Source organism: Cricetulus griseus, chromosome 6, assembly GCF_003668045.3.
Source record: "Cricetulus griseus strain 17A/GY chromosome 6, alternate assembly CriGri-PICRH-1.0, whole genome shotgun sequence".
In the NCBI taxonomy this organism is placed as follows: domain Eukaryota; kingdom Metazoa; phylum Chordata; class Mammalia; order Rodentia; family Cricetidae; genus Cricetulus; species Cricetulus griseus.
The window spans coordinates 22120563-22393628 of NC_048599.1; the positions used below are offsets into that span (position 1 = coordinate 22120563).

General features: G+C 44.2%; 5 protein-coding genes, 1 non-coding gene and 1 pseudogene across 14 annotated transcripts in view; 4 read left to right on the plus strand and 3 right to left on the minus strand.

Annotated features, from left to right (window-relative positions):
• Positions 1-30049: 30049 nt before the first annotated feature.
• Manbal (mannosidase beta like) lies at positions 30050-59467 on the minus strand. 5 transcript variants are annotated; one of them, XM_027421272.2, is made up of 4 exons: positions 59027-59467; positions 49891-50202; positions 45996-46203; positions 30050-30823 (listed from the first exon to the last, which is right to left on the minus strand). In XM_027421272.2, the coding sequence occupies exons 3-4, from the start codon at positions 46143-46145 to the stop codon at positions 30716-30718; spliced, it is 258 nt and encodes an 85-aa protein (XP_027277073.1). In that variant the 5' UTR covers positions 46146-46203; positions 49891-50202; positions 59027-59467; the 3' UTR covers positions 30050-30715. The 5 variants fall into 5 exon arrangements, with proteins under 5 accessions (XP_027277073.1, XP_027277072.1, XP_035302443.1 ...); XM_027421271.2 differs by lacking the exon at positions 49891-50202 and having other exon boundaries at positions 59027-59464; XM_035446552.1 differs by lacking the exons at positions 49891-50202; positions 59027-59467 and adding an exon at positions 58701-58772.
• A 36079-nt stretch (positions 59468-95546) lies between these two features.
• Positions 95547-99921, plus strand: Ghrh (growth hormone releasing hormone). 2 transcript variants are annotated; one of them, XM_035447145.1, is made up of 4 exons: positions 95547-95626; positions 95880-95984; positions 97871-97970; positions 99886-99921. In XM_035447145.1, the coding sequence occupies exons 1-4, from the start codon at positions 95547-95549 to the stop codon at positions 99919-99921; spliced, it is 321 nt and encodes a 106-aa protein (XP_035303036.1). The 2 variants fall into 2 exon arrangements, with proteins under 2 accessions (XP_035303036.1, XP_027277075.1); XM_027421274.2 differs by having other exon boundaries at positions 97871-97990; positions 99883-99901.
• A 5549-nt stretch (positions 99922-105470) lies between these two features.
• On the minus strand, positions 105471-155496 carry Rpn2 (ribophorin II). 3 transcript variants are annotated; one of them, XM_027421278.2, is made up of 18 exons: positions 155363-155496; positions 152565-152758; positions 148411-148506; positions 147328-147503; positions 140479-140554; positions 139145-139279; positions 136978-137154; positions 134018-134139; positions 132027-132132; positions 124322-124413; positions 119057-119171; positions 116470-116664; positions 115370-115456; positions 113467-113562; positions 111694-111769; positions 110106-110235; positions 108676-108723; positions 105471-105816 (listed from the first exon to the last, which is right to left on the minus strand). In XM_027421278.2, the coding sequence occupies exons 1-18, from the start codon at positions 155373-155375 to the stop codon at positions 105804-105806; spliced, it is 1947 nt and encodes a 648-aa protein (XP_027277079.1). In that variant the 5' UTR covers positions 155376-155496; the 3' UTR covers positions 105471-105803. The 3 variants fall into 3 exon arrangements, with proteins under 3 accessions (XP_027277079.1, XP_027277080.1, XP_027277078.1); XM_027421277.2 differs by lacking the exon at positions 105471-105816 and adding an exon at positions 107805-107868; XM_027421279.2 differs by lacking the exon at positions 108676-108723.
• On the plus strand, positions 123581-123690 carry LOC113832319. Its single transcript, XR_003486668.1, has one exon. It is a non-coding gene; the product is annotated as a U6 spliceosomal RNA (small nuclear RNA).
• Mroh8 (maestro heat like repeat family member 8) lies at positions 155145-243345 on the plus strand. 2 transcript variants are annotated; one of them, XM_027421276.2, is made up of 24 exons: positions 155145-155503; positions 174748-174869; positions 178971-179116; positions 182450-182572; positions 190881-190960; positions 193030-193174; positions 194647-194742; positions 196958-197062; positions 211387-211522; positions 214558-214676; positions 216995-217147; positions 220600-220760; positions 226508-226643; positions 229336-229526; positions 230896-231030; positions 231435-231549; positions 231843-231983; positions 233249-233413; positions 234233-234388; positions 235132-235254; positions 237101-237200; positions 238718-238783; positions 240893-241063; positions 243162-243345. In XM_027421276.2, the coding sequence occupies exons 1-23, from the start codon at positions 155223-155225 to the stop codon at positions 241039-241041; spliced, it is 3144 nt and encodes a 1047-aa protein (XP_027277077.1). In that variant the 5' UTR covers positions 155145-155222; the 3' UTR covers positions 241042-241063; positions 243162-243345. The 2 variants fall into 2 exon arrangements, with proteins under 2 accessions (XP_027277077.1, XP_027277076.1); XM_027421275.2 differs by lacking the exons at positions 155145-155503; positions 178971-179116 and having other exon boundaries at positions 174752-174869.
• On the minus strand, positions 172990-173670 carry LOC100756112 (annotated as a pseudogene).
• A 6069-nt stretch (positions 243346-249414) lies between the features above and the next one.
• Rbl1 (RB transcriptional corepressor like 1) overlaps positions 249415-273066 on the plus strand; it is a 56503-nt gene continuing 32851 nt past the window's right edge. Inside the window, exons 1-11 of the mRNA XM_027421280.2 lie at positions 249415-249649; positions 254466-254599; positions 258001-258201; positions 258378-258442; positions 258538-258666; positions 258769-258929; positions 263006-263055; positions 263797-263983; positions 264755-264921; positions 269881-269993; positions 270135-270238. Of these exons, the coding sequence (XP_027277081.1) occupies positions 249494-249649; positions 254466-254599; positions 258001-258201; positions 258378-258442; positions 258538-258666; positions 258769-258929; positions 263006-263055; positions 263797-263983; positions 264755-264921; positions 269881-269993; positions 270135-270238 (1467 nt within the window). The 5' untranslated portion in view covers positions 249415-249493. The remainder of the gene's footprint in view (positions 249650-254465; positions 254600-258000; positions 258202-258377; positions 258443-258537; positions 258667-258768; positions 258930-263005; positions 263056-263796; positions 263984-264754; positions 264922-269880; positions 269994-270134; positions 270239-273066) is intronic.

The following is a 273066-nucleotide window of genomic DNA, read 5'->3' on the forward strand; positions in this document are numbered from 1 at the left end:
CAGCCAAACAGGAAGTAGAGAAGGAAAATGGGATAAGGGGGCGGGATGTGGTTTCAGGTTGGTCTCAAAGACCACCCCTCACAAACGCCAGTCCCTGTCCAGGTTCTAGGGCTGCCCCTTGGGCCAGGGAGGGGGTCCACCTCTGACTCCTCCGTTCCCCTCTAGAAAGATGAATCCGACCATCTGCCTCCATCCTCCTTCCTTGAAAGTGCTCCCATCTCACAGGTGGCCAACTGAGACCCAACCAGGTTAATGTGGCACCAGGCCTGAGCTTTCTCCTGGTGGAGACCCCTCCTGAAGGGCAGGTTCCCATCCTCCCAGAACATAAGAGGCTCCAGCCTCAGGGTACAATGTATGTCCCAGCAGGCCAGGAAGGAGCAAAGCTTTGAGTCAGGCTGATCTAAGTTCACATCTAGGCCAGGTGCCTCAGGGTTTGTTCAGTCATCAGTTTCCTGTTCCAGCCTCCTCCCGTTGTGAAGTAGGTAGGAGTGGACAGGACTGGGATCTGAAGGCCGCACTGCTGAGTGCAAGTGTGGCCAGGGTAGCCCACTGAGCCAGAAGAGAGAACGGGGCTGCTCAGGATCCTCATGAACAGCAGGCAAAGTAGCCACTCCTGTTTGCAAGACTTGCTTAAAGTTTAACGGCAGTTTCCCAGGACTCCCTTGGGCAGGCCCTGGCTGGAGGAGCAGGTTTCTCCGCCCTCTTCCCCGCCAAAGACTTGTCTAATGGCCTTCACTGGCCACACTGGGCTGGGGGAAGGGTGGCTACTCTTCCTGTAAGGTGCTGGAGCTGGTTCTCAGAGGCTTGCAAACACTTAGGACCGCTGTCCTCCTTCTCAGGGCCATATTCAGTGATGTCAGACTGGTCACCTGGCATCGGCCTCCAAGGAAGTATGTTCTACTTGGAAATGGAGAAATTTGACAAACCATACCTTAGCTTTTTCTTCCAGAGAGTTGCTTGTTAAATATTTGCCAGCGTATCACTACATCCATTGCTGGAAGTTCAACAGAAAGATCTGGACATTGGGCGTTTCCAAACCTAAGACGATGGAAAGCTTCAAAGTACAAACTTTGGACCCATGGGCTTGGGTTGAGGCCTCAACTCTACCTCTTTGCAAATATATAAATGACCAAGAACACGCCATTTTTCTGAGCTCAGTACACCAAAAACCTGCAAAATGGGTAAGGACAACTCATCCTCAGAATTGGCATGAGAGGAGAGAGAGGTGAGGTAGGTTTGAACTGTCTATGCGGCCTCACACCTGGAACTACCTCTAGCTCTGAGGTCACAGTAACAGCCAGGGCTCTCAGAGGAAATGGCCAGCACAATGGTTTCATTATGGAGTTTTCGGAGAGTGTTCTCTATTTTAAACCATCCCTCTGGGCTTTGGCTCAGACTGTAACCCCCACCAGGAATACCCACCCTATCACCAGCCCCCGAGCCCCCACCCTTCCAGGCCTTCAAGATCCTGGGTAAGGGCCATGTCCTCCAGGACATGCTTGTAGTCACACCCCTGATAGAGGCACAACCCAAGTCCATTCTGGGTGTGTCTGTTCCTACCCTGAGGGCTGGAACCATGGCCTGGCCTAAGCACAACATCCAGTGGTCACTGGCCTGTTGATGTGGAAAACACTGGCATGGTATCCACAGACTCTAAGAGTACAAGTTCCAACCCATTCTGTCACTGACCGTGACCCTCCTTCTGTGAGTCTTAGTTTACTCATCAGTCAAATGGGAGCGACCCTGCCACCACTTTGCAGAATATAGCGGGAGGATTGCCGGTCTGGCCTGGCAGACAAGTGCTTGTGTACATTATTTTGCTTTGTGTTAATGAAACAGCAACTGACAGCTTCGAGTCTGCACATCATTTTTGTGAAACATATGGGGCCAGGCTTGGAACATCAACAGGGGTCGTCTCCCAGCACCAATCAGTAACATGTGGTAGGTCAGCCCCCCCTCCCCAGATAAGTCTCTCTGTCTATAGCACACACTGGCCTCACTCGGTGGTGGCGCATGCCTTTTTTAATACCAGCACTCGGGAGGCAGAGGCAGGTGGATCTCGGTGAGTTGAAGACCAGCTTGGTCTACAAGGGCTAGTGTCAGGACAGCCTCCAAAGCCACAGAGAAACCCTGTCTCAAAAAAAAAAAAAAAAAAAAAAAAAAAAAAAAAAAAAAAAAAAAAAAACAGAAACAAACAAAAAACAAAAACTTTTGACAATCCTGTCTCAGCCTCCCAGGAACGGAGACAGGCAGAAGCCATCTTGCCTAGCTTTGGCAGGCTCTCCTTGTGTGGACGTTGTCAAAAAGGACTGCACATCCAGAGTGGAGGATGAGTCAGTGGGTGGGAGCATTTGTTGGACAATGTACAAGCCTGAAGATCTCTGACTCTGAATGTCCAGCCAGGCATGGCCACACATGCAGAAAACCCCAGCCGTGGAGGGTGGAGACAGGTGAATCCTGGGAGCTCGCTGGCCAAACGGATCTAGCCTAAAAATCGAGATACAGTTCAGTGACAGTCCCTGCCTCAAGGGAATACGGTGAAGAACAATAGAGGAAGACACTGGACATCCTGCTCTAGCCTCCACATATGCATACACAAGTACACCACACACACACACACACACACACACACACACACACATGTGCACATGTGCATCCATCCCACATGTGCACACACAATATATACACATTGCTTTGGGGTTTTGGGGGGGAGGAGTGGTGGTTTATTTTTTGTTTGTTTGTTTGGTTGGTTATTTTTGTTTGTTGCTTGGTTTGGGTTTTTTTATTGTTGTTGTTTTTTGTTTTTGTTTTTGTTTTCCGAGGCAGGGTTTCTCTGTGGAGCTTTGGAGCCTATCCTGGAACTCACTCTGCAGGCTGGTCTCGAACTCACAGAAATCTCAGTGCCTCTGCCTCCTGAGTGCTGGGATTAAAGGCATGTGCCACCACTACCCAGTTACACATTGGTTTTTAAAGCAATGGTTGTATACAGTGCTGTGTTTTAGACCCCTTTTTCCCTTATGGAGGTAAAAGCCTAAAGATGGGACATAGATGCTATAGAGGCCTGGCCCTTGGGTCAAGGCTGTACCATGTCATGGGTTCAGGGACAATTCCCATCCTCACCAGAAGCCCTGGTGGCCCTAGTCTCTGGTGGCTGATCTGCAGTCACCCTCTGAGAGCAGTGACTGGGAAACCAGACCCATCGCAGTCTTCCGGGGGAATTCCAACAAGTACCTCCATACCCTGCATGGCTTTCTGTGAAACTGCAGGGTAGGCTGGAGGGTTGGGCAGGCTTCAGGCTCCAGCCTCAGGCTGTTGATGTGGCTGGCCTTTCCATAGTTGGTCCAGGACTTTACAGTTTACACAGAGCTGTCTTGACTGGCCCCTGGAAGCTACTCAGGTCTCTTGCCTGTATTCCAAGCCTACTTTCTGCCGTGCCTCATTCCTACCCTGGGCCTCTGCATGGCCAGATCTCTGCTGGAGTGCCCCCCCCACACACATCTCCCGCTCTTCCACTGGGCCTCTAGTGGATACCACGGTCTGGGGCTGGAGACATGGCAGTGAGTAAAGTGGGCCTGTAGTGTGAGTTGGAAAATCCCAAAGTAAGGGACAAAACATAGGGAACTGGGGGAGGGGGGGTTAACCTAGCATGTGTGGAGTCTGAAGGTCTGAAGAGTTGGTGACCAAGTGACAGTAGGGCAGGGCAAATATGTGGGCAGAGGGGTTGTGTGGAAGACTGAGGCTGCACACACTCTCATAGCTGGGACCGTTAGTGGGATAGCACTAGTTGGACACAGAACACTGGTGTGCTGGCTGTGGTAAGGGTATGGCTAAGGTGAGCCCAGGGTGAGTACCAAAGCTCCCAGAGGCTCTCCGGTGGCCCAAGGAGAAGCCAAGACCAGCAAGTGTAAAGGGCTCTTAGCATTGCTTTCCTTCCAATACAAGTTGGAACCCATAGAGGATGGTGCGCAGAGAGGTAGAGAAAAGTAGAAAGGCAGGGAGGGGGCAGTAGGGACTCTAGGCTGATGGCAAGCCCAGGGGGCCAGAACACAGGTGAGGTGAATGCCTGTGCTTCTCCACTGTGTGTGAATGCACACACACCCATGAGCATGACTGTAGGGATTCCCCTCAATAAAGTTAACCAACAATATCCATATCCTGAGTACGGTCATCTCTTGCTTACACATGACCACAGATCCGTGTTGTAGGAAATGAGGCCAAGTGTCTTGGACAACTAAAACCTAGCACAGCTCAACCTTCTGTGAGGCAGAAAACAGCCAGAGTTAGGAGAGTCATCTCTTCAGGGACTGGCCACCGGGAAGCATAGCCAGCCATCAGCAGGTCCTGCCTCAATCTATGCAGTGGCCAGGGAAGAAAGGAGGACAAACATGGAGTCAAGAACAGATGGACATCTCCTCTGTCAGCCTGGCTACCCAAGGAAGCTGAGCCCCAGGACTCACAATTCCACCCCACCCCGGCGACTTAGTGACATCCTATCTCAGAATTAAAAGTAGAAAATGCCTGGGGATACAGCTCCGTGGTAGCATGCTTGTTTAGCATGCATGAGGGTCCTCAGCACTGGAGTGGGGGGGAATTACATTTGCTCGTGGGAAAGTAGGGAAATGTCCAGTCCCACCAGGCCCTCAAGAAGGCCAAGTGCCAATAAACTCACTTTCTTATCGAATCACTCCCTTCAGGCCCTAGAAGAAGGCCAGAGTGGGTCAGACAGCTTCCCAAGGTCACCCAGAGCAGAGGGGTGGAGACCTCCAGCCCAAGCCTCCTTCCTCTAGAATGCCTGTGAAGAAACATGAAAGAAATCAGGCCCTTGATCCCCCCCACAAAGGCCTGACAGGGGGGCAGAGGGCAGGCCGGATGTCTGCAGCAAGAGCAGAGATTCTCCTCAAGTGACAGCCATTTAGAAACCTGCTGAGCGAAAGGGCACTCAGGATGGGGGTGGGGGGAGGGGATGGTGGAGGAGTGGGGGGGTAGGGGGATTCTGGGCGGGAGGGAGTGGGGGGATAATTACAAAGACAATGCACTCACTGACAGTGCCTACGTGGAACCTCAGAACAGTCCTTTGTTCTTCACCAGGAGAGAGGAGATACTGTTTTTGCCTGGAATGGATGAGAAAAGAGGCTCAGTGCTGTAACAGGAGTGCAGAAGTCAGGCGTCCCTAATCTGGGCTCAGACGCGGCAGAGGACCCCTGCTGGGAGCCCTTTCACACCTGAAGGACAAGCCTCGCTCTTGGCAGCCCTCCCTCAGGCCTGTCTGCACCTCTGTAGATTGTCTCTGCTTTCCCCAGGAGATGGAATGTGACAATGTTTGTCTGAGTGCTTGAAAGAAAAATGCTACCATTCCCCCAGGAGGGAGAGGGGCAGGATCCTGCTCCTTGTGTGTCCCAAAGGGAACAGGGAGCAAAGCAACAGGGAGGGCAACTAACCGGACAGTGGACACACATGTCCCAACTCAGTGTCACCAATGCCTGGTCGCCTTGATAACTGGTGCTCCTGGCATGGTGACATAGGAATGGCATGTCCCTGTGTTCTCACTCCCAGATTTAAGAACCTTGAGGCAAAGAGGAGACAGATTTCACAGCACAGTCCAGTCCATCAGTGAGGGAAGTCAGGGCAGGAACTCAAGCAGGGCGGGGCCCTGGAGGCAGGAGCTGATGCAGAGGCCATAGAGGAGTGCACCCACAATAGGCTGGGCCTCCGACCTCAATACTACAGAAGAAAATGCACCGTAGGCTTGTTGCAGGCCACTCTTGTGGGAGCATTTTTCCAATTAAGGTTCCCTCTTCCAAAATGACTAACTTGTGTCAAGTTGACATAAAACTAGCCAGCAAAAGCTGTCTCTAAACATGCCTTTTGTTTGTTTTGTTTTGTTTTTCGAGACAGGGTTTCTCTGTGTAGCTTTGGAGCCTATCCTGGCACTTGGCTTTGTAGACCAAGCTGGCCTCGAACTCACAGAGATCCGCCTGTCTCTGCCTCCCGAGTGCTGGGATTAAAGGCATATGCCACCAAACCCACCAAACCAAGAGAATGGAGTAACTTGCCCAAGATTATATAGCAAGTTCATAATAGAATCTAGACTAGAACTTAGAATCAGTGTCACAAGAATTTATTAACTGCCTACTGTATACCAGAGACCAGCCTGGAGACTCATGACGGTGAAGCGTATGTGTGAGGTGTGGGGTGGGGGGCTGTTTCTGAACCAGGTCTCCAAGGACGAAGGCCTGTTGTTTGGGGATTTTGGAGCAAGAAAGAGGAAACACTGGGCAAGATATTCAGTGTCTCGGAGACCTGGCCTTGCCATCTGCTGCATCTCACATTCAGAGCCCTGTGCTGCTGGGCAAAAGGCTCAGGACAGAAGGTGACAGCACCACTCTGGACAACGCTGTGGGAAGCCCTACTGTGTGACGCTGAAGGCCTCACAGTGAGTTCTCAGTGGTCAGGCAACTCTTCCAGTATGTTCTGAAAGCTGCAAGAGCTCAGAGGAGGACTTGACTGTGGTGAGGAGAACTCCAGAGCTTCCCAGACAAGTGACATTTGGGTAAAGACTTGAAGAATGGGAAGAGATTTGTCCCACTAAGATAGCTGCAGCCCAGGCCCAACCACAGCATAGCCCCCAAATAAGGAAACACACCAAGCCACTGTCCCCAGGGTTCTCCAGGACTGATCTTTGGGATTCCTTCTCAGCCTTCCTGGGATCTTGGGTTCATCACTGCCTTGTTAGATCCCCGGAAAACTCAGGCCTCCAGGGTCTCAGCCCAGGACCGCGGTCACCCCAATCACCAGGCAGATTCGAAAACTTGCTGCAAACTGCATGAGGCTTTATTGTTGTTTAACGAGCTAACCCCATGTTAGCTTGAGTCTTTCACCCACCCGCCATGGCGGATGGCTAGCAAAGACAGCTTGAACTGGCTGCAGAGAGATATTGGCAGCGTAAGGGGAGTGTCTAGGGGTACGCACAGGCTCAGGATTGGTGTGCCTCCAGGCTTGGAGGGCTTGCCCTGTGTTGATTGGCCAACTGTTTGTTATGGCCCATAGGCCCAACCAGGGTGGTTGCTATGCTCTGTGCATCATTGCTGTGCACTTGTCTGTAAAGCACACCCAGAGCCATAAAGCATACCACCACCAGCTAACTTCTGATTGGTTCCTTGCCACGAGGCAGGCATCTGACCTCTAGTGACCAAGACAAGGTCGTGGTAAGCACGTGTTACTGTCATGGCTGCCAAAATGGGGAGCTGGTCCCTTCAGCCTAAGTCAACAGACAGGGAAGCAGGGGTTAAACTGGGGTTGGGGACAGGCACCAGGGCTGAAGAAATTCAGGGCATGTCCCGAAGGGAAGCTGAGTCCTGACTCTCACTCACTGGCTGAGTGGCAGTACCACTTCCTCCTGCTCTAGCTCAGGGGTTACCAGGTGTGGGGTTGGGGGCCCAGCGGCTGGGCCTGGAGCCTCCCAGCCCTTCTCCAGCTACTCCAGGCCCACTGCTGGTGGAGCTCTCCATGTTCTCATCTCCATCCTCATCCTTCATTATCCTTATCCATCATCCTTCCCACACATTCATCCTTCCTCCCTTAAAAGTCAGCTGGCAATTGACGGTAGTGGCGCATGCCTTTGATCCCAGTGTTCAGGAAGCAGAGACAGGTGGATCCCTGTAGTTCAAGGCCAGCCAGGGCTACATAGTGAGAGCCTGTCTCAAAAACAAGTGTGTTGTAGGTCCCTCCCACCTTGTCTCTGCTGGCCAGCAGGCCCTGTACAGATGCAGCAGTTGACCAAACTGCTTTGGTCTCTACCCTTTGGAACTTGGGACTCTTAGTTTGGGTTTCTATTGCTGTGAAGAGACACCATGACCAGGGCAACTCTTATAAAGGAAAACTTTTCATTGGGGCTGGTTTACAGTTTCAGAGGTTTAGTCCATTTTCATCATTGCGGGACATAGTGGCGTGCAGGCAGGCATGGTGCTGGAGAAGGAGCTGAGAGTTCTACATCTTGGTCTGAAAGCAACAGGAGAGACGCCCACACTGGGTATGTTTTGAGCATATATGAGACCTCAAAGCCCAGCTTCACAGTGACACACTTCCTCCAAAACAGCCATACCTACGGCAACAAGGCCACACCTAATAGTGGCCAGGCCCTATGGGTCAAGCATTCAAACACATGAATCTATGGGGGCCATTCCTATTCAAACCACCACAGACTTTAATCTTTACATCCAGTGTGTGGGGACCTCAGACATCTGCAGACTATGCACAGGGTGGCCTTAACAAGTTCCTTTCCCTCTCTGGCAAGAACTGACTCCACAGCTCAGGGTAGAGGTACCCCATCCAGCGATCCTGGAACTGGTGGACCAGGTAAGGAGGACAATTCTACCCTACTCTAACTCACCCCAGTTTAACTCCATCCCAACAAAGTTCTTCCATGTAGAATCACTAAGGTGCACACACACAGATCTGATACGGGTTCCACGAAGTAGGGAGCAGCAGGTGGCTGAATAGTGCAGTTAAAAGCAGCTCTAGAGACTGGGTTTGAACCCTGCCTGACCCTGGCTTCTCTCATTCCTTGCAAAGAAGAATTAGTCGTTATTTTATTTATTATTATTATTTCATTTTATTTTTATTTACTTTCTGTAAGTGTATTGTGCATGCATGCGTGCGAGTGTGCATGCCCCTGCGTGTGCATGCGTGTGTGCACAAGTTTGTGGAGTTCAGAGGGCAGCTTACTGGCCAAGCATGGTGATGCATACCTTTAATCCCAGCACTCTGGAAGCAGAGGAAGAGGATCTCTGTGAGTTTGAGCTCAGCCTGATCCACATAATGAGCCAGGCCAGCCAGGCTACATAGAGAGATCCTGTCTCAAACAAACAAACAAACAAACCCAGAAGATACTTTATAGAGTCAGTTATCTTGTACTGTTGAGCTCAGGTTGTCAAGCTTTCAGCAAGCACATTTACCCACTGAGCCCTCTCTCTGGCCTTTATGGTGGTGGTTGTTGCTTGAATGAGGGTCTTATGTATCCCAGGCTAACCTAGAACTCATGGCAATCTCCCATGCCTCCGAGTCATAGGCATATGGCTTGATAATAGGCATAATCTATCACACCTGGATTTAAAATGCTGTAGTATTGATGATATAACCCCATTTTTATATTTTTTAAAATGTGAACATGGAGAAAATAGAAGGGATAATACAGTATTCTCAGTTGTTGTTCCAGGGCAGAGCAGTCATCTGAGACGAGCTTAATAACTCTTTCTTTTGCTGCTTCTCTCTGTGTTGGAATTTGTTTTTGTTTTGTTTTGTTTTTGGTTGTTGTTGGTTTTTTATATTTTAATTGTCTTTGTTTTTTTTTTTTTGTTTTGTTTTGTTTTTTTTTTTTTTTTTTTTTTTGAGACAGGGCTTCTCTGTAGCTTTGGAGGCTGTCCTGGAACTTGCTCTGTAGACCAGGCTGGCCTTGAACTCACAGAGATTCACCTGCCTCTGCCTCCCGAGTACTGGGATAAAAGGAATGTACCACTGCACAGCTGGACTTTTTTTTTTTTTTTTTTTTTTTTTTTTTTTTTTTGAGACAGGGTCTCATGTATCCCAGGCTGGCTGCAAACTCATTATGTAGCCAAGGATGGCCTTGAATTGTTGATCCTCTCATCTCTGTCTCCAGGTTCTGGGTTACAGGCTGTACCCTCAACATGTGACTAAAAGGCAAGACATGATTGTTTGAAGAAATGAAACTCTTTGTTTTTCTAAGTTTTCTACAGTGGACTTATGTTCTTGTGCCACAGAAAATAATGTTATTTGTTAAGCTTCAGCTAGGGGCCTAGGGAAGTGGCTCAGTGGTAGAACACTTGTCTGGTATGAACAGGGCCCTAAATGCAATCCCAGAATTTCAAATAACAAAGGAGGAGGAGGAAAGGGGGGAGGAGGAGGAGGAGGAGGAGGAGGAGGAGGGAGAGAGGAGAGGAGGAGGAGGAGGAGGAGGAGGAAGAGGAGAAGAAGAAGAAGAAGAAGAAGAAGAAGAAGAAGAAGAAGAAGAAGAAGAAGAAGAAGAAGAAGAAGAAACCAGACTTAGTGGCTCACACCTTTAATCCAGCATTCACTAGACAGAGAAGCCAGATCCCTGTGAGTTCCAGGACAGCCTGGTCTACAAGTGAGACCCTGCCCAAATAAAGATAAAAATAAAATAAATCATCTGGGACCAATTGGTCAGTATGTCCAAGCACATGACCTGCTCAAAGCTCCATAGCCCCCAAGTTCCTAGAGGCCAAAGTCCTCCCCAGTCCTCTAGGGTTGATATGGCAAACTCGGTCTTTCCCCCTCTTCCCTTAAGCAGCCTCCTCCAGGTACACCTTGGAGGGAAATCTAGTTGTTGGTTTTGCTCCAGGTCTGGATCCACCAGCTGAGGAGAGAAAATCCTTGGGGAATGTTCAGTTTTCTTCTGTGATGTTTTAGGACCTGGCTCTACCCCTTCCCTGTGTCCCAGAACACTCTGGCATTGTTCACAAGCCCCCTGGTAAGGACAAGGTTCTGAGTAGTGGAATCCTCGGCCTTGGCCCCTGGTTGGGGCAAGGACATGGTTAATGTTGGCTTGGGGAAGCCCCTGCAGAGTGGGTTTGCTGAATCTAAGTCCAGCTTCTCTTGGAGTAGAGCAGAGACTAGCAGTAGTTTTAGATGGTCCTCTAAGGAAAGAGTGAGCTAGAAGACAGACACTGGGAAAGGAGCAGGATAGAGGGTGAGATTTCAAGAATCAGTCCCCTAAAGTCTGTGATCCTTACTTCATAATAAGAGCCCTGGAGACTCAGAATAGAGAAAGGAGGAGACAGCTTATTTTACGACTTTGCAAGGCTGGGGTGTCGGCTTGGAACTGCAGGCACTCTGCCAATTGAGTGCAGAGAACAGTTTATAAACCCTGACACGTGACCCTTCCTCTCTTTTCTCCTCTTGAGTGGATAGGGGCGTGCAATCTAGCGTCCTCCAGGTCCTGCCTCTCCCTCTGTAGCTTACAGTTGTCTTTTTCTCAACAGAATCTGTGCGTGGGCTCATCTCTGCTTTACATCAGTTTATTTTAAAGCTTATCAGATGCATGACCTTGCAGGCGAGTTCTGCTCTTACTTGTTTTTTACTCTAAACTTCTAGTTTGGGATGAGACACGGGAGGGCATCCTAGAATTTGGGTGGGGGTGGACAGCTAGACAGACAGGCATTATCAATTATCAGGGTCTAGTGTTTTCTGTCCATTTATAGCTTGGTCTAAGCTGGTCCAAGATAGCTTTAAAAATGAACCATCAGATTTCATTTTGAAAAAAAAAAATTAGATTTATTTGATGTGTGTGAGTGTTTTGCCAGCATGAATGTCTGTGTACCACATGTACCCCATGCCTGGGAAAGTCAGAAGAGGGCATCATGTTGGATCCCTGGGTTTGGAGTTATGGTTGCTTGTGAGCTACTACGTGGGTGCTAGGGACAAAACATGGGTTTTATTTAAGGGCAGCAAGTGTTCTTAACTGCTGAGCTATCTCGCCAGGCCCCAGCTAGGGATGAGTTCTCTCCATCATTTCTTACACCTCGCCCTACTGTCCCTCGGAAGCTTTGTAGGACATGCAGCTATGCGGTCAGCCTCCAGCCCTTTCCCCTCACACTGGGCCCAGCTAGGGATGACTGCTCCATCAGTTCTGATACTTAGGCTTGGCATGCCTTAGGTGCCTTCTACTTCAACCACCCTGGTCTCTTTCAGAACGCCCAACCAGTCAACCACCCCAGGCTCCCTTCCAAAACCCATTTCCCCCAGTGGGTCCCTGTGCAGCTCCCAAACCCAGGCCCACATTTGAGACGCCTGCCACATGGGGCCTGGTCAGCGCTTCTCTTGCCTCCTCTCTGGGGCCTCTACTCCTGGTTAGCTCCTGACAGCTTTTAGGTTCTCCCTGGGTCTCCAAGACTGGGTCCCAGCCTCATGGACCCCATCTGTATCTCTCAAGGAAAGAACAGTGACCTGTGTTGTCCTGGAATGGCAGGAATGCTAGGATGGAAGTTGGCCCCAGTTAGCTTTGGGCCCTAACACTGTTCAGACCACATCTGACTTGTTGGAACAAGACTCTGACCCTAGATTCCCCTGGATGGCAGGAGCAGTGCCAGGCAAGCCCAGCCCTGGCCTGAGGCTATATATCAGCTCTGGCTCCCAGAGTGGGAACTCAGCCAGCCGCTCCATCCTGGGTCACACCCTGTCTCTCACCTCACCTTCTCCACAGCCCTGGCTAGCTCAGGGAGGAGCCTCACGGAGAGAATTCCTGAGGAGGCTGGACCAGCCCAGCTCCTTCTACAGTCAACTAGGGCCACATGTCTGACCATGAACTCTCCTGAGTTGGGGGTGCACAGAACCAGCAGGGAGGGTCCTCTCCACACCCCAGATTTGAGCCAAGTTGTGGTCTGTGTTCAGCTCTCCATTGCAACTCCAACAATTAGGCATTATTTAACCATCCAATAGTTAAATCAGCTACCTGGCCCTTGAGCTGGCTCACCCTCGCCTTCCGACTCCTGAAGCTGAGCCAGCTGTGCCTGCTGGGCCTTAGGGCAGGACTGTTTGACTCAACCAGCTCCTCAAAACTTGTAGAGCTCTCTGTCTCACGGGAAGAAATCTTGCCTCCAGGAGAAAGCAGGACAGGGCTAGACTGGGCACCTCCACTTAGGACCAGAGTCAGGGACTGTACTAGCCTGGCCCCTCTATCTGCCAGACACCGGAAACTCCGTGACAGAAAGGTTGAAGCACTTCTGGTTCTGGCCACCGCCTTGGGAGGAGATTCAGTGTTCAGTGTGGGGGCACACTGGTTGAACACAAGGCTTTTTCCTTTCTTGAGGAGATTACAGGTCGGTGTTGGAGACTGTGGGTGGGGAAGAGGTGGAGAGCTCTGAGGACAGCAGGTCAGGTGGGGATCCTCCGAAGAGTGCAATTTTGGGAAGCTTGAAGGATGAGAATAAGGGCCCAAATGATGATCTGAGGAGAGGCCTTCAGGCACAGGCCACGCACAGGTGGGTGTGACTGATCTCTTGGGTGATGGCAGACAGAGAACAGTGGGAGATGAAGCTTCAGCCCTTAGCAGGACTTGGGTGCCTCTACTGTGGGAAAGGACAAAGTGTGGAATCCCTGGGGACAGTAAATGAAGAGGCAGTCTGTGGCCACATGTTCCAGGGTCTGTTTCTGAAAGATGCCAATGGCAGCCAGATGGAGGGGTGGAGAGAGGCAGTGGAGGCAGGGAGGCCAGAAGAAAGGCTGGGAAGTCATCCAGGAGGGGGTGACAGCGGCTCATGGGTGGCAAGATGGAGTGATTGTAGTACATACAGAGGAAGCACCCCCAGTGCTTGCTGGTGGATCCGGAGTGTGGGCGTTCAGAGAGTGAGGCTGAAACTGATCCCCAGGCTTGGGGTGAGTGGAGGAAGCTGCTGCTTGCTAGGGGAGTGAGGGACTGGGTAGGAACTTCCTCTTCTTGTGAGGGAGGAATCAGAGTCAGGTTTGGACCTAATTCTAAAGGTCAAACTTTCTAGTTGCCCATGGAGATGCTGAAATAAATGAATACTGAACACACCAAGTGCCAAGTGCTTCCTGGGTCTTTGTCCTTGGGGAAAGGTGCTGCTATTAGCCCCTATTCCACTGCTGAGGAAACAGGCTCAGAATGGGATGCTATGTGTGGTGTGAGAATCCCAGACAGCATCCAGGAGAGTACTCCTTTCTAACCAGCTTCAGGGGGCCTGTTGAAAAGTGCTGGGATTCTCAGGAGTAGTCTCCTGGCAGACGGGGACAGGAAAGATATGACCAGTAAATATCCAGGAGACTGGCTGGACATAGGATGTTGGAAGGACGGTAGCGGCAGGTTGAGGGAACAAGTGGGCTCCATCTTTCTAGGTTCCGGGTTCTCAGGGAACGAAGAACAAGCACAGAGTCTCTATGGAAGAGCCCTAGTGTCCATGAGGACTCAGAGATGAGGAAAGCCAAAGGCACATGTGCCGGAATGACAGAGTCCACTGGCTACTGAACGTCAGCCTTCCAGCTGGCAGCATTACAAACCCACCTCAGGCTTATCGGCTTATTCAGTTAGTTTTCTTGCTTTTTAAAAAATAATTTATTTTTATTTTATGTACATTGGTGTTTTGCCTCCACGGATGTCTGTGCAGGGGTGTCAGTTCTTGGAGTTACAGACAGTTGTGAGATGCCATGTGGGTGGGTGCTGGGAATTGAACTCGGATCCTCTGGAAGAGGAGTCAGTGTGCTTAACAGATGTGCTGAGCCATCTCTCCAGCCCATCATTAAATTTCCTTATACACTACAAGACCACCTATTCCTGGGTAACATCACCTACAGTGGGCCCTCCCACATCCATCATCAATCAAGAAGAATAACCCACAGGCTTGCCTGCAGGCCGATCTTATGGAGGCGTTTTCTCAATTGAGGTTTCCTCTCAGATGACTTCAGCCTGTGTCAAGCTGACAAAAATCTTGCCAGCACAAGTGGAAAGTGGCTTGACCAAGATCTCATTCTATGTGGCCATCACTTCCTGTAATCGCTGCCAGGATGCAAGCCCTCTGCTTCCCTGGAGGCTTTTTCGCCTATCTCTAGGCGGAGTTAGGCCCTCCTCTGCAAGGCCTCTCGATGATAATGTCAGTAGGCGAGCCACAGTCTACTGTTTCTGTTGTTGCTGATGTTTTGTTCTGTTTACTGACACAGAGTCTATGTAGCCTTGGCTATCCTGGAACTCACTATGTAGACGAGGCTGGCCTCCAGCTCATGGCAGTCTGCCAGCCTCTGCCTACCAAGTGCTGGGATTAAAGGCATGCACTGATAAGCCTGACCCCAAAGATTTACTTTAAGTTATGCATATTTGGGTATGTGCATGTGAGTGCAGGTGACCGGGGCATGGAGTCCCCTAGAGCAGGAGTTACAGACAGTTGTGCATTGCATAATGTGGTGTTGGGAACAGAACTCAGGTCCTCTGCAAGAGCACCACGAGCTCCTAACCACCGAGCCATCTCTCCCCCACTACCACATCTGTTGTAATCATCTGTGACCTCGTGGCCATGAAAACTAAAAGTCATACCCCTAGTGCCGGAACAAGATCTGGGCAGAGAAAGGACTTTGGTGTGAGCTAGACCGCCCTGGGAGCCTAGGTGCGTCTTGTTCCTTTGCTAAGGGCTTCCATCAGCCTCTGACTGGGAAGCAGAGTAACCACAGTGCAAAGTCTCAGAGTCCCTGAGTGACAGAAAGACAAAAGGACATTAGACCTCCCTCCGGCAGAAGTTTGTAAGGTGTAGTCGGTGGTTAGATGGCCCTTTCCCACCAAGGCCATGTCTGGCTCCTTATTCAGAGCTGTGCTAGTCCCAACAGTCTCCTGAATTCCAGCCACTGCTCGGTTCCAGGAATTCACAGGCCTATGGGGGAAGGGAGGCCCTCAAGAGGTTCTTGGTCATATTGTCGCACCCCAAGCTTTTGGAGTAAAACTTGCCAAGAAAAGAATGACTCACAAGATCCTTTGCCAGTTCCTGGGAAAACACAGATCATGGAACCCATCCTGGGACTTCTAGGGGCAAAAGGGGATTCCCAGATGGTGCTCTCCTTGGTGGCAGAAGCTGGAGACACTGGATGTGTGTGTGTATAGTCCCCCAGCCCCAAGAGACGAGCTTTCTGAGAGGACTGAGATGTCATCTGAGTCCTCTCAAATCACAGAAGAGTGTTGTCCAACACTAGAAGTGACATGGCTCTTAAACAGGGGATGGCTGACCATGACCATGGTCACTGAGACAGCTGGCCCATTGTGTGCAGTTAAAAACAGTTTAGAAACCCTTCATAGAGGTACATGCCTGGAGTCCCAACCCCTGGGAGAACTGAGGAAGGAAGAGGGAGAGTTACAGGCTACCCTAGACTACGCAGTGAGATTTTGTCTAAATAAACAGCAAATAAAATGAAACAAAACAAAATTATAGAGTGACTGCTTTAGTTACTCTGGATGCTAATCCAGTCAGAATCCATCAATCATGTGTGTTCCTCTAATATGAAACAGCTTGCTAACTGTTGGAGTTGGACATCGTTTGCTCCATATTGGCAAGAAGGGAGGTGGTAAGTCTGGGTGAGGTCTCAAAGGTAATATGGGTAACAGGCAATAGCTGGGAGGTTGATGGGCCAACTCCATGATTCGGAGACAAACAGCCTAGCATTATAAAGAGAGATGGAAAGCCAGTTGAGGTGGCATATAAGTTAATCCCAGCAGGCAGACTGATGAGTTCAAGGTCAGCCTGGTCTACAAAGTGAGTTCCAGGCTAGCCTGGGCTAATAGTAAGACGCTTTCAAACAACAAACAAGCAAACCAAAACAGATGCGAAGAGCTCATTTTGAATTGTAGGACAATGATGCTCCAGTTCATCGGCCATCCATGCCTTCTACTTTAAAAAAGATAGGCTGCCATGGCTGAGCAATGAATGTAGGTGGTAAGGCAAGAGGATCAAAAAGTCCAAGGTCTACAAGAGCTAGTTCCAGGATAGCCTCCAAAGCCACAGAGAAAACCTGTCTCGAAAAACGAAAAAAAAAAAAAAAAAAGTCCAATGTCATTGTCAGCTACAATTTGAGTTTTAGGGAACCAGATGCAATGGTTCATGCCAGTAATCCTTACACCCAGGAGATAAGGCATGAGTCCAAGGCCATTCTAGGCTACAGAATGAGACCTTGTCTCAAAAGGCTAATGAAAGGGCTGGAGAGATGGCTCACAGGTCAATAGCACTGGTGGCTCTTCCAGTGGACTAAGGTTTGATCCCCAGCATCCAAAGCACACAGCCATGTGTACCAGGGGATATAACACCCTCTTCTGGCCTTTGAGGGCACTGTATCCATGTGGTGTACATGTAGGCAAAACACCCATACACGGAGAATAAATAAGAAAAACAAAACTTTAGGACTGGGGCTATAACTCAGAACAGAGTGCTTGCTTAGCATTCTAGAGGTCCTGAGTTTCATCAAAAATAGACAAATAGCTGGGTTGCATGCCTTTAATCCAGTACTCAAAAGGCAGGGGCAGGCAGATCTCTGAGTTGGAAGTCAGCCTGGTCTACAGAGTGAGTTCTACGACAGGCTCCAAAGCTACACAGAGAAACCCTGTCTTGGAAACAAAACAAAACAAACAAACAAAGACAAACAAAACTACACTCTCAGCTCCCTACCCCAAGCTAGGCAGATGTGAGAATGACCCTGGCCTCCTTTCCCCAGGATTTCTGGGTCTCGGCACAATCCTGACACCTATGAGTTCAGTGGCTGTGTTGAACTTGTCTCCAGTCAGCTGCCAACAGAGTAAAGCCTTGGGGAGGAGAAAGGGTTGCTGCAGGGAAAGAGTTGGCCCAGAAGCATGAAGTCGCCACCACCTGAGCGCTGGTCTCATCGTTCTAGCAAGTTCCTTAAGGCAAGTCGCTTAATGAGCCTGAGCCTCAGCTTCCTCATCTGTGAAGCATAGACAAGCAAACCAGCGGAAGAGATTCCCCGGGGAGGCAAATGGAAAAGCATCTGACTTAATGTCCGGCCCTTAGGATGAAGGTTTGTTTAGTATAATGGACATGGAGTGGGAAGATCAGCTCGCTCTTCAGCATTTAGTCCATTCTGGTGGCTGCATAGCAACACAGAGAACCTTGAAAGTGTATTAACGGGGGCTGGAGAGATGCTCAGAGGTTAAGAGCATCGACTGCTCTTCCAGGGGTCCTGAGTTCAATTCCCAGCAACCACATGGTGGCTCGCAACCATCCGTTATGAGATCTGGTGCCGTCTTCTGGTGTGCAGATATACATGGAAGCAGAATGTTGTATACATAAGAAATAAATAAATAAAATCTTTAAAAGAAAGAAAAAAGAAAAAAAGAAAGAGTATTAACTACTGTATGTGAATGTATAGGATGCATGCGTGTGAATGCAGGCACATACGTGCCACAGCACACATGCGATGGTCAGAGGACAACTTTGGAGAGCCGGTTCTCTCCTTCCTCTGTGGGTTCTGTGGACTGAACCCAGGATTTCAGTGCTATGCAGCAAACGTGTTTACCTACTGAGCCATCTTTCCATCCTGGAATATCTGGATCCCTCCAGAAAGCCTTTGTACTCAGCCCTCCTCCTAGAGGCATCCAGCATGGCCCTGTCCATTTTCTCATCCCATTTGACTAGAAATAGAAAGAATGTATTGTATGTGTGTGCTTGCCTTATTGCATTCACTAAAATACTTTTCAGATTTATTTAGATACTTTAGTCATTGGTTTTAAATATACCACATTTTACCTATTCAGGACATTTTTTTCTTCTCTTTTTGAGAATGGGTGGTAGAGTGAGGAGACAGTGTCTCATGTATTTCCAGGCTGACCTGAAACTCACAATTCTCCTGCCTCAGTTTCTTGAGCACTGAGATGACATAGAAGTTTGTCACCATGCCTGGCACACTTGGCCAATTCTATTGTTGATCGCACCAGGGTTATTTCCAGTTGTTTTGTTTGGTTTTGTTTTTTGAGACAGGGTCTCACTATATAGCCTGGCTGGCCTGAAACATACTATGTAGACCAGGCTAGCCTCGAACTCACAGAAATCTGCCTGCCTCTGCCTTCTGAGTGTTGGGATTAAAGGCGTGCACTGCCACACTTTCAGTTTTTGTCTTTTATGAAGAAAGCTGCCATGAACATTACTTCTAGAATTTAGCACAAGACTCTTGTGGGCAGCTGTTTTGACTTCCCTTTGGTAATGCCTAGGGAAGACTGCAGAGCCTCTGGCTGAGGGGATTGTGGAGCTGCCTAGAACAACTCTCCTCCACTTTTCTTATCTCCTCCCACTCCTGTCAGCCGTGCCAGCCTCTCTGTAGTTGGTGTGTTCAGTCTTTTGACTCTAGCCAGTCTGGGATATTTACGAACATCATGGTTTTAATTTCCCCGATGACTTAATGGTGAACTCCTTTCTTGGACTTATTTAGAATTTTTGTATATGTTCAGACCTAGCACTCATGTTTATGGGTGCACAGGTGCATGTGTGGTCAAACACATGGAGGCCAAAACCACCACACCTATCTTTTTATTTGGGTGTTAGGAATCAAATTCAAGTCCTTATTTATACTTGAATGTCAAGTACTTTACTAGAATTTTGTAGGGCTGGAGGTGTACTAGTTTGTACATGTGTATGAAAGTCACAGATCAGGGATGGAGAAATGGCTCAGTGGTTAAAAGCTTATACTTCTCTTCCAGAGGACCCAAGTTCAATTCCAGCACCCACATCAGGTGACTCACAACCACCTGTAACCCAGCTCCAAGGAGAACTGGACACTTCTGGCCTCTGTTGACACATGCACTCCTGTACACACACTCACACACACACACACACACACACACACACACACACACACACACAGGCAGAAACACATAACTTAAAATAATAAAAATATAGCCGGGTAGTGGTGGCACAGGCCTTTAATTCCAGGACTTGCGGGGGCAGAGGCAGGCATATCTCTGTGAGTTTGAGGACAACCTGGTCTACAGTGTGAGTTCCAGGAGAGCCAGGGATAAACAGAGAAACTCTGCCTCAAAATATGAAACAAAATAAAATCCTTAAAAAAAAAAAGAAAGAAAATCACAGATTTTTGTTGCTTGTCTTCCTCTATGTCTTCACTTTAGTTTTTGAGACAGGGTCTCTTGCTGAGCCTAGACTTCACTGTTCCTGTGGTATTAGCTGGTCCATAAGCTGAACAATTTTATCTGTCTGACCCCCCAAACTTCCTTCCACCCTCTCACCTCCCCAATGTGCCGGGGCTACAAACACATGCTGTCACACCTATTTTTTTTTCCTTACCTGGATGCTGGGGATCCGAACTCAGGTCCTCATGCTTTCACGGCTAACAGCACACACGATCCATCGCCTCACACACGCAGCCTTTGTCCTAACCCAGGTGGTTTGTTGTTGTTCTGAGACAAGGTCTCAGGTAGCCCAGGCTGGCCTTGAATTCACAATGTAGCTAAGGATGAAGTTGGCTTTCTGTAGTTGGCTTTCTGTTTCTCCTGCTTGCAAGCGCGGGATGCTGGGATTACAGGGCAGGCCTGTGCTGGCACACTTGTTTCTTGCAGTATTTGGAAAAGAACCCAGGGCTTCATGCATGCTAGGCAAATACTCTACCATCTGAGCTACATCCCCACCCTCCCCTGGATTCTCTTTATTACATGCTCATTCATTTTTGGTGGATGAGGGCACATGTGCCATGGCATGTATGTGGAGGCTAAAGGACAATTTGTGGGAGTCAGTTCTCTCCAGTCCCAGGTATTGAACTCAGGTCATTCGGATTGGTAACAAATACCCTTAAATACTGAACCCCTCCACTGAAATTAAACTGTTTTTTTTTACATTTATTTATTGTGTGTTTGTGTTTGTGTTAAGCGTATGTACACACACACAAGAGGCATGGCACACATGTAGAGTCCAAGGACACCCTGCAAAAGCCTGTTCTTTCTTTTCACATATACTTCAGGGTATCCAGCACAGGCTAGCAGGTTTGGGGACAGGTGCCATACTCCTTGGGCCTCCCAGATGACCCAATAAAAAAAGAATTCTTTTTTTTCATAGTATTTTCAGTTTCATTATTAAAAATTCATAAACAGTACTTCATTGCTACTGCTACCTCTATCATTTGGGTTGTTGAATGAATGAGGAAAGGAAAAACTGATGGCAAAATCTACTAGAGTATTCAGTGATCTGTAAATACAAGAGCAAGCATGACAGATCCCATGTGCAGCTTTCATGGCAGCCAAGATCATGGCTGGCCTGAGGATGGGCCATTTTTATACCAATATTGTTCCTGATTTTCCAGTCCTTTTTACTGCCCCCACTTATAAATTCTTTGCTGTTTATATAAAGTGTATATAAATATATAGATATATAAATGTATATAATATATAATGTATATACTATGTATATAAACTGCTCTGTGCACTTTACATATACACCAGATCCAAAGTTTTGTTTTTGGAGGGGGGAGGGTCTCACGTCTTGAAGGCTGGCCTCAAACACACTAAGTATCTGAGGGTGACTGTGAACTTTTTATCCTCCTGCCTCTACCTCCCCAGTGCCAGGGACACAGGCATGCATTACCAGGCCCAGCTAGTGTGTCCAGTTTTTACTACAGTCATGTGACTGACCTTCATCACAGCAATTCTGAGGTCAGAGCTGTGAATCCCACCCTCCACATCACTGGGTTCTGTCTTCAAAGGATCCACCCCCAAAAGGCAGCTGTCAGATGGGAGAATCCCATTCACTAAGTCATAGGAAAATCCTGTCTCATTGACACATGTAGGAATATTATTCAGTGAGGTCCTGATTCTTGCTGCAGAGTGGATGAGCTTGAGAATGGTTATGCTGAGAGAAGGAAGACATCCATAAAAGGTCAAATGTCACATAAATCCATTGATAAGAAATATTCAGAACAGAGAATTCTATACAGATAACAGACTGCTGGGTCAGGGACTAGGGTTTCTTATTAGGAAAGTGCTTAATGGGCACACACTTCTCTCTCTCTCTCTCTCTCTCTCTTTTTCTCTCTCATTTTCCTTTCTTTTTTGGTTTTACAAGACAGGGTTTCTCTGTGTAGTTTTGGCTATCCTTTGAACTCATTCTATAGACCAGGTTGGCCTCAAACTCAGAGATCAGCCTGCCTCTGCCTCCCGAGTACTGGGATTAAAGATGTGCACCACCACTGCCTGGCAGTAAATGGTCTCTTAAGTAGCTGTTTTCATAGCATTTTATCACAGCAAGGGACAGGTGATTAAAGCATCAAACTGAAGTCTTAAACTTTGCCCCAAACTTCCTGATCTTCAGCCTTTATTTACTCCTCCCCCTTAGCATATATCTCCACCTCACACACAGTATGTAAACTCACTTTGCCTTCTGTGTGCTCTAAGTAGAACATGAGCTCTTGGCACAAAGGATGGGACTGGTGAGATGGCTCAGTTGGTAGAGTGTTTGCTGTACAAGCATGAGGACCCGAATTCAATCCCCTGCACCCATACTGGGGGTGGGGTGGGGTAGAAAAAGAGCCAGTAACACCTTTAACTCCAACGCTGGGGAGGTGGGGACCACGGGGGAGGGGCTGGGGATGACTCTCCAAGGAGGCTCAAAAGAAGATGGCTGCACGCATTTGTGGCATAGGCGAGAGCAGAAGGTGTCCCTCCCAACAACACACTGTAGCGACTGAGTCTCAGAAGGTGCAGGCATTTTATGCTCATGACTTTGCGGGGTCATCACAGCGTTGCCACTCATTTATAACATGATCACCTCCATTTCACAGAAAAGGACGCGGAGATGCCTGTAATTGAGCTTAGGTTCCAAGACCCTGACGCCCACTCTCGCTACGCTGCTGTTCTCCCTTCTCCTGGAATTCTCTAGGGAGGCTTCTGTGGGGGGTGCTCAGAAAAGCCCGGGCTGGCCTTGGACTAGCTATGTAGCCAAGGATGACCTTAGACTTTTGATCCTGCTTCCGTCTTTAAGGTACTGAGATTACAGTCCTGGGCCACTAAACTATGCCTGGTTTTAGGATTTTTTTTTTTTTATTTCATATCTTATTGAGGTCAAATTCACATACCACAAAATAAGCATCCTAAAGTGTCTAGATCCTCCAGAAGGGACAGTTTATTTTGGCTCACAGGTTCAAAGGTACAGCCCATTTTGATGGAGATACCATGGCAGACAAGCTTGAAGCATCTGTTCACATGGCATCCACAATTAGGACGCAGAGAAGGATGAATGCATGCTGCCAATCAGATCTCAACAGGGAATGGTCCCGCCCACAGTGGGCAGGTCTTCCCTCCTCACTTTATGCAATCAAGTCAATCATGCCCAGAGGTGACTCTAGAGCAGTGGTTTTCAATCTTCCTAACTCGAGACCCTTTAATACAGTTCCTCATGTGCTGGTGACCCCCAACCACAAAATTATTTTTGTTGTTACTTTATAACTGTAATTTTGCTACTGTTATGGATCGTAACCTAAATATGTGATATGTAGGATATCTGACATGTAGCCCCTGTGAAAGGGTTGGTTGACCCCAGAGGGGTCACAATCCACAGGTTGAGAACCACAGCTCTAGATCCTAACAGGTTGACAATTCATGGTAAGAAAGGGATACACCCCACTTTCTTTAGGCTACAAGCAATCAAAACCTAGTGTTTCACAGTTCTTAAGATTACGGGTCCAAAATGGTTCTCTCTGGATGAAATCAAGATGTTGGCTTTTACCACGAAGGAACTTCCTCTATGGGGTGCCAGAAATTCTCTACCTCATCTTATGATTTCCACAGACAGGCCACATTTCTTGTTCAGGGCTCCAACTTCTGCTTCTGGGTCACACCTTCTCTAATTTTAACTTTCCTTTCTCTCTTTTTTCTTTTCTTTTATTTTTTTCCAGTTTTTTCAAGACAGATTTTCTCTGTGTAACAGCCCTGGCTGTCCTAGAATTCACTCTGTAGACCAGGCTGGCCTGGAACTCACAGAGATCCCCTTGCCTCTGCCTCCCGAGTGCTGGGACTAAAGGCGTGTGCCACGGCCACCGGGCTCACTCCCTCTTTTTCTTGTAAAGGCTCTGTGATTACACTGGGCCCCTTGGATATTCTAGAATAACTCTACCTGGTCAAATCCTTAACTGGATTATACCTGCACTCCGAGCCCCTGGCCCAGGCTTGAAGATTAGAACACAGATATCTCTGAGGCATCATATCTAAAGGGACATAGGGCTGAAGAGGCCTGAGCTGGGGTTGCCTGTCATCTTGGAAGACAGAAGCCAGTAAAAATGGAGTAGAGTTGGGGAAAGGTCAAAGGAGGTGACATGCTTCTTGCAGCCTCTTTGGGCTCCAGTGAGAATTTTGGCTGTTCCCTGAGTGAGATGGAAATAGGTGAGAGACATGATCTCACTAGTTTTCATTTCCTTTTAATTCTCACATTTATTTATTTATTTTTATTTTGTATGGAGGGGAGACAGGCACACACATGGTGGAAATCAGATGACAACTTGCTGGAGTTGGTTCTCCCTTTTCACCATGTGTTTTCCAAGGATTAAATTCAGGTTAGCCTCGGAGCCAAGCATCTTTTCCTGCTGAGCCATCTTGCTGGTCCATCTCACAATTTTTTTCTTTTTCTTTTCTTTTCTTTCTTTCTTAATTTATTTTTTAATTTTTATTATTTTGGATTTTCAAGACAGGGTTTCTCTGTGCAGTATTGGCTGTCCTGGAACTCTCTCTGTAGAGTAGGCTGTGGCCTTGAACTCAGAGAGATGTACCTGCCTCTGCCCCTGAGTGCTGAGACTAAAGGTGTGAGCCTCCACTACCTGACTCAATCTCACAATTTTTAATAGGCCTTTGCTGGCTGCTATATTGAGAATAGACTGCCCATGAGGAGGCTGCTCAATATCCAAGCTGAGATGATAGTAGATCAGACTTTAACAGTGGCGGAAACGGCGAGATTATGAGTTTTGGGGAGATACCTAAGCATCAACAGAAAGCAGTGAATCAAGGATGACTCCAAAGTTGCTGTTTTTTTCCAGATGTTTGGCTTATTAGGATATAGTTTTTTGCTAGTATAGCATGTGCTTACCATGCACAAGGCTCTGAGTTCAAATCCTAGCAACCCTTGCTCCCAAAAAGATGCTCTCTGTATTGGTATGTTTTCTAGTACTATAACAAAATGCTCTAAGCAGGCTACTTTAAAAAGAAATGAAGTTCATTTAGCTCACATTTCGAAAATTGAAAATCCAGGAGTGGGAGGAATAACTCTTGCAGCCTTTGTGGGTTCTAGAGAGAAAATTGGCTTTTATCCCAGTAAGACGGGATGAAAGAGAAACAACCTCAGTTTGGCCTTTGCTTGTTGCTAGTAGCTGGCAAGATCAGGGCAGGAGCATGCTTAGAATAGTGGGATCATCTCAATGGATATGAAGCTAGAGAGGGCTTCAGGGAGTCAGCTTAGGCTTTTCTAACTGTTCTCATGACAGTCTTTGAGAACAATATTCCCTTAGGAAGATGACAATCCCCAAGGTCAGAGCAAGCTCCTATTCATCCCGCACTACCTTACCAGGTGACAGGCTTCCACTACAGGAGGCCTTAGGAGATAAGCCACATGCAAGCCACAAGCCTTGAAGAGAGATTTCCCATTTTCATGGACTGGAAGAATTAACAATACTGTTAAAATATCTACACTACCAATGAAACCTAGAGATTTAGTGTAAACCCTTTCAAAATTCATTTTTCACAGAAATAGAAAAAGAGCACACTAGAATTCATATGGTGCCAAGGACTTGGATAGTCTAAAGTATCTTCGAGAAGAACAAAGCCAGATGTGCGAATAAAGCCAGATACACACCCATTTCAAGCTGTACTACAAGGTTATAATAAGCAAAATGGGATGATATAAAGACAAGCAGACAAGCAGGAGAACCGAATGCGAGCCCAGAAATAAACTCAAGCACATGTTGTCAATTAATCTTCAACAAGGGCACCAAAAGTGCACAGTGGAGATATGAATCTCTCTTCAGTCCAGGGACTGGAGACAGCGTCATGCAAAGAAGTGAAACTGGACCCTCATCTTACATGCTATACAAACATAATCTCAAAGTAGATTCATTTTAGTTATGTGTGTCTGTGTATGAGCTTATGCATGTGAGTGCGGGTGCCTGCAGGGGCCAGAAGACAGTGTCTAGGTCCCCTGCAGCTGGAGTTGATGGTCGTCTGACACAGGTGTTGGAAACTGAACTCAGGTCACTAAGCCCATCTCTCTAGCCCATTAAATACAGACTGAAACATAAGACCTGGCAACAGGAAACTTCTAGAAGGAGGAAAGCCTCTTGACATGAGCCTTGGCCACAGGTGTTTGTTTTGAGACAGGGTCTCACTATGCAGCCTTAGCTGGTCTGGAACTCACTGTGTAGACCAGGCTGGCCTCAAATTCATAGAGATTTGCCTGCCTCCAGCTCCTGTGTTAAAGGTGTGCACCACCATGCCTGACTTTTCTAGTCTTTTCTTTTCCTTTTTGGGAATGACACTAAAAGCACATGGTGTGAGATAAAATAAACAAGTGCAAACTAATCAAAGTAAAAGTTCATGAGAAAGGAAACGAGATGAAAAGTCACTCTACAGAAGGGAAGTTAAGTAATATTTAATAAAGGGTTAACGTCTAAAATAGCATGCATACAACCAGGTAGCAAAAAAAGCCAATTTGTCTGACTTAATAATAGCCAAAGGACCTGAAAAGATACTTTTCCAAAGACATCTCCACATGGCCACTGCATGTTGAACGTCCTCAACTCCCATCATCGCCCAGAGAAATATAAACAAGACCAGGAGCTGTCATCTCGAACTTGATAGGGTGGCTGTCTCAAGAAAAAGCTGAGTGCTGGCAAGGACATGGAAGAGTTAGAACCCTGGTGCCTGCCAGCAGGAATATAAATTAAAATTTTAAAAATGCTCAGAAAGTTAAAAATAGGCTAGGCAGTGGTGGCACGCATCTTTAATCCCAGCACTTAGAAGTCAGAAGCAGATAGACCTCTGTGAATTTGGGGCCAGCCTGATCTACATAGTAAGTGAGTTCCAGGACAGCCAGGACTGCACAGTGAGCAGAGAGAGAGAGAGAGAGAGAGAGAGAGAGAGACTATATAAACACTAAATAACTCATTTTAACAACAAAAAAGCTAGGCATTGTGGTGCATGACTGTAATCCCAATATCCAAGAGGTTGAGGGAGGAAGAGAAGGAAGGAAGGGAGGGAGGGAGGGAGGGAAGAAGGATTCAGCCATTTGCAACAGCAGAAAGGGTACTGGAGGATGATGTACTAAGTGACATAGGCAGACATAGGATACTATGACCTACCTTGTCAAACTAACAATCAGAGAGCGAGTGGTGCACAGCCAGGGGCTGTGAGGATGATGTGATAGGACAAAACTGGCCAAAGGGCACAAAGCTTCAGTTATGCAAGGCAGCTAAATTCCAGAGGTCTAACATCTGTAACATTGTGATCTCAGGTCGCCTACTGTTATGTGTACTTAAAATATGCTGAGGAGGTAGATACTAAGTGTTGGCAATACCACCTCACTCACACACACACACACACACACACACACACACACACACTCATTCGCTCACTCAAACACAGAGAACTGAGGTGATGGATATTTTAACCAGCTTGATTATGGTGGCTATATATAATGTATATATTACTATATAGAGAAAATTAAATTTTATACTTGATTTTTGGGGATTTTTGTTTTGTTTTTTTGAGACAAGATTTCTTTATACAACAGCTGGCCTGGAATTCAAAGATCCAACTTCTTCTGTCTCCCAAGTGCTGGGATTAAAGGCAGGGACCACCACTGTCTGGCCCAGCTTTCAATTTTATTTTTTTTATTTTTATTATTTATTTATTTATTTATTTATTTATTTATTTATTTATTTATTTTTGGTTTTTCAAGACAGGGTTTCTCTGTGTAGCTTTGGAGCCTGTCCTAGAACTTGCTCTAGAGACCAGGCTGGCCTCGAACTCACAGAGATCCGCCTGCCTCTGCTTCCCGAGTGTTGGGATTAAAGGCGTGCGCCACCAACGCCCGGCTTTAGCTTTCAATTAAAAACAAAAGATTTTAAATTTTATTTCATGTGCACAAGGGCTTTGTCTGCATGTATACGTACACCATGTATGTTCGGGCAATGGATCCTCTAGAGCTGGAGTTACAAGCTGCCATGTGGGTACTGGCACTGCACCTGGGTCCTCTGCAAGAGCAGCCAGTGCCATCTCTCCAGCCTCGTTTATTTATCCATCCATTCATTTTTAGGAGAGGTGTTCTTTAAGGTGGAAGACCATCCACTTTCTGGCCAGCTGGCCTGGGATACTTGTGAAGAGACCAGCCATAGATGATGATGTGCCCTTTGGCCTGTACAGGGAGATGCTGAGTAAGACATGAGGTCTGGAGAGAGATGTTTGGGAAGGATTGGCATTTGGATGATGTAATGGTTACTGTCAACTCCCCTGGGCTCTGGGATGCCTACATAGTGGGTTAGACTATTTCTGGGTGGTCTGTGAGGGGGTTTCCAGATAGATGAGCATTTGAACTACTAAGTGAAGTGTTTAGGCCTCCTCCATGGGGCCTTCTCTAATTGGCAGAGGTCCCAACAGAACAAGAAGGTGAAGAGGCTTGGAGTTCCCTTCCCTCTCCCTGGCTTAGCGCCTGGGCTTTCCTACTCTTGCTCCTGGTTCCTAGGCCTTTGATTCTAACCAGAATCTACGCCACTGGCCTCAACCTCAGCTTCCCTGCTTGTGGACAGTGGATCAGTCTCCCTGCACATCAATGCAACCCCTTTAGAAAAGCTCTTGGTGGCCAGGCAGTGGTGGCCATGCCTTTAATCTCAGAGAGACAGGCATATCTTTGTGAGTTCAAGGCCAGCCTGGTCTACAAAGCAGATGCCAGGACAGCTAGGACTGTTACACATTGAAGCCCTGTCTTGAAAAACCACACACACACACACACACACACATACACACACACAAGCTCCTCTGCTCTGGAAACCCCTGGTGACTTAGGAAAGCTGGAGCCTAGACAGGAGGAGCTCAGAGAGCAAATATCAGATAGAAGGTGGAGGCTGGAACATCTCCAGGGCTCTCTGGTGAGTGGGAACCAGGAATGGGAAGGAGACCCAGGAGAGATGGTCAGAAGCCACAGTATAGAGGGGAGGAGCGTCTGGAGAAAGCATAGGCTTTCTGTGACTAGGGTGGTCTCTGGAGCAGCCTTTGACCCTGAGATGGAATTGCTGCTGGAAGCTAGATTCTCTCCCTTGGGGGCCTGGCCCCACACCCACCTCTCAGCTCTCAACTCCTGCCTTTGGCCAGCTGCTCACTTGCACTCGGCCAGTATCTGGGGTGCCCCTTGGTCTGAGATGGGGCCCCTGTGTTGGGCTCCCACAGAACCCGCAGTGACTCGTTGAAGACTCCTCACTCCACATGTTTGAGTGTCAGTCTCCCACCTGGCCAGGTGTACCCCAGGTTTCCACAAAGGCCCCTTGTTTCTGTGGCCTGAGATCTACGTGTTTAAGTGGTGACTGTCAAGCAGAAACCTGAAGCGGAAGCCCTTTGCTTGGTGTGCTTGCACAAGGCAGCCCTTGGCCAAGCAGAATGGCCCTTGACTTCCTGAGACCTGAGGTTCTGGGAGGACTTGTCAAACCTCTCAGCACAGCAGGGACCACACCCCCCCCCCGCAGCCCCTCCCTTCTAAATACCACATCAGGATGAATTCCTGTCGACCAGAACCCTGGCTTGGGTCACAGTTCCACAGAGGCATCTCAAGTGGCCTGAACTAGCACCTGAAATGGACAGGTGCCCATACCTAAGTCCCTTAGCAGCCCTGATGGCACTTGGGAAAGGTCTGGCGGGTGAAGGAGACTATTGTCCTAGCTTTCTGGTGTTAGGGGTTTTCCTGGGCGCGATTCAGAGCATGTGATCAGAGTCGCTTGGAGCCTTAAGGCTTTGTTTTGTACTGTATTGTACTGTATTGTACCGAACTGTATTGTACTGAACTGTATTGTACTGTACTGTATTATACTGTACTGAACTGTATTGTACTGTACTGTATTATACTGTACTGAACTGTATTGTACTATACTGCATTGTATTGTACTGTATTGTACTGTACTGTACCATATTGTACCATACTGTACTGTACTGTATTGTACCGTACTATATTGTACTGTACTGTACTGTGTTATGTTGTATTTCTCACTTGCTAAGGACAAGCACTGTTGTCCTCTGACAGCAGGAACCTATGGAGTAAGAGGGACCTGGACCCTGTGGAAACTAACTCACAAGTGTTCCCAGTGAGTGAAGACAGTTTGGAGACACTGACTGGACCCTTTCTGAAAATGTGTTCCAGAGTGGCTTGGCCTGGAGGGCTTTGACCAGAGCTGCCTATTCTGTCTACACTGTACCACTTCTATGGGGATAATTGTTCCCTCACTCTCAGGACAGAAACCTAGGCTGTCCCTTTCCCTCCTCAGTGACAACACAGGCAGGTTCAGCATGCATGATCATTTATTGGCTTTGACTTCTCCACATAATTGGTTTTCACTGGTCAGGGAATGAAGACACGGGGGATGTCAGGTCAGAGTCAAAGGCACTTTGAATGTCAGAATGGGTGAACGGAGGTTGATCTAAAAGTGAAAAGCCCAGAAAATCTGGCCTCATCCAGCTAGCACCTTCCGTGCAGGCATCACAGGACCCAGGCCTTCTGCTGTCCTCCATCCCCCAACACCTTCAGGACCTGGCTGCCACAGTGAATGGGCTGAACACATATGTAGTTCTGCACACACAAAAGTGACAAAAAAAAAGGTGACAAGGTAACGGAGAGGATGTGCTTGTAGCCTTAGATAACAGCTCCACAGCACGACTGGACCCAAGGATTAACGTGAATACTTGGCTCTGTGAGCCTGACCTGGCTTCGGGACCCCCCCCAGGGGGGGCAGGGTTTGCTCTGGGAGTCCTCTGTACCACAGAGTGAAGGAAGAGGAAGTGGTGGTCTGCACAGCTGGAGCCTGGGGACTGTTCAGATCTCTGTGGTCAGAGGGAGTTTCAATCTCCTCAGACCCCAGCCAAGGGCAGAGACAGTCTGTGAGAGGAAACAGGATGCTGGTTCCCACGAGGGCTGTCCCCAAGGCCAAGGCCACGGGCTCTGCTCTCCTTCTACCGCTTCTTCTTCGCCTCCTTCTTTGGCCTCTTGCTGGTGGAAGGAATGGCAGTCTTGGGTTTCTTCAGCACCTCTGCACTTCTGGGCTCCGACTGCTCTGCCTCCTGTGTGGCAATTTTTAAAAAGAGAGTCCTGTTTAGAGGAATCCACCTTGACCAAAGGGATTCTGCCAACTGAAGCATGCCCCAGAAACACAAGGGAACGATTATTACCCAGACTACATTCTGAAAGTACATGGCACCAGGTGGCATCTGGGCTCCTTTACCTCCCAGTTCAGTGGCCTACGGGCCCCTCAGTCCCATGTCTTATGTGTAAAATGGGAACAGTGACAGACACCTGGAGGAGGTGAAGTCACAGGGAGCATCAGCAGGCTGTGTTGGTGTTCTGACCCAGTGGCTGTCAAAATGCCCCATGCTAGAACAGCATTAGTGAGGGTTGGCTGTGGGACAGGCTACTATGGCTGGCACTCCTGGTGGTTGCTCTCCTCCCCCTACTCATCTACAGAATCTGGGCTGGGGGCGGTGAGTGAGCAGGTGGGCTATCACTACATTGTATTCTGCAGAGTTTGGCAGGAGTGCCCAGGGGAGAACAGAGGCAGCCTCAGGCCAGAACCCCATGTTTTCAGCAACTAGGGCAGCTCCACTCTGTCTGTTTCATACCCTATGGCTCATCCCTTGTAAGATTTGCCTGAAACAAAGGTTCTGCAGCTGAAAAGAAAAAAAAAAAGTTCAAAGCCACAGATTTAGGTCTGGCCCTCACTGCAGATAAAGGCCAGCCCCAGGCCACTTCGCTTGTACCAGAGAAGAATCAGGAATGCTCCTATCTGATGTTCTTTGGAATCCCTTTGTGATAACACGAGGAGTGTGGTGGCCCAAAGGACACCAGAAACAGGTTAGCTGAGGGAATGCCAGGCACAGCCTGGGCTTTGTCTGCAAGCTGGACTTGGTACACAGTGTTTAGTCTTAAAAATCCATGCTGGGTGGGGGTGGGGTAGGGTGGGGGGCAGGTGGCTCTGCAGATAAAGGTGCAGCAATGATTGACTTTGATCTCCAGGTCCCACAGAGTTGAAGGAGAGAACTGACTCCTAAAGTTGAGCTGTCCTCTAACCTCCAAAAATATACCATGGTGGAGCTGGGTGGTGGTGGCACATGCTTTTAATCCCAATACATGGGAGGCAGAGGCAGGTGGATCCCTGTGAGTTCAAGGTCAGCCTGGACTACAGAGTAAGTTACAGGACAGCCAAGGATATATAGTGAGACCCTTTCTCAAAACAAATATCTATGGCCAAAGCTCAAGTCAAGGGGCTTTCCTCCTATCTTGAAAAACAAACAAACAAACAAAAAGAGAGTGTGTGCGTGTGTGTGTGTGTGTGTGTGTGTGTGTGTGTGTGTGTGTGTGTGTGTGTATGTGTACACACCGTGGCATGTATGTCCCACCCTTTGCAAAAATAAACAAATAAATGTGCTAGAAACAATCCATGACAGGCTGGTGAGCTGGCTCCATGAGGAAAAGCACTTGCCATGTGGTTCAAGTTCCAGACGCTACATGATGGTGAAGCCCTGTGCTCACCCAGGGTGCTGTAGAAGGGGTGGTACATTCCAGTCATTTGCTCACTGGGCCTTATGATGATGAGGCAGCCACTAGAGCCCCATTTACTGCCAAGGATGCCAAGGCTCGACTGGGAACTTGTAGGCAAGGTACAGGGGAGCAAAGGAGGCTGTCACAGAGTAATTTGGGTCCTCAGCCCCCAGCTACCCACAGGGGTAGCTTCTACTCTTAGCTGACAGGAATAACTGAACAAGTGAGTGATTTGATTTCTCTTCAGATGTGTGTGCCCAGGAAAAGCCAGGGAAGAGCAGACTACACACCTGACAGCCTCACTTTTAAGTCTGGGGGCACCGTACCTCAGCTGGAGTGACTGAAGGGAGAAAGAAACCTCCATTGCCAGGTGTTTCCTGGGCCTGTGGAGGCATCTTTTGTGGATACAACTTCATCAACAATGAGGTGGCAAGAGAACAGCTCACCAGGCCAGAAAATTGCTGCTATCCATCAGGCCCAGGTAAAGGGATCTGTGCAGTACCAAGGGAACAGCAGCTCAATGTGGCTGTAAATCGGAGCAGAATGTCACTCAACACTGTCATCTTTCCTTGAAAACAGTCCAGGGACAGGAAAGCATGGAGTCCTGCTCAGGTCGAATGTTAACTGTCTCATCCGACCTGCCAGGAGCTCTCCTCTGTTTACGGCCCGGCTAGATTAAGGTTGGACAGAACTCGGACCAGGTCAGCCTCACACTGGAACTCTGGCCCTACCCACTGTGTCGCTCCTGCCTGAGGCCCTAGGTGTGGAGATGGAGCACAGCAGTGGCCTGAAGAGGACAAGATACCAGATGAAACAGGGAGTAGGGAGGCTGTCTACAAGGGCTCAGCTATGCCAAACAGAGACACAGCATCCAAGGTGCTTGGGAGGCAAGCGGAACTGCGATTAGAAAAAACAGTCTGGGAGAGGTGGGCTGGGGGGCGGGGGCAGTTCAGTTAGTAAAGTACTTGCTGTAGAAGCGTATGGACCTGAGTTCAGATCCCCAGTACCCATGTAAATAGTGGGGTATGGCAGCACACAGCTGTTATCTTAGCATTACAGAGGCAGAGAGAAGACGTCTGAGTACACACACACACACACACACACACACACACACACACACACACACACACACACACACCCCAGCCCCAGAAGCTCATTCTAGCCACTTTGGCAGGACTTCACAGGTCCTTCCCATTGGTTAGTCTGTGGCTGCTGTGTGTCCAGCCATCTCTCCCATGAGCTGGCTAACACTTGCAGCCTGGTGCTTGTGGAAGCATGATGATGCCCTCACCCTGCCCACCACACAGCACTCTCAGGAAAGGTCATTAAGTAAAGCATACCTGCCTCCCAAGCCAACGATAAGCTCCTCCTAAGCTGTAACCTCATGGCAGCAGAACCAGAGCTGCCTCTCTTAGCCTGCCCCTGGATGCTAGGACTTTCAGGTCTCTAAACACCACAGAGTTTGGGTTGGAAATGACATCTCTGTGGGCAGCACATTAAATGCCACCACACTATCTGTTCTGGTGAGCTGCCCAGGAGACCATGTGGTCAAGTAGCGCCTCCATGAGATTTGTGAAGTGAACAAGCAGAGGACAGCTCTGAGCTGTAAATCCTGGATGACAGGAATGCTGATAGCTACAATCTTCCCTACACACCACAGGGCCTGAGAGGGAAGTCAGTTTCCCCCACCCCCAGGGAAAGGCAGAAGCTGGAGAGACAGATGGTTCCAAAGATACTAAGCTTCCAAGTCCACTATGCCTCAATATCTTCAGTTCTCCAAGCTAAGGAGCCAATACCATGTCTGCATGGGGAAACTATCTGCTGAGGCTTCATTAACACAACAGACCTGGACGAAGACATGAGCAAAGCTGCCTACCTTCTAGGTGCTGGCAGCTGGCTGGCTGCTGAGATGATAGCTTAGCCAACATCTAAACTATGAACTCACGGGGAGCTACCAGATGCACTCTTACGTGAATCACTGAACAAAGCCAATACCCACTCACGTAGGGCCAACTAGATTTACATTCTGTGCAGAAGCTGACCCAAAAGAGGTCTGGGAGGTAAGCTCAGGCCAGGCAAGGCAGAGGGAGCAATGACCCACACCTCCTCATTACTCCCTTTCTCTCCTGCTCCTTTTCTCCTTCCTCCTCTCCTTTGTTTTGTTTTTCGAGACAGAGTTTCTCTGTGTAACAGTCCTGGCTGCCCTGGAACTCACTTTGTAGACCAGGCTGGCCTGGAACTCACAGAAATTCACCTGCTTCTGCCTCCTGAGTGTTGGGATTAAAGATGTGCGCCACCACCACACAACTTTCTTTTCTTTATGTCCTTTTCTTTAAGATAGGGTCTCGTTTATGCAGCCTTGGCTGGTCTAGAACTTACTATGTAGATCAGACTAGCTTTGAACTCTCAGTATCCACCTGCCTCTTCCTTGAGGGTGAAGAGATTAAAGGCGTATGCAAGCATGTCTGGCTTACTACCCTGTAAGTTGCTATCTTTCACCTAGGAAAACCTACACATACCTGCCCAGAAACACACCCAGTGAGGCCCAAAGTCAGCTCTGCCGGAACCCCTTTGAAGAGGGCTGCCTGGGCTTGGCAGAGCTGGCAAGCTGAGCCTGCTTGTCTCCAGTTTCTGGGGTAGCAGATTTTACTTAAGCTCCCCAGGACTCCAGATCTTGTAAGAATAGACCTCCCCTCTTCTCACTTTGCAGCACCCACTGACCACGGCTGTCCCCAGTGGGCCAGCCATACAGTTCCTTCTAGAGGCCTTTGAACTAGACCAAGCAGGAAGGCAGCCTCCCTGGGAAGCTGCAGCTGATGGTGATAAACCCTGTGAGCTGTCATCTCATCACAGGGTCAGGGAGCAGAAGAAACAGGCCCTGGTGAGAGCCGAGAAAGACAAGAGAGAGCCAGAAGGGGAGGCAGAGGGCACCTTGGGAGTCCGGGGTTCCCAGACGAACAGCAACTATATCACAGTCTCTCTACAGTACATAGGAACTTCAGGCAGGGCAGGTAGGCAGGGTCAAGTTCAGGCCTTTCTGGAATCTTAATTTCCTTGCAGGACCCAGCAACTCCTTAGGTTTCAAGTAAGCGTGCTAAGTTGAAGCAAGTTCAAGGCCAGTCTGAGCTACATAGTAAGTAGACCCAGTTTCAAAAGAGCAGAAGAGTGATAGGTGACCCCGAGATCTCTAGTCTAGCTTCTTCCAGGCTCTTCCTTTCCCAGCTTGTGACATCAAGCTATCATTTCAAACTTAACCTGTCCTAATATCAGTTTATGCTTCAGGGAAACCCAAGGTCTAAACAAGTGCTACACATTACGTCACTTGGGTATACTACAAACACTACCTGAGACTCTGAAGAACAGTATCTCCACGAGTCAGTCTAGGCTACGAAGACTCCCCAGATGGCCCAGGCAGCCACAGAACCACAGGAAGACACCACTCCCAGCCCCTGACTCATGGGTGAGCGTCAGCAATCAATCCCTTCTTCTAGAGCCTAGAAGCTCAGAGCCCTTATTTTATTTTCCTTTTGAAACAGGGTCTCACCATGTACCTGGAGCTGGCTACATAGACCAGGCCAGCCTTGACCTCAAAGAGATCATCTGTCTCTGCCCCCTGAGTGTTGTAGCTAAAGGCATGTGCCACTATGAACAGCCTAACTCTTATTAGCTTTATTTATTATGGCTGTGGACATGTGTGGGTGTACTGGGGAGGTCAGGGGACAACTTATGGAGTCATTCTCCTCTGCCACCATATAGGTTCTGGGACTAAAGAAGTCATCAGGCTTGGGACTCTTACCCATGGAGCATGTCACCAGTCCCCCAGGATCCTTTTAACCATTCCCTCCATAACAACCAAACTTGGCTTGAGAGTCAAGTGTATTTGCTGTCTTGTCTGGACTGGGCAGAGGCAGTCTAAGGACCTGCTATCTCATATTTTAGAATCTAGCCTACAAGAAAATACTTGGGTTGTGTGGCCTTGGCCTTAATCGGGAGCAAATAAATGTTTTCTCAGGTCTTAGCTTAATGAGGTGTCAATGAGAAAAACTTCCATCTGCCTCAGAATTCTAGAGACTTGGCTTGTGTTGGCCATGGGCTCTTGTTTCTCCTCTGAAAGGGAAGGGGGTGGGGTGAGAATCGTTTATATGTGTTTTTTTTTCTTCCCTGATTAGCCCCCAAAGAGCTTTTAAATAATCTGTTAAGTACTGAAGCACTGAAGTCATAAACCAGTTGCAAGAAATCAGCTTAGTGGAACAAGAGGAAAGAAATTCTTTTGCTTTTCAAAGGCTTTCCCATCATCTGAAGCCAAAAATATTATCTTCTGACCCAAAAAGACAGTAATAAACCTTGTTTCTATATGCCAACCAAGAGGACGTTTTGCCCTAAGCAAAGCAGCAAAGAGCAGCATTGTTCTCTGGCCCTCCTTACCCCACTTCTGCCCCACTGCCCCTCTGTTGAATCCAAGCCCTTCCCTGCTGCCCCCAGGCCACAGGAGTCTCTACCAGCTGTCCCTACTTTCCAGGCTCCTTTCGTCCCCAAGACCTCCCTTGTCCCCTAGTTAAAGCCTGGCCCCCTCCCCCAATCTTCTCCTCCATGGCCCAGCATGCTGTTAGACACATCCCAGCAGTGCAGCCGGCACTCACCAAGACTCTGCTGTCTAGTTCTCACACACAGCTCCATTTCCTTTTCTAGAGTGTAGTTGGGGGGCGGGGGAGGCTGTCTCATGGCAACATACAGAAGAAAGTCAGAAGCAGAATCCCTGCCTCTGACTCCCGAGTGCTTGGATTTAAGTCATGCATCACCAATCAGCTTAACGATGCTTTTATTTTATATTATGTGTATGAATGATTCGTCTCCTTGTCTGTATGTACACCAGGTGCAGAATAGGTCTTTGGATCCCCTCGAACTGGAGTTATAGATGATTGTGAACCACCACATGGGTGCTGGGAACCGAACCCAGGTACTCTGCAAGAGCAGCAAGTGCTTTTAATAGCCAAGCCATCTCTCCAACCTCAGTTTTTTGTTGTTGTTTTAAGATTTGTCAAAAATCAGGTGTTCATGGGTGTGTGGGTTAATATCAGGGTTTTCAATTTGATTCCACTGGTCTACCTGTCTAGAAGCTAAAATTATACAATAAAAAAAAAAGAAAGAAAGCATCTTCAACAAATGGTGCTGGCATAACTGGATGCTGGAATGTAGAAGACTGCGGATAGATCCATATCTATGGCCATGCACAAACTTAAGTCCAAATGGATCAAAGACCTCAACATAAATCCAGCCACACTGAACCTCTTAGAAGAGAAAGTGGGAAATACCCTTGAACGAATTGGTACAGGAGACAACTTCCTGAAAACATCAGTTGCACAGACACTGAGATCTACAATTAATAAATGGGACCTCCTGAAACTGAGAAGCTTTTGTAAGGCAAAGGACACAGTCAACAAGACAAAATGGCAGCCCATAGACTGGGAAAAGGTATTCACCAACCCTACATCTAACAGAGGGCTGATTTCCAAAATATACAAAGAACTTGAGAAGCTAGTCACCAAAACACCAAATAATCCAGTTAAAAAGTGGGGTACAGAACTAAATAGATGAATCTAAAATGGCTGAAAGACACATAAGAAAGTGCTCAGCATCCTTAGCCATCAGGGAAATGCAAATCAAATATGAGATACCATTTTACTCCTGTCAGAATGGCTAAAATAAAAAACACCAATGACAGTTTATGCTGGAGAGGATGTGGAGAAAGGGGAAGACATGGGGGAGGGCCTAGGCCCTGCTCCAAATGGTATGACAGACTTTGAAGATTCCCCCCATGGAAAGCCTCACCCTCCTTGGGGAGCAGAAAGGGAATGGGATGGGAGGTCAGTGAGGGGCAGGGGAGGAGGGGAGGGAGAGGGAACTGGGGTTGACATAAAACAAGCTTGCTTCTAATTTAAAGAAAAAAGAAAAAAAAGATTTATTTTATTTGTATTTATGTTTATGTGTGTTTATGTGGGTACCTGCAAAGGCCAGAAGAGGGTGTTGGAGCCTCTGGAGGCAGAGTTACAGGTGTTAGGGAGTCACCCAACGTGGGTGCTCTGCAAGAGCAGGGAGCACACTTAACTGGGCCATCTCTCCAGTCCTTGGCAAGCTTGCTTAAAAAGGGGGAAAATGAGCAAATATAGTGGTACACTCTTTTAATCCTAGCACTTGGGAGATAGAGTTGGACAGATCTCTGTGAGTTTGAGGACAATCTGGTCTACATAGTGAGTTCCAAGCCAGCTAAAACTGGGGCCAGTGAGATGACTCAGCAGGTCAAAGGACTTGCCACCAAGCCTGTTGACCTGAGTTTGAGCCCCAGAATCCACAGGGTAGAGAGAACCGCCCCCTGCAAGTTGTCTTCTGGCCTCCATACATACACACAGACTGCTTACACAGCCCTAGGAAAACTATTATTCTCTGTTTCAGGCCACAGTGTGAAATCTTGTCTCAGTAAAAACAAAGCTAATACAGTAACTTCAGCTAGGAAAGCAGCTCCCCTGTGTTCCCTACCCTCTGGACTACAAGAAAAATGAAAAACAGATTTGCTGCAATGTATTTATATTTTAAAAGATGAGGTATGAGGTAAATCTTCCTGATTGTTGGGGGTTAGGAGACATGTACTTAATTTTTTTTTTCCTTTCTGCCTGTTTGTTTTTTAGGAGACATGTATTAAATTTTTTAAGTTGTATCTATTTATTTGCTAAGGGGGGGGGGTGTGCCACAGTGAACATGTGTGAAGGCCAGAGAACAACTTTTAGTTGATTTGGTGAAGACTTATTTCTGAGCCCTTTGTCAACTCCTTGCCTCAAAGGACCTTAGCATGCTGTGGCCCTTCCCTGCAAGCCTGTGGGACTGATCAAGGCTCACTTCAAAAGGTTAAGAACAATGGGCGGAACATGGCTTCCTCTCCTCGCTCTCCAATTAAAACAATGGTCATCACCTCCCTCCCTGGAGATTCAGAGCAGCTTCAGCAGCAGCAGCAGCAGCTAGAGACAGGCAAAGTTTGTTACTACAATACCCAGCCACGTGCCCTGTCTGAGGATCGGGGCCAAAGATTATGCTTTTAAAGTGTGATGTGACGATGGGTGGAAAGTCCAGTGGTGACATCCACAAATACCAGAATACATGACAGACAAAAGCACCAGAGGCCACGAGCCTGTTCGTGCTGGAACATTTCAAAGCTCTGCCCTTTGTCTGGTTTGTGTATGTGTGCTGAGTATGTGCTCACTTTGTATGTGGCACATGCATCCATGTGCACTACAGATGTCAGAGGAAGACACCAAATCTGGGACTTGCTATTTTTCAGCTAGGTTGCTGGCCAGCAAGCCCTAGTGCTCCTCCTTCCTGCAGCCTCCTCTTCCTGCAGACATACAAACCCCCGGTGCTGGAGTCACATGCAGTTAGCCATGTGGATGCAAAGGACCAAACTTAGGTCCTCATGCTGCACAGCAAGCACTTATCCACTGAGCCATTTCCACATCCCCTGCTTCAGACAGTGCCTATGAAGCTCAGATTGGTTCTGAATTTACTGTGTAGCTAGCTGCCTTAGTTAGGGTTTTCTATTGCTGTGAAGAGACACCATGACCATGGCAATTCTTAAAAGGAAAACATTTCATTGAGAGCGCTCCCCCTTTACAGTTTCAGAGGTTCATCCCATTATCATCACGGAGGGGAGCATGGTGGCATGCAGGCAGACGTGGTGCTGGGGCTGAGAGTCCTATATCTTGTAGGCAACAGGAAGTTGACTGAAACACTGGGCAGTACCCTGAGCATAGGAAACCTCAAAGCCCATCCCATCCAACACTTCCTCCAACAAGGCCACACCCACTCCAACAAAGCCACACCTCCTAACAGTGCCACTCCCTATGAGGTTATGGGGCTACTAGCACAGTAGCCTAAGGTAGCCCCAAACCCACAAGTGCTGGGACTACAGGTGTGTGCCTCAGGACCTCTTCTCATCCCAATTCAACATCTTCTTAGGAGACTTCACCCCCTCACATGGCTTCAGTGCCATCTTACGCATGCCCTGATGCCAGTCAACTATCTGCCCACAGCCTCCTCTTCCTGCAGACATACAAACCCACCTGCTGACTTGGGACAGACAGACCACCTAGATGCCTTAAAGGTGCCTTATGTGCATTGGTGTTTTGCCTGCATGTATGTCTGTGTGGCAGTATCAGAAGCCCTGCAACTGGAGTTACAGACAGCTGTGAGCTGTCATGTGGGTGCTGGGAATTGAGCCCCAGTCCTGAAAGAGCAGCCAATGTGCTTAATCAATGAGGCATCTCTCCAGCCCATTAAAGACGCCTTTTTAAAACTTAAAACCTGGCATGGGCTCCTTCCCCTGGCCCCGGGTCACACCTGTTCCTTAGACTTGACTCCCCTCTGCACCATTGCCCTCTATACTACATCAGCTGGAGCTTCAGACATAGCAAGCCCCTAGATGCACAGTCTCTAGAACATACTATGCACTGTTGAAAAACAGCCTTGTGTGGTGGTACACACCTTTAATCCCAGCACTTAGGAAACAGAAAGGTGGGTCTCTGTGATTGTGAGGTCAGCCTGGTCTACATACACAGTGAGTTCCAGACAACCAGGGCTGCAGAGTGAGACTGGGGGGCGCGGGGGGGGGGGGGAGGGGGGAGATCCAGGAAGAAAAATAAAAAGAAGGTACAAAACCATGTTATGACTATGTGATGGCTCAGTACCTGAGGAAGGATGCAATTACATGTATATTCATACACACACACATATATATATATTATACACACATACATAAAACATACATTCATATATATATATATCACACAAGCAGTTGTTTGGTTTAAAAAAACAATGAATTAAAATATTAAAGATGGCTGGACAGATAGCTCAGAGGTTAAGAGCACTGACTGTTCTTCCAGAGGTCCTGAGTTCAATTCCCAGCAACCACATGGTGGTTCACAACCACCTTGAGTGAGATCTGATGCCCTCTGCCTGCATACAGGCCGAAGACTGTATACATAATAAATAAAATCTTTAAAAATAATAATAATAATAAAGATGAATCATAGTAGTAAAAATGACATCCTGTGGGAAGAAGAGGGGACTACTGTGGACATAATGAGATTAAAGGAAACGTCTACGAATGACCTCATTATACAGTTTGGAAATGTTATATAAGATTTCAAAAACAAATTAAACTAAAAGAAAAATTCCTAGAAATTAGCAAACATGTAGCAAACATGCCTTCCAGAGTGGAGAGACACGCACAGCAGGCTGAGAGCACCGTGCTCTGCTGTATCTTCCTGCAAGGACACAACCTGAGGCCAACACAAATTTCCACCTGAGTCCCAGGTTAGTAGTGAGACTCAGACACTGTAGGTGTGAGGAATAAAGTAACATAAAACACAGTGGCCATCTTTCCCGAAGCTGCTGGTACTGAGACCGCTAACAGCTCCCCTCATACCCACGGCTTGCACGACTGCACTCTGTCTAACCAGTCAAGCAATTCAGCTTACCCTGGACACTTCTTTTCTGGAAGTCTGGAATTTGGGTGTAGTGCAGGTAGCCAGTGCTTCTGTGATCGGTTATGTGACTCCAATAAAAATCCTTGTGGGCCAGGGCTATAGCTCATGGCTAGAATGCTTGCTTCTCAGTATGGGATGCCCTAAATCCAATGCCCAATACAGAAAAGAAAACTGCTAGCTTATGGCTGTGTTTATAGACTGGGATTGCTGCTGATCTGGTAGAGTGCTTGCCTAGCATATATGAGGCCCTGGGTTTAGTTCTAAACACCCCATAAGCCAGCTGTGGGGGTGCATATCTGAAATCCCATTATTAGGAATACAGAAGCAGAAAGAGCAGGAATGTAAGGCCAACCTCTGCTACACGAGACTGTCTCAAACAAAAACAACACCCCCCCCCCCCACACACACACACACTGGACACAGTCTCTTAGGAGTTCCTGGCTGGACAATGCTTCATGATCGACCAGCTCCTTGATACTGGAGTTGGACATATCTGTGTGGTTCTAGTGAGGGCTTTTTTGGACTTAGGTCAGTTTCCCTCCAGCTTTATCCCACGCCTTTTCTATAGCCTTCAGTGTGGTCACCACAGTTGAGAGGCCTCCTAGTTAATCACTGAACCTAAGTTGGCCTTGGTGACCTCCAACATAGCAGGACAGAACAAATTAATCTTTCTAGGAAATAGGTCTGCCAGTATAATCCAAAGATAGACATTTAGGACTGGCAAGATGGCTCAGTGGGTAGAGGCACTTGCAGCCGAGCTTGAAAACCTAAATTCAATCCCAGGGACCCTCGTGGAGGAAAAACCCAACTCCTGAGGTTGTTCTCTGACCTCCAAACACACATTGGCACATGCACACTTACATACACACACACAAAATAATAAATTGCAAAAAAAAAATGTTTTAAGATACAATTTTAAACCTCACAAGTAAAAACACCAGTCTTCAGTTTGAATTCTAAACACCAGTATGAATTCCAAATTTTTTCCATTGAGATTGGGTCTTACCTTGTAGTCCAAAGAGGCCTACAATTTACTAGAGTCTAGACCGCCCTCAAAGTTACAGCAACCCTCTCGATTTGGCTTCCTGAGTGCTGTAATTGCAGGTGTGAGCTATTACACCTGGTGCAACTTCTTTCCTAAAAAACTCAGTGAGTCTGGGTGTGCTGGCACAATTTGTTATTATAGCGCTTGGGGGAGCTGAGGTGGGAGAAGAGTGGGTTCAAGGACAGACTGGGCTTAAAAGCAAGCCCCTGTTTCAAGTAACAAAACAAAGAGACAAAAACCAGGTCAGTGGCATGGCTCATAGCGGAAAGGCTATCTGCTACCAAGAGTAACAAACTGAGTTCTGTCCCTAGAACCTACATAGTGGGAGAACCAATTCCCAAAAGTTGTCCTTTGACCTCCACACAAGTTCTCCCCCACACACTCACCCAACAAACAAACAAACAAACAAATGTAATTTAGAAATGAAAACTGAGGGATGGAGAGATGGCTCAGTAGAGTGCTCGTTTGCTACTGCAGAGGACCTGGGTTCAATTCCCAGGACAGTCCATTGTGAGCTACCAGGGGATCCAACAGGCATGCACATGTTCATTTAAACATATGCAGGCAAGATATTCATACATATAAACCAAAATAATTTTTTTTTCCGAGATAGGGTTTCTCTTTATTGCTTTGGAGGTTGTCCTGGAACTCACTTTGTAGAACAGGCTGGCCTCGAACTCACAGAAATCTGCCTGCCTCTGCCTCCGGAGTGCTGGGATTAAAGGCGTTCGCCACCAACACCTGGCTAAAACCAAAAAAATTTTAAAAATAAATCTAGTTAAAACATCAAATAGAGGGCTGGTGTCTTAAGAATTTTTATTGCTGCTGGGAAGTGGTGGCCCAAGCCTTTAATCCCAGCACTCAGGAGGCAGAGGCAGGCGGATCTCTGTGAGTTCGACGCCAGCCTGGTCTCCAGAGCAAGTGCCAGGAAAGGCTCCAAAGCTACACAGAGAAACCCTGTCTCGAAAAATAAAACAAAACAAAACAAAACAAAAGAGTTTTTATTGCTGTGAAGAAACACCATGACCACAGCAACTCTTATAGGAAAACATTTTATTAGGAGGGGCTCATTTACAGTTTTGGAGGTCCAGTCTATTATCACTACAGTGGGAAGCATGGCAGCACACAGGCAGCCATGGTGCTGGAGGAACTGAGCGTCACATTGAGGGAAGTTTGAGCAAAGGAGACTTCAAAGCCCACCCCCACAATGACACACTTCCTCCAACAAGGGCACGCCTCCTAAGAGTGCCACTCCCAGCCAGGCATTGGTGGCACATGCCTTTAATTCCAGCACTCGGGAGGCAGAGGCAGGCGGATCTCTGAGTTCAAGGCCAGCCTGGTCTACAAGAGCTAGTTCCAGGACAGCCTCCAGAGCCACAGAGGAACCCTGTCTCGAAAAAAAAGAGTGCCACTCCCTTTGGGGGCCATGCACTTTCAAACCTTCACAGCTGGTGAGATGGCTCAGTGGTTAAGAGTATTCAGTGTTCTCCCAAGAGGACCTGGGTTCAGTTCCCAGCATCCATATCAGGCAGCTCACTGAACGGAAGCTGGCAATGCAGGAGGAATAATGAATCTCAGCGGTGACCAGCAGTGGATGCTGTAGCCACTTAGGACAAAGAGTTCAGGCTCAGGTAAGACCATCTGAACTTATGAGGATCTCTCCAGACACCATGATCCTGCTGACACCAACTACAACTGTAAAAACAGCAAGTCCAGAGCACCAGTTGTGTTAGGTATACCAAATAAATGAATGAATGTCCTTAAGTGCCTATACAGAACTTCCTGTGAGAACAGCGGTCACACGGAGAAGCAATCAGCCAAATCCTGGAATGTGTAGATCACAGATGATAAAAACTTGCTTTCTCCAACAAATCAATGTCAGAAGAAAACAGGGGCGTTGTATGAGAGTGGGTGGAAGAAGGATGTTGCAGAATAAAGACATTCATAGAGTCAGAGTCAACCCCAAAGCCAATGTGATCATGCCACCATCTGTCTTCAAACCCTCTGCCCACACCTCTGCTGCACCTCTCACGGAGTCCCCTCTGTTCTAGCCACAGCCATCTCCTGGGTTCCCTGGACTAGCCCACAGTTTCAGTACTCAGGCTCCTGGAAGGCACTTCCCCTGCCCTGGAATGCTATCCTCCCACGGTCCCCACTTCACTGGGTAGAAGCCTGCTTGCTCATTCTGTCTCAGAGCATCAGGGAAAGCCCAGCCCTAGCCCAGGGTATGATTGGATCCCTCCTCCTAGTTATTCACTCATATTGTAACCTTATACTTGTCATGGAAGCAAAAAAAAAAAAAAAAAGTATTTTTTCCGAGACAGGGTGTCTTAGTGTAGCCTTGTCTGTCTTGGAACTCAGTCTGTAGGCTGGCCTCAAACTCACAGAGATCCACCTGCTTCTGCGTCCCAAGTGCTGAGATTAAAGGTGTGTACCACCACCACCAGGTTCATGAAAGCAAATTTATTGCTTTTCTTTCCCAACTTTGGGAGACAGGACCTTACTAGACAGTCCAGGCTGGCCTTGAACTCACAATATTCTTGCCTTGGTCTCCTAAGTGCTGGGACTACAGGCATGCATCAATAGGAATTGCTTTATATCTGCATTCCCTCCCAAAGATAAGAAGCTCCTTGAAGGCAGAGGCCACTTTTTTTTTTTTTTTTTTTTTTTTTTTTAATAGCAGTCTGACATGCAGCAGGACTATTAGCAGTAGCTAATAGTCTTAATAGAAGTCAAGGTTGATGGCTCACACAGTCCCAGGAGGCTGAGGCAGGGAGGCTGCCTCAAACCTAAAGCCAGCTAGACCCCATCTTAAAATAAAAAAAAAAAAAGTTTAATAGAAACCTAGCATTCAGGACTCATGGAGATATTGAGTTTCGGGCCAGCCCTAGGTTATACAATAAGACCCTGCCTCAAAAAAAAAAAATTAATTAATATAAAAAAGACCTGAACAAATGAAGGGCTAATCACCTGGTTCCATCCATCAGGTAGGAATACAGAGACCATACTAACTTGATTAGGACCAGCACAGTCCCTGCTGATCTTGGATGTGGTGATGTCTGCTGGCATAAGAACCTAGCCTGCCACTCAGGAAGCTGATACCCCCAGGGAAGGACTCACCACCTCATGGGACTTGGGAATGGGTACGATGATGGCCAAGACACAGATGAGCTGGAAGATGGCTCCCAGGAAGAGCCCATACCGCAGCAGGTTCTCCAGGAAGGTGGGCTCAGGTACCTCAGGAGGTGAGAAGTCTAGGTCGGAGGCCATGGTCCAAGTCACCACTGCCAGGGGCCTCTTAAGAGTCACCCTTCTCCAGAACCAAATTCTAAATGAAAAGAATGAATGTCAGTGTCTTAGTTAGGGTTTCTATTGCTGCGAGGAGACACCATGACCACAGCACCTCTTATAACAGAAAACATTTAACCAGGGCTGGCTTATAGTTCAGGGGTTTAGTCCATTATTGTCATAGTGGGAAACAAGGCAGCATGCCGGCAGACATGGTGCTGGAGAAGGAGCTGAGAGTTCTGACAACTTGACTCACGGGCCACAGGAAGTCGTCTGAGACACTGGGCAGTATCTTCAGCATATACGGGACCTCAAATCCCACCTACGCAGTGAAACACTCCTTCCAACAGGGCCACACCTACTCCAACAAAGCCACACATCCTAATAGTGCCACTCCCTTTGGGGGCCATTTTCTTTCAAACCACCACATCAGGCTTCTTTCTTTTTGGGGGAGGGGGTGTTGAGGTAGGGTTTTTCTGTGTAACAGCTCTGACTGTCCTGGAACTCACTTTGTAGTAGACCAGCCTGGCCTCAAAATCACAGAGATCCATCTGCCTCTGCCTCTGCCTCTGCCTCTGTCTCCTGAGTGCTGGGATTAAAGGTGTTTGCCACCACTACCTGTCTGAATGTCAGGTTTCTACATGTGATCTTTAAATGACCCCACCCACACACCACACATATATGAACACTCGAACACACACAAAACATGAAGCAACTTCTGCAAAGTGTAAACAATTCTTTAGAGGGCATATGCACAGGGAACCATCCTTTCAACTTTTAAAATTTTTAATGTTTTCTAAATATAAAGCTAATGAAATTGATAAACAAATGCAAAAATCCTCAAGCAATGCATTTACTAAATTTTGTTTCCTTTTGCTTTTGAGATAGTGTTTCACTCATCTTGGGCTGGCCTGGAGCTTGTTATTAATCCAGGATGAGCATGAACTTCTGATTCTCCTGCCTCCACCTTCCAAGTGCTGGAGTTACAGGCTTGCATCCTTATACCCAAATTTACATAGTGCTGGGGCTGGGACCCAGGACCCCATGAATACTGAACAAGCACTCTACCAACTGAGATACACATATCTGATTTTGTTTGTTTATTCATTCACCTAATCAAAAAGCACTTACGGATACCAAAGACTGAAGAAAGAAATACAGACAAATGCCTGTTTTCAGAGCTCTGCTCCAAATGGAGGCAGACAGTGAACCATGGAAACATGCTGTACACAGAGAGAAAACTGTTTTGGAGACATTAAAAGGGCACCATTCGATCTTGTATGGAGTGGGAGGGAAGGCCTCTGTGAATGTGGCAGGTCTTCAGTAAACAGAGATGGAACAATGGGCAGAGTGGAGTGGCTCACACTCGTAATTTGAGGGAAGCATACTGTGAATAGAAAGAAAAGTAAATGTGGAGACCCCTGGGTGGGAAAGGGGACCCACAGGGCCAGGAGTGGTCAGGAGGGAAACTGGAAGCTGGTGAGATGGAGTGGGAGCATGAGCAGACCTTTTTGATTTGACCAAGTAAAAAGTAAAGCAGAGGTGACAAGTTCTAGATTACTTTTGTTGCTGTTACTTTACTTTTTGTTTGCTGGCTTTTGTTTTCTGAGACACAGACTCTCTATGTAGCCCTGACTGTTCAGGAACTCGTTGTCTAGATCAGGCTGACCTTGTACTCACAGAGATCTGGGATTAAAGGTGTGCACCATCACCCGGCCTTGTTGCTGTTATTTTGAGAGAGGATCTTCCTATGGAACACAAACTCAAGGAAACCTTCCTGCCTCAGTCACCCACGTGCTGGCATGTAGAGGTTTGCACTACCATGCCCATCTCTAAACTACAAGTTTGAATGGAGAAGCAAAGAAAGAACATGAAAACCTAGTCCACACAAGAAAGCTGGTGGGCAAGCAACAGGTGGCCAGTCAGGCCTTTGCCCACCTCTCCTCTCACCAGCTGTATCCCATTCTTTTTTCCTCTCACCAGCTGTATCCCATTTTTGTTTGTTTGTTTGTTTATTTTGTTTTGTTTTGTTTTTTTGAGACAGAGTTGTGGCTGTCCTGGAACTTACTCTGTAGACCAGCCTGGCCTCAAATCCAGAGATCTGCCTCCCTCTGTGAGTGCTGGGACTAAAGGTGTGTGCCACCACCACCTGGCTTCCTATCCCATTTTAATACCTTGGTAAAGCTGGAAGAACTGCCTGTGGTTCTCCAAGAGCACCTGAGTTTTTCAAACCCAGAGCTCACGTGAATGACAGATAGACAGCCTTTGTGTTTTCAGAGAGAGGTCTGTGCCACACTGTGCAATTTCCAGCTAACTCTGAGCCACCCAATATGGTGCTTGTGGGCCGCATGGGCCCCAAATGCAGTGCTCTGAACTGAAGTGACTGTTAAATTAAGGCAGACCTAACTTCAAAACTTCTTATGAAAGAATGTAAAATATCACATTAGTAATGTTTTATAATGATTATATGCTGAAATGGCATTTTGTTAAATTACTAAAATTAAGTTAACTTGAAAAAGGAAATTAAAGAATTTATTTTATGATATCAAACTTATTAGAAAGCTAAGATAGTCAAAACAGAGTCACTGACATGAGAACAGACATGCAGACTGCTGAGCAGAGAGCTCCAAATAAACATTGCCATATAGGAGAGGATGGCTTTTAAACAAACAGTGCTAGGAAACTGAGAGCATGCATCTGTGCACAAAAACAAACAAAAGAAGCCCGACAGTCCCCTTGTACTCCATACAAAGATTAGTTCAAATTGACCCAAGATTAAACAAGAGTCCAAACTATAAAATTGTTAGGCGAAGTCTTCGGAGGAAATCTCTACGATACTGGATTTGGCAATGCTTTCCCAAATGTGACATCAAAGGCACAAGCAACAAAAGAAAGAAGTCAGTTACACTCCGCATAAAAATCTAAACCGTTTGTTTAGAGGACATTTCTCAGAGAGTGAAAGAAAGAGCCCAGAGAATGGAGGAAGACATTTGTGACTCACACATACGGTAAAAGTCTAGCATTCAGACAGACAAAGAACTTCCACAAGGCAACAATAAAACAGAAGCCACAAAGCATGCCTAAGAGAGCGAGCTCAGCTGGCTAAGGTACTTGTCACCAAGCCTGACAACCTGCATTTGAAGAACAGACTCCCATCTGTGCTGTAGCAAGTGTGCCTCTGTCCCCTAAAAGTAATTGTAGAAACAAAATAAATAAAGGGGGAGCATGGGAAGCCAGTCAGTTCAAGTCTACAACCCAGTATTCAGCTGGAATATGAGTTCTAGGCCAACCTGTGTTACAGAAACAAGTTCAAAGCCAGTGTGAGACGCATAATGAGATCAGTCTCAAAAACAGGAGGGTGGGGGTTGGAGAAGTGGCTCAGCAGGTGCAAACACCTGACGCCAAGCCCAGAAGAAGGCTGAGCTTGATCTAGGATCAACGTGGTGGAAGTCCAGAATGAGCTCTCACAAGCTGTTCTCCCTCTTTGCCTCCCACCCTCCCCCCTCCTCTCACACACACAGAAGAGGGGGGGGGCAAGGATTTTACAATTTAAAACAAGCATACAAAAAGGCAGGTGAGCACTAAGTATCAGTAAAAATGTAGAGAAACGGGAAGCTGTGTGCACTACCTTAGTTACTGTTCTATTGCTGCAAAGAAACACCACAACTAAGGTGATCCTTAGTTGGGATCCTTATCAAAGAAAGCATTTAACTGGTGTCTTGCTTACATTTTCAGAGGGCTAGTCCATGAGCATCATGGCAGCAAGCAAACAGGCATGGATGGCCCTGGAGCAGCAGCTGAGAGCGTTCCAGTCTGATCCTTATCCACAGGCAGCGGGCAGAGACTGTGTCTAGTGTGGGTTTTTGAAGGCCACACCTCCTCCAAATCCTTCTCAAACAGTTTCCCAGTTGGAGACCACACTTTTAAACATAGGAGCCTATGGGGTTTGTTCTCATTCAAGCCACCACAGCTGTTGATGGGAGACTAAGCCGGCACAGCAGCTGTGGAAACTGGTTTCTGTGTAGGTTGCAGTTTTTGTCTAAGAGGGAAAGAAGTTCCAGAAGTAGTGGTAATAGTGACACAACATGGACAATGACACTGAGTTTATGTTCAGAAATGGCAAGATTTGAGCTACATTTAGAAGCACACATCTCCAGGACTTTGGAGGTAGCAGGAGAATCACAAGTTCAAAGTCTGCCTGGACTACATGAGACCATCTCAAAAGATTTTAACACAAAACACAATTTCACCTGTTTTTTTTTTTTTTCTGTTTATTTACTTATTCCATTCTACGTTTCTGGACAGAGGTTTTTGTGTAGCCTAGGCTGGCCCTGAACTCCTAATCTTGCTGCCTTCAACTCCTTAGCACTGAGATTACAGGCCTATACTATACCATCATGGCTGGCTTACCGCTTCGTATACTTTAAATGTAGCTAGCTGAACAAACATTGTTTGGCCACACAGCCTATCCAGAGACTAGCCCTGCCAACACAGGCTGTTCCTCTACTTTAAATGATTTTTCCAACATGAAAAAACAACTGAAGGATTATAAAGTGGCCCACTGTGTAAACAGAGTGGGCCTCACACAAATGACTATTGTTTCCTTTTCAACCTGGTCACTCTGAAGGTCATGTGCTTGGCCAGCAAAACAGCAGATTCTTGCATCAGTTCAACCTAGTCTAGAAGCCTTTCGAAGCCTGAACCACCCCCTCATTCACCGCCCTGCCCCCATCCTCAGAGCTGTCAGATCTTCCTCCTCCCAAGAAGGATCTGACTTCTGGAGAGAGCCCAGTGTTGTCTGGTTCCAATTATAGTGAATCAGGTGGGGCACGGTGCTCAAAGATACCATCTTTGGTCATGCACAAGGTGCGAGGCTCAGACTGCAGGCAGACTGCTTGGAGCAGCTCCTAAGCTGGCCCTGAAGTGAATTCCAAGGCAGCCCAGCATGGGTCCTGGAGGAACTGACAGGCTCTCCAGAACACCAGCCCTAGTGCCAAGGCTGAAGAAAGCTGGACTCCAGTGGTGCCTCCTAAACTTAGTACCCTTGACCATGCTTCATGCTCAAGGCTGTGAGAAGCCTACTGAGCGTGTGACACTCAGACTATCCATTATTGTGAGGATCTGGGGTACTGTGATACTGTGATTGACAGGGCTAGGCGGCAGAAAGCTGGAGGCCCACAGAGCATGACTATGGACATCTAGTACACTGTGGATGATCTCTTGACTTCTTGGAGAGCTGATGTCATTATGAGCCATCAACACATGTCCAAAGCGGTAATGTATTTGGATTTTTTTTTTCTTTCATGGCCACTAGGCCAACATATAACAAGAGTCATAAAACTGATGATATCCTTTGTCTGAATAGCTTACTTCCTAGAATTTAGATTAAGGAAACAATTAAAAAGAAAAGGCCTCCAGGTACAAAAGCAGTCTTGGCAGGACCATTCCTGACCTGGAAGGCAGGAAGCAACATCAGTGTCCAGCAGGAAGGGAGCTGGTGATGGAGCATGTACACGGTGGGGCCACTCTGAAAGGACCCCATGCCAGGCACATAAACACTGTGATCAAGCCAGGGGAGGTTTGGCACTGTACTACTGAGAAAAAGAAACAACCGTATCAACAGAGTGCTGCAACCTTGTATAAACGAATTTCACTGGCTAAAGACCAAAGGCAGACACTTCCAAAGTATCGCTGTGGACAGATGCCATTCTGGTGTGTCATGGAGCTTCCACGCTGGTGAGTACTCACAGACACCTACAGTGGAATGTCAGGGCTGAAAACTGGAAAACCCAAAGGAGGGGGAATGGCATGTCATTTTATGTAGCGTGGTCAGAGAGGAGCTGAGAAAGTAACATTTCTGCCAACTGGAGAAAGCAAAGAGCTGGGAATGTAGTCAGTGATATATGTCAGCCCCTGGACTCAGTCCCCAGTACACATGTGCCCACCAAAAACAAAAGCAAAGAGTGGCAATTTTTTTTAAAGGATTCTTTTTTTTCTTTCAAAGATTTATTTATTATGCATACAGTGTTCTGTATGCCTGCAGGCCAGAAAAAGTTACCAGATCTCATTACAGATGGTTGTGAGCCACCATGTGGTTGCTGGGAATTGAACTCAGGACCTCTTCGAGGGCAGCCAGTGCTCTTAACCTCTGAGCCATCTCCCCAGCCCCGAAGAGTGGCATTTAACTACCTACTAGAATATTCCAGAACAAAGGACTAGTCAGAGCAAAGTTCCCAAGACAGGAATGTGCTCCAAGGTGAATGAGAGAGCGAGTGAGCCAGGCAGGGCCATGTGGACCATTAAAAGGGCTTTGGCTCTCACTCTGAGTGGAAGTAAAGCCATTATAAGGTGCTTGGCAAAGAAATTACACACTGCCTCTGACTGCTGCATAGAAACCAGACTAGGGAACAAGAGTGGAACAATTAAAAGAATACTAGCATGCTCACCCGTAATGCTCATGAGAAGGCAGGAGCCAGTGAGGTGATAATTCTGAAGTTATACCATACTCTGAAGAATGAAAAAATAGCACTGATGGGCAGGTTATAAATGAAGTTCAAGTACTTGGAGGGGAAACTGCTCAGCTTAATACTGTAAACAGAAAAATGTTAAGCACTGAAGGTCAAAACTCATTAAAAAATGGGCTGGAGAGATGGCTCAGAGGTTAAGAGCACTGACTCCTCTTCCAGGGGTCCTGAGTTCAATTCCCAACAACCACATGGTGGCTCACAACCATCTACAATGAGACCTGGTGCCCTCTTCTGGCATGTAGGCAGAACACTGTATATGTAATAAACAAATATTTAAAAAAAAGAAGTCTTTAAAAAAATCATTAAAAACAAGAAGTCCCATCACAAAGAATAACCTTTAATGCACACAAACAGATTTAAGTGTCATCCAAGATGGAATACAGGCGCCATTCTGAATCTGACTGTATCTTAAACATGCTGAAGAGGTGGTGAGGATGAGTTCCTAAAATGAGTGGCTCTGAAAATGACGTGGCATCTCTAAAACTAAAGGCCAAAGGAGCATGTATGCACCTCAAACTAGCTGCCAAAAGCTGCTTCCCAGGCTGGGCATGGTGGTGCACACTTTAATCTCAGTACTGGAGAGGCAGAGGCAGGCTGATCTCTGAGCTTGAAGCCAGTCCGGTCTATAGAGCTAGTTCCAGGAGAGCCAGGGCTACACAGAGAAACTCTGTATCAAAAACCAAAAGCAAACAAACACAGCTGTTTCCCACAGGTCCAGTTGTGAAGTCACGGCACACAAGTCAGGACTCATTAGAAGTGAATAGATAGGGAATGTCTTAGTTAGGGTTACAATTGTTGTGAAGAGACACCATGACCACAGCAACTCTTAGAAGGACAACATTTAACTGCGGTGGCTTGCTTATCGCTTCAGAGGTTCAATCCATTATCATCATGATTGGACATGGTGGTGTGCAGGCGGTCCTGGTACTGACGAGGTAGCTGAGAGTTCTACATCTTTTTTTTTTTTTTTTTTTTTTTGAGTCCTATATATTATAGGCAACAGGAAGTTGACTGATACAGTGGGTGGCATCATGAGTGTAAGAAACTTCAAAGCCCACCCCCACAGTGACACACTTCCTCCAAGACCATACCCACCCCCAACAAAGCCACACCTCCTAATAGTGCCACTCCCTATGAGATTATTGGTGCCATTTACATCAAACTATCACAGGGAAGCTGTGTTTGCTGCAATGGGGAGAAGGTTCCAGATAAGAGAAGGAAGCTACAATCATCCATAGGGCAATAAAGGAGGACTAGAGACATCAGCATAGTGTACTTGGCTTAATACAGACATATACAGAAATACTTATAGCCATGTATACACATACATATCATATTCTAGCCACTGAGAGAATAGAGAAACAAGCATGCCCCAGGAGCAATGAAAGAAACCAGGACTCCTTAAGGAAGTGGGTAACTTCCAAATAGGAAAAAACAGGATAAGCCTGGGGCGGAAAAAATGTAAGTGCCTTAAAAAAAACAAACAAAAAAAGCACACCAAATATTGTCAGGGAGTGGTCAAGAGTGGGGATTCAACAGCCAAAGCTGGCACACAAGAACAAGAAACCTAAGGTAAAAAATAAATACTGATACAAAGAGACAACTGGCTGGGTCAATGGCAGAGAACAGACACGTCTTTGGTATGAACTGCAAGTGTTTATGTAGCCACTCTGCCTGTGTGTGTAGCATATGCTTCCACAATCCCAATGTGCATGTACACACATAATGACTTTCTTCTAAAAGTACAGTGTTGAAGCAGGTGACCACTCCCTGGAGCCAAGAGACCCTGAACAACATGAACAGCGACAAGCACACCCACAGCAGGCTCCTCTGAGGGCCTTCCTTCTCGAAGCCTGGGACTCAGGCTGCTCACAAGAAACAGACACATCTTAACCAGGAGGTTCTGCTGCTGAATAACTGATCAGTAATCCTCAAAACCATCAGGGTCATCTAAAACAGGGACATTCTGAGACACTGTCACAGCCAGTAAGGGAGCCTCTGGAGACAGGCTGGCTGGATGTACTGTGCTATTCTGGATAGGATACAGAGGCAGGGCTTTAGGAAGAAACTGGAAATCTGAACAAAGTAGGGATTCCAGTTAATGGTGAGGTGCTAACACTGGCTAATTAATTATGGCAAATGTTCTATCTGGAAACTCAATAGTGTCTCAAAATAGCTATAAACCTAAAATTGGGGGAGGTGGTTAAAGATTTATTTAGTTTTGCATATGAGTGCTCTATTTGCATGTATGCCTGGATGACAGAAGAAGGCATCAGATCTCATAATAAATGGTTGCGAGCCACCATGTTGGCGCTGAGAACTGAACTCAGGACCTCTGGAAGGGAGTCCGTGTCTTAACCTCTGAGTCAGCTCTCCAGCCGCCCCCTCTTTGTTTTTAAATGCTTTTTGAGCCCGTCTCATGTATCCTAGGCTGGCCTTGAACTCATTAAGTATCAAAGGTGACCCTGAACCTCTGGCCCCCTCACTCTCCCTTCCCAGCACTGGCAACACAGGTGTGACCCATCAGTTGTCATTTATGCGATGCTGAGGACTGAACCCAAACAGGCCATCATGCATGCTGGGCAGGCAACTTCATCTGCACTGCATCCCCAGCCCCTAAAATACTTTTAAACCACCAACATTTCAAAATAAAAGGCTACAGGCACATGGAGATATCGAAGGACTTATCAAATACCAACTCTGAAAACATAGATTCCAAAACTGCTAGAGGTTTCAGCATCTCCCAACTGTTCCCCAATACCGTATATACTCTGGGCAGGGATTCCTGCCTCCTAATAGGGCGTTTTCCAAACTGTTCTGAGAATTCAACTAAAAAGAGGCAGGAGGGTAGAAAAGCATCAGCAGATACTTCCATATAGCAATCGTGACAAATTCCTAAGAATTGCTCAAAATTGGGTAAGAAGAAGAACCATTTAAACCAAAGTTATGGTGGGAATGGCTGGGTGTCAGGAGCAGAGGGTAATGGTGGTTGGGAATCTGTGACAGCTCAGGACTTTTTTCTTTTATTTTCTTTTGTGGTTTTGGAGACACAGTTTCTCTATGTATCCCTGGCTGTCCTGGAACTAGCTCTGTAGACCAGGATTTCTTCTAACTCTGAGATCCACTCTGCCTCTGCCTCCTAAATACTGGGATTAAAGGCTTGTGCCACCACTATCCAGCTTTTTTTTTTTTTTTTTTTTTTTTTTATGAACACTGTAACCACCATAGCTGGAAAAGGTGATATTCTGTTTGTTTGTTTGTTTGTGACAGAGTCTCACTATGCAGCCTGGCTACCCTGGATGGAGTTTGCCATGTAGACCTCCGTGGCCTTGAATTTACAGAGCTCTACCTGACTCTGCTTCCCCAGTATTATTAGGATTAAGGACATGAGCTGACACACCTGGTGAAAGGGAGGACATATTTCCTTAGGGATCTCATGCTGGGGAAAGAGAAAGGATGAAGCCCTGGTGCCAGTCAAAAGAGAAACTTGTCCAGTAAGAGATTTCACAGTTTTTACAAAGTATCAGACCACCTTGCAGGACAGGCTGGGGCAAGGACAATGGTGGGCCAGTGACAGAAGGGATGATATCCTGACCAGGACTGCTTAGCTATGCATATGTCTACCCCTCTATTTAAACCTAAACCTCACATCAGTATTCCAGGAAGGGACTTGGAAGTCAAAGGATCCTTTTATTTGTTCCTTTTCCCATTGTGGGCACACTGAATAATCTCCACTTCCTGCTATTCAGTGTCAGTTATCTCATAAATTGAAATATTGGGAACCAGTGGCCAAATCTACCTTGTTGGCCCTGACAGAGCCTGGACTTTGACCTTAAAAACTCCAGTTATAAAAACCTTTCAAAAAGACATTGCAGATGCCAGATATGGTAACATGCCTTTTGTCTCAACACTAGGGAGGCAAGCAGATCTCTGTGAGTTCGAAACTAGTCTGGTCTACATAGTGAGTTCTGGGCCAGCCAGAACTACACAATGAAACCCTGTTAAAAAAAAAAAAAAAAAAAAAGCCTAATATTTTTTAACGGCATATCAATCTGAAGTTGTCTGTTAATTCATCAATAATGTTTGCAGTCCTAAAGTAATCCTATGGATGCCTTTAATGTTTTGTTCCATCCAAGGACCATAATCCATAATCCTATTTGGGGCATGTAGAGTTTGAAACGCATTGGCAATATTTGATAATGACCACATTGCTAGCTCTGCTTCACCGACATCTTCCATCACAGAAAAGTAATGCCTTCCAATTCCTCACTTGTTGGCACTTGGCAGTGGCATTCAGTGTGTTCTTCTGCTTCTGGTGGGTATGTGGCTGAGGCTTCACTGGTACCTACAGCTTCTATGCAGAGCTTTTCAGAACAAATCGTTTCTAACCCTGTGTAACCAAGCCTTACTCCCAGGAAGTGGCTTTGTGTTCTTGTTTCAGAGAATCTCTGACTGAAGCCTTCACACAGGCATAAAGGTCTGACATGCAACATTCTTTTCTTTTCAGAAATACTTTTTTTTTAAAAAAAAATGTACACTGGTGTTTTGTTTGTATGTATATCTGTATGAGGGTGTCAGGTATCCTAGAACTGGAATTACAGACAGTTGTGAGCTGCCATGTGGGTGCTGGGTCCTCTGGAAGAACAATCAGTGCTCTTAACTGAGAGCCATTCTTGTTCATGTCTTTAACTTACAAATGTAATGGCCTTTCTACCCTAAGTAAACACTTTCTAGGCACTGTGGCTTTAACCTGGGCAACATGAGGTACAAAAGCAAAACTACCACTTATTTATTTAGATTTCAGAAAAGTTCTCATGTAGCCCTCATGCTTGCTATGCAGCCAAGAACGGGAGTGCGGGAGTACTGTACCACACACATCTTATGGTGGGTGCTAAGGATAAAGCCCACAGCTTCCTGCATGCTGGGTAAGCACTCTCCCAACTAAGCTACACACCAGCCCTGATTTTTAATTTTGTAAAGACTTATTTTTAACTATGAGTAGTTGCTTGAGTTTGCCTGTATTGTGCACATGCCCAGAAGCCCAGAAGCCCGGGACACTATGGAGCTGGCTGGGTGCTGCCTGGTATGAACGCTGGAAACTGAAATTGGGCTCCCTGGGAGAGCTACAAGTGCTCTTCACCACTGGGCCCTCTCTCCAACCCTAATGTGTTTTTACACAGGTCTGGCAATTGGGCCCAGGCTGACTTCAAACTCACTATCTTTCTACCTCATGTCTCAAATGCTGGGAGTACAGGGGTGCAGCACCATAGTCGGCACAAATTTTTCTCCTTCATAATTTCACAGATAAAAGATTTGTTTTTGTAGGACAGTGGTGGTGCACACCTTTAACGCCAGCACTCAGGATGCAGAGGAAGGCCGATCTCTTAGTTTTGAGACCAGCCTCATCTACAGAGTGAGTTCCAGAACAGCCAGTGCTACAAGGAAACCCTGTCTCAAAAACAACAACAAAAAACCCAAAACAACAACAAAATATTTGCTCTTACCAAAGTTTTTAGAAACTTTAGCCTATGGGCTTATTTTATTTCAAGAACTTTTTTACCTAACGGTAGCACTTTTTTGCTTTGCTTTGGCAAAACCCAAAGACTAGCATTACTACCCTTGTGCTGATTACAGAGGGTTACTTGAACACAGTCAGCTGTTCTGAGCGACTAATGAGTGGGTAGCATACATAGCAGGGATCCGCTGAGCAAGATGATGTATATGAGGAGCAGGAAGGGGGGAAACTTCACCATGATACTCTTTCTTGGGGGGGCCGGGCAGAGCAGTGCTGGGGACTGAACATGGGACCCCAGCACGCTGGGTAAGCACTCTACCACTGGGTTCTTCAAGACGCTATTCAAAAACACACACTTTAAAAGCCACGAGCTTTTTGTTTTCTGGAGTCTTCCGCTTACTATTTTCAGGTTAACTGAAACCGCAAATAAGTGGGAGGCCACTGCATCGTCTTCCCTTTCTCTTAGAGTTTTCTCTCAAGTATATAACTGTGCACCTTGAGCACCTTCCCATTTACGGTCTCTTCGTCCTCTGCACAGGCTTATGCGCCCCTTTGCGGAGGAGGAAACTGAGAAAGGAAAATGCCAGATGCCGAGGTTACACAGCAATCAATACAGGGCACCCCGAGATGCATGCCCGGGCTCCAACTGGCCTTGAAGAACCCGAGCTCGGGCTCAAGCGAGGGCCCCGTCCCCTCGGTTCGCAGCCTGCCCACCGCAAGTAACTTTCCTCCGCAGCCGGGGGAAGCCGCTGCAGCCCGAGCTCCGCCCCGCTCCCGCCCGCGGGTGAGCCCCGCCGAACCACCGGCCCCTGAATACTTACCTCCAGTGCCGCCGATCCGCTGCACCGGAAGTGTTTCCTTGCGACCCGGAAGCGATGCGCCCAAAGCGTCCGCAGGTTCCGCTCTGCCGCCTTTACTGGGGATAGGGCTTCCTCGGCCTCCTCTGCTCGCTCTTCCGCAAATGCACACTGAAGGGTGAAGCCTTAATGAATTTTTGTTTGACTTGAGACGGCCTCACATTGTAGCCCTGACTGGCCTCGAACTTGGAGCGGTCCTCCTGCCTGATTACAGTCTCCACACTGTTTAGAACTTGGTTCTAAGTCTGAGCTGGAAACCCACAGTCTAAGAGGGAGGACACACAGATTCGCGTGTCATAATTCAGACGAAAAAAGTCACTATAATATATTAAAACGCAGCCAGAGGATGAAATCACATAATGGATATGGAATCCATAAAGCGCTAAGTGTTTGGAAGGCAAATGACAGAGTATTGGATTAAGTGAGACAGTCAGTTCAGTGGGCGAAAGGGGGCCGAGTTTAGGCCGAGGGTGGTAGCCAGCCTCCACAGGGGGCAGTGATGTTATTGGTGCCTGACAGTCATGCCTTTTATAGTCTCCTCCTATGCTAAATGGGGCTGAGGACCGTGACCCATGGGTATTGGAAAAATACAGAGCTTGCGTTCCAAGATTAAGTCAGAAAAACACTGCCACTTCCTCTTTGCTCCCTTGATCACTCCTGGGAAGTCCCACATCGTGAGGGTCACATGGGCAGTTACCAAGCCTCCTGTCAACAGCTAACTCAGAATGGCAGCCAAACGGATAAACTATCTCCAGTCCCAGAACAGCGGACCCCTGAATCTTTTATTTGTGTGTTGGTGTGGGTGGGTGGGTGGGTATGGGTGTGGTGTATGCACACGTGTGCACGCACCTATGCAGGCTGACACCAGAGGAGTGTACCAGGTGTCCAGCTCTGTCACACCTCATTCCTTGGAGACAGGGAAGCCCTGTTAATACTCCTTCTACTCTGCCTTGGCACTGGGCTAAAGGTGCACGGGTGGCCACACCTGGCTTTGTACTTGATTCAAACTCAGATCTTCATGCTTGCTCATCAAGTACCCACTGAGCCATCCGCAGCCCCCAAATCAGTTGTGTGTCTGGACTTCTGTCCTCTTTTTTCTTTTCCAGCACTGAAGATGAAACTTCAAACTTGCTGCTCCAGACTCCTGCTGCTGTGACTTCCTCCTAAAGACAAACTTTAATCTTCAACTAGGAGCCAAAACAAACTTCCTAAACTGCTTTTGTCAAAGTATTTTATCACAGCGATAAGCAAGTAACTAAGGGCTGGAGAGATGGCTCAGTGATTAAGAACACTTGCGACACTTGCAGAGGATTTGGGTTCAGTTTCCAGCACCCACATGGTAGCACAAAATCTTCTATAAGGCCAATTCCAGGGGATCAAAAGCTTTCTTCTGGCCTGTGTATAAAGAAAAACTGTGTGTGTGTGTGTGTGTGTGTGTGTGTGTGTGTGTGTGTGTGTGTATGTTGCTAGATCTTGCCAGCTACTAGTAACAAGCAAAGCCCCAGCCTGACTACATGATGAGACAATGCCGTGTGTGTGTGTGTGTGTGTGTGTGTGTGTGTGTGTGTGTGTGTGTGTGTGTGTGTAAAGAAAAGTAGCTAATACAGAGATGGAGCAGAGGTCTGAAGGGAACAAATATTTAATACAGGATCTGCCTTAAAGGGGTCAGTATGAAGCCTGGGTAAGGGCAGTGATTTCGTTTGGGGGATGTTTGTTTTTGAGACAGGGTCTCACTATGTCACCCTAGCTGGATCAGAACTCGCTACATAGATCAAGTTGGCTTGGAACTCACAGAGATCTGTCTGCCTCAGACTCCCTAGTGCTGGGATTAAAGGTGTAAGCCATCATGCCCAGCAAGGAAGATGTTTGATAACTTGAGTTATATATCCTCCACCTGAAGATATATTGGAACCAGCCTTCACTACAGAATGTGGTTTTATTTGGAGACAGGATCCGTTTTTGGGTGGTGGTGGTACAGAAACTTTATCGATGGTAATCAAGAGAGTTTGGCTCCCTAAGCCCCTCCTTCCAAGGGTCTGGGATGGAAACCGTGAGGGGAAGACACTCAGTATCATGGGGCCAGTTGGGAAAGGGACTCCTCAGCCAGTGAGGACCTCTCCCTCTCATGTTCTTGTTGGGGTCCAGAGTTTCTTAAGGAAGTCATGGAGGCCATGATCCACCACCCTGTTGCTGTATTCGTTGTCATACCAGAAAGTGATTTTTACCAAGTTGTGGAGACAGGATCTTTATAAAAGCAAATCATCTGGACATGGTGAGTCACACCTGCAATCTCAGCACCTGGGAGCCTGAGGCAGGAAGATTGCCATGTATCTGAGGCAAGCTTGAAAAATATAGTGAGCCCCAGCCTGGGCTACATGATGAGACAATGTGTTTAAAAAAAAAAAAAAAAAAAAAAAAAAGAACTGGGTGTTGTGGCATACACCGTTAGTCCCAGCATTGGGGAGGTAGAGGCAGGAGGATCTCTATAAGTTCCAAGTCAGCCTGGTCTAAATAGCAAGTTCCAGGATAGCCAGGGCTAAATAAAGAGAACTTATCTCAAACAAAAAAAGAGGGCCAAGCAGATAGCTTATTCTGTCAAGGTGCTTCTGCACCTGTCTGGTAACCTGAGTTCAATCCCTGGAAGCCACCTAAAAGTAGGAGAGAACCTACTCCATAAAGTTGTCCTGACCTCCACATGTGTGCCATAGCATGTATCACATCATTCACTCACATACATGCACACACATGATAATAAATATATATTCTTAGTAATTTATTTTACTGTTTTTTTATGGGCATTGTTGTTTTGCCTGCATGAATGGCTGTGCAAGGATGCTGAGACCCCTGGAAGTGGAGTTGCAGACAGCTGTCAGATGCCATGTGAGTACTGGGAATTGAACCTGGGTCCTCTGGAAGAGCAGATGGTGCTCTTAACTGCTGAGCCATCTTTCCAGCCCAATAATAAATATTTTTAAGAGAAAAATGAGTGCTGGGCAATGGTGGCACATGCCTTTAGTCCCAGCACTCAGGAGGCAGAGGCAGGCAAATTTCTGAGTTTGAGGCCACCTGGTCTACAAAGTGAGTTTCAGGACAACTATGGCTGCTACACAGAGAAATCCTGTCTCAAAAAACTGAGGGGGGAGGGGAGCTCAACTGGATAAATGTTAAAATCTAATCTAAAATATCTGGTATAAAAAGAAGGGGTTTGGACCCAGATACACACATGAGGATGTCATGTGAAGGTGAAGGCAAACACAGATTCTCCTATAGGTCAGGAAACAACAAAAATCCCCCAATCAGGCGCCGGGAGCTGAGACAGTCATAGAATAAATTTCTCAAGCCTTCAGAACTGCCACCAGACTACTTGGTTTCAGACTCCTGGCTAATAAAATAAATGTCTGTTGCTCAAGCCACCTAGTGTGTGACATGTGTTTTGACAGCCTAGCACTAGCAATGCTAATAATATAGGTATACAGTGCTTTGAAAACTGTTACTACCTGTCTCCAAATGTAAAAAAATCACCAGTGTGGCTGCTGCCGGCACAGTTATTTCCTTACTTTCTGGAAGTGCCTAGAGGACTCCCGCTGAGTTTAGCTTTGCCTATGCCCTGCAAGTCTCCATTAGCACACAGCACAGCTCTGTGGCAGGTTTGTCTCTAACCATGTTTGTGATGTCTAACATGGTTCAACACGGGACAGGGTAAGCATTGCACTCATTTAGCTCCTCCATGCTCTCCCTTCATAATGGACTAAAACTTGGAAACCATGAGCAAAATAAATCCTTCCTCCCTTTAAGTTATTCTAGTCAGGTATTCTGTCATGATGATGAAAAAAGGAATCTCAGGGCCAGTGAGATGGTTCAGCAGGTAAAGGCACATTCCACATAAGCCTGGTGACAGGATTTCCATCTGTGGAATGAATCCACAGTTGAACCAACTCAAAAAACAAAAGTTGACCTCTGACTTTAAATGCACACACTATATTAAAAGTAACTAATGCGTTGGATACAGGGAAAGGAAAACAGAGGCGTGTAGAAGGGCATGTTTTCCAAATGCCAGTCTTTACCATTGTTGGCTCCCACATCTGGGCTGGGGGCAGTGTAGAAAGTTAGCTCAGATTAAGGGGATAGCAGGAAAGAAAAGGGTCTCCTCACCCTGGAGTCTTGCCAACTACATCAAGAATTTCAGTACAAGTATCAAAAATTGCTGTGAAAAGTTGCCTACATAGAATTCCTTTTATACAGCAATATTTCAAATAATGTTAAATTAGCAATGACCCATACTAAAAGCTTGAGTGTATATGACCAAATGTGGCCTTTCTCCTTTTCCACTTGAAAGCCTACAATGTTCTAGATATCTCATAAACAAAACTATAAACTCTATTTACAGAAAAAAAAAAAAAAAAACCAAGCTGGGTGGTGCTGCACACCTTTAATCCCAGCACTCAGGAGGCAGAGGCAGGCAGATCTTTGAGTTCAAGGCTTGACTGGTCTACAGAATGAGTTCCAGAACAGCCAGGGCTTCACAGAGAAACCCTGTCTCAAAAAATCAAAAAAAAATATCAATCAATCATTCAAATAAAAACAAAAATGACTTAACCCCCTTGTATAAACTCTGTGGCCCATGGTTTTACTTTATTAGCTTGTAATCCTTTCCAAGGAAGCCTAGGAAGCATTCTATGATCTCAGTTATCAAGAATGAGGGAAATGGATAAAAAACAGACTTTAGAGACCTTTTGAATAATGTAATTTTGAATAATGTAATTTCAGAAGCCATTAAAATAACGTACATGGCACTGCTGAGACACGGGAGCCCATACCGACACTTGTGTGTACACTTTCTCCAGCCCCTCTGTATTAATCCCTGTGCTTAGATCTATGTTAAAACCTCTTCCTAATAAACTCCAACTTGACCTCACACAGGCTTATACTGAAATTCTTTTCTGCAGGGATATTAAGAACCCCAGTTTCACCTGAGTGGAGACCTCTTCGAAGCACTCCTCAGGCTGGTGCAGGTGGCTGTGTGGAGCTACCTCTGGTGAGACTCCACTGCTGAAGACAGGATGTTCTCTCTCTCTCTCTCTCTCTCTCTCTCTCTCTCTCTCTCTCTCTCTCTCTCTCTCTCTTCTCTCTCCAGGCGCATTCATTCTCATCTTTCAGGACTGAGGCCAATATCAACGCATCTGAAAAGGCCTCCCTGATTGTCCCCCCCGTAGCTGACTGTGCTTCCTAAAGATGGCTACAGCAATGTCTCCAAGTGTCTCCTGTTTTAAACAGTGGACTCTGTTCACAAGAGATACCATGTGAAAATCAGGCGTAGCGCTTACCTGTCCTGAAAGTCTACTACCACGTAAAAAGTGTGCCTACCTATCCTGAGGGCACCCAGTTGCCAGCATCTGGCATCAGCCTGGGCAGTGAAGAAACCATCCATGGGGTGAAGAGATGGATGCATGAGAAAGCAACAGAGACAGAGTGTCAGGTGGAATCCAGGTGGGCACAGTGCTGGCTGTGCATTTTCCTCCCCCTCCTCCTCACCCTGAGACAGGGGGTAGGCAGAGTTTTCCCGTCCAGGCAGCCACTTCCCAAATAACCACTCAGAGGCTTGATACTACTTACAAATGCTCGGCCAATAGCTCAGGTCAGGTTCGTTACTAACTCTGACATCTAAATTAACCCATTGCTATTAATCGATGTATTGCCACGTGGCTTGTGGCTCTACCTGTCCTCTAGCATCTCTTGCTCCCTCGGAGGCTGGCTAGCCTCTCTCTTTGACTCCGCCCTTCTTTTTCCCTGTATCCTCAGTTTGATCACCCCACCGATATGTTCTTCCTGGCCTCAAACTCACCTGCCTCAGCCTCTGCCTCCTGAGTGATGGGATCAAAGGCGTGCACCTCCACCCCCTGGCCACAGCAACTCTTACAAAGGAAAACATTTAATTGAGGCTGACTTCGAGGTTCAGAGGTTTAGTCCATTAGTCATGGTGAGAAGCATGGCGGCACGCAGGCAGACATGGTGCTGGACAGGGAGTAAAGAGGTCTACATCTGGATGGGCAGTTGGCAGGAAAAGAGAGTAACCTTGGCATGGCTTGAGCTTCTGAAACCTCAAAGCCCACCCCTAGTGACACGCTTCCTCCAACAAGGCCACGCCCACTCTAACAAGGCCACACCTCTAATAATGCCACACCCTATGAGTCTATGAGAGCCATTTTCATTCAAACCACCACAATTCATTATCGTTTAGTAGGTGAGAGCTTTATACCCTGATCCACAGGCAGCAGGCAGAGTGTGGTGGCTTGAAAGAAAATGGGCCCCAAAGGGAGTGGCACTATTAGGAGGTGTGGCCATGTTGGAGTAGGCATGGCCTTCTTGGAGGAAGTGTGTCACTGTGGAGGCGGGCTTTGAGGACTCATGTCATGCCCAGTGAGACACTCTACATAATATGGCCTGCATATCAGCATGTAGCTGTTCCTTCTCCAGCTCCATGTCTGCCTGCATGCTGTCATGCTCCCTGCAATGATGAAAACAGACTAAATCTCTGAAACTGTAAGCCAGCCCCAATTTAATGTTTTCCTTTATGAGAGTTGCTTTGGTCATTGTGTCTCTTCACAGCAATAGAAACCCTCACTAAGACAGAGAGGGAGACTAGACCTGGCAAGAGCTTTTGAAACCTCAAAGCTCTTCCCTAGAGACACACCTCCTCCATCAAGGTCACTCCCACTCCAACAAGGCCACACCTCCTAATCCTTTCCAAACAGTTCCACTAATTGGAGGTCAGTCGTTCAAACATATGAGCCCATGGGGACCATTCTCATTCAAACCACCACACTCTTCCCAAGACAATCAAAACACCACGGCCATTCTGAAATTCAAAAAGTTTTCAGCAAAAATTTGTGGACTATTACCAGATACTGGGGACAAGTGGGCAAGACACTGCTAGGGTGGGCAGAAGTGACAGCCATATCAGTAAATAGAACAATAAGGTTTTTTAATGTTAGCATCCAAAGTAGTGAGTTTCATCATGGATTCTTCATTCACATGTCATTACATTTTGTTTTCATTCATCCCTCTGCCAATCTCTTTCTGGCCCCTTCCCCCAAACAGTCCTTTGTTTTACTTTAATGCCACATGTATTTTCTCTCCTCCTCCTCCTCCCTTTCTCTCATCCATCCCTCTCTCTCCATTCCTTCCTCCTTCCCTCCTTTATTTTGTTTTTCTTAAGACAGGGCCGTGTTGCCCAGACTAGCCTCAAACTTGCAATCTTCCAGCCTCAGTTTAACCAGAACAACTGAGCATTTTGAGTTTTGTACAAGAAGTGTTTTCAGAGTGACAACGGAATCCAGGAGAAACGTCAGACACATTTGGAAGCCATGGGAGGCTTTCCAGGACAGGAGAATGTCAATCTCTCAACGGAGCACACAGTGGAGAGGCAGATTCAGGCCAGGGCTCCCAGCCCTATCCCCCTGCTTGGAGTCCAGAACTTTGACCCTCTGAAGCACTTCTATCGTGGAAGCTGCACAATTTTTATGGGCACCAAACCAGCATCTAGCTGGTATTAATTACTTCCGAATGTATTAAGGCCCCATTAACCTTGGCTCTGACAGCACTGCTGGCTCCCTGGGTTAAATCCACACTAAATATTCAATTATACACAGCACAAGCAAGCTCATATTTGGCAGGGATTAGCTCACTTGTCCTGCAAAAGCACTTTTTCAGTTGAATAACAATGGCGCCTTTTAACTATGTAGTGTTTTCCTCTTGAGGAACTTTTGTATTTTGTAGCAGGACCATCTCCCAGAGGGAGACAGAAACTGGGTATGTCATCTCTGCTGAGTTGTTGATGAACTCAGTGAAGGGAACTGGCCCTCTCACCACACACCATGGAATCCACTATTCCTTCAGGGCCCAGCTCATATTATCCTGACCTTGAAGCTTTCTCCATCCCCACATGGGACTCTCCAGGCAGCACCAGCCTAAGAGAAGCAGAGCCCTGAGCTCTGCCTGAGAGGAACGGCTGATGGATCTGTGACCTGAGACTGCTCACATGAACCTCCCACCAATGCCGATGAAACTGAGGCAGAGAGATTGGATGGTGAATCTAGAGTTAGCTGTATATTCCTGCATTCTGAATATGAGGTCCCCTCAAAAGTCTTGGGCAGGAGTGGGGGGCACTGCAGAGATGGGTCAGTAGTTAATTGCACTTGTTGCTCTCATAGAGGACCCAAGTTCACTTCCCAGTACCCACATAGCAATTCACAACTGTCTGTAATTCCAGTTGCAAGGGATCTGACATCCTCAATCTGACCTCTGTGAGCACCAGGGACGCATGTGGTGCAGATATGTACATGCAGGCAAAACACTCAAACACAAACACATAACCCTTAAAACAAAAAGACTTTGGTTGAAGGTTTGTTTCCCAATGCGTTCGAGTTCAGAGCTAGGTTTTGGAGAAGTGATTGGATCTTGAGGACTCTCCATCCATTGATGGATTCATAATTCGATGATGCTCTTTGGGGGAGAGGGGAGATTAGGAGGTGGAGCCTACTTGAAAGAAATAGATCACTGGGAGGAATGTGGTGGGCAGAGCCCGGGAACAGGCCTGGGAAAGACATGTCTCTAGCTGCTTCCTGTATCTCCCCATGCTTTCCTACCTGCCAGGTGAGCAGCTATGCTCACCCACACCCTCTCTGTGGTGATGCCAGCCCGCAGCAATGGGGCCAAGCAACCATGGACCAAAACCTCTGAAGCTCTGACTCAGAATCAATCCTCCTTTAGACTGTTTCTCTCTGGCATCTGTCTTTAGTGACAGTCTGATTAACACAACATTAATCAGTGTGGTAGCCAGGACTCAAAAGCTAAAGGATTCGAAGGACTCAAAGGCTAAACCACAAACAAACCTGCAACTCATTCATTCAGTAGGCATTTGTTGAGTGTATATTTTTACATTTTTTATATTATTTTGTTTTATGTGTGAGTGTTTTGCCTACATGTACGTATGTGTAGTGCACATGTGTGCCTTGTGTCCTCAGAGGTCAGAAAGCATTGGGTCCCCTGGAACTGGAGTTGCAGACAGTTGTGGTAGGTGCTGGGAACTGAACCCAGGTCCTCTGCAGGAGCAGCAAGTGCTCTTGACCACTGAGCCTTGCTGAACTTTTGGCAAGATGGAATGGACTTCCATATACAGTCCTGACAAAATAATTTATTGGTGTTTTGCCTGCACAGATGTCTGTGTGAGGGTGTCAGACCTTAGAGTCACAGATAGTTGTTAGCTTCCGTGTGGGTGCTGGGAATCAAACCCCAGGTCCTCAGTGCTCTTAATTGATGAGCCATCTCTCCAGCCTAACAGCCAGCTTCTTATGTGGGTTCTAAACTCAGATACTTATGCTTTTGAGGTAAGAACTCTATGCAGTCAAGATAAGACACTGTTAGGAAAAGAAGTCAGATCTCTGGATGTTTCTCTCTCTCTCTTTTAATTTGGGGATCAGTAACTCTTTTATTTTTATAGGTTGTAGCTAAGCAATGCAGGAAGATACCTACACGTTCTTTGGAAATGTTCACAGGGCACTTCTTTCTCTGAGTCACAGATTTTCCAGCTATAAAAATGGGAACAAAAATAGCAATGACAGCTGGGGGGCATGGTGGCACATGCTTTTAATCCCAGAATTTGGGAGGCAGAAGCAGGAAGATCTCTGTGAGTTCAAGGCCAGCCTGGTCTACAGAGTGAGATCCAGAACAGCCAGGACTACACAGAGAAACCCTGTCTCAAGAAACAACAGCAACAAAATAGCAATAACAAAAGACCCGAAGCAACTCATAGTCACCCACAGGGAACTGTTAAAAAAGACAATGGTGTCTCTCTACAGTGGATTGTGAAGTTTTTTAAACACATGGGGCAGGCCAAGCATGGTAATGCCAACAGAGGAAGGAGGGTTTTGAGATCATCCTGGACTACATACTGAGATGCTGTCTAAAACAAAACATAAACCAGAAAGCAGGAGATGGTTTGGAATGCTGGGGAAGGATTCTTCAGGCAAATTATAGGAAAAGAGGCAGGCCCAGAGGTAAAGGAGTAGCTTTCAGTGCATACAGGTGCCCAGCAAGGATGTACAAGAAACAGGGAAGGGTCTCTCCAGAAAGGAGACCTAGCACCTACAGCCTGGAGGAGGCTTCCTGGGGTTTGTTGGTTTGTTTAAAGGGAGTCTGGCGTCATAGCCTAGTCTGGTCCTCCTGTTTCAATGTCTCCTGTGCGAGGGATGGGGGAGTGGGAGGGTGGGAGGGTGTTACAGATGCATCACACCCAGCTCAAAACTTAATACATTTGTTTATTTTGTTCTGTTCTATTCTGTTTTGTAGAGACAGGGTTTCATGTAGACCACATCAGCTGAGGCTAGCCTTGAATCCTAACCTTTCTGTCTCTACTTCCCAAGTGCTGAGATTACAGGCATGTGCCACACATTAATGTATGCTGTTTTGTACCTTTGGGTTTTTATATTGTATTCATGTATGCTCCAGGAAGATATATACTAGTCTAAGAGAAAATGTAATATTTTAAAATCATAATTCATATGTGTTTGCAAGGTGTCCATGGAGATCAGAAGAGGATGTCAGATCCCTTGGAGCTGGAGTTACAGGCAGTTGTGGGCTACCTGACTAGGGTGCTAAGAATTGAACTTGGGTCCTCTGGAAACATTAAGTGCTGCTAGTTTCTCCAGCCCAAGAAAATTTGCATATAACATTTAGGTGAGGGAAAAAATTCAGTCTCTCTCCCTGTTCCCATCAGCCTCCAGAACAATGACATTGTTATTTTCAAAAGAAAGGTTGCATACATCAGCCTCTGGGAGGATCTAGAAAGATTAGAACATGTGTTGCTTACAGTGAGATGACAGAGGACTAAAAGGCCAAGCAGAAAACGGAGAAAAGAGGAGGGAGAGACAGGAGAAACAAAGAGGCTATGCCTACATACAATGACCTCTGAGTACAAAATCCGTAATTACTTTCGAGCCCCTGAGACCCCAAGCTACTTGTACTGCCTGCTTCTTTGTTGCCAGCTGCCAGGTTGTCATGGTGATGTAATAACCTCTGATAAGCTTATTTTCGATTCTGAAAACATTTTAAATAAAAGCAAATACCAGTAATCTGCAGACAAGCTGAAGTGAGAGAAATGTCCATGAGCGAGGAAGCACCAGGCTGGCCTTTGTGGGGCTGATACCTGTCTTAAAGTTAGTGGAGTGAACAGAAAGCAGAGGGTCAGAAACCTGGGCCGGCATCATTTCCTGCTCCAGTAGGTAGGATGCCTGCCATGCTTTAATACAGTTCCCAGTATGTGCACCGAGTGACAGTGGGAGCCATGTTTGAAAAACCACTGTGCTAATGGCTCTGTCCTGGGTTCTGTAAGTCCAGCCTCCACTTGCCCTAGACACATCTACCCCTCTTCATGGGTCTCCTCTATCACCAAGTGGCACACAGTCCTAACATCCTTACAAGAGTTATCCGGAAGACACCTTGGAGGCCAACAGTTTTCAGGGTGGCTTCCAAAGCAGAGACAAGTGGATGGGAAGACTGGCCGGTGCCAAGCTGGTTTTGCTAGAACTCTTTCGTTCAACTGGCTCACCACAGGGATGACCAGCATGGACCACTGGGCCACAGAGAAGACGGTTGTTCAGTAAGTGCAACTGTAGGGAGTAATCCTGATTCAGCGGTACCTCTTAATCAGGGCTATTCCCTACATACAACTAAGGAAGCGTCAGAGCTGGCTGGAAAGGACTTGGAAGTGATGGAACCACAGTTTTCAGGAGCCACAGTTGACTTCAGTGGGATTCTGAATTCCCACAGAAATGGATGTAAGGGCCAACAGGTCCAAAAGCGAACCTCATCCAACACACACAGCTTTCTGAGTAGAAGCATAGTTGAGCCTCAGTGCTAGCGACTGAGAAAGGAGGATCACTACAAACTCCAGGTCAGTGATACCTGAGCTTAAAGCAAACTAACATCAATAGCAACAAAAACCAGGGCTGAGGGTATGACTCAGTTTGTAGAGCACAAAGACCTGAGTTCCATCCCTAGCACCACATAAACCCAGTATAGTGGCGCACACCTGGAATCCTAATCTTGGGATGGAGGGTAGGGGTAGGGATAGGTGGGGGTGGGGGAGATGGGGGTGGGCAGAGCCATGAGTATCAGGAGTTCAAGATCATCTTTAGCTACCAAGCAAGTTTAAGCCCAGCCTGGGCTACATGAGACTCTGTCTGAAAAATAAATAAATAAATAAATAAATAAATAAATAAATAAATAATAAAATAAGGTCCTGAGTTCAATTCCCAGCAACCACATGAGATCTGGTTCACAACCATCCATTGTGAGATATGGTGCCCTCTTCAGGTGTGCAGCTATACATGGAAGCAGAATGTTGTATACATAATAAATAAATAAAATCTTAAAAAAAAGAGACAAGTACATAAAGAGCTATTGTGGTGGTGAGCATAGCTTTGTTTTGTTTTGTTTTTAAGGGTCTGAAATACAATGGTTTGTTGGAAACAGGCCTGCAGGGGAAAATAGCAGTGTGCACTGAGGTCAGAACAGAGGCTGGCCAGGGGCAAAGAGCTGCTTTTCTGAAGAGGATTGGAAGGGCAGAGACCTGGTGATGGAGATAGTAGGGCCCACTGGAGGACTGGAAACAGAAGTGGGAACAGCTGGAGCTGAGGGCCTGGGAGTCTCCTCTCTCCAGATGCTGCAGCCTGTGGGAGGCAGCACCCTGGAAAGGGCTTCTCTTCCGGTCCAGGACAGACTCTGTTCTGTTTCTCGCCCACTCTGTCTGGCTCCCCTCCAACACCAGTTCTTAAGGCTCTGGTCAAATGCAATTGCACGGACCCCTGTCCCAGGATCTAGAAACAGAAACAGAGGGCAGCAATATCGGCCATCTTCTGCCAGTCCCCTCTCCTCTAGCTTCATCTCAGTCCCCAATTTGTCCTGGCAGCCACCCATCAAATCCTTTCCTTGCCATGGGTGTGTGTGTGTGTGTGTGTGTGTGTGTGTGTGTGAGAGACAGGGGGACACTGGACAGTCATTCTAGCTCATTTGTACAATTTGTTTCCTGGGCTTTGGGCAACCCACTCCGTCTGCGATGGCAGTGAGTGGTTGCTAAGCGCCATGCCTTCCTAACCACCTCCCGGGTGCTCTCCGAGGGCCGCCTTTCATTCTCTTTCCAGGGGTCAGCAGAGTACAGCCCTGAATGTTTCCGAAGCACGAACCAGCCTAATAAGCTCAGGGCATCTCCATGGCATCCTTCATCTAGCTTATTGGAGCATTCTGCAGATACAACGGAACATCGAACCAAATCCCAGGAAGACTTTCTGAACCCCGGGAGTCACGCGCCATTTTATTAGGTAGTTTATTGGCGCAGCAATCTGGGAGTCTACCAAACTCCGTTCACAAATCAGTTCCGAGATAGGATCTAACTTGCCCAATTTTGAAGAGTAAGTTCAGAGAAGATTTGACCTTAGAAACTAGATCTCTGACTGTCCCTCTTGAGGGACAGAGTCCACACCGATCAGTGAAAAGCAATGCGCAGCCCTCGAAGGAAAGAGAGGCTTAACTAACTGCCCTTACCTATGAAATGCACAGAACTGCATAGCCCGTCAATCTCTTTTGTTACATTTAGTTGCTATTCCTCATTTATTATTTTTATCTGATTGGTTTCCCTTTAGACCTGGTTCCCATTTCTCATTTATGACTAAAGGCCCTTGGGTGAGGAAAAGGGAAGTCAGGGAGAGTGTTCTCTTTCATACTCTGCAAATGTTTCTATATCTCCCTCCTCTCTTTTAAAATCATATTTTCTTCCCAGGCCCGACAAGCTTCTAAAATCCCCTCCCTTTCCAATCTCCTCCTCGCCTCAGCTGTAATTATCTTGGGAGAATTTAAATTCTTTATCATGGGTTTGTGACAGTGCCAGCTTAAGAACAGACAGCCTAGCTTCCATTCCAAGGTCATGTTTAACTGCCCTCAATAGATTTCTTTAATAGGAATTATTGTTAGATTTTTTTTTAAAGGGTGATAATGGCATTATGACAATGTTAAAGAAAGAACCCTTATCTTTTTTGAGATACACACTGAAATATTTACCAGTGAAATGATACAAAGTCTGAGATTTGCTTCAAAACAGTCTGGTGGGGGAGGTGACGAATACCACACTTGCTCACTGAAGTTGTTAGTCCCCCCTGGCTTTCTCTCACAATTTTAATTTTGCCCCCAGTCCTGGGGATGGAACCCAGGACCTCATGCAGGCTCTGTAGGGCTCTGCCACTAAGCTGTTTGCCCAACAGTTTGTCCTCTTTCGGGGACCTCTCTGCTTCCTCTGTTATCCTCTGTCTCCTCTCCCCCAGGCTTGGGAACTGTTATATTGTGAAGTTGGGGATGGGATTAGCCTGAGGAGACTCAGCAGAGGAGACAATCTTAGAGCCAAGCATACTTAGGTTCAAGATCCCACTTCCATCTCCATGGGATTGGGACCCATGCACAGGTCGCTCGCTCACTCATCTGGGTCCCAGTCACCTCATCGGCAAAGAAGAAACAAGGCTGACAGAAAACAGCTCCCTTTCCTACTGGGGTCTTTTCTTCTTTTGACTTTATCATTAGTATGTGTGTAGGTCAGGGGACAACTTTGTAGGGTTGGTTCTCCCCTTTCACCTTACGTGGGCTCCAGGGAATCAAACTCAGGCAGCCAGGCTTGCACAGCAAGAGCCTTTACCTGCTGAGCCATCTTGCTGGCCTGGCTTCTCTTTTTCTACTTCAGCTTCACCCACCTTGAAGGGAGATGTAATTTCTCCAAGGTCTCCCCCGACTCCTATGTCCTTCAAGGAAGGAAGGGAGGTCCAAACTCTGGACCAGATTTGACCACTGTTACTCAGGGCTTCTTGGAGATCGTAAGACATTCCAACCATGACACAAGCAAATCAAAGCTTGTCATGCCCCTCTTACTCTGATCCCACAAGCATCCTGACCCTCTCTCCAGTCATCCCAGAGACTCATTTTCCCATCCTTTCCTTCACTCCCCTCAACTTGCTGCCCTAGACCATGCTCATCTTCAGTGACTCCCTTGGGTACTTCCCACCACCACACTGGCTCAGGCCCTGGGGTCACTGGCCCAGGCTTCCTGACTGGATTCTACTCCCTCAGGCTGCTGGCAGTTCTCCCCTCCAAACCATCCTTCCAGGGCTTGAAAGCCTCCAATGGCCTTTCTGCTTGGAGAACATGAAAGGACAAAATTCCTTAGTGTGGCATTTGATACCCTGCATAGCTTGGCCTAAATCATTTACAGTTCCTGCTGGTGAAGCCACAGACCCAGGTTTATATGGGAATAAGTTATTCCCATAATTAACGCCCCAGAATCCTATGGCCCACCCCAAACAGTTGAATTAGGAATCAGTCAATATCAGAAGCACACAGAGGACCTGAGGACATGGGGCTCAGTTAATTGGTAATTAGCTTTGGTAAGTTTGAGGACCAGAGCTGAGATGCCCAGAATCTATGTAAAAGTCTGGCAAAGCACCGGGCATTGGTGGCTCAGGTCTTTAATCCCAGCACTTGGGAGGCAGAAGCAGGCGGATCTCTGTGAGTTCGAGACCACCCTGATCTACAAGAGCTAGTTCCAGGACAACCTCCAAAGCCACAAAGAACCCTGTCTCGAAAAACCAAAAAAAAAAAAAAAAAGGATCTGGCATAGCAACATGCCTGCAATTCCGGTGCTGGGGAGACCGAGAAGGACCCCTGGGGCTTTCCAACCAGCCAGCCCAGTGGAATTAGTGAGCTCCAGGTTCAGCAAGAGAAAGAGTGTCTTGGAAAATAGAGAGCCTAGAGAAATGGCTCAACAGCTAAGAGCGTTTGTTCCTCTTGCAGAGGACTTGGGTTCAGTTCCCACCTATTACCTGCACCTGCACAGTTCACTGCCATGTGCAACTAACTCCAGGGGATCCAATGCCCTTTTCTGGCCTCCACAGGTACACGCACATACATGGTATACATACATACATCCAGGCACACACACACAAAATATACACACACACACAAAATATGTATTTATTTATTTTTTATTTTTTTATTATTTATTTATTTGGTTTTTTGAGACAGGGTTTCTCTGTGTAGCTTTGGAGCCTGTCCTGGCACTTGCTCTGGAGACCAGGCTGGCCTCGAACTCACAGAGATCCACCTGCCTCTGCCTCCTGAGTGCTGGGATTAAAGGCATGCACCACCAACGCCCAGCTGAAAATATGTATTTTTTGAGACAGGGTCTCTCTACATAGCTCTTGCTGTCCACAAACTCACTATGTAGCCCAGGATAGCCTGAAATTCACAGAGATCTGCCTTCCTCTGCCTCCCAAGTGCGGGGACTAAAGGCGTGTACTGCCACTGCACCTCTTTAATTTTTAAGACTATATTTTAAAAAGTAAAAGTGGAGTAGGGATTGAGGAAAATACCTGATGCTGACCTCTGGCTTTTGCCCATGTATACACATACACATGCATGTGCAACACACAAGAACATATACACACATGTGTACATGCATCCGAAACACACAGGAACACACACACACACACAGACATACACACACACACACACACACACACACACACACACACACCATTCACAAAAGAAGGAGGACTCTTCCTTCAGCCACAGTAAATGTCATGGCCCTGGCCTTTGCTCATGCTGAACTGAATTTCTCACTTTTCTTTGAGGCCTGCTTTCATTGCTGTGTCCCTTACAAAGCCCTTTGTGCTGGCTGACAAAGTGAACCTGCACCCACTCTGCTCCACCAGCACCTAAACCACGCCTGTCATAGAGTGTGCACATCATGCTGGAAGTAATTTTCTGCTTGCCTTCCTGTCTAGAGTGGAATCTCTACCAGAAAAAGGCCCAGAACACCACGCCACGCCCTCCAACATAGCACATAGCACAGATCAGTGCTCCATAGATATCGGTTCGTTTGATTGTGTCTTATTCTTTCTTGGTTCCTGACCACCAAGCACAGTGCTTAGCCCCAGTGGGTATTGTCTGATGGGAAGATAATCAAAGAATGGAGAAAGAAAGATGAAACATGTAAATAAATCAACTAGTGCTGACTTCTCATTGATTAGCGTTCTGGAATGCTTGTCTATATGAGAGACCGTCACCAACCTGACAGAGCTGTAAACTGGGTCAGAACCCGGGTCAGTGGGCTCTAGGTTTCACGAAATCACTACATCAAAAGCATTCTGATGCTAATCAGAAATGTCACTCTTTTAAAACTCTTTATGACACGTAAGTCAGAAAACCTGTGGGCATGGGTTCTCTCCTCTTACCTTGTGAGTCTGGGATCAAACTCGGGACAGTCATCAGGTTTGGCCGCAAACACCTTAACCTGCTGAGCCGTCTCGCCTCTCCCACTATAAGAGTGTATGTGAAATGCACAGAGCCATCTTCCATCACAGCACCCCCTTCATGAGCCATGGGAAAGCCTCACCACAGGCAGGATCTACAGAGACCCCTACTGACACCGCTCCACGGGAAAGCCGCTATTTGTTGTGGGGCTGGAGAAAAATCAGCTTTAGGGTGCTGAAGCTAGACCAGGGTGAGAACACTGTTCTAGCATGAAAGATAAACACCAGCTCTGATCCAGGCCCCTCTTACTGTCCGTGTGAGACTGGACATACCATCCCACATCTCCAATGCTCGGCTTCTTCCATCCTGCAGTGGACTCTCTAGGTGTTCCTAATCCAGGTTGCTGATGGCAAAGTCATGTATGCTGTATGACTAGCAGGTGTATGTCACCACCCTGTGGAGTAAATGACCGCTAACTGCTAGTCCCAGGTGCATAGGACTAGAGCAGCAAGCTAGGTCCTAGACATGAATTCTGGCGTCTGGAGTTTAGGAGCAGAGCTTCCAGGGAGCCAGGAATGAGTAGGACTGGTGTGTCAGGGATGATCTTGGCTAAATGACTGGGAGAGGGTGAAAGTTGGGCTGGCAGATTGGGCCTCTAAAGGGGAACTCCGACACCAAGCTTCTCGTGGTTAGTGCTGGTCTGCTGGGTCCCTGGGACCACAGAGGGGAAATGAGGCCATACTGCAGCCCTGATGATTTTTATGTCATGGGAAACCGGGAACTGGAGACTCAGACAGGGCTTTGGGTTTTACCTGTGATGGGAAAATAACTAACTTCCTCTTTGTGTCTGTAGGACCCATTGTCACTAAGGCGTGCTAGCCCCAAGACTTCAGTGAGCCTCTTGTTTCTGAGGTGTGCTGAGAGCTGTGGCTGATACACTTGGGTCCTGAGGCAGGGCCTGGGTCAGGGTGATATCTAGGCTCCCCGAAGTGGAAACACAGCTAAGAACCTAGGTATGAATTAGGAAGAGAAAGATGAGGGGGTTTGGGTGGCAGAGTGTAGGGCGGCACCTGAACCTGCTTTGTTAGTCCTGGGATTTCATGAGGAACAAAGCCTTTCGGGGGAACAAGGAGCCTCTGGCACTGGAAACAAAGCCTGACACCACCAAAGACTGGGGAACAGTGCCACCTCCTGGCTGCCTGCGGCTATGACCTTCCTCCCCAGGCAGAACCGCCGGGTTTAGGGAGAATATACCGTGTGCCCGCTGTCTTCACACCCTGAAATAAAGATTTTAGCCACCCATGATGAGCCTGAAATTCGGCTTTTTTTTTTTTTAACCAAACCTTCCTCCCCGCCCATACACCTGCTATTCAGACCATACTCTGGTTAGAAAGTTTTGGAGACTCGGTGATGGATCTGCTTTGGTCCCCAGCATCTGGAGGGGCTTAGAGAAAGAACCCCCTCCCCCCCTAAAATCATCCAATCCCAGGGAGAACGTTTCTTGGAGATACTGGTTCAAGGCCTTCAGCAGGCCAAGGCAACCGGAAGCAGGGACGGCATCCCAATGGCCTGATGCTCGCATTAACTCTAGTCACCCTATAGCCTGCCTGGTGGACAGTCAAAGTTCATATTCCACAGGCTGACATATTCCAAGCTAGGAGAATTCTGGAACTGCTACTTAACCGGACAGCACTTTCAAGTAACCCAGAGGTGTTACACACCATCTTCCGGCTTACTCCATTACTGAGACGGTGCATTAGAGACAAATGCCACCCACTCCCCCTTTAAATTTAAACTTTTTATTTTGAGAATTACCTATGCTGGCCTCGAACTCACTCTGTAGCCCCCAGGTGGTCCTCGATTTTGTGATCCTTCTACCTCCATCAACCAAGAGGCTGGAGTTAAGAGGACAATACCACTAGGCGGGGGTTGACTTCACCTCCTCATTGAGAGCTTGTCAAGTGACCTCCTTGGATGCAGGCTTTTCTTGAAAGAGAAGTTCTTCGCAGGACGATGGTGGCGCACACCTTTAATCCCAGCACTTGGAGAGGCAGGCGGATATCTGAGTTCAAGGCCAGCCTGGTCTACAGAGCCAGTTCCAGGTCAGACTCCAAAGCTACAGAAAAACCCTGTCTTGAAAAAACCGAGAGAGAAGTGGGGGGAGGGAGAAGAAGAAAAAGAGGAGAGAGAGAGAGAGAGAGAGAGAGAGAGAGAGAGAGAGAGAGAGAGAGAGAGAGAGAGAGACTTCATTCAGAAGCTTGTCTAACCAAGAGAAAGGAGAAAGGCCCAACCGGCCTAGTTTACAGAAAAAGAAACTAAGGCTTAGAGAAGTCAAGTGACTTTGTCAGGGGCCACCCAGAAAGGCTATAGCAGCAAGCACATGTGCGCCCACGTGACACCTGCTGCGGATGACTCCATAAACTGACCCGAAGGGCAGGAGGGAGGGTCAAGGGAATCAGGAAGTCTAGGGTCTGGGCCTCCCCTCCTCTTGCACAGTGGTCTGGGGCAGGCTGGGAATGCTTCCATCCTTCAGGAAAGACACGAAAACAGTGTTTACAAAGCTGGATCTGAGGCCCGCGGATAGGACACCTTTGTTGGCTCTCCCTCCCCATCTCCCATACCCAGCTTTCAGAAGTCTCCTCTTTGAATGGCTGGCTCTCGCACACTGGAAATTTGCAACACAAATGTGCAAGCCTGTCTCCCTCTCAGCCTAGTCGCATTGCCCCAACCTTTGGGGTCCTTTTAGAACCTGCCTCTCTCTGGGGGTGCTTTCTTTTTTTCAGCCCAAGCCCGGGGACCCTAGACAGCCGCGATCACTAATTAAGCCTGGGTTAAAAGCGCATCTTGGGAAAGAGCCAGCTCTGAGCGAAGTCAGCCAGAGCAGAGTGGTGGGAATTGGAGGTGGAGGCTGGATTTTCATTCTCAGAAATCTTTCTGGTTTTCTCTCTCCATCCTCTTAGTGGGCTAAGGAGCAAATACAGCTTGTCAACAAGATGGCTCCCAGCTCCCCTAGCCATGCTGCCTGGCTTTCTGAGCTCAGGGCTGGTTATAAACTGTACCTGCCTGTCTCTGCTTCCTCCCTGGGGAGTTCGTTATAAACTGTACCTGCTTGTCTCTGCTTCCTCACTGGGGAGTTCGGTGCCATGATTCCCACTGTACAGTTTCACACATAGGGCAGAGAGCTGTTTCATCTAAATCCACTGGCCACCCAAGCCATGTGCTGTCTTAGGCTTCTCCCCTGTCCTGTCGATGAGGTGCTTTTAGTTTAAAGCAACCTTCCCTTTCCCCCAATTCTTGAGCACTTTGGTGTGTTTTTGGAATTGAAGTTCTTGCTTCCCACAGCCCTCTGGAGGCAGTGCTGGGTCCCCTACTTTTCAAGGCCCAAACGCTGAGCAGAGAGGACCCAGGCCCACACATTCCCACAAAGGCAGAAATGAGAACTTGGCCCTTAAGACAGCTAATCCAGAGAGTGCTGTAGGCTCTAACAGAGCCTAATTAGGTGTTTGCTGGGAATTTGTATGTTTTGTTTGGTCTGCTTTGGTTTTTCGAGAAAGGGTTTCTCTGTGTGGCCCTGGCTGTCCTGGAACTCACTCTGTAGACCAGGCTGGCCTCGAACTCTCTCACTGAGATCCACCTGCCTCTGTGAGGGCTGGGATTAAAGATGTGTGTTGCCACCTCCCCACAAGATGGGAATTTGTAAAAGAAGGAAATAGATGCTCACCTAAGAATTGGCCAAACAGTACTCCTCACCCCAGAGGGAGTGTGAATGAAACAACTCGATTCTGGAGGAGCGTTAGGCAGTCTCTCCTCTTCCTCTCCCTTTTCCTCCTTTTCTTCCTCTCCCTTTTGTGTGTGTGACTTGTGTGCACATATATCTGCGTAAATAAGCCAGCAGGCATGTATCACAGAGAACCTATTGAGGTCAGAGAACAACTTTTGGGAATTGGTTCTCTCCTTCTACCATAGGTTCCAGGGATAGGACTCAGGTTCTTATACAGCAAGCACTTTTACTCTCTGAGCCATTTCACCTTTGGAAGGTTTTTAAACATTCAAAATATTCTCTTATTACACAACCCAGAAGTTCTGCTTCAAGAGGTCTCCAAAGACGATGAATGTATCCATTCTCACAAAATCTTACAAAGATTCATAGCATTGTATTTTAAAAATACAATTTAATTTTTTTTTTTTAATTTTGTGCGTATGGATGTTTTGCCTGCATGTGTCTGAGCACCCTTTGTGTGCAGTGCCTGTCGAGGCCAGAAGAGGGCATTGGATGTCCTAGGACTGGAGTTACAGAGGATTGTGAATCACCCAGTGACTGCCGGGGATCAAGCAGGAGTCCTCTGAAAGACCAAACAGTGCTCTTGTGCTCTTGATCACTAAGCCATCTCGCCATCTCTCTCCAGCTCTGTAAAGTGATTTTTTTTTTTTTTTTTTTTTTTTTTTTTTTTTTTTTTTGAGACAGGGCTTCTCTGTAGCTTTGAAGGCTGTCCTGGCACTAACTCTGGAGACCAGGCTGGCCTCGAACTCACAGAGATCTGCTTGCCTCTGCCTCCCGAGTGCTGGGATTAAAGGCATGTGCCACCAACGACCAGCTGTAAAGTGATTTTTGTTTGTTTGGGGGGAGAGTGTTTGGTTGTTTTTTTTTTTCGAGACAGGGTTTCTCTTTGCAGCCCTGGCTGTCCTAGAACTCACTATGTAGACCAGGCTGACCTCAAACTCACAGAGATCCTCCTGCCTCTGCCTCCCAAGTGCTGATATTAAAAGCATGTGCCACACAAACCAGCCTGTAGAATCATTCTTAATCTATAGCCTCCAACTAATTAACTTAAATGCCCTCATGGTGAGTGGATAAGCAAGCTGTCATACAGCCATACAGCAGAAAAAAAAAAAAAGACCAAACTATTGATGCATGGATCCCCATGTGTTCATTTCAGTGACACACTGGGGAATATCTGTCATATATTGCAATATATAAGAATTCTCAGCAAAGAAAAATAAAGACAGAAAGCAGATGGATTCTTGCCTGGGCCATGGGAGGGAGTGGCAAATGGGTGGTGTTAAGGGCCGTAGGCCCTAAACTATGGGGTTTAAAGCCCACTTTTTGTAAGCTTTTTATGACCTTTAAAGTTTTCGGCTTAAAGACAACCCTGTGAGCCTCATGTGACCCATAATTAGATAAGTTTGGCCAAGCGGGACAGGTAATGACTGCGTTCCGAGAAAAGGCATGGGCCTTTCTGCCTGCTGTTTTGAAGATACCGCAAGAATGTCCCAGCCCCAGCAAATACCAGACGTTCCTTCCTGCTATCCCCCCCCCATTGCCTAATTTCCTTGTTGCAGGGCTATATAAGCCCACTCTGAGCCCCAATAAATCGAGACCTTGATAATTGCACAGATGGACTCTGGTCCCCTCTTTTGCACGCTTGGTCTCCTTCCTTTCTCTTGCCCATGACTCTTTCAGGCAGCCCCCCTTCGGGAACCCTGAATGACTGGCCCGAGGGACCGGTCAGGTGGAGGGGTGTGATTTGAAGTAAGGGATGTTCTGATAATGGCTGTGACAATGGTGGCACAGCTGTATATACTTATGATATCCCTAAAGAACTAAAGACCTATAATAATTGAGTTGGGGTACAGTAGCTCAGTAGAACACCTGCTTAACTTCCACAAAACCGTGAGTTGAATTTCCAGGATGGCAAGAAAAAAGAGCTAAGTTGAAGGGACCAGCTCCCCATTTCGGCAGCCATGACAGTAACAGGTGCTCGCTATGACCTTGTCTTAGTCACTAGATGTTAGGTGCCTGCCTCGTGGCAAGGAACCAATCAGAAGTTAGCTGGTGGTGCTATGATTTACAACCCTGGGTGTACTTTACGGACAAGCACACAGCAATGACGCACAGAGCATAGCAGCCACCCTGGGAGGGCCTATGGGCCATAACAACCAGTTGACCAATCAACACAGGGCAAGCCCTCCAAGCCTGGAGGCACACCAATCGTGAGCCTGTGCATACCCCTAGACACTCCCCTTATGCTGCCCTACGAGATCTCTTGGCAGCCGGTTCAAACTGTCTTTTGCCAGCCATCTGCCATGGCGGGTGGATGAAAGACCCAAGCTAACATGGGGTTAGCTCATTAAAAAACAATAAAGCCTCATGCAGTTTGCAATAAGCTCTGGAATCTGCCTGGTGATTGGGATGACTGAGGTTGTGGCCTGGGACCCCGGATACCTGAGTTTTTCCGGGGATCTAACATTTGGGGGCTTGTCCTCGATTTGTGACCACCCCTCACCTGAGTGGATTCGATCTTGGAGGTAAGATGATTCGAGCTTGCAACTTATATGTTCAATATTATGTTCAATGTCCCTTGCTGTTTTGTTGGTTTGGTGCCATGACTTGAATTTGCTGTTTTGTTGGTTTGGTGCCATGACTTGAATTTGATCTGAGCCTGCACAGGACTCGTATTTGTAATTTGTACTGGTATTTGGAATTTGGAATTTGGACCTCAGGGGGAAACGGATGTGTTTCGAGACCCAGAGATCCCGCCCTGGACGAAAGTCCGAGGGTTGTTTGTAATTTTGATTGGGGCACCATTCCTCTGCCTCGCTGTTTGTCTTGTCTGATGTCTGTCCTGTTTTTGCTGTTTGTGTCTGTCTCTGTACTAACCACCCCATCCTTGGATTCCACCTCAACTGTGATCGGCAGATGTGCCAGGAGGATTACAGACTGCTGCTCTGAGGACACCCAGCAGGTACAAACGGAGACCAAGGACACTTGGACCCTCCTCAGTTATCGGCCTGGTTCTGCCACCCGTCTTCCTGGCGCCATTGCCTTATAAGCGGTACGGGCAGATTGGGTTGTCGTCTGTTCTTTCCTGTCTATTCTGTGTTTTCATCATTGGTTTCCAATTCAGGATCCACCACGACACCCCCTTTCGTTGAGTCACGTGGCACCACACTAGGTCTGTGAGGCATGAGAAGTGGGTCTGTATCTGCCCCAGCTGCCATCCTGCCGTGGGTCCTGGCTTGCAGCAGGAGTTTCCCTGCTCTGAGGGAACATGACTGCAAGGCCACCATCTGCCTGGCTGCCTGGCCTTCTCTGTGCTCCACACACACGGTATGCAGGGGGGCCTCGGGGGTCTTTTTCCCACCCCTGCATTGGCCGAGGGTCTGGGGTTAGCAGCAGCACCCCCACCCCAGTTCTCTTCCCTGAACACGTGGAGCTCGGGTGGGTGAACTATCTGGTCTGATTTAGATGCTCTGAAAAAAAAAAAAAAAACGGCCTTAAAGTTATTAAAAGCTATGGAAAGGACTATGATAAGAATTTTTATGTTGACTGAGAAATGATAATGTACTAAAGTAATAAAGAGGGAAAGGGAAAAAGAAATTTGTCTAAGAATGTCTAAGAAAATCAGAGGAATGAACTAAAGGTATATAGAAAGTTATAGAGAGTTAAAGCAAGTCGTAGAAGGTCAGAGAAAAGGTTGTTAAAAGAAAAAAATGTAAACTGTTTGCTATAGTTTCTCATGTCTACAAATAGTAAATTTTAAAAATGATAATATAAATTAAAATTTTAACCATATTAAGCTAATTCTGTTTAAAAAGTCCTGTTTATTTCTCAAGTAATTTGTGTATAATTGTTTTAAAATGTTCTGTTTCCTGGTGTAACCTAAGTTCTGTTACAAGCATGTAGCTAAACAAATGGTGCAAGTTACCGCCATTTTGTAGCCAGCCACATGGCAAACTGGTCACAAGGCTGACTGGTAGCCATTTTGCTGAAGTTGAAAAAAGATACTTTAAACCGCCATCTTGACTAAAGGTGACCACATGGAAATTAGAGGTACCATCTTAGAAACAAGTTTTTCAGTTAAGATTTAAAATGTTAATGCTTCTATATATTAAAAAAGACATTAAGGGAATTTAAATTTCTTTTTAAAACCAGTTTTTTTTAATATTTGTTTTTATTAATGTTTGTACTTAAAGAGCTTCAATTTAGAATCATTTTTAAGCAAAGCCTGACAATGTAAAGTTCTTGTTTTATAAAAGCTTCTAATCTATTATAAGATGTTACAGTTTATGTTTTCAGAAGTTAAGTTTAGGGCATTGGTGGCACATGCCTTTAATCCCAGCACTCGGGAGGCAGAGGCGGGTGGATCTTTGTGAGTTCAAGGCCTGCCTGGTCCAGCAGATTGAATTCCAGGACAGGGTCCAAAGCCACAGAAAAACACTGTTTCCTTTGAGCAAGCAGCTAAAATATGTACATGTAGCTACTGTTTAAGGAATATAAGGTAACTCTATGCAGTTTTAAATTCAGCTGTGCTAAGTTTCAAATATTTTACTAAGTTAAAACCAATTACAGTCGGGCTGAAAATTAATTACAGAAATAAGACCTTACCTAGCCACCTGTATGCTTCTTGTGTGCTTAAGGCAAGTAACTAAAACAGACAAACAGACCTCTAATGTTTCAGAGATCTTCAGAATATGGCATTTAGATTGTTATCTTTAAAGTTTATAATATCAGACAGACTGCCAGATCCTGACAGTGACCCAAAGTCTCCAAAGAAGATTATGAGGCACCTCAGTTCCTGCACCTGGACCAGTGAGCGAGATGCTTAGATGTGATACCTGCCGCCTGCCAGAACCTGGCCGAGACTGTGGACAAAGCTGCTGGGCACTGGAAAATTGATTGCACCCCCTTTGCCTAGACAAAACAAGGTCAGTCTTTTCCATGTCCCTCTTCCACATAGAGGAAAAAAACCTCTCACCTTATAGGCCTGGAGAAGATTGCTGTTCTTTGAGACAGTTGCCTCCAATGGAAATGGAGAAACTTGGGTGTGGCTAACTGTATATGGACTGGCTTCTGTCACTTTTTAGTAGATTCAGATAGAATATACCCTTCTCAGATCTCTGAAGTATTAATGGTTGTCAGCTTGACAGCATCAGACAGTCAGATCCACTATAGACTATAGTCAGCATGTTAGCTGATAAAATAGTGACTATATACTGTTCAGGCACAAGCTCAAGGTTTTTAGGTTTATTTTGGTTGTCATCTAAGTACAAACTTAAAGGGCTTTTCATCAGGCCAAAGGCACCTCTGTCCAATCCATACCTGGATCTCTGGACAGAAGAAATATGTACATGCTTATAGCCCAAATCTGTAGTTTTTGTTAGGACTCAAAGTTATAAATATGTTCCTGCTGTTTGAACAGATATCCAGATATACGCTTTTTCTGCTCTGTGGGCTTTAGTAAATAAGTTTTAACCTCTGTTCCTAGTTTAAACATGTCTTAAACAGGTTTCTGCTTCTGGCAGACATCTGAGTATCAGTTGCTGACTACTGGCTGTTCTAAGTAGACTGCGAGCCCTGGACTTGCTGTGGATGTGAACCAGTCCAGCTGATGTGGACACCCCCTGTCTCTGCAACAGAGTCTGCCAAAAGCCCCTGATGGATTCCCCATTGCCTAAATTCCTTTTTTGCTTTTGACTAGCATTTCAACCTTCTGGGTCCCTAACTTTGTCCCAAAGTCAGCAGGAAGTAGTTTGGGAAAGAATCCGCCGCCCATTTTCCCTGGTTAAAATGCTAAGTCAGAAGGGACTCCATTGCATGGGGATGCCAATATCTCTCACTCCCTGATGGGGGCACTAGAGAGACAGCAATTCCATGATTGGAATTTCCAAAAAAGAAAATGGGGGAATGAAGGGGCCAGCTCCCCATTTCGGCAGCCATGACAGTAACAGGTGCTCGCTATGACCTTGTCTTAGTCACTAGATGTTAGGTGCCTGCCTCGTGGCAAGGAACCAATCAGAAGTTAGCTGGTGGCGCTATGCTTTACGACCCTGGGTGTACTTTACGGACAAGCACACAGCAATGACGCACAGAGCATAGCAGCCACCCTGGGAGGGCCTATGGGCCATAACAACCAGTTGACCAATCAACACAGGGCAAGCCCTCCAAGCCTGGAGGCACACCAATCGTGAGCCTGTGCATACCCCTAGACACTCCCCTTATGCTGCCCTATGAGATCTCTCGGCAGCCGGTTCAAACTGTCTTTTGCGAGCCACCTGCCATGGCAGGTGGATGAAAGACCCAAGCTAACATGGGGTTAGCTCATTAAAAAACAATAAAGCCTCATGCAGTTTGCAGCAAGCTCTGGAATCTGCCTGGTGATTGGGGTGACCGAGGTTGTGGCCTGGGACCCCGGATACCTGAGTTTTTCCAGGGGTTTAACAAAGTGACTGTTGTGATATGTGAGTTACAGTGTTAAGACCGGAGGGCTGAAGAGCCCTGGGAAGACTTCAGTTTGGTGTGGGGCTCTACATTTGGAAGTCTGAGCACTGACACCTAACTGGTTCTGGCTGGCCCACTGTGTCTCAGCTGCCTCTTCTTCCAATGCTAACTGGCAGAGCCCACTCTGCCACACCTGTACCTTATGAATTGGCACAGTACTCTACTCAGGAGTTGAGCACAGCACCCTGTTCCATAGGAGGAAATGGAGGTCAGAAATATGTCAAGCCTAGCACTGCTGGCTTATAACCTCCTCTGGGGTCAAACTGTGATTCTCATAGCTTCCCCAGTCAGCTATGCTTGAGTCTTGCATCTGTACCCAGCCCAGAGTCTGGCCACTCAGGAGGTCCAGCTCTCCAAGGTTCCTCTTATATTTACTGCAATATGCTCACACCTCATGTAAGCATTAAAGCTCAGATGGAAAGGGATCCTAGAAATTGGGAGCCAAGGAATACTAAGTGTTACAGCTCGGATGGAAAAGTATTCTGGCAATGGGGAGCCAAGGAATACCACAGGCCACAGTAAGCTTAGTAGCTCACAGCCTTGCTCCAGGGAAAGGTTTCCCTAGTGTAACAGCTCTGCCCTGGCAGGTGAGAATTTCCCTAGCAAAGTTGTTACAATTCGGCTAAGGTCTCCCAAAGTGCAACAACTCTCCTCCACTAGGGCAGGTTTTCCCAGGGAAAGTGATACAGCCCTGCTCTGCTCTGCTCCTCTCCAGCTCAGGCAAAAACTTGTTACTTGTCTGCTCTACTCCATTCCAATGAAAGAAGGTCTTCACCTAAACCTCTTCAAGAGATTTACTGGGAGGAAAGAATCCAAGAGAGTGGCTACCTCTGCCAGGGTGGAAGAAGGCAGCAGCAAACTGAGCAGCCAGGCTTCTTAGGGCTTCTTAGGAATGGAGTTTTTCCAGGGAGAAGAGTTTCAGGGTGGGAATTAGTCAGATTTCAGACCCTTGAGCTCAAATTGGCTACATCTTGTGCTCAGGGATTGGTTGGTTTTCTGCTCAGGTATTGGTTGATTTTCAGCTTCGTTGGCTAGGGGCAGATTTGGCTCTGGTTTTGAAGGGACCAGCTCCCCATTTCGGCAGCCATGACAGTAACACTGGCTTGCCATGACCTTGTCCTAGTCACTAGAAGTCAGATGCCTGCCTCGTGGCAAGGAACCAATCAGAAGTTAGCTGGTGGCGATATGCTTTAGGCTCTGGATGTGCTTTATGGACAAGTGCACAGCAATGACGCACAGAGCATAGCAACCACCCTGGTTGGGCCTATGGGCCATAACAAACAGTTGGCCAATCAACACAGGGCAAGCCTGGAGGCACACCAATCGTGAGCCTGTGCGTACCCCTAGACACTCCCCTTACACTGCCCTATAAGATCTCTATGCAGCCGCTTCGAACTGTCTTTTTCTAGCCATCTGCCATGGTGGGTGGATGAAAGACCCGAGCTAACATGGGGTTATCTCATTAAACAACAATAAAGCCTCGTGCAGTTTGCATCAAGCTCTCAAATCTGCCTGGTGATTGGGGTGACCTCGGTCCTTGGCTGAGACCCCAGAGGAGGCCTGAGTTTTGGGGGGGAGGGTTCTAACAGTTTCAGGGCCAAAGTGTGTTTCCTTCACTGGCCCTTTTTATCCTTTTGCCTCTAATTTCAAGGCCAAGGCATATTTCTTTCACTGGCTCTGATTCTAGGGACAAAGTGTGTTTCTTTGGCACTGGTTTCAGGGTCAGGGTAGGTTTCTTTGGCTGGACCTTTTACCCTACACCTTCTGCCTGCCCAAGAGCCCATTGCTCTGAGGATCCTGTCTTTTGCCAGTACCCATCAGCCCATTTATTGGTTTTGTTTGTGTGTTTTGGGATTTTTTATTTTTATTTATTTATTTTTCAAGACAGGGTTTCTATGTGGCTTTGGAGGCTGTCCTGGAACTAGCTCTTGTAGACCAGGCTGGTCTCAAACTCACAGAGCTCCACCTGCCTCTGCCTCCCAAGTGCTGGGATTAAAGGCCTGAGCCACCACCACCCGGCAGTACTTATTTTAAACCTATTATCCTAATTTTAAACAACTTTTTTCTTTTTTATTTAGTGAAAGGGATCATAAAACAGGGGAAAGGGGAGGGGGAGACCAGCCTCCAGGGACAGGAACAGTGGGAGAGAAGAATGAAATAGAGGCAGAAAGAGAGAGAGAGAGAACCAGATGGAGGGAGAGAAAGAAAGAGAGAGAGCGCGCCTATCATCCCATTTTTAATTCTTGAAGCTGTGACTTGACCTGACCACTCCATGCAGATGTGGCCCAGCAGGGTGACATGCCCCTCAGCCATCACCTGTATAGAGAACATCTCGTGTTTGCTGTATGCAAGAACACAGGTCAGTTAAGGCTAGGAAGCAAGATTGCAAAATATCACTGCTAGGAGGTTCTCAGCTTGCTTCAAACTGAACCCCAGAGATGCTCAGAAGTAGGGAGAGAGGTCTCCACTCCCCTGTGTACCTTCAGAGCAGCACAACTGTGTGTGCGTGTGTGCACATAGATGTGTGTGCATTGGTATGTGTGCATTTATGCGTGTGTGTGTGTGTGTGTGTGTGTCTGTGTGTCTGTGTGTCTGTGTGTGTGCGTGCGCAAATAGATGTGTGTGCATTTATGCGTGTGTGTGTGTGTGTGTGTGTGTGTGTGCGCACATAGATGTGTGTTCATTGGTATGTGTGCATTTGTGTGTGTGTGTGTGTGTGTGTGTGTGTGTGTGTGTACATGGTGGTGGTAGGATTAATGTGTAGGATAATATAGGATACTCAGAGATTACTATTGAGCATCTTCCTCAATCAACCTCTCACTACCTTATTTTTTGAGTAAAGGAACTTATTGACATGACTGTTGGGACCCATGAAATATCCCAGAAATATGCTCTGCCCAGCCACAAATTCCAGGAGCTCAGAACTTCTATTGTCTTTTAGATATCTGCTGATTACCTCTGGATACCTGGCCTTGGTGGGGAATGGCTCCTATTTTGTATAACTAAAAACCTGGGCCAGGGTGAGGCTACACCCATCCTGAAGGCTAGTGAGACGTGCTGGTATGCAGTGTCTGAGGGCTAATGAGTACGTGCTGCTTAGAGGTGTTTCTAGGATTAAAGGAAATATTTCCTATTCGGCCCTTTATACATGATAATAGATGTCTTCTGCCATTACCCCCGCTTTTGGATGGTTACTTAAGATGATGCTTCAATAAGCCGTGGCCTTCAGTACTGACTGGCAGCCCTTCTGTTATGACCAGATGTCTCTGTCTTGTCCTTAGCATCATTGGATAGCTAGGCCTTCCCTCATCTATACTCCCCTACTCAGGGTCAGACCTAGGGCTGTTTGGCTGGTTCTAATCTCAGCCCCAAAGACTGTCCAGAATAGATGGCCCCTGCAGCATGGGGCTAATGCAGACTGGACGGCAATACATGACTAGATTGGCTGGCCAGAAGCTCCAAGGCTTCTCCTATCTCCATTCCTACTGCTGGGATTACAGGTGCTTGTTGTCAGGTTTTGTATGTTAGTGCAGGTCCTCATGCTCACATCACAAGTCCTTTATGAACTGATAGTCTCTACTGACCTCCTTTTGAGCAGGAGTCTTGTTTACTTGCCCAAGCTGGCCTAGAATTCTTAGATTCAAGCAATTCTCCTGCCTCAGCTTCCTAAGAAGTTGGCATTGCAAGTACACATACCCTAGTACTCAGTTAGGCCCATTTAAGAATCTATTTTCTAGGCTGGGCTTTGGTGGCACATGCCTTTAATCCCAGGACTCGGGAGGCAGAGGCAGGCAGATCTCTGTGAGTTCGAGGCCAGCCTGGTCTCTAGAGCAAGTGCTAGGATAGGCTCCAAAGCTACACAGAGAAACCTGTCTTGAAAAAAAAAAAAGAAAAAGAAAAGAATCTATTTTATAATGTATGGTTAGATAGATTCCCAAAGAAAGAAACTTATAAAAAGTTTGAAAGCTAGCCGGGCGCTGGTGGCGCACGCCTTTAATCCCAACACTTGGGAGGCAGAGGCAGAGGCAGGTAGATCTCTGTGAGTTCGAGACCAGCCTGGTCTTCAAGAGCTAGTTCCAGGACAGCCTCCAAAGCCACAGAGAAACCCTGCCTCGGAAAAAAAACAAATAAACAAAAAAAGTTTTAAAGCTGTCGTTCACAGTTGTAGACACTGAGGCCTGGAGGGTAGAAGGCGCTCACAAAGGTCACAGAGGTTGTGACTGACAGGCATGGAAGAGGAGGCAGGTCTCCAACCTCTGTGTGGAGCTCTCTCTCTCAACTAGTCCACAGAGTCCCACCGGAAGCCAGGGCTTCTGCCTCAGACATTTTTATGCTATTCTTGAAGAATACTTAGCTATAGGCCAGACAAGTTCAGAATATCACAGTTCTCCCAAGGTCTCCATCTCTTTTTTCTCCCTTCACACTTCTCTGAGGCAGCTGTCGTCTTGACACACAACAGAGGTTGCTTTGGGGGTCGGCTGTCAAAACTTGCTTGTGGATGGCAGCAGCTGGTATAAATCAAACACAGAAATTCTGATAATTGGATGACAAGGGAGACAGTGAACCAAAAAAAAGAAGAAAAAAAAAAAAACAGCAAAAAAACCACCAACACTTGCTGGTAATGCTGTCTATTCCAAAGTGACATAAAGTTATGTCTGGACAAAACAGAATTATGTGAACTAAAAACAGGGACAGTGTGTGGGAGAATGAACATTGTTGTAAATATTATAATTACTAGAATCTCAGTATTATTCACTATTTTTCTCAGAATAATCATTCAACATTAGATTCTGTTCACCCCCTCAAGGACAGAGGGAAAGTTTGGTATGGGCCTTAATTTGTGGGGGCACAAAAACCACTTTTCCCCATTAGAGATAGTCTGTGTGGTGCTAAAAATGGTGCATTAGTTGACTTGTGCGTAATCGACTCTCTGACGCGGACAACACTTAGGAAAATTAAGGTATAAATGTGAGAGCGTGGCAGTGGCTGGAACAGATGCCTGAGGTCAGTGGGACCTGAGCAGCGCCTCAGACGGAGAGGGACACCTGTCACATTGGAGGTGAGAGGGGGTGGCCCTGGAGGGAGGGCTGGGTGGGGGCAAGAGAAACCAGCATCTCACCAACTAACAGAAACCAAGTAAGATGGCCCATGGCAAGCCTCTGTGTCCATGGAATGGTGAGGACATGTAGTGCCTGCTCTGAGTGCAGTGACTCCTTTGTAGAGACTCCGGAACGTGCTTTTGGTGGCTGGTGCCATGTAGGGACTGTGATAAAAGGCACTTGGACACACGGAGAATGGCAGGCAGCAGTGCTTCAGGAGTTGGTGAGAGGCGTCTTGGGAACCCCTTCCAGGGTGTGGGGCAGGCTCCTGAGTTGAGACACGAGCTGGCTGGATTCTCCGGTCAATGATAGGACTTAGCCTGCATCCGAAAGCACTCCAGTTGCGGTAGAGATCAATGTGGCTCATCGATCGCTCAGAACCAACTCAGTATAATTGCCTGAAAATGGATAACATTTTGCTTTTTCCCTCAGTTGCAGCCATGCTCCTTGCTCTAATTTTCAGTCACAATTATTGGGTTTTGGAGGCTTCTATGACCCCATGCCTGACTCCTACCTCTTGCTTGAAAATAGACCTGAAGTACTTATCATTATCATCATTATTGTTTTCCGTCATAAGTGGTCTCAAATCCTTCTTTGGCACATGTTTCCTCATTGAAAACTCAGATTTTGTGTGGGGTGTGGTGAGTGTTAGAGCTTTGCCTAGAATGTGCAAAGCCTTGGGTTCTGTCTCTGGCACCACAAAAATGCTCAGGCTCACACTTCCTTTCACTTGAGGTGTTTTTGGTCAGATGGCTTCAGAATTGAGACTCTGCAGTTCTCAGTTGCAAAGGAGAACATTTAGCGAAGGTAGAAGAGTCCCTCCAGGTTTTTGCAGCCCCTTGTTCATGTGGACACTTGAGGCCTGACTTGTCATTTGCCACAGATGTGTGTCTGTATAATTCTTATGGTGCTTGTGGCAGGAGGCTGGCAAAAGGTGTCATCTGATGAGGATTGATGCCCCTTTCTTCTAATGCCCATGACCTCATCTATGTCCAATCCCAGAATTAACTATGCCCAAGATCTAGAGTATCTTAAGTGTCATCAGAGGCAGCTGGGTTTGGACCACTTTGTCTCATGAGACATAGTTGACCTCTATTTCACAGTCTCTGTTCCTTTTTTTTTTTTTCCCCAGATAGTGTTTCTTTGTGTAGCCCTGGATGTCCTGGAACTTGCTCTGTAGACCAGGCTGGCCTCAAACTCACAGAGATCCACCTGCCTCTGCCTCTGCCTTTGCCTCCTGAGTATTGCAATTAAAGGTGTCCCCACCGCAGCCCAGCTCAAATGATTCTTCTTGTTCCAGTCTTTGTCCACTGGGTTTGGGCAACCCTGTGCAATAGGTTTTGCACAGCTGGGGTTGCTATGGAGTCTGGATCTATGTCTGGGGCAAAGGCAAGTGTTAACACGCCTGCCTGACCAGGCTGCACAACGATCGAGCCTTACTATGAATGAATGGGATGTTGCTGGACTTTCGAGAATCGTTTCCCTGAAGCCTGCCCTCTGAGTCTACTTTCAGCTCCTTGACACCACTGCGTGTGCAGAGAGAGGTGCCAATCAAGCAATTGTTCCTGTTTGTTCCCCTTTTGACTTCTGGGAGGCCCCACGACAAGGAGCAAAAGCTTTCCTTTTTTTTTTTTTTTTTCAGAACCCTTTCCCACGTGCAGGTGACCAATCCCAAGGCCTGGTGAATTGGGAGAACTGTGAACAGGGTATTGTATCTGAGAAATTGCAGCAGGAGGGAATCTGCTGGCCTGGGAAGTAGGGGCCCATTCTGAAGCTGTTTTGATGGAGGACCATGTGAAAAATCCCTTCCTCCTCCTTGGCTCTGGTGTTGGCTATGAACTGAGGATGACAGTGCCTGCCCTGAAGTGGGTGTGAGGAAGACAGGCAGGACTGCCCTCCCCTCATAGGTGGGGGCAGTGGGGTGAGGATAGGGGCTGGGATCTCTTTTTGAACTCTAGGGACCAAGGCAAGAGGGGAGGAGGCAGAGGAGAGCTCGGAACAAGGATAGGGCCTGGACTTCATGCCTAAGTGTTTCTGATCATGGGAGTAAAGAGACCAGGGGCCAGTGGGCGTAGTATCACACACTTTAATCCCATTTCTCAGGAGGAAGAGGCAAACGGATTTCTGTGAGTTTGAAGCCAGCCTGGTCTACAGAGCACGTTCTGGGCAGCCAAGGCTACACAAAGAAACCCTAACTTGAGAGAGAGGGAAAGAGAGAGTGCAAGGGAGAGAGGGGGGAGGGAGACAGAGAAAGAGAGGGCGAGAGTGAGCAGGGGTCTGGAGATAAGACATGAAGAAGGTGAAAAGCCAGTGTGTCGTGGAGAGGCAGGAAATGCCGTGGCTTGCAGTCAAGGGATCCTCCTTATGTCCAAAGGGTTCCCTGTTTGGAAAGTTCCACTTCTGGAGAGGCCCAGCCCAGCTGGAAAAGGAATCCCCTGGTGTGATATATGAGGAAGACAGGGAGCGTAGATGCTTGGCCCAAGAAACAAGGCCTAAGTCATATGAAAACATACCTGAGAGGCCTGGTGTAGGGTGCAGGAACTGGAGCCACAGTGAACAGTTCCCACTAATACTTCCTGGGACCGAAGGCACCCTAACCAGAGGTGGCCAGAATCTGCAGAGGGGCCTGTTGCCTGAAGAGAAGTGACCTAGTGGACTGGGTCAGTGCTGGACCTAGCCCTCAATGGGACTAGGGAGAGAGGAATCATGGGAATGGTGCCTTTCAGGGACCAGTCAGATCCTCCAGGGCAGTCGTTCTGCTGAGAAGACCCAGCTCCTAGCTGGCCAGTGACTGGCTCCATACCAGGGCAGGCCAGAGCTAAAAGGAACATCCTCTTAGCCAAGGCAGCTCTCCCCTAACTGCAGAGCATGGTGTTAACAGGTCCCAATTAAGGGCCATTATGAAGTCAGTGAAAAGATTCTGGCATACTCACACTAGATGCTCCCTTTTCCCCTTTCAGAGCTCTGTGTAATGTAACAATTCTGCCAGGTTTGGTGGCACATGTCTATAATTCCAGCTCTCGTGAAGCTGAGGCAGGAGGATTATGAGTTAGAAGTCAGCCTGACAACACAGTGAATTCCAGGCAAGTCTCGAATACTCTACCTCCAAAATGTAAGCTTCCAGAACAAGACACTTCCATCTTTACTGCAACTCCACACAAAATGAAACAGCATGAATCTATCCTCCGAGTGAAATAAGTGTTAGGTGACCACAGCAAAAGTTTCTAGAGCGTTCCTTATGTGTTTCTTCTCACCTGACCTGATCATTGTGGTTATTATCTCCATTCTGTGGCTGGGGAAACTGAGGCTCAGAAAGGTTGAGCCACTTGTAATGGGGAGCTCAGGTAGTGAGAGCAGAACCAGGAGTTGAGGTCAGATTTATCTGAGAGCATGGTGTCCTCTGCTCCCTGCTGCAAGTCAACCAGGGGCAATGCTTTCTCTGCCTGTGTCTCTCCTGAGTGTGTGTGTGTTCCCCTCATCCTTTCCAAGAGAGGCGGTTTCACCAAGTTAACAGATTTCCTGCTCAGCCTCATGCAGTAGCTAGTGTGGCTTTGTCCCATTCATCCCAGATGGGGAAGCCGGAAGCCAGAGCTGAGGACTGACAGTGTTGAACTTGAATACAGGTATGTCTGACTTTCAAAGCCCACCAGCCAAAGGATGAGGACCAGGACTTGTCATGGAGTGGTGCCCAGGGGACACTGTGGCTATGTCTGATTGTGCCCTCCTGGTCTTCTTTGCAGGTCCCACCCAGGGGTGAAGGATGCCACTCTGGGTGTTCTTTGTGATCCTCACCCTCACCAGCGGCTCCCACTGTTCACCGTTCCCATCACTGCCCTTCAGGTGAGCAGCCAGGATTCCTGCACCCCCGAGACCTCCCTACCATGGGCAGAGAGAGATGCTGACTGCAGCCACCGCTATTTCTTCACAATGCCCACTGTTCATCTCAGGCAGGCACCGGGCACGGAGCCCCAGAGATCATGCAACCAGGCTCTGAGTTTCTCAGGGAGTGAGGGGGACAGAGAACAACAGAGGGAGGCGAGGCCTGCACTGTCCTCTCGCCAGGCCCATCCTGACCTCTGACCCTTTTGCACAGGGTGCGTCGATATGCAGATGCCATCTTTACCAACAGCTACAGGAAAGTTCTGGGCCAGCTGTCTGCCCGCAAACTGCTCCAGGACATCATGAGCAGGCAGCAGGGGTAAGCAGATATTTTAGTAGTTCTTCCCCTGCATTAGAGCTGGGGAGGCCTGATGCAGGAGGTGGGGACCAAGCTTCATTTGGTCCTGACACAGTGTATATTGGTGGTTCTCAACTTTCCTAATGCTGTGACGCTTTAATACAGTTCCTCGTGTTGTGGTGACCCCCAACGATGAAACTACTTTGTTGCTGCTTCATAACTGTTATTTTGCTATTGCTATGAGTGGTAATGTAAGTATCTGATATATGACCCCCAAAGAGGTTGCAACCCACAGACTGAGAATATATATCCTTCCTGGATTTTGCGCAGGTCAAGCCTCCATTTACCTCTACACCTTCTGTGTGCCTCTCCCTGTCCTTGGCTCCAGTGGTGACAATGCTGATGGTCATTGTTCCTGTTTGATCAGGACTCCAGGCCAGAAACAAAGACTAGGCATGAGGACATGTGCGTTCATGAGGACTCCCGTGCCAGGGCAACCTCTATAAGTCTCTTCTCAGGTCTCTGAGACCACCTGTCGTTACCCCGTTGCACAGACCCTGTGTGCCATCTCCAAAGGATGAACAAAGAGTGGCTAAGTGAAGATCCAAACAGCCTGACTTTTGTAGGTTTTGTTTTGAAAAACCTTCAAATGTACAAAAATGTCACAGGGATGGAGTTAGCAAGTGCTGCTTTTGCACAGGACCTGAGTTCAATTCCCAGCACCTATGTGGAGACTTATACACATCTTCAACTCCAGTCACAGGGGATCCAACACCCTCTTCTGGCCTCCACAGGCACCAGGCATAAATGTAGGCAAACAATAACAACAAAACCCACACACATTAAAATAAATAAATACAAAATTCTCATTTTATCTGAGCCACTTTAAAATTGATTTCTTTTGATGCAAGCTCTTGTATACCAGGGTCGGCCTTGAAATCAGTATGTATCTGAGGATGACTTGCTTCTGTGCCTCCTGCTTTTGTCTCCTGAATGCTGGGATTGTAGTCTCATGACTACAATTATCATGACCTTTTACCCTGCGGGACTTGCATCTCTTAACAGCTAACAAGCAACACCCCCTCTGTCCTCAGTGCCGCTGTCACTCACAACACTTATTCAAATTTCATCAGTTGTCCCAACAGATTCCTTATAATAATGTCTTCCCTGACCTTAGGTCCAGTGTAGGATCACAGACTCCATTTAGCCATCATCATCATCATCATCACCATCATCATCTCTCTCTCTCTCTCTCTCTCTCTCTCTCTCTCTTTAATGTATAGGATTGTTTTGCTTTCATGTATGTCTGTGTACCACATGCATGCCAGGTGCCCTCTGAGGTCAAAAGCGGGCATTAAATCCCCTGAATCTGGAGTTATGGAGGGCTGTGAGGTGGATGCTGGGAATGAAGCCTGGGTCCCCTACAAGAAGTGCTCTTAACTGCTGAGCCATCTCTCCAGCCCTCCGCATATCTTTGAGTTTAACCTGGAAGATGCCTGATTTTCTTGACTTTGACAACTTTGACTAGTAAATGTCATTACTCCCTAGACTTCCCTTCACAGTGAACCCATCCAAGCTACCTTCATATTTAGTATCCATGTGGCCTTCTCAGCCATGGTATCAGAAGCTGCCACACAATGGGTTGTCCTGTTACTGGTGAACGATACATCTGACCCCTTGTTTAATGTGCTGCCTACAAGATTATCAATCTGTGGGGAGGGTTTTGCAGTGGTATACATATGCGTGCTGCATTCTTCACTGCAATGCCTACTGCTCCCCAGATGCTGCTGAACATGGGTGGGCGTCCTAAGAATCCACATCAGATACTGGAATAGCAAAGGTCTACGTCCCTGACTGGACATCCTAGCCAATGACTGCCTCACTGTTTCTCCTTTCCAAACTCGCAGGGAGAGGAACCAGGAACCAGGAGCCAGGGTACGGCTTGGCCGTCAGGTGGACAGCATGTGGGCAGACCACAGGCAGGTGTCACTGGAGAGCCTCTTGGAAGCCCTGCTGCAGAAGCACAGGTGACAGGGTAGAGGGGGTGTGCCACAGGTGAGGGAGCAGGGGGGAGGCAGGGAGAGATTTCTTTAGGGACTTTAGAGACTTTCTTCCCTCGGTTTCCAAGAAAAGCAAAGAATCACTTTCTCTTCACAGGGGTGGGGCCTAGTCTTCCAAGCAAAGGGACAAAGCCCTTCCCTACCCCCCAGGCCTCAGGGGCAGAAAGTGATATGTGTGAGGGGATTGCACGATGGCCACTGCAGTGTGTCCAGTGCAGAACAAGAGGCCAGGCTCAGTGTGTCTTGAAATGTTATCAGTACTTCTGGTATGGATCTCAGGCCCTGAGTTTTAACAGGTGTCCCAAGAGACTGCATTGAGTGACGTGAAGGGTACACCTTGGATCCCCTGTGAAGTCCGTGAACCTATAATGCCCAAGAAAGACCATGCTCAGTGGTTGACCCGAGCATGTGGGACACTGTCATGAGAGGCAGAGCTGGTCCCAATGGCCACTCCCCATTTCATTGATCCTCACATTGTCACCAGGAGTCAGGGAAGTTGGAAAAGTGAAGCCAAGAAGAGGCAGATCAAAGAGACTAGCCAGTCCTGGCTCGCTATGTATACTTTGGGATATCATCCCATGAGATTCCAGTTTCCAAAGAGTGGCGTGATGGTCCAGAAAGAAATGCTGTATTCTACAGCCTGACTGTAAACTGGGCACATGTGCTTCCGGTACAATTCTGTTGGGCGCTCCCGCACCAATCTACGAACAAGTCAGTTCATCAGAGCTGTCCACGCGCTCCCTTCCTTCCAACCAAATCAGACCATCAGAGCTTACTAGCTTCACCATCAGGCAGATGATCAGGGTTTGGAGGATGGGGACCAACCAGACTGGAGGCAGGATGCAGGCCTGGACCCAGACCTGGTTCTGGATCTATCTGTCCACAATTTCCTCCTCTACAAAAGGAACAGGTAAACTCTGATGCCTCCTAAGGCTCAAAGGCTAAGAATTCCATTCAGTGCCTTTCACCAGGTAATCTGCCTCTGGAGCCCAAAGGAAGAAGTCTACAGGCCATTGTTTCCTTCCAAATATTACAAGGGGTCTGAGAGAAGTGGAGCTTGGTGGCTCATGCCTGTTAACCCAGTATTTGGGAGGTTAAGACAGGAAGATTAAGAGTTCAAGGCCAGGACTACAGAGATGGCTCAACTGTTAAGAGCACTGGCTGCTCTTCCAGAGGTCCTGAGTTCAGGTCTCAGCACCCACATGGCAGCTTATGACCATCTGTAACTGTAGTCCCATGGGATATGATGCTCTCTTGTGGTGTGCAGCATACATGCAGAAAAAATACCCAGATACATATAATATACACCTAAGTAAATAAAACTTTAAAATAAAAGTTCAAGGCCAGCCTGGGCTACTTAGTAAGTTCCAGGCCAGCCTAAGCTGCCATTCTAGTTTAGTCATTTTTCACTGTGTAGCAGTCACCCAGTGGATACTGTGTGTGAAGGCCTGGGCTGGGGATTAGCCATGTTCAGATCAGGGGTAGCCTCTTCTCATGGAGTCTGTATCTCACAGAGACAGTGAGGATCTCCACCTGTTCTTGTGAGGTTGCTCATTCGACTTGTGACCAACAGTAAGGTTTGTAGGGTGTGGCGCATATTTACCTGGGAAGAAGCTGGTCCTGTCTAAGGGTCAGAAGTAGTCTCATCAGAAGGGAAGTGATCAGCCCAGGGTCTCAGTGGCAGGGCAGGGGGTTAGCAGGGCAGGGGGTTAGCAGGGCAGGGGCTAAGAGTGGGATTTACATTTCTGGAGCCATGAGCATCTTTCCTGCCACCACCTCCCACCTCTGGGAACCCGGAAGCTCCGCCTTTGCTTTCTAGAGTCTAGATTGAGTGTCTCTTTCTTTCTTTCTTTCTGCAGCAGGGATTCCCAAGGATGAAGCCTTCAGTGGAGGCTTGAGCCACCCATACCTCAAATACAACTGGACCCAGTCACTTCCACTTCGTTTCTGAACCTCTCCTTCCTGTAAATACAATAAAACCCCCATCCTGATCTGCATTTCAATTTCCTTTGTCAATCTGATTTTTTTTTTTTAACATGGTTTATACGGCTACCTTTCCCAGGGTAGCATTGCAAAGTATAAGGAGCTAGAGAGTTAGCTCAGTCGATAAAGTTCTTGCTGTGCAAGCAAGCATGAGGACCTGAGTTCAGTTCCTAAAAGTCGGGCACAGGAGGACATGCCTGTAGTCTCTGTCAGTTCCATCAGAGCTGTCCATGGTGTGTGTGTGTGTGTGTGTGTGTGTGTGTGTGTGTGTGTGTGTGTGTGTGTGTGTGTGTGTAGGGGTGTTGAGAAAGATGATTCCCTAAGCCTCACTGGCCAATCAGTTTAGTCTGGTCTGTGAGTCCCAAGACCCACTGAGAGACAATGTCTCAGAAAATAGATGACTGTCCTTGGCTACACAGTAAATTCAGGTCAATCTGGGATACATACAACACTGTCCCCCAAAAATCCATTTTAGTGTAAGTAAGCCTTAAAAATTGACAACTGTAGCCCAGAAATGGTGGCTGTTAGGAATAAAGCTTAATGTGTTGGGACCACAGGTGGTAGATCCCCGGTCCTGGGCTGGGACCACAAGGATCTCAGTCCTGGGGTGAGTGATGGATGGGGAAACAGAGACCTATAGACGTGACTCATAGTAAAAGTTTATTGAGGGGGAGGTAAGAAAATAAGGTAAAGAGACAAGACATACAGACACAGAGAAGACAGAAGAGGGAGACAGGAAAAGTCCTATCTGCCCCAGGGGAACAGCAGGAAAGAGAACATAAGTGGGCAGGGTCTGTCTTTTAAAGGGGTCCTTTGCACCTGCATGCAGACTACTTAGCCATTGAACCCTGGGCTGACCAGAGTACCGCCTGAGTACATTCTGCCAGGTGACAGGGACAGACCAGCATAATGCTTGAATCCTTACATTTCCACCTTTAATTATTATTAAAAAGGTGAGGAGTTAGGTGTGGCAGGTTAGGAAATATTGGGGTCGAGTTCTCCAGACTACTTTCTGCTGACCTGGGGGGCGGGCATTGACCATCTTTGGGAAACCTGTGAAAGCTGGGATGCTGCCATGTCCTGGGGTAGCTGGTGGTTTCATCACAGTCCAGGCTGTATGGAACTCCCTGGCGCCTCTTAGACCTGGAAAGATGTTGGCGGAGCAGAGGACAAGGTATGGTTTAGGAAAAAAAAAATTCTTAGGTCCTGGTACTTGAGGGGAGGAGGACCATAAGATGAGGGAGGGGTTCCCGAGAGGAGTCCCAAGATGAGGGAAGTGAGTCCTGGGACCAGGGAAAGGCTGAATAATATTTATCTGGAGTGAATCTGACTAACAATATATGTTTAATTTCCACAGAATGACTATCTTGATTTCTTCCTAAGGTCATTAAAAGGTTTTGACACTAAAGGAGCTTCAATTCAAAATAGTATTTTTAAGGCTAAACCTGACAGAAATGTAATTTAAAGTCTTAATCTTATAAAAACTGCCAACCTACTGTAGACTGTTAATGTAAGGATTTAGGCATTATGGTGGCCTGTCCCTGTCACCTGGCAGAATGCACTCAGGCGGTACTCTGGTCAGCCCAGGGTTCCAAGGCTAAGTAGACTGCATTCAGGTGCAAAGGACCCCTTTAAAAGACAGACCCTACCCACTTATGTTCTCTTTCCTGCTGTTCCCCTGGGCAGATAGGACTTTTCCTGTCTCCCTCTTCTCTTCTGTCATCTCTGTGTCTCTATGTCTCTTTACCTTATTTTCTTCTCCCCCTCAATAAACTTTCACCCTGAGTCACATCTGTAGGTCTCTGTTTCCCTATCTGCCCACTGTCCATCACCCGCCCCGGGAGTGCAATCTTTGCAGTCCCAGTGCTGGACGGGGGGGGGGGGGGGGATGACACCTGCCACCTGCTGTCCCAACCCATTATTCTTAATTACTAACAGTGGCAAACCCCTTTAATCCCAGCACTAAGAAGGCAGAGGCATAGATCTCTGTGAGTTCATGGCCAGTCTGGTCTCCAGAGTGAATTCCAAGTCTACATAGAGAGAGACCCTGTCTTGAAAAACAAAAACAGAAACAAACAAAAAAGACGACTGTGAAGCCTGGATGATGGGATGTCTGGAATAATTGATAAAAAGTGTAAATGTAACCACAGCATTTAAAATTAGACGGGACTCCTACCTCTTGGTTTTCCCAGCCAGCCTAGTTCACTGCCAGTAGGAAAGGGAAGCACTTGACCTCAATCCTGGGAAGGCTGCAGCCAGGTATCAAATCTCCCAGCACCAGGGCTAGGAAAGACCACCTGCTCCCCCACCCGCAGCCTAGACAAGCAATGCAAAGCGTGGGAAATGCACTGTTGGAGACCATTGGGTGCCGGGTGGAGGAGACAATGAGAACAATGGGAAACAAAAGCTCCTCCAGAGGAGAAGGCTAGACCAGAAGGCAGGCAGAGCGGCAGGAGGCGGGGAACCTGCCAAGGTCTGGGACAAAGGAGAAGCTGAGCTGAATGGGAGACCCACACCCCCTCCCTGGCCCCACCTGCTCATCTCTTTCCCTGCCCTATCGCAACAAACACAAAAACACCGGGCTTTCTCAACTTTCAATTAGTTTTTCAAATGAAATAATGACTGCTGAGAACTGAGGCTACTTGTGGGTTTTGAGGTGAATGCAATTACAGAGGGCAAAACCGCTGCAGAAACCCTGGGCTTTATGTCCACTAGCAGAGACACTAATGATGCTTAAAAGACAGTTCCTCTCCATAGAGGAGCTGGGCACTCCCCACTCCCGAGGGGCTCTACTCAAGACTGATGTTTTCTAATCAATGGAGGACTTGTCCCTTTTGTGTTCGTATTGGAGTTCGCAGGAAGACTCCCTACATTACTCCATACAGCTGCCCTTTGGAGGGGGCAGAACTCTGCTTACTGGAAGGCTGCCCACCAATGCAGACCACTGGTACCGGGTCACACACCAGGAAGGAAAGCCAGGAGCTGATGGCTGTGGGAAGGGGTGTGCTCTTTGTGGCTCCTCATAACTATGAGCTGGAGCATTAAACTATCAGTACAGGTAGACTTGCAGCAAACTGCTCACTGGGCTTCTATTGACACGGTCCAGGATTTCATGATCACGACAGATGCTCTTGATTTATGATGGGGACACCTGAGTGAAACCTGGGAAACTACCAGAAAGTAAAAGATAGTCAAGGGCTGTGACTGGTGGTTCGTTTTATAATCCAATCCTAGGGAGACTGAGGCAGGAGGGTTATGAGCTCCAGGTCAGCTTGGGCTACATGGTGGGACCTTGAATCTCTCTTTTGGTTGAGATGGGGTTTCTCTGTGTAGCCAACTGTCCTGGAATCAGCTCTGTTGACCAGGGTGGCTTCAAACTTGCAAATCCATCTGCTTCTGGCTCCTGAGCGCTGGGATTAAAGACTGCACCACCACCGCCCAGCTCAGACCATGTCTCAACAAACATTTCATAGTCCTAACTTAACTAGTGAGAGGATTCAGTCGTAACACACTGGCTATGACAGCAGGTCTCCAGTTAGATCTCCAGTGCCAATAAAAACGCCAGGCGTGGTGCCTGACTCTTACAATCCCACTTCAGAGGAAGAGCTAGGCAGATCTCTGGGGCTCAGTGGCTAGCCAAGCCCACTTGGACAACATGGAGTTAAAGTGGTTGTGAGCTGTCCCATGTAGGTACTGGAAACTCAAGTTGGGAGTCCTCTGCAAGAGCAGTATGTGCTCTTAACTACAGAGCCCCTCAAAATCCAGGTTTTTTAAAAATAAAATCTCTAATAATTTGTGTGTGTGTGTATGTGTGTGTGTGTTGTGTGTCTGTCTGTCTGTAAATGTGTGCGCATGGGGGCCAGGGGTCAACTTCAGGGATCATCTACCTTGTTTCTGAGATGGCCTTTTGCTGGCCTGGGGCTTACAGACTATGGTAGGAGCTCTGGACATTTACCTGCTTCTTCAGTGTTGAAATTACAAGTATATTCATCATTTAGCCATGGGTACTGGGGTCAAACTCATGCTTAAACTATAGACCTTTCATGCACTGAGCCATTTTCCTAGCCCAAATGTCTCAATTTTTAAATGTTGGCATCTTGTTCAACTAGTAACTACCATGGATAAAAACAAAATACTTATAGGCTACTGGTTTGCAGCCTTTGGAAGAAATGAGGCCTACAACTGCAGAATTCCAGATAAGAGTTCAAGCCTTGCCTTTCCCTTCCTTAGCCTAGAAAGCAACCTCTATACCCCAAATTTAATAAAGATTCTAAGATATAGCCTTGTCTATTCTGGATCTCATATTCTGCCTGCTTCAGCCTGAGTAAATTATAAATGGGTGCCACCATGCAACGTATTTTTTTTTTTTTTGGTTTTTCGAAACAGGGTTTTCTCTGTGTAGCTTTGGAGCCTATCCTGGCACTCGCTCTGTAGACCAGGCTGGCCTCGAACTCACAGAGATCCGCCCGTCTCTATCTCCCGAGTGCTGGGATTAAAGGTGTGCACCACCACCGCCTGGCCATATTGTTTCAATAGCATAAAGACAATGGGCCAAATTTTAGTCATATACATTTGTTTTTTAAATATTACTATTTGGGCTGGAGAGATGGCTCAGCACACTAAGTATTACTATTTATGTGTGTTTCCGTGTGAGAAGTCAGTTCTACCTGCTGAGGCAGTGTTTCTCTATGTACTCCAGGCTAGCTGTTCACCACTGTCCAGGTTAGTTTCCTGTGTACTTCCCACCTCACTGCAGGAGTGCTGGGATGACAGACGTTTACCCAAGTGGTCAGTGCTATGGTTTGAATTAGAGTCCCTCCAAAATCACGTTGAAAGGAATCCCCAATGCATGGCATGAACAGGTGGGGCGATTCACACAAGTGTATGGATTATTCCCTTTATTCAAGGGCCTGGGGAACTAGCTAGCTGCTTTTGTCATTCTGTCCCTTCTATCACTGGGAACACTGAGACAGCACCAACATCATCTAGAGGGAAGTCTCTCTCACTGCATACCAAATGTGCCAGTGCCTTCAAGTTCTAGTTCCCAAGACTGTAAGATCTATCTACCTATCTTGTTATTTATAAATTATTTATTTATCCACCTATTTTGCTGTTTCTAAATTATCTATTACTGTTTCTAAATTCCATTCATGGAATGGACTGAGGCAGTAGTCAGCTTTCTCTTTTGAGACAATTCTAACTCTTCTCTGCACACCAAGCCCAAACTTTCAAGGCAAAGGCCTACAGCAGGTCCTTGTGGCTGAACACAAAGGATCTGTAAACCCTACAAGTGCGCTCCTATCAAGTGCTCACTGCTGGAGCAGAAAGGACACAGGCTTTTCTGGGCCATTCTCAGTAGTGTTAAGAAAGAGGTAAGAAGGACCAAACAATGACTGCCGAGCCACTAACAACCCAGTCCCAGCTACACCCTCGCATTATATACTCTAGGGCCCGAAAACGGGAATAAAGTTCCTATCATCATTCTCTTTATTCCAAAGTAGATGAATTACAGATTTCAACTTTTCAAATGAACAACATTTGGGATAGTCACAGCATCTTGCCAGGCATCATGACAAAGGGACAGACAATCTGGGCCCAAACGTATCTGCTCTGTAAAACAGAAAGTAAGAAACAAGTAAAAGTGTAACCATATCTCAACTCTTTTCTTTTTAAATAACAGAATCTTTTCATTTTCTGTTTTGTTTTCCCCTTATTCCTTTTTTCACACTATGAATTGTCTTCACTCCTTGCTAACCAATCATTTCAGTTTGCAGGGGTCTTCAACCTTCTTCAGGAACTAATGTGCTGTTCTGGAAGAAAATGAAGACAGACACAATTACTGATGGTTTCAACTGAAAGTTATGGTTCCTAAGTGGGACAACAGGGAGATCAAGATATTCTCCCACTGGAAGATGTTATTAACAAGGGGACATCCCTGTATCTACTGGTTCCATTTATATGTGCTTCATCTCATTTCAAAAAATAACTGAAGCCCATGACAGCTTGAAAGCCAGGAAGCAAACCTGACAACCATGGAAGCAGCATGTACAAGTATAGGTGAGGTAATTCCAGGCACACCCTCACAGTGCAGGCCAGAAGATGGGAGGGCTCAAGCATTAAAAACAGAGACAGTATAAGCCTGCCAGTACAGACTTGGCACCTAACCTAATACAGAATGAGGATGGAAAATGGCACTTGGCTCACAAAAACCATCGCTTTGGTTTTTCTTTTTTCTTTTTGGTGTGTAGGCTGGTTGGTTGGTTTTGGTGTTTTTTTTTTTTTTTTTGTTGTTGTTGTTGTTGTTGTTGTTGTTTTTTGGTTTGTTTGTTTTGTTTTGTTTTTGAGGAGGGTTTTGTTATGTAGCTCAGGCTGGTCCCAAACTTGTGATCCTCCTGCCTCAGCCTCTTGAGTGCTGGGATGCATGCACACTTCTCAGATGAGATGAGAATCTAATCTCTCTGCCACCTTTCCCCCACCTCCCCCTGATTGTAAGCGCTGTGGAAGCAGGGGAAGAGAAACTGGTAATCCACATACAGTGCAATCAGGTGACAGCAGCAAGCCCATGGCAAGCAGAAGCAGGACACTACATTCTCAGTGGGCAGTGGGGTCATAGAGAGGACTACAGAGATTATGTCAGTCTCACAGAATGGCAGGCTGCAAACCAATCACTAAACAGTTCCAAGGAAGGCACACAGGACCAGAGTGTGTGCCTCAAATTCTTTACCAATGCTCAGAAATCCCTAACATTAGGGTGTATGCCTGGTAATGTCCATGCTGGAAGGACAGCTAAGGTATGAAATGAGGTGGCAGAATTAGCAACGCTAGACTTTGAAGAACTGAGACCATCCACTTAAACCAATATGTAGCCTCAGTTGGCAGCACTGAGCCACAGAGGTTAAGTCTGCACACTTGGTCCCTGCCCCAAAAAGTCCCAAAGGCTCCAAAAGTCAGACTTGGGCAGCAGGAGGGGTCAGGGGTTTCAGAATCAGAGTAAAGAATCAAAGAACTCAACAAGTCGCAAAGGACCAGTTCTGAAAGCAAACACCTCAGACAGAGCAACTAGAATTTAGGGCAAAACTGAATGAGGAAGGTCAGGATACAGGGCAGTGGGAGGGACAGCCTCCACAGGTACAGGGGAGTGGTAGGAAGGACAGCCCCCACAGGTACAGGGGAGTGGTGGGAGGGACAGCCCCCACAGGTACAGGGGAGTGGTGGGAGGGACAGCCTCCACAGGTACAGGGGAGTGGTGGGAGGGACAGCCCCCACAGGTACAGGGGAGTGGTGGGAGGGACAGCCCCCACAGGTACAGGGGAGTGGTGGGAGGGACAGCCCACACAGGTACAGGGGAGTGGTGGGAGGGACAGCCCACACAGGCACAGGGAGCCTCTTAGACTACAATGAGTCTATCTTACTGAGGCGGCAGGTACATGACTACATGCTTATTCTTGATTGTTGATTCATTACTTATTTATTTTATTTTATAATAATTATTTTTATTTATTTATTTATTTATAATATTTTATAAATAATTATTACTTATTTATAGGAGACACAGGGTCTCCTATAGCCCAGGAGATATTAAACTCCTCATCCTCCTGCCTCTGCCTTCCAAATGCTGGAATTACAGGTGTAAGCTACCAAGTCTGGCACTACACCTTGCTTAAACCTGAAAACAACAACAAAAACAACCCCCTCTAAAAACAATACCACTTTCTCTCTGTATTAAGGACAAGGTGACCCAACTTATACTCACACTGCACTGAAAGAGCTCTAAGCCCTCTGGTTTTTGTTGACTTTTCCTATTTTCAGAGGATTAAAACTTAGGTGTGCTGGGATTTGCTTTCTTTCTTTGGCAGGGAAAGCTATTTCCAAGACAAAAGGATAAAAGGAGACATGATGTGAAAATCAAAATACTTCCGTCCCACTTGTGGTTTAAGGCAGAGGTCAGCCAACTATGTCACACAGGCCCAATCCAGCCCACCCCTGGGTGGCAGCTACGCTCTTGTTTGCATGGTCCATGGGTTTACATGACAGTGCTGGATTGAGGGAGATGACTAGTTGTGACACAAGGGACAAAAGCCCCACAGAACTCCTCAGGGCCCCTCATCTACAGGAGCAGACCCATGGAGCAGCACTCTGCCTTTGCCCCAGTCCTTACGACACTGCCTCCTCAGCAAGAGCTCTCAGAAGGAGGCCAGCTGTGTATCATGCCCTGAGCAGACACGATTCTGCTTTGATTCATTCCATGAGTCATTCACAGCTGAATCTCACCAAATCACATGGTTCGGCCAAGTAGAGATCAGGGTTTATGGAAAGGCCTAGAAGCAGTGACAAGGTGTGCCAGGAGTTGCCATGGAACCATTGTTTAGTGGATCCATATAGTCTGGGTGGATGACAGGGGTCAAGAAGCCCAGGTTAGAACTGTCTTATCCTCAACTCTTGTTCTCACACAGGGTTATTGTATATCCACCAGCACCCCATGGGGAAGTTGCCCTGGTCCAGCCACAATCTCATCCAGTAAGCTGCAAAATGGCCTCAGAATTCACCCTGGTGTAGGGAACAGTTGGGAGGAACGAGCAGGCTGAAAACAGGACAGTAACCAGCATGCATGAAGTGGGCAAGATGGAAAAGGGAGCCTGCTTCTGGGATGAGTCGCCCTTCATCTTTACCGTAGTGTCCTATATTTTGCCAATCTACTGCTCTGCTCTGCAGCGATCCTGCCAAAGGAAAGAGGGTTTGAGAATCAAGAAAGGACAGCGAGAGAGAACAAGCTGAGGACACATATGGTAACCCTGACCAGAGCTCCTGTCAAGGCGGGTCCTCTTCCCAGACAGCACAGGCTCTGGATTTGAGAAGGGGGCTGAGGGGTGGGGGAGCCACTGGGCCTCTAATGAAAGGCGTGGCTCTTTCCAGCAAGTGCATACAAGTTGGGATTCACAGGAATTCCTGACACATGGACTCTAAGGGAAAGGGAACCGTTTCCTTACACTGCTCTCCCCGTGACTTCACTGGTCTCATGGACAATTTTCAGGAAAGAAAGAAGTCACAGAGACCAGCTTTCTGCTCTCCTGTTGGGAGACCAGACTGTTTGTTGCAAGGAACAGTGTTCCGTTTGGGAAAAACAACCAAGCCCTGGCCTTTTGTAGATGCAAAGCACAGTGGCAGGAGAGTGAAGCAGCTACTGAGGGCAGCTCTGATTGGACCCAGATTGGCACAGGGAAGTCAAGAATGTTTGCACAGGAGCTCATGGTGAGGCACTCCAAAGCTCAGAATGAGAACCCCCACCTTGTCCAGTCATCAGTAGTCTCCTTGATAACACCCCTCTTGGATCAAACAGATCTAACTGGCAGTGTGTTTAAAGACATGCTACTGGGTTCCATTCTGCCAGCATAAGTCCCAGAGGGGAGAAAGCAAAGTGAGTCTGAAAATGATTTCTTTCTAAGGTGAAAGCAATTCTGACCTTTTCTTATTGGCCTTTGCGTGGCTGAAATCAGTCAGGTTCTAATAAAGTCAAATCAATGAGAAACACCTGTGTGACATTTAAATTTGCCTCCAATTCTGTTCTGAAAGTCAAGCTGCCACCACATCAAGGTCTGAGCATTTGTTTGCCTCTTAGGCTGTCTGATTCCTGGTAGCAGCGTGGGCTCCTGAGTGGATGTTTCTGCTGGGAGCTGCTGCCAAGCCTACAAAACTGCCGAGGGGCAGAACATAAACCTATGGGTGGGAGGAAGAGCTCTGGCACCACCCAGAGCCCCAGAGGTGCCACTCTGGGGTCACAGGAGGAGGACAGGACAAGAAGAAGGATTTTCACACAGCCAGCAAGTTAACATCTCTACACCACTTATATAACACACTTTAGTTGACATAACACAGCTACCCCCCCCCTTTTCTAATGTGTAGGACAACTGGTGACTAAGGTTACTTTCCTCTTTAAAAGACCTGCTTATGGTTTCTCTAATGGGCTGCATGAAGGTGTCAGACTTGCCCCTAAGGATGTCAATCATTCTGCCACATAGCTTTGTGGTCTCAGAGCTAGGCTGGCAGTGCCCACACAAACATCTCTTACCCACCCTGGAGCTTGGTCCATCCCCAGCCTCACCTCTTGACTGCCTGTTGGGCCAGCATTCGATTGCCAGCCAGAAATGTCACAGTGCCCAGGACAGCCAGGTACTTCAGGGTCTGGAACATGTTGAGCTGAGTCCAGTAGACATACATGAGCCCCAGCATTGCTACAAGAAATGTCATGACATCCAATTAAATGAAGCAGGGAAAATTGGGGGGAGGGGGTAGTAAGGGGCAGGGCCTGCTGTCATAAAGGTCAGCATTTCCAGGCAGTTTTCATGTTTAACCCTAACCCTAACAGCAGAGAGTGGATGACTCAGTATACTTGCCTTGTTTACTAAGAAATCTAGAGGTAAAAATCTGACTTCAGCTACTTTACCACTCTCTGATCTACAGGCCTATTCCTGTCTATTTTGTGTTTCCTTCATGTAGGACTATGTCTTTACTTTATAGTATCTGAGACATATCATTTTTTGTCTCAAATTTTTAATAAAAATATTCAGGACATAAACCAATTAGTCACTTCCTTTTCATTAGAACCATACCAACAATGATTTGCCACTGTGGCTAGGATGTGAGTGAAGAGGCCTGGGAAGGCTCAGTGGAATGGGGTCAGTTAAGTTTCTTGGAGACCAAATTTTCTTACCATCAAAATGGATCATAGTTCCTGCCCTAATCAACGCCATCAGGGTTGAATAATGAGAATCAAATGAGGAAATACATACAAAAGCAGACTGGCCCAGAAAGTCATGACTCTAAATACATTTCTATTCAGGTCTTGTTCCTAGCCTGACCCAGGAGGGCTGTCATTCAAGTCCAGTAGCTAAGTGGGGGAAAAAGGTCACCATGCCAGTTCTACTCAGGATGACAGATGAACTACCACATGGATGCTTAAGCATTTTTGAGACCACTGTGAGAATATGACCAAAGTTACAGACTTTCTTCCCTCAGAAAAATGCAGATGCATATTTGCCTGGAATGTCAAGAGACTCTACGGACCCCTGGAGTAGCCATGTACAATGGATGCAGAGATGGTGACTCCTTGGAGAGGTAAAGGAATTAAAATATTGAACTTTCCAGTGAAATATAAAGGCTTGGAAGTGCTTAATGATCTGGGAATTTATTGCCCTGTTATGTTATGTTTAGGCTGTTTAGGATCTACACCCTCCAAAGAACAATGGAGGACAGTGTGACTGACAGAGGTAGGGGACTGTTTCTATTACTGTCCAGAGAGAGCCACCAGCAAATGTGAAGATCGATGGAGTGGGGAAAGATAACCTTTGGAAACTGTATTAAATGCTTTTCATCCAGGAAGATGGCTCAGTGTAAAGACACGCTGAGTAAGTAATCTCTGGAAATGAACAGGGCCATTAAATGAGGGCAAATGATTTTTGCCACAGCCCCTCCAGTACAATGAGGCCCAATGGAGTGACAGCTGTTCTAAGCTGATGGACCAAACAGGCTTATCATCATATTAACTGTCCTAAAAGGCCAGGAGGAAGAGGGAAATGTTATACTATTAAGCCATTATAGTTAATAGGTTGTGGACCTACTTAACAGACTTTTTCGTGGGCAGGCAAAATGTCAGAGGAGGTTAAACGAAATTAGCGGCCTGGGGCACTTACCAGCATGTCCCAGGTGAAAGATAATTGTGCTAGGAGCAAAGGTGAAATTGGAGACATTGGCACCAATCCGGATCCACTGAATGAAGGAGAAAAAAATAAAGATTAGAAGGTGAAAGAGTGAGTTCCATACTATGCCAGCACCGATCCAATGGCAAGCACCTGGGATTTTCCCAGGCGACAGCCCCCTATCTGAGTCCTGAGGAAGAACTGCCCCTTTCCCTCCTGAAAAGCAGCAGAGCAGCTGCTCTCAACTGTGCTTGGGTAACTGAAACCTGAGCACCATTTTCAACGATGGCAAACTCTTCTATTTTAAAAAAGACAAGGCCATGGAGCTTTAAGGTCAGAAGCTACACTGATGAGGAAGTGACTAATACTTCCACTAAGTGCTCTAGGGTTGCCATCAATAAGCTACAGGCAGCTGGAACATGCTCTCGTGATGGACTTCTGAAACTCCATCACCCCAATGCAAGAACACTCACACCCCAGGTCTGCTTCTAAAAGCTTGTGGCATATTTTCTATATTTAATCAATGCTCTTTGTTGGAAATCAACCAGTTAATTTAAAACAGGTAACCTGTCAAAACTAATATCAAAGATTTTACTTGGCCAAATTCTCTGAACTTTGAGGTTATATACCTATGTTTATGATTTTCAGAGAAAAAAAAGGAAAAAATTTAATTGGTTAAAATATATAAATTGAGTCTGGCATGGTGGCACATGTATTTAATCCCAGCACCCTGGAGGCAGAGGCAGGTGATCTCTGTGTATTCAAGGCCAGCCTGGTCTACATAGCCAGTTCCAAGACAGTCAAAAAAAAAAAAAAAAAAAAAAAAAAAAAAAAAAAAAAAAAAAGTGTACATAAACCAGGTGTAGTGGTGTTCACTTTTAATCCCAGCACTCAGGCAGACAGCACTCAGGAGACAGAGGCAGGGGGATATCTGAGTTCCAGGACAGCCAGGGCTACACAGAGAAACCCTGTCTCAAAACACAAAAACAAAACCCAAACCAAACGTGTGTGTGTGTGTGTGTGTGTGTGTGTGTGTGTGTGTGTGTGTGTGTGTGTGTGTGTGTGTGTGTGTGTTTGTTTGTATACACATACCGCAAGCACACATACACAGAAATAAACATTACTATTAAAATTAGGAGTGTCTTTCCTTTACAGCCTTCAGGTCTACTCCTCAGAGGTAACATTAATATAGTTTAAAAACTTTTCCACAAAGAGGATTACACTAAACGTACTCACCTACTTCCTTGCCCGCCTCTTTCTGTGACACCTGTTGGCATCAGTGTACAGATCTATCATTCTGCTAATGGGCACACCGTCCCATTGTGTGGGCAGACTAATTAACACTGCTTCTAAGCGAACTTTGAGTACATTCCAGTTTCATGCTCCCAGGAGATCTGGAATGCATAGCTTCTCCATTCTTAAAGCCACCAACACTGACCTTGATTTTTTCTTGTTTCCACACTTGATCTCATCTGAACACTTCCCCAGAAGATCTCGGACTGTACACTTTTGTCACTGTCAGTAGCTGGTAGGAATTTTCTCATGCTCCCTTCTTAATGGATGGGTTTATCTGGCTGCCCTCCACCCCCCCCCCCCCCCCCGCCCTGTGGGGAATTCTGGTTATTCTAAAACTTTCTATTAGTTCAAGTCACAGCTGCTGGACCCCTCCAGAGCTGTACTTAGGCAGAGCACAAAGACTCTTTTGGAATGGCTACATCTGTCTTCCTAGAGCCAGACACACTGCCCATGCTAATTACGGTGACTCACCAGTGCAAAGAGCAGGAGCAAGGGCGAGAGAATGAGGGCTGTGAACGTGTTGGACACCACGGTGGGGGGCCTCTTCTCAGGCTCTCGGAACAGGTGCTGACAAGAGAAGACACACCAGGAAGTTTCAGAATGCGCTCTTCTCAGCAGGGGCTGCCTGTGTACCAGGGACCAAATGCCAACTATCACGGAGAGGAAATACCTCCTAGAGGCTAAGTCTTTGGTTGGCGTTATGCCTTTTCTTAAAGGTGGCTTCTAACCCCAGACGTCTCTCTTCCTAGGACACTATTTTGGTTTCAGACAGTATACGGCCAGCCTTTCTACCTCAAAGAATCACTGCCACTTAGAGGCTGGAGAATACAGACCACCTAGCTTGTGCCAAAAGGAAGCTCAGTCTTAGGGATGGCTTGGATGTTACACCCAAGGAGGACTCGGGACTTCAAAATGATTCTGGGTTCCTAGGTCATGTTACTTGGTCAACAACAGTAACTCCACCCCCCTTCAAAATTTAACAGGGCCTATTACAGATGGTCCACCCTTAACTCACACTTTAATTCCCCAGCCATGGCTCTACAGATGGTCTGAACAGACCTCCCTCACTAGCTCTGCTTAACTTGTAGAGGTAAACCAGAAAGCTGGCTAGCACACCTCTGAGACTTGTCTCCTCTTTTCCTGAGCAACCAGACAGGGAATTCTGAGAAGCTCCCCTCAACAGCATGAGCTGGCACAAGTAGCAATGATCTACTTAGGCCCAAGTAGTAGATGTTTGGTCATGAGACTAATAATGACATGTTTACTCTTTGACTCAGTTTCTAGGTAAAGAGTTTCTAGGGACAGTCATGATCACTCGGCTTATAAAAGATCCTGTGAGGAACAAATGAGCTACAACACTTGTGAACTCCTATCTTTTCAAATGTTTGTCCTGTAGTATATAATTACAGCCTCCTTTCCACTTGCCAGTGGCCAGTCAACACAGCTCGATGAGAAGGCAACTCTGGAGGCTCCAGTCACTAAATTTTCACCTTGGCTCCTCTTTTACTGACACTGTGTTAAGGGATTGCCAATGCTGTCTATAGTGGCTGCTGCCACCTGGTCCACCCTGTAGATCACCTAGTCCCCTTCATTGTCACAGATAATACTGCTGTGGGACTGTATTTTGCATTCCTAAACAACACCATAGAGCATGACAAGGATTTAGAAAGAACCCTTCTACTTTGCTCCTTGAACGCTTGTCCTTTATTTTATTGGTTGGAACTCATGATCCTGCCTCGGCCTTGCCAATGCTAGGATTATAGATATGGGCCACTGCACCTGGCTATCGTTCATTATTTTAGCAGTGGGCTCCACACTACTACTCTGACTGACTCTCCCAACTGCATGGTAGTCCACGGAAGGACCCACCTCATTTCCTTGACAAGTGTGTGTTTATTCAATGAAGGGTTTCAGAGATACTTGAATGCCTTTCTTTCCTTATCCATTTTGGTCTTCACAACATCGAATGGGCTGGACAGGGTAGAGTTCGCTTATTTGTGTTGCAAGGAACAGGAGTGGCCTGAGACAGACAAGGACATGCCTAGAGTGGTAAAGTCCTGCTCCCCCACCCTGGTGAGTTTTTAGCTGCTAATCAGACTATTTCAGATGTTAGTCAGTAAAGAGGATGAGAGCTACGCCTACTTGTGCCTCAGACTACCCAGTGGTGGTCTGGAATCTGATCTCATCTCTGCTGTATTTTCAGCTAGAAGGTGGGACCACTAACTTGCCCCATCCAATTTCCATAGAGGCAAAGTTCACACCATAAAGCACCATGCAAACAGGCTGAAGGGCCAGAACCACAGCCCAGAAGTTTGCTGCTCTCCCCAGGTCCACCTCAACTCCACGCTTAGTGGATACCATCTTTGGAATATACCTGAATTTCCTGCTTTGGGGTAAAGAGGTTCTGGGACAGAACAGTGGAGGGAGCTTCTTCTTCAGGGAACTTGATGACCACATCAGCCTGAAAAAAAAAACAAAAAAAAAAACAGTTTTGAAGCACGGCGTGAGAAGAGGGCGGAAGCTACCACTGAAAAGGCTCCGCACAGTCCAATCACTTCTCATCCATTAGCTGACAATCAGAGGCATTGAAAATCTCAAGAACAAACCTAGCATTTGCTGAAAGTGCCTTTTAGAGCATGGATTCCAATTTCCCATTAGTAGAGTGGGAAAGCCCCCAAAGCTGCTTAATATGAAAACCCCAGCTGGTGTGCTGGTGGCTACAGCTGTAATCAGAAACTGCCAGGTGTCCTGCGAAGTGTGATTTAATCACATAAAAAAATGAAATTGCACTCTTGTACAAAAGTATCTTCAAGTCCTCGAGAAAAGGAAAAGAGGCAGCTGCCCTTTCATCCTGCATGAAGACCAGTTCTATCTGGATGCTGTATCTGTCCTCTGCCATTCCCCATCCCTCACTTCCTGCTCCTCCACCAGACTCAAGGTTCAGAAAAACACAACTCTCCACCCTCTTGAAAGTGCACCGAGCTTCTCTGGAGGCCGCTCCTCAAGTCGTGCTCCCAGATGCTATTTCAGGATGCCCTGCAATGCCTCTCAATTCTTTGCTCCAAAGTTGTCTTTCAATAGGTTTCAGTTATCAGAACTATCAGAACAGTGAGGCCTATAATATAATCATATAACTGATGGACATTATTTATCAACATTCTGCACATCTACCATTCACACTCACGGCCTCTTCTTCTCCAGGCTATAACAGATCTCAAAGGCCAAGACCATGTTTCTTCATCTATGTATCCCCACAGTGCCTTGATGTAATAAGAAAACCTCTTTCTGACAGATTATAGAAGATCACAGGAACCTGTGTATTTCATTCCTTTGATCAATACTTATTAAGCATCCACTCTGCACTAAGCCACAGAGTATGACCCTCTGTACAGCGGAACCTAGGGCCTCCCAGCAAGGCTGTCAGTGTGAGGTGCAGCACAGCAACCCTCACCTACACCCCTATCAGGCACATACCACATTCCAGAGGATTGGGTTCTTCAAAGTGGCATCTCCAATGATTAAGTACAGTGTGTAGGTGCCAGAGGCAGAGTCAAACTCGATCTTCCTTTCAGAGGTGTCCAGTTCAAACTTATACACATTCTTGTTATCTGGCTCAGCAACAAACACCACCTCCTGCCCAGTCTTTTGGTTATGAAGTCGAACAAATGTCTGGAGAGAACAACAACAACAACAAAAAACCACCTTCCATCAGACCATCTCGGAACTCCCCGTGGGCCCAACCCTGAATCAGCGAGTGCTACTCTTTTGTCACAGTGAGAACTCTGACCTGCTGAGAGGAGAAGAGCAGCCATCTCACCCTAGTTCCTACCCCAGAGACAACTTTTTTTGCTTGACAAGGAGAGAAACTGAACTTAGGAATCCAGCCAATGCTCAGTGGCTGGGAGGCTGAAAGCCCAGTTTGTGATAATTTGCCCTCTGCTGCTGCTACAGTTTCTTCTGGTCACTCTGCTGTCCAATCAGCTTCGTCACAGAGGGTGAAGAGAAAGAAGGGAGATGAGGTGGACTGCAAGAGGCTCACTTTCAATTTCCTAGTGTTTCCAGCTCAAGATGCAGCTGTGGACTCTGCTGTCAGTAACAAGGCAGAGCGCTGATGGAGCAGTGCAACCTGGAATCACAGACTGCCTGGCCCTGAAGACAGTGACCTGCTCCATCACTTAGTAGCCAAGTAGGTTACTTAACCTCCTTGTACCCTGACTTCTTTATTCTTAAGGCACAAATATTAACTTCTTGGTGTCTTTGTATGAAGATTTTGTAATAATGTATGCAAAGCATGTAGTGTAGTGCCTGGGGAATACGAGCCACCCAACAACCAAACAACTGTAGCTACCCAGCCTTAGTAGAGTGGATCTAGGTGTCATCAGTTACAGCACAAGAAACTAAGGTCTTATGCCAATGTGTGTTAGAACTGCAACAAAACTTAATATTCATGCAAGGCTTTCCTTTCAAGGGCTTCAAGACAAAGAACCCAACAAGACAAGTGGTTGGCTACAATTTACAGATTTTAAGGCAAGAGCATTAAATGAGTTGCCATAGTGACACAGCTAGTGCTGGACCTACACACAAAGCATAAATCTCACTTGCAAGTCCACACATCAAACTATTGAAGGAAGGGGGGCCATGATGCAGAGCATCCTGACTCTAGCAATCAGTCTTGTCCAGGGGTGGGAAGAAGATGCCTGCCTTCCACCTGTACTGCCGTACTAATCTTCAAGATGTCACACCTATGTGAGAAGCTACCGAATAACAAATCACAGAAAGAACCCAGGAAAATCCAGCCAAAGCCTCATTTCCTTACATTTTCTTGCCCTACCTCCAGCCCTCCCAATTTAGTCTTCTGATTTCTTCCTTCTCTTCCCCGGTCTATGTGTTTGGCAAATGTCCTTCTAGGACAGAACTAGGAAATGCTGACAGGCTCAAGTTCTTTTTTTGTCCCCCAAAACAGGGTTTCTGTGTAGCCCTTGCTGCCCTGGAACTTGCTCTGTAGATCAGACTGCCGCTGCCTCCCAAATCTTGGGATTAAAGAGGCGTGTGCCACACTACCTGGCATGAGAGGCTAAAGTTATTAAAAGTCAGTATGGGCACAGGCCCTGGCTAAGATGCCTGGAGTTTGGGGGTAAAGAGGGGAAGAAACAATAGCCAGGACTGTGGACCTAGGGGCACAGGTACAGCACCTACAGCCACAAGAAACAGGGTCTGCAAGTAAACCCACTGTGGCGGTCCACTGCTAACATCGGTATAGTGTACCAAAGGCCATTCTGACAATGTTTTTCAGCACTCAATGTATTTACCTAAACTTCCCTTTGTACAATTATCTAACTACGTGCCAGAGTTCAGAGCAGTTCTTGAGGAGTGAAAGGGACGAGAGATAGGAAGCTGGGGGAGGACAGGGTATTCATGAGCTTCTGGAACTGCAGTTACAGACCGTTGTGAGCAGCCATGAGTTAAGTGCAGAGCTTCTGGAACTGCAGTTACAGACAGTTGTGAGCAGCCATGAGTTAAGTGCAGAGCTTCTGGAACTGCAGTTACAGACAGTTGTGAGCAGCCATGAGTTAAGTGCAGAAAGCCAAACACTGGCTCTCCACAGGAGCAGTAGGAGCTCTTCACTGATGAGCACCCTCCAGCTCCCCACCCTCCCACACTGGCTTTGGGGATGCAGGGAAGTGCCCTACCACTAAGCTCAATCGCCACCCTTTCTGCCTTTTTGTAAACTGGTCTCAGCAATCTGCCAGGCTTGTCTTGAACTCACCTGATGGCCTAAGAAAGCCTTGAACTTACCTTCCTGCCTCAGCTACCCCAAGCTGCTATCTGTGACTACAGGCCTGACAATGAGCTTGGCTAATCTTTTACCTTTCTTTCTTTTTTTAAAAGCCATGTTTAACATTCACTACAAAGGGAGTAGTGTGTCACAGGAGACAAGACTGTCAGGGTGCAGCCAGGTTCTGAAAGCAGGAATGTGATATTCGCTAGCATCTGTGTCAAAACAGCACTGCTCTGGTGCAAACTGGATTTCTGAACAGAACAGCAGGGGCCTCTTCCTGACCTGGTGAGGGGTGAGTTCAGCACCAGTGTTCACATCTACCAACTGGAAGAACAGGGCGAAGTTCTGATGGCTGTCCGCGATGAACGTACCCTTGGCTTTGGCTGGGTAGGCCACCCTGAAAGAGATATTATATAGTCAGACTTCTGATAGGGTCTCCCTGTCTAAGAACAGGAATTATTGCCCAACTGTCCCTGTCCCATTTTACCACTTCCCTGGAATGTACAGAAATATCTGTGGCCTAGAGGCAAAGTGGATCGATAAAGCTGTACTGAAGAGGCCTTTTCTTTTCTTACAAGGTAGACCAGAAAGCTTGACCAGACCACTAAGCTACAATCTCAGCCTCAGGCCAGGACTGACTGAGAAAAGCAGAGAAAACTTTTATAAGGGTCTGGGGAAAATGCTCTGTGAAAATGTGTACCTCCAGGCCTTCACTTCAACATCCCATGCTCTTAACTGGCCCAGCTCAGGTGTGGGGAGCCTGTGTGCACCATTGCAGGGATGGCGGGATGCAGGGGGACAGCCATAGATTGATGCCAACAGCAGAGAGGTTGGTAGATGAGCAGGGAGGGTGGGAGCAAAGGAAAGAACGGAATGCTGGGCTTTCTCTTTTTTATGCTTTGTTTTCTGGACTGTTTCAATTTATTTTTCTGCCATGAAATTGGGCTTTAAAAAGTCATTTTCTCAAAAGGCAGACTTGATGAGGAAAGATGTTTTCTCTATAGCTGTCTCCAGGGACTGAAGAGAAAGACAGCCAAGGGATCAACAAGCCAATGGTTACTCACACCTGGCTTTGTAAGCAACTCTACAGAGACTTAACTTTGCAAACCACTCTTTTTTTTCCCCGTTTTTTTGAGACAGGGTTTCTCTGTATTGTTTTGGAGCTTGTCCTGGAACTCGCTCCATGGACCAGGCTGGCTTCGAACTCACAGAGATCCGCTTACCTCTGCCTCCCAAGTGCTGGGATCTCGGGATTAAAGGTGTGTGCCATTAATGCCCGACTACAAATCACTCTTACAGACATTATTTTAGTGCATTCTCAAATAGTGCTTGTACCTGTACTGTCACTGCAGCAACAACCAAGTCACAGACAGAAGTCCAGCTTTATATGACTTAAAAAGAGTGAGTCTGATCCATCAATGTAATCCACCATAAAAAACAGACTGAGGAAAAAACCCCACATGATCATCTCACTAGATGCTGGAAAAAGCCTTTGACAAAATCCAACATCCCTTCATGATAAAGGTCTTGGAGAAATCAGGGATAACAGGAACATACCTCAACATAATAAAAGCATATACAGCAAGCCGACAGCCAACATCAAATTAAATGGTGAGAAACTCAATGTAATTCCTCTAGAATCAGGGACAAGACAAGGCTGTCTACTCTCTCCATACCTCTTCAATATTGTCCTTGCAGTTCTAGCTAGAGCAATAAGACAATGAAAGGAGATCAAGGGAATACAAGTCGGAAAGGAAGAAGTCAAACTCTCACTATTTGCAGATGATATGATAGTCTACATAAGTGACCTGAAAAACTCTAACAGGGAACTCCTACAGCTGATAAACACCTTCAGTAAAGTGGCAGGATACAAGATTAACTCAAAACAAAACAAAACAAAACAAAAAAACCCTGCATCCCTACTATATACCAATGACACATTGGTGGAGAAAGAGATCAGAGAAACATCACCCTTTACAATTGCCACAAACAACATAAAATACCTTGGGGTAACACTAACCAAAAAAGTGAAAGATCTGTACCATAAGAATTTTGACTCTCTAAAGAAAGAAATTAAAGAAGATACTAGAAAATGGAACGATCTCCCATGCTCTTGGATAGGTAGGATCAACATAGTAAAAATGGCAATCTTGCCAAAAGCAATCTACAGATTCAATGCAATCCCCATCAAATTCCCAACACAATTCTTCACAGATCTTGAATGAACAACTCTCAACTTTATATGGAGAAACAAAAGACCCAGGATAGCCAAAACAACCCTGTACAATAGAGGAACTTCTGGAGGCATCACCATCCCTGACTTCAAGCTCTATTACAGAGCTATAGTCCTGAAAACAGCTTGGTATTGGCACAAAAATAGACCAGTTGGCACAGGTAGACCAATGGAATGGAGTTGAAAACCCTGATATTGACCCACACACCTACAAACACCTGACTTTTGACAAACAATCCAAATTAATACGATGGAACAAAGAGAACATCTTCAAATAGTGCTGGCATAACTGGATGCGGACATGTAGAAGACTACAGATAGACCCAAGCCTTTCGCCCTGCACAAAACTTAAGTCAAAATGGATCAAAGACCTCAACACAAACCCAGCCACACTGAACCTATAAGAAGATAAAGTGGAAAATGCCCTTGAATTAATTGGTACAGGAGACAGCTTCCTGAACATAAAACCAGTAGCACAGACACTGAGACCAACAATTGATAAATGGGACCTCCTGAAACTGAGAAGCTTCTGTAAGGCAAAGAACACAGTCAGCAAGACAAAACGGCAGCCCACAGACTGGGAAAAGATATTCACCAACCCCACATCTGAAGAGGGCTGTCTCCAAAATCTACAAAGAACTCAAGAAACTAGTCTCCAAAACACCAAACAATCCAATTAAAAAGTGGGGTACAGAGCTAAATAGACAATTCTCAATAGAGGAATCTAAAATGGCTGAAAGACACATAAGAAAGTGTTCGACATCCTTAGCCATCAGGGAAATGCAAATCAAAACAACTCTAAGATACCATTTTACTCCTGTCAGAATGGCTAAAATCAAAAACACCAATGACAGTTTATGCTGGAGAGGATGTGGAGAAAGGGGAACACTTCTCCACTGCTGGTGGGAGTGCCAACTTGTACAGCCACTTTGGAAATCAGTATGGCAGTTCCTCAGGAAAATGGGAATCAGTCTGCCACAAGATCCAGCAATTCCACTCCTAGGCATATACCCAAAAGATGCACATTCATACAACAAAGACATCTGTTCAACGATGTTCATAGCAGCACCATTTGTAATAGCCAGAAACTGGAAGCAACCTAGATGCCCCTCAACCATAGAATGGATAGAGAAAATGTGGTACATTTACACAATGGAGTACTACTCAGCAGAAAAAAACAATGGAATCTTGAAATTCGCAGGAAAATGGATGGAACTAGAAGAAACCATTCTGAGCGAGGTAACCCAATCACAAAAAGACAAACATGATATGTACTCACTCATATGTGGATTTTAGACATAGAGTAAGGGATTACCAGCCTACGCTCCACACTGCCAGAGAAACTAGTAAACAAGGAGGACCCTAAGAGACAAACTTTGTCCCCTGGAGAAGGGGAAAGAGTCAAGATCCCCTGAGCAAATTGAAAGCGCGGGAAGAGGGGGGAGGGAGCTAGGAGAACGAGGAGGGAAGAAGAGGAGGGATGCAGAGGACATGAGAGAGCAGAAAGGTTGAGTCAGGGGAAGAATAGAAGATAACAAGAATGGTGATACCATAATAGAGGGAGACATTTTTGGTTTACAGAGAAATCAGGTACTAGGGAAATGTCTGGAGATCTACACAGATGACACCAGCTAACAATCTAAGCAACAGAGGAGAGGCTACCTTAAATGCCCTCCCCTGATAATGAGATGGATGACTGACTTATATGCCACCCAATAGCCCTCATCCAGCAGCTGGTGGAAGTAGAAGCTGACACTCACAACTAATCACTGAACTGAACTGGAATCCAGTTACAGAGAAGAATGAGTGATGGGCAAAGGGGTCCAAGCCAAGCTGGTGAAACCCACAGAAACAGCTGACCTGAACATCAGGGAGCTCTTGGTCCCCAGATTGATAGCTGAGATACCATCATGGGACTGATTCAGACCCCAGGAACATGGGTTTCAGTGAGGAAATCTTGGAAATCTACAGGACCTCCTGTAGTAGTTCACTACTTATCCCTAGCATAGGTGTGGAACTTGGGAGCCCAATCCACATAGAGGGATACTCTCTGAGCTACACACGGGGTTGGGGGGGGGGCCTAGGCCCTATCCCAAAGTATATGATAGACTCTTAGACCCCCCCCCCTATGGAAGGCCTCACCTTCCCTGGGGAGCAGAAAGGATATGTGATAGGGTGTTAGTGGGGGTGGTGGGGTGGTGGTGGTGGTAGGGAAGGAGTGTAGGGAGTGGGAACTGGGACTGACATGTAAAACAATCTTGTTTCTAATTCAAATTAAAAAAAAGAAAAAGAAAAAACTATGGTGGTTTGAATAAAAACTGTCCCATCCCACCAAAAAAAAAAAAAAAAAAAAAAAAAAAAAGAGAGTCTGACTTAAAGCATTCCCTGCCTTCAAAATAGCTTCAGGGTTATCTACCTGCCTCTATAGCCACTCTATAGAGTGAAGCTGGGATCTAACTATACCCAACATATAGGCTGCTTCCTACTCCTCCTCTCAAATGGGGATCTAGGTGATCCTGACAAATGGTCTTCACCAGGCATCCTGGCCAACTCTGATCAAATGTTAATGACTAGTGCTCACTTCAGCACCACATGTACTAAAACCCTGTCACCATACAGACAGAAGATTAGCATGACCCTTGTGCAAGATGACACACAAATTTATGAAGTGTTCCATATTTTTATGTTAAAAAATGCTAATGATTATCTAGGAGGTTGCATTAAAAGAAAGAAAGAGAGAAAGAAAGAAAGGAAGGAAGGAAGGAAGGAAGGAAGGAAGGAAGGAAGGAAGGAAGGAAGGAAAGAAACCCGAAGCTGTGCCTTGGTTCAGGAGGAGCATGTGCTATGGCTTATTAGCAGTGCTTTCTGTGGGAAGGGAAGACAAACAGGAGTCTCAGGGTGAGGCTTTCCAAGTGGTTTCAGACCTACCACTGGCCAGAATTTCTATAAGGTCATACCAAAAGCTAATTCAGGACTCTGATAAGATTGCTGTAAAATACAAATTAATCCACTGTTTCCTCCTTTGAGAATGTTACCTTACTAGAAACAAATGTTATCTGAACTAAGTAATGTGAATGGCACAGTGGACTCAAAATTTACAGCCTGAGGTAACAAGAGTTGGCTCACACAAACAATCCCATCTGCTTACATGCCCACCACAATCCCCAGAGCAATACCACTGGAACTGCAGTCTCTTGCATTTGGGATAGGATGGGGTCACTGCCACCACAGAAATACCACCTGGAGGGACACAGTGCCTAGTTTTGTTCTTTGCAGCTCTGGGGTCCCCAGTGCCTAGGTGGCATCCCACTTACCGGGTGGTCTTAGGTGCAATGCTCTGGTCCTTATCCACAGTGGAAAGGTCCACATTTGTAATGCCAACTTCAGTGGAGATCTTGACTCTAAGCTACAGCAAAACACAGAAGACAGTCAGCAAGTCAACCGGTGGGCATGAGAGGAGCTACCATGTACATCCAGTGTGTGTGTGTGTGTGTGTGTGTGTGGTGTGTGTGTGTGTGTGTGTGTGTGTGTGTGTGTGTGTGTGTGTGTGTGTGTGTGTGTGTGTGTGTGTGTGTGTGTGTGTGTGTGTGTTATGGAATCCAGGATCTCCTGTACTGGAGGTAAGGATCACCATGGAGTCATATCCATAGAGCAACATTTCCTTCTTCCTTCCTTTCTTTTTGAGACAGTCTCATGTGGCCTGCGCTAGCCTTGAACTGTGTAGCAAAGGATGACTTGGGACCCTTCTGCTCCCACCTCCTAAATTACTGAAGTAGAAGTGAGTACCACCACATTTGGTTTTATGTAGACTGAAGCTAACGGTTTTGTGCAAAAATATACAGTGTCTACCAACTAAGCAATACCCCTGCCTCAAACGTTCCTATCTTAAAAGTGAATAAAGGCAGGAAAAGAATTCTAGGACAGGAACCTTCAAGACCCCAGTAAAAGGGACCGACCAGGCCAGGTGGCATTTCTCACTACTCCCATCCTGAGCCCTACAAGGTAAGACTTGCTACTGTCCCTTCTTCACTTCTCTGGCTTTGGCATATATTTAAAAAGGAGTAGGGATTTAAAAAAAAAAAAAAAAAAAAAAAACTTTTAAAATGTGTCCTTTAAAATAAATATGGGGCTGGGTGGTACTGGTGCACACCTTTAATCCCAGCACTCAGGGGGCAAAGGCAGGCAGATCTCTCTAAGTTCAAGACCAGCCTGGTCCATAGAGTGAGTTCCAGGACAGCCAGGGCTACACAGAAAGACCCTGTCTTGGAAAAACCAATTAAATAAATAAATAAACAAACAAACAAACGAGAATTCCTTACATAGTGATGTTTAAATATTTAAATTGGCCGGGCTTTGGTGGCGCACCCCTTTAATCCCAGCACTCAGGAGGCAGAGGCAGGTGAATCTCTGTGAGTTCAAGTCCAGCCTGGTCTACAAGAGCTAGTTCCAGGACAGCCTCCAAAGCCAGAGAGAAACCCTGCCTCGAAAAAACCAAAATAAACAAATAAATATTTAAATAGTTCATGCCAGTAAGTACTAACAACAGCAAAGATTTCTTAGTATTTACTCAACAAAAGGCACTGGCTTTGTACAGCCAATCTGCACAATAGGAAGGCAGTGCTGTTTCAGATGAGGACATCAAAGACTGAAGAGGTCATGAAAATGCATGCTCAGGCAATCAATCCACACGCCGAGGTTCCTCACTATCAGCCTCTGGCCTCCTACCACAGTTCATCTGTGCCAAGGAGTAATACTTTCCACGAAGATATAAGATGCCACGGTAGCTCTCCATACTGTTCATCAAGGGGTCCCCACACTGTCCTGTGCATGTGTCAGCACACTGGCTTTCGTCACCCTTGGAATCTCAGAGGGGCATATGATTTGCTTTAACCCAGGAAATGTGAGCAGAAGTGGACTGTATTATTTCTTTGTGGAAGCCTTAAGAATCATGGACACGCACAATGTCCAGACACAGCCTTGCTCCTTCAGGCAGGCTTCCTGAGTAAGGATGACATGAAGCAGGGTGTCCAACTAACTCACTAAAGACACCTGTCCAAGGCAAAGAAGAAACCTTGGTTGTTTTAAGTCAGAAAGATCTGGAATTTGTTTTAAGTGCAAGCCAAACAGTCCTGGCTCTTCCTTTATTAACATTTCCAAAAAGAGGAGCTAGCTAAACCAGGAAATGAAATTTAAAATTAGGTAAAAATAAATGTAAATATCCAAAAGAGACAGAAAACACATTAAAAAGTCTATTCATTGGACATTTTCCAGTAAAAATCTAAGTTTGAATGTGTAAATTATGCAAACCCAAGGCACATTTATGTGCAAACATATCTGTGAGCCTTTCAAATATGATAGGCTTTGAGTGTAACTCAGAGAAATCCTAGGCAAATCCAATGGTTTCATCTAAATGTCAGGATCAAGCAATAGCTAGGGGCCCATGCAAATAACGAAAGGAGAGCTTTAACATTTTCCAAAATGCCACATCAAGGTATGACAGCCACAAATCAAGGCCAAAAAAGGAAAAATTAAAACAATCCTTTTTAGCAGTCTTCTATCCTGCGTCAATAAAAACTGTTTTGTGACAGCAGCCTCACTTATCTGGCTGAATAGTTTTCTATTTTGCTTAAGAAAACTTTTAAATATGAAAGATTTATCAGAAGCTGTGGGACATTACCTCTATTTGTGGATATACAGCCATTTAGTGGCAGAGAAACCCTGTCTCGAAAAAATAAAAATAAAAACAAAAAACCCAACCAATCAAACAAGACGATTTATTTTTATTTTTATTATTTTAAATTACGTGTATGCATCTGAGTGTGGGTATGTACACATGAATACAGGTGTCCGTACAGGACAGAGTCATCAGATTCCCTGGAAATGGAGTCACAGGCAGCTGTGAACTATCTGATGTGGGTACTAGGAACTGAACTCAGATCTCTGGAAGAGAAGCAGGCACTCTTAACCACTGAGCCATCTCTCCAGTCTCATCTTTTATTTTTTCTTAGCACCCAAGAAACTATTAATGATAGTCTTCTCCAAGGACTGAATTGAGAGGATAGGGGAGAAGACTCATATTCATTATAATATTTCTGTACTTTGAAAAAAGCCACATACATGTATATTTAACTCCTGTTTTTAAACTACTAGGATAATCTGGACAACCTAAGACATATACAGTCTTTTTGTTTGTTTGTTTGTTTTTGTTTTTCCAACATAGGATTTCTCTTTGTAGTCCTGGATTTCCAGAAACACTCTCTGTAGACCAGGCTGGCCTCGAATGCAGAGATCCACCTGCCTCTGCCTCCCAAGTGCTAGATTAAAGGCATGCCCTACTGACTGCCCAGCTCTATGTACATTACTTTTAAATTGAAAATAAAAATTTGCCAAAATTGATCATATTTTTCTTCTCCCAACTCCTCCCAGATCCTCTCCACCTCCTTAGCCACTCAACCTCCTGTTGTATCTCTCTCAAAACAAGCAAAAACAGAAACAAAACAAAAAGACATCAAAGTGGGAGGAGGACTTGTAGGGAAGAGTTGACAAAGATGGGAGGGGAATAAAAGGTTGGGGCCGTAAGTGTAATAGAATGCATTATATACATATATATAATTGTCAAAAGGTAAATTTCAAAATAAAAAAGCATCACCCAATAAATATATTCAAAATAATCAATTTACTCTCAGCAGATAAATGAATGTTTAAGGATTGTACAAGGCTCTTCAGAGTATCCAGAACATAGCAATAATGAAGCCATCATGCTTCTTAACCATGAATAGTCTGCTCATTGTGATCCCACTGAATGTCTGTCTAGAGAAACCACCACGAGTATTCCCAGACTATACAGACACTTCTCATACTATACGGACACATGGAATGTACACAGAGCAAACTGTAGTGAACTTGAGCAATTTTGGTTTGTTTTCCTGTTTTAAAAGGCTGCCAATAACAAGCTCCCTTTGCTGCACAGAAACACTGCAGGGTTGTTAGTGAATAGAGAACAGCTTAAAACAATCTATTTTACTCCTAAAATCTCACTACAAATGAAACTCTGAAAATACTCTCTTACAGCAAACTGTACAAACAAGACCCTAGCTTTTTGGGGCTTGCTTTAAAAGTTAGGTGTAGAGTCCCTGATGGTTAGCTCTTCCTTCAAACAAGTGCTGTAGGGGTCAGTCTCAAACAGGAAAGGGGCTGTGTGCCACTGTAATGCAGCTGGGCCCGCTTCACACAGGAGCAAACCATTCCTTTTGTTGTTTGCACTATATGCCATATACAGCCCCCAAAATGTTTCAGCACCAGGAAATGTGGTCTTTCTGCTGAGAGTAGTAACTCCCCCTGTTTGGCTTATTACTGTCAAAAATGATGGTGCATTAGAGGCAATTAATGCTAATGAAAGCTTCCAAAACCCATGCTTCCACTGACAGTCAGTCCAATGTCAATAGGTACTATTACAGGCTTCTACACAAAACCACCGCTAATGCACTTGGACCGATGCTGGCATCTCTAAGGGGAAGCAAACAGAACTTGCTGACCTGCTCTGAGGCTCTAAATGTTGACTATTACTGAAATTACAGAGTAAAGCTGCACATATAGCAAAAAGAAATCAAAGGATATGCGCACACACACACAGACACATACCAAGTTCCAATGTGATAAAGTGGGAGAGAAATTTTTTTCCTGCTTATGCCATCCCTGGTAAGGGAAAGGACAATAAATGGCCTCAGTAAGGGCTGACAGGCTGATGATTGTTGCACGAACAGCTATTAGACAATTCTGCTATTTTGTGCTCAGTTTTTCCAACAACTACAAAAACAGTCGGACAAACACCAGACTTGACATTACAAGAAGCCAAGCTGTTATAATAACCCACAGGTAGTACTAGCATACAGACAAAAACAGATAAATAGGACTGAATTTTGGATCCAAAAATTAACCCAAAGGATGCAGAGAAACTACAACCTTCAAGCAAAGCTGGGACATAGGAATGGGACATGATGCACCTGCTCTCATTATCCACAAGTTAGGCATGGAGCTACCATGTAACCTAGAAGTTCTATTCCTAAGCACACGGAAAACAAATGTTGAAACAAAAATTTACACATAAATGTTTACAGCAGCATTATTAATAAGAGCCCAAAAGCAAAAATATCCATGCTTAGAATATGTGAAGCCCTGGGCTCAAACAGACACAGATACAGACACACACACACACAATGTAAGTAGAAATATCAAATATAAAGGAACATGTTTATTATTTAGACACAGAAGTGAATAAAGTATTTAAACATGCTAAATCACAGATAATTCTAAAAAAACTGCACTAAGTGAGAAAAAATCCAGAGGCAGAGTTAACATATTGTGTGATTACAACCATATGAGCATCCTGAAGAAACAGAGCAAAGAGAAAGTCATGTGTAGATTCCGGGACTGGGGCGAGAGAGATAGAAGAGTGAGTGGATTCTGGGGCTGAGGCTGGGGCTGGGGCTGGGGCAGGGGCAGGAGAAACAGGAGAGCAGCTGCTTATGATGGAAATCTGACTTTTAGGATAATGAAAAGTGTTCTGGAATAGACAGGAATGATGGCTGCAGCTAAACAATCCTAAATATGCCAAAGTTATCTAACTATATACTTTTAATGAGTATATTTCATGGGATTATAAGTTACATCTCAATAAAGTCAGAGAGAGAGGGGAGGGGGGGAGGGAGAGAGCGAGCCCCAAGGTTCACTTTTGGGGATTACTGAACTGCAGGCTATTCTAAGCACCCTAGAAGGAAAAACATTCCTTTCCTTTTTCTAAGTGGTCTAAGATAGAAACAAAACACTGCCTGATTAAGATTTGGCTTCTACCCACAGGAAGTTCCTAGCCCAAAGAAAAGGCAACACATGAAGAAAACAATGGTGATATAATGTGTTCTGTGCAATCACCAAGAGGATATAAATACTAGAGCAAGAACAAAATTAAAGTATATTGAAGCTATCATGAGAACAATGCTCTGAAAATTCCTGGAAGAAAACATTAGAGAACTTTTTTTTTTAACCTTAAGGTACTATAAGAACTTTTCTATTTAAAAAAATCGAATTACATTTAATTTATTTGTGTGTGTGAAGTATGGATGTGCATGCTACGGCACATGTGTGGGGTCACAGGATAACTTGTGAGAATTGGTTCTTTCCTTCTGTCACTCCACCATTTTGCCAGTCTTAACATTTTAAAAGATATATACATATATATTACATATATATAAAGCAGGGCTAGGACATGGCTCACTGTGAAGTGCCTCAGCAAAGCAAATGAGATGACTTGAGTTTGATTCAGAGTGCCCATATAAAAGCCTGGCATGGAGGTATTTATCTTACACCAGCACTCTGTGTGTGTGTGGGGGGGGGGTGCGCGCTCACATACAGAGACAGGTAGATCTTGGGAAATTCAATGGACAGACAGGCAAGTCAAAATGGCATGGTCCAGATTCAGTGAGAGACCCTGTCTTAAGTGACAGAGAGATGGTGATAGGGAAAGAGACGTAATGTGGACCTACCTCTCTTGTCTCTACACATACACATACATGTGAGCACACCTATACACATATGCATGCACCAAACATACTATATTAAAAAAAATTCCACCTATAATCTATAAAAGAGGTTTAAAATTTTTGTGCATCGGGGCTGGAGAGATGGCTCAGGGGTTAAGAGCACTGGCTGCTCTTCCAGAGGACCCAAGTTCGATTCCCAGCACCCACATGGCAGCTCACAACTGTCTGTAACTTCAGTTCCAGGGGATCTGACACCTTCACATCAATACACATAAAATAAAGTTAAATAAATTATTTTAATTTTTTTTGTGTGTGTGCATCAAGAGACTATAAAATAATTCTAAGAAGAAATCTGAAGGTCACAACTAAGGCTTAGTGTCTAGAACATACACTCCTTCTGAAAGCCAGCAAGGGAAGAAGGCTAACAAACACCAGGCACAGACATACAACTTATAGGCTGGAAACCTAGCTGCCCAATGACCATGAGAACAGTGCCCAACTTCACAACGAATACAGGAGAAAGAAACATCACAAGGCATCACTATACTACACATCACAAAAATGGATAATACCAATGTTAGTGAGACTATAGAACAACTGGCAATATACAACAAAGGACTCTTGGAAGACATTATAGTGGGATGGACAGGTGTTGGAGAACAACTAGAAATTAAAATGAATGCAGGAAAGAGCCTGAAATGTGAGCCTAGCAATGTAGCTAGAAAGCTGCTTCTAAGACACAAGAGAAAGAGGAGGCTGCAAGAAAAGGAAGAGTTTTCTTTGTAATGTATTATGCTACAAATCAGATCACTTAAAGGAAACTGATGAAAAATAATCTGGAATTTAAAGGTTCAAGATACACAGTAAATTAATTTCTATTCAAACTATGTTCTAGTGAGTGGATCAGATCAGCTGTCTCGTGCCCAAAAGGTCAGACATGAGGTAGTGACTGGAGTTTCAGAAAACATCTTCCTTTTTGCTAAACTTCAAAACAAGTATCTACGCAGTAAGGAGGTCCTGCTTTTGAAAAGGTCAAACCTTCTAGTTGCCTATTCTTTTTACTTAAAGAGAATGTCAAAGGTGTCTATCTGAGGATATCTTCAAAGGCAAAATTAGGATGATAGGAGGCCAAAATAAGTGACTGTAAGATCATAACATATGGTCAAATAAACATCCATAACACACTACAAGCTCCCTATATAAACTACATTGTACAAATAAATGAAGGGAAAAGGGCAGTTTATTTTTCTTACAGTAGAATTCCAATAGATATAAATAGAATGAAAGAAAGAAAATTTAAAATTTAAAATGTAAAGCCTTTGCTTAAAATCCCAGAACATAGGCAGAGGCAGAGGATCGAAAAGTCAAAGTCACCTTAGCCTGGACACAAAAGAAGTCAACACACCAGATGACGGAAGCTTCATGTCTTCCTCATTTTAGAAACATTAAATTTGGCAATAGGGATGACAAGAAAAGCACCTACCTCTACAGTGCTTGCAATGTAACGGCTGTCACCTTCAACTTTGACAGAGAAGTCATAGTAACCACTGGAAAGTTTAACATTCTTGAAGTTTAGCTCAAAAACATCCCTGTTGGGAATGACAGCAAGGTTAACAAGAGTTCAAGAGAAGTCCTGAATATATCACATTGTCTACAAAGTACCCCCTTGCCGCAGGTCCAGGGCCACTCCCCTCTTTGTTGCCTCCCTGTATCACCCACCAGACTCCGGCTCAGTCACAACTGTGTGTGGAAAAAGTAAAAACCGTCCAAGACAACCCATCTCCTAATGTACAATGTTTTTTGCTTCCCTCTCAGGTCCTCAAAGTCCAGCTCTGGAGTACCTTCTTGGAGTGTAATGTACTACAGGCACACCTGCCAGTCTGACTCCAATCACCCTCTGTTGTAATTCCTTTCCTCGGTGGTGGGAGTGGAATCCAGTGCCCACGGCATGCCACACAGTGTTCTACCACTGAGCCTCAGTAACGCTGATCAATAAAACCACTCAAGGAAATAGTTCAAAAGTCCAAAGATGTTGGTGTAAGGGAGTAGAGTTGTGTGTAATTTTTTGATATTGTTTTTGTATTTACCAAAAAAGCATGTTACTTTTATTTTACAAATTAATAATCCTCTATTTTAAACAGAAGAACGGTGGAGAGTCCCTATAATCATGCAGAAAGACTCCAATGACTTTTACTGTCCTACCACACCATCTCCCCTAGAGACAGGTTCACTTGATTATTTGATGTCTAGCGGGAAAACCTTCACCATGAAAAAAAAAAAAAAAAAAATATATATATATATATATATATATATATATATATATATATGTTCTCCAATATTCCAACCACTGTATGGCAATAACTTACTGAAACCAAGTCTTAATTTTTTAGAAATATAGATATTAAGAACAGTCACTAAAATGATTGGAGACAAATATTTAATCCCATGGGGCAACAGTTCATGACACATAGTTACAGATGCTCATTCAGTTTTTAAAATGTACCTATGGGGAAGAAGAGATGACTTGGTAGTTAAGAGCTCTTATTGCTCTTGCAGAGGACCTGGGTTCAACTGCCAGCACCCACATGGTGGCTCACAACCATCTATAACTCCAATTCTAGGTGATCTGATGCCCTCTTCTGACCTCTGTGGGAACTAGGTACAAATGTAGTACACATATACACACGCAAGCAAAGAAAACACACACACACACACACACACACACACACACACACACACACAATAAAAATAAACAAATCTAAATAATAAAATGTTCTTATATACATAGTCAAAAGACTGATAAAAAGAACTATAAAATATGGTGGCAGTTATCTCCAGGTAGCAGAATTATAGATGTTTTCTGATTTTTCTAAAATGTAGTATTCATATATCAGATAAAAATATTAAAATTAAAAGTAGATACACAATGACAAGACAGAGCCCACTAGAGGGACAAGATCAAACTAGTAAGGGTAAAATGGCCTGGCTTTAGAAATCTCTTTCTAGAGGCTGGAGAGATGGCTCAGGGGTTAAGAGCACTGCCTGTTCTTCCAGAGGTCCTGAGTTCAATTCCCAGCAACCACATGGTGGCTTCCAATCATCTGTAATATAGTCTGGTGCCCTCTTCTGGACTGTACACATAATAAATAAATAAATCTAAAAAAAAAAAAAAAAGAAATCTCTTTCTAATGTTCTCTAGGATTCATCACATTAGGCGATGTGGTGTATGACCCCATGAATCTGTTTTGTTGTTGTTGTTTTGTTTTTCTTTTCTTTATTTTTTTATTTTCAATTTTTTCTGGCTTTTTGAGACAGGGTTTCTCTGTACAACAGCCCTGGCTGTCCTGGAACCCTCTCTGTAGACCAGGCTGGCCTAACCCCTATGGAGGAATCTGTAACACCTGTTGAAAGTTACTAGTCTGAAGCACAGAGAGAGCTTGGTGCCCTGCACAGATCTTCATGTCCCAGACTTACCCTGCAAGCGTGAAGGGCATCTTCTGCAGGACAGTAGTAGCTCTGGAAGCCACTGATTTAGCATGTTCCAGCTTAACTGCAGCTTGAGTCAGAGGCTGAGACAAAACATTGCTGACTTGCAACTAGAAAGTCAAACAAAACAAACCATACGTGAATAGAACAAAGACCTAGGGGGTGGGAATTTGGCCTCTGGGGCACTTTATCTACAGGAAACCAGCTCTGCAGAACAAGTACCTTTCTTCAGTGATATGCACTGACTTTGGTTGGCTGCCTACCAGAGACCAAGTATGAAAACAGAACATATTATAGAATGCTACAGCTGGGGATGAGCCTTCATTTGACCCTGCCCAACCACCTCATGGAAGGAAATTAGAGACTGAGTACATGAGCATGTGTGTGAGTGTGGCTGCCTCTAATTATTTATTTTCATGGTACAGGGCCTTGTGTGTGCTATGCAAGACCTCTACCACTGAGCTATATCCCCAGATTCTAAGTTGCCCAGGTTGGTCTTGAATTATCACTCCAAGGCCCAGCCAAGCTTTGAACTTGGGACCCTCCTGCTGGATGGAGTATCTCAAGATTACATGTCTCACTAGCTTTCCAGCTGTATTTCCTTTTTATTTAAGAGGCAGTGTCTTTCTATGTAAGGCAGGCTGCTCTGGAACATGGAATTCTCCTTCCTGAATCGGGCAAATGTTAAGATGACAGGTATATGTCATTATACTCAATTTATTGCTTCTTGGTTTTGAACCCTTGTTCTATCAATTCTACTATAATATCTTAAAACAACAACAACAAAAAAAACACCAAAATTATTAGTAAGAAAAATATATTGGGGGAAGGATTATGGAGTAACTTATTTACTGTGTTTGTACCTGCATGCCTGCCTATGTACATGTATGGTGTGTGTATGCAGGTGCACATACATATCTGGAGGCCTTAGGAGGACAATGGTCCTCTTTTATTGCTCTCCACATTATTCCATTCAGACAGGGTCTCTCACTGAACCTAGATCTTGCCATTTTCCAGTTAGCAAGTGTCAGTGATACTCCTGTCTCCCTAGCTATTATTTCCCCAGTGCTGGTGCTTGGGTTACTGGTACATATGATCTTACCTGGCTTTTTGCAGGGGTGCTAGGAATCCAAACTTAGGTCCTCATGCTTGCACAGCAAGTATTCTTACCAATGAGCCACTTTTATAGACCTATCACTTGAGTGTACTCATATGTGTCCATTTCAGAGCCAATACTTTCCCCACTGTGTTCTCTGAATTCCACCCTAACTCAAAGAATTATGCTAATGAGGTTAAGGCTCAGCCTATTCTTAGTCGGAAAGACAGACAATTTTGAAATATGGGGCACCTACTCAGAAAGTTATAAAAATCAAATTTATAGGACCGGTGGAACTCAACACTGATACAAACAGAATGCTGACTATAGAGATCTGAGTTTATCAGTGGTTTACAAAAAAAGCAACAAAGGCTTCATTTCAGATGAAAATTCTGGGTTACTTAAGATTTGCTCATTTGCTCTGTGCAAAGACTTAACACAAAAAGACTATGCTCAATGCTATGAGTGGGAGGATCATAGGAGAACAGGGAAGAAGAAGCATAGACTTACAATGAGCTAGAAGCTTCAGAATTACTTGGGAATTAAAAGTTGTCTTAAGACAGCCGGGCTGTGGTGGTGCATGGCTTTAATCCCAGTACTCGGGAGGCAGAGGCAGGTGGATCTCTGTGAGTTTGAGACCAGCCTGGTCTACAAGAGCTAGGTCCAGGACAGCCTCCAAAGCCACAGAGAAACCCTGTCTCAAAAACAAACAAACAAACAAACAAACAAACAAAAAGCTGTCTTAAGACAATGTGTCTGGAGCCTGAAGCCTGAAGCCTGAAGAGATGGCTCAGTGGTTAAGGGCATTTGTTGCTCTTCTGGAGAACTTGATCAAGTCACAGCACCCACATGGTGGTTCACAACCACCTGTAACTCCAGTTCCAGGGGATCAGATACTTTCTCTGGCCTCCTCAGGCACCAGGTATTCAAGTAGTTCACAGGTATATATGCAGGCAAAACACCCACATACACAAAATAAAACAACGAATCTGGAAAATACTGGAACTGGGAAATAATTTTATTACTACTTTTTAAATGTATGAAGCCAATGATCAAACCCAGTACCTAGCATGTGGCAGACAACTACTCCACCTGACAGTTACAAATTTATCAAAAATTCACTGTATTTAACTTACTTACAGTTTTGTGGTCCTGGGAATTTAGTCCTATACTAGGCAAATGTTCTACCCCTGATTTTCATCTCTAGCTCCAGAAATAGATTTTAGGAGCAAGACTCTACACCTGGATCGATGGACCAGACTACAATTTTCTTGAGCTTGACTTACTGGAAGCCCATGCTATTTATAATTTTCAAGGGGAAAAAAAAGGTTTTCTGCTTATTATTATTCTTTCAAAAGACTTGTTTATTTTTACTTTATGAATGTTTGCCTGCATGTTTATATGTGTAACATAGGATTGCCTGTTACTCATCAGATCCCCAGGGAATGGAGTTACAGAGAGTTATGAGATCCCAGGTGTGTGCTGGAAAATAAACTCAAGTTCTGCAAGAGCAGCAAGTGCTCTTAACCACTGAGCCGTCCTTTTAGCCCCTCTTCTTCTGCGCCCCACCCCCACTGAGATAGGGTTTCTCTGTGTAGCCTTGGCTGTCCTCAAACTCACTCTGCCTCCACAGAATGCTGGCATTAAAGGTGTGTGCCCCCCAACCCCCACCACAGGCCTCACTTCTTTTTAGTAGTTTCAAAAGCATTTGTGCCTAGCTCCCCAGTGGTCATGTCCCCATGTATAGTTATTGGTGTATCCTCAAGGGTGTTATAACTGGCTCTATACCACGTCTCAAAGTCTTGTACTAGAAACAGCATGACAATGGCAATCTTGGACAGGGACATCATACCCGAAGGATAGCTTGCTCGTGAGTGTCAGAAGCAGAGCCCTCAGGCACAACCACCACTGGTATGTGGTAGCGATTCTGGGACAATGCAGCAGCAGCAGAGGCCACACTGAAGGCTTCTGAGAGTGACTCAAAGTTCTTCTTGCTGAAGATCGTGTTCATTAGCTGGATGACCTGATCCTGAGAGCAAAGTAAAACACAAGTCAGCTCCCCTGTGCAGTAACTAGAGGGCCTCCGAGCTCACCATTCCTTGTGTGTCAGAAGGTTCAGCATTAATCCAAATGGTGGACTAGAGAGCAGCAAAATGCTGCATTGAAACATAAAATCTGAGCTTGACAATTTTTAACTCAATCTTCTATTGTAAATGGAAATTCATTCATTTTACTTGTTAATCCTTTAATGACAGGTTATTATACAAATGCAAACTACCCAGCTGACTACTGATACATGCAAGTGGAGGCTAAAATTCATATAACAGTAACTGTCTGTTCAATACCAGGCCATGATAGTTGCTTTACACAAATTACCTCAAATCATGACAAAACCTTGACAGACTGACAGCTGTAAATACTTTGTAAATAGGGAAACTGAGGCTAAAGTATGATAAATAAACAATAAACAGCACAGAAGGGAGAATGGTAAGGAAGGAAAGAAAACTGTCCCAAAGCCCTGCCACAGAGATTCTGTTCTTTCCAATTCCTGTGGCCCTTTCAGCTAAACTACCTTCCTTCCTAACCTTTCTTTGAGCAATAAAATGGGCCAATTCTATATTCATAAGGGCAAACTTTATGGTCAAAGTGCGTACTAGAAAGGAACTAAAATCTAAGTCTCCATTAAGAGCCCGTGGGCCGAATAAAAGAGAAAAATGAAAAGCAATTTTAAAGCAAGTGGCCCTAAAAGGCATGATTACAATTCTGGAGGTTGTTTGCTTAGGAGGAGACATTTTCTACTTCAATCAGTTTTGTTCTTTAAAATATACCATCTAACAAGAAGGTTCCCTTCTTCCTGACAGTGTTATTCACAGTCAACATGAAATAATTTTCTGTAATTTTCCCAATTACATTTTTCCATCAGTAGGCTATTGACATGTTAAAATGGGTGACTATTCACCAGAATTGTTATGTCAAAAGCAGTGACAGCAAAATTACTCTAGCCAAATACCTGGTTAGTAACAGCTTGGGAATAAAATAAGAAAAAGTTTAAGTTGTATAAGTAGTCCATCTGTGTCAAGGTATACAGAAAACCTCCAAGTAATTTGTACCAGAAGACCCTACATTCCTCAGAGCTCACACTGACAGAAGTGAAAAGGGAGCCTCATACTTCCAGCACTCCTACGCTTAGGAAGAAGGAATGGACACAATAAGAATGTAGGATAAGAACAAATTACTAGAAAAATTAATTCTAGCTGCCCAAGATAGATGTTATTTGCTGGTTACATAAAGACATTTGCATAATACATAAAAGAAATGTGAGTCTTGCTTTAAATTCAAACCTTTCTTCTAAAACTGTATCAGAACTTGTATTTTAAGTATTTTAGACCAAAGATTGGTAACCTCACACACAAGAGGACAGAGAGGGTGTACTTAAAAATATTTATCACACACATTCTAATTAAAACCATTAAGGCAAAGAAGCTCTTCCTAAAAGCCATCCCCAGCCCCCTCTCCACACAAACAAAAGCCATTCTTAGTAGTATCTGGAAGACACACAAGCTTCTCTGGGAAATAGCAGGAAGAACTATATCCAGTGGTGAGGTGATGGGAATTAGTGTTGTTGAGGGGAGAGGGGAGAGGGGAAAAAGGCAATTCTGAAGTCCAGGGTATTCCTGGAGAGGAGCTCCATGGGGCTGGCCGGCAAAGAGGAAAGCACGCAGGAAGCAGGCAGACAGGGCTGTCACGAGGAGTAAGGAGAGCAAACAAGGGTGATACACTTGACCTTAATGACATGCAAGTGCTTCATGTAAGCAGGTGTAACAATTTATAACATGCCTCTCATACCAACTATCAGCTTCATAGTACAGGTATTACACCTTTCTACTTCTCATTCTAAAACCTACCCTAAATGACGAATAACCCCACCTTGAGGTATGATTGGAACACCCTCCACCCTGGAAACAGCTATCTTTGAAAGATAAACTCAATAAAGCCTTTGAGAATCATTAGACAGGCACCTCCTTCATGGATGGTTCGGTCCCCACATGGTCCATGAGCTTGTAGGTGGCAGCAACAAACAAGGCTGTGGTTTCCAGTCCTTCCTCAAACTGGAGATACACGCCCCCTAGTTCATCCAAGCGAGCAACAAGGTCCTGTCATGAAAAAATGGAGGCACATTGGGACACAGATTATAGAAACGAGATACACAAAGCACTGTCATCCCAGAGCTGGCCTTTCTGAGAAATCTCACTAAACTACCTTAACCACTTAGTACTTTCTACAGAAGGGCAGACAGGCAGAGTCTCTGGCAGCTCTGGTAGTATGTCTTCCATTGTCCTGTGCACTCTCGCCAAAGCCTAAGAACCAAACAAAGCACTGAAGCAGTCACCAGTAGTAGTCTCGGCTGCAGTGTTGCCTGGAAGTGTCACAACACTGATGGAGCCATGGCCGTCCACTGGGATAGCACCTATGAAGCACAGCACTTTTCTTCAGTCAATGCTCTACAAGACGAGAAAGCACTGCTCTCCTGGGAGCAGAACGAGGCAGTTACTATGCCTGCGAAGCACACAGTAATGACACTGCCAGAACTGCCCATCATCACTGGCTACACAGATCTTGGTGGCCCAAGTATCAGAATATCCTTGGTTTAGGACTGAGCAATAGTAAAAACTGCAGTGAGCCAGGGTTGGAAGCACACACTTAAAATCCTAGCTCAGGAAGTGAGGCAAGAAGATGCCAACTTTAAGACCAATAAGGGTTATATAATGAGACAGTCTCACCCAAGAAAACAAAACCCACCCATAGTATCCACTCAACAGGCAGCCAGTTAATATATTCAGGCTCTTTTAACCTTACCGGCCCCTGCAACCATAGTATAGAAAAACTGAGGCTCAGAGTCTACAACTACAAAGCAGAGAGAAGCATGAGTTTTAGATTTGTTGGTTCCACAACCTATGGCCTAGCAAATATTCTCTAGGACATACTGCTTAAATACAAAGAACAGAAGTATGTTGGACTTAACAGCCACAGGTGTAAAAGATAGAGAGCTGCCCATAGGGCTGGAGAGATGGCTCAGAGGTTAAGAGCACTGACTGCTCTTCCAGAGGTCCTGAGTTCAATTCCCAGCAACCACATGGTGGCTCACAACCATCTGTTATGAGATCTGGTGCCCTCTTCTGGTGTGCAGATATACATGGAAGCAGAATGTTGTATACATAATAAATAAATAAAATCTTAAAAAGAAAGAAAGAAAGAAAGAAAGAAAGAAACCAGTCATGTCTATTTGCAAGACTGTCTTAAAGGGTATCCAAGACAGGAGCTCAGAGACTCATTTGGAGAAACAGATTTATACCTCAATCTCCTCCACAATGTTCCTCAGGTCAGCCTGCTGTGATAGGTGGGATGCTGTCTGTAGAGCCTGGACCGTTCTGCAAGGTAAAGAGTAGGCACTGAGGCTAAGATTTAGTTAACTGTATAGAAATATGCCTGAAGACACCTTCTATCTTGTACAGGATATTATGCTAGGCTGAAATTGGCTGCTTGTCAAATGTCATTTTTATTCAAGACGAAAGAAGTATCATGTGGTCTACGATTATAAATTGTTGGTGAAAAATTGGAGCAACTTCTAAAAAAACGAGACTAAAGCACAGAAGGAATAGATTCAGTAAATACATGCTCAACAATTACCACTTGAACTACCAGCATCCTCCAACAAGATCTGCAAGTGATACACCCTCGGGCACTTAGGAGAGAAAAGGGACAGAGAGTCTTAACTGAATCTTATTTTCTTTTAACCATTTATTTAGTGTTCTATGTATAAAACCTTATGAATACATATATAATATATACTTGCTTCTTATGAACAATAACTTTACACTATCAAAATAAACCATCATTTGCTCAATTTTTAAAACTTTATTATTTCATTTTTGGAGATGGGTTTTATAAAGCTCAAGGTGGCCTCAAACTTGCTGATGGACCTTAAACTCCTGGTTCTCCTGCCTCTACTCCCTAAGTGCTGGACCACAGCTGTATACCACCATACCTGCTCTGTGTAGTGTTAGGAACTGAACCCAGGACCCCACGCATTATGAAAACATCCTATCACTGCAACTCTCAAACACCACAACTCTCAAGCAATACTCCACCAACTAGGCTATATACCAAGCCCCCTAATCTCAAAATTCAAAATAAAGCGAATTCAGTAGCACTTATTAGAGTCACAATGTCCAACTACTGTCTCTGTTTATATGCAGAACACTTCCATGAGTTCCAAATAAAGTCCCAGATCATTAAGCAGTTCCTCTCCATGATGTCCCCCATATCCTGCCCCCCTCAACCCATCAGTTCTGGATATTCTCACAATAGGTGACTTGTTGGGAAGGTGCTGAATATCAGTTTCAGGTTCATGTATACACCAACCAAGCATTCTACCATTGGGATATAGTCCCATAGTCCCTAATATACTTCCTTTTAGTTTTAGTTTTTTTTTTTTTTGGTTTTTTTACTCTGTGTAGCTTTTTTGGAGCCTATCCTGGAACTCTGGAGACCAGGCTGGCCTCGAACTCACAGAGATCTGCCTGCCTATGCCTCCCGAGTGCTGGGATTAAAGGCGTGTGCCACCAACGCCCGGCTAGTTTTAGCTTTTAAGGCTCATCCATATTGTGGCATGTATCAGCATTTCATTCTTTGTTTTACTCATATATTTTTTATTATTTTAAAAGTATATTCTAGGGTTGGGGGTGGGTTGGTAGGGGGCATGGGAAGATGGGAGGGAGAGGGAACAGGGAAGGGGGGACTGATATGTAAAATGATTGTTTCTAAATTAAAAAAAAAAAAGTACATACTATAAGATAAAAAATTTTGCTGGTTGTGGTGGTGCACACCTTTAATCCCAGCACTCAGGAGGCAGAGGTAGGTGAATCTGTGAGTTCGAGGTCAGCCTGGTTTACAGAGTGAGTTCAGAACAGTCAGGACTATAGAGAGAGACTCAAGTCACTCCCCAAAAAAAGTTTTCCTCTGACTTCCACATGTGTACCACGGGGCATGTGCCTGCCTGCCTGCCTACACATACACCCCTAAATAACAACAACAACAAAACATTTTAAGGTGTATTGTGACAGTTTTGTACGTATACGATTTTTTATTAATTTTTGTTGTTGTTAACGAAGATAGTCTAGATGGAGAGCAAACGTTTCTCTGGGTAAAATGAGGGAAGCTGAGGCCCCCTGGTGGTCAAATGCTCTTCTGCTTTGGCACAGAATTGAATAATTCCTTAGAGATGTCTGAGCCTTTGTGTGAACCACCACTTATCAAGTCAGTGTCAGGGTGCAGAGTAAGAATCTCTCTACTTATGTTGAGATCATAACAATTTAGATTCCCTCCATGGAAAGCTAATTCCATTAAGATGACAAGTTGGAAAACAGAGGAGTCACAATTTAAAGAGAGAGAAGCCCCATGAGTATTTAACGACTCCTGAATTTCCAAACAAAATACAAATCCCCCATCTGCCCAAGATAAATGCCAGCTCAAAAACAGCTGTTAAAATAGTCAAAAAAGAACTTTCAGTTAAGACACCATTTTTCTCTTCTTTGGAGCAACAGGATGCCATACTGTACCTACCTCAAAAGTTTTATAATGAAGTCAATCATGTAGCTTTAGGAAAGTTTTGTCACTGGCTTCATTACTTAGCAATGGCCTTCTCTGTGGAACACTGCAATCTACCACGGAGAAAGCCAACTCTTGCTCAAATACAGCAGATGATTCACAGAACTTAGTTTTCAAGGGTTCTGGTTCAGATGCTTCAGTCAGACCAATACTTCTTGCTTTTTAAGACAAATTTATGAATAGATACTCCCTAGAACAACTCCACTCACACACAGGCCCATTGCAAACAGTCCTCACTTACACCAGACCTTATTGACCTGGCCAAATTAGCTTCATTAAAATTAAAAGCATCCTGGGCTGGAGAGATAGCTCAGAGGTTAAGAGCACCGACTGTTCTTCCAGAGGTCCTGAGTTCAATTCCCAGCAACCACATGATGGCTCACAACCATCCGTTATGAGATCTGGTGCCCTCTTCTGGTGTGCAGATATACATGGCAGCAGAATGTTGTATACATATTAAATAAATAAAATCTTAAAAAAAAGATTTTTTAAAAAAAAAGCATCCTGCCAATCTAAGCGTCAGGATGACCCTACGAGAAGAAGGCCGCTTTTAGGTGTGAGAGCCATCTGAGGGTGCAGGAAAGAGGAGGCATTAAGCTCCCTGCCACAGAAGTGCCACAGACAACATAGACCTACACAGTTCTACCGGATTGACAGCCCGTGCCCTCTCTTACAACCACAGTCTTCATTAACTCTTTAGTGGGCACATCCAGTGTGTCAGACTCAGGAGCGAGGTAAGCACTGCAGCTTAGGATCTAATAAATTACTACAGTCCAACCAAGGAAGCATCTCGCTCCCCAAGAACAAAACATTGTATGTTCAAGGACAGGCACAGAGGAGTGCTCAACACATCCACCATCTCTACACCTGCCCCACAGGGTAGATTGCTGGCCTCATTGTACAGATGAAAGCCAAAGAAAGACGTTATAACTTGTCCAAAGTCCCACAGCAAGAAGGGAACATACCTGGTGCCCAAAGCCAAGTGTGTCTGATTCCAAGACAGCTTAACTTTCCTGTGCTTCTTCCTATTGTGGGGGTTTTCTTTTCTTTCTTTTGAGACAAAGTCTCACCATGTGCTCTAGCTGGCCTGGACTCAGATCTGCCTGCCTCTATACCTTATTTCCAGAGTGCCCCACCTTTTCCTGGCAGGAAATGGGAAGGTTATTTTGATTGGGTAGTATGACGGTGACAGGACATTATAAGGTGCTAACTTGGGATGCAATCCACCAAAAGGGATTATGAACAGAGACAAAAACAAGAGGTCTGCCAAGCATGGTGGTGCACACTTAATTCTAACACTCTGGAGGCAGAGGCAGGTAGATCTCTAAGTTAGATGCTAGCCTGGTCTACAGAGTGAGTTCCAAAACAGCCAGGACTATGAAGAGACCCTGTTTCAAAAAACAACAAAACAATAACAAAAGCAAAAGAACCACGTGGCCTAAAATAAAAGACTTCCAAGAGCCGAGCACCAAGCAAATGTGCACAAAAGCATCCATGTAAGAGACATTTTCAGCCCTCACGTCACTATTGACCTTGTAAATATGAGGAGGGACTGAAAGTAACAACGAGAATGTCAACTGACTATGAACCCCTCCCTTAACAAAACTTCAAGTCTAGAAACAATCTGGTTGTTGCTCCACAACTCATGAAATTCTGGGAACTAAACCTGCTTTTTGTTGGGGTGTGCATGCATGTGCATGCCCTGGCATGTATGTGCAGGCTGGAGGAGGTAGGAGTTGGTTCTTTCCTTGCACCACGTGGTTTCCCTGAACCAAACCCAGATTCTTAGCTTAAGGGCAAGCAGATTTACCTGGGGAGTCATTCCTAGGGCCTGGCTTGGTTTGATTTCTACGGTAGTAGGCTTAATGTATGTGTGGTAAGTGATTTACCACTGCTTTTCATTTCTAAGCCCTAATCCCACTGTGCTGAAAGGAGGAACTGGTACCATCAACGTGATGTAAAAGCATTAATAGGTGTCTTAGTGAGGCTTCTATTGCTGTGATGAAACACCACAACCAAAAGAACTTGAGGAGGAAAGATTTTATTTGGCCTACACTTCCATATCACAGTTCATCATCTAAAGAAGCCAAGGCAGGAACTCAAACACAATAGGAACCTAGAGGCAGGAGCTAATACAGAAGCCACAGAGGATCGCTGCATACTGGCTTGCTCTCCATGGTTTGCTCGGCCTGATTTCTTACATAACCCAGGACCACAAGCCCAAGGATGGCACCACTAATTAAGAAAATACACTACAAACTTTCCTACAATCCAATCTTATGGAGGTATTTTCTCAATTAAGGTTTCCTTTTCTCAGATGACAGAAGCTTATGTCAAGTTGATATAAAACTAGCCAGTACAACAGGGCTCTAGGTACTCCACATCAGAGGTTACAATTAAATGGGAGGCATAAAAACAAACAAACAAACAAACAAAAAACAAACCATAAACTGTTGTTCCAAATGATAAGTTTTAGTTTGTTTTTTTTTTTTGGGGGGGGGGTTGGTTTTTCGAGACAGTTTTTCTGTGATTTTGGAGGCTGTTCTGGAACATGCTCCTATAGACCAGGCTAGTCTCGAACTTACAGAGATCTGCCTGCCTCTGCCTCCCAAGTGCTGTGATTAAAAGTGTGTGCCTTCGGGCTGGAGAGATGGCTCAGAGGTTAAGAGCACTGACTGCTCTTCCAGAGGTCCCGAGTTCAATTCCCAGCAACCACATGGTGGCCCATAACCATCCGTTATGAGATTAGGTGCCCTCTTCTAGTGTGCAGATATACATGGAAGCAGAATGTTGTATACATAATAAATAAATCTTTAAAAAAAAAAGTGTGTACCGTCAATGCCCAGCTTGATAAATTTTAGTTTTAAAGAATAATTCCAAAAATATATTTTCACTTTTAAGTTTAGCAAACATTCTGAAGTCAGTTACCAGATCCTTTTATAATAACCACAAAACTTGCTCAAAGGCCCAATTATAAACTGGGCACAGTGGTGTGTGTGGGTAATCTCACCACTAGGAAAAAGAAGACAGGTCCATTCCTAGTGCCTGCAGGTCAGCCAGCTTAGCCTATTGGCAAGCTGCATGCCATCAGAAACCTGGTCTCAGCTAAAAGGTGGCAGCACACACCTTTAATCCTGGCACTCAGGAGGCAGAGGCAGACAATGCTCTGAGTTCAAGGCCAGCCTGATCTACAGAGTAAGTTCCAGGATAGCCAGGACCACACAGAGAAACCCTGTCTCAAAAAAACAAAAAACAGAAGAAAAAAAAAGAGGGAAAGAAAGAAATCCTGTCTTAAAAAACAAGGTGGACTACACCTGATTGGCAACACCTGCAATTAATCTCTGCCCTCCATACCCAAGCACACACAAGTACTTGTAACACATACAAACACACTCTCACCTATGGGGTAAAATCATTCCTATAAAGACCTTCTCTTCTCCTGTGCCTTTTGCAGAGTCTGATTTCTAGACTATGCTATCCCCTGAGAATCCATGTGCCCAATAGGCACCACTTCTCACAACTCCAAGGGGCCCAGTAAGCTCCTGTTCTTCACAGAACCCTAATGCCACCTTCAACAGCCCCAGGCAAGCCTCACCAGAAAGTGCCTTGTAGCTTACTGACCTCATGGTCCTTTGGTAATCTACCCTTGCTCCAGATCCAACCTGTTTCTGTATGATGACAGGCTAACACTGCCTTAGCCCTTGCCTTCTGCCTGAAAAGCTTGAAGATAATGTTTGTATGAGTTCTACAAGGCCAAGGACCAGACCCTTCTGCCTTAATTAAAGTGCCAGTCACTGGGGATAGGGAGATGGTTTAATGGTAAATGTCTACCATGTAAGCATGAGGACCTTCGTTCAGACTCCTAGCACACATGTAAAAGCTGGACACAGCAGTGTTGTCTGTAACCCCAGTACTAGCAGTTGGATCCCTGAAGTTCATCAGCCAGCCTGTCTCAAAAAACAAAACAGAAGCCAGGCAGTGTTGGCTCAAGCCTTTAATCCCAACATTCAAGAAGCAGAAACAGGCAGATCTCTTGTGAGTTCCAGGCCAGCCTGGTCTACAGAATGAATTCCGGGACAGCCAGAGCTATACAGAGAAACCCTATCTCGAAAACAAAAACAGAAAGAAAGAAAGAAAGAAAGAAAGAAAGAAAGAAAGAAAGAAAGAAAGAAAGAAAGAAAGAAAGCATGATGGCATACTCCTTTAATTTCAGGACTTGGGAAGTAGAGGCAAGTGGATCTCTGTGAGTTCAAGGTCGGCCTGGTCTACATAGTGAGACCCTGTCTCAAATAAAAAACAAAAACAAGAAAAGGGGGAAACTGACTGAGGAAGACACCTGGTATTACCTCTGGCCTCTAATTGCAAAAACACACACACACACACACACACACACACACACACACACACACACACACACACACACGTCTGCCACATCTAGCAGAGCACCTGGCACCTAGCATATGCCCAGAAATGTGTGCTGCAGCAACGAACAAGCCCTCTCAGGTTAGTACTAACACACAAATTGACAACTTACGCCAGCACAGTCTCCTCCTTGCTGAGACGGGCAGTGAGGGCACCGAGGGCTTCATGGGATGCCAAGGGAAGGCCAAAGCCACTGAGTGCTGCAACTGCATGGTAGATCTGGGCAACAGAGGAGTCTTCACTGACTGCTGCCAGAAGCAGATCTTTGGTCTCATTTGAAACAGATATCTAGGAAAGGAATGGCAAATAGAGTTAGAGCAGGTTCTGGCACTTTGTGAAAGGCAAACTGATGAATGCGGGCCACAACCATGCCCACCCAGTACCCCAGAACCAAATGTTCAGAAACTCAACACTACCTCTGTTCTGATTAGCTTTTTGTCAATATAAACAAGCTAGAATTACTTGGGCAGACAGAACCTCAAATGAGAAAATGCCTCAGTAAAACTGGCCTGTAGAGCATTTTCTTGATTAAAAATTGATGTGGGAGGGCCCAGACTTTGTAGGCAGTGTCACCTCTGGGGAGGTGATCCTGAGGTTTATAAGAGAACAGGTTGAGCAAGCCATGAGGAGCAAGCCAGTAAGTTACCATCCTCTATTGCCTCTTCTTCAGTTCCTGCCTCAAGTTCCTGCCCTAGTTTCTTTTGATGATGAAATGTGATGTGGAAGTCTAAGCGAAACAAACCTTCCCCCCCACCCCCAAGCTGCTTTTGGTCATGATGTTTTATCATAGCAATAGAAACCCTAACTAAGATACCTCCCAAAAGACAGCAACAAGCTGCTTGTCTACTTAAAGTAATCCCTATGTTCAACAGAAAGTTCTAGAATCTGAGGTGAGGATGCACTGGACACTTTTAAATGTTAAAAGAGAAAGGGAAGAAAATCTCAAGGCCTCCCAGAAGAGATAAGAACTGTAAGAAAAACTAACCTAAAAGCCATTACAGTGAACCCTTAAAGGGAAATATATTTTCTGATAGAAATAAAAATGTGAATGAATTCCAACCTATACCAATAATTCCTCATTTTTAAAAATTATATTAACAATCTGAGATTATGAACCCTCTAAAAATACATCTTACTGCTTATAAACAAACAAACAAATAAATAAATAAAAGGCAGTATAGGAACTTGGGCTTACCTCACAGCCTGAGAGGACCTGGCTGGACTGGGCAGCATAGAAGAGAGAGTCCACGTTGCTAGGGTCAAGGTTAGACTTGATGAAGGTACATGCTTTCTAAACAAGGGAGAAAGCCAAAGGTAAGTGGTGTTTGCCAAATGAGATCCTCCCTCCACCTCTGCTCAGATGCACCTGTCTCATACAGCCTTTGTTGATACTCATCCCATGACAGGCCACAGCCCCCACTCTGCTCTGGGCTTCCCAAAGCAATTAACACAGGATGCCTAAAAACATTGTGCTCAACAGAGTGAGCACAAAACAAAGATCTAGCCGCTTCTGTTACACTGAACTGCAAGGGAAAAAAGTTACATCGCTAAACATTTATTTTAAATGAGATAGTATAAAACATAGCTATTTCCTGGGTATGATGGCATACGCCATTAAACCCAGCACTCAGAAAGCAGGAATAGGCTGTGAGCTTGAGGCCAGTTTGGAGTTCCAGGACAGCCAGGGCTATGTAGAGAGACCCTGTCTCAAAAAACACCCCTTCCCCCAGCTATTCAAAATTTAGGGCCAATCCAGTCAAAAGTGGGTGCTTCTAGTACTGGGGAGGTGTTGCTTGTGCCTAGAATGCACAAGACCTGGAATTTGATCCCTAAAATCACAGAAGAGCAAAAGTAGGAACCTCTGGGGAATGGAATAGGGAGCAGAGGGGGTAAGCCATGAAACCGCCTGGTGCCTTTCCCTAACAGCCATTCAACACTGTTATGTCTCACAGCAGGACTGGGTCACTCCAACCAAAAAAAAACAAACCAAATCAAAAAACTCTCTAAAAAAATGTTAGGAACAAAACCAAAGTAAGATCCTCAAAACAAATAAGTTTCAACTTGAGTGAAGTTTGAAAGAACCAGGGGGAAGGCAGGGCGGTAGTGGTGCACACCTTTAATCCCTGTGCTCAGGAGGGAGAGGCAAGCAGATCTTTGTGAGTTAGAGGCCAGCCTGGTCTACACAGAGAAAGCCTGTCTCAAAAACCAAAACCAAACCAAACAAACAAAAGAACCATAGGGAAAAGAAAAGAAACCAAGTACTCTCTCTTGTATAAACTGGGATCTGTATAAACTGGGATCTGAAGAAGGAAACTGGTCACTTCATGAAGGGACCACTTTCTACACACAGCTAAGTGCTCTGCTGCCCTCTGGTGCTTTAACAACGAAAAGACAGCACAAGGTCCCCCAGTGATAAGAGACCTCTTCCCCAGCATTTCAAATGTCACAGTGTTCTGAGTGCCTCTAGGGGATTTAAAAGACCCTCTGCATGGACACTTTTACTGTCTTAAGTTCATAGAGCAAAGCAGCTCAGCCAAGGTTGTTCCTAACTGGAAAACCGGCCTTCAAATCCAGGCAGCCTGGCTGCACCCCCTATCGGAAAAGGCTGCTAAGATCTCTGTTGTGGAATAGATTTAGCCCCACTCTGATGCTTACAAGGGCAAGGGCAAGAATGATGAGTGGCTTCATGGTGTGGACATGCTGAGGGCCACCTGTGAGTGCTCATCTCTCCATTCCAGGGCTGGGCTTCAGCTGGCTCTTCTAGGGAATATCTGGCTCTAACTGTAGCTGCTTTCCACATTGCAGACACCTAAGCAACTGGAAGCTGGAACCACTCCACACACATCCTCACCTCGGCTGTTTGTGCCCTTTGGCCCAAGAACCCCAACATCCTCCTGAGCGAAGAACCTATGCTTTCTTCTACCTTCCTTCCTTGCAGCCCCCTAAACTTAATCAGATACCTGTAGTAAAATATTATTTTAAGGTGTGCGACTTTTGTTTGTGCTGCATTTGTTTAACTCTGAAGCTATGAGTCTTTGCCAGTCTAAAACACTTGATGGTCTAATAAAGAGTTGAACAGCCAATAGTTGGCAGGAGCAAGTGTAGGCGGGGCTGACAGGCAGAGTACAAATAGGAGACTTGAGGAAGAGAAGAACAAGAGAACAAGGAGAGGAGGGTGACAGGGGCCAGCCACCCAGCCAGACAGGGAGTAAAAGGAAAGTAAGATATACAGAATAAGAAAGATAAAAGCCCGGAGAGAAAAGGTAGATGGGTTAATTTAAGTTACGAAAAGCTGGCTAGTAGCAAGCCAAGCTAAGGCCAGGCACTCATTCATAACTAAAAATGAATAAGCTTCCATGTGTGATTTACTTGGGAGCTGGGTGGTGGACCCCTCAAAAAGACCAAAAAGACACCAAAAAGCCAAAAGAGTGAAAATCACACAATAGATACCCATGCCATACATAGCTCTTTCCTGCCCACTTCCTCCAGCATCAGCTCCCAGCCCCTCTTATCTCCTGAGCCCACTGTTTTGGGGCTGCCGATCATACTTTCCCATACCCCTGCTCTGCTGCCCTAGACACCAACTCTTAGGCAACATTCAAGCACTAGTAAGCCCCAGACTTTGCAGAGGCTGCTCCCTACATCATCTCATTAGCGCAATCTCTCACTCTCAATTGACAACCCATAATGCATTCATGAAGTTCAGGTTGTAATTTAAGCAAACTCATTCATTCTTGTTTCTCAACCTGCTGCTGGCTTCTCTTCCCTCAGCCCCACTTCAATTTACACCTTCAGCCCCAATCACAACAGCAGCAAAGAACATCCTTAGAGGAATGTGCTCAACCCCAAGTTCACATGGATCTCCAAATCACAACCCAGCTCAGAAGGCACTCTGAGTGCCTCACTCCTCCACAAGCCTCAAACACAAATCTGATGACTCACAAATGTTTCTGTCCTGGCAGAAACCTTTCACCCTGCATCCCAATCCTAACATCTGATATTAGTCTAACAGTCACCTTCATTTGTTATACTTTACAATCAAAACATCTCCTAGTTGCCACTGCTCCACTCCACCTCCCTCAAGCTGATGGGGCTCTATCCTCAGGAACCCTACATACTCTTGAGGAAACAGGGCAGCGGTGAAGTATCATTAGAGCACACGACAAACACAGCGTCTGTGCTAGGCATTGTCTGAACTTGCCTGAATATGAACAGAACTAAAACATCTCACTATTAAGAACAATAACTACAGCTACTGTGTGAAAGGGGCCCTTGGTGGCACAATCTGATTTCACTTTATACTAACAACAATCTAGTAGGATAGACTACATAGTTCCCCTTTCACAGAAAGAGGAGCAGAATGCAAAGTTGAGGCCAAATGACTGATGCCTGTGAGCTTACTTTCAAGCTAAAATAATTCATGTTCAAGATTCACAAGACACTGAGATGTAACGATAAATCTTTCCGCCAGCCGCCCAGGCCCTGCTGCCACGTGGGCACCCGAAATAACACACAGAGTCTTATATTAATTACAATGCTGCTGGCCAATGACTAGGATTTCTTTCTTTTTTTTTTAAAGATTTTGTTTATTCATTATGTATACAGTATTGTGCCTGCATGCCAGAAGAGGGCACCAGATCTCATTCAAGGTGGTTGTGAGCCACCATGTGGTTGCCAGGAATTGAACTCAGGACCTCTGGAAGAACAGTCAGTGCTCTTAACCTCTGAGCCATCTCTCCATCCCCCTGACTAGGATTTCTTATCTGCTATCTCTGTCTTAAGTATCAACCATAACCATTAAACTATATATTTTATAAACTTACCTTATTGAGGATGCCGGCGGCAAGCATCCTGTCTTCCTGGGCTCACATGGCGGCTCCAGAGAAGAGAGGGGGAGGAAGAGCAAGAGAGCAATTTCCTGCTTCTCCCTGCTTTATTCTAAATCACCCCACACAATGACTATCACTGATTAATGCATGTGAGTCCTTTACCTTGACTCCTTTGCAGATGTTAGCCATGCACCTAGCACTGTACAAGCACACCTTGTGGGGCTGCGGAGATGGCTCTGTGGTTAACAAGTGAACAAACCAAGTTCATGCTGTAGTGAGCAGTTTCACAGATAGTTCTGTAGTCTCAAGAAGCTCTGACTCACTTTCCTCCTTTCCCTTACAAGCACCCAACTGGTGGGACACACATTAAGTAAACAAACAACCTCAGACTGGAAGTATTGTTACATTAAATGCAGTAATGCTCACACCAGCAAGAGTCTGTTTTAAAGTATCTGAGAGGAACGTGTAAGGAGATTAAGGTTCTCCTAAAACACTGTGAGCAGAAGAAAGGCAGCTTTACCTTGACATCTGGCACTTGGGCACCAAGGCTGTTGAGTCCCACGATGGAATAGAAGGCAGACTCCAAATTTGTGAAAGGACGATCCAAAGAGGCTTTCAGTCTCTCCACATCATGCTTGGTGAGGTAGTGGGTAGGTGTCAAAGCCTGGGTGGTGGCTACGATTGTCAGGGCCAACAGGAAGACAGCGCTGGAACCTTTGACAGAAATGGCTATTAAGTACATGTCACATTACTCCTAGACACAGTCCCAATAATGAAGCACCAAGGTCTGGGAGCCCAACCGCGTGGGAATGGGTAAAGAACTTAGGTTGAGCCTCAAGAGACCGGGAATGATGACCCCATCTTCAACTACCAGGACAGTCTTTCATGGAAGCTCCAGGACAGAACAAATCCTGAACCCTTATTTTCCTGTCACCTCCTCTCTTGACCACTCCAACAACTGCCACTTTCCAGCCTATTCCTCAAGAGTCCGGTTCCTTCCCACCTGGCACTCTTTTCAGGTTTTCCTCAACTTCAACTTTGCATATTGTGCCCTTTCAGGTTTTTGCTTACTATCAAGAAGCTTTCCTTGAATTAGGCCCCAGTACAATGAAGAACCCAGCCTCTGGGCTGTATAGGAACCACAGTCAAGGTATTTAGCTATTGCCTCAACTTCCTCAAGCATAAAGCAGACAAGTGTCATCCCTGGGCTTGTTCTGAGTTAAGGGGGAAAGATGTTATAGAATCATGACTAGTCTGTAATGAGCACTTTGTACAGTATCAGCTGCTGCTCCCATTGCTTGCTTGCTACTGCAGCCAGTCAGCAAAGTCTATACTGTGCCTAAGCTGCATTTCCACAACTAAGAGTATGAGAGGACAGCTGGGCAGTGGTGGCACACGCCTTTGGTCCCAGAACTCAGGAGGCAGAGGTAGGCAGATCTCTGGTTTGAGGCCTCATTTACAAAGCGAGTTCCAGGACAGCCAGGGCTACATGGAGAATCCCTGTGTGTGTGGGGGGGGGGAGATAACACAAAAACATACCCCTCCCCTGCAAAAAAAAAAAAAAAGAATATGCAGGCTGATTTCTCTGCTAAACTATAAGCTCTTTGAATCTAGATTCTAAGAGCTGGAGGCTAAAGACTATTTTTCATGTTTATCTCAGTATTTTCAAGTCTTACAGACTGCCAGGTATGGTATGCACAGAGTACATGAAAACAGTCCCATCTGTGACTCCCCTAGGGGACATGAAGAAACTGTAGAAATGGCATCTGTCTCTTTCATTAAAAATAAAAACAAGGAAAGCTTTTGAGTAGGCTACGTCATGAATCAGTTGTCACCCAAGTTAAAAGCATTAAAAGGCAATTACAAAACTAACATCAATGGCCCTAAATCCTTTGCCTACAGCTCAAGTTGAATTTGAATTAGAATCTGGTAAAGGCATTACCTTCCAAAGAAGAAAGCTGAGGACTACAGTAGCTTACATGTGGCCAGTCTTGGTTGGACTCAAACCCAGTCAACACTACAGAGCTCACATTCTACTTAAAAAAATTAAATTAAATTGGGGCCAGAGGTGTGTACATATAGAGGTCAGAGGAAACCTTGGGAGTCGGTTCTCTCCTTCTACCATGTAGTTCTACCTGAAGCTCGAACTCAGGTCATCTTCTATGAACAGTAGTTTCATTTAAGTCTTTGTGTGTTTAGACTGTATGTGTAGAAGTAATGGCTTAGTGTAGAATTCATACCCTGGGTTTGATGCGTAGTAACCTCTAAGTCCCAAACCCCATAGTAAAATAAAGAGCTCTATAATGTTCAGTACTCATCAGTCTACAGTGAAGCTCCTGTGTGCCATGCACTTGCTTTTCTCTCAGTGCTGGGAACCAAACCCACTTCCCCAGCTCCCTAGGCCCTAACTAAAAAAGAAAAAAATTAAGGTTCATTAAGTTATCTGTCCCTGCCCTAAGACACATAACTGGGACTCAAACTTGAGACAGTTTCAATACAAATTCTGACTTGAACCACTTTGCCAACAAATCAAATAGTGAAATGGCAAGCTTTGTTCACTGTGTTCCCGAGTTACTGCCTTTCTCTGGGATTCTACTCATCGGCCAGGGGGGAATAGAAGATATACACCCAAATACCGATTTTTAAAAGGATGACACTAAGCTTCCACACTACCGTGTCCATTCAGAATCTACCCGGCATCGAATTTTGCCCTGCACTGTTAAAAAGCAAACGCAGAATACCATTTAACACAGATCTTACGAAGCAGATACCAAAAGAGCAACTGGGGTGCAGATGGGTTAAGTCCCTGGCCCCTGGTCTCACAGAGAATATGTGGCCGCTAACACAAGTCTGCACCTCTATAACACTTCATAGCCTAGGCGTTAGGCGAGGTGAGCCTCCCGTCCCTGTCAGGGAAAAAACCCTAGAGTCCAGCGACATGGTCAAAGGCTTTCACGATGCCGCGGATGGCTCGCAGACAGGACGTAGGCCGCCCGGACCACCAGAATGAATGAAGGCGGCCAGGCCCGGGTCCGCGCGGTTCGCGCTGGGCCTCGCGGGGACCCGTAGCCGCGCGTCGCACGCCTCCCCCTCCCCGCAACAATCCTCCGGGCCGCCCTCCCTTCTCTAGAGCTCGCAGCCCTCCGTCACACCCACGACCCCGAAAGCGCCCGAGCCCATGCCCCTGCCCCGTAGGGGAGGGGAGCAGCGCCTGGTCGGCGCCCGTGTGATCCGCACTAGCCTCCCGCGGGCGACGCCCCGCTCCCCAAGGCGTATCGGCCGCGGGGCCCCACTGTTGAGCCATGCGCAACGCCTCACCCGGCGGCGCCATTCCTCCGAGCAGGTCCCGGCGGAGCCCGAGCAGGCAGACTTCCGCTGTGGGAAGTGGGTCCAAGAGCGCGCCGGAGGGGACGCCAGGGACCCGCACACGTCGTCGGCCAGGATGGGCTCCCGGCAAAGGTCAGTCTCGGCGGTCCCACCGGGCAGGGCCGACCTCTGCAGCCGCCGCGTAGGGGGTCCAGTCGTGGCGTGCGAACCGCTTTCGGGGTTCCTGCTTGCGAGCCCGACGTCTCCCCCGCGCCGCGGCCCACTTGGAACCGACCGCCTCTCAACCGTCCTGCTCTGGCCGCCACCCGGACGCGATTGGACGGGGACTTGGGCTGGGCCTGAGACGGGGCCGCCTCTGATTGGCCAGTGCCAGCGACTGGCCGGACGCCCTGTCCATCACGGGTCTCTCCCGCAGCCCGGCCAATTTTAAAGCCGAGGCAAGGGAGGAGAGTCGGCTGTAGTGACGTGTTTTTAACCCCTCTCGGAAGTTATGGTCGAAGGGTTACTTAGATTGTTAGTAACCGACTTATGCGTCATTTTTTTTAACCAGGTTTAAAATCAGTGAGCTATAAGTAACTCTGAAGGGCGTTTTTATAGATATTTTATACTTCGAGAATTTCATACAATGTATTTTGATCATAGTTATTCCCTTCCCCAACCCCCTATCCACTCAACTTCATGCTCCATTTCTCTCTTTCAAAAAACAACAACAACAACAACAACAACAAAAACAAACAAACAAAAAAAAAAAACAGGCCGGACATTGGTGGTGCACGCCTTTAATCCCAGCAGTTGGGAGGCAAGACGGGGTCTCTGTGAGTTCGATGCCAGCCTGGTCTACAGAGCGAGTTCTCCAGGACAGCTCCAAAGCTACACAGAGAAACCCTCTGGAAAAAACAAAAACAAACAAAAATAAATAAATAAACAAACTAAGCATGGAGTATCACTCCATTGAAAAAACTGGACTTTCCTTCCCCCGAAAGTTATCAATTATGAATAGCTTTTGTGTCCACTTCCCCTTCTCTGTACCGGGGTTTTGCAGGTCTTGTACACAGTCTCACAATCTCTGTGGATTCATATTGCAGCTTCCCTGCTGTGTTTGGAGACTGCTGCTCCCTTGAAGCCATCCATCACCTCTGCTTTTACAATCCTTCTGTCCCCTCTTCCACATAGTTCCCTGAGCTTTAGATGAGGAGTATGATATACACATCCCATTTAGGGCTGAGATTTCCAAAGTTCTCTGCATGGTGATCGGTTGTGGGTTAATTGCCATCTACTCCAAGAAGAGGCTTCTCCTGTGAGGACTGAAGGATGCCCTGATCTGCAAATTAACACACTCAAAATGGAAGGCCAAACTAGTAGGTGGTTCCAATTACTGAGCATTTACAAGACAGTTTGAAAGCGTGCTAAGCCTTCTACACACATCATTTCATTTCCTCCTTGTCATTATTCTATGAAGTGTGAAGAGATACTTTTAGCACTTTTAAAAGAAGGAAATACTTCAGCCTGGGGAATTCTGAATACAGTCTGCTTTTAGCTATTGTGAACATGGAGAGTGTCAGAGAATAGGAATGTTTTTTGTCTTTAGTATTGCCCCAAATATTATTCAGCTATGTTAGAGAGGGTTAATTCTGTGCCTAGTAAGTACCACGCCTCCATGTAGTAGCCAACAATGCAGTTATTTCACTTTGAACTTTAAATTAAGGAAAATTTAAGCTTCAGCTCCTCAGTTGTAATACTGTTTCAAATGCTCACTAGCTCAACCAGGGCAATTTGACAGATATTTTCATTATGCCAAAAAGTGATATTGGGTAGTGCTTGTAAGGCCTATGCTCACTTACAGGGCCAAGGCCACTGGATATGGCTAGCAAGGAATTAAACCAGGGTTGGGTTGGAGGGGCCCCAGCAAGACTGAGGCTGAGACAATCTTATTGAGAGCAATCGGACTTTTTATATCTTTATCAGAAACAGAATATAATGGTGATTGCCAGGATCAATACTGTAGTAGACACCAGGATACAATGGCATTTGCAAGCTGTATTGGACACACAAATGATTAATGTCTAAGACCAAATGTCCCATCAAGCTTCCATACTTCCTTGACTTCTAAGGAAACATACAAAGAAAACACAAACTTTCCTGAGTGTTTCACTGCCTGAAGGAGTTCCTCAATTTCTCAGGGACCGAAGGCACATGATGCCCTACGAGCTACAGAATCTAACCTGAAAAAACTATGACACATGCCTCGAAAGACAGCTAGGCCCGGCCAACTCCATGGTTCCCTGTAAGTGCCCAACTAGAATACGCTTAAAGAACTCTACCCATTCAGTAATAAGACAGGCCAGTGATGTGTTAAAGAAAGAGCTCTGTTAAGTTTTCAAGAATTTTGCAAATTGGTTAAATATTTAGCCATTTAAAACATTTAATTGCTACAGCTATAAAGTGAAAGAAAACATGCTAAAAATAAAACTTGAGTCCTGATTTTATCACATTTACCATTGTCTGAACATATGATTGCCTAGATACATGTAATTCCCCACCAGTAGAATGTGATAAGATAGTGTATATACTATTGCACAGTTTATATCCAAGGGAAACATTTGTAGCTTGATTTTGGCCATGATTTTGGAGTATTTACACCATAAAATTGGCATATGTGGCAAAGCAGAACTTGATTTGTTGATTTGTTGATTATCTTAACCTAATGATGGAGAAAAAGCTAATAGAGATTAAATTTTAAAATGTGTCACATCTAGTATAGTGGCACACACCTGTGATCTCAGCACTTGGGAAACAGAGGCAGGAGGATATGAAGTACAAGGTCACCCTTAGCCACATAATGAGTTGGCTGCTAGCCATGGCTACCACACATGCAAAGTGTTATGTCCGTACATTGTCAATAGTTTTTGTTGTTGCAGTTGTCTGAACTTATTGCTGTAAATGAAAGGAGCCATCAGTGGTCATTTAAGGATTACACTTAGGTCTGGGCTCAGTGGTAGAGCACTTGCCTAATAGGCATAGTATCCTGGGTTAGATCATTAGCACTGAAAAAGAAAATGCACAAACAAGTTCAGGGTCTGAGTCCAACCACGGAAGGCTGAGCTCAGTCCAAGGAAGGGTAAGTGCATTGCTCACCCATTCCCCAGCTTCCAGGATCCTGGAGACAATCAGATGCAGCAGGGAGTCTAGTCAAGCAGGAACTCGTTTATTAACCTACAGCAAGCATCTTTTAAAGGAAAAAACTGCAGAGCGGGGAACATAGCCACCTAATGGTTTTAAAGGTCAGCCTATCACATGCCGAGGCACCCTATACTTTACCTAGTGAACACAAGCTGTTCATGCAGTGACCTCATCTGGTTCGATCTAGGCAACCAATCATCTTTTTTGTAAACTCAGGACTCACCCATCTGACTTCCTCTCAGCGCCATCTTTGACTGGCTCGTGTGCCCTACAGATTCCCCCTTTTTGTTTTAGACCATGGCCTACCTCATTTCAAAGTACGGGCCTCTTGGCACCTCCACAGAGGTTCATCTCTTATAGCATGTTTTGTCAAGGTTCACTCAAAAGGGAGATATCCTCGGGGCTGATCCTATCACTATGGACTCGAGGGGTCATCAGTTGGGTCTCTTGAGTCTTTGTTCTGATTAGTGTGACTAGCCTATTGAAAAGGAAAGGACCAAAGACATAGATTAAGATTATTACTATAAAGGAACCCAACAGGGTGGAGATTGCCTTATCCAGGAGTCCATTCCCATTTTCTCACACCTCTGTTGTACACAGTAGAAGGCGTCCACTCCACCACATTTGGATATGTCCTTTGCTGTTTGATTGCTCCCCGGGCATATGTAAAAGTCAGTGTCCCTTAAGGCTGCCCTATTGGGAACATGTAAGCAGCCTGGGGATTTGGGGTCCAATACATAGGGCAGGTGGCACCCCACAACTCTCCACATTCAGACCATACTTGATGAAGAGAGGTCCAGTCTCCCACTTCACAAGATTCTTGGGCCAGGTAAATTAGTGTCTCCCAACCCTCTAAAAGGGCCTTAAGAGCCACCTTGAGGGGGGATATGGGGTTATTATCTAACCGGATGTGTGCTTGTGTGATATGGTGAAGTAAGTTAACCACATAGAGACTGTCTGAAAAAAATTGCAGGGCTCAAGAGATGTCCTGTGATGCCAGTGTCACAGCCAGTATTTCCTTATATTGGGCAGAACCTTGGCAGGGTTGAAATCTTTGGTGGCTTGGTGCTGCGTGGTGACCCCTAAAGGCAACATAGGCAGAGCCTGCTCAGCCCCCATCAGTGAAGATGCAAATGGCTTCCGGGATGGATCTGATGGAAACAAGGAAGGCATCTTAAGGGGGAGTCTGTGTAAAAGAGGAGCCCATTTGGGCAGCCCATAGTGGCAATCAATATTCCCCATAAATCCTGCAAGGTGGGCATTAGCTGGAGCAAGCCATTCAACATCCACCACCCAGAAGGGGAAGACAATGTTATGAGGGTCTAGCCCATAGTGTCGCTGGGCTTGGGTCCTGCCCTTTATGATAGTGTTTTTGAGCTGATCTACCTTAGAGTAGACCCAGGGTATTCCTCCCAAAGACATATGCATCCATTCCAATGGCTCCCCCTCCTGGGTTAGAACTACTGTAATCAGGGAGGCTCCAGCAAATAGCCAGAGGGACAAGGGCCTAGTCACCAAATACCTCCTTCGAGAGCATTTGTCCAAGGCCTTCTGAAAGACAAGGAGCACCTCAGTGGTGTTCTTTTGTCATGGTTATATTATCATGAGGCAACTTGTCCTTTAGCAGGGTGTATAGGGGTACCAGGTCTTCTGTAGGGATTGACACCCAGGGTCTCAGCAATTAATCTCTCCTAGTAAGCGTGGAGCTGGTCAGGGTCACAGATTCTGGCACCTCCAGAACAGGTTTAAGCCGGCTAGCCTGTGTCAGCGTGAGGGTGACCCAAGTACTTTAAATGTGGGCACCTTTTGGACCTTTTCTGGGGCCACAGTAAAGCCCCCCTTTTTAAGTCATTAAGTGCACCTGTGTCACAAAGCCCTCCAGATATGCTTGATCCTGATGTCCCAAAATGAAATCATCCACATAAGCATGTATTATTGAATCTTTGACTTTAGCATAGGCCTTAAGAGAGTAGTAAGATACTGTTAACAGAAAGCAGGCTATTAGCCATTCCCTGCGGTAGCACTACCTATTCAAAACATTGGTCAGTTTGGAACAGAGAAGGCAAATTTATCACAGTCCCCTGGATGTAGCGGTATAGAAAAGAAGCAATCCATAATATCAGTTACCATACATGTATATTCTGTAGCAATAGCAGGGGTTCAGGGCATGTCCCTTAAGGGGTGCCCACTAGTTCCATCCTCTCATTTATCTTGTGCAAATCTTGGAGCATCGCCAAGCCCTAGACACCTTGAATTATAAATACTGAGGTGTTCCATGGGCTCATAGAAGGGCAAATATGCCCCAGCTTTGATTGTTCATCCACTAGCTGGTGCAATGCTAGCAGCTTAGGTTTAGTCAGCAGCCACTGTTCCCGGCAGCACCGTGTGTGTGTGTGTGTGTGTGTGTGTGTGTGTGTGTGTGCAGTGGTCCTTATGATTGGGAGTGCAATGCTAGCAGCTTAGGTTTAGTCAGCAGCCACTGTTCCCAGCAGCACTGTGTGTGTGTGTGTGTGTGTGTGTGTGTGTGTGTGTGTGTGTGTGTGCAGTGGTCCTTATGATTGGGAGTACCCCGAACAGACCTCTCAGGTCCCCCCTGTAGCTGTGGAGGTTGAAAAATTCCTTCTCTGTGACCCCCTTTAGGTCCTTTCCCACCCTTTGTGCCTCTTCCTCTTCCTCATAAAAAGCCGATGATCTGTGGTCACAACAGCATCCATTTGGCCTAGCATGTCCTGTCCCGGCAAATTGGCAGTAAGGCCTTTGACCACTAAGGGGCGTATCTTTCCTTGGTCCCCATCTAGAATGGTCCAGTGCATTAAGGTCACTGTTTCCCTTGATTGGGAGTTACCTCTCACCCCCAAAACCAAGGGCCCAGGTGCAAGCTCCCAGGTGGAAGGTACTTCCTCCTCCCGGAGAACTGTCCTGTCTGCCCCTGTGTCTATCAAGCAGTGAAACTTCTTACCACCTATAGAAATGGTCATTTTTGGATGAAATCCTTCAATCAAGGGGATAGTCAGTAGGCTTGTGTTGTCGGGGTATGAGACCTTCCAAATTACCTTTAGAGAGGCTCCCCTCCAGGTCAAATTTTGATCTATAGTCCCTCTTCCAATGGTATCCCTTCCTGCACAGAGGGCATGGGGGAGAGGGGGGGCTTAGCCCCTCCTGGCCCATTAGATGAAGGGTGTTGAGGACTGTCTCTTTTATTTTTTTAAAAGATTTTATTTTTCATGTATACAACATTCTGCTTCCATGTATATCTGCACACCAGAAGAGGGCACCAGATCTCATAAGGGATGGTTGTGAGCCACCATGTGGTTGCTGGGAATTGAACCCAGGACCTCTGGAAGAGCAGTCGGTGCTCTTAACCTCTGAGCCATCTCTCCAGCCTGACTGTCTCTTTTAAAATGTCCCTCCTGCCCACATCTAAAATATGTTCCATTTCCCAGAGGCCTCGAGGACCCTTGACCCTGGGTTGCCAAGACCTGGGTCATGGCCTCCATCATGGTGGTCATCTGTGCCCAAAAGGCCAGGGCCCGAGACTGGGATTGGTGTTGCTGGGTATCTACATTTTGGGAGGCTATCGAGCATCTGCTCAGGGAACTGTCTTTTAATCCCAAGCAGACCATTCTATGGTCCCCATTCATCCCTTCCCATACCAGCAGTTTGATAAATTGTTCTCTGAGGTCTCTGGGAGGCAGCTTGCACTGACTACTCAGTTGGACCTGGTCTATAAACTCTGGCAAAGGCTCACTAGGCTTCTGCCTCACCCCAGCTATGGGGGACTCAGTAGGTCCATCATCCAGTTTAGCCCAGGCTTTCAACCCAGTCTGCCTCACCTGATCCTGATACAACCCAGGGACCCCTGTTTGCTGGACCCCAGTGGAGTAACCATCTCCAGTTCCTGACAGCATAGCATAGATAATAGGGATTTCTATTTTCCTCAGCTCACACCCTACATTCCTGCTTATAAAAGGCACACCATTTGATAAACTGAGAACTAGGGAGGACTGCCTTAGCCACATCCAGTCAGTCCTTAGGGATGAACCGATGATAGGCGATATCCTGTGACAGGGTCTGTGCCCAAGGGGAATCAGGGCCATCTTCCACCATGGCCTTGTGGAGCTCTTTAAGATCCTTCACCTCCCAAGGATACCAGTCTAGAGGCCTGCCAGGCCTACAGGCCAAATTTACCAGGTAGGCTTCAGGGACCCTAGTTGCATCCTCCCATCCCTCCTTGATTGGGTAGGCCTCTGCATAAACCAACCCGTAGGTCTCTACCTGCTGTTATCCAGTTGATCATAGTGGTCCAGGTCCCTCAGATTTTCCCTGAGGGTGGTATAGGGGGACCCAACCACCTCTCTCCTGGGAGCATAGGCAGGGGTCTGGAGTTATCTGGGGTGGATGGTTCTGCCCATTCCTCCTCCATCTCATCCTTGGAGAACCTCTTGGGTCCTTCCCCTTCTCCCTTCTTACTGAAAATAGTTACCCATACCAACGGTCTCACTTACCCTGAGAGACCACTTGGCCTTGGCTAAGATTTAGGTCCTTTGTGCCCCAAGCTCAGGCACCAGATGCAGGGTCTTAGCCCAACCACAGAAGGCTGAGCTGGATTCGAGGAAGGGTAAGTGTGCTGCTCACCCATTCCCCAGCCTCCTAGAATCCCAGAGACATTCAGATGAAGCTGGGAATCTAGTCAAGCAGGAACTCATTTATTGTCCCACAGCAAGCATCTTTTAAAGGAAAACAAAACAAAACAAAACACAGAGCGGGAAAACAGCCAGCCAGTGGTTTTAAAGGTCAGCCTATCACGTGCCTAGGTGTCCTATATTTTACCTAGTGAACATGAGCTGTTCATGCTCATGTGCCCTACAACAAGAAAAAAAAAATCAGACTACATTTGGAGAATCTGTTATTAAAACATATACCAACAGCTGGGTATGGTAGCTCATGCCTTTAGTCTCAGCACTTGGGAGGCAGAAGTAGGAGGACCTCAGTGAATTTGTGGTCAGCCTGGTCTATGTCGTGAGTTCCAGGACAGCCAGTGATAGTCTGTCTCAGAAAACAAACAAACAAAAACTATATACCATCAACCAACTGCAAAGGGCCTGGTAAAAAACATGGAAAATACAATTTTAATAGATTCCTAATCAAATAAAATGTACAAATAGTAAATAAACACATGAGAACATGATGAACATTATTACATACTAAAACATGGACAGATAGTGCTAAATGTCCACTAACACAGTTAACAAAGTCCAATAGTATCAAAAGTTGATAAGGATTTGAAGCAGATATAGTCAGGTATAATAGTCAAAACATAATTAGATTAGTTAGGTTTTCTAGATATACAAAGATATATTTGAGATAGATGGGTATTCTTCAAACCTTTCAAAGACCTACAGAATATATGGCATTTAAATGGTTTAGGGTTTTTCTTGGCAGTGAGACACAACTCTTCCTGGCACATCAATTACGCCAGAAAGGAGGATGTACATCAAAGAAACTCATTATGGAGTTTGCCTTCAATATGGCAAGATTAGCCATTTGGGCAAGAAACTGCTCTTGCCTGGACTGTTTGTTGCTGTATAAACTGGACATGCAGGACCCACAACAACATGACTGCTGAACTTACAAAACAAGATGAACGGTCCTGAAAGGTTCCTGCTGAAATGGAGAAGTGTGTCAGACACACTGTGGCCTATGGGCTGAAGATAGATGCCCCAACATTACGGAACTTTGGGTGACTGTCCAGGTAGCAAGATGTCTCTGTCAATTCTAGAGTTTATGTATTATCCTTCTGTGGTCTTTGATGGAGTTGAAGACAGATAGTTATGGTTATAGTTTTCTTTGGTTATTATAAAAGATAAATTACCCTTCTTTTTATTTAGACAGAAAAGAGGAGATGATGGGGGAAGTAATTCTGTGTATGTGTTTGTCTTATTGGATGATAAAGTACTGTTTGGCCAATGAGGCAGCAAGTTAGGCGGGATTAGGGGTCAAGGAGCATTCTGGGAAATGTAGTAAAGAAGTCTTGCAATCCAGGCAGGAAGTGACATAGCAGGCAGACTCATATATAAGCAAGGACAAGAAGGAAGACAATTTCTCTCTTCCTCCTGCTCTTTGCTCTGGAGTCACCATGTGAACCCGGGAAGACAGGGCGCTTCTGCTGGCATCCGGTAAGATAAGTCTTATAAAATATATAGATTTATGATAACTAAGACTGAGCTAACAGATGAGAAATCCTATTCATTGGCCAAGCAGCATTGTACCTAATATAAGTCTCTCTGTGTTACCTGGGACCATAACGTGGTGGCAGGTGGAACTTGGGCAGCCTTGCAGAAAGTGCCCCCCTGGCAGCAGGGCTCAGGTGGCTTTGAAGTAAAGGCTTATTGTTACAAACATCTCCCTCCTGAAGACGCCAACTTGGATGCCAAGATTCTGGGGTGATAATGGTGATGTCTGCACCTGTGTCCAATGATACTTTGAGTATATCATTATTTATTTGTACTTTTTTTTTCTTTTTTTTCTTTTTGTATTTTGATACAGGGTTTCTCTGTGGCTTTGGAAGCTGTCCTGGAACTAGCTCTTGTAGACCAGGCTGGTCTCAAACTCACAGAGATCCACCTGCCGCTGCCTCTCGAGTGCTGGGATTAAAGGTGTGCGCCATCAACGCCCAGCTATTTATTTGTACTCTTAGTTTTGGTCTTTGCTCATTTATAGAAGTCTGACAAGATATATGTTTTCTGTTTCCTCCTTGAATTTTTGATTCATCCTCCAAAGCTATTCTGTCATCCAGAGCAGTATGATTTTTTACAGTAGGCACTGGATTTCCTAATTGTTCTGAGGAGGATTGCCCCCCACAGTGACTGGGAACAACTGGACCAATTTTGACATGGGGGACTTTGAGAGGCCACCGCTTGGTGTTTCCTGATGGCAAAGGGTTGCCTTGTTTGTCGTTTACTGATCGACATTTATTGGACCAGTGCTGGCCTTTGCTACATCTTGCACATAATCCAGAAGGTTGGGGCCTCCTATTTGGGTTATTTCCAAAAGAAGCATTATTTCTAGTAATGCCTTGTCTACAATTTCTTCTCAGAATTATGGCCTATTCTACCATAATTAAAACATTTGATATTTTCATGTCTCCTCATACCTTTGGAAACTGCTTCTCCTACCCAAGCCTCAGAGTTATAACCAAAAGACTCAACATTGGCTGTTTGCAGCAACCATTTATCCACTGTTGCTGATCTGATCTTTAAGGGCCCAAGCACCATTTTGCATTCTAAATTAGCATTTTCAAATCTAGAGATTCAATGAGAACTCATCTGGATTCTCGATTTGCTACCCGTTTGTACATCTTTTGTCTCTTTGCAAAAAGTCACTAAAGTGTTCTTTTGGGCCATATATAAACTTAGTATATGACTCAATTCTTTTCCCTGGTTCTTGAATCTTGTCCCAAGCATTTAAAACTGCTGTACAGCACAGGGACAAGATGTGCTCATTGTACGTAGCTTGAGTATCTGCATCAGCATAACAGCCCTCACCAAGTTTGATCTTGGGAAGCCTCATAACCTTTGATTTTGCATTGATGTTCAAGAACCTTGGCCTCTTTTCTCCAAAATGACTTCCACTGCAGCTGTGGGCCAAGTTCTAGGACAGCTGAGACTAATTGAAGCCAATCATTTGGAGTTATTCTATTTCTTGTAGCCCAAGCCTTTACTAAATGCCTCACCTATGGTGAATGTATGCCATAATAAACTACTTCTTCCTTAATAATTTTTAAATCTTTATAAGTATAGGCTCCCATTTGCATTCTGTATATCTTTCTAGATGTTTGCAATTTTCTGACTTTTGAGTAATAGTAACAGGATAGACCATAGCAGGTGATGATGATCATATGACCCTTGGTAAGTCATCTCTGACTCTATGTTAAATCTTTTTTTATTCTCTTTAGTTTGTACCTTAACTTCTAATGTATCAGTTTTAAGAAGGTCTTCTATGACCTGTAATCTATGCACCATTATTTTTTTTAATGTTTGAACTTCCTGAACTGTAAAAACTTACAGTGATTTTATTAAATCTGTCAGTTTCTTGTTCTCTTTATTTACATATGATTCCAGAGGTTTAATATTCTCATCCTTAGAGAATTTTTTGTATGGCATGCAGATTGCCTTTCAAAAACAATGGTATATCTGCAAGCTTGTCATTACTCTTAGACAAGGAATGAATTTTTTTTCTGTTAAGACTTCATTCCCATGTTCCATTTTGTGACTTTTGTTTGTCAATTTACAATTGTCATTTTTAATTGCATGAATCTTTTTTGCTAAGATCTCATTACAAGTTTGTAAAGACTATCATTTCTATAAGTTCCTCATTCTTAGCTCTGTTATCCAACTATTTCTTTAAGGATATGATATGGATTACCAAGCTAATAGCAATTATGACTAAGAGTGTATACATCCCAGTTGGTTATATATCTCTTTTAAAATTCTATTCATAGTGGTAGCATCAAGATGTTTAAATTCCTGGATAATAATATTATCTGCCATTGTTGTATCGGTAGTTAATAAATTGTAAAAAAATAATTTAATTATTTAGTAGCTTAAAATGCAAAAATATCCAGTAATTTGCCTCAAATTGTCTTTGCCGCTTGTGGTCTTAACCTAAAATTGCAATGATGATGTTTGGCCAGCAGGTGTCATAGGTTTACCGTCAAAGCAAGCCCAAGGACACTGAAGCTCCTGTCTGACTTGTTCCAATGTTGTCCAACCTTTGGATTCTAAGCAAAACCCTGCCCCAGCCTTAGTTTTGGTTAGTTTTCCTTTTTGCCAGGTTGAATTGCCATATTGTTGTATGAACTATTGCCTCTCCTAATCAAGAGGTCTCTATGTTTGAATCAAATCTTTACCAATTTTGATGGTATCCATAGATTTCTTCTCCTGTAGGAACAAAAGCAAAATCTTTTCTCCAATATAACACATACTCTGGTGCCCATTCCGAGGTCAACACATCTTTAAAGTATACAGTCTGATTTGATTTAGTTCAGTGGTTGTCCCCTTTTCATTAGCATTTAAAAATTTTAAAGTAAATAAAGTATTGTGCAATCTATCTCTAAGGGTCCTTATTACTCCTTTCTGTTTATTAAGCATTTCTTTTAAAATGCAATTAAATCTTTCTATAGCTACTTGTCCTGTAAGTTTGTGTGATATACCTGTAATATGCTTTATGTTGTAACATGTAAAAAACTGTTTAATTTTACTAGAGACATGCTGGAGTATTGTCTTAATTTGTACACTTATTCCCATAATGGCTATAACCTTTAATAAGTTTGTGATTACAGAATCAGCCTTTTCAGAACTCACTTTGTAGACCAGCCTGGCCTTGAACTCACTGAGATCTGCCTGCCTCTGCCTGTAACATGAATAATTTTTACTCAGAGACAGATATTGGGGTTCAAGTTAAAGATCAGAAAAGCAAAGCAGCCAAGTCACCAGAGAGCTCTCATGTCTACCAAAGCTGGGGAAGGGATCTTGTCCTCAATGTGGCTGAATAGTAATTGCCCAAGACTGACTGCCTGCTCCTGTCTTATATACTTCTCTAATTGCCCAAGACTGCCTGCCTGCTCCTGTCTTATATACTTATCTAATGCTGGGATTAAAGGTATGAACTCTGTTACTCTTTTAGACTGATTCACTTTCATGTAGCCCTGGGTGGCCTTGAACTCACAGAGATCTATCTGCCTGTCTCCCGAGTCCTGGGATAAAGGTGTGTGCCACCACTGCCCAGCATCTATGCTTAGGCTAACTTTGTATTCTCATTCATCTCCAGGCAAGCTTTATTAGATTGTAAACAATATATCACCACATCTGCCTCCCAAGTGCTAGAATTAAAGGCATGTGCCACCACTGCCCAGCTGTGCATTAGCGTTTTCAGAAGTCTAAGATTTAATTAATATTTGTCCAACTTGTAGATCTGATATCATTCTATTTACAACTGAAGTCAATATTTGTAAAAAATCAGTGAAGGCTTCTTTTGGGCCTTGTATAATTTTAGTAAATGACTCAGACCTCTTTCCAGCTTCTTCAACTCTGTCCCAGCTTTCAAAGCTGCTATACAGCATAGAGCCAAGGTTTGTTCATCATATATAGACTGACTTTGCAAAGCAGCATAATCACCTTCTCTGAGAAATTGATCTTGGGAAATTTCTTTTTTTTTTTTTCTTTTTCTTTTTTTTCCGAGACAGGGTTTCTCTGTAGCTTTGGAGGCTGTCCTGGAACTCAGTCTGTAGACCAGGCTGGGCTAGAATTCACAGAGATCCACCTGCCTCTGCCTCTGCCTCTGCCTCCTGAGTGCTGGGATTAAAGGCATGAGCCACCAACGCCTGACAATCTTGGGAAATTTCAATACCTCTAGCCCTACTGCAGTGTTCGATGACCCCAGAATTGTCTTTCTACCATGTTTTCCATTGTAACTGAGGACCAGCTTCCAATACTACTGTAACCAAATATTTCTGGTCTTGTGGAATAATTCTGTTCCTAGTTGCCCATGAATTTAGCATCTACCTCACAAAAGGTGAATGCATGCCATATGAATCTATTACTATCTATTTCTTCCTTAAATCTTCTCAAATCTAACATTTTCACAGGATTCCAGTCAGCTATTCCATAGCCTTGGGGATACCTGTCATTTGTTGGTTGTTCCTGTATAGTAACTGGATAGATTAAAGTTGTTTTTGATAACCTTGGGCCTCTTCAATTTCATAATGTATTGGTGAGGTATGTTCTGCTCTAAATTCTTCTGTGTCTGAATATTTTTATTATTAGTAACTTTTCCCAAGGCTTATATCTTTTTTTTTTAAAAAAAGATTTATTTATTTATTTATTTACTATGTATACAGTGTTCTGTCTGCATGTATGCCTGCAGGCCAGAGAGGGCACCAGATCTCATTCCAGATGGTTGTGAGCCATCATGTGGTTGCTGGGAATTGAACTGAGGACCTCTGGAAGAACAGTCAGTGCTCCCAACCTGTGAGCCATCTCTCCAGCCCCAGTAGTAACCTTCTCTAAGGCTTGTATCTTATGAATAGTATATTTTTCTACATTTTTTTTTCGAGACAGGTTTTTCTGTGTAGCTTTGGAGCCTATCCTGGCACTCGCTCTGGAGACCAGGCTGGCCTCAAACTCACAGAGATTGCCTGCCTCTGCCTCCTGAGTGCTGGGATTAAAGGCGGGAGCCACCAACGCCCAGCTATTTTTCTACATTTTGTGTCCTATCAATTTCTCATATTTGGCAAAATTATCAAACTATTTTTAAGGATAAAATATGAATTACCACTGGGCATTGGTGGCACATGCCTTTAATCCTAGCACTCGGGATGAGGAGGGAGGCGAATCTTTGTGAGTTCGAGGCCAGCCTAGTCTGCAGAGCGAGTTCCAGGACAGCCTCCAAAACAATACAGAGAAACCCTGTCTCGAAAAAAACCAAGTGTGTGTGTGTGTGTGTGTGTGTGTGTGTGTGTGTGTGTATGAATTACCAAACTGATAATTATGAGTGACATTAAGTCGATCCCAACTAAGTTGTCTATCCCTTCATTTATCTTTTCTATTTGCATCCTATCCATGGTAGCATTAAACAGTCTCCAATTCCCTGCATTTGGCATATGTCCCTTTTTTTTTTCCTTTTAAAGACAGGATTTCTTTAAATATAACAACCCTGGCTGTACTGGAACTCACTCTGTAGACCAGACTGGCGTTGAACTCATAGAGCTCTGCCTGCCTCTGCCTCTGCCTCCCAAGTACTGGGATTACAGGCGTGTGCCACCACTGCTGCCACCACCACTCAGCTGGTATGTCCAATTTTTAACACCGGGAAGATTTTAATATTGTAGTCTACCACCCTTATTTTTCTCTCCTTTTAAAAAATTCTTTATAATCAATTAATTGCTTTAATAGACTAGTTCATTGTTTAAAAATTCCCAAGTGCCTTAGCAGCTCAAATGCCCATGCTCAAAAGATGGGGTTGCATAAAAGTAATTAGATGTAGTGACGATGTTTGACCAGCAGGTGGAGGAAGCTGGGCGCCAAGGAACAACTGCTGTAAACAAATGGTGTAAAGCAGCTGAGCTAGCTGCTGCCCTGGTGCATGTGGGCTCTGAGCAGAATTGACCCGGGAGGGTAGTAGAGGACACATGGATGAACTGTGAGGTGCCGGGGATTTGTGCTCCAGAAGGTAGAGGGCCTGGGGGAAGGGCCACTGCAGTTGCAATGGTTAGTGTGGCAGAATCACTCCGCCTTTGCTTGGTTTAATAATGCCCGTGTGGACACCAGATAAAACAATTTCTTTTACCATTTATAAAATAAAACTTGGAGACAAAAATTAAAAATAAAAACCTGAAACTAGGCAGTGGTGGCACACGCCTTTAATCCCAGCACTTGGGAGGCAGAGGCAGGTGAATCTCTGAGTTCGAGGCCAGCCTGGTCTACATAGTGAGTTCCAGGACAGCCAGTGCTACACAGAAAAACCCTGTCTTGAAAAATCAACAAACAAAAAGTTAAAAACCTGAAATAATCAGAAATGACCGGGAAACACTGCCACCCGTTCGCTCACCAGCTCAAAAAGACCAGGCACACTTCCGGGGGCAGGTGATGGGGGGATGGGGGGGAGGCTTTCTTTCTCTGGTCCAAGTCTACCAGGGAACTCCATGATCCAGTTGACCAGCTGAATGTGAACCCCGCCTCTCGAACCGGTGCCTGACTCCTTTGAATGTCAAACTACAACGCCGCCGATAAATTCCTGCAACAGGGTTTTTCTGTACTTAAGTCAAGAAGTATTTTAGGTCCAGCAAAAAGGCTCAGTGGGTTAAGGCACTTGCCACCGATGCTGATCACCCGAGTTTGATCCTTGCGAACCCCCCCCCACACACACACACACCATAGAAATATACAAATTAAATAAAGACATATAATTTTAAAAGGCATATTAGTTTTGTATATTATCATTTAACTGGAAGCTAGAGAGTACTTTTTCAAATGACTTTTTTCACTTAATTTTTTTTTTTGCTTCGGGTTTTTTAGGACAGGGTTTCTCTGTGGCGTTGGAGGCTGTCCTGGAACTAGCTCTTGTAGACCAGGCTGGTTTCGAACTCACAGAGATCTTCCTGCCTCTGCCTCTGAGTGCTGGGATTAAAGGCTTGCGCCACCACCGCCCGGCTAATTTTTTTTTGATGGAGTCTTTCTATATAGCCCCGGCTGGTCTCAAGCTCCTGTCTTAGGTTTTTTTTTTTTTTTTTTTTTTTTCTGTCTTAGGTTCTTAAGCGTTGAGATTAAAGATGTTAGCCGCCTTGTTCGCTCCTTCAAGCATGTGATCATTGTTATGTATACCTGGACTTGCACATTCTTTTGCTATTTAGCACTTCACTGTAATATTATTACCAAAGTTTATCTGTTTTAATGACGGAGGGTTTTTGTTGGTTTGTTTGTTTACCATGATGACCACTTCTGTGAAGATTCTGATGTATTTTCTGGACACCTGTAGCTTTACCAGAATACATTTCCTAAGTGTAGAATAGTGAGTCATAGAGTATATACACTTCAACTGTACTGTGGAATGATTACCTGTTGCCAAAATAGTTGTACTAGATTATGCTTCCAAGTGCAATTTATGGGATTTTGTTTTTAGAGGTAACTTTTTTTTTAAAAGATTTTATTTATTTATTTATTATGTATACAACATTCTGCTTCCATGTATATCTGCACACCAGAAGAGGGCACCAGATCTCATTACAGATGGTTGTGAGCCACCATGTGGTTGCTGGGAATTGAACTCAGGACTTCTGGAAGAATAGTCAGTGCTCTTAACCTCTGAGCCATCTCTCCAGCCCTTATGGGATTTTTTTTTAACCCCATGTCCTTGTCAACACTTTATTTTGTTTTTCTTTTTCTTAAGATTATTTATTTATTTATTGTGTATACAACATTCTGCTTCCATGTATATCTGCACACCAGAAGAGGGCACCAGACCTCATAACAGATGGTTATGAGCCACCATGTGGTTGCTGGGAATTGAACTCAGGACCTTTGGAAGAGCAGTCAGTGCTCTTAACCTCTGAGCCATCTCTCCAGCCCTTGTTTTTGTTTTTCAAGACAGGGTTTCTCTGAGTAACAGCCCTGGCTGTCCTGGAACTCACTCTGGAGATGAGGCTGGCCTCAAACTCACAGAGATTCACCTGCCCCTGCCTCCCAAGTGCTGGGGTTAAAGGCATGAGCCACCAATGTCTAGCTCTCCATTTTATAATATTTGTGTATATGTTTATGGTATATGTGCATATACACATCATGTTTTGTGTCAAAGTTTATTCATATAAAGTATAATAGTAAAGGTAACAAAAATATCAAAGATTTTGAGTTAGTTATAGCAGCAGAAATTTTTTCTTGCACATAATCAGTATTTGGTGTTTCTGTTGAGAAGCTATGCTGCCGAGAGAGCCATTGCATTAAATCTTAACTCATCAGAGTCACGTTCCATGAACTTCTTGCAAACTTTTATGGCATCCTCTAACAACATCTCATTACTAGTTAGTTTCCTATGGTTAACTGGAAACCGTTTCCCGTCCATATAATTCATAGAGATGCCCATCTACATGAACTAACACAATAAAATGAAGATCTACTTTTTTGTTTATACTTGGTGCCTCAGTCTAACCTTCATGTGCACTGGTCTCATGAGTAACTCGAATAGCATCATAGTTCTCCAAGTATTTGGCTCTTCAGGGCTCATTGACCTGGACTCCTCCAGGAATTTTTTCATTGTTGATCCAGACTCAAAATGCATCTTGTCTTTGTTGTTTGCAATGGCAGGGATTAGTCCAATTGTCCCATAGGCATTGCTGATGATTTGCTTAATGAAATACACTGATGATGTATCATCTTGTCCTTGAGATTTTATTTTTTCTTCCTCTTCTGTCCTACTTTTCTGTAATGGGGAAAAGGAGTAACCCTGCACACTCCATCCCGTACACATCAACAAGCTGCCAGTTAGGATGCAGGCCTGACTGACTGTCTGAGAAACTGGCTGGTGAACTCGGGGTTGGCCTCCAGCGGCAGCCAGGGCTGACTCTCCATGACTGTTCCACTGGCTGCTCTCCAGCTCTGACAACGGCCGCCACTGCTTCTGCCCCCACCGCTTCTGCCCCCCTACACATCACTTTTACAAAAACATTATTTTAATAAAAATCGGATCACATTGTACCATTCACTGTTCAGCAACTTCCTTGTTTTGTCTTTTTTGTTCTAATTTGTTTGAGATGAAGGGGGTCTCACTTTGTAGCCCAAGCCAACCTGGAACTCGTGGCAGTCTCCTGTTTAATCCTCCTGAGTGCTGGGATTACAGACAGGAACCAGCACACCTGTTGGCAACTTAGCCTTTTCATTAATTAACCTATGTTTACGGTTTGGTAGGTGTCATTCTATGTAGTCATTTGCTAAGCCTATACTTAACCGTGTGAAGGTTACTGTTCTAATCTGATGGAATATATCCATAACAGCCTGTCTGCAGGGAGCCTATATTTTAGCATAAGAAATTATTAAACATTGAATGTTGTAAATAATTGAATTAGAAGTGTGGGATGTAGCTCATTGGTAGAGTGCCTACCTAGAATATACTAGGCTCTGGCTCAATCCCTAGCACTGCCAAAGATATAAATTAACAAACTAATCAATTAGTTAGGGTGTGATACAACACTGGGGTAAAACTCAGAATGTATGAAGCCCAGGTTCTTTCCCCAGCATGAATAAGTCAATAACTGAATGCTATATTGGAAGGTATTATGGACTACAGAATAAAAAAGATATATGAAGCAAGGGTAAGGGAGATTGAGGCCTGTTGTAGAGGGATTGTCCTACTGCAATCTGTATCCATCCATCCATCCATCCATCCATCCATCCATCCACCCATCCATCCCTCTCACAAGAGAGTGACATTATTTTGGGTGCTGGAGATGCATTGTGGACAAGATGCCTGATAGACATACAGCATATAATAAATGCTGTGAAAGAAAAGTAGCTGGCTAGGGTCGGGAGAGGCTACTCAATCTAGATTGATGATAAATGCTTTTCTGAGAAGGAAACACATGGCATTCAATAGAATGCTGTGAGAGAACACTTCTGAATAAGTAACTAATTGATCCTCTTTCATCCTAGGGTTGGTGGTACAGAAGAAGTGGTGATCCCTTGTGCTTCTGACAGTGACTCGGGAAGTGTAGATCTACAGCTGAGCAACTTAGAAGACATTCAGAAAGAAGCAACTAATGTTGAATTTGCAGGTGAAAAGGGGAAAGGATTTTTGTTTTTTAAGTGAGTGGGGAGAAGGATTTTTGCTCTGTTTTCCATACAAGTAGTTGAACCCAAGACTTCATACTGCTAGGCAAATGCTCTACCACCAAGCTACACCCTAGACCTACAACAGCACTTGTTACTCGTGCAGAACACCAGGTTCAAGTCCTAGAATCCACATGGTAGCTCATATCATCTGTTACTCCAGTTCCAAGGGATCCAGTGTCCTCTTGACCTCTGTGGTATTGAATGTAGATGCTGCCCAGACACACACAGACAAGGCATGCATACACACACACAGACAAGGCATGCATACACACACACAGACAAGGCATGCATACACACACACAGACAAGGCATGCATACACACACACAGACAAGGCATGCATACACACACACAGACAAGGCATGCATACACACACACAGACAAGGCATGCCTACACACAAAATAAATCTCAAAGGAGTCCAGCCAAAGGATAGTGATTGAATAATTGCTGGGTGGCCAGCCCTTGGCTAGATTTTGGTGATTAATTTGGCTCATGATGTTAAAACCTTGAAATAAGATTGGCTTACTTAGCACTAGTCTAGACATACAGGAAGCTAAACTGGTCCTCAGAGATACTGCTTCACACCACAGCACACTGTGAGTGCTAGAGGATGCTGAGAGAGGAAAGGCCAGTGTGGCTGACAGAGGGGTGGGAGGTGGGAGTGGGGTGGGGGTGTCTTCATGTTGATGGTGGGGACATAAAGTGGCTGCAAAATAATTATCCTCATGTACTCAGCAAACAGGAATTGAGTACAGTATGAGATGCTGAGTCTACAATAGTAACTGTAACCAACCACCATGGTCCCTGTCATCTGCACAGTGCAGAAAAGAGGCCTTCCAAAATAAACAGTAGCTAAAGTATTTGCGAGGTATGGTAAGCACTGTGGAAGAATTAAACAAGAGGCTGAGGCAACAGGTAAGAGAGATGAGAACCCTACTTTATTTTATTTATTTATTTATTTATTTATTTATTTATTTATTGGTTTTTCAAGACAGGGTTTCTCTGTGTAGCTTTGGAGCCTATCCTGGCACTCGCTCTGGAGACCAGGCTGGCCTTGAGCTCACAGAAATCTGCCTGCCTCTGCCTCCCAAGTGCTGGGATTAGAGAACCCTACTTTAAATGACAGTTGTCAGCAAACAGTTTTGGAAAGCCTCACGTGGACAACCCCTGGGAGAAGCAGGGGGAAGAGTACCCTAGAGAATGGAAATGGAGCTGGAATGCCCTAGCCAGGAAAGACCTGCCGTGCCTGGGGAATCACATTCACTCATTCATATGATATCACTCATTCAGCAGATATCAATGCCCTGCTGTGCCCTAACATGTTCAAACTCCTGGAGATACAGCAGCAGACAGAATAGACACCATGTACTCATGGACACACTTACAGTACTTACAGCTGGAATTAAGTATAATCCATGTGATGGGGTGTGGGGGGTCAGAGTATTTGATATCCCAAAGTTCAGGAAGCATTTTGTAGCTGAGACCTGAAAAAGAGTAGGAATCAGCAAGGCAGAGAGGTAACAATGTATGGGAAGGGAGGGAAAATGCAGGCAGAGCAAGCAACCTGTGCCAAGATCAGAGGTAAAGGAGTGTATGGCTTTAATTGAACTGTAGTTAGTAGATGACACCAAGTGGAAGAGATTCCCAGCTGTGGCATTCAGGAACCCGAAGAATACAAAAGTGGGTTGAAATCCCCAAAGGGTCCCTTTAATCCTCTCCTTTTAGCTTTGTGTCTCCTGACTCCCTCCAGGGGGCTGTGCTTGTCACTGGTGCATGCTCTCAGTGAGCACCAGCTCTCTGAATTGAGTTGTTAAAGTGTTTATGGTTGAGTCCAGACCCTAGGATTTTCAGTTATTTGTAAAATGCTGATCCTTTGTTCTATAAGGCCATTTATTTTATCATTAAACTTGTTTGCTGACAAGAAGGTATTCAGATAGCTTAGGACAAACTTTTCTGTCGGGGTCTGCACAGAGTAGATTACAGCTGGTATTTATAAGGGCAACCCACCAGATGAACAATTTATCTGATGGAGGATAAACTCATAAACAAAGTTTATGGGTTCATTGCCTATAAATACTGTCTGCATCTGTCTGTAACTCTCTTGTGTGTCAACCTGATCCTCCCTAAAATAGCCATGGGATTCTTCCCACAACTGTTGGCAGTGTGTTCCTCATCTATTGGGCTCTGTTGTTCCTGTCCTCCTCTGCTGTGTACTGTACTTCTGGTGAATAAAATATGTCCTTATGGTTTAGCCTTTGTTCCACGTAATGGTGAGAAACTTAGAAGCCTGTTTTCCATCATTAGCTAGCAGACAAGGCAATCCAGTACAATTAGCTGGACACAGTGTCTCTGTGCACGGATTGCAAGTTAGGCTTTTTGCAGATAATACTCAAGGACTGCAGTGCAGATGTCTGGTTTGTTGAAACAAAGTATTTTAGACATCAAGGACCTAAATCACTAGCCAGCTTCTTTTGCCAGATTCAATTGACAATGCACAAAACAGCGGAACTGGAGAGACTCCCTAAGCAATTAACACTTTGCAAAAACCTCAGTTTATAGTACAGAATCCTAGGCTCAGATAACTATGTTTTAGTCCTGAAATTTATGTGGGTAATGGAAAAAGCAATTACCCAATTAACCAGGTCTGGAGGGAAACAGCATTATGGCAATCACGTGGGAATGGCTTCACAGATGGCCAGGACTGAAGAAAATGGCCTGGCCTCTGAGGCTGGGCTTGGGATGCTTTCAATGCCAGCCTTGATGGAAGTTCTGAGACCCTCAGCACTTTTCACCCCAGCCCATTGCTTCATGCCCCCTGCCTCCCCCAAATGGGTTGCCATGGTTATGTCACAGCCGGCTCACAAACGGCCCCAACTGTGCAGCTGCACTCTTTGGGGGGGGGGGGGGGGGGGACAACCACACCTTTACCGTCTTGTTAATCACACAGTGTCAGTCTATAAACCTTAAGACACTTAAGAAATGTAGACTAGTACAGGACTTCTTTATTTCTTCCTTAGACCCCTCAATAGTTTAACCTTTCTCTGCTATAACCCCTTGTAAGCAACCTTCTTAAGAGATAAGGAAGCCTATACTCCCTTTTGCAGCTGCCTACTAATCAATCAGTAGCTGACAAGTTTATTGCGCAGGTGTCCCTTATTGTTTTACTCAAGGAATGCATCAGAACCCTGAGAAAACAGCCTTTGTAACTGTTTTTACTGCCTCAAGTTTGCTGTTGAATGTGTATACAAGCTGTGTGAATGAGTGCACAGAACTAGAGCTGGAAACAAACAAAGCATAATCCTCAGATGGAGTGGGTACGGCTTTTTTCTTTAGATAGATGGAAATTCTTTGAAGTCCTCACTGCTTTGAAGGCATTCTGGCTGCAACCCTGCTGCAGTTCTGGGAGCTGGTGTCACAGGCTGCAATACTTCTGTGCCTTCTCATCAGTGTATCCAAGAGAGAGCAGTTTCTCTTGGTGTCTGTGTAGTTTGTTTTTTCTTTTTTGGTACAGTTATTGGAAATGTCTAGGGTTTCAGTTCCTGGGCGACATACCAGAAGCAGGTTGTGTTCCCCCGAAGACCCCACCCCCACCCCTATTTAAAGTTGAAAGTTGACTGTAAACATTTAATGTTTTCACCCGTTTGGTGCTCTGAAGTAAGATGGAAGAACTTTTAGAAATTATCTTCCTGAAAAAATCTGTAGGACCATTATGACCCAAAAATATACTGGTCTCCTGAAAAACTTCAACCATTTATTCAAAATCAGACTATTGGAGAAGGTTCTAGGAGCACCAGGCAATAGTCGACAAAGGCATTCAGACTTGAGATTTTAAAGGTTATTATCTTCACCATTTTGTTACTGCCCAGGCCTAAAGGTCTTTGTGTAGGAAGGCTCTAAGAACATTGATTTTGCATCTGAGAAAAACCAGAGAAGTTGGAGGGGGAAAGGACTTGGTCCAGCAGGCAGGAGAAGCCATGAGCCCCAAGCCAGTGCTCTGCACCACTTCACACCACAGAGGTGTCACCGTATCTGTCTTTTTATTAGATTTGGACATCGCTGAAATCCCTGAATTCATTCAGGAGTCCCTTCCAGATAACCTCAGACCCCTGACTCCCCAGGCACCACTCAATGAGGCCAGCATTGAGAGGCTGGTTCAGTCCATCCAGGAAGTTATATATGGTGAGCTAAAGGTACGCATGGCAGTCTTGATGAGCAACCCAATTTATTCCTTTTAATAAAAAATATTCTGAGCATGACTCATTATATACATAAATACTTTATTGATTAAAAATGTATTTATCTTGTAGTTTTTCTATTTATTAATTATTAAATTTATATATTATTTATATTTATAATAAATAAAATAAATATTAAAGCCTTAATAAAAGTCAAAGGTTAATCTTCTCTAGCCCACTCTCTTGACATAACCGCTATTAGCATTTTCTGTTCCTACAAATGAATATAATTACAGGAAAAACAGTCCCCACATGTTTTAGGTGAATAACTATAGATCTGTACTGGCCAATTTGCTGGGAATATAGATTTCTGTTTTTGAGGAGAACCAGTCTCCCATCCTAATGTGGAGTAGTTTGCTTGATCTAGTGTTGAGGGTTTTCTAACACATTGTGAACTCTAAGTTTGCATTTGTGTTAATTAAATAAAATCAGCCTTGGGCCTAGTTAGCAACTAGTTGACAGAAAGTAATCCTAGAGAGTCACAGGAAGTTGTAGGGAGGGACTTAGTGTAGTGTATGTCTCTTTAAAATATACTAGCAAAGAGGAAAGGTCAACTAGTTGCTACTCAACCTCTCTGAGCTAGAAGGTTTTCACCCCAGCTTTTGACTCCCAAGCCTTATTGATAAATAGAACAATAGAGATTTAATTAAAACCTATATTTGGCATCAGCAACATAGCCAGTGCCTTCGGGAACAGAATTCCTGCCAGGCTGCAGCCTGAGCATCCAGGCTGCTGCCAGAGACTGCAGATCCACATTTAATGGCTAAAACAGCAGCAAATTGCAGCCTGAGAACCCATGGAAAAACAACAGCCTAGACTTTCATGAGAGACATTTACTACAGCAACTTATTTCTGCTATTATTCCCAGAAATCTTACCTTCTTTGGGGCTTTTACATTTCACTTAGCCAATCAACAAGGAGTAAATGAATATACACCTGTTTTTATAAGGCCTAGTGTCATATACACAAGTAGTATGGAGAGATTGAAAATGTCAAACTCCAGCACATCTCTAAAACAGAATGCTAACTGCTACCCAGCAATAAAAGAGTAACTGCCAATAACCAGAGTCCATTTCAATGGCAATATTACCAGTGAAAGAAGTCAATCATAGGGACCATATGAGTCATACTTTCAGTCATGGGACACATTAGAAAAGACAGAACAACAGTGATGGCAAACAGATGAGGGCATGGGAAAGGGCATGGCTAGAGAAAGATGACAACATGACGGAAACTTAAGGGGTGATGAAACTATTCTATACCCTGATTATGGTGGTAGTAACATGTATCTGCATGTCTTAAAATTCAAAGAACTATATACTTCCTTCAAAAAGTCCATTTTGTTATATGATGCTTTAAAAAGTCAAAAAATTACCCTGTACCCTATAACTATAATCATCTGTAAGTTATCAAATTATACTAAAGAGCATTTAGGGCCTGCTCTGGGACAGGGTAAGAGAGAGGCTTCTGGAATACTGATAACCATCTTTCCTTATGGGGTAAATGAATATTCTTGGTTTATAAATTTTTTAATTATTTATTTTATGCATAATGCTAATTAACAAGTAACAACAATACACCAGAAGTCAGTTTTGGTATTCACTTTTGATGTGAAACTTTTTATTTTTAAAATCTGGAACTGTTCTCTGGGTTTAATATTAAGGGTTTCATAAAAATCTTTGTTTAATAAAGGATTTGTATTGCTGCAGTGAATTAAAACAAAAGAAAGCCCATTCCATGCCGGGCGTTGGTGGTGCATGCCTTTAATCCCAGCACTTGGGAGGCAGAGGCAGGTGGATCTCTGTGAGTTCGAGGCCAGCCTGGTCTCCAGAGTGAGTCCAGGATAGGCTCCAAAGCTACACAGAGAAACCCTGTCTTGAAAAACCAAAAAAAAAAAAAAAAAAAAAAAGAAAGAAAGAAAAGAAAGCCCATTCCTTCATTAACAAAGAATAGATAAAGAAGAAAGTAATTATATGAGATTATCTCAGATGCTGTGATAGCTGTGACTGCACTTAGGAAGGACTGACAATTCTGCTTCAAGACAAAAAGGACAGTCCAACTCTTAAAATACATACATTTCTAGCAAGAAATGTAGAGAAGGCAGGAGGTTTACAGGACCAGAAACAAGAAAGGGCACCATGGAAGTGAACTGACAGAGTTGTGACTGCCTCAGGTCAAGGCAGGACATGATTTGATAAGGTCAGCTAGATCACACTGGGAAGGGCCTTAATCTCCATGGGTGCTATTGAACAACTGTAGATAAGGAGTTACCTGATCAAATTTACATTTGAGAAAAATATACCTGGTCAAAAAAGTAAAAACAATATCTGGGCGGGGGTGGCACATGCCTTTAATCCCAGTACTCGGGAGGCAGAGCAGGATGATCTCTCTGAGTTCGAGGCCAGCCTGGTCTACACAGTAAATTCCCAGGACAACCTCCAAAGCAATACAGAGAGACCCTGTCTTGAAGAACCAAAAAAAAAAAAAAAAAAAAAAATGCAGGATGGTGGAACACTTCTGCAATTTCAGCATTTGGGGCAGGTGGAGACGAAAACTACTACTTGCTCTTTAGGGAGTGTGTATGAGTATATACCATCTGTAACTAGGGGAAAGACTAGAAGAAATGCTAGTCTGTACTTTCCTCTTTGTGCTTCATTTCAGAGTTTCTATAATAAGTAGATATTTCTTCTCTGAAAAATAAAATGTCAGAACTTACATTTTTTAAATATTTTATTTATTTATTATGTATATAACATTCTGCTTCCATGTATATCTGCACACTAGAAAAGGGCACCAGATCTCATAACAGATGGTTGTGAGCCACCATGTGGTTGCTGGGAATTGAACTCAGGACCTCTGGAAGAGCAGTCAGTGCTCTTAACCTCTAAGCCATCTCTCCAGCCCCAGAACTTAAATTTTTAAAGGAAGCCTTTAAGAATTTTAATGGCATCAGAAGAACCAGAAGTAGCAGATTCAGGGTCACCATTGGGAATCTTAATCTGGTAGCTCGATGGAGGGTAGGTGGACAGTGTGGTGAAGCCTGAAGGTGGGGAGAGCCTAGAGCACTTAGTGCTGAAGATGTGATGGAGGGTGTGGTGTGTTATGGTCCCCAGCCGAGTGCATTGGGTCCTTCTGTACTTTGTGCACTCCTTATGGTTAGAGACTGATCCTGGACTGAGTAAGATGCCATATGTTTAAAAGCATTCCAAGAAACTTTGCAAAGCATTGTACATTTATCAAATAAGATGATGTGTAATTGTATTTTTATCATTTTCCCCACAAATTCAGAGTGAACATGAAAAGTTGATGTTCCTGAGATCTTTGTCTTCTTTGAGCCAAACTTTACCTTATGACGAAGTCACAGAATCATTTATTCACCGTCACACAGCAGAAATAGTGCATGTCTTAAGTGTAAGTACTGTGGGTTTGGCAGAGATTGCTGGGGTGCTGGAACTCTTGACTTGGCCCATGGAGTTTTACCCATGTTGTCCGTTCATTTCATAGCAGGGGCTGCTCAACAAGGAAAAACACTCTGAGACACCTCTCAAGTGTAATCGCCTTGGAAATAAAAGAGAAACAAAAAAGAGAGGAATTGCATTTAAGTTTTCAGCAATTGAAATATTTAAGCAGTAGTTTGGGGCAATGTCTGTCAAATGCTTAGGTTCAAGTGTCAGCTCTGCCTCTTTATAGCTGTGTGACTTCAGAAAGTATTTAACTTATGAACGAATGCCTCAGTTTCTTCATTGATAAAATAAGAATAGCTGTATTTACTTCACACAGTTATTGTGAACATTTAATTAAAGATAAATGTAAATAGCCAGGTGGTGGTGGCGCACGCCTTTGATACCAGCAATCCAGAGGCAGAGGCAGGTGGTCTCTGTGAGTTCAAGGCCAGCCTGGTCTACAAGAGCAAGTTCCAAGACAGCCGGGACTACACAGAGAAACCCTGTCTGAAAAATCAAAACCAACTAACCAATCAAACAAACAAACAAAAAACCCAAAGAAGTAAGTTATATAATAGTCTCTGATATATATGCACACTTGAGAAACATGATAGTGTTATTTTTACTATTGTATTTTTTTGTTTGTCTTACTCCAGCTACATTCTGCCAAAGCTTATCCATTCAAAAATGTCTTATTAAATACCTGCCAGTTCCAGACATTGACACTGAGGCTGAAAAAACAAAGAGGACCTAATCCCTGCTCCTTGGCTTAGCAAGCTATAGTCGTTGTGGGACTCTGACAAAAGTCTAAATGAGCATTTGGGTAGAAGGATGAATGGTCCATGTCAAAGGATCCAGGAAGACTCTTCAAAGGGGCGATGCATGCACTTACTCACACATTTTACTTCCTGGTGCTTTAGTTTCCTGTCCGTGAAAGGTTTGAACTTCTGATTCTGACTTTGATTGCTTATATATTCCTAGAATATGAGCGATTCCCCTCAAGCCTCAGATCTGTAGGGCTTGTTAAGCTGAAGGTTAACTTCTAAGAATGAAGGCCAACAGCTAAGAGTGTTGCCAGGAGACACAGTTACAGGGTCCTCTAGCAACTTTAGCCCCTTTCCTCTAGAGGTTACAGTTTGGGAACTTTTCCAAATAGTGTGTCAAGAGAACAGATGGAGAGGATACAGATTTATGAATCACTGCAGTTTTCTAGTTGGCTATGAGCAGCCATAGGACTGAGACAACATGAATTACTTTCCCAGTTCGGCTTGCACCAGGGTTGACAGCAGCTGATTGCCGAGAATTTCACCTGCAACCTGGAAAATCCGCTAATGCAAATCTCAGACAGCACAAGCCCATTCTTTGCAAGAGGGTCACCTGTAGTAACAGGACCATGTCTGGTATCTATCAAAGTATGGACTGAGAAGGGGCTCTGTCTACAGAAGTTAAGGGTATCCTTGAGAAATTTGCACAGATGAATCTACTTAGTCACAGCAGCCATGTGTACAGAGATTGAAAAAGCATTCTTCCAACACCAAGAGGACAGGTGCACAGCGGAAGAAGCAGTTTTGTTACAACTCATGAGGAGGAAGAGGTTGGAGTTGTTGCAGAGAAAGAGCTTGAAGGCATTAGTTATTTTTTCTTGATCCACCTTAATGCATGGCTGTATAACGCAGACTTTCTAATGCTGTGATAAAACACTATGACCAAAAGCAACTTGGGGAAGAAAGGGCTTATTTCACTCATACCTCCAGATAACTATCCATCACTGAGGAAAGTCAGAGCAGGAACTGATGCCAAAGCCAGGGAGGAGTATTGCTTATGGCTTGTTCCTCGTGGTTTGGTCAGCCTGCTTTGATAGGATGACCAGCTTAGGAGTGACACCACCCACAGGGAGTTGAGCCCTCCCACATCAATCATTAATCAAGAAAATATCCCTTGGGCCAATCTAGTGGGGGAATTTTTCTCAGTTGAGGTTCTCTCTTTCAAAATAACTGCCTTGTGACAAGTTGACATAAAATTAGCAAGCCAAATACAACAGCTGAAGGCATTACTTCACTTTTCTTAACCCACACTAATGTATGGCTCTTGAATTAAACAAAAAGCCAGTGAAACCAAAGCAAAATGTGCAAAGGAAGGCAAACAAATCTCTGACAGTTTTCCAAAGAAAGTTTTTTTTATAAGTCATGAAAAAGTATTCCATCATTGTGATTAGAGAAAAATAAGTTGAAAACACAGTAAGATTCAATGGAACACCAGTAAACTGGCCAGAATAAAAGAAGGCAATACCAGGTGCTGATGAAGTTACAGAGTAACTAAAGTTTTAGTACACTGCTGGTGGGGAGGTAAGATGGTGAACAGTTGGGCAGTTTGTTAAAAAAAAAAAAAAGGCTAAAATGCCTACCACATAACCAGAACTTCTGTGAAGATGTGTACACAAATGTTATGGCCATTCTATTGTAGGTGGAGTTTTCCATCTAGACCTCAATCAGCTCTGTCCTGCTAGCTGCTCCCAAAAAACACACAAAGACTTAATATTAATTATAAATGATGGATCTATAGCTTAGGCTTGTTTTTAGCTAGCTCTTCAATAATTTAATTTCTATTAATCTACGTGCTGCCCAAGGCTGGTTTACCTCATGTACATACTTCCCATCCTGCTCACTCTGCTGAATCTGAGGTGTCCAAGACAGTCTTTCAACTTCCCTGCTTCTGTGTTGGTCAGTTACTCTAGGCCTTAGCCAAAGCTGGTTGCCTCTACACTGCTGTGAGACTTTGGGTGACTGTCCAGGTAGCCTGCTGTTTCTGTCTTCACTTGCACCCTTTGGAAGTAGCTTGCTTACGCTTCCTGCCTATCCTAGTATTATTATCTTCCTTCTCAGGTCTTTGATGAGGTTGAAGATTAGACTGTCATAATTATTATTCTCTCTTGAAATATTAGGTACAAGACTTAAACTTTCCAGTTTAGCACAACTTTGTAGTAATCTTTACCCTAGGATTGGGTATATAGTTCATGCCAGTTGCTCTATGTTGCTTCACTGGCAGTAGGTCTTAAATTGTGTATATTTTACTTCTCCTTCTCCTAGAGCATACTTGATATTTGCTATCATTATATATAGTTTTGTATCAAACCTAAATCTTCTCCTTTAGACTAAAAGGGGATTTGTAGTGATGTTATCTACTCCCGCACCTGTAGCACTGATCTTGAACTTTTGGGCATAGTCACAGGCGAGGATTGGGGTTCAGAAGCCCCTTTAGGTCGTGGAGAGCATCAGGGTGGCAGGGTCTGCATTCTTGGAGCTGGAGCAATGCGACAGTCACTTGTTTCCTGTCTAAGTTCCTTTCCCAAAATAAACTCTGCTTCATTCTATATTGAGTCTAGTGAATCCTGATTTCCACACTTATACTCATGGACTCCTCTGACTCTACCCTTCTATCCAGCATTCTCTCTGCCCCCAAAAGCCTGCCTAGCCATCGGCCAATCATCTTTTTATTAACAATGAGAACAACACATCTTCACAGTGTACAGCAGGATTATTCCACATCACTTTATGGAAGAGCAAAGCCCTGAAAATGACCCAGATGAGTGGCTCAACAGTAAGTTGTCTAAATAATGGACTACACAGGAGCATGGAGGAACCAGCTTCTGTTGCATACTTGGATGACTCTCATACATGCACACATATAAATAAAAAGACCTGATGCAACTGAATCCTGGTGTTCCAGGTGCCTCTTCATTCTCCTTAGCCACCTTGGGTCTCCATTCTTCTGCATCCAGATCCTTCATAACCCTGCCTACTTGTCAAATCATTCAGCCTCTCTAAACCTCATCTATCTTAATATTTACCTGACTTTCATTGAGATCTTTGAGACAAACTCATTTTTTTTAATTTTCTTTTTTTAATAACACTATTTCTATTTTTTTTGCAGTATTTCCATGATACGTATACTCTGAGAATCTACTCATGAACATCCAATTCAAACATAACTTTGTTAGTTTGTTTCTCTAAGTATATTACCAGGCTGGCCTGGAACTGGCAGAGATCCAACTGCCTCCACCTTCCAACCATATCTGGCAAATTCAAGTCACTTCTTTCTTCACATCTGTTCATCCCTTCCTTGTGTCAGATCCAGCTTCCTGCCTTTTCTTTGCTTTTCCTCTACCCAGAGAGAATGTCTTCCTTTGTTACCACAGTACTACTTCCCACATGGGGTCTGTTTATCACTTGATCAATTAGATGAGTCTTGGGCAGGTTCACACAGTAGTGAGACTGCTGGTGATCTTTTCAGGCAGAAGCGTGAAGGTGACGGTGACACTGTGATCTGGACAGTTACCAAGAGGCACCTCCCTCACAAGTATCTTCTAGGCAAAGACCATTCAGCTAGCACTGAGTCCTTGTGGTGGCTAACATAATTGTGAACAAATGACAAAGCCTTCCTCCAGAGGACCCGGTTCAGTTCCCAGCACCCACAACCAGTGACTTACAGTCACTTATAACTCTAGGTCTGGTGGAGCAGATGCCTTCTTCTAGCCTCTGGGCACTGTACACACAGCATGTATTCACACACACAAATGAAATTTTTAAAAAATTAAGAAAGGATCATTCTGACAGAAATGGCCCAAACAGATTGAAATCAGAAGGCATTAGGCCTGAGGGTTCAGCTAAAATGTGCTGTGTTCATCTATATGTGAAATGTGTGACTACAGAAATGAGTAACTGCCAAGACTTTGCTGGAATTGATGAGAGTAGGGCATGAACACAAGTTGGAAAGTCATGTCATCTTTTCATGAGCCCTGGGAAAGGTTGATTGATGGCCAGGAAGACAGGTTCTTTAGAAGAGGATAATGCTAGGTTGCAGCTGTGATTTTAGATGTGACCCCTTGAGATGGCTAGACATGGTGTGACAGCCCTGACTGTTAAAGCTGAAGACAATCTGAATGCTGTGTCCTTTCCAGGCTGTAAAGCCATGAAGATAGATGAGTTCCTTTAGAAACTAGGAAGAGCAGCAAGCCACCATTCAGATCTGAGTTTGAATCAAGAGGAAAGCTCAGAGATCCTGGGTAATATCTACTGAGCACATTCTGCCTGCTGAGTTCCATGAGGACATTGCAGGAGAACTCCACTAGAGGCAGCTGCAGCATGGGGAAGGTGATAGGTTCTCCCTGGGCCCCAGGACAGGAGGATAGCCCACTAAGGGAGAGGAGAGGCTGTGCTGCCACATCCTCCAGGAGGCCTTCTCTCCATTCCCAGTGCTCCTCTGAACATGTGTCCATCATTCCTCATCTCCCCTCTTCCCAAAATTGCCTCTCTTCTATTTTGTCCACAGGGCCCATGCTCCTAAATGCTAAACTCTCTCTGAAGATCAGCCAGAGATTGCCATGGCTATTCATGCCAGTAATGCCTAGGTAGCGGGAGAAGGGTCATGAGTTCAAGGCCAACTTTGACCACATAGTGAGTTTGAGACCAGACTGGATCTCATAAGATCCTGAAACAAAATGTGTAAGTTAATGACAATGACGATCCAGAAAGAATGTCCAAGAGGTGCCAATTCCAGGTTCCTGGGGGAATTTAATTGGCCTTGGTGTCTCTCCTGAATAATTCAACTGTGAGCAGTAGGACAAAATGGCACAGCAGAGATATGGCTGTGAAGTGTCTGTTGCTATGGGCTAGGGCAGTTCATGTGAGATGTCTGTTGCTATGGGCTAGGGCAGTTCATGTGAGATGTCTGTTGCTATGGGCTAGGGCAGTTCATGTGGAAAGGTGGACAATCCAGTGAGGTTTCACCACATTCACAGTCAAGTTACACCCACAATAGCTCCTCATGTGAACTCTTGAGAACCACTCCAGATCCTCTACAGCTAAGGGAACAAAGCATCCAAGCCAGGGGCCTCTGGATGAATACATGGCAGAGCCAGGGGTCCTCTGACTCCAATACTCCTCTTGTTTCTGTAAGGTCTGAGAAAGACAGACAAGGACTTTAGCCCCAAATAAAGGGGAGGTCTCTCTAAAAATCAGCCTGCTTTGTGTTTCCAGGCTGGGGTGGTAATAGGGTAGAAAGACAGGTAGGGGAAGGTATTGAAAAGCTTCCTTGTGCAGGTACATGTCCCGCGCGCTATATGTTCTCGCCGGCAAGAAATACACGCAGGACACTCGGATCCTTCTGCAGGAAAGCTTTAATGCATCTTGAGAGAGGAGAGCATAAGCTTACCAGAACGGAGACCCTGAACCAAGAATCCCATCCCTTAATAAAGGCTGGCCGCGGCTGCCTGGGACGTGTTACCCTATGAATGGCTTCAGCTCCTCAGGCCAACTGAGCCATGGGATAGGCAGAGATCAAAGGAATGGAAATTACCCAGCACCTGTGAAATAATTTACATTCGGTGCCTGTAGGTGTATTTTCTCGCCGGCAAGAAATACACGCAGGACACTCGGATCCTTCTGCAGACAAGCTTTAATGCATCTTGAGAGTGAGAGAGCATAAGCTTACCAGAGCGGAGACTCTGAACCAAGAATCCCTTTCCTTAAATAAAGGCTGGCAAGCCGCCTGGGACGTGTTACCCTATGAATGGCTTCAGCTCCTCAGGCCAAATGAGCCACGGGATAGGCAGAGATCAAAGGAATGGAGATTACCCAGCCTGTGAAGTAATTTACATCTTGGTGTCTTCAGGCACCATTATTGTAATGGAGAATGCAGGAACCGGCTCCCTACATGTAGGCACCATCATTGTAATGGAGAATGCAGGAACGGCTCCCTACAGGTACACAGTCGTGGCTGGGGTAACCAGTGCGTACTCAGCTAAGAACTATTAGGTAAAGAATAGATAAACATGTTTCCTGAATGCCATAACTGGAGATCCATAGGATTGGGAATCTGGAGACACAAGTTGCTGTAGTTATGGGGATTATCATACAGCAACCAGAATAGAGGAGCTTCATAAACCAGCATGGCTCTGGCAGAGTTCCCTGTCCATTACCCTATAGCACAGCTCTACTGTCAATTTGTACATTGGAAAGTTGTTACTTTTTTCAGGACAAACCATCAGGATATTAGCTATGTTTCTAGTTTCTTTTTTTCTTTTCTTTCTTTCTTTTTTTTTTGGGGGGGGGTGTTTGAGACAGGGTTTCTCTGTGTAGCTTTTGAGGTTGTTCTGGAACTCACTCTGTAGATCAGGCTGGCCTCGAACTCACAGAGATCAGCCTGCCTCTGCCTCCCGAGTGCTGAAATTAAAGGCGTGTTCCACCGATGCCTGGCTGTAATTTCCTTTCTGTGGCTGTGAAAAATAACCTTGATCAAAAGCAACTTGGGGAGGAAAGGGTTAGTTTGACTTCGCTCCAGGTTACAGTCCATCATGGAGGGGAGTCGGGGCAGTCAGACATATCACATCCTCAGTCAAGAAAGAGAATGAGCCGGGCGGTGGTGGTGCATACCTTTAATCCCAGCACTTGGGAGGCAGAAGCAGGCGGATCTCTGTGAGTTAGCGGCCAACATGGTCTACAGAGTGAGTGCCAGGACAGCCTCCAAAGCAATACAGAGAAACCCTGTCTCAAAAAACAAAAAAAGCAAAAAAAAAAAAAAACAAAAAAAAACAGGGAGGGAGGGAGGGAGGGAGAAAAAAAAAAAGAAAGAAAGAAAAAGAGCAGAGAATGGGTGGATGCACCATGCTGCCTGCTCATTTGATTTTCACCAGCCCTCTTCACTCTTCCACAGCCCAGGACTCCCTGCTTGAGGACTGATACTGCCCACAGGGCTAATTAGCAGTCCAGACAATCCCTCACAGACATGCCCAAAGGCCAGGCTGATTGAAGCAATCCTAGATGTTCTAGGCTGTGTCAAGTTGACAGGTAAAAACCAGCCAGCATGACCCTGACCCTCGAGATCCTGTTTAGTGGAGGAAGTAGAACACCTAAACTGGAAATGATCACGGGTAATAATGACAACAACTGACACAATTAGCAAGGGCTATCATGGGAATTACCAATTAGCTCACTCAATACAACCACGCTTGTCATAAGCAGTGCTATTGTACTGTTTTATAAGTGAGGAAACTGAGGTACAGAGAGGCTCACCAGCATGAGTCAGCACAAGCAGCTAATAAGAGGCTAGGGACAGTCTGCAGCCTGGTTCCTGAGAAGAAATGAGCTCTTCCACAGTCCTGCTGCTGTCCTGTGGAGCTGACAGCAGGCCTCCTGGCCAGCCTCCTGTTGTTTGGATGGCCCATTTGATGTGAGTTGGTATGTTTCCAGATGGCTCAAGTTCTTTTCCTCTCACTGCAGGTGCTGGTACAAGAGGAGCCTCTGCACTCTCTCACCAGCCTGGTGCGCCAGGAGCTCTTTGTCACCATCACAGACCTCAGGTGACACCACATGTACCTTACACATGCATCCTGGTTTCTCGTTCAGGGGCATACACTGCTAGAGCTCATTAAAATGCCCCTTATTTAGGGCTGGCGAGATGGTTCAAAGAGTAGGGGCATGTGCCACCAAGGGTGATGACCTGATGTTGGTCCCTGGACCCATATAGTAGGAGAGAGCTAGCTCCTACGAGTTGTTGTCTGGCTTCCACACAGGCACTGTAACAAGTGCTTCTCCCTGACTGCTCCAACATTAAATAAATGCATGCGATTTTTAAAATGCCCCATATATTTAACTTTTGAAGGCTATTTATATGAGTGTCTTAGGATTTCTATTGCTGTGAAGAGACACTATGACCATGGCAACTCTTATAAAATGAAAACATTTAATTGGGGTGGCTTGCATACAGTTCAGAGATTTAGTCCATTATCGTCATGGCGGGAAGCAAGGCAGCATGCAGGCAGACATGGTGCTGGAGAAGGAGCTGAGAGTTCTTATGTCTTGACCCACAGTTGACCCACAGGCAACAGGAAGTGCAGTGAGTGAGACAGTGGATATCTTGTGCATAGGAAAGGAGACCTCAAAGCCTGCCCCCACAGTGCCACTCCCTATGAGTTTATGGGGACCACTTACATTCAAACTACCACAGTGGGTAAAAGGCAAATCCATGTTCTTTTGTGAGAACTTTAATATCATGTGTGATGCTAATCTTGGTTGTTGTGGTGGTTTGAAAGAAAGTGGCCCCTAAAGAGAGTGGCACTATTAGAAGGTATGGTCTTGTTGGAGGAAGTATGTCACTGTGGGGGTGGGCTTTGAGGTCTCTTTTATTTAAGCTTCCCTCAGTGTGACTTTCAGTTGACTTCATGTTGCTGAAAGATGTACAACTCTCAGCTCCGGCACCACTTCCGCCTACTTACACAACACCGCCACCACCACCTCCTCCACCATCACCTCTGTGCTCCTGCCATGGTGATAATGGACTGAACCTCTGGAACTGTAAGCAAGTCACCCTAATTAAATGTTTTCTTTATAAGAGTTGCCATGGTCGACAGGCAGTGGTGGTGCCACACACCTTTAATCCCAGTACTTGGGAGGCAGAGGCAGTCAGGTCTCTGTGAGTTCAAGACCATCCTGATCTACAAAAGCTAGTTCCAGGACAACCTCCAAAGTTACCCTGTCTGGGGGGTGGGGAGGAGTTGACATGGTCATGGTGTCTCTTCACAGCAATAAAAACCTTAACTTGAAATGCAGTTGTCAGCTTGATACACCTGGGAAGAAGGAACCCTATGGCCCTGTCTATGAGTGTTTTGTTAATTGCTAATTGATGGAGGAGGGCCCAGCTCATTGTAAGAGGTGCCATTGTTGGGTAGGTGAGAAAAATAGCAGACTATGAGCAGGTTGCAAGCCAGTTCCTCCCTGATCCTGTCTCCAGGTTCTTGCTTGAATCCCTGCCTTGGCTTGTCTTGATCATTGACTGTAGCCTGTGAGATGAAATAACTCTTCCCCAAGTTGCATTTGGTCAGTGTTTTATTCCAGCAATCGAAAACAACCTAGAATGTCATGAATGCTGCCATCCACATGTCAGAGACCTTAACAGAATCTCTTGGAGTTTAGTTCAACCCAAAATATATTCACGGGAAAGTGATTCTCATATATGCCTCATGTAAGGTCTAAGGAATTTGCAAGGGTTACATCTCTTGGAGACTTGTACTTCAGCAACTATGCTAGTTAACATTTCTGAGATGACCTGCAGTTAAAGCCTTAACTCTCTCAACTTAGATTCATCAGAGCACACTTGGGAAATTGTGAATTACTGCATTAGGGTGCTGCAGGCCTGCCTCTGTGGCTAAGCTGGTGAAGACCCTGGAAGGATCTGCACCAGGGACGGGGTGGGAGTGGATGGAACACTTTTCCTCCAGCCTTTCATGAGATCTTTTGGAATGCATGGCTCCTCCATGCAGATGTCTATCCCATCAGGGTGTTACACCAGCCAGTTTTCCTGTCCTCTTGATTATTTTAAGAGCCGAGGTATCAGTTTAACATCACATTCTCCCAAACTGTCTTTCCCTAGTTACCGTGATGTGCACCTCTTGTTTGGCTCTGAAGACCGAGAAGACTTGCTTGGTCTTATCACTGAAAGTATGTTCTCTCTGCCTGCCATAAGCACTCCTACCCAGCTGCTGAGCACAGTGTCAAACCACACTAGCCACCCAGAGGTAACTCACTTTTTTCTTAAGATGACCTCTCATCCCTGGGGCAGCTGCTCTTCGCCTTTGGAGAGCAATTGATAGTTCGAAAACAACTAAAAACCAATGATGTCAGGACAGGCGGACATAGTCAAATACAGCTTTCTCTCCTTTTTTTGCCTGTGTATGTGTTCCTTCATTTTCCCTTTGATCCTACTTTCTTTCCTTTGGATTTAAAATAAAGTGAAAGGGGGACATGGTGACTCTTGGGGAGAAAGATGCAGACATATGTCTGTGAGTTCAAGGCCAGCCTTGCTGGTCTACATAGCAAGATCCAGGCCAGCCAGAACTACAAAGTGAGACCCTGTCTCAAACAAAACAACAACAGCAACTACATAATAATAATAATTAAGTGGCAGTATTCACTCAAATACTTTGCAGACTTTCTGTTTCCTTTTATTTTTGAGATAGGTCTCTCTGTACAGACAGGCTGGTCTTGAACTCACAATCCTCCTGAGTGTTCTGATTATAGGTTTGGTGTGCCACCAAAACCACAACAAATATTTACTTTTTTAAACTTAAAATTTGCTGGGTGGTGGTGGCATATGCCTTTAATCCCAGCACTTGGGAGGCAGAGGCAGGCGGATCTCTGTGAGTTCGAGACCAGCCTGGTCTACAAGAGCTAGTTCCAGGACAGGTTCCAAAGTTACACAGAGAAACCCTGTCTCAAAAAACCAAAACCAAACCAAAACAAAAATAAATAAATAAATAAATAAATAAACTTAAAATTTAATTTTTTTATTATTAAAATGTTTGTGCATCTACTATTACGTGTTGATGAACATCCCCCAACCCCCCACTCTCCTTTTCCACACTCCTATCTCTTCCTGTTTTACTGATGTTTCTTGAAGGGCCACCATATGTTAAACATTGTCACGCAAATGATGAGTAGTGTGCAGCCTCCCTCTGACAGCCTACCTCTTAATGTAGAGACAGACCACTGGTAAGTAAGTATGTCTACTGGAGAGAGGGACACATGGTATGAAGAGAATCAGAGCAGGAGAGGAGGAGAAAGGAGGCACAGGGTCTTTTTATGAAAGTAGTTACTTGTTGGCAGAATGAAAGTAAAAGAGAGGTGCTCCAGGCTGAGGAAAGGGCCAGTTTCCTCTTTGGCTGCTGAGCAGGCTGGAAAAGGGAGTTATGGAAGGTGACCAGATCAGACAGCTCCCGTTTCAGAACATGAGTCACAAGTCAGCTTTGAAGGTATATTGATGACCTCTGCACAGTTCCCCAGATGTAGTCCATACCCTGACTCCAGGAATTTTAAGGTGCTCATTTGAAGTATTTTATTTCTGTTCACCTCATACCACAAACTGCCTGCAGGTGCTTTGACTCTGGCTCAGGCTTTTAGTAAAGCCTCAAAGTTATGCTCATCATCAGATGAGCATGGTACTTGGTGAACTTTGCCTGGAGGGAGCCTTGCTGATTCTGCACCTTTTCAGTGTCTCTACAGACAGACGTTCCAAGCCTTCTCTGTGATGCTGCAGAGTCTGGTGGTAAAAGACCCACATTTGGAAAACTTTGACAGCATTTTTAAGGTAAATGAAATGTCAGGTGTGGAGGTTTGAAAGAAAATGGACCCCAAAGGGAGTGGCATATTAGGAAGTGTGGCTTTGTTGGAGTGGGTGTGGCCTTGTTGGTGGAAGTGTGTCACTGTGGAGGTGGCTTTGAGGTCTCATATGCTCAAGCCAAGCCATACCCAGTGTCTCAGTTCACTTCCTGTTGCCTGCAAGATGTAGAATTCTCAGCTCCTTCTCCAGCACCATGTCTGCCTGTATACTGCCATGTCCTACCATGATAATAATGAACTAAACCTCTGAAACTGTAAGCTACCCATTTTTTCTTTATAAGAATTGCTGTGGTCAGCCGGGTATTGGTGGTGCACACCTTTAATCCCAGCACTTGGGAGGCAGGCGGGCGAGGCCAGCCTGGTCTAGCGAGTTCCAGGATAGGCTCCAAAGGTATACAGAGAAACCCTGTCTCGAGAAAAAAAAAAAAAAGAATTGCTGTGGTCATGGTGTCTCTTCACAGCAATGGAAATCCTAAGACTCCAGAGGACAAAGGAAATTTCTATGCACTGGTAAAAGTGGAAGAAAAATATAGACCAATTAAGCTATATAAGGCAATACTGTAGCTGAAAGTACTGTTCCTTTTTTTTTTTTTTTGAAAAATTTTATTTGTGTGTATGTGTATGTGAGTGAGTATACACAAGAGGAGGTCAGAGGACAACTTGCAGGCACCAGGTCTCTCCTTCTACCACCCTGGTTCCAAAGCTTGAACCAGTGTGGTTAGGCTTAGCAGAAAATATCTTTAGTCACGGAGCCATCTCACTGTTCCCAAAGCTTTCAGTTTTGAAGCAGAGGCCTGGATTTGAATTCTGACTGCCATTTACTGGTCACAAGTCCGCTGACACAGAATTAGATTTCCTCACTGTCCACAAAGACAACAATTACCCTGAATATTGAATAAATAGCCTCTAATAAGTAGCTTAAATCATTATTACAATGTTCTTTACTGTTTCTTTGTAGCATAAAAGGATTTGGTGAATGGCCCAGAACCTGAGGCAATCTCCTAAATTAGTAAATAGGCAGCTTCTTACCGTGTAGGACTCAGACATAGAAAATGACCGAACTCCTCCACCTTTAACCAGCATATGCTATCCATCAATTGGGATCTAGTTATCATATACATTCACTTCGATTCAGGTATTTTTCTCTTTTTAAGATGCAACTACCCCACGAAGAAAGGACCTTTAAGGTGTTAGTAGCCCTGTGCACCTGAGCATAGATGGCATTTGTTCTTGCCATATCTAACATTGACATTATTTCTTATTCCTTTTCTACTTATCCATCAACATGACTGTCAGTCTGGGTTCTTCCCTTGTCTGGCTGTACTTTGTACTTTTCTGTACTTTTCCAGATCCCCTGGAATTGAAGCTGCCATGTGGGGATTAGTAATTAAACCTGGGTCCTCTGGGAGATCAGTCAGTTCTGTTAACTGCTGAGCCATGTCTCCAGCAAGCCCCCATCCCATCTTTAGTTCTTTAAGAGCATATCATTTACTATTTCTTTCCAATGCAGATTTGAAAGGGCTGAATGCCCTTTCAAATGAAATGCGATGAAAGGCGATAAATCTAGAAATCAAGCTTTGAAGACACCAGGATTTGTTAACCCATCACTTCCAGTGTAAACTGCTTCTTCATTAGTGTAGCAGGCTTTCTTGAACTACCAGTCCCCAAATCATGACACAGAGACTTATTAATCATGAATGCTCAGCCTTAGCTTAGGCTTGTTTCTCGATTTTTTTTTTAACTTAAATTAACCCATTTCTTTTTATCTATGTGCTGCCCCAAGGCTCGTTTACCTCATCTACATACTGTCCATCCTGCTTTCCTGCTCCCTGTGCTGGCCCCCTGCTGGCTGGCTGGCTCCCCTTTTCTCTCCGCCCACCCAGCCCCAACCATCCCTCTTCTGCCTAGATATTGGCTGTTCTCTTTTTATTAGACCAATCAGGTGCCTTAGGCAGGCAAGTTAAAACAGCAACACATCTTTACATAGTTAAACAAATGCAGCATAAACAAATGTAACCCATCTTTACATAGTTAAACAAATATTCTATTCCACAACACATTAGGAATGAATTTTAGATATTGAAGTAATGTAGAGTTTCTTGCTTCACATGTTCTTTTTAACATAGTACAAGTTTTACTTCAGATATTCCTGACAGACCATGGACCTTCCTTATTTTTTATAGCACATGGATCCCTGGCTACAGTCATACAAAGACCATGAGCGAGAACGGGCTACAGCTGTCATGGCCCAAGTCCTGAAATGCTTATCCTCTTATCTCAACCTGCAGGTGAGTTACCTTGGATGGTTAAGGAAGAAGCATGCAAGGCATCCTTTATTGTTTTTTCCTTCTGTAACTCAGCTTGGCCATATATTCCACTGATTCTGTTATAGTTTCCCAGTACTCAGCCTTATTTACACATTTGACCCAATCTTAAAGTATTCTCAGTTTGAGGGTACATATTGTTCGTTAATCTTTGTATCTTTGTTGTTAAGCATGACAGCTAAAACACAATACAGTAAATGTTTCTGTATATAGATGAATGAATATAATCTGAAAATGACTAAAGGGCTTACACTGACCTGAGCTCTGTGTAGTGTGTCTTTGAAGAAATGAAGTCAAGCTAGGTGTGCCAATACATGCACTTAGTCCCAGTACTTAGGAGGCAGAGGCAGGCTGATCTCTGAGGCCAGTCTGGTCTACATATCAAATTCTAGAACAGCCAGGGATATATCTAAAAAAATCTTGTCAAAAAAAGAATGACTGGCCTGGCAGTGGTGGTGAATACCTTTAATCCCAGTGCTTAGGAGGCAGTGTCAGGCGGATCTCTGTGAGTTCGAGGCCAGCCTGCCTACAGAGTGAGTTCCAGGACAGCCAGGACTACACAGAGAAACCCTGCCTTGAAAAACCAAAATAAATAACTAAACATTTAAAAAGGAAGAGGGCTGGAGAGCTGGATCAGTGGTTAAGAGCACTAGCTGCTTTTCCAGAGGTCCTGAGTTCAATTTCCAGTAGCCATATGGTGCCTCACAACCATCTGTAATGAGATTTGTTGCCCTCCTCTGGCCTGCAGTCATAAATGCAGGCAGAACACTATACATAATTAACAAATAAAATTTTAAAAAAGAAACAAATGAAATGAAATGAAGTCCAGCACGTCAGTCCAGATTAATCAATGCAAATAACATGGCCAGCAAACTGGGCCTGGCCAGCGCTGTCTGCAAGAAAGGAGGGAATAGCAGGGGATAGGGAATAGAGGAAACAACGAGTGAATTAAGAGTTGGGCATAGAGAAAACAGAGCAAGAATATCAGGGTTATAAGGAGAATGGGTAGCTGATGGGAGGGCTTACTCCTTGAGACTTGGTCATCCTGCTTTCTTATAGACCCAGGACTGGTGTGGGATATCCTTCTGTGCTGTTTTTATAGGTTGATGAATAAAGCTGTTTTGGACAATGGCCATGCAGAATAGAGCCAGGTGGGAAATCCAAACAGAGATGCTCAGAGAAAGAAAAAAGGATGGGTCAGGAAGATGCCATATATCCACCGAAGGAGTTAGATACCACAACATTACTGGTAATCCACAGCCACATGGTAACATGTAAATGGAGGTTTCTCTCCTGCCCTCCTGTTCCTGAATAATCACTCAGAGACTTAATATTAATTATAACTGTCTGGCCAATGGCTCAGGCATACTACTAACTAGCTCTCACAATTAACCCATTTTTACTCATCTGTGTATCACCATGTGGCCATGGCTTACAGGTAATGTTCTGGCATGTAACTCCTTTGGCAGCTACATGGTGTCTCCCTGACTCTGCCTTCTTTTGTTGCTGGAAGTTCTTGTCCTGCCAGGTCCTGCTGCGCTTTAGCCCCAAATAAGCACACAAAGACTTATATTAAGTATTAAACTGTTGGCCGATGGCGAGGGCTTCTTATTGGCTAGCTCTGTCTTAATTGTTAACCCATTTCTATTTAAGTATTTCCACATAGTCTTATCTTACCAGAGAAGGGTCTGGACCTGTTGTTACTCCTTCCTCTACTACATGGCGACTCTTTGCAGTCTCTCTCTGCCTCCCTTTCCCAGAATTCTCATCTCCTAGTCCTGCCTATCTTCCTGCCTCTACTGGCTATTGGCCAAACAGTGTGTTATTCATCAACCAATAAGAGAAACATATATACAGAAGGACATCCCCCATCATTCTTTGGCTCCATATCTCTGGATTTCCTGCCTGGTTGTATTCTGCCTGACCACTGACCAAAACAGCTTTATTCATCAACCAATGAAAGCAACACATATTTGCAGTGTACAGAAGGACCTCCCACATCACAGGACCACTAGAACCATTAGCCTACCGTGGCCCCCACCCACAATGGGCTCAGTCATCCCATGAATCACTACAACAATGCCCTGCAGCTGGATCTTTTTTAAAAAATTATTTTGTGTGTATTGGTGTTTTGCCTACATGCATGTCTGTGTGAGGTGTTGGATCCTGGAGTTACAGATAGTTATGAGCTGCTATATGGGTGCTGGGAATTAAACCTTGGTCCTCTGGAAGAACAATTAGTGCTCTTAAACACTGAGCCATTTCTCCAGCCCCTACAGCCAGATCTTTTTTTTTTTTTTTTTTTTTTTTTTTTTTTTTTTTTGTTTTTTGAGACAGGGTTTCTCTGTATAGCTTTGGAGACTATCCTGGCACTTGCTCTGGAGACCAGGCTGGCCTCGAACTCATAGAGATCCACCTGCCTCTGCCTCCCAAGTGCTGGGATTAAAGGCTTGCACCAACAATGCCCAGCTACAGCCAGATCTTATGGGGCATTTTATCAGTTGACATTCCCTCCTTTCATGTAATTCTAGCTTGTGTCAAGGAGACATAAAAACTAGCCAGCACAGGCTAGAACTTTGGAATGTGTGAAGGTACTTGTGATTCTGAAGAAGCCTGGAGGCAGCGTGAGCTTTGATAAGTCAGCACCACAGGTAGCCATATGTCCCTTCTGCCAGTGGTGAGGGAAATGACTCCTTTTGGTAGAGGACTTCAGGTTCCAAAGAAACCAATGGATACTGTGGTGCCTGTTAGCATACCAACTGTGTCTTCTCTGGCCTCCAGGGTTACTCAGCACTTCTCATCCTGCCTCCTACCTACCCTAAACCTCCCCAGCCCCAGGGGCTTCGCTTCCCTTACCCATGCTTCTCATTCCTGTGTAACCCTGTCATTTTGGCCATTCATTCATTCTCTTGGCTTCTCTCTTGGTCCACTTGCCCCTCTCTCTTCTTCCTCTTTCACACCCCTCCCCATGGCCCAGTTCTGTCTGGACTCTTCAGATGCCTCTGGCTGTTATCTCCTTCAGCTCTACCTGCCTTGGAGCAGTTAGGTCCTCATTTCATTCAGAGGGGAACCGGCTTCACAAGTCCCTGAGGAATGCTGCCTTTTATCTGCCAGAAGTCTCCTATAGTCCAGGTTGAGCCTATTTCTGGATTTTTGGATTGCCTTTTGGAGTCTGGGGAATTGGCATTTCATTTGGACATAACACAGTTTGCTTCCTTTTCCCCTGTGCCTGTTTATTCTCACCAAGGATCCTGTTTTTAAATCCTCGTATTTCTCTCAGTTGTGGTCAGTCCTCTGTCATAGCTTCTGAAAAAAATCCTCCCAAACTATGATCATTTCTCCTGGATCTATTCACTTTTCCTTCTACAAATCAGCATCTCTTTTTCTGAGCAGGTCTTGTCATCACTAGGGCTTCTCCAGTCTCCATCATTTCTCTATCTGTAGACCACATAAACTTTTCTGGCCATGTGTAAGTGTGCATCTACTCCCACAGACAGAACCTCAATGACAGAACAAACTGAACCAAGCTAGCTTACTTACAGAGCATGGGTGACCCCAATCAACTACCCAAGTGGCTCTCCCCAGCATGAATGATGACTCCCATAGCTGCACAGATGCAATCTCTCCTTCAGCTGCATTTCCAATCTCTGTACTCTGGTAACCTCTGAAGACAGTACCTCCTGTAGCAAGTAATTTCCGGGTATCACTGACTGCTTTACAATTCTGACAGCAATGCAAGGTATTCCTCTAATTCACTGTAGATTAAGGGAATGTTTCAAATGACCCCCCCTTCCCTCCCCCCCCCCCCCGTGTGTGTGTGTGTGTGTGTGTGTGTGTGTGTGTCCCTGGATCTTCTTCAGCATTTTCTTTTTCCTAGAGAGGACTGACTATGGGGTGCTTAGCCTGGTACCACTGAGTCTATGAACATCTAGAAGTTGTATCAAAAGTTGGGTGGTGTGCTCTACTGTGCTTTTCATTTTTCTTTTTTTAAACTTTAGAATCTTTACATAAACTTATAATTTATTTTAAATTTCATTATTCTTTTAGATGCAAAAAAAATCACATACCTAAATTAACCAAGCCTAAAGACTATACAATACAAAATCTTTCTGTGGAAGGTCTGCCATGATCTGAGAGCAAAAGGCCCTGCTTGCTCTGGGAGTCCCTGTAGATTAGCATTATCCACATAAACCTGTGCCAACCAAAGGGAGGAGTGAAGACAAAGAAAGGAGTCGTAATCAGTGTAACCATTGTTGCAAAGAACAGATTCAGTGATCCCCAAATCAGTTTTTAAGAGTTTTTAAGGTGTTGACAGGGACTTTAAAATTCTATAGAAAGGGGAATCTAAAGGAGAGGTGTACGTGCTGATAGGAGGTGGCCTTGCTTAGGCCATGTCTGAGTGCTCACTGTCTCAGCTCCGTTCTGCAGGGGGTTGTGGAAAAGCTGTCTCTGCTCCAGAGGAACAGTCCACTTACCATGAAAAAGTCACTCCTGCCCTAGGATGCACCCTCACCCCGAGGATAACTGCCTGCACAGGAGGAGGTGTGGCCACCTGTTCAGCAGAGCTCACTGTGGCTGGGGTTATTTTCAGTTCCTTCCTGTCCTGTAGAGCTCACTGTGGCTGGGGTTAGTTTTAGTTCCTTGTCATGAAGATGTTTATCGTCAGTCTTGAGCCCCAAGGCCAAGGTACTTGCAGAAGGAAGTGACTCAGGAGGAAAAGGCAAAGCAAAGCCAGAGCCAGAGAGGGACAGAATGGAGTTAGGCTGTGACTTGCAAAGAAAACATCTTAGGCTGGGGTCCTTCAGGATCTCATTGCATGGCGGGCAAATGAGATGCCACCCAGCTAAAAAGAGAAGCTTTTAAAGGGGCAGACCATAAGGTTGAAGGCCACAAATTACAGAGTTTCCATGGTTACTTAAGGTCATACAAAGTACAGAGTTAGTCAGTAACTATACATTTTAAGGGAGATACATTTGACTGAGATAATACAGGGCATGGGCTTGCAGGGTTACAGAGCCACAGGGTCTGTCAGTTATTCCCTGGGCTGGGGGATCTTTATGACCAGCAATTAGCAAAGGAATGTTAACAGGAATGGTGGACAGTTACCTTTCCTTCTCTGAGAGCAGGGGATCAGGAGCCAGTCATGGCACTCCTGATTTAAGGAGTTAAATTTTTAATTTGAATTTTTGGTCCCTCATCAAAGCAAAGCCAGAGCCAGAGAGGGACAAAGTGGAGTTAGGCCATGACTTGTGTCCTTTTTCAGGCCCATAGCTTTTTTTACATTGAAGTATAATTTATAATTAATAAAGGCCACCCAACCTAAGTGTGCAGCTTAATGATTTGTAGCACATATATACTCTCTGAATGCCTAGCATTGTTGATGCTATTTTACTTACATATTATGTTTTACAATTTGGTGTTTTTTGTGGGATTTTTGTGTGAGCAATTGTGTGTGTCTATGTTTTTCTTGGACTCTTTTTTTCCTGTGATTTTTTTTCCTGTTTTAGTTTGTTTGGGTTTTTGTTTGTTTTTGTTTTTAGTTGCCTATTTGTTTTCTGAAAGAGAGTGTGTGGATTTGGGTGGGTGGGGAGGTAGGGAAGTTCTGGAAGGCATTGGTGAGGGGAAACCATGATCAGAATATATTGTATGAAAAAAAATCTACTTTCAATTAAAAAAGAATCCAAAGAACTTAAGGAAAAAAAAGGTATGGGAAAAAGATGTTAAGGATATAGTCAGTTACCAGTCTAGCCACTGGTAGGTTTTATGGTGTTTGATTGTTTGAAACAGATTTCATTATGTCTCCCTAGCTGACCTCAAACTCAGCCTGCCTCTGCCCCTAGGGTGCTGGGATTAAAGGCAGGGGCCACTATGTTGGGCTGTGACTTTTATGGTTTAATAAATTCAGAGGGGCTAAAATATTATGAATATGAATATACTTAACACAGAAAATAATTTTTTTTAAAGTAGAGGATAGGGAAAGCATTAGCTTGCTATCATTCAGACAGAGGCGCCATCAACACTGTTTATCCTCCTGAGTCTTTTGCAGAGTGGTGGGTGAGAGCTCCTGTTGGACCCAAAAATGAAGTCAACTCCGGGAGATACACCCTACAGAGTCACTCACAGGACACAAGTTCGATGCAAAAGCAAAAGAATTTTATTCCAGCTGGTTGGGGTCGTTCCCTGGGAAGAGAACGACCCTGAGTTTTCAAAGCAGGCAGTTTTTATGGTTTTTTTTTTTTTTTTTGGTCATTAGGCAGGAGTATGACAACATATTTGAAAGGTTTAGGCATTATGCTGGCCTGCCCCTGTTACCTGGTGAAACAGGCAGTACCCTGGTCAGCCCAAGGTTCCATGGGAACTAAGTCTGCACGCAGGACCCCTTTAAAAGATAAGTCCATGTCCCTTTACTCTCTCTGTTCTCTCTGTGCTCTCTGTGCTCTCTGTTCCCACTCTCTGTGCTCTCTGTTTCCCCTCTCTACTCTGTCTCCCACCTATTCTCTTGCTCTGTCTCTCTCTGTTCCTCTTCTTAGTTTCCCCATTCTGCTGGGCCTTATAATAAACTTACAGTCTTATGTCTCATGTCTCAGCATTTCTCTTTTCTTCTTTTTAAACAAAAGAATAACAATATTGATTGGCTATAACATACATGAGTCATTCTCTGATTGGTGGGGAACTGAACTTACAATTTTGCCCACGAGGGGTTTGGAATGTTATTTTGGTTTTTACACCTGCAAGGCCATGGGACAGCTAGTGGTTTTTCTGGGAACAGAGTGACTTATACTTATTTTCAAAACTTGGGCGGGTGCTCTGGAGCAGGGTAACCCATAACAAATTTTAGAAACCAGACAGTTGTTGAAGATAATACAAACTAGCAATAATAACAATTTCCAGAGACTGGTCATCATGACCGACCATTTCATGTGTTCTTTGTCCCAGGGTTGTATGTGCCCAGAGTGATTTTTAAGTACATGCTTGTGGGTATCAGGCTAGGCATGAGTTGGGGTCTTTCACTCCCACTGAGCTCCTTCTCTAGATGGAGCTAGTGATAACTTCTTTAAAAAGGACTTATTTACTTGTTTGTGTGTGTGCTTGTCTGTATCAGCACGTGCATGTGTATGCATGTGGAGTGTCAGACCCTGAGAACCTAGCTTCTTTCACAGGCGTTAGAATCTAAACTGTGGTCCTTTGACTGTGCTGCAAGCAATCTTAACCCCTGACCTACCTTCCCAACACCTTCTTAGCTCTCAAGTCATGCTTTCTTTTCTAGCTTTGGTTGTCATTTTCTTCTGCCTTATCATGGACTTGGGCTTCATTTCCCCAGCTCCCTCTTCCTCCTCTCTGGTCCCCTCCTCCTCCTCCTCCTGCTTCTCTTTGCCCCCTTCTCCTCCTCTTTGCCTCCTTCTCCTCCTCTTTGCCCCTTCCCCCTCTTTGCCTCTCTTCCTCATCTTTGCCCCTCCTCCTCCTCTTTAACCCAGTGACTTCCTTTGTTGTTAGAATTCAGGATCTTGTGTGTACTGGCTCCTGCCAGTCTCTACAACCTTTAGAGCCTCACTAGTTTGCTTCTAGATTTCTAACCACTTAAAGCTCCTCTTGCAATTTCAGCTACTTGGAATGCTCAGCCTCAATTCTCCATTCTACTAGTCAGTCAGTCATTCTACTGCACAGTTCAAATGTCTCCACATTAAAAAAAAGAGAGAGAGAGACCTTTGTCAAACAGTACATACACCTTTAATCTAGCACTTGGAAGGTAAAAGCAGGAGGATCAGAGAAGTTCAGTAGCATCCTCTGCTACATAGTAAGTTTAGTGAGGTGCACGCCTTTAATCCCAGCACCCCTGGAGGCAGAGGCAGGCGGATCTCTGTGAGTTTGAAGCCAACCTGGTCTACAAAGTTGGTTCCAGGACAGCCAGGGTAGTTATGCAGATAAATCCTGTCTCAAAAAACCAAAAAGAGAAAAAAGGCTTTTACAAATGGAAAGCCTGGTAACCTGAATTCAAGCCCTATGACTCGAATAAAGGTGGAAAGAAAGCTGATTCCACAGAATTGTTCTCTGACCTCCACACATGTGCTGTGACACATGAGCCCATATATGCATCATTCTCTCTCTCTCTCTCTCTCTCTCTCTCTCTCTCTCTCTCTCCTCTCTCTCTCTCTCTCTCTTTCTCTCTCTCTCTCTCTCTCCTCTCTCTCTCTCTCTCTCTCTCTCTCTCTCTCTCTCTCTCTCCTCTCTCTCTCTCTCTCTCTCTCTCTCTCTCTCACACACACACACACACACCAAATAATTTAAAAAATAATTTTACTGTAGCCGGGCATTGGTGGCGCACGCCTTTAATCCCAGCACTCAGGAAGCAGAGGCAGGCGGATCTCTGTGAGTTTGAGGCCAGCCTGGTCTCCAGAGCAAGTGCCAGGATAGGCTCCAAAGCTACACTGAGAAACCCTGTCTTGAAAAACAAAAAACAAAAAAAAAAGTTTTATTTTAATTTTTTTGTTTTTGTTTAGTTGATTGATTGATTGATTGATTGATTGATTGATTGATTGAGACAGGTTCTCACTATGTAGCTCTGGCTGACCTGGAACTCACTTTGTAGACTGGACTGGCCTCAAACTCACAGAGATCATTTGCCTTTACTTCGGTAGTGCTGGTGTTAAAGGCGTGCGCCACCATATCTGGCTTAATATTTGTATTTTTTATGTGTATGGGTGCTGCGCCAGCGTTTATGTCTAGGCATCACATGAATGATGCCTAGTGCCCAGAGAAACTGGAGGAGAACATCACATCACCTGGAATTGGTATTACAGATAGTTGTAAGCCACATGTAGGTGCTGGGAATCAAACCTGGGTCCTCTGGAAGAGCAGCCAGTGTTCTTAACCACTGAGCCATCTCTCCAGCCATAATTTATTTATTTTGTAAAAAACAAACAAACAGCAACAACAAAAACACTGCTGGGGCTAGAGTGTGTGAAGTGTTTGGAGCTCCAGCACCCTTGCAAAAGCCAAGTGTGGTCGCACATCCCTGTAACTCCACCCTTAGGGACACAGACAGAAGGATTCTGGTGCTCTCTAGCCATCTAGTCTAACTTAAATGGTGAGCCCCAGATTCAGTCAGAGATCCCGACTCAAAATAAGGTAAAGAGATCTAGAAGAAGACACTAAGTGTCAAGCTGTGCACATGTGCTCACATGGGTGCACATACCTGAACATACACAGATGCATTGCAGGAGGAGGGAGAGAGAGGGAGAGGAAGAGGGGAGGAGAGTGGGGAAAAATAATCACTGGTTCAGCTTTATGGAGAGTTGGCAAGTTTCCCCAAAACAAGCCACACATGTTGATGGCTGCAGCATTTCTATGTTGAGTTTCTGGAGAGCTATAGAAACAGCTTCTCTCTAATGTGGTGGATAACACCAGTCATATTACACATGTCCACACTGTGCATATACCCATGACTTCGCCACCAGGTGTTCTGGGACTAGCTTTGTGGTCATCTGAAGCAGAAGGTGGTATGCATTTTACTGATCACCAAGTAGTTGCTGATCTTTTTTCCCCCCTAATTTTAAACTTTTTCTCATTTTCTCCACTATATTATGTTACTCCACTATATATATATATATATATATATATATATATATATATATAATATTGTTGTTGTTGGTTTTTTTGTAGTTGGCATTTTCTTTGGGTCACCAACCAGCTCCCAAATAAAGACACAGAAACTCATTGTTAATTATGAATGCTCGGATTTAGCTTAGGCTTGTCCCACTAGATTTTATAACTTAATTTAACCTGTTTCTATTCATCTGTGTTTTGCCTCAGGAATTTTTCCCTTTTTTTTCATTCTGTATATCCTACTTTTCTGCTTTCTCTGTGTCTGTCTGTCTGGCCCCTGGTGTCTTCCTGGCGTCTTTTTCTCTTTCTTCCCTCCCTGAAGTCCTGCCTATGCTTTTTTTTTTTTTTTAAAGATTTATTTATCTGTTTTGTATACAGTGTTCTGTCTGCATGTACCCAGGCCAGAAGAGGGCACCAGATCTCATTACAGATGGTTGTGAACCACCATATGGTTGCTGGGAATCGAACTCAGGACCTCTGGAAGAACAACCAGTGCTCTTAACCACTGAGCCATCTCTCCAGCCCCATTACCCCTTTATATTTAAGTAAAAAGGGAAGGGTTTTAACACTAATGTAGTAAAGCTGTATATAATAAAAACAATGATCAACTAAGAATTACATTTACAATATCTAGTCCATTGAGTGAAAATACTCCATTATCCCATCTTGGTGAATCCAAGGTTTTGTACTTCATTTACTTTCTATCATAACTTGTATTGCCAACGTAAACATATCTTTTTAAACCTTAAAACATTTTCTTAGATAAACAATTTAAGCTTTTTATGTCTCTCAACCCTATACACTTTATAACTCTTTTGCGAGTTTCACTTTTTAATTTAGTAACAAGAAAAACAGAAACTGTAACTATTTCATCTTCAAACTCCATCAGAGACTCAGAAGGATGTGATATTATCTTAATAAACAGGAAGTGCAGTGCAAAACTTCTAAAACTATAGAAATGACAGAAGCAGCTGGATGCCTGGACAGTCACCCAAGGTTCCTCTGCAATGTTGGGGTGCCTATCTTTGGCCTACAGGCCTAGTATATCTGACAGACTTTTCTGTGAAGCAAGAATTTTGAAGGACTGTCCCACCTTGTCTTGGCAAATTTTGGCAGTCTTTTTCCTTTATGTCCTGCTTGTCCGGTTTGTGCAGTATGTTGTCAGAAGTTGAGGCAAGGGCACTTTCCTGTCCAGTTGCTAACTTTACCACAATGAAAGTGAACTTCATATGGAAGTTCTTCAATGCCCATCATCCTTTTATGAAATAGATTGGTGCTGCTGGGAACAGATGTGTCTCACTGTCAGGAAAAGCCTTAGATCATTAAACATCTTAAATGTCGTATTCTGTAGGTCTCTGAAGTATTTGAAGATCACCTATCTCTCTAAAATATATGGTTTTTTTTGTTTTGGTTTGGTTTTGGTTTTTGTTTTATCGAGACAGGGTTTCTCTGTGGCTTTGGAGGCTATTCTGGAAGTAGTCCTTGTAGACCAGGCTGGTCTTGAACTCATAGAGATCCACCTGCCTCTGCCTCCCGAGAGCTGGCATTAAAGGTGTGCACCACCACCACCACCACCCAGCCTGAAATATATGTTTTAACCTTGAAGACATACCTAACATGACTACAGGTTTGATTGTTATAGATGGCTAACTACTAACCTGCATTTCTTTTTTCTTTTCTTTTACTTGCATTTCTTAATTATCCTAAAGTTTTTAATAATAGCTTTCAAGGACTAGAACTTTATATGACATTTTAAAATGAGTTACATAGATATAATATATTAAACAAAAATAGAAACATGTATACAGTATAATAAAAATAACCTTAAATTTGTATTGATATATAAAAATCCATACCAATGTAAAATAGTTGAGATGAATAGTTGTCTTTTTATCCTATATTCCCACTAAATGATTACAAGCACCTATAACCCACTGAATGACCAAAAATGACCCATCCCACTTCTTGGAAATCTATGCATTGTGTTCTCTAGACTGCTTCATGTTGTCTGGTGGTAATGGTTTCGCCAGGGAACCCCGAGAAAATTGAGATAGTGGTCAAGTCCTAAGATAACTAAGCTATAACATTTGTTGTCTAGTCTCTGTATAATGGAAAAGTGCAAGACTTATCTAAAGTCTTGGCTAGAATAGTCTGTGAGGCTGGAGCCTTGAAGTTGCTCTGAATGCAGAACTGTGAGAAAACTGCAACAGAGCAATTCTGAGAGGCTGGGCCACCCATTTTCATTGGTTTCTGGTTCCCTTGCTCTCAAAACCCACAAACTGTCAAAGGTAACATACATATCTTTATTAACACAAGTATGGACTCTGTGTTGTACACAAGCCAGCCAAAGATGATTTTTTGTTTTATGTTTGAGCAGGTAAAAGACATCTGTTAACTTTATAAGAATGTTTAAACTACATATTCAAATCTTTATCCATCCCATATGAAAGGATGGTATGTAATAATAAGTCATGAGGACTCTGTAACTATCTTGTCTCATCCAGTCTCAGAGATGTTCCCATGTCAAAACTACCTGTCATGTAGTTTTTCTAGGTTTATTTCTTTGTGTCTGTAGCCAATATTTTCAGATGGTCTCCCCCAATCAAATCTGGTCTCTATTAATTTGGAAGGAATCCACAGCCTTTCATTTCCTGTGGAAACAAAAGCATAACCTCTTCTGCAACACAATACATTTTCTGAGTCCCATTTTAAAGTTGAGACATCCCTAAAGTATCTACACTGGTATAATCCAGCAGTTCCCTTTTCAGTCCCATGTCTCTCAGTGGCTGCTGTTCATCGTCAGCATTCAAAAATTCAAAGTCAACAAAGCACCATGCAGGATCCAGACTCCGTGGGTATTTCCCATCTTTACGTGGCTTATTCTTTTTATATTACTTTACTCTTTCTTTAAAGACTTTACTTAATTATTTTTAAACTATTTTTTCCTTTGATTGTCTATACCCGTTTTCTTTTCTTTTTTAAGCACCTACACACACTGTAACCTTGTTTAAAGGTGTTTTTGGTCTGAACCTATTTTACTGTGCACCTGTAGCATTTTCTGGTTTCATGAATCAAACCTTAAACTGCTAATTTGTAGCTAGGCCCTCCACCATGCAGCTCTGATGATTGTCTCAGCATCTTCCTTTGGTCCATGAGAGCCAAGCCTTAAGCCCTTGGGCCTACCCAAGATGTGCATTTAACTTTGAGCTGTGTTTAATCAAGAACTGCATTTAACTGCCCCAGCTCCAGGAAGTTGGTGCCCACACTGTGGCAGGTATTTCTACTTAGCTTACTGTTTTTACTTAGCATGCTCAAGCTCTCTGCTGCATAGCAGTGCCTCTTAAAGGAGCACATTGTTTTCTGTTTTCTTTTTTCAGCTTTCTCAGGCCCTATGTGGTAATTTGTGCCTCACGTTGGGTACCAGTTGTAGCTGGCATTTTCTTTGGGCTACCAACCAACTCCCAAATAAAGACATAGAGACTTATTATTAATTATGAATGCTCAGCTTTAGCTTAGGCTTGTCCCTGTTTCTAGTCATCTGTGTTTTGCCTTGGGACTTTTTACCTTTCCTTCATTCTGTATGTCCTACTCTCCTGCTTCCTTTGTGGCTAACTGGCTGGGTTCTGGCATCTCCCTGTCATCTCTTTCTCTTCCCTCTCCCCTCCTAGAAGTCCCACCTATATTCCTGCCTAGCTGTTGACCATTCAGTTTTTTATTAAACCAATCACAGTGACATATCTTTACATAGTGTAATCAAATGTCTTGCAACAAGGTTTCTCTATATGTTGCCCTGACTGTCCTGTAATTGGCAGGCTGGTGTCGAACTCACAGATGTCTGCCTCCTAAGTGCTGGGAATAAAGGTATGCACCACCACTGCCCAGCTTTAATCAATATATTTTAAGAATTAGTGCTATACTAACTTTGAGAGGTTTTCCTTTGCTTAGTGTGTCATAAATTTCTTGTTTTACTGTTGGTTTTCATGGTGGGTTTTTTTTTTAAAGATTTTATCTATTTATTATGCATACAACATTCTGCTTCCATATATATCTGCACATCAGAAGAGGGCACCAGATCTCATAACGGATGGTTGTGAGCCACCATGTGGTTGCTGGGAATTGAACTCAGGACCTCTGGAAGAGCAGTCTGTGATCTTAACCTCTGAGCCATCTCTCCAGTCCTCATGGTGGGTTTTGTTCCTGTATGCTATCTGGTTCTTAGAAAGGATAGGCATATGCTATTCTACTAAGCCATGCCTCCAGGCCAGGTACTTGATTTCTAGTGGTTATATTCATAGAATGATTGTGCCACAATTTCCTTTTCTACTACTAGGCAAATATTTTCAAAATGTGATCTTTAAAAACAGTGCTGGATGAATTCTAGAATTGTCAGGGCTACGTAGAGAAACTTTTGCTTGAAAGATTAATTTATTAATTAGTTATTCAATTAATTAAACCAGTGCTGGAATGAACATCTTTATTGCTAAAGCCTCCTCATTTTTAGAATGTGTTCATAGGTTAGGTTGCCCTTTGGCTGGATGAATTATACCAACTATGTGAAATAATAAGCCTCCAGAGATCTAAGGGACCCTTTCACCTCTGTTGAGTTTCCGACTCCTTAACAACTCCAGTTTAAGGTGAAAATGTCTCCCATATTCTGATGGCATTTTTCTTTCCTTCTCACTCAGCTTCCACTGCAATTCCAAAGACTTGGACATCTAGTGGCTGTGATGGCACTGCTGTGTGGTGACCCACTGAAAGAGGTGGCTGAAGAGGCTGCAGAGGGAACACATTACCTGCTTCATATCACTCTGAAACTGAAGTGTAAGACTCTCTGGAGAAAAGGTGTAATCTAGTCTCTAGCACAGCTGTAGGCAGCATCCCTCCTCTTGCCCTGCATCCCATGTTCATACACAGAGATGGAGCAGTGCTGACTGTAGTGGTTTGGATAAGAATGGCCCCCAACAGGCTTATAGTATTTAAATGTGTAGTGTCTTAGTTAGGATTTCTAGTGAAGAGAAACCACAACCATGGCAACTCTTATAAAGGAAAACATTTAATTGGGGTGGCTCACTTACAGTTCAGAGGTTTAGTTCATTATTGTCATGGTGGGAAGTAAGGCAGCATGAAGACAGAGATGGTGCTGAGATGAGAGTCCATCTTGATCCAAAGGCAACAGGAAGTGAACTGTCTCACTTGGCATGGCTTGAACATATAAGAGACCTCAAACCCTGCCTCCACAGTGACAAACTTCCCCCAACAAGACCACATCTATTCCAACAATGCCACACCTCCTAATAGTGCCACTCCCTTTTGGGGCCATTTTCTTTCAAACTACCTCATTCTTTTCCCTGGCCCCTATAAGCTTGTAACAATAGCATAATACAAAAAGACATTAAGTCCAGCTTCAAAAGTCCCATAGTCTATAACAGCCTCAGACTTATTTAAAAGTCTAAATAAAGTTCAAAGTTTCTTCTGAGACTCATGCAATCTCTTAACTGTAATCTCCTGTAAAATCAAAAAAGCAGATCACATACTTCCAACCTATAATGGCATGGAATGTACATTACTATTCAAAAACATATGGAAGGGAGCATAGCAAGAAAATACTGGACAAAAGCAAGACCAAAACTAGCTGTGCAAACTCCAAACTCTACTTCTCCATGTCTCATGTTAAAATACTCTTCTGATCTTCAGCTCTGTTCAGCTTTGTAGACTGCAACATATTCTTCCTCTTGGCTGGTTGAACACTCTGTTAGCAGCTCTCCTTAGCCAGTATCCCATGGCTCTGGCATCTTCAACATCTTGGTGCCTCCAAGGCAACCCAGGCTTCACTTCACAGCTTCACACAATGGCCTCTCTAGGCCTCCATTCAGGAACTCCCCTGACACATGCCTGGCCTCGGCAGCTCTCTTTAGTCACTCCTTGACTCTTAAAGCCATGTGGCTGAAGCTGCCAAGTTCTGCTGCTTGCTGAGGGTGGAACATGGCCCCTTGTTCAGTTACATCTTCATCAGCTTGCTGTTTTTGATGATGGTTACCTTCACTGCCTAAGCTTGGTTGTCCTTGAACTTGCTCTGCAGATGAGGCTGGCCTCAAATTCAAAGATCTGCCAGGCTCTGCCTTCCCAGTGCTGGAATTAAAGGAGTGCACTACCACACCTAGCTCTAAGCTTTTCTCTGATTCCTTTTAACAAATTGGAAACAGCTGGGTGGGGTCTTGCCCTGAGGTCACCACTCCCTTTAGTCTATACTTTAATCTGCTTGTTTCCTTGAACACAGGATTTAACTCTGTTCCACTTCCTGGTGTTTCTTTTCTCCTTTTTTACATTTTGCAATTTACTCGGTTCCGCTTGCTCCTTTTCATTATAAATCTTCATTAGAGACACCACTAATAACTACACAATAGCGTCTATAATAGCCTGTTTTGAGATTTCTTCTGCCAATTTAATTAATCCAAAACTCTTTACTTTAGTTTCAGACTGACTCTCTGGACAAGGGCAAAAGGCGGCCACTTTCTTCACCAAAATATCACAAGAACTATCTAAAATTCTTCTCCTCTAAAATCTCTTGAGCCAGCCCCCCACAGTTCAAATCATTCTCAGTACCATTGTCTTCCATGCTCCTACTATGTACTTCCATGCTCATACTTAGTATGGCCCACTAAGCAGTATTTAAAGCATTCCACTGCTTTCTTAACCCAAGGTACCAAAGTCAAAATTCCACCAAACAAAAACATGATCTGGCCTATGATAGCAATACCCCAGTCTCTGATACCAACTTCTATCTTAGGATTTTATTGCTGTGAAGAGACACCATGACCATGACAACTCTTTTTTGTTGTTGTTGTTTGTTTGTTTGTTTGTTTTCTTCGAGATAGGGTTTCTCTGTGTAGCTATGAGGCCTATCCTGGCAGTTGCTCTGGAGACCAGGCTGGCCTCGAACTCACAGAGATCTGCCTGCCTCTGCCTCCCGAGTGCTGACAACTCTTTTTTTTTTAGTAATTTTTTTTTTTAGATTTATTTACTTATTTTTATTACATATACAGTGTTCTGTCTGCATATTTGCCTGGAGCCAGAAGAGGGCACCAGATCTCATAACAGATGGTTGTGAGCCACCATGTGGTTGCTGGGAATTGAACTCAGGACTTCTGGAAGAACAGTCAGTGCTCTTTTAACCTCTGAGCCATCTCTCCAGCCCCTCATGGCAACTCTTATAAAGGAAAATATTTAATTGGGATGGCTATTTTCCAGTGGCACACACCTTCAATTCCAGCTCTCATGAGGCAGAGGTAGATGGATCTCTGTGACTTTGACAGCCTAGTCTGCTTAGTGAGTTCCAGGACAGCCAGGGCCATGTAGAGAGACTTTGTCTCAAAAGAACAAAACAACAATAACAAAAACAAAACACATAGGAACAAGGCAGCCCGAGGGAGACAGGCAACTCAACAGTCAGCACATCTAGGTGACGGGAAGAGGAAGATCTGTAATCAACAAGCTTTGGGCAGTATCGAAACCTCACAGGATGCCCTTCAACTACTCTCAAGTGGTGTAGTATTGGAGCCTTCCTTTTTTCTACTCAGTAGATTCCTCCAAAATCTTTGTTCTAAAAAAAAAAAAAAAAAAAAAAAAAAAAAAAAAAAGGAAGGAAGAGAAGAAAGAAAGAAAACAAACCTTTTCATTCCCCTTTGGCTCTTTGTATATATTGTTTTACAAGGAAATGGGCAGAACCTGCCTCCAGATTAGATTAATGCATTCAAGGGAAAACCAGAGATTGACTACACACTGGAGATCAGAAAGACTTGGGAAATGAGTAAGAAAGAAGTGGAGCAGAGCATAATAATGACCCATTCTCTTCCTAGATATCACGCAGAACAGAGACAATGGCAAGAGCTTGAGAGAAACTTTGAAAAGGTGCAGGGAGCTGCTGGAGCACTATAGTGTCAAACAGTTCTACCGCTGTCCATTCAAAATTGTCCAGGTAACTAGAGAGCTTAGAAGCATCTGGACAGACTGCTTTAAGTGCTAGAAAGGATGGAAAGAAGCCAGATGTCTTGTTTGTTCATGGAAATGTGAGATGATAAAAATCATATTAGAAAGTTCTATTTGTTTCTCATAAAGCCAACCACAGAGATTGCTTGGGAAATGTGCTCCGTAAACATCCAGGGTTTGCAGAAAAGGTACCATGTTCATGATCTTACACACCAGGTTTCTCTCTCTCTCTCTTTCTTTCTTTCTTTCTTTCTTTCTTTCTTTCTTTCTTTCTTTCTTTCTTTCTTTCTTTCTTTCATTCTTTTTCTCTTCTTTTCTTTTTTTCTTTTTTCTTTTCTTTTTTTTTTGAGACAGGGTTTCTCTGTAACTTTGTAGCCTATACCGGAACTCACTCTGTAGACCATGCTGGCCTTAGACTCCTAGAGATCTGCCTGCTCTGCCTCTCAAATGCTGGGATTAGTGTATGCAACCACCGCCCAGCGCTCTCTCTCTCCTTTTCTTTTTTAAGGCAGGGTCTCACTGTGTAGCAATGGCTGAACTGGTACTCACTGTGTAGACCACACTGTTCTAGAACTCCCAGCAATCTGCCTGTGTCTGCCACCCACATGCCGAGATTAATGGCTTGTGCTACCAAGACTGATGTCCCTGTTTGCTCAGTTCAGTGCTTTATGTCAACTTGCAGAAGAGGCCAGTGATTTTTACCTCAGTCTGGTGAACGCTCACTGAATGTCAGCTACTTGCTCATGTAAGCCTTTCACATAGAGGAGCTTCAAGAGAGAATGGTTGAACCAATGAGCTATGGGCTTTTAAATGTAACTGTGCATTACTCAACAAAGTCTCATACATCTGCTGGGTATGTTAGGGATATGGGCAAACAAAGGAAACCTATAAGGCGGAGAGATGGCTCAGTAGAGGTCTTGCAGTGCAAATATGAGGACATGAGATCAATCCCCAGTGTCCATATTTGAAAAAAAACCAGCTGAGTGTAGCAGTATATTCCTGTGGTCTTAGCTCTGAGGAGACAGATCCAGGAGGATCCCTAGGGTTCAATAGACAATCAATGAGCTCCAGATTTGGTAAGAGTCCCTGCCTCAAAAAATAAGATGGAGAGTGACAGAGTGAGACACTGAGCTAGACCTCTGGCTTACACCTGCACACCACCCCCATGCATTCAAACCCACACATATGTGTGTGCAGACATTCATGAACACAAACACACAGAAAAAGGATACTTAAAAATCTTACTCATGTAGGGTCTAAAGTACCAGGTAATCTAGTCTAGGTATCAGTTTCCTCATCTATCTGGTGGGAATCTATACACACTGGAATGATACCGTTGTCATAAGAGCTAAATGAAATGCTATGTGGAAAATGCTTGGCTTACTGTCTGTCACATATAAGTACCCAGTGGAGTGTGTCTATTCCATTCACCTGGAGGACTTCATGTACTGCAGAGTGCAGCAAGAAGCAGAATGACACATTATATCATCGTGTTGTCTCCCAAGGAAGCAGTTTAGTTATGTCAAGGAAGCTGTCAGCTATCTAGCACTGGGTGTTTCCTTTAGTGCTCCTATAAAGTGTGACATTTTTCTGAGGGTCTCACAACATGGCTTCTCTCTAGGAGTCAGAGTAGTAAAAGGCTGTGTGTAGACTTTAGCTGTGGACTTTTGGTGCTTCCAGTTTTCCATTTTGGTAAATGTATTAGTCAGGGTTCTTTAGCTGGATAGAACTTACACACACACACACACACACACACACACACACACACACACACACACACACACACAAGCTGGGGCCCTGATAGTTCAACAATGACTGTCTACCAACAAAAGGTCCAGGAATCCAGTAAGTTGTTCCGTCCATGAGGCTGGATGTCTCAACTGGTCTTCAGTATACACTGGAATCCCAAATAAGTAGACTCTAATGCCTGTGAAGGAATGGACTTGCTAATGAGAGTGAGATCAAGCTTCCATCTTCCTTTATAGAGGCTGCCAGCAGAAGGTGTGGCACAGATGATTAAAAGTGGGTCTTCCTACTTCAGATTATTTAAGAAAAAAAATCCCTCATAGGTATACTGAGTTGCTTGAGTTTTCGTTAATTCCAGATGTACTCAAGCTGACAACAGAGAATAGCCATCACAGTAAATAAGCCAGTAGTAGATAGCACGGCTTTTCCCTCTTCTCTTCCCCATCTCCCTCCCCAGTGCTGGAGTTCTGGGCCTCACACATCATAGGCAAACACTGAGTTATATTCCCAGCCCATACCATGTATCTTGAAAGTTCATTTTTTTTTCCTAAATTGTTGCAGGTCTTTGAAGTTTTCCTTGATTCACAAGAACTCGGCCAGTTTATAATGACTACGTTGGATAGCCTGAAAAGCCTGCCCAATCCCTGTACCCAGCAGACAGCAGGAGAGTTGTTGATAACTTTGGTGAGGAGTGCAGAGGCCCGATTTGAGAAGGTAAAAGTGCAGAGCCATTTTGTGGATTTGAAATAGAAACAAGCCCTGTCGCTGCTTTGGCTGGGGAGGTCCAGCCATTTGTGCTCAGCTGAGAATAGGCACAGTGGGGAGAGGACCAAAGCCTTCCTCTACTGTTCACAAACTTCCCTCCATTCAGTAAGCATGTTCTCACCAGCCACTATACCAAACAAGGGAGATTTGAAACTTAAGGTAAAGGGCTGGGGAAATAGCTCCATGGTAAAGTGTTTGTTTGACAAGCATGAGGACCTGGGTTTTGATCCCTCACACCCACGTAAAAGCTTGGCATGGTCCTGAGCATCTGCAACTCTAACGAAGTACAGCAGAGCTAGGCAAGTTTTCAGAGCTCACTGCCAGCAAGGCCAGCAGACATTGTGATTGAAGAGATTGTGTCTCGAGAAAATAAGATGGGAAGTGATTAAGAAAGACATCTTTGATATCAATTCTGGCCTCCACAAGTGCACATATGGGTATGTACTCATACAGATACATGCACACACCTGAACATCTCTCTCTCTCTCTGGTGTGGTCTCCAAAGAACAGGATTTCCTTTGGAGATGAAATTGATGTATATGAGGTTGGTATTCAGTGCAAATTCTCATCCAGATGAATCAAAACTATCAAGTTAAGACAAGGCAGCCATAAGTGACTGAAAGGTGGCCAGCTTTCCCCAACATCAAGAGAACTTATCTAAATATATTTAAAACCCACACAAGAAATGACAAAGGAAGCTGGGAGATGGTGGTGCAGGCAGGCAGGCAGGTCTCTGAGTTTGAGGCCAGCATGATCTACAGAGTGAGTTCCAGGACAGCCAGAGCTACACAGAGAAACCCTGTCTTGAAAAAAAAACAAAACAAAAGCAAAAAACAAAGAAATGACAAAGGAAAGAAATATTTATTTATTTAGAGTTTTAGAGGCAGGATTTCTCTGTAGCTTTGGAGCCTGTCCTGATTTGCTCTGTGGATCAAGCTGTCTTCGAACTCACAGAGATCCAACTGTCTCTGCCTCTCAAGTGCTGGGATTAAAGGTGTGAGCCACCACCACCTGGCAACAATTTATTTTTATCATCTAAAATGCAAAAGGACAGAGCTGGGGGTCAGTAAGATGGTTCTGTGAGTCAAAGTGATTGCTGCACAAGCCTGACAACCTGAGTTCAATCCCCAGGTACCATGGTGGGAAAAGAGGACAGAGTTATCCTCTGACCTCTACATATACATACTATGGCATGTGTGCCCTCATCTTTATATATAGACAACAATAGTAATTCTTTTTGATAAAAAGGATAGACCTGGGTGTCGTGTTTCATACCTGTAATCCCAGCACTTGGAAGTCTGAGACAGGAAGATTAAAGGGTTAAAGCTGCCTTGGGCTACAAAGTGAGTTCCTAGCTAGGCTAGGCTACTAGGCAAAACTCTGTCCCCCCAAATTATTTAATTAATCGACTATCTTAATTAAACATAGAAGGAATACAGAAATAGCTAGAAGTGTAAGAACTGCTGGCATTTTAAAGTACTCACTGTGTTTTGTTAGGAGTAAAAGTGCTTTGTGAAGGGTGCTTATTTATGCAGAGTCCGGGATTCAATCCACAACACTAGAACAATCTCATAGAGAAAAGGCATTTTAGAATGATAAGAACCCATTTTTTAACCTGTGAAAATAGCAAGAATAGTGGGTCTAGAGAGATGGCTCAGTGATTAAAAGCACTGGCTGTTCTTCTAGAGGACCTGGGTTCAATTCCCTGTGCCCCACATGGTAGCTCACAACTGTCTGTAACTCCAGTTCCAGGGGATCTGACCCCCTCACACAGACATACATGAAGGTAAAACACCAATGCATATAAAAATTTTTAAAAATCATAAAAAGAAAATAGCAAAGATACAACAGAAACACACAAGAGAAGTCAGATGGCTCATGGATGGTTTGGGAGCCTTTAGTGGCCAGAAAGGCCAACTGTGAGAAGCTTTTCCAAAGGATTGATTACCATGTGTCTTGATGATATATTTGTTAAAATGTTTATCTGATGTATTCTTACTATAAAGAAGTAATTGGACTGTACTAAATGATTACAATAAATATACATTCTTAAATATGTGTAGGAAATCTGGACACAGTATATTTTCTATGCTGGGCTCACTGACTTACCATGACAGCCAAGACCGTGTTTCTCATCTTTTTACCTTTTCTGTCCATGAGGCAGGCACAGCTGAGACTTCATGAGCAGATGAATAAGACAGTCCAGAGAGATGATGCCTTCCTTTTAGTCCCTTTATTGAAGGCAGAAAATCCTTTCTTCCAGCCCTCAGTATATTCTCCCTCATGTCTCTTTCTTTTTGTCTGTTTGCTTTTCCCCCCTAAGACAGGGTTTCTCTGTGTAGATCTGCCTGTCCTGGAACTCACGCTGTAAACGAGGCTGGCCTCGAACTCAGAGATCCACCTGCCTCTGCCTCCTGAGTGCTAGGATTAAAGCGTGCACCATTGGCGCCTGACTCTCTCTCATGTATCTGTGGCTAGAATTGCACCCCCTGCCCACCCTTCAGCCAGCTTCTGGCACCTGGTATAAGAATAGCCATCTTATGGTGGGTGAGTAGTCAAACAGAGGGAGAACTGGACCAAAGCCCTGGCTTCTGCTTCCCAAAAGCCCAGAGAGGACAGTGGGTAAGGGCTCCCCTGTCACAACATGACATTTTTGTTATAAAATCACTATGTAATCATGAATCAAAAATCAGAAAAAATAGATGAGAAACAAAAACCCACTTCTCCATTTCTCAGGGATATAGCTTCTGTCTGTATTTACATCCTTCTAAATCTTTTATTTCCTTCCTTCTTTCATTTCTTGCTTTTTTTTCTTTCTGTGGTGCTAGATTGAATCAAAGCCCTTGTGTAAGTCAAGCAAGCATTCTACCCCCAAGCTACACCCAGCACCCCAGCTCTTCTTTCCTTTTATTCTCTCCACAACCCCTGATGTTGAGAATCAGATATCAAATCCAGGTCCTCATCTATGCTAGATAAGCACTCTGCAACTGAAGTACAGCTCCACCAATTTCCAAATATTTTTGTATACATACATTCATATGCAAGATTTTTTTTTTTTTGAGACAGGTTCTCTACACAGCCCTAGCTGTCCTTATACTCATTGTGTAGACCAGGCTGGCCTGTAACTCACAGAGATCTACCTGCCTCTGCTTCCCAAGTGCTAGAATTAAAGGCCACCACTCCGGAGATGATTGGAAAGCTTTAATATTATTTATGCATTCCTGGTCTTCATACATGCTAGGGAGGTGCTTTAGCAGTGAATTGAACCCTCAGCACCCTAAACTTTACAAAATTAAAGATATTTTTTCTTCTATCCATCCACAACCTCTCAGATATGGCTACAAAGATTCTATAATTGTCCTACAGGATTAAGGTCTTAGTGATATCTTTTTCCTCTTCAGGTGCCAGAAATAATAGGCGTTATCTGTGCCCGGCTATCAATAATCACACTGCCTACTGTCCGGCAACAAATCATAAATACTGTGAGTTTGTTTATCTCCAGACCTAAGTATACAGATATAGTGCTCAGCCATCTTTTATGTCATCCAGTGCCATATGACAGGTAAAAAAACCTTGTGCAACTTCTGTATATGGGCCCACAACCCATCTCTGTGTGTAATGAAACATGGTTGCTAATGAGACTCCTGTAGAGGAGATAAGGTACAGATTGGTCCCCAAGAAGAATATTCTAAAAGACAAATGGCCTTGATTCTTCAAAAAAGTTAAAGTAATGAAAAAGAAGGAAAGGAAGAAAGAAAGAAAGAAAGAAAGAAAGAAAGAAAGAAAGAAAGAAAGAAAGAAAGAAGTCAACTGGTGGTGGAGCAAAGAAGCCACACAACCCAGTGCAGTGTGAGATCTTGATTGGATCTTGGATCCAAACAAAAGCTGTAATTGAAAATTGCATCTGTACTTGATTTTTTAGAAGGTGGTGAAGGTTGAGATAGTGATTTACTATGTAGACCTTGCTGGCCTGGAGTTCATTAAGTAGACAAGGCCTGTCTAAAACTCACACAAGTGTTGGGATTATAGGCACGTGCAACCACATCTGGCTTCACTAGATTATTAAATTAGTGTGATTGCCTATGTGTAAAGTGATACTGTATGCAGGACATCCTAGAGGTGAGAAGATGAACACTAAAGCATGTGGGGAATCTCAACGCTGGGAGGCTAAGGCAGGAGGATGGAGAGTTCAAGGTCAAGCTGGCCTACATAGACAGACCCTGTCTAAATAAATAGATACAGATAGACAGGTATGAAAATTATTTAGGGGGGAAATCCATAACGCTGGCATCTCACTTGAAGAATGCATTCAAGAATGATTTTTGCCCCAAATAAATAAAAAGTTTAAGAATATACATAGGGAAGAATGGGGTCCTAAGGAGAAGTTTTTGGGTTTTTTTTCCCGCTTCCTTCCTTCCTTCCTTCCTTCCTTCCTTCCTTCCTTCCTTCCTTCCTTCCTTCCTTCCTTTCTTTGTTTTGCAGAGTGTTCTTACAGTGGTAGGTTTAAGTCTTAGAGTCTAAGAGGTATATATGAGGAAGTCAGTGACACTTGAGGAGAGACCACCCACCCTGCCCCTTTATCTGGGGGCAGCATTCCCTTTAAAATCTGATTCCTATATTGTGATTCTGAGCAACTGTTCTATTTAAAAAATATTTTTCTGCTTAAACCTATTTAAAAACTGCTCTTTTGTATGAATGCCTTTTTTATTTTATTTTTTTAAGATTTTATTTATTTATTATGTATACAACATTCTGCTTCCATATATATCTGCACATCAGAAGAGGGCACCAGATCTCATTACAGATGGTTGTGAGCCACCATGTGGTTGCTGGGAATTGAACTCAGGACCTCAGGAAGAACAGTCGGTGCTCTTAACCTCTGAGCCATCTCTCCAGTCCCATGAATGCCTTTCACTAATGTCTTGGTATAGTGCTGGTGTTCTCTATGCTGAACTAGACCCTTTACTACTAATTGCTAGGATAGGACTCTTACCCATCTGGAGGAAATACATACATTTCCGTGGAAGCTAATATGGATTTTTTTTAAAGATTTTATTTATTATATATACAACATTCTGCTTCCATGTATATCTGCACACCAGAAGAGGGCACCAGATCTCATAACAGATGGTTGTGAACCACCATGTGGTTGCTGGGAATTGAACTCAGGACTGCCGGAAGAGCAGCCACTGCTCTTAACCTCTGAGCCATCTCTCCAGCCCCACTAATATGGATTTTCAAGGAGTCTTTTGTACATTTCTCTAATCAATTGGTCTTAAGCCGTTGATCCTTCCCATGGCTCCTCTGTCCTAGAGTCTTACATGAAAGAGTCTAAGGAAGGCTGGACAGACTGGTGTGCAGGAGGAAGTGACTAGATTAAGGGGTCTTTCTGCATAGATGGACCAAAATTGGACTAAAGTTCTAAAATTGGGCTGTGTTGATAGCCACACAGCTATACCACACTAAAACATTTTTTAAATGATCAGAAGTTATAGAACAGCAATATATTTATTGGGTAGGACAGTTGACTTTATACTTCAGGAGAAGCCATTGAAGAACTTCATGGTATTGGCACAAGCATATCTCTGTGAGTTCAAGACCAGCACGGCCTACGTAGCAGGTTCCAGGCCAGCCAGGGCTACATAGTGAGACCCTGTCTAAAAGAAAGGTAATTGAAGATGTGAATGGCCTGAGACATGCCTTTTGCCTGTGACTGTGGTGGAGATGGATTACAGATTGTGCAGCTGTATAGAAGGCAGGGCAGGCATGGAAGGAGAGGTGAGGCCCACATGTCTTCAGAAGCAGAGAAGAGAGGGACTGGGAACAGAATCATCTCTGGCAGGTGCAGCAACCAGGAAGAGGAGCACTAAGGCAGAAGGCAATGCGGGTGAAGCAGGGTTTAGGGCTTGAGAGGCCAGGTTGAGAGGAATTGCTTTATACTGTTGTCAGGCTCTGTGCAAGGTGAGATGCTTTGGGTAGCTCAACTCATTACCAGGGGTCCAGGAAGAGACATCTCAGAGCAAATAAGTGATGGGGTCCTGACTTACCTGGAGTTCTGTCCTAGACTGTCACAAGAGCAGTCAGACTGTCTCTCTCTGCTGACAAGGGAGATGGCATGTGTTTCAGGGTGTGCCTCCCCGGTCTTCTAGTACAGTAATTAGGCATTGTTGGAACTAATGCATCCGAACATCCCAGGAAGCTAGGATCTTCCAGGCCCCCACACATAGTTTAGTCAAGATTCTAGTTACAAGTAGTAGAGATGGTGCTCACACAAGCATAAGGAATCATAGGTCTGTGGTACATGAAAGTCTCAAGTTGTGTCCTTTGTTTTCTAGAGCCCCGTCCATCTCTTCCCCTTTGGTGGACTGGCATACTGGTTACAAAGTTGGTAACTTTATTAACAACTTTTCTTATCATTCTAATAAAACATACGGCAGAGTGGCTCAGTGTGTGGTAATAGGAGAGTTAATTATAGAAGTTGTTCACATTGTGGAGGACCAGGAAACAGAGCAAGGCCAGAATCAGGGTGCATATAACTTTCAAAGCCCTTCCACTAATAACCGACTTGAACTCATTCTGTAGACCAGGCTGGTCTCGAACTCACAGAGATCCACTTGCCTCTGCCTCCCGAGTTCTGGGATTAAAGGCGTGTGCCACCTCCATCAAGCTTGTGACCTACTTTTCTGCCAGCTGGATCCCACCTTCTAAAGCAGTGGTTCTCAACCTTCCTAGTTTTTCAATCTTTAATATAATCCTTCATGTTGTGGTGACCCCCCCATCATAAAATTATTTCCATTGCTACTTCATAACTGTAATTTTACTATTGCTATGAATTATAATGTAAATATCTTGTTTTCCTATGGTCTTGGGCAGAGGAAAGAGTCATTCAATTCCAAAGGGTAGCAACCCACAGGCTGAGACCCCTTGAACAGCTGCCCTTCATTTCTCAGGCCTCCTACTTCACATGTCCTGAATCTTACTATGTATTTTTATTTCATTTTATTTATTTTAGTTTTTTGAGACAAGGTCTCACTATGAAGCCCTGGCTGTCCTGAATCTTGCTATGTAGGTCAGGCTGGCCTTTAACTTACTAAGAGCCACCTCCCTCTACCTCCCATGTGCTGGGATTAAAGGTGTGTGCCACCACACATAGCTCTCTCTCTCTCTCCCTCTCTCTCTCTCTCACACACACACACACACACACACACACACACACACACACACACACACACACCCCACTGTATTATTGTGTGTGTGTGTGTGTGTGTGAGTGTGTATGTGTGTCTGTGTATATGTGCATGTGCACACACTCAGGTGGGTTCAAACAAGTCACGGCAGGAGTGGAGGTCAGAATACAACTTGTGGGAGTTAGTTCTCTTTGTCTACCATGTTGGGCCTGGGGTTCAAGCTAAGGTGGTCAGGCTTGGCAGCAGGTGCTTTTACCTGCTGAACCATATTGTCAATGCAACGTGTTAAATAAACTCAAAATGATTTGTTTCATAGTAAAACCTGAGAGTCATTGTGTGCTTTCTAATTCCCAGCATCCTTAGCATGTGCAGCAAAGTAGAGTATTTTGGAAGTGTCTCCGAGGCTTTGTTCTCACAGTACTTTATTTACTGCCTTAGAATCACAGAAAACATTGCATGTCTGTGCTCTGTTATTCTTACTTTCTCTGCCACCAGCCTTTTACAGAGTTCCACATACTGTTCAAGCCTCCTTCCCCTCAGGTTTGCTTGGGATCTTGCTTTGTTTTATTCTCAGATTTGAATTACTAAATTAGAGGCCAGTGTGATGACTCATACCTGTGATCTCAACACTCAGGGGGCTGAGTCAGGAGGATCACTGTAAGTTGGAGGCCAGCCTAGTCTACCTAGTTCCTTCCAGGACTGTCTTAGCTACAGAGTGAAAGCTATCTAGAAACAAAAACAACAAAAAGGCAGAATTACTTAGGTAGGAAATGATTGTTGGTATACTGTCTGAGAGTCTCAGTATTCAGAGTGATTCAGGTAGACCAGAGTCTACACACACACACACACACACACACACACACACAAATTAGTTTGTAGCATGCAAAGATGCCAAGGTAAATTCTGAAAATTATCAAGAATGGGAGGGTTTGGGGATGTATTTTATGGTAGAGCGCTTGTCAGCTTGTCAAGTATGCATGACGTGCTAGATTAAGTCCCCAGCATGCGATAAAAAAGAAAGACTTTTAAGGGCTGGTAAGATGTCTCATCAGGTAATGGCATTTACTGCCAAAACTGAGGACCTGAATTTGAGTCCCAGGAACTACAAAATGGATTTCAAGAATTGGCTCTGGAAAATTGTCCTCTGACCTCTACATGTGTGGGATGGTATACAAGTACCCATACATAGAAATATATACAATAAATATAATTCAAGAAGTTTAAACAAACAAACAATAAAAATGGAGGCTGGAGCAATATCCCAGTCAATTTTTTTTTTTTTAAAGAAAGAAAAAGGTTCAGTCCATTGTCTTCCACACTTCTTCACAGTGTTTATCTAACTCACAGGCCTTGCCTTTGAATTGCTACTAGAGAGTTCTTTTTTGAAACTAAGTTTCAATATTTTTCTCAGGCTGGTCTTAGCTGTGACATCAGCTTTGTAGACATTACTACATACTACTTTAAGATCTAAGTAGGATCGGAGGTTAATTTTTAGGAGTTGACCTTTTCACACATCAATACCATAGTCCACAAAAGATAGATATGTCTTTGAATGCCTTTTGTGGACCTGGCACTGTGCCAGGCTCTGAGGAATCCCTTCCTTCAGATGCACACACACAGAGCACTGAGCAGTGTGGGGATACCGAGGAAACCTGTACCAAGAAGAAATGTAAACGCGATGGGAACTCTGCTGAGAAGCATGGGGAAGCACCAGGAAGCTTGACAGAAGAGACGCCACTTGATCTTCTTTTGGGGGGAGGTGATAGGCAAGAGAAAGTGGGAGAAAAGGCCTCTGACTTGAGAAAATGGTGTGACCCTCTAGGGTAATCACAGTCCATGGTTTGTTTGGCAAAGGTGAATGGTGAGAGGTGGCTAGAATGTGACCGTGTGATACAGAAACAGAGGAACTCATAAGTTTCCTTAAGATGAGTTTATGAATGACTGTGGTCAGTGCCAGGCAGTGAAAGCTCAGTTACTGCTATGCTGTCAGGAAGTATGTTTATTGATAGCTGAAGAACTGAGCAGAGGAAGGTTGGATTCCAGAATGACTCTAAGAAAGTTGTGGTCCTGGGAGGCCTCGGATAAGCCCTTCTCACGATGCTTGCTATTGTGGGATTTCTAGGCATCTGGCTGAATTGTGGAGAACCCTTGAGGTCGAGCTGTCAAACACGACCTGGGTCCTGTGGAGGCTCCTGAGAAAGCTGCAGAAATGCCACGGTGTGCCCACCCAGGAGAAGATGGCCTATGTGGCTGTTGCTGTAAGCCATTGCTCTGCCCTCTCATGTCAGCATAGGGTGCTCCCCTTTGAGGAGGACTCACTGGAGCACAGATTCTAATTGTTCGCAATAATAAAAACTCAGAGTCAGCTATCAGGGGGTGAAAGCTGAAGCATCAGAGAAACAGAGTGGCCAGCCCCTAGAGTTCTTACCTCTACCAGTGCTCAGACCAAAGGTGTGCTCCTGTCCTCAGACTGCCTCTTCAAACTGCATCTGTCTCTAAGAATCCTCAGACTGCTTCAGATTGTGGGCTGCTCAGACTGCGCTGAGCTCCTGTCTCCTCCTGCCTGCCTTATATCCATCTTGTCGCCCACCATATTACTCCTGTCCCTACCTCCCTAGTGTTGGGATGAAAGGCCAGTGATCCCAAGTACTAGGATCACCTTTGTCTGAGCTCTGTTTCTCTTTTAGACTGAATCAATTTCGTGTAGCCCAGTGTGGCCTTGAACTAACAGGAATCCGTCTGCCTCTGTCTCCCAATTGTGGAATTAAAGGTGTGTGCCACCACTGCCTGGCTTCTATTGCTAACTATTGTGGCTAGCTCTGCACTGTGATATTTAGGCAAGCTTTATTTGTTATATAGCATAAACAAAATATCACCACAACTCACCCTATCCAGAGGGTGATCTTTTTGTTCTATTTTGAAGTTTGTCTCTAAAATTCATCTGGAAATCCATGTGCATTTTTCATTGGCTCTGACCTGGAGGGAGTGGAAAGGATGGTAGAGCCTAATACAGAATGAACATGCCTACTTCTAGCCTTTAAAAACTTCCTAAAGTAATTTTAAAAATTTAAAAATGTAATAATATATAAAATAGAAAACAATGGCCCTTTTAATTGGGGATTAGAAGGCTTTCTATCTAAAAGAATGTTTTAGGCCTTGTAAGCCATATATATTTTAGGGCTTACAGGTCATACATAGTCTCTGCCACATAATCTTTGGATTTAAAAAAATCTAAAACCAATACAGTACTGTGTGCCTGTCATCCCACCTACTCAGAAGTCTGAAATAGGAGCATCATTTGAGCCCAATAGTTAGAGACCAATCTGGGCAACAATTTTGTTTTCAAAAGGAAAAACAACAAAACTTAACACTTATACATACAAAAAAAAAAGAAAACCAAAAAAAGAAAACCATTCTTAGCTCATAATCTGTTCCATCTTCCTCATGAGATTTCTAGAAATATCTGTGCCTGTTCATATTTGATGTTTACCTACCTATTTTCCTTTGAAAACAACACTTTTTATAGCAGTATTATGTTCACAGTCCAACTGAACAGAAAGTGCCCAGGGTTGCTGCACACCTCTGGCCTTGGGCATACCAAGACTGCTTCCTATCACTATATATGCTTTCACTTTTTTTTTAAAGATTTTATTTATTTATTATGTATACAACATTCTGCTTCCATATATATCTGCACACCAGAAGAGGGCACCAGATCTCATAATGGATGGTGTGAGCCACTATGTGGTTGCTGGGAATTGAACTCAGGACCTCTGGAAGAACAGCCAGTGCTCTTAACCTCTGAGCCATCTCTCCAGCCCATATGCTTTCATTTTTTGAGACAGGGTCTCAGGTAGCTCAGGCTGGTCTCAAAATAGCCATATAATAAAGGGTGACTTTGAACCTCCTACTCTGGCTTCCCAAGTGCTAGGATTCCCTCCACACCTGACCTCCTGGCAGGCTATGCTTCTCACCTTATCTCCTGCCTCCTGCTTTTAGGTTCTTCTTTGTCTAGTCCCAAGTATTGTCATAGTATTTTAAACTTCCAAATTTCTTTCAGCATTTCTAATTTGCTATTATCTTCTCTTTTTTCTCTTTACTTATTAATGTATGCTTTTTAAAAACTCTAAAATGTAGCTGGGCTGTGGTGGCACACACCTTTTATCCCAGCACTCAGGAGGCAGAGACAGGCAGATCTTTGTGAGTTTGAGGACTGCCTGGTCTACAGAGCAAGTTCCAGGAGAGATAGGGCTGCACAGAGAAACCCTGTCTCGAAAAAAAAAAAAAATTTAAATGTCATGTTAGTGTAGTTTTAGAAGTTAGGGCAAGGAAATGTGTATTTCAGCCACACGATGCAGCTTGTGATATAGGAGATGTGAGAGGGACTTGACATTCTCATTTCCACCGAGCTCCCAGATGATGCAGTCTTGCAGTGGGTACACCTTGAGCAGCAAGCCTTTACATTTGTCTTACTTACTGAAGGATGAGAGCATTTTGTAACACAGTGATACAAAAATACTTTTCTGAGTTATTATTAGTCATCTAATATGATAGTTTTTTGTGGTTTTGTTTTATTATTTTTAGTTGTATCTAATGAAGTATACTAATAGTTTCCAGTTATGATTTTTGGATGTCAAGTCTGCTAATTGGACACACACACACACACACACACACACACACACACACACACACACACACACACACACGTGTGTGTGTGTGTGCATGTGTACAAGCGTATGTATAATGTGTATGTGTTGCTAGGGATTGAACCCAGGGTCTACCACTTGCTAAGCATGTACTCCACTCTGAGCATGCCCCAGTTCAGTCCTAATGGTCACTTTATTCTTATTCTCCCCGTCATGTTTGTTCCCTCTACCAGTTACCATTGCTCTTCTCAGAGGGTTAGGACCAACAGGCACTCAGGTCTTCCCTGTGCCTTTTCTGCCACAGGCAACAGATGCCCTTTATGAAGTACTCATGGGAAACAAGCTTCGAGCAGCTACATTCCGACTCTTTCCTCAGCTCCTGATGACACTGCTCATCCAGATTCACCACAGCATCGGCCTCACCATGTCTGATGTCATCATCCCAAGTGGCCTGTATGCAGAACAGGAAATACCAATGGAGGTTACACCTTTGTGGTACTGCTCACTGTCATTTCATTGATCTTAACACTGGTTAGACAGTCCTGGGCACTGCAGTAGACATAAGGATAGATGTGGTCCTAACTGTGAGTGAACATAGGTCCACATTGCCCAGGAATCACTCTGGCTTTTATTTGCTGCCTTTAGTTTTCTTGGTACCAATGGTTAACTTTCACTATGTAGGTTCCTGGCAGATAATGTGTGATATTGTGCTGGACCTTCCCTGACAGACCAAGTAGAGACAAAACCAGCAAGCCAGCCTCCAAAATTGGATTTATCCAATGAAATGATTCCTTATTTCCAGGATATTGCTTGGAGAGACTTTTCAGTTCCTTAACAAGGTCTTGCTAGACATTTCTAGTGCTGCCGACACATAGATCTTATGGAAGGAAATGCCATACCATGGGATACTTAGGACCAGGCTGAGTGTCAGTGTGTCCCAGTATACTCTCCTGCATCTGTTTAATGGGCTGCATGCCCTGGGCCAATCCACTGTTCAGTACCTTAGTTTCCTTTTCTGTAACCGAGGAGATTAGACCACAAGTTATCTCCAAGAACCCTTCCAGCTCTAACATGCTCTTGAAGCTATGTCTGGGATGGCTATTCAAGAAGTAATTTTGTAAATTATGCTGGTAAATTTTATGGAGAAATATAAATTGCATCTTTTTCTTTCTCTTTTTGAAACAGGGTCTCATGTCCTGCAAGTCAGCCTCAAACTTTGTAGCTTAGGATGACCTTGAACTACTGAACCTCCTAGCCTCCAAATGCCAGGGGTCCAGGCATGTACTATCATGTCTGGTTTTTGGAGTGATGGTGATCAAACCCAGAGCTTACAGCATGCTAGGCAGGCCTTCTCCCAACTGAGCCAAATCCCTAACCTTAAATTTTACCTCAATTTTTTAAAAAATCAGTGGATCAGGCTGGAGAGAGAGTGTAGAGATTAAGGGGCCTTGCTGCTCTTGCAGAGGACCCAGGTTCAGTTTCCAGCACCTACACGACAGCTCATGACTGTCTGTAACTCCAGTTCTAGGGGATCTTGTAGCCTCCATGGGCACTGCATGTGGTGCACAGATATGCAGGCTAACTCATACTCATAAAATAAAAATAATATTTTTTAAATGTAATGGGTATCCATTTAGCATCCCAAATCAGTTGCTGAATCATAGATCTTCCAAACTCCTTGAGAAACAAAATCAAGTTAAATTTCTTTATGCTGAGAGTTTATGTGGAAGGCATTTCCAGTTATCAGAGCATGAAGCATCTCTTTAAGAACTCTAGAAAGGGATGGATTATATACAGCCACTGGCCCATCCCAGTGATTAGTAGTCCTATTATTTCCATCCATGCTTGTTTTTGCTCAACTTAGCTTCGCCATACAAGCTACAAAGACTCTCCTCCTCAGAACATTGTGCTGGCAGGAATTCAGCATCATGGAAAAGAATGATGGATGGACTCTTCTGAAGGGAGAATACCATCTTCAGGGAGTATCTCTCCTTGCCAAGTAAGACTTCCTTATCCTAATGTATTCATTCTCTCCAGAAAGCAGAATTGTTTTATTTTCTCCTTTAAAAAAATCACAATAACTAAAACCATAACAGAGTATGTATTTTTTTTTTGAGGCAGGGTCCCACTGTGTCCCTGGCCTGGAACTCTCTCTAGACCAGGCTAGACTCAAACTCATAGTGATCCTTCTGACTCTGACGGACCCCCTCCCCCTTCCAAGTGCTGGGATTAAAGGTGTACACTGTTGTGCCTGGCTATAGTATCTGTAACCAGGAAAAATTTTCAAAAGTCTTGGTCCTGGCATGACCTCCTGAATACATAAAGCAAGGTAAAAACTTTGGACACAGGCAAATGCCATGTGGGTTGGCATATGTCTGAGTTTTCTGTTGGTCTGTCTTACAGTGCCTTGCTGGAAAGAAGTCACCTCTTTGCATATAAGACCATGTACTTGTTAGTCCCTTTGATTAACCGAGGGAATGAGAAACACAAGCTCACATCTGCAGGTTTTTTTGTGGAGGTAAGAGTTCTGTAGGTACTGGATTTGGGAAGCCCAGAAGGCAGCAGAACCTCTATTCTAAGCTGTATTCAATTAGGGACAGGCATTCTGTGTATGCAATAGATGCCTTCTTTAGATTCAAGCCTTTTGAAAGCCTTTTCTCTCACCCTTGTCAGCATTCCTTGTGTTCCTGCTCCCAGCATCACTCTGTACTGTCTGCAGCAGCTTGGTGATTTCAAAGGAAAATGTATACTTTGGAGTTGGTGGGAAGGTAGCTCCCTTCAAGGAAACAGCTGCAAGGTCATTTCTTTCAGCTCTTAAAGAGTCCAGTGGCCAGGAGATTGCCCAAGTTATACTCCACTGTCCGCCTGAAAGACTGGCTGTATGATGAGAACAAGCTCTTCAGGATTCTTGCACTGAGGGGACTATACAATCTTGTCAGACACCAAGAGATGGTAAAAGGACCTTTGACCACTGATTTACTGGTAATAGATACAATAAGTAGATAATAGATACATAATAATAAGTAGATACACAAATAGAACAACCCCAAAGATACCCAAGAAACTCAGGGAGTGTTGGGGCAGGAGTGAGTGGGGGAATACCTTTTTAACACTGTACATCCATCTATACTATTCTACTTTTATATCTAGCAGTTATGTGGATACTATTAAAATTAAATAACTTTAAAATTCCAAGTCATAAATATATAATACTTTGAAACTTGCATTTTGTGGGGGAGGTACACTTATTTTTACAACACAGTAGAAAATATCCAGCTGCCCGATTGTTGCCTTATACCATGCTGCCCTGCGGAGTACTTGGATATTCCAGGATATTTATCATCTAAGACAGAGATCACTGTCAGTCATAATGAAAGTCTTCCACATCTCATTAAAAAACTATGCCTCAGCTGGCCTGTGGTAGCACATGCCTTTAATCCCAGCACTCGATAGAGGCAAGAAGATCTTTGTGAGTTAGAGGTTAGCCTGGTCTACAGAGCTAGTTCCAGGACAGCCAAGGCTACACAAAGGAACCCTGTCTTGAAAAACCAAAAACAATAAAAGAAAAGAAAAGGAAGGAAGGAAGTTTATGCCTCAGAAATAACGCTGAAGCTTTAATTTTGCCACTTGAGATGTATTTATTTTATAAAAAAAATGTATACACATATGGAAAATGACAAATGCTAGTATATGCTCATTCTGACTGATTGGATGCATGAACGTTTGTTTATGCCACTTATGTATATATGTTTACACATAAACACATTTTAAAATCCTGAGATTTCTTCCTTGTGGGAGTGTAGAATGGGGAGGGCTTTTAAGGATCCTCAGTCAAACCCTGATGAATCCCTACCAAGGAGTTTTCAAGCCTTTGTTTGAATAACTTCCATGCTGGAGAACTCATTCTGGCCTGAGCTGGCCATTCCACTTTTTCCTGTGTTGGGAGAACTTTTCCTTAAACTCCAGGGTATATATCCCTGGCTCTCCCCCTACCTGGTCCTACCTGTTTTATGAGGCAATTCACGACAGCTCCTCCCCCTCCTCTACACACCAGGCATGCCAATTGTAAAGAGAGAGAGTTCTTAAGCCCTCGTTACCACCAGAGTTAGGAGAAATCCACAAGAACTAGGTTACCTAAGTGGGTGTGGGGTCCCTCCATTTATAATTAGATAATGAGCTACCAGGAGAGGAGGTCATGGCTGCTTTTGGACACACAGAGAGAAGACATCAAAAGTACGATACCCTGCATCGTGGATAGCTTACAGGAGAAGGATGAGAGGATCGTTTTGTTGGCCATCCAGACACTGCTGCAGCTTGTCAAGACATTGGACTTCACCACCTTGGCCGCCATAATGAAGATCCTGTGCTCCTTATTTGGTGATGTAAGATAATGAGAGGAAAGATTCTTCCTTAGAGGATAGGTACCTACCAGCTAGCAGATTTTGAGACCATAATAAGGCCATTTTATTTTACTTACATAATGGATTTTTTATTTATAGAGGCCTTTTAGATCTTCTCACTCAAGACCCTTCCAGATAATCTGTTATGTCCTGCTTTTCTGGACTGATGTTATTAGTTTTTCAGACTTAAAGGATTTTGAGACAGCAGGGTAGTGTTGGTGCATGCCTTTAATAGGGAGGCAGAAGCAGGCAGGGGCCAGCCCGGTCCAGGATGGCCAGGGCTACACAGAGAAACCCTGTCTCAAAACAAACAAACAAACAAACAAACAAAACCTCAAAAATTTGAGACACACAGACTTACCAAGGCATTGTTTTGCTCTGTGAAAGGGGTTAAGTTTGTATAGGACAAGGAACAGTAAGAAATGGGTCACAAGAAAAAAAAAAAGAAATGCGTCGAAATGACAAAGATTTGTCCAAAATCACAAAGATTTTCTAAAAGAAACACATAATGCACATTAACCCACATCCTCAGTATATGCTAGTTAGAAAACAGCTTGTGTGGGTGATTAATACCAGTACTGGATACAAGCTTTTTCAGCAACTGGTGGAACTACCTATTTCTTGCTTATACAGTTCAGAAATAAGAGCATCAAACACAGGTCTTGCTGTCTTCCTATATAGTTGATTGCTTGCCCTCACTGTATGCAGCTAGATAGCTTCATGTTAAGACTCCCTGGAGTTCTTATAAGCTAGTATGAGCATGTTCAGTGAGCTGTTTCCTTGTGAATCCTCCATTCTTAGATGAGACGAGGCGTCCATCATTTCTCCATGACTCTCTTTGGAGCCTCCATAAAGGCTGTGAAACATACAGATAAGAAGTGTGTGGAGAGCCACGTCCTGGAAAGCTTGGTCCCACTACTTCTGTTTTCTCAGGATGACAATGATGACATAGCTAAGGTAATGCCAGTTTCTTTTCAGCTGTGAGTAACTGAGTTTAGATCTAGCTCTGCAGATAGTTTTTATATCCTCTAGGGCACAGACTCTGCCATCACATTCTTGTTCCTTATGTCCTCTTGCACAAAACTACATCTCAGGCATTTCCCTGAGTAATTTGTGGGAAATCACTCTGTATTTCTGTGTAGCAAAATATGGTCTTTGTGGGGAAGAACTGTGTATTATCACTTTGTAGCCTAGCACAGAGCCCAAAATATAATGCTCAATTCAACAGACTCTGGGTTAATGACAAACGTGTTCTTTTCTTTCAAGGACTACCCCTGGGCCTTGACACATGGAATGTATTGGGGTTAAGTTAGAGAATAACCTCTCTGGACCATCTGGAGACTTTATTTCTCCTAAGCCTTCAAAAGGTTTTGCTGAAGAATTGGGGTTTTTCATTTAAACCACCTAGTATTAACTGTATCTGTTCAGGCTGGGCTTAATGGCATAGATTTGTAATCTCAGCTACTTGGGAGGCTAAGGCAGGAGGCTTTCAAATTCAAGGCCAGTGTGAATAACTTAAAAGAGTAAGGCTGACAAGATGACTCAATAGATGCAGTGGTTTCTGCATCCTTATCTGACCCAGAGTAATTCTGAAATTATAGGCTTTTCACATTAAACTTTGGTGTCAGTTTTACTAAAGAAAATTTACCCCAGTTAAAGAATGTTTGAAAATGCTGATGTTATACTCTCTTCCCCCACAGGAGAGTAGACGCGTCCTAACTTTATGTGCCCAGTTCCTGAAATGGAAGCTGCCCCGAGAAGTGTACTGCAAGGATCCCTTCTACATCAAACCAAATGAAGTTAGAAGGGTCTGCAAATTCTTTGTATGTGAGAAATACTGGCTTTGTTTTTTTCTGATTGTTTTTAGTGGAGACATGGCATGCAGGAAATATTTTCCACCCACCCTTTCACAGTAGTAGTTGCTCTCCATGAACTGTTCAAGAGTTAGATCTCTTTTCTACAGTTCCCCCATTTAGTCACAGGTACTTTAAAATTTTTTATGTGTATGTGCACACACATTGTGTGTGCACAGTGTGCAAGTGGAGGTCAGGGAACAACTTTCAGGAGTCAGTTCTTGCCTTCCACTTTGTGAGGAAGGCTGGGTCTCTTTCGTTTCAGCTGATGTGAGTCCCGTCTCGTTGGATGCTGGAATTATTCATCCAGCATCTGTTTTGTGGGTTCCAAGGATCAAGCTTGAGTCCTCAGGCCTGCATGGCAAGCACTTTTACCCACTGAGCCATTTCACTCACCAACAAATTTACTAACACATTTCCTCATGTATGCAAAAGACTGGTGGTATAAGGTGTAATAACATCACTCAGGAGGCTGAGTCAGGAGGCTCAGTCTGAGTCTGAGGGCAAGCTGAGCTGCAGAGTAAGATCTTGTTTCAAAACAGTAATAATAAAATAACTGATAAACTAGAGAGCCCCACTAATTGCATCAGAAACTATAAGGTCAGACTGATAGTATCTAGTCAAAAATTTTTACTTGGGCTAGGCTTGGTTGTGCACACCTTTAATTCCAGCACTCAGAAGGCAGAGGCAGGCGTATCTCTGTAAATTCAAGCCAAGTTGTTCCAGGCCAGCCAGAGCTAGAGAGACTTTGTCTAAACAATAACACAAATGTCCATGTGAGCTAAATTGAAATAATTGTGTGTTGTCTTCACATCTATAGCCCTTTCTTGATATAGTGGATTGTCTTTTTCTTTCTTTCTTTCTTTCTTTTTTTCATTACAGCATTAACCCCTAAGCAAAGACTGCCATAAGAAGACCTTATAAGAAGGGGGCAGCTTGTTACTAGCCCTGAGACCCAGATGGCATCTTTTGTTTATAAACCCAGCAGAGCCTATATGATCCAGGGTAGCTTCAGAAGGTCCATGCATAGTTTTCTAGAAACTGATTGAAGTAGAACCGCCTGGACCCCACATTGAAGTCTCCTAGACTATTTCTAGGCATCTTCCACATATCTAAAACCCAGAATGGTCTCTTCCCATCAAGCTTGCTGGGCTGAGAAGCACACCATAGTGCCTTTGCCTGTTTTTCCTGGGTGAACTTCAGCCATTACTTACAGTTGATGCAATAATGACAATATTTCCAACAAGACATTTGCTATTCCCAATAGGTAAAAGTGCAAACTATCCATGTCAAATTGTAAGCTCTATGAGAAACAATTCTTGTCTCCCCTTCCTGTTTTGTAAGGTGCTTGTCCTTCTAAGAGGCCCTTGGGTGCACACATTCACCCAGAGAGCAAGATATATTTTCCGTGTAGTAGGCCATGGCAACCCAGTTTTAAAACTTCTTGTCTGTAGCCTGCAAACTAGTAAGAAGACTGAAAACTTCTAAGAAACTAAAATAGAAACCCCAAGTAGAAAATAGTATGTGCCAAGAAAAGAAGCTGCAGAGTACTTAGAGCCAGATTGACTCACAGGAAGAGCTGGAAGGGAGGTTAAAGCTCAAGGTAGCATGTAGAGGTAAGAAGACAGAGGTGCAGAGAAGTCAGGGTGACTTTAAAGGTGTCATGGACAGGTGTACACGGTGGGTATTCTGAGGACCTAACTTTACAGGGCTTGCTATCATGGCAAAGCAGTCACTGTGACATTCACTATAGTAATTCAGATACTGCTGTACTCACCTGCTACTTTATTGTTATATACTCTTCCCATCAACTTAGGGTGAAAAAAGCAAGGGGAAAATAAACATCCTAGACCAAACACTAATGTATTCCAAGGACCCAAAACTTCCCATCAGAAGAACAGCTGTCTTGTTTATAGGTAAAAGAAAACCCTTTCATTTGTATAGCTACTTTATTCTATACCTTGCCATGTTGTGTTGAGTATCATACATAGTCTTTCCTTACAGAGAATGTATTGCAGTCATATTCACCTCATAACTCTCTTATCCCTCACCCGTTCCCATTGATCCCCTTCTTCCCAGACAGTCTCTCTTCTACTTTCACATCTTTATTTTGGTGACTCAAAATATTTAATTAGGAATACTATAGGAACATGGGTAAAGGGCTATTTACAGGAGCCTGGGTAACTTACAAGTGACTACCACTAAGAAAAATGTTTCTTCCTTCACACTACCCCTTCCAGCAACCATTAATTGCCTGTAGATCCTCAGGGAGGGGTAGGACTTCACAAGCCTCTTTCCCCAGGAACCTTTGTAACTGCCTAGAAACCCTCAAGGGCACTCAGGGACTCAAGTCCTTGGTGAGAGTGTGTCAGTGGGCCCAGTCTTGTGCAGGTCTTATGCAGGTCTTGAGCTTATGAGTGCAATGTCTAGAAGACATATTCTACAACACTCCACCTGCCCCCTCAGCTCAGACATTCCTTCAGCCCCCTCTTCTGCAGTGTTCCGAGCCCAGGACAGGGAGACAGATGTCTCAGTTAGGGCTGACACCCAATAGTCTCTTATTTTCTGACCAAAGCTGACAGCAGCACTAATCTATGAGCATAAACCTAAGTATCTATCAGCCAATCTGATGGTCACAATAATCCATCTAGCAAAGCAAAAACAGTATTTTCCCTGCTAGGACTTGACCTCCTTAGCCACAAACTTCAAACCAGACTTATAGTATCAGGCATAATCTTTCTGTAGATGACCTTGAAAACACTTTCAAGGAAGAAGGAATGACATTATTGACCAATAACTATAAGGCACTTGGAAATATTAATATTAATAAATAAAACTATTTATTGTGTGTGCACATGTAAGAGACATGGCATTTACATGATGTGGTAGATATGTGGAGTTCAGAGAGCTTGTGGGAGTCGGCTCTCCATCCACTGTGTGGGTCTGGGAATTGAACTCAGGTTGTCAGGTTCACAAACAAGCACATTAGCCCTTTAAGCCATCTTGCTGGCTCTTGTTCCTTATTATTTTGGTTATTCAGTTTTTGAAACAGGTTTTCACTGTGTAGGCCTGGCTGGTCTGAAACTGATATGTAGACCAGGCTTGCCTTGAACTCAGACAGATCCACCTGCCTCTGCCCCCTGAATGCTAGGATTAAAGATGTATGCTACCACTCAAGGCTCTGCTTAGCTTTTGAGATGGTTTCACTGTGTAGTCAAGGCTAACTTGGAACTCATGGCAATTCTCATGCCTGAGCTTCCCAAGTGTCGGGATTACAGGTATGAGCCAGAATGCCTGGCTGGAATTTATTGTTTTGAATATGCCTTATTAACAAAAGGCTAATTCTGCCACCTGCTTACATTATCAATTGATAAAAATGAAAAGCTTTTAGTTTATAAAAGCAAAAGTCTAAGACTTACTGTCTTGTGTTTAGGGATCTTATCAAAGTATGTGGATCCAAATGAACTCAAGAAAAAGGGTACTGACTGGATAGAGAATGGTAAGTAATGGCATTGCTTGGATGTGGAATACATTATTTTGGAAGGTACCCGAGTCTGTGACTACAGGCAGGCTCTGTAGCACAGCTGAGTCTGGCATCTAAAACTCTGGACTTATGCAGCAATAAAAGCACAAGTGATTGTAATTCAATTAAATTATTGTCTCACCTAAAGTCTAAGACCCCTTAGGAAAGGGGTTTGTCTGGAAATAGATTATTTAATGACTGTCTAAGGGGACATCCCAAACTTTGTCAGGAAGTAAAACATCATCTTTCTAGAAATCTATCCTCACAAATTATGGTGATGTCTCACACAAACCTCAGAGGCTGCCCTACCGTCTCAGAAGCTGTGCTGTCAAGTGTAGGATTGAGTATGAGGATGCTTAGCCTCTAAGGCAGCCATCAGAACTGTTTTCAGAACCCTTGGTGAGTGAAACTTTCTCTAATTGCACAGCTCTGCAGACTGAGTGCTCAAAGAGTTCTTACTCCCACTTAAGAAGAGTTGTATAAATCTGGAGATAATGTTTAGTTGTAAGGTATTTGTTTAGTATGTGCAGATGAAGCTTGGCATTAGGCTCTAGGTTCAATCCCTAGCACTGGAGAGGAAAGGGAGTTATAGTTAGAAAAGGTAAAGAAACACAATGCATATTCTCACAATCCAAAATCACTACTTTCATAACCAAATTAAAAATCTAAACAATTTGCTTTTTTAATTAAAAAACAATTTGCTTTTTTATTTAGTTAGTATGTGTATGGAGGTAAGAGGACAAACTACAAGAGTGAGTGATTCTTTTCCTCAACCATGTGGCTCATAGGGATTGAATTCAGCTTGTCAGGCTTGGTGGCAAGTGCCTTTACCCACTCCGTCATCTATCTTTTTCTTTCTCTTCCTTCCTTCCTCCATTCATTGCTTCTTTCATTTATTCCTTTTCTTTCTTTTCTGCGACAGGGTTTCTCTATGTAGCACAGGCTGGCCTTGAACTCACAGAGATCTGCCTGCCTCTGCTTCCTGAGTGCTGGGATGAAAGGTGTGTGCCACCACCGCCCAGCTTCCACTAAGTCATCTTGCAGAACCCAATTTGCTACTTTTAAAAACACAGTAATTATTGAAACAGGTAGGGAATGAGGCTAATATAAAGAAGACAATGTTAATTTTCTTAATATTTATTTGATGTATATGTTTTGCTTGCATATAGGTATGTATGTGTACTGTATATGTATTGAAACTTTTGTTTCAAAAAAGAAGAAAAGAAAGCCATGTAAATTATTCTATGGAGTAGGATACTATATGACTGACTTTATTTCTTACCTAAAACACTAGGGGAACAAAAATTCTATTTCCACACAGAAATGACTCAGATAATAATGAGATATTATTCCACAAAACAAGCAATTATCCCCAAACTCAGGAGGTAGAGGCAGGAGGATCATGAGTTCAAGGTCATACCAAGACACTGTCTCAAAAGAAAAAAAAAAAAGACAAGTTTTTGGATCATATGGTTCCATTTGGACAACAGTATTGAAGCAAAGCAGTGCATAGAAAATAAGATCCGGAAGGCATATTTTTTGTGTCCAGACAATGTTTCTCTGTGTAGGTCTGGCTGTCCTGGAATTTGATCAGTAAACCAGCCTAGTCTACACAATAGGTTCCAGGACAGCCAGAGCTACATACTGAGACCCCGTCGTGTCGCGCCCCCCCGCCCAGTCTCTCCAATAAAGAAAGAAAACAAGAAAGAAAAGGAAAATAAGAAAGAAAGAAGGAAAATACCACAGGGGAATAATGATATGAGTTAACTTTTTTCTTTTTTTTTTTTTTAAGAGTAAGGCACGAAGTTAAGAGGTCAACATTAGACATAGCTTGGCAGGCCCAGATAATTATTTTAGGTAGACTACTTAAAATATGGCCATTGCAAAGGAATGAAATACTAAGCAATTCAGAAAAGAGTGGGTTTTACAGGTCAAAAATTTGAATCAATTCATCAATGTATAGACTTTGAGATAGCTTTGGAAAAAGCTGCCTTTTTATCCCAGCTCCTCTGGTTTGTTGGCTACTTGGTATCTAGAGCAGTACCCCTTTCTAGAAACCTCCAGTCTTGGTTTTCTTCCATGTAGAGCTGAGAGAACTGTTACAAGATCCTGAGCCCTCTCTGCGCATCGTCGCCTCCCAGGCTCTGTTCCGAATCCAGAGGGTGAGGAATGAATCAGAATCCCAGATAAGAGTTTCCTGGTTGAGGAAGCTCTTTGGCTGTCTTGATACTTAGAATGCAAAACACATGTCAGCAGGTAAGGGCAAACCCTTTTAGAAACTACAGAAGTAATAAACACATTCCATTTTCTCTCTTTTTTTCAAATGTTACCATATTTCTAATGTGTCTATGAGTGTGTACATGTGTGGAGATCAGAGGACAACTTCTGGGGTTTCTTTCTTTCCACAATGTGCATCTCAAGGATCAAACATAGACTGTCAGGCTTGGTAGCAAATACATTTACCCACTAAGGTGATCTTGCTGGCCCAAACTCCCCATTTTTCTTCTAGACTTAGGCAACCAAGCTACTTTCATGCAGTTAGTTACCTCCAACATAATCTCCCTTAAAAAACATTTTAGTAGCTAAAATATATCAGGGAATTAAGTTCTTGATTTAAATTTACAGATATAGTAAAAATTGTAGTGAGTTTGAGTCATACAGATACCCACAAAGTTTAAGTGCTGATGACTCTGCTTTAGAGAGACAGAGTGGGGCGGGGTAAGATGGAGGGAGAGATATTCCAGGGCCCTAAGTCAGTGGAAGGGTGGAAATAGGAATGCTGAGCATGTGAGAGGCCCTGGGTTCGGTACACAAAAACAAACAGGTCACACGTGTAACCCCACACTTGGGAGGCTGAGGCAGGAGAGTCAAGAATTTAAGACCATTCTTGATTATACAATGAGTCTGAGGCCAGTCTCTACTCCATGAGAGTCTGTTATAGTCTATCAAAAAACCAAGACCCATGTGCCCACCCTTAATCCCAGCACTCCGGAGGCAGAAGCAGCCAGATCACTAAAAGTTGCCTGCCAGTCAGGTCTACATAGTAAAACTCTGTACCAACACAAAACAATCCTTAAGTAACAACAACAAAAAAGACAAAAGAAAAATTCCAAATAAATGTCAGTGTTGTAGTGTTAGTATTGTTGGCTTTGCTGTCAAGGCTAATTGAGTGTCAACAATCTAAAAGATAAGAGATACCAGTCTATTTTTAAGTTTTCATACTTAACATTTTATAAAATCTCACAAGGGCTTTCTTCTTTCCAATTCCTTTTGAAGCCTGTGAGCAATAACAAAATTCTGACAGGGTACTATGCTGAGTCTATCCCAGTATATAGAAAGTCCCCACTCCTTTCCCCCTATGTTCCTAATTTCTCCAACTAACGTGCCAAGTCCCAGAAAGCTCTAAGTCAGAATCTGTTCACTACCAACTGCCCACTTTAAATGTATGTGAAGAAAATGTTCTCAGGAGATGAATTTTTCTAAGATGCAGATAGTTGAACTGGAGAGATGACTCAGGGGGTCAATTCCCAGCACCCACATAGCAGCTCACAAGTGTCTGTAACTCCAAGATCTGACACCCTCACACAGACATGCATGCAGACAAAACACCAATGTACATAAAAAGAGAGAAACAGATTAGTTTATGTTGAATGAATACCTTGGTAATTGCACATAGAAGCATGGGAAATCCCAAAGGGGCATACTAGAAATGAGGTACTAAGTCTAATTTCCAGGCTCTTGTTTAGTGGAGAACCTCTCCAGGACAAAAGAAACCTATTGGGGTGATATGGAGAGAAAAAGGAAATGTGACAACTGGCAGATGAAGAGCTACATCCAATAGTGAATTGCATTGTTTGTGTTGTTCAGTGAGCAGTCTTAGTCATTATTCACCCTCTTTCCCACTCTCTTTCTCTCTGCTGAGATGTCTTTCGGATCAAATCCCTCTATGGTTCATAGGGAGTAGGATGTGGCAATATGCTACTTGTAGCTCCAAAATGAAGACCTTAGTTGCCTGATGGATTCAAGTATGTCCAAGCTATAGTCTGCAGGCCACAGGCATCCTAGATCACAGTGTCACATTGGACATCCCTACTTAAATCTTCACTCTTGAGTCAGAGCCAAGAATATACCTAAGTCACTACATGTAAAACTGCAATGAATGCTAACTAAACATACATTTGAAGGACATTCACACCTCACCATATTTTCCTTAGCTCCTTTTAGGAAACCAACTCTACTATCCACTTTTGAACTAGTCTGTTTTCTAGATTTCCAATAAAAACCGAATAGCAGCACATTATATAATTAACCCTTTTAATTCTTAATTCACTCCATTATTATCTTCATTTTGCAGATGGAGAAACAGAGGAAACAAACATGAAAGTGAGTTGCTCTGGGTCACACAACTAGTAAATGGCAAAGCCAGGATTACCCAAGTGCTCTGACTCCTACACCCACACCCTTGGTTAGTCTGCTGTATTCTTCTCCAATCTACTCTTTCTTGTAAATGGGAATAAACGCAGATCTGCTCTACAGTTCATCTCAGTTGCTGAATTTGTGCTCCAAAAAACTTATGCAACCAAATATGTTTTTAGTGATACTGATCCTCCAGTGTTTTTTTTTTTTTTTTTTTTTGTATCAAATTCATGGACTGGCCACTTCTTTCCCAAAGGTAGAGTAATGTACATTTTGATCACAGAGAGTATCCATCCATTCTGGACTGTAAAGAGAATGGAGTTACATAAAAACTGGTGGGTGTTTTTTTTAACCCTTTTTTCAGTCCTTTGTTTGACTTTATGAACTGTTCCATTCTCAGGGTAGAAATAGACCTGTAGGGATGGAAAGACATTCATCTTTAAGTTTCCATATTTTAAAAAAATGAGAGAACAAGCCAGGCAGAGTGTCTTATACCTATATCCCAGCACTTATGAGGCAGAGGTGAGAGAATTGTTACAAGTTCAAAGTTATCCTCATCTATATAGCAAATTCCAAGACAGGCATAGCTATTTAGCAAGACTGTTACAGACAGTGAATGAATTCCCTTTCCAAATCCAAAAATGTAAGGAGATTATGGTTACAGAGGCTGAGCTGAGGACATAGTTTACATCTCTAGTGGCAAGAAAAAGACTGGATGACCCTTTGCTTTCTCATGGTGCTGAAGTCCCTTTCTCTCCAGGTAGATTTTTATTTTCTGACTAATGCCACTAACAGATGGTCTCAAGCATAACAGTGTTTATTTTATTTTATTTATATTTGTTAGTTAAAATTCATAGAAGTACACACTGAGAGACAAAGGATTGCTGTTTACTGAACTATCTTAGAAGCTGGGAATTCCCCCCCCCTCCCCACCAGACAGGGTTTCTCTGTGTAGCTTTGGAGCCTATCCTGGCACTCGCTCTGGAGACCAGGCTGGCCTCAAACTCACAGAGATCCACCTCCCTCTGCCTCCTGAGTGCTGGGATTAAAGGCATGCTCCAGGAATTTTTATAAGTGCCTAATAGTGATTATAATAGTGATAATACTAATAAGTCTATTAAATCCAGATACCTCTATTATTTTTATATAAAGCTATCCTTAGAAACAGATTGATGTTTTTATTGACTTTTTTCATATGTTAAAACAAAAATTCAAGGCCTCGAAGTAGTGGCACACGCCTTTAATCCTAGCATTCAAGAGGCAGAGCTCTATGTGTTCAAGTCCAGCCTGGTCTATAGAACTAGTTCCAGAACAGCTATGGTTGTTACACAAAGAAACCCTGTCTCAAGAAACCAAAATAAATAAATAAATTAAATAAATAAAAACAGTACAATGTCATTTATTTTAATACTACATATTAAAATATATTGTTAATTTTCTATTACTGACACACCATGTCTTTATTATTTTGGATTCTCACATTTTATATATAACTGCTTTGCTTTCTTGCCCTTCACTGAGACACCTATTTTATAAGAAATTCTTGTAGGGCATGATGGCTTACACCACTCAAGATCAACCTGGGCTGTATGAAGACCCTGTCTCAAAAACAAATAGGGGCTGCCGATAGGGCTCAGCAGTTAGTTTGGTTTTCTGTACCCATTGGCCGGCTCACAACCACCTGTGATTCCAGCTCCAGGGGATCCAATGCCCTCTGCAAATACTCATGTGTGAGCAAGTCCTCGTGAATGTGTGCATGCACACACACTCACACACACTCACACTCACACACACTCACACACACACACTCACACACACACACACACACTTAAAATTAAATCTTTTATAAAACAGAGAGAATTTCTTCTCTCATTAAAAGAATATTATACAAATAAAAGATGGGGGTAGGGATAGGGAAGCACTCTCAGGTAATAGTCCTGCAAGTGAAAATATGCTAGGTACAATTATAAGCTAGGTTAAACTTCTGTCATTTCTAGTCACCCCATCACAACTTGGATCCATGCTTCTCCCATCTCTTTTGCAGGGATGGATCTGAGGCACTTACTACTATGTGTAAATGATCAAAAATGCAAAGATTAATGAAGTTACACTTCCAGAAAATGGTTCTAAAGCCAAAACCATGAAAGTTTCCAGAGTTTCAAACATTAAAGAGCAGAACAGAGAAGGGCAGTGTAAGGAGATCAGAGGTGGAGTAAGAAGAAGGGTGTGCATGGAGACTTTCCCTTTACCCCGAGCCCAAAGGCTCATATGCTTTTTCTGTATTTCCGACACCTACCCCAGGAGCAAAACAGGACAAAACAGAACAGGAGGGATAGTCAAAACAATGTCTTGGCACATGCCTTTAATTCCAGCACTCAAGGAAGCAGAGGGGGATGAATCTGAGTTTCAGCTCAGCCTGATATACAGAGTGAGTTCCAGGATGGGCCAAGGCCTCCAGAGAAACCCTGTCTCAGAAAAACAAAACAAGACAAAATTTTCAGATTTGCAAAGTCAAAAGGAAAGGGACAGACAGATTCTAGCATTTCTAAAAAACAGTGAACTCCAGGACATGGGATGATTTCCCTTACTCAAACCAGTGTCAGTTGCCCAATGAATTGGATATGATCCAATGATCCAAGGAAGACAACACTGATTTAAGATCATTCCTATTAGGGCTGGGATGTAACTTAGTAGCAGAGAACATGCATAAGGCCCTGGGTTTAGTCTTCAGCACCATAAAAATACATGTAAGTATGTGTAATATATAACATATTCTGTAATTGCTTATGAGGGAATTACTGCCACCCTCTTTTTGTTGTAACAGAAAAGATAACACATCTAGAAAAGGGGGGAAAAATCTCAGGTATGGTGATTTACAAAGAAACTAGAGAGACAGTCAGGAATCCAGAAAAGATGTTGTTTTAGTCACTATTCTATTGCTGTGAAGAGACACCATGACCAAGGCAACTCTTATGAAAGAGACCATTTAACTGGTGGGCTGGTTTACAGTTTCAGAGGTTAGTCCATTATCATCATGGTGGCATACAGGCAGGTGCTGGAGCAGTAGCTGAAAGCTACATCCCAGTCTATAGACAGAGTGGGCAGGGCACACCTAAGCCTGGCATAGGCTTTTGAAATCTCAAAACCCACCTCTAAGTGACACACTTCCTTAAACAAGGCTACACCTCCTAATCATTTTAATTTTTTTCATATACTGCTATAAGCATTCAAATATATGAGCCTATTGGGGCATTTTTTATTTAAACCACCAAAGATGTCCACTTGTGAATTAATTTAACAGTAAAAAGGTGATGGAACAATGCAGAACATATATAAAATGGGCCCAACTTATTGCATATCTATAGGGGCTAGAACCCTAATTTTCAGTAGTCTTGCCACCCTAGAACTCTTCATAATACCACACACACACACGGGCAACCAACTCTATTCTTTACTTGTAAACATGATGAAGCCCCTGTGTCTCCAGCCTCTCAGGCTTCAAAGAGATCATACATGGATCAACTGCTAGAACAACTTCCAGGGCTTTTTCTTACCAACCAATGCAATTTTTTTTTTTTTAATTTCAGCACTAATGATGTAGTGGCTATTTCTAGAACAAAACTTGATGTGTCAGATCACAAAAGGGAGAGGAATGTGTAGACATTTCAAATACCATCACCTGAAAACTTGTGGAGATATTTCGTTTATGAGCTATGAAATAAAGCCTGAAGTTCAGAGTGCAAAGCTAGCCACACTAGTCAGCCATACTGGCTAGGTAGTGGTACAAACCTTTAATCCTAGCAGCCACACTAGTTAGCCATAGAGGCCGGATAGAGGTGGTGAATGCCTTTAATCCCAGCACTAAACAGGAATTATAAGGCAGGTGGAGACAGGAGTGCAGTTTATTCAGTCTGCAGACACCCTGAGGACAGGATCGCCTCTTTGCTTTTCTGATCTTCAGACTGAACCCCAATATTTGTCTCTGGTTTTTTATTATTCATGCTACAAAAACTAAAGAAATTTACAAGCTAGTCCTCAGGCCTTTCTCCTGCAATTACCTTGGTGACTTCTAAAGAACTTTTGGATTATATTACTGCCCAGATTTGTCATTTCAGCAATAGACTTCATAGATTTATAAGGTCTAGTCAACTAATCCATTGCATTTTATTGAAGTATTAAATGAAAAAAAAAGTTTTTGTTTTGTTTTCCAAATAGCTTCAATAGCTTTTAAGCCAGTCTACAACTTCCACTATGGTAATCTGCTTTAGAGTTTAAATGAAGTTGTGAGGCCTTCACGTCCTGTAAGAACCCTATGTGAAACTACTATAGCTAACCTTGCTTGTTCCTTTGCTTGAAGGCTCATCCTACTTAAAGTTTTTAACACCTTGGCCTAGATGGAAGCCTGTTACTGGGGTGTTATGCAGCTATTTCCTCTGAATTAAAACATTCTCTCCTGGGAAGAGAATGTATGTATGTATGTATGTATGTATGTATGTATGTATGTATATGTGTGTTTATGTGTGTGTGTGTATGTGTTCCACACAGACATATATGTGCATTAAATAATTGCTAGGGAAACTCAGGCTGGCTCTGGTGCCAGCTAATTGTACCGGGAGCTCCAAGGATGTAGCTTTTGTAGGTTGTCACCCATGATGGAATGAATGGGTTTTTTGGTGATACATCCATGCTCCTTGACTATCCATGCTCCTTCCTCTAAGTACCCCCAGTAAACTAACTCACTCTTTCACTAAAGCTGGATGAGGCTGGACACCTTCTTAAGTAGGTTGTCATTTGCCTTTCTGGGATTTAGAGGTTTACCTCTCAGGGGGAGGGGGGATATCACATAACACAGGTGGTCTCCTACATCAGCAGTGCACCCTTTAATTTAAGTCTAAAGATTCCTTCCAGTCTGTCACCTTCCAGCCTGTAAGATAGCAAGCACCCTGCTATCTCCAAACTTGGTAGTCTTTATCTTATCCCGTCCATGAAGCCATAGCTTCAGCCAGGGCATTTGTCCAAAACAGACTAATCATCACTAACATGTTGAAATCTCTGCTTTGAGTATAACATTTAGGCCTTAGTGGACATATGAACTCCTTCATAACTTGCATTGATATCCCCATTTTCTTCTCTAGCGACTCCTTCATCCAAACAAGGGCACTTTGTAATTTTTCAAATACACCAAACTAAGTACTGAGTGCCAAGAACTAATCCAAACTAGGGAATACTGGTCAAAAAACATGACAATTTCAAACGATAAGGTACAATGGAGACAATAAAATGGATGTTGGATGGGAGGCATCACCTACTTTTAGATGTGCTGATCAGAAATGGCCTGAGAGGGTGACATCTGGATTTAAAAGACAAGAGCTAGAGGCACGCCCAATACCATTTCCATTTGATGAACACACAAGAAAAGCCTCCTCCTACTGAGAACTAGCTTGAGATTTTCAAAGTTAATAATTACCTGGTGCGTCTGGATGCTATATATTTCTATATATTAAAGACAAAAGGCACTTCCTGAAGTATTGTTGAGTGAAACTCTCCGTTTCTAGTTTACGTTTTAAAAAACCACCTTTTAGGTTAACGCAAAGATCCTCTCTACTCCTGAAAAGACGTTTCAGAATCCAGGGAGTTAAGAAAGGGCGAGTCACCTAAAACCCTTGCCTCTCCATCCCTTTCTGGCGAGGCAGAAGCCTCCGACGTGGCGCTCCGACATCAATGAGCCACTTCGGGTTGCTCCCGCCTCCGTCTCATCAAGGGTCAAAGCTGAGCGTGAGCAGGTTTAATGCGCGCCGGGGAGCTGGCAAACCTAGGGTGCACGGGCTACAGACACTGAAAAGGCTTTTCTCACTGGGATAAAGGGACACGCCACAGTAGCCCTAAGTTACCCACACCACGGGACCGCCGTGGAGAGCGCGGGTCGCCAGCTACAGTCCCGGCGGCCTCAGCACCGGCTCGGATCCTTCCGCCCCTCTCCCTGCCGTCCGTCCCCGCCGGCCGGTGCCCCGGGGCTGCCCACCGAGGGCCCGAGCTAGGTATCCCTTAGAGTCTGAGGTCCGCCTTCTTATCACATCCCCGGAGAGGGGCTCCAGCGGGCTCCAGAGGAGAAAGGGACTTTTTGAGGAGAAAAGCGGAGGCAGACGATGAAGGGAAGGCGAGCTCAAGTAGGCGATTTTCGCGCGCTTTGTCGCGGGGGGTTGTGGGTAGCTCGCCGGGAGGGAAAAGAAAACCCGAAGCCGGGTCGCGCCGCCCGTCGGGCCGGAGGGGATGTTCGAAGACGAGCCCCACGCCGAGGGGGCGGCGGTGGTCGCCGCGGCCAGGGAGGCGCTGCAGGCCCTGTGCCAGGAGCTGAACCTGGACGAAGGGAGCGCGGCCGAAGCCCTGGACGACTTCACCGCCATCCGCGGCAACTACAGCCTAGAGGTGAGCGGCGGCAGGTGGGCGGCGGCCCGGACCCTCGCCAGGCCCCACCCCCGGCCCGCCCCGCCCCAGCCTATCGGGCGGTGGGAGTTCCCCCACCGCCGAGGGTCTCCGAGGAGTGCGGGCAGGGAAGGGTGGTGTCGCTCGGCGGGAAACCGAAGCTGAGAAAAGGAGCTGCCAGCAGCTTCTGAGTCCCGCTCCCCGCTCCGGGGTTCCCGCTCCCCGCTCCGGGGTTCCCGCTCCCCGCTCCCCGCTCCGGGGTTCCCGCTCCCGGCTCCCCGCTCCGGAGTTCCCGCTCCCCACTCCGGGGTTCCCGAGACACCAGACTTCCAACCTTGATTTCTGCGCGCCGCTCAGCGCCCCAAACGGCACGGTGCTGCCGTTAGATCGATCAGACCCGACCCTGTGATAAAAGGAATTGCTCATCGCTGCTCAGCCCTTTGATTATGTCTTCCCCCACTCTTTTGAAACACTTTTGGATCCCCGCTCCGCAGAAGAGAAGGCGTGGTCGTAAGAGGTTAATTTAGCACCCAAGGTGACTGGGTTGTATGAGCCATTTAACCTCCCCACCCTTCTGCTTCATAGGGTGCAGCACCGAGTTCATTTATACCACTGTAGTTTGATCAAAGTCAGCACATACAAAGCTCTTCTCAGCCCTATGTTGCTCTCTGCCAGGTTATTACTGTGGTCTGGCTCTGAATACAGTAAATGGTGGTTATCACTATTAGATTTTCGAAGTAACTTTTATATTTGTCTTCACAGCAGGTTAGTGACTACTATACCTGTTTTCTTGGTGTTATGACTGCCCAGGATTGTTTTGCCTAGAGTCACTCAGATACCGAAACTTGTATAGGTATATAAGCTTATAGTGTGGAAGTATAAATGTGGTGGAATTCGTGGGGGGGGGCGTTCAGCGGATCAGAAGTGTTTGGGGGAAATTGCATTTGTCCTGAACATCAACAGACTTGTTCCACAAACAATATAGTATGATTATTTACTTCAAGTAAGTGATCATAGGTTCTGTGTAAATGCATTGCCATTTTAAATCATGGACTTGAAGATCCTTGGATTTTGGTATCTTCTGGGATACTGGAATACGATGTTGCAAACCTTTTATTATACACACGGGCTGGATTCACATATAGATTGTTCCTCTGACTCTCCTGCCAGTGGAATAATTGCTGGACTCAAAGGCATGGAGTTGGAAATAGGGAGTTTGACTATTGAACATATGTCTCTACTCATACAAGAGAAAAGTACCTGAGACAACCTTACATGTTTCCAGGAAAAGGCAGAGTAGACTGAATTTAAAAAAAAAAAAAAAAGATAGTGATCTTCGGGGCTGGAGAGATGGCTCAGTGGTTAAGAACATTAGCTGGTTTTTCAGAGATCCTGAGTTCAAGTCCCGGCAACCACATGATATCACACAACCATCTGTGATGAGATCTGGTGCCCTCTTCTGGCCTGCAGGGTTACATGCAGACAGAACGCTGCCTAGTATCTGGAAAACTGAAAGACTATGAAAGTATAGGAGAAGCCAGGCGTTGGTGGGGCACGCTTTTAATCCCAGAACTGGTCTACAAGAGCAAGTTCCAGGACAGCCTCCAAAGCCACAGAGAAACCCTGTCTCGAAAAACCAAAAAAAATAAAAAAAAATAAAAAAAAATAAAAAAAAAAGCTGGCTCAGTGGATGAAGGATTCCCAAGTAGCTGTGTAACAGGCAGGTGCTGTGGCAGTCTTGTCTGTAACCCTGGGGTTACAGGGTATGAAGGACAGAGTGGTGAAGACAGGCCAATCCCAAACCCTGGCCCTGGCCTGCCAGTCTAGCTGAAGCACAAAGCTGCAGGTTCAGTGAGCTATTCTTGTCTCAAAAGGTTGAGGTTGAGAGTGATAGATGAAGACACCCAACATTTATCTCTGACCTTCACTCGTGACTATGTGAGTGGTTATACACATTTACACACGTGTACATACATGCAGACACACATACATTATACAAAAAGTAAGGGAAATTTTAATAACATCTCAGTTGACATCCTGAGAAAGCATTCTAATCTCCCAAACCCTCATTTAATCTCCTCAAATAAGTATTATAAATACAATCTGTGGCCCAGTCACTCAAACTAGACACTTGTTTCAGATTCCTAAGTATGCTAAACTCAGTCCAGAGAAGGTTGATGATCTAAATTCTAAATCTGTAGTTAGGCAGAGCTGATTGATACCTTAAATGTTTGCTTTAGAAATCGTGGCTGTGGGTTGGAGAGATGGCTCGGATGTTAAGAGCATTGTCTGTTATTCCAGAGGTCCTGAGTTCAATTCCCAGTGAGATCTGGTGCCCTCTTACAGCAAACAGGCATACAAAATCTTTTTTAAAAAAGGCAAGAAAGAAAGCATAACTATATGAATTGAGTTTGGAAGTATTCTGTCCTGTGGTTTTTTGTTTGTTTGTTTTGTTTTTTCTTTTAGTTGTTGGTAAAAGCTGCTTGGAAAGCAGGTATCTCATCTCCCTGTCTCTGCTGCTAATGTCTCCATCCTTTCTGCAGTCCCCGCCTTGCCTGACCCACCACACAAGCCCCTGCTGGCATTCTCCCTTTACTCCCCTAACTTACTTACATTTTTTAGCAGTTTGCTACTGAGCAGTTTGAAACTTCCTTCATGAAGTTTTTGTTGACTTCCAGGCAAAGTCAATTACTACACTGCATTTTTCCACACTTTCTTTTCAATTCTTTTTTTAAAAAATATTTTATTTATTATGTATACAGTTGTTGTCTGCATGCATGCTTGCACACCAGAAGAGGGCACCAGATCTCATTACAGATGGTTGTGAGCCACCATGTGGTTGCTCGGAATTGAACTCTGGTCCTTTGGAAGAGCATTCAGTGCTCTTAACCTATGAGCCATCTCTCCAGCCCCCTCTTCAATTCTTCCAACCTATATTCTTATCAATTATGGAGAATAGTTTCTGTTATTATTCTTAACTTTAGATTTGGAGATTAAGAACCATCTTTGGGAGCTGGAGAGATGGCTCAGCGGTTAAAGAGCACCGACTGCTCTTCCAGAGGTCCTGAGTTCAATTTCCAGCAACCACATGGTGGCTCACAACCATCTGTTATGAGATCTGGTGCCCTCTTCTGATGTGCAGATATACATGGAAGCAGAATGTTATATACATAATAAATAAATAAAATTTAAAAAAAAGAACCATCTTTGATTTTGTTTTGTTGTTTTCAGTATTGTACCACTGAGATATCTGTATAACCCTCTCACAAAAAAATTTTTAAATTTTAATTTATAATGGGGGGATGTGTGGCATGTGCCATGGCTCCGGGGTTGGAGGTTGGAGGTTGGAGGACAACTTCTGTCGGGTCAGATTTCTCCTTTCATGTTTACATGGGTTCCAGGAATCAAATGGAAGTCTCCAGGCCTACGCAGTAAGTGTCATCTCTCTGGTCCTGGGTCAATAATTCTTTTTAGTATTACAATTTTGTTTTTAGATTATAATATAATTACATCATTCTCTCTGTCCCTTCCTCCCTCCAACCCCTCCCTCCTTTATGTACCTCCCCTTTGTGCTCTCTCTCAAATTCATGGTCGTTTTCTTTAATTGTTCCATGTTTGTGTGTTTGTGTGTATATTTCTAAATATATAAATACAGTCTGCTCAGTCGACATGTTGATGTTTTCTAGGCTGACCATTTGATGTTGGAGAACCAATTGGTGTTTCTCCTTCTGTTAGTGTTCCTCTGTTGCCTGTAGTTCTTTGTCTAGGTTCTTCCTTCCATGTTAGTGTGTCTATTGGTTTCATCCTTGTTGAGGTCTTGTTTATGCAGCCATGTTAGTGTTTTTGTTTTTTGTTTTTTCTCTGTGTAGTCCTGGCTGTCCTGGAACTTGCTCTGTAGACCAGGCTGGCCTACAACTCAGAGATCCAAATGCCTCTGCCTCCCAAGTGCTGGTATTAAAGGCTTCTACTACCACTGCCCGACCTGTATCTGTAATTCTTAATCCTCAGACTTCAATTGTATTCCACCCAGTCATGAGGTGTTTCCTGCTTGAAAACATTTGAAGTCAAGAGCAGAAAATTGTGTTGAATTACCAATCATTACTTTTTTTTATAGCTTATAAACTGAGATTATCTATGGTGGTGGAGAACTATGCTTAATATTTTAAAGATAACTTACTATAGGATAAATAATGCCCCAGATCTTTACCTCACAAAATGACATTTCCCTTCATATTGTGGGTATTAATATTATGTATCTATATATTAATATCTTGACATGTGACTCCCTTGAAAACTTTCTACTCTATATTTTTCTTTTCTTTGCCAAATTGGTTAAAAAGAAACATAAAGAATAAATACCATCAAGAATATGACTGCTGTTTTAAAACAGAAAGATGCCAGGTGGTGGTGGTGGTTACACATGCTTTTAATCCCAGCACTTAGGAAGTAGAGGCAGGTGGACCTCTGTGGGTTCAAGGCCACCCTGGTCTACAGAGCTAGTTCCAAAACAGCCAGGGCTATACAAAACTCAGTCTCAGAGAGAGAGGTGGGGGAGGATACAAAGAGATTTTAGTAGAATTCTTTCAGTAAGGCTAAACTTGGAATGAAGTAAGAGATCTTTTTTTGGATTTAGAAATTTAGGAAAATTTCTGATTTTTCATGTTCTGGTTCTAAGAACAAGGAGGAGAATGTGGGAGTCTGTGCTGAAGTTTGGAACTGTATTAGCCTTATTTCTTCAGGGCTTAGACAGATGAAATTATAAGGCCTTTTCTGTATAAGCATTTTAAGGTATCTCTATTTTTTTTGCGTCGGCTTGCAGGGAGAAGTCATACACTGGCTGGCATGTTCTTTATACGTTGCTTGTCGCAAGAGCATCATTCCTACAGTGGGAAAGGGTGTCATGGAAGGAAACTGTGTTTCACTGACCAGAATACTACGCTCAGCTAAGTTAAGGTAAAACATTAGAAGTGCTAAATTTGGGCTAGAGCCGTGGCTCAGTGGGTAGAGTATTTGTTACACAAGCATGAGTACGGGGTTCTTGTGCTCTGGCGCTTCAGTGCCAGGGAACAAGGCAGGCCAGTCCTGGGGCTTGCTGACTAGCCAGTCCAGTCCAAGTGATAGCTCCACTTCAAAAATTAAGGTAGAGGTCCTGGAGAGATGGCCCAGTGTTTAAAAGGGCTTCCTGTTCTCCCAGAGAACCCGAATATGGTTCCCAACATCCAAATTGGGGCTCATAACTCCCTGGGACTATACTTCAAAAGGTTCTGACACCTCCTTCTTGCCTCCTCAGGCACCTGCTTACTCAGGACATGTATTCATACTCACATGCACACACACACACACACACACAAAGACGAATTTAAAAATAAATTCAAGTGGAAAAGTGATTGAGAGGAATATTACAGTGTCATTTTCTGGCTCCCACATGTAGCTACATGAACAAATGTACAAGCATACATGCACGCATGCAGACACATAAACACACATCATGTGCACATAGAGTTATAAATTTCCTTTTCAGATTCAGTTTCTCTCATTTTAAGTTTTAGTGGTATTTCTTTTTTCTTTTCTTTCTTTTTTTTTTTTTTTTTTTTGAGACAAGGTTTCTCTGTGTAACTTTGGAGCCTATCCTGGCACTCGCTCTGTAGACCAGGCTGGCCTTGAACTCACAGAGATTCGCCTGCCTCTGCCTCCCAAGTGCTGGGATTAAAGGCGTGCACTACCAACACCTGGCTAGTGGTATTTCTTAATTAACTGTGACACGGTTATAAACTTCAGAGAACTTAACACTTAGCATTTTTTCAAATCTGCCATCTATATTCTAGTTTTGTTAGTTGATCTAATAATATTCTCTTTGAGAACAGTTCTCAATTTTGCATACATTCTCTTATGCCTATTTATTCTTCTTTAATAAGGAATATTTCCATAGTCATTGTTTCTGGTGATATTATTGGGATTATAGGCATGAGCCACGATATTAATAACAGCTAGTTATTATAAAGATTTAAAAAATTATGTGGCCAGTGATGAAGAAAAGATCAGATTGTTTCTATAATAGATAGGTTTTGCTCAATTTAAAGTTATTATAACATTAATTTTCATTATTATCAATGACATAAGTTGAGATCTATAAAGATTCTTTAATCATCTTGACTTTATTAATTTTCCATAGAGCTAAAATTGTTGTGATTATTTCTGAATTTTTTTTTTTTTTTCTGAGATAGGGTTTCTCTGAGTAGCCCTGGTTGTCCTGGAACTCTTTGTAGACCAGCTGCCTCAAACTCAGCAGTCTGTCTGCTCCTGCCTCTCAAGTGCTGGGATTAAAGGCATGTGCTACCACCACTCCACTGTGGTGTTTTGTTTTTGTTTTTGTTTGTTTTTAATTAGAGTGAATTGAAACTATTTGTACGACTGTTCCCTTTATCCTTTATGTACATTGGTGTTTGACCTGCATGCGTGTCTGTGTGAGTGTGTTGTATCCCCTGGAACTGAAGGTACAGACAGTTGTGAGCTGCCATGTGGGTTCTGGGAATTGAGACCAGGTCCTCTGGAAGAGCAGTCAGTGCTCTCAACCACTGAGCTGTCTCTCCAGCCCCCAGAATGGGGCTTTAATAATTGCCTGTCTTCTATTCTGGATACCTTGGGAAAGGAAGTGGAAGTGACCTCAAATAGTTTTATCAGTCAGACCCCCTCAACACCCCAGAAATGGACATTAACACCTGTCTGAGTCTGGGTTATTGCATTTCTTTGTTTCCTATCCAGGTAAATAGTCCTATGTGATTGACAAAAGAACAGGTAAAAGGCAGAACTAATATCTACAGAGTGATAGTAGTGACAAGTTAAAAAATAAGTATCAACTATATGATACAAAACAGGACAACATATTGACAAGATGACCAGAGTCAATAACACTAGTGAGATGAGTATGGATATAATATGTCACTGCATGTAGTTGTCCTAAAGACTTAAAATCACCGTATGCAGTTCTCCAATTTCAAAGTCTGCAACTTGTGTATATTTAATCATAAAGAAACATCAGACAGAGCTCAAATGAGGAGCAATCTATTTTAAAAGAGGACTGAGGGTAATTGTAGATTTATTTAAAATGTTGTCTGTCGGGCTGGGGAATATAGCTCAGTTGGTAATGTGCTTACCCAGTGTGCCTGAGGCCCTGGTTTTCATTCGAGGCACCATAGAAAAGTTGGCTGTGTGACATAAGCACTGGGGTGTTGGAGACAAGAAGATTAGGGATTGAACATCCTTGGTAAGTTCAGAGCCAGCCTGGGCTACAAAAGACCTGTCTCTAAACAACAGAGTTATAACTTCAAATATTAGATCAGTACATACCCATAATAAAATTTTCAAATGAGTCAAATTTACCTGTGAACAATTAACTGATAACTTTTTTTAAAAAAATGCCAGGCTGGAGAGATGGCTCAGGGATCAAGAAGAACACTGCCTATTGTTCCAGAGGTCTTGAGTTCAATTCCCAGCAACACATGGTGGCTCACAACCATCTGTAATGAGATCTGGTGCCCTCTTCTGGCCTGCAGGGATACATGCAGGCAGAACACTGTATACATAATAAATAAATAAATTTTAAAAAATTACCAAGTATTCCTCTGTATGGTGCCAGCTATTTAATAAAGTGAGCTTTTGACACTATGAGTTTTCAGTCTAAGACCCCCTAACAGAGAGTATCCCCATTATTGAACAAGATGAGAAACTGGAATAACAATCTACTATGATTTTCTAAGTATCTCCATACTTATTTTCTTTTTGGTGATGATGCCACATCACCAAAAATTAGAACTCAAACACTAAGCACACCTTTAATCCCAGCACTTGGGAGGCAGAGCTGTGAGTTCCAGGACAGCAGGGCTACACAGAGAAACCTTGTCTCCAAAAACAAAAGAACTGAGACAGTTGAATTTTACTCCTAACCTATAATCGTCTGCTGGTTTGTGAACAACTTTCCATTTGGGAGACTTATTTTTAATTCAAACTAAATTTGCGAACCTATAAATTATTGAGTAACATTTACTTCATAAACTGTATGTGGATACATCATTGCCTGGGTGTAGCGGAGGAAAGGAATAGGTGCTTTCGCCTCTGCCTGCATCATAGAAGATCGCTGTCACTTCTGTGTCGTCAGTCTCTGAGATGACCCTGGGAGCCAGTGGAATTCATAGCACTGAAGTGGGGGTTTAGGCTGGGAGTGAGGGTTTATGTTGTTTGCTTTGTCATCAATTTAGGTTTTTTAAAACAGATTTTTTTTAGTCATTAAGATGATGTGTCATTTTCAGTCCATTATATGAGCTCATTTTAAAGTTGACTTTTCCTTCTCTTTGAAGCTTAATACAGTTTTTTAGTAAAATGAAGAAGTGGATGGACATGTCAAACCTACCACAAGAATTTCGTGACCGTATCGAAAGGCTAGAGAGAAATTTTGAAGTATCTACTGTAATTTTTAAAAAATTTGAGCCCATTTTTTTAGATATATTTCAAAATCCATATGAAGAACTGCCAAAGTTGCCACGAAGCAGGAAGCAGAGGTGAGACCTTTAATCTCATATATTTGTAATGCAAAATTATTAGATGAGTTTAATGAGCCATTTGTCCCCTTGAGTGCTGTTTTACACGGAATTTGATCTTTTTATTTATATTTGCTTTTTCAATGCTTAGGTGAGTCAGACCAAAAAAAAATGCATTTTTTTTTTTTCCGTTTTAGAAGAATTCCTTGCAGTGTAAAGGATCTCTTTAATTTCTGCTGGACACTCTTTGTTTACACGAAGGGTAAGTACATTCTCAGTGCTTTACATTTCTACTCTGGGATTTGGTGGTATTTGACATGAGAGGTTCCTGGATTTTAACTTTTTTTTCTTATAAAGGTAATTTTCGTATGATTGGTGATGATTTAGTAAACTCCTATCATTTACTTCTGTGCTGCTTGGACCTGATTTTTGCCAATGCTATTATGTGCCCAAATAGACGAGACTTGCTAAATCCATCATTTAAAGGTAAAATATTTATTTTTGAAAAGTAATTATTAATTTTTAGAAAAATTAAAAGCTGACTGTTCTTTTCATCCTTCCTGTTCACTTCATGGTCTGTCAAACTAGGTTTACCATCTGATTTCCATGCTCCTGACTTCAAAGCTGCACAAGAGCCTCCCTGTATCATTGCTGTTCTTTGTGATCTGCATGATGGACTTCTAGTAGAAGCAAAAGGAATAAAGGAGCATTACTTCAAGCCATATATTTCAAAACTCTTTGACAAGAAGGTACTAACAATTAAATAAGATGTTTAGAGGTTGTTTGGGATCTCTGGCTTGGTCTGTTCCAAACCCCACCAAGCAGGGGCCCCTCCCCTGGAGTTGCCTCAGTAAGATTCTGCCCCAAAAAAGCCCACCACTGGTGGCTCCATGCCCACCAGGGCATTAAAAACCTCCACTTCTGGGTTTACTTTGTGGTTTTCTGTTTTCTCCTGGGGCCACCCAGGGATGCTTTGCTCAGATTAAACCTGTATGTATTAATTTGGTTTGATTGGCTTATTATATCAGCGGTGGTGAGTTTGGGGATTTAAACTTAACAATGGGTCAGCAGCAACCTGAAAGGAAAGAATCTTCTCAACATTGTAGGACCCATTGTCAGATGTCCCAGGTCTGGGGCTAGAAGGATGGTTCAGAAGTTAGGAGTACTTACTACTCTTGCAGAAGATCAGGTTCAATTCCCAGCAACCCCACGGTAGCTCATAGCATCCTGTAGCTCTTGTTCCAGTCCCAAGTTTCAGGGTCTGCTGCGATGCAACACTGCCCTCTAGTCCCAAGAGAAACTGGGTGGTTGAAGAGAGTGCACAGTTGTATGTTGGGTCAGGGAAATGCACTGCCAGCAATTTTCAGGGTTCTGACAGACCCTGCATTCTCCTAATAAAGGGTTATGAAAAGCGTGAGATCAGAGTGAGCTGACTGATTTTTTGGGGTAAGTAGTTCTGATGAGTACTGTTTACTAAAGACATTGTAATAGTATAACAACTATTGGTTTGTTTTTTTGTTGTTGTTGTTTTTGACACTACGTCTCACTAGTTCTGGCTGTCCTGGAAATCACTGTATAGACCAGGCTGCCCTTGAAATCACACAGGTCGTCCTGCCTCTGCCTCAAGTATTGAATAAAGCATGTGCCACTACACCCAGCTAAAACTATTAATTTAATTCCATATAAATAAAGCAGATAATTTCCTGTAGGCTACTTACATGCATTCTGAGTTTTTCTCTCTAATTAATTATTTTTATATTTCTGAATTGCTTTATCATGGAGGAGTTAGTAACTTATTTCTTTAACCCTGAATCCTGTAATTCAGCTAGGCCTTATCTTTTCCCTTTGGTAAAGGATTTGGTTTAAATCATCATTCTGGTTCCCCACTTAGTATTAGGAGACTTTTATTTACTTACTCTTTTAAAAAAATAATTTAACTTTTATTTTATGTACATTGGTATGAAGGTATCAGTTCCACTGGAACTGGAATTACAGACAGTTGTGAGCTGCCATGTGCTGGGAATTGAACCTTGGTTTTCTGAAAGAACAGCCAATGCTCTTAACCGCTGAGCCATCTCTCCAGCCCCTACTTAATATTCTTTTTATTATTTTTGTTTGCTTTTCAAGACAGGTTTCTCTTTGTAGCTCTGGCTATCCTAGAACTAGCTGTGTAGACCAAGCTAGCCTTGAAGTCACAGGGATCTACCTGCTTCGGCCTCCCAAGTGATGGGATTAAGGTGTGTGCCTCCATGGCCTGGCTTTAAAAACTTTTTTTAAGTGTTACTATTATTATTGTATGTGTGCATGGATGCCTGTTGTGTATATGTGAATATACATGCCACAGCATGTGTGGAGGTCAGAGGACAACTTCAGGCAGTTGATTCTTTGCTTCCACCTTTAAGTCTGTTCCAGGCATCAAATTCAGGTTACCAGGCTTATGTAGCAGATGCCTGTATCTGCTGAGCCACCCCACACGCCCATGATATTTTCTTTAAACATTAAGCCTTTCCTAACTGGTTTCTTCTCCCTTCCATACTTTGTATTTAGTCTTACATGTCCTGGAGTGTGTACACATAATGGTTTCTTGTAGGTATGTTAAACATTTCCAGCAAAGTAAGCTTTTAAAGAACGTATTGTACAGATGCAGTATACCCTGGTACAGTGGCCCAAATCTCATTTTGTCTGTATAATTGGCTATTGTCTTGGCATAATTATTATAACAGTTTATTCATTCCAGAAGCAAACCCATCATCCAAACTGTTCTGGTTTTGAATATACTTAGAGGCTAGTTAAGTATTCTGAATTGTGTGATAGTATTTCAACTCTAAGGCCAGAGATGTTTTGTTTGGCTTGTAGGATGGTACTTACTTTTATCTTGTTCAATTTATTATTTAAATAACATGACCTTTTATATAAAAAGCTCTTAAAAACAAGAAGCTATGGAAATTCAGGGTTGGAATTTTTTGTTTTTGTTTTTGGAAATAGGGTTTCTCTGTATAACTGGCCTGGCTATTCTAAAACTCACTATGTAGACCAGGCTGGCCTTGAATTTACCGAGATCCACTTGCCTCTGCCTCCTGAGTGATGGGATGAAAGGCGTTCACCACCATGCCCGGCAAAGGGATGGTATTTCTACATGGTAAACTGTTGTCAAGCTAAATGATGACCGTCACTTTTAGAATGACAAATGTTCTTTCAGCTCTCTCCATTCATGTATGGTGGACCCTTGCTCGTGAAGGCATTTCCCTTTGTGACCAAACATAATGACAACCTAAGTCTAGCAAGGTAGAAGGAACTACTGATAACTGGTTTTCCTTTCTCACAAGTAACAGGAGTCAAGGTCTTCCCCTCTTTCCATTTGTGGTACTGAAGATCAAATCCATGGCCTTGTAAATGCTAGGCTAGTGCTGTACCACTGAGCTAACTACCTAGCCCTAGCCCCCTAAATTTCCTTTTAAATCTTTTTCATTTGTTTGTTTTGGGACAGGGTCTCATGTAATTTAAGCTGGCCTCAAACTTACTGTGGAACCAAGGATAACTTTAAATTACTGATCTTCTTGCCTTTACCTCTCAAGTTCTGGGATTGCAATCATGTGGCACACCACATCTGGCTCTCCTTTGAAATTTTTTGCTTGCCTGAATTATGTAATAGTAACTTTAGTTTTCCTTTTCATGGATTAGTATTTATTAATGGATCTCTTTCACCAGAATCCCTGGTGAATTTTTTTTTTTTTTAAATGCTTTCTCAGTGCAGAGAGTAAATGTCAGTGGGATGCTTAGCTACAAAAGGAACAGCTCTATCACATTACCTTCCACGGCTCAGGGATCATTTCAATGTGGTGGGGGAGTTCTAATATCAGAGGTTAGGGAAGACCAGAGCAAAACAGTATCTTTGGGATATGACAGAAGCACTCCACTCAATCACTCAGTGAGCTCATAGCAGCTCTGGTTGCCTGTATAACATCAGCCCAGTCAGCATTTTAGTATCGAATGGGAAAAGCCCATTCCTAACCTAGGAACTGTGGTTAGTTGATGCTTCAGGGTTGAGAGAGTCTGTGTGACTCAGGAAGGGTAACCCACACTCCAGTGGATGACCCTGCTCCCAAGTTTGTGGGCAGCACAAGTTGGAGTCATTGGGTTATTTTAAAAAGTAGAGGGATGTGGGGTAGATTTGGGAGGAATTAGTAAGGAGTAAATATGATCAAAATACCTTGTTTGCAATTCTTAAAGAATTAATGAAAATATTTTTAAATTTTGAAAAGAGCTACTGTAGACTGACCTTGCAGTATTTTGAAAATTTGCCTTTAAGGCTGTGTATCACAGTGATAATAGTATTCAGACAGCATGAGTGAGGTCCTGAATTCAATTTCCAGCACCATTAAAAATAAAAAACCTTTGATTTTACTTATTTGGGAGGATGGTGCTAGAGGATGAAAAAAATTTAACTTTAAATTTGTTTTAATGTTCTATGATAGAGATTTTACTAGGATAAATGTCCCTTTGAAAATATTTAATTTTTGTGTGTGTGTATGCCTGAGTGTGTCTGTGTACCACTTGTATTCAGGATCCCTCAGAGGTCAGAAGAGATGTCACATCCCCTAGAACTGAAATTATAGATGGTTGTGAACCACCATGTAGGTGCTGGGGACAGAATCCAGGTCCTCTGCAAGAACAGCCAGTGCTGCTAACTGCTGAACCATGTCTATGAGCCCCTGCTCTGAAATTTTTAATAATTCTTTTTACATGTGTTATACATATGTGAAATGTTACAGAAATCTCACTTTTATGCTTGTTAATATTCCCTAAATTATTTTTTTGTTGGCAGATTTTAAAAGGCGAATGTCTCTTGGACCTTTCCAGTTTTACTGATAATAGGTAAGTATTTAAGATGAGTGTGATTGGCTCACGCCTGTATGTAATCTCAGTACTTGGGACTTAGTGGCAAGAGGATTAGAAATTCAACGCTAGCCTTAGCTACAATAGTGAGTTTGAGGCCAACCTAGGCTACATGAGACTTTATAAACAATAGGTAAATATCTAATACAAATAGTACCTGGCATGTCACAGACTGGCAATAATGATTTGTTGAAATTTGTTAAGTGAAACACTAAATATCAAGGTAACTCCTTCAAATTCAAGTCTGGCTTTAATGGCATTGAATGGAATTGTCATTAAGCCCTGTTGGCTGAATACATTTAAGAAACACTGGCATTTGAAACAACTGTATTCCCTGGAAGTTCAGAAATACACCCAATGGCTTCTGTGTTTGATTTTATATTCTTCCAATTAATCAACATTAGCAATTGAGAATGCCCTTATTTCAAAGCCACTATTGTTTCCTCAGTGATCAGATATTACTTTCTTTTCTGGAATTAGCTTCACTGTTTTAAGATTAAATATATGGTCTCTTTTCACTTGCACTTCAAGATAAGTTATTGCTGTGACCAGCATGAATGTTCATATTCAGGTAGGAACCTCTGATAATAGATAAGCAAAGGCAACAAAATACAAAGTCATCACTTTTCCCAAGCTGCAGGCTGGATCTGTCTTCATCTGAAATGAATCTGTCCTACAGCTCCGTTTTATTCTGGCAGCTGAATGCAATTCTCTTTGCAGCAAAGCAGTGAACAAGGAGTATGAGGAGTATGTTCTAACTGTGGGTGACTTTGACGAGAGGATCTTTTTGGGAGCAGATGCAGAGGAGGAAATTGGAACACCTCGAAAGTTTGCTGCTGACACCCCATTTGGGAAACTGACATCAGAGGCCAATGTGGAATACAACCTTCAACAACACTTTGAAAAAGTAATATAAGCTAGTCTGGCCTCAGTTCTGAATGATACTTGTCTTTTCTCTGTGTAAGTCTACTAACATTAGATGCATCTTTCAAGTTAAATATTGAGTTTCTTCTACTAATTTATATTTCTCATAAAAGCTCTAAAAGGTAATTTTTAAACTATAGCACTTACTCTTGCTATTAGCCATATTTTATGTACATTTTCCAATCGCACCTGGGTTTATCACTATGTTTTTGACATAAAACTTATGCTTTCTTACTAGTCTCATTGTTTCAGCTTAGTCTGTGTTATGTTGCTTCAGAATTGTAGTTTAATTCCCTGCACTTGACACAAACTGCTTTTTTTCTGACTTTTGCCATGTAACTGTAGACTGAAGTGTTGAGGGCCAAGGCTTAATTTTAAGTTTATATGTGGGATTTCTTAGTGGCTAACGGAAAATTCACTCCTATAAAGAATGAGAGCCTATTTCCCAGCTCTTACATTATCTTTATTAGCACAGAGAAATTTTTTACTCTCTGTGCCTATTTTCTCATGTATAGAATTAAAATAGATATACATTATATTTCAGATACACTGTATGAGGTAAAATGAGCCTATAAATATGAAATATGATTCTGTTGTACAAATGTCATTAGCATACTATTGCTGGACAAACGGTGGCTGACCTGAAAAGGAAGAAAAGTAATAAGTGATGTACCTGAAAATATGGATAGAGAAGATCAAACATAGGGTCAGAGGAAGTAACGTGTTAATCTCACACATTGCCTTTTTCTGACAGAAGCCGTCATTTGCACCTTCGACCCCGCTTACTGGACGGCGGTATTTACAAGAAAAAGAAGCAGTCACCACGCCTGTTGCTTCAGCAACTCAGAGTGTAAGCCGTTTACAGAGTATTGTGGCTGGACTAAAAAATGCACCAAGTGAACAACTTCTGAATATTTTTGAGTAAGTATAATATCATTCTCCTAAATGTTTTATTAAAATTAGATTCTTTGTTCAATTATGTTTTTAATAAAGTCAGGAATTTTGAGGGTGGGAGTGCATGTGGCAAGTTTTACTACATCGATTCTATCATAAAATATGTTCACATCTAAGCAGAAATACCTACTGAAAATTATGATATTTTACAAAATAGGCTTTCAAGCATATTTGAAAGTTTATTGAGTGCTGACACCCCACTCTTTTAAGTACCGAGTTATTTGTGTTTTTTTCTTTTTAGTTGATTTTATTTATTTTTTAAATGTTTTTGCATTCATTTACGTATTATGTGTGGAGGGATAGGAGTGCTATAGCATGTTTGTAGAAGCCAGAGAACAACTTGTGGAAGTCAGTTCTCTCCTTCCACCATTTAGATGATGGATATTGAATTCAGGCTGTTAGGCTTAGAGACAAGTGCCCTTACCCCTGGAGCCATCTCACTGGCCCCTAAGTTCACTTTAAATGAGTTCAACCTGAGTCGCTATTCAAGGTGAGACTGCTTACCTATTAGGGAGAGTTTGTAATGGAATTTTATGGAACTGTTTTTAAGAGGTATGTTTCTTTTTGTTTTTGGTTTTTTTTTTTTTTTTTTGGTTTTTTTTTTTTTTTGGTTTTTTTTTTGGTTTTTTGAGATAAAAACCCCTACACAGAGGATTTCTCTGTGTAGCTTTGGAGCCTATCCTGGCAGTTGCTCTGGAGCCCAGCTGGCCTCGAACTCACAGAGATCCGCCTGCCTCTGCCTCCCGAGTGCTAGGATTAAAGATTAAACACACCTGGCAAGAGGTGTGTTTCTTGGTAAAGATAGTAGGATGAAGCCAGAGCAGAGACCATTTAATGAAATAAAAGAATAATGGAGCCGGGCGGTGGTGGCTCACACCTTTAATCCCAGCACTTGGGAGGCAGAGGCAGGTGGATCTCTGTGAGTTTGAGGCCAGCCTGGTCTACAAGAGCTAGTTCCAGGACAGCCTCCAAAGCCACAGAGAAACCCTGTCTTGAAAAAGACCACAAAAAAAAAAAAAAAAAAAAAAGAATAATGAGGAGAGAGGGACTTGATGTTATAAACTTCTAAATTAATGGTCAGGAAAAGAAGTGGGTGATTCTTCAGATGGCCATCTCCAAGAAGTGGTACTGGAAAAGGAGTATGCTTGATAAAATTGTAATTGTACTACTTAGTATTCTACACTGGCTCTTCCTCTGTCATTCTGTTGAGGCACAATGATCAGGAGTTCAGGGCCAGGCTAAGTTACATAAGACCTTGTCTCAAAAGTAAGCTACCAGAGGTAGGGAAGAGTTGACATGTCCAGGCCCAGGCTCCTGTTGCTGTCTTTTCAGAATTAGTCCTGTCAAGGACCTTAGGCTGCACTGACTCTGCATCTCAGTCCTTTTCTTTTCTTTGATGGCTGAAGAGAAAGGAGAGCACTTTCTGCTTATGTGAGCCCTAACGTGTAAAAGGTAACTTTCAGGGCTGGGGGGGTAGCTTAGTTGGTAAAGTGCTGAGGCCCTGAGTTTGATCCCCAGAACCCATGTTAAGAAGTTGAGTGTGGTGATACGCCTTTGTAAATCACAGCACCAAGGAGGCAGGAGCAAGAGGATCCTTGGGGCTCTCTGGTTAGCCAGCCTAACCTAAGCTGAGAACCCAGGCTAGTGAGAGAACCTATCTGAAAAACAAATGGTCAGTTCCTGAGGATTGATGCCCAAGATTGAATTCCACACACAAGTGCATAAATGTACGTAGACACTAATAAAGATGCATGGGGGTGGGGTGGGGTGCTCCAAAGTCGCCAGTTTTTAACTGATGCTGAGGCATGATTATATTTTGTAATCATTGATGATCATGGAGATGGCAGAACTGTAGTAATCCTCACAGGAAGAGATGTGATGTGTAGCTCAGAGACCTAGAGCAATAGTGGAGCCATTGCTAGTGACTCATCAGTTTGATTCAGTGTCCTGACAAGGTCAGCAGGCATGATAGGGCCTAGCATGGCGAACTTTGAAAAGCAGGATATAAAGACACATACATGAAAGTCCTGAGATTCATTTTCCAGGAATATGAAACGTGCACATAAATAAAATATCTCGGTGGAAAAGGGAGGAACTGGGAGTGATGCTGTTGGCCTGTAATCCCAGCACAATGGTAGGGGTTCAATGTCATCCTCATTGGCTACATATTGAAATTAAATCCAACTTAACAAAAAAACAAACAAACAAACAAACAAAAACAAAACTATTTAACAACAAACCAAAATAGGAAAAAAAAAAAAAAACTTTAAAATTTATGTGGCACCTCAGAGGACCCCATATAGCCAAAACAACCTTGAAAAAAGAACAAAACTGAAGGCTTCACACTTTATTTCAAAATAGTACGAAGTTTCAATAATCAAAATAGCATGGTATTCACCTAGACATATATAAGCGAGGGGGGGGGTGTGGAGAGAAATAAACTCGTGTGTGTGTGTGTGTGTGTGTGTGTGTGTGTGTGTGTGTGTGTGTGTGTATGTGTGTACACATGTGTATACACATGTGGTCAAAATGACCTTTGATAGTGGTGCCAAGACCATACAATGGTTAAAGAATGAAAAGAAATATTGTTGGGAAAACAAAATATTCCTGTGGAGAAGAAAAATGAAGATATTACACAATATTAAAAAATTAATTCAGGGCCACCGAGATGGCTCAGAAGGACTACATACATAGTCTTTTATCTTTTGCTGCTAAACTTGATGACCTGAGTTTGATGCCCAGGACCCACATGGTGGGAGGAGAGAGCTGACTCCCGGATGTCCTCTGCCCTCCACATGTGTCCTGTGATACACAAGTGCCCCCTCACACATATACACAAAATAAATTAACAAATACAATACAAAATAATAAGTGCTCCTGGGCCAGAGAGATGGGTCAGCAGTTAATTGCACTTGCTGCTTTTGCTGAGATCCTAGGTTCGATTCCTAGTACCTACATCAGGCTGAGACCCTCTTTGGCCTTTGTGGGCACTGCATGCATTTGGTACACAAGCAGGCACCAAATGTGTGCTACCATACCCAGCAAAATAAAATGATCAAAAATGCTTAATGTAGGCTGGTAAGGCAGCTCAGCAAGTACCCGATAAGTTCATTCTCCAAGACTTATAGAATATAAGTAGAGTATATAGAATCAACGCCCTCAAGGTTCCCCTCTGACCTCCACACATAATCCATGACCTACATCCCCCCTCCATGCATACATTCGTAATAAATATATGAATTTTTTAAATATTTAAAACACTCAGGTATCTTTCCAGAGAGACAAGTGGCTAATATGATAGAGTGCTAAGCATCACTAACTGGAGAAGTACAAATCAAACCCACAGTGAGCAGTCAGCGCCTGTTCAAGATTGCCGTATCTTTTACTCTACCCCCAAATCAAAAGATACAATCACAAGTGTTAGTAAGAACAGGAAGAAATTAGGATCCTAGCTGGGCATTGGTGGAGCACGCCTTTAATCCCACCATTCAGGAGGCAGAGGCAGAGGCAGGCAGGTCTCTGTGAGTTCGAGGCCAGCCTGGTCTACAGAGCAACTTCCAGGACAATCTCCAAAGCAATACCGAGAAACTCTGTCTTGAAAAACCAAAAAAAAAAAAAAAAAAAAGGATCCTTGGACATTATTGTTATTATTGTTGAGGATTGGAAAATAGTTGAAAATGATACAATGTTTTCTTAGAATAGTAAAAATTGGGCTGGTGAGGTAGCTCATTGGGTAAAAGTGCTTGTTGCATAATCAGAATAAAAGTTGGCTGGACAGTAGTGGTGCACGCCTCTAATCCCAGCATTCAGAAGGCAGAGGCAGGCAGATCTCTGTGAGTTCAAGTTCAGCCTGGTCTACAAATTGAGTTCCAGGACAGCTAGAACTGTTACACAGAGAAACCCTGTCTCAAAAAACCAGAGAGAGAGAGAGAGATAGGGAGGAAGGAGAGAGAGGGGGGAGAGAGAATGAATAAAAGTTGATTATCATATGACTCAGTTAATACCACTTCTGAAAAATGTATTAAAAAATTGAAAATAGGATCTTTTGTTGTTACATAGTTTTGCTGTTGTTACTGAAACAGGGCATCACTATACAGCCTGGCTGACCTGGAACTCACACAGACCTCCTGTCTCTGCCTCTCATGTGCTGAACTTAGGATGTAGAGGGGTATAAGGGATATTTGTATATTGTATTCCCTGCAACATTATTCACAATCATCAATATGTGGAAACAAAATGCCCACAGGTGAATGAACCAAAGAAAAACAGTGTATATAGACATAGAATAAAATACTATTTAGCCTCTAAAAGGAAGGAAAGCCAGTCATATACCACAGTATCTTGGCCTTGAGTATACTAAATAAAATAAGCCAGTCACAGAGATGTATCTCATGTTTGTACTTATATAATGTATAAAAGGTAGTCAGACTTAAAAAATGTGTATGTAATTTTTTTACATGTGAAATTTTACTACTTTTGTTAATATTATTATAGAAATTTATTGGGACTACATATCTTTATTGTGTGTTGCTTGCTTTATATATATATAAAGGTTTATTTAGATTTATAAGCTCGTAAATGATAATAGAACTAGCCACTAAAAACTATTAGCTTTTAGTGTTTTAGTTTTGTTTGTTCTTTAGCTGTGTAGCCCAGGCTGATCTTGAACTCATGATCTTCATGATTTTGTATCCCAGTGCTGAGATCACCAGACTCTCTCTCTCTGTCCCCCCACCTCTCTCTCTCTCTCTCTCTGTGTGTGTGTGTGTGTGTGTGTGTGTGTGTGTGTGTGTGTGTGTGTGTGTGTGTGTTCATGGTCTTGGGTGTGCTAGGCAAGCAGTCTATCACTGAGCTATATCCCAATCTTGAGAAATGTTGGTAATCTGGGTTTTTTCCTGGTAAGTGGGCTCCTCTTGTATTTTATAGATCTTGTATGCGGAATCCTTTGGAAAACATTACGAAAATAGTGAAAGGAATAGGAGAGACTTTCTGCCAACACTATACTCAGTCCACAGATAAACAGCCAGGATCTCACATAGGTAAGAAGAGAAATTTAAAATTGGCATAGTATTAAGTATGGAGAATATCCCTCTCTTCTCTTACAGTTAAAGAAGCAAAAGTTTTTCTCTTTAGTTGTCATCACAATTTCAATATCGTATGCTTTCCTTTATTTCCCACAGACTTTGCTGTAAACAGATTAAAACTGGCAGAAATTTTATATTATAAAATATTAGAGACTGTAATGGTCCAGGAAACACGAAGACTTCATGGAATGGACATGTCAGTAAGTAAATCTACCCTCCTAGCCATCAGCAAGGCCTTAGAGTCCTCCCAGGGAAGTAGTAGTTTTTTTCTTTTGAAGAAAATTAGACTTTTTATTCTATGCAATATAGACAAATACACAGACTTGGTACATAATTTCTTAGTTTTTACTTTAGGAAAAAGAAAAGGCTAATGAGAAAGGTATATAAATCTCTTTGTTCCTACTATAAAAAGCTGTCATGACACCAACAATCACTTGTATGTCCAACTATCAACTTTACACTTGATTTAATGCCTAAGAACCAGATTTTACCTACTGAGTGTGGAAGCTGCTTTGAAAAAGCAGTTACGTCACAGCTCTGCGACAGTTGTGAAAACAGCTCAAACCCCAGAACAAAAGGGCACACACTTGCACATAACTGTCATTGGTGTAAAAGCTTCACACACCCACAGTAACTGTCATCAGGGAAATGCCTCACAGTCTGTCTGCCTCCATCAAAGGTGGAGTGATCACCTCACATCTGCATGAACAGTCTCTTCTCCAGTTCTTAAGCAAAAGGTAGGAATTCCCATTGTCTGTCAGGGCTTGAAAATACCAGTAGAAATGTATTCAACAGGCAGAAGTCACTGAGTGACAAAAATAGGAATTTAATATCAAATGTTTTTTGGTTTTTTGAGACAGAGTTTCTTTGTATTGTTTTGGAGCCTGTCCTGGAACTCAATCTATAGTCTAGGCTGGCCTCAAACTCACAGAGATCCACCTGCCTCAGCCTCCCAAGTGCTGAGATTAAAGGCATATGCCACCAATGCCTGGCTTAATGTCAAATGTTAATCAATTTTATCATTTCTAATTTGACAGCAGCTTGAGGCATTGAGACCTAATTGGTTTCTTATACCTAATCACAAAGACACCTTCATCTTCAATCTCAATTCTCCGTGCTATCATCTGATAGTTTCACACTGTGACTGATTCACTCTGCCCAACTTCAGCTATTTGCTCTTCCCAAGAATCATAATGAATTCTGTCAACTTCAGCAAGCTGAATATATGCCTTCTTATGTGCACTAGACAGACATTTCCAGCCTGATGATGAACAGATTCATCTTTAGCCTATTGGAAACTTTCAGATCCAGATCTATTTGGTTTTCCAAGCAAAGTTAATTCTTTCCTTTTCAATAATGCTTTCTTTTTAAAATGTTTTTGCCTGATTTCTTTCTCAGAAGACATTGCCTGACTTAGAGTTAGCTGTTATTTAAACTTGCTCACAGCTTCTTTGTATGCTTTCCATTCTGCCTTAAAATTAGCTTAGTATACTTTCTTTTTTTTCCCCCTGAATATAGTATTTTCCTTCAACAGGACCACAGTTTTTCTAACCAGTTCTGAAAGTTTCACATCTGGGTGTTGTTATGTTTTTGTTTAAATTAAATATAAAGAAAAAGAGGAGGAAGGTGCAAGATGAGACATATTGACTAGTTTATTATAGGCGACCCACCATGGCCGGTCACCATAGAGAGGCAGAGAGAGCACGTAGGTGGGAGAGAGCGAAGAAGATAAAGTAGAGAGAGTAAAAAGAGTAAAGAGAGTGAGCAGCAGGGAAGTTGGGACTTTTAAAGGAAAAACTGTGTATGCACACTGAGGTTCCATGTATGCCCAGAGTCCTCAGCAGGCCTTAATGCATGGCGGGTGATGTTGTGATGACGTAGCATGTTTTCCTGTGCGTGCCCTGACTGTTGTCAGGGGGCAGGGTCTGTCTCTTAAAGAGACAGAACTGATCAGCATTAAAGCCTGAACCTTTCAGGTGTTTACCTTTAAATCTGGGTTTAAGTTCTGCAGAAAATTGAAGGTATGAACTCATAGGTTTTTTTAGATAATTACCCAAGTTGAATGAAAAACATTTTGGAATACCAACTGAGCAGCAAGCTCATTGGAGCCCATGCCCTCTCACATCCCAGCCCCCAAGGGTCTGAGTGCCCTCTAGAGGTCCTGGAGCAGTGCCATTGCTTGCTGGCCCAGTGCTGCCCTCAACCTCAACATGGTGCCCGCACACAGCCATGCAACCTGCATGCTAACCATGGGAGCTTTGTTGTCAGAGTAGTGTTTTGACAGGCTGTGTGGGCCATTATGGGGAATCAGCAGTTTATGGCAGACTTGGACAAGATGATTTTATTTTTAATTTCTGTTGTAGATTTTGACACAACCAGATTATATCTTGAAGTAGAAAGGTGAAATAAAAAAACATCATCTTTGATATACCATCAGTGTTTTTTCCCTATAAGTGATTTTTTCTATGTCTTCCATTCCTAGTCCCTGTTGATAAGCACTTTGGCCCTCAAACAGGTTTTTTTTTTTTTAATTATTAATTTTTTACATTCCAAAGTCCTCAAACTATTAAGCTAACACTTATCTATTTATTCATAACTCAAAGATTCTTAAATTATAAAATAGTATTTGTTTTTCTTAAAAACAAGACTTTTCTTTGAATATTTGACCAATTCTGGCCACCTTACGACAGCTAAGAGTGTTTTCTTTCTATGTTGTTCTGTACATTTACTGTGTACTGTGTATGTATTTAGCGTTGGTGGGTAGGTGCATTGTGTCTCATAGTGTAACTTGCAGGAGTCAGTTCTCTCCTTCCATCATGTAGGTCCTGCAGATCAAGCTCCAGTTGTCAGGCTTGGCATCAAGGGCCCTTACCTGAGCCATCTCACCAGTCCCTAAAGGAAATTGTCTGCCAAGTTAACCTTATCATAAGATGGCTCAGTTTTAGCCTCTGTCCTCTGTGCCCTCTACAGCCACTCTTAGAGTCATCTCATCTTGTGTTCCAGTAGGAACAGGTGGATATGTAAGGTT

What these genes read in the sequence shown, in the direction of transcription:
- Manbal (XM_035446552.1), bottom strand. An exon ending in TTCCCAAGTCCCATGAGGTG is followed by an intron (nt 30,824 to 45,995) that starts GTGAGTCCTTCC and finishes ATTGCCACACAG; the next exon opens with GAGGCAGAGCAGTCGGAGCC.
- Mroh8 (XM_027421276.2), top strand. Translation starts at nt 155,223, where the DNA reads ATGCCCCTGCCCCGTAGGGGAGGGGAGCAGCGCCTGGTCGGCGCCCGT. An exon ending in ACCACACTAGCCACCCAGAG is followed by an intron (nt 193,175 to 194,646) that starts GTAACTCACTTT and finishes GCACCTTTTCAG; the next exon opens with TGTCTCTACAGACAGACGTT. An exon ending in TATCACTCTGAAACTGAAGT is followed by an intron (nt 211,523 to 214,557) that starts GTAAGACTCTCT and finishes TTCTCTTCCTAG; the next exon opens with ATATCACGCAGAACAGAGAC.
- Ghrh (XM_027421274.2), top strand. Translation starts at nt 95,547, where the DNA reads ATGCCACTCTGGGTGTTCTTTGTGATCCTCACCCTCACCAGCGGCTCC. An exon ending in TTCCCATCACTGCCCTTCAG is followed by an intron (nt 95,627 to 95,879) that starts GTGAGCAGCCAG and finishes CCTTTTGCACAG; the next exon opens with GGTGCGTCGATATGCAGATG. An exon ending in ATCATGAGCAGGCAGCAGGG is followed by an intron (nt 95,985 to 97,870) that starts GTAAGCAGATAT and finishes CCAAACTCGCAG; the next exon opens with GGAGAGGAACCAGGAACCAG.
- Rpn2 (XM_027421277.2), bottom strand. An exon ending in CCCAAGTGCCAGATGTCAAG is followed by an intron (nt 148,507 to 152,564) that starts GTAAAGCTGCCT and finishes TCCCTTGTTTAG; the next exon opens with AAAGCATGTACCTTCATCAA. An exon ending in ACGAGCAAGCTATCCTTCGG is followed by an intron (nt 134,140 to 136,977) that starts GTATGATGTCCC and finishes TTGACTTTCTAG; the next exon opens with TTGCAAGTCAGCAATGTTTT.